This window comes from Ascaphus truei, chromosome 5 (assembly GCF_040206685.1).
Source record: "Ascaphus truei isolate aAscTru1 chromosome 5, aAscTru1.hap1, whole genome shotgun sequence".
NCBI classification, from domain to species: Eukaryota; Metazoa; Chordata; class Amphibia; order Anura; family Ascaphidae; genus Ascaphus; species Ascaphus truei.
The window spans coordinates 23,766,892-24,050,413 of NC_134487.1; the positions used below are offsets into that span (position 1 = coordinate 23,766,892).

At 45.5% G+C, this 283,522-nt stretch overlaps 4 protein-coding genes across 10 annotated transcripts in view; 2 read left to right on the plus strand and 2 right to left on the minus strand.

Moving 5' to 3' along the window:
* Positions 1 to 28,448, minus strand: part of UPF2 (UPF2 regulator of nonsense mediated mRNA decay) — a 118,866-nt gene extending 90,418 nt beyond the window's left edge. For 2 of the 5 annotated variants that reach the window (XM_075599482.1, XM_075599483.1), the window contains exons 1-4: positions 28,217 to 28,448; positions 24,674 to 24,725; positions 5,684 to 6,054; positions 1,433 to 2,212 (exon numbers count right to left, since the gene is read on the minus strand). In XM_075599482.1, the coding sequence (XP_075455597.1) occupies positions 1,433 to 2,212; positions 5,684 to 6,036 (1,133 nt within the window). In that variant the 5' untranslated portion in view covers positions 6,037 to 6,054; positions 24,674 to 24,725; positions 28,217 to 28,448. Of the gene's footprint in view, positions 1 to 1,432; positions 2,213 to 5,683; positions 6,055 to 24,673; positions 24,726 to 26,804; positions 26,861 to 28,216 lie in introns of all 5 variants that reach the window. The other 3 variants (XM_075599480.1, XM_075599481.1, XM_075599479.1) reach the window with 3 other exon arrangements.
* A 21,641-nt stretch (positions 28,449 to 50,089) lies between these two features.
* DHTKD1 (dehydrogenase E1 and transketolase domain containing 1) lies at positions 50,090 to 85,486 on the plus strand. Of its 2 annotated transcripts, XM_075599484.1 has the most exons (17): positions 50,090 to 50,350; positions 53,239 to 53,394; positions 61,806 to 62,017; positions 65,832 to 66,026; positions 66,449 to 66,718; positions 68,188 to 68,359; positions 69,023 to 69,221; positions 71,215 to 71,527; positions 72,714 to 72,798; positions 72,928 to 73,067; positions 73,773 to 73,923; positions 74,257 to 74,363; positions 74,811 to 74,975; positions 76,489 to 76,571; positions 76,949 to 77,118; positions 79,923 to 80,008; positions 83,934 to 85,486. In XM_075599484.1, exons 1-17 carry the CDS (start codon positions 50,197 to 50,199, stop codon positions 84,033 to 84,035), a joined length of 2,760 nt encoding a protein of 919 aa, XP_075455599.1. In that variant the 5' UTR covers positions 50,090 to 50,196; the 3' UTR covers positions 84,036 to 85,486. The 2 variants fall into 2 exon arrangements, with proteins under 2 accessions (XP_075455599.1, XP_075455600.1); XM_075599485.1 differs by lacking the exons at positions 50,090 to 50,350; positions 61,806 to 62,017 and having other exon boundaries at positions 53,242 to 53,394.
* A 24,458-nt stretch (positions 85,487 to 109,944) lies between these two features.
* Positions 109,945 to 128,641, minus strand: NUDT5 (nudix hydrolase 5). 2 transcript variants are annotated; one of them, XM_075599487.1, is made up of 10 exons: positions 128,461 to 128,641; positions 124,156 to 124,237; positions 121,413 to 121,480; positions 117,813 to 117,865; positions 116,525 to 116,632; positions 115,627 to 115,722; positions 114,364 to 114,465; positions 112,919 to 112,927; positions 112,760 to 112,813; positions 109,945 to 110,834 (listed from the first exon to the last, which is right to left on the minus strand). In XM_075599487.1, exons 2-10 carry the CDS (start codon positions 124,216 to 124,218, stop codon positions 110,725 to 110,727), a joined length of 663 nt encoding a protein of 220 aa, XP_075455602.1. In that variant the 5' UTR covers positions 124,219 to 124,237; positions 128,461 to 128,641; the 3' UTR covers positions 109,945 to 110,724. The 2 variants fall into 2 exon arrangements, with proteins under 2 accessions (XP_075455602.1, XP_075455601.1); XM_075599486.1 differs by lacking the exons at positions 109,945 to 110,834; positions 112,760 to 112,813; positions 128,461 to 128,641 and adding an exon at positions 128,333 to 128,458 and having other exon boundaries at positions 112,842 to 112,927.
* Positions 128,642 to 129,544: 903 nt separating this feature from the next.
* Positions 129,545 to 230,375, plus strand: CDC123 (cell division cycle 123). The gene is made up of 13 exons (XM_075599489.1): positions 129,545 to 129,698; positions 139,011 to 139,082; positions 141,244 to 141,304; positions 142,598 to 142,630; positions 147,508 to 147,603; positions 161,960 to 162,066; positions 185,994 to 186,042; positions 190,961 to 191,036; positions 195,248 to 195,370; positions 196,520 to 196,548; positions 222,517 to 222,645; positions 225,218 to 225,355; positions 230,159 to 230,375. The coding sequence occupies exons 1-13, from the start codon at positions 129,625 to 129,627 to the stop codon at positions 230,192 to 230,194; spliced, it is 1,023 nt and encodes a 340-aa protein (XP_075455604.1). The 5' UTR covers positions 129,545 to 129,624; the 3' UTR covers positions 230,195 to 230,375.
* The last annotated feature ends 53,147 nt before the right edge of the window (positions 230,376 to 283,522 follow it).

The window sequence follows — 283,522 nt, forward strand, 5'->3', positions numbered from 1 at the left end:
AATTAGCTGTTAAATATCTGTGGGACTGAGCGAATGAGAATACCTACCTTTGCTGTACTAGCACCATCTTCATATCCTTATGGCCATTTTAACACCTTACCCAAGGGCAGATACCAAGTATGTTAGACTTGACAAAAATATAAATCAGAAGAGCGTATCATCTTGCTAGATCTTAAAGCAGCAAATCCCCCCAAAAGATTTTTCTTAAGTTTACCTGAAGCAGGGTTCCCTCCGAGCAGACATGTGGTGCCCTGTCCTCTGGGGACCCCCTGGTTCATGAGATATTTGTAGCGTTTTTATTCGTGCTGTTTAGACACACACAAAACTACAAATATAGCCCTGTCAGGTGACCCCGTATTGTGAATGGGTTAAGTAGAGACTCATGTATCGCACACCAGCCAGTGAAAAGCAATAAGAATATATCCTACTGAAGTATATTAAGTTATATAGTCTGTATAACTACATATATCTTCATCCACACAGGAGAAGACTCATTTGATAATTAGGCTACAAGGGGGAAGGATGGATGGATAGATAGATAGATAGATAGATAGATAGATAGATAGATAGATAGATAGATAGATAGATAGATAATCTGTGGGGTCATTAATTTAAGAACACTTTTTTTCTCCTGAAGTGAGATAGGATCTAGGGTAGGAGTGGCCAACTCCAGTCCTCAAGGGCCACCAACAGGTCAACAACTAAGCCACTGATTGAGCCACCAGTCCTGAAGCAGGGATATCCTTCAAACCTGACCTGTTGGTGGCCCTTGAGGGCTGTAGTTGGCCACTCCTGATCTAGGGGTGTTGAGATGCTCATTATCATTATACTGTGTAGCATGTTACTTTTCACAGGCAGTGAAAGACATCCCAAAGTTAGCAGAATGATGAGCCTCGGAATTATTGTCCAGAATAAACTTTTCCTAGAAATGTTAAATCTTATTGTTTCTGTTCTCTGCATAAGGAAATGTAAAGGTTAGTGGGGACTCCATGTCCACAACGCGGCACTGAGCTCATTTACACATTACTGGCTCCTCAACATAACCGCAGCAACCCTAAGGCGAGTTAAATTTAGGGGCCTGACAGTGCTCGGTATCATACACCATTATACACCATACACCACTATTCATGCTCAGTATCGTACACCAAAGCATGCTAATTTTTCAGTGAGCAGCAACCATTTCTTAAGTACAGGGGTGCTCAACTCCAGTCCTCAAGTCTCCCCCCTCCCAACAGTTCAGGATATCCCAGCTTCAGCACAGGTGGCTCAATCAGTCCCAGCTTCAGCAAAGGTCTTCGGCAGAGCCTCTGATTGAGCCACTTGTGCTGAAGCTGTGAAATCCTGAAAACCCGACCTGTTGGGGGGGGGGGGGGCTTGAGGACTAGCATTGAGCACCCCTGCACTAGTACAATGAATCGAGTCCCATGGTCACCTGTTCTGGAGCTCGATATTCTGCAACTCCCGGTGGTCCCTCTTCAAGTGCTTGGTCAGAGAGGTGAAGTACTCCTTCAGCAGGTTCAGGAAGGGCTGCTGTTTCTCCGGGCTGATGATCTCACAGGGAGGAAAGTTGAGGCTGAATTTTTCCCCTGCGTACTTCACCTTCCTGGGCACCAAGCCTGCAATATCATCCCCGCAGTGGCGGCAGAAGCTGATCACCACTGAAACGTGCGCGTGGGAATCGCGGTCAGAGTTAATGATGTTCTTCTGCTGCTCGTAGATCAAGGAGAGGCCTTCTTTGTCGGTGAAAATGCCGATGATGGTTAACTCTGCAATGAAGCGCAGGTCCGTTCTCAGCTTGGTGATGTTGGGCGTTTTTTCCTCTTTGCGGGCCTCAAAATGCTTTTTCCAAACCTGAAGCAGGGACGGGGCAAAGTCGGCATAGCGCTGGTGAAAGAGGGAGCAGAGGTGCACGGCGCAGTTAACGTCCGAGATCTTCAGCTTGGCTTCCACTATGGAAGCAGCGGCCTCCGCTATGTACTTGCTGAGGTTGAGGCCGTGGAAATCGTGGGACAGGGAATCCCTCTGCTGCTCGGTGATGGTTTTCAGTTTCTTCACAAAGGCAGTGTTCTTCTTCAGGCTGGAGTCCAGCCGGCCAAAGAAGTTCTCCTCGGGGCGGTTGTTGGGGGCATTCTGGTTTTTGCTGCGCAGTTCCTTCCTGGCCTGGTGCCGCTCCCATGCTTCTTGGTGCAGCTGGTGGGCTTCCTCTTTCTCTCTGCAAAAAAAAAAAACCCCAAACAACGGTTAATTCATTTAAGTTGGGCAATTACTTTATTTATTGAGGAATCTTAAGGATCTCGGTCTTTGCAATACTGTGCACAGACAAAAGGAAAAGAAAAAAAGCCCGTTTAAAGACTTCTGCTGCACGGTATTACTGTAGTTTGACCACAGAAGTAGCGATGTTTTGTAGCTATGTCACTACACCTTCAAGAGCAAAGTAAAGGTAGTGGCATGTTTCTCAGGTTACAGGAGCAATCCAAGCGATCGTCTTTTTAACATTTGTTATTTTATCACAGGATTTAAAGCAGGGGATCTCCGGAGCGGATCCACATTCATTTCAGCTCCAGGTACCCCCTGCTTCCAGAGATACTAGGCTTCGGAAGGGGGGCCGGTAGTCGTTCCAGCTGAGCTAGCCGGGGTTTAAAGCCCCCACATCTTGCGGGCCAACATGAAGCCGAACCGGATGATGTCACGGCTTCCGATTGGCCCACAGGAGCTTTGAAAAGCAGCCATTACGTGATCCCCACAATGCCAGCTAGCTGAGCCAGAGCGGCTACCGGCACCCACTACCGAGGCAAGTATCTCAAGTGCTGAAATTAATGGGGTTCAGCTCCGGGGGGGGGAAAACTGCTTAAATCCTGTGTATAAATAAAAAATAAAAATAAAAAATAAGTGCCGATTTAAAGCTAGGTGACTGATAGTTTGAAATTAAAAAAAACACACAAATGAAAGTATTCTGAAACTATTATTTAAGTGTTATCCGGAAAATAAACATAACCTGAAGGGAAAGATGTTTTGCACTTGTCTTCCGTTTGTCCCTTACACTACTAGCCGAATGAATGAATGAATGAATGGACTTTATTTATATAGCGCCAAAAGTGTACTCAGCGTTTCACAAAGAATACAGTACAGGGAATTATAATAATACACTAAGTGCAGCAAAATCAGGCAATAGGAAAGGAAATCCCTGCCTGAAGAGCTTACATGCTGCATCCTTATTATATTACGGTGGGCGTAGAGCAAACAAGACGGAAACACTCCTCTAAGTCCTTGTTTTCATTAGCAAAGAAACACATTTAAAAAAGTGATGGCAAAATACTTCTATAGAAAAGGCATTGCCCTTTTCAACCCATTCTCTCACTTTAAAATGTATTATAAGCACAACTGGAAGGGACGGATTCACCCCATGTGCCATGGTGGATGTGCTAAATAAAAGGAGCAATCCAAGTGCGTGATATATACTTATTTATATTTTTAACATGGGATTGAAGCCGGGGATCTCTGGAGCTGAACCCCATTAATTTCAGCTACGCGGACCCTCTGCTTCAGGAGATACCTCAGTAGGGGGTGCCGGTAGCCACTTGGCTAGTAGGGAACACATTGTATGTATGCATGTATATAGCGCCATTAATGTACATAGCGCTTCACAGTAGTAATACATGTGACAATCATATAGATAACAAATAATATAAATAACACGTCATAGGAATAAGTGCTTCAGACATAAAAGTAACATTTAGAAAGAGGAGTCCCTGCTCCGAGGAGCTTACAATCTAATTGGTAGGTAGGAAGAACGTACAGAGACAATAGCAGGGCATTCTGGAAAGTGCGTCTGCAAGGGGCCAAGGTTTACGTATTGCATCTAGTATTATCCACGGTGCTACTCGTATGCTTCTTTAAGCAAGTGTGTCTTAAGGTGGGTCCTAAAGGTGGATAGAGAGGGTGCTAGTCGGGTATTGAGGGGAAGGCCATTCCAGAGGTGTGGGGCAGTCAGGGAGAAAGGTTTAAGGCGGGAGAGGGCTCTAGGTTAAAAAAGGGGGTAGAGAGAAGACATCCTTGAGCAGAACGCAAGAGTCGGGATGGTGCATAGTGAGAAATTAGGGCTGAGATGTAAGGAGGGGCAGAAGAGTGTAAAGCTTTAAAAGTGAGGAGGAGAATTGAGTGTGAGATGCAGGATTTGATAGAAAGCCAGGAGAGGGATTTCAGCAGAGGAGACCCTGCGACAGATTTAGGAAAGAGTAGAGTGATTCTGGCAGCAGCATTTAGGATAGATTGTAAGGGAGACAGGTGAGAGGCAGGAAGGCCGGACAGCAGGAGGTTACAGTAATCGAGACAGGAGAGAATGAGGGCCTGAGTCAGAGTTTTAGCAGTCGAGCAACAGAGGAAACGGCGAATCTTTGTTATATTGCGGAGGAAAAAGCGATAGGTTTTAGGAGCATTTTGAATGTGAGCGGAGAATATGAGAGAGGAGTCAAGTGTGATCCGTAGGCAGCGTGCTTGGGCTACTGGGTGCATGATAGTACTTCCAACAGTAATGTGGAATGAGGTAGTAGTGCCTGGTTTGGGAGGAAGTATGAGGAGCTCTGTTTTTGACATATTAAGTTTAAGTCGGCGGAGGGCCATCCAGGATGATATCGCAGAAAGACATTCAGAAACTGTGGCCTGTTTGGTCTGTATATTGGCAGAGTTTCAAAGCTCCAACACCCTGCGGGCCAATAGGAAGCAGTAATGTAATCAGTTTCGACTTCCTATTGGCCCACGTGACCGGGGCATTAAACTTTGCCAAGATTCCGGCACCCCCTTTGGGAGGTCTGTCTCTCAGGAAGCAGGGGGTCCACGAAGCTGAAATTAATGGGGTTCAGCTCCGGAGACCACCTGCTTCACACATATGTTTAAAAAAACCTCATGAATTGCTCCTTTAATGCATCGACATTCGAGAAGCAGGAGGGATTTTGGTTTTCAGTCATGCTGAGTATAAGTAGATAGGAGCACTAGTTCTCAGGAATGCAAACATAAAATATTACACAAATCTCTGAAAGCCAGTTAATAAAAAAAATTCTAAACACATTCATTCAAACAGTAGCAAATGAAAAGGGGGTAGAATGTATCCAATGCTAAGATGCTTTATATGCACAAGCACACAGAACCATGCAATGTTGCAAAAGTCAGTCGGCCCACCCCCAATATATTGACCAGGCTGGAACAGGGGGTCTACGGAGCTGAACCTCATTCATCTCAGCTCCAGGTAATCCCTGCCTATGGAGATACCTCCATAGGTGGTACTGGTACCCGCTCCGGTTGAGCTAGCTGGACTTTAAAATTCCCATGTCACACGAGCCAATAAGATGAATATGATGTTGTGTCTTCCTATTGGCCCACTGGGCACGGCAGCTTTGAAAAGCAGCAATAATATGAACCCTGGTAGCGGAGCAGAGTGGCTACCGGCAACTACATGGATTGTCGCTTTAAGGCAGGTATGGCCAACCCCAGTCCTCAAGGGTCACCAACAGGTCAGATGTTAAGGATATCCCTGATTCAGAACTTTTGACTCAACCATAATGACTGAGCCACCTGTGCTGAAGCCGAAATATCCTTAAAACCTGATCTGTTGGTGGCCCTTGAGGGCTGGAGCTTGCCACTCCTGCCTTAAAGCTTTAGCACCAGCCATGCTACTTTACAATCTTACTTTAAGTGGGATGCAGCTTCTTCTTCCTGGCGCCTCGCCTCTTCTTCCTGCTTCTCTCTCTCTTCCTCTTCCGCATTGGTTCTTTCCTCCTGCTCTTTTCTCTTCTGCTCCTCCTCCGCCTTCATCTGGTCGTCCTCTTTCTTCCGCAACTCCTTCTCCTCTTTCTTGCGCTTGTCCTCCTCGGTTTTCTTTTTCTTTTCATCGGTGACCTTTGTTGTCTCCCTCTTGGTACCCACCTTCAGCTCATCCTTGGCTCGCTCTCTGCTAGTCGCGGGCCGCCTGTCGCTGCAGTCTTTGTCTTTTGGGCATTCTTTTTCTTCCATGCTTGGCGGCTTCTTCCGTTCCGCTGGCATTATCTGTCCAAAGCAATCCTAAAAACAGCAAAAACAGGTCAGTTGACATGTAAAGTACCGGAAACATAACACAACAAGCATCTAGTGCACCAACTCGCTGAAGCAACGCTGCAAGGATGGGAATGAAATATGGGAGACAAACTTCCGACCCATGTGCAAACGACAATGGTGTGTGTGTGTGTGTATGTGTGTGTGTGTGTGTGTGTGTGTGTATGTGTGTGTGTGTGTGTGTGTATGTGTGTGTGTGTGTGTGTATGTGTGTGTGTGTGTGTGTATGTGTGTGTGTGTTTTGCGCATCAGCCTCTGGCAGCAGTTCCTGACACTCTTACTTAAAGGCTTTGATTCAAGAAGAAAATGCACAAGACTCCACTTGAAGTCAAAGGGTTTTTTTTTGTTTTTTTCAATTCTTCCAAAATCTTTAAAAAAGACAAAAGCTCATTGCTTATAAGGACTGTTTGGCCAACCTTTTCTGCCATGATGCCCAGGTTATTGTAATAACCTACACGCAACTGAATCAAACAAGTCACAGTTATAACTACAATTACATCAGTTACTTTTAGCTATTATTGTACGCTTTCCCTGAAAGCAAGTAACTACAGGTCAATTTAATCATTGAACGAAATTAATGAAAAAGCCAAGAGACCATCCAAACATAAATATTTACAAAAAGTCTTGTGTGCGCCTGTGTAACAAAACTCTACGTCAATGTATTAATAGCCACAGATCACACAACAAATCCACTCAGGAGATTTGTACTGGATGACTTCCATACATTTCAGCATCTAGATTCATTAGATGTCAAACATCCATATTAAAAAAAAAAAAAAAACTCCCACACGCGCACGCACACGCGACTCGTGGCGTATTTCTGTTCTTTTAACCCTTTGGGTGCCCTCGAGACAGAGCTACTACATCATGGGGTCTGGCACTCCAGGGTGACTGTGATGTAATGGCTATAGGGAGGGGGGTGGGAGGGCAGACAGTCTTTGGCGGTAGCCGAAGGGCAGCTAAAGGGTGTCCACCGTTTGCTGATGTTTGGTAATGTTACATCTGCTCTATTGCTTCTGATACTCACCAACCCTCTCATCTTGTTTCCAAAGTCAACTTAACGTGCCTATAGATTGAAAGCTCCTTGAGGCAGGGCCTATTCCAACACATAGTAGGCCTATCCTACCTCTTCTAACACAATTGTAATCCTGTCTGTAAATGTTACTTATTCCCATAATCATATCTCTGACTGTCCCATATGTATATCCATAAACTGTGTATAACCTTTGTTCATTTAATGCAACCATTTATTATTAGAACTCTGGCTTTTCCCGTCTCTTGGGTAACTAAATAATTGTAGTTTTGAAACGGACGGTAAAGGATGCTACATCACTTCCAGTCCGGAAATGACACTCCTGACGAAGCCGTGAGCCTAATTGGCGAAACGCGTAGAGTGGGAGCACCCAGTCTTGACTTGCATTAGACAGACGCGCTGCAGAGTGCTGGTTACACCATTGAAGCAGGACCGGAAGGGACGTAGGATCCACAGGCACACTCCAGCTACAGCAGTTTACTTTGCTACAGTACTAACAAATCGCAACGGGAATGATATTAGCACAGCAGATCACAAATCAGAAGATAGTAATTAGTGAAATCTTAGCTTACAAGTTGGATCATCTTTAACCTAGTCACTACAGTTCTGTATTTTGTACAAAAATGTCCACTGTCTGTGAGAATCTTTACCTAACCCAAGAGACTGGGGATGCGGGTTTTGGAGAGGCATTGCTGGCACACCAGAGCAGACTAGGCTGGTCAAATAGTTATTATAGGACATAGAATTGGTATATTATACTCTTGCAATAATGGTATTTATTTCGGAGTTCTTGACATTTTCCCCTAGCTGCCTTATAAACATGCAGAACATGAAAAGCTGGAAATACCACAAAATGAATTTTACGTCTACTGGTCAAAGTGCAGGCATTTTGGCTTTTCTGAAATACTATATGTAGCTATGTAGTTCCTGTATGTATAAGCTACTTCACAATACTGGTAATCACAAGCACTGGTTATATCAAACAATGTAAAAGTAATACCCACATATTCGCAGACTTGAATATTTGAGAACAGTGATCATAACATGGTCTCATTTGAAATAAATTATCAAAAATCTTTTTATACGGGTTCAACAACGACTTTAAACTTTAGAAAGGCAGATTTGAATAAACTGAGGACTAATCTACAAGGAATAAATTGGGATGATGTTTTTGCAGGTAAAAATGTGGAAGATAAATGGGCAGTCTTTAAAACATTGTTAGAAAGCACACCAAGGGCCTCATGCAGAGAGCAGCGAATTTTAAAATTGGCGAATTTATTAAAAAGTAGCTTTTTTGGAGAGTTTTATTCTCCATATGCAGAAAAGTGCGAATTCTGCTATGTTTAACATGGATGCGTCTGGCGAGTTTAAATTGGCGAGATGCGCGCTTCAGAAACTTGTAAAAACAAATGCGCGCCTTTTTTTTTCCCTTTGCAATGGCCGCGAGCGGCAGCTTCTTGCCAATTTTTTCTGGCGAGGGAAAAAGGAGACAATAGCGCCATTTTATTGGCGCGAACAGCCGCTAGATGCCGTTCGCGGCTCTCTGCATTAGGATATTTGTAAAACTGGCGAGATTGAGGTTTTCGCCAGCCGCGAGGCGAGTTTTACAAATAGAAAAGAAAAATTGGCGCGTTTTTCGGAAATCTCCATTTTCTGCTGTTTTCTGCGCGATTATCTCCAAAAAATGGCGAATTTCGAAAATTCGCTGCTCTCTGCATAGGCCCCTTAGTGTATACCCTTGGGTAATAAATAAATAAAAAAAAACAAGTCTAAACCAATGTGGCTAAATAAACAGGTAGGGGAGGAAATGGAAAAGAAGAGGCAGGCGTTTAGATTCTTAACGTCAGTCGGAACGGAGGGATCATATCAAAATTATAAGGAATGTAACAAAAGTTGTAAAGGGGTAATCAAATTAGCAAAAACGGATAATAATAAAAAAGGATTGCAATAGAAAGGAAGATCAACCCTAAAAAGTTCTTTAAATACCTTAACAAACAAAAAAATCAGAAAAGAAAACATAGGACCCTTTCAGTGCGAGATGGGCAGGCAAATTATTGGAAATAAGGAAAAATTAAAGGTATTAAACAAATGCTTTACATCTGTATTTACATGGGAAGAATCAATTGCAATAGTAGTGCCGCAGGAGGAAGCCACAACCTCCATATTAACAAACAATTGAGGAAGAAGTTCAGAGGTGGCTTGATAAAATGAAAGTTAATAAGGCACCTGGCCCCGATGGCATACATCCAAGAGTTCAAGGAGTTAAATTCAGTAATAGCTAAACCATTAAATGTAATATTCAAGTACTCCATTTAAACAGGCTCGGTACCACAAGTTTGGCGTAAAGCAGACCTGGTGCTTATATTTAAAAAGGGAGCTAGATTACAACCAAGGAATTACAGACCTGTAAGATTAACATCAATAGTGGGGAAGCTACTTGAAGGTTTAGTATGGGATAATATTCAGGAATACCTAAATGGGAAACAAAATTATTAGTAATTATCCGCATGGATTTATGAAGGAAAGATTGTGCCAAACTAACCTTCTTAGTGTCTTTGGAGGAGGTAAGTAGCAATTTAGACCAGGGAATATTTGCACCTGGATTGAAAAATAGTTGAAGGATAGCCAACAGAGTTGTAATAAATGGAACTTTTTCAGGTTGGGCTAAAGTCGTGAGTGGAGTACCTCAGGGGTCAGTACTGGGACCACTGCTTTTTAACTTGTTTATTAATGACCTTGAGGTTGGCATAGACACCAAAGTCTCATCTTTGCTGATGACACTAAATTGTGTAAGGTAATAGAACCAGAGCAGGGTTTCATTTCTCTCCAGAAGGACTTTGAGAGATTGAAAACTTGGGCAGGTAAATGGCAGATGAGGTTTAATACAGATAAATGTAAAGTTATGCATATGGGAAGCAAGAATAAACAGGCGACTTACTGATTAAATGGGAATAAATTGGGGGAATCCTTGATGGAGAAGGATTTAGGAGTGCTTGTAGACAGCAGGCTTAGCAATAGTGCCCAAAGTCGTGCAGTAGCTGCCAAGGCAAACAAGATTTTATCTTGAATTAAACGGGCAATGGATGGAAGGGAATTAAACCTAATTATGCCCCTTTATAAAGCATTAGTAAGACCACACCTTGAATACGGAGTACAATTGTGAGCACCACTCCTTAGAAAAAACATTATGGAACTAGAGAGAGTGCCGAGAAGAGCCAGCAAATGAATAAAGGGGATGGACAATCTAACTTATGAGGAGAGGCTAGCTAAACTAGATTTTTTTACATTTGAAAAGAGGCATCTAAGAAGGGATATGATAACTATATACAAATATATTCGGGGACAATACTGGGAGCTTTCAAAAGAACTATTTATCCCAAGGACAACACAAAGGACTGGGGTCAGCACTTAAGGTTGGAAAAAAGGTGTCAGTTAAAATGTGGAATGCATTACACATGGAGACGTATGGCAAATACAATAGATATCTTAAAAAAATTAAAAAGTTGGACATCTTTCTAGAAAGGAAAGGTATACAGGGATATACCAAATAAGTAAACATGGGAAGGATGTTGATCCAGGGAGTAATCTGATTGCCAAGATTTGGAGTCAGGAAGGAATCTATTTTTCCCTTCATCCTGTATAATTGGATGATGTTTCACTAGGGTTTTTGGTTTGCTTTCCTCTGGATCAATATACTGCAAGTACAAATATAGGATAAAGTATCTGTCGTTTAAATTTAGTATAGGATGAACTTAATGGACGCATGTCTTTTTTCAACCTCATCTACTATGTAACTATGTAACAATTACAATATAGCTCATTGTACGCAGTGCTGTACACAGAACGTTAAAGGCACAGTCCCTCTTCCGACAACCCCATATTCTGTTTGGTGCTTGAGGCACACGGAGATAATGTAATTTTTTTTCCACAACTTCCTAACTATTGATATAAGCAGAAAGCACTGAGCTTAAAGAAAACGTAGGTCAGATGCATGAAGCAAAAAGGCATTGCTTACTGCACCACAGCCTCTCCTTTGCAAATCTAAACCTTTACTTGGGCTCTTTCAAACCACTGAACTTCCACTGTACAATCCTCAAGGGCTGGCACTGCAAGTTGGATAGCATGGTTTCTTGCCAGCTTTGGTAAAGACGCCCAAATTGATTTTACACAGCAATAGTTATATGCTTAAGGAAGTTAATTGACAAAATGACCAATATTAATACCACAAAAAATATCACTTTGTCATTTTCATCAGACATTCAGATACATAGACTTCAGTGGCCGCTAATGTAATTACCACCATTACTCCTGAACAGCAATACAAAGAAAGTATCTGCAACTACAAGCAGTGGGGTCTTTGTTTAAAGCTGCAGTTCAAGCAATATCCTGTGGGTTTTTTTATCAAATCAGTTCTGTACTGAGAAAATACTTGTAGAAAAAACATTCTGAAACAGCATCACCTTTTTGAGCCCTGCCCTCTCTCTAGTAGTGAACCAATTGAATCTAGGGCCTGCCTGGTCACATGATCTTCCTCACAGAACTTTGGCTGTCAATGTAGCAGAAGATTACCCAAGATGCATTTAGTGAACTCAGAGCCGAATCTTCGCCAAGTCGATCACAGGAGAACGGACCGATCAGCAATTTAGCTAGTCCCCTAGTCAGTGTGTAGCTTGTATTGATGCACATATTGAAAGGGGGGGGGGGAAAAAACACGACAGCTTGAAATGCAACTTTAAAGGGACAGAAAAAAAAACACACACACACTCCATAGAAAGATTAAATCACTATTAAAAGGCAACAGTCTTGAGACTTCCGGTGACGTCACAGCCGATGGTCTGCTAGGGGAAGAGCTCCCGGCACCCTCACCAATCTACACACTAGAATAAGCTGACTCTACATCCCAACCCCCCCGAAAACTGATCCCACAGCAGGAATAAGCACCGGAGAGATGGCAGGGAAGCCGCAGAAAAAAAACCAATGCCCCGTCACCAAGTTCTTCCCTCCGGCGCAACGCCATGCTGAAATCAGCTCCGAGGAGCAAGATGGCGTCGGGGGAGAACCAGAGCACGAGGTGCGCAGCGGCAGACACAGCCCGATTGACTCGGACCCCCCCGTCCTAAATAAAGACTTTTTCGATGCCCTAATTACCAAAATGAGGAAGGGAGTCCAGGAGGACACAGAAAAGGCCCTCCAAACCATCCGGGCAGAGGTGGAAGCGCTGACGGAGCGGACGGAAGATCTGGAGGTGAAGATGGAGGGAATCTCAAATGAACAGGCTGAGACCCACGAGGAAGTACTGAGATGCAGAGAGGCGATCCGACATATACAAGATAAACTGGAAGATATGGAGAACAGGGAGCGGAGGCAGAACATCCGCCTCAAAAATATACCTGAATCCATCACCCACGAAGAACTCCAACCATACCTCCGCAGACTCTTCCTGCAGCTCGTTCCTGACCTCTCAGAGCATGACCTGCACACAGATCGTGCCCACAGAGCCCTGGCCCAGAAATCAGCAGACCCAAACCGACACAGAGATGTGGTGCTGAGAATGCACGCATACTCTGCTAAAGACCGCATCATGACAGCGGCTAGGGAATTGAGGTCTGTGACTATGGATGGAGTGCAAATTCAACTCTACAACGATCTCTCCCAATTAACAATAAATAAAAGAAATGCACTGCGTCCACTCACCTCCTACCTCAGAGACCAGGGGGTGAAATACCGCTGGGGATTCCCCTTCAAACTAGTGGTGCTGCGCAATGGCCGCCACTACACAGCAACAACCCCTGAAGACGCCAAGAACTTCCTGAAGGCGTTAGGAATCCCGCTCCCACCGCAGAAGAACACCCGCCCCAGTACTGAGGAGACGCCAGAGATGACCCCCCAAGAAACTCCCCGCACATCGGAAAGACTAGCGAGCCAACGCCTCCGGTGAACCCCGACGAGCCAGCCAGCTGTGAGACCCAAGGAAACTACACGCGGCCTCTACAGTCTTCCCACGAAGTTCCAGAGGCCTTAAAGACCACAACATACACCCAACACAAGAACCCACAATAAACAAAACATACCCCTGACCCCGAGCCCCCCTGGCCTACATCCCACGAAATTCCCCCCCCCTTCCCTTCCCCCCCGATTCCCCCCCCCCCCCTCCTGTCCTCCCCCCCCAACCCTACCCCCCCTCCCCCAACCCTACCCCCCCCCCCCCTCCCCTTCCCACTATCTCCCTATGTTCCCCCCCTCCCCTCCTCCCCCCCCCCCACACACGCTAAACGCCTACTTACCTTCACCGCTCCCACCTGAGACCGAGAGGAACCGAGATCCCACTCGGGGCGTCTCGGGCAGCAACGGGAGGAATCGGCAACCAAGCTGCTCCTCTCCGGGCGCGGTCCTACTGTGGGCCACTCACGTACTCCAGAGCTGCACCAACGGAGACACAGACACCCGAGCCGCGGACCTGCTGCTACACTCCCCCACAAGCACCTCCGGTTGGCGCTCCCGCTGATCAAGAGATGCCCGAGATCCCCAACCTAAAGAGCCCTCACACCAGGACATCAGGCCCGGAGACCCCACACTTGGACTCAGCACACCGTGAACCGCCCCCGGTGGCAACCACCACCCCCCCCTCCCTTCCCGCAAGTGGCAGGTTGTATGAACAAAAAACCTCCCTCCCTCTCCCCTCTCCTATCCTAATGGTAAAATTGCTGTACCCCGATACCCCCCAAAGTAAGCCCCATGTCTCCAGACTACCGCGCTCCCCCCGAACTATCCCCCCATCTCTCCCCCTTGCTCTCAAACCGTAAAATACGTATGTCCAAAGCCTTAAATCAACTGAGCACCCATACCGAGGCTCATTCCCAGAATCATAGGGCCCCCCAACTGATCCCGCAAGTGTACGCCCCCCCCCCCTCTGAATCCCCCTCCTCCCCCCTCCATCCCATACACCCCCCCCCCCCGCCACCCCCCCTACCCCCCCCCCCCCGGATCTGAGCCGGAGTGGTACTGGATACTGCAGCCCACCTCACAACAACTGTCCCACTACTAAAGTCTCAGCTATTCTCCTCCAAACACCCCTCCAGACCAAAACTAAGCCCCCTTCAAAGCCTAGCCCCAAGCACTCGAGTAGACCAGATGTCTCCCCCCCCCTCCCCCCCCCCCCCACTTTTTCCTCTCCCTACCCCCCCCCCCCCCCCACTAGTCAAAGTAAAGACCAAGTTAAACTGCCCCCCAAAAGATCTCCCCGCCCCCCTCCCTGCCGCGGACAGCTTTCCCCCCCCCCCCGACCTGCCCCCCCCCCTGACCTGCCCCCCCCCCCACAGAAACAGAGATCCGGAATATGTTTACCCAATGTGTATAGCTATATGCCAATGTATGAATAACTAACGATGTTCTAATTTAAAGTGGTGCTATGTAAGAGATCTCCCGTCCTAAGAATGTGACAATGTGTAAAATGTTTAAACTCCTTGCTGAACTCTGCTATAATATCCGCTCCCACTCCCCCCCCCAATGTGCCCCCCCCTCCCCCCCCCCCCAGAGGAGAAATGCGCCATGTTACGCCAAAACGCAGTGCTATATACCAATGTTTGAATGCATCCCAATGAGCAGCTGCTAACAGCAAAACACAGGAGAAACCTAGGCTCGAGATGAGAGCTCCCCCCCCTACCCCCCCCCCCCCCCCGAGCACAAGGTTCCAACCCCCTGCTAACTAGGTGTATACTAGATGCTACCACCCCCCCCCCTTCCTCCCCGTCCCCCCCCCACCCTCTTTTTTTTTTTTTTTTTTTGATAAATCTGACAATATCAGGACACAAGGGAAGCCTCAACCATAGACTGAGATTCCCCCCGAGAGCAATGATTACCCTATGTGCTATCTAGGTGTACCCCGCATGCCCCCCCCCCCTCCCTCCCCCACCCTACTCCCAGATGCCCCCCCTCCCCCACCAGATGCCCCCCCTTCTCACCCCCCCCCCCTCTCCCCCACACCCACCCCCCCCCCCTCTCCATCCCCCCCCCTCTTCCCCCCCCCATCCTCCCCCTCCACCCCCCCCCCCCACCCTTCCCCCCCCCCCATCCCCCCCCCTCCTCTCCACACCCCCCCCCTTTTTCTTCACCCCCCCAACCCCCCCCACCCCCCCCCTCCACCCCCTACCCCCCCCTCTCCACTCCCCCTCCCCCCCCACCCCCCCACCCACCCCCCCTCCTCCCCCCCCCCCAGCACCCATAAAGAACACCCAGACAAGGACTTAACATAAGGGAAGAAAACAATGTGTACTAAGGATGTACAAGATCATCTATGGCCCAAACCAAAGGAGAATTAGGCCTCCACCAGCCAGAGGTGCCCCTCCTTACCAGGGACTCCCCCCCCCCCCCCCTCCCATAAGCAATGGGATGGGGGTGCTGGACCCTTCTCTCTGGCTACGGTCCGTGGGTGACGCCCCGAAAGTTCTCCCAAGGGTGCTTCATACACCCCATCCCCTTGACACCACAATGTCAAGAGGAACCTTTTTCGGGCTCCAAGATAGCCCATTCTCTTTCTTGTCCTCCTGTGTCCTCCCCCCTCCCCTTCCCTCCCCCTCCACCCCACCCTCCCCCCGTCGGCCACCCCCCAATATCCCTGACGGGACCACCAAGGACTACCCCCCACATACTCTACCCGACGCACGAACCAGCCCTGACATGGGAATAACTCAGGGACAGGGGCCTATCCCCGAGACACCCCCTCCCCACTGATGGCGACGATCAAAATAATTTCCCTGAATGTCAAAGGCCTTAATTCGGTTCGCAAACGTAAACTAGCCCTTCAAGAATTTAAAAAAACTAAAGGGGATATAATTTGTATCCAAGAGACCCATTATAACAACGCAGACCCGCCAAACACATTTAAACACGTGTACCCCCAAGCGTACTTCGCTTCCTCCCCCAGTAAAAAAAGAGGAGTGGCCGTCCTGATTAAAAACAACATACCATTTGCTCTGACGAAGGTAACCAAAGACCCCGAGGGACGGTACATCCTCCTCCAAGGTACGCTCTCAGGCTCCCCCTTAGCCATCCTAAATATTTACTCCCCAAACGCCAACCAAACCCATTTTCTACAAAACCTCCTTAGCACCCTAGACCAACCGACGCTCTCTTCCCTCCTCCTAGTCGGAGACGTAAATATGGTACTTAACCCAGCCCACGACAGATCAGGCCAAACTACTACCCCATACTCCATCCAACTACAGACAAAAGCCCAAAAATTCCAAGATATCCTCAGGGAGTACTCCCTGACAGATATCTGGCGGGCCCAGCACGTGGGTCAGCGGGACTACTCTTTCTATTCAACCCCCCATCAGTCTTACTCGAGGATCGACTATTTTCTGGGCACCAATAATGTACTCCAGGCATCCTCCCACTCCGATATAGGCCCAATAACGTGGTCCGACCATGCCCCTATCGTACTCACCCTCTCTCTACCTTTCGTCAAGTCCTTAACATACAATTGGAAACTCGACGACTCGCTTCTCAACGATCCACTAGTAGTCAAAACAGTGAAACAAAAACTGTTCACCTTCTTCCAAATAAACAAAGGTTCAGTGCCCTCAGCAGCAACTCTGTGGGAGGCCCACAAAGCCACCATCAGAGGGGAACTTATATCAATAGCCTCCTATAAGAGGAAACTTAAACAGAGAGCCCAGAAGGAACTCACAGATAAAATCCTAGCGCTAGAGCACTCACACAAACAATCCCTATCAAAAAAGGTGTTCAGAACACTTGAGAAAGCGAGATCCGACCTAAAAGTGTTGCAACTTGACGAGGTGGAGAGAGCCCTGAAATGGACCAAACAGCGGTTCTACGATAGGGGCAACAAAGCGGACAAACTTCTGGCCTCCAAATTAAGAGGCTTGAAGACAAAGTCCCAGATCACAAAGATCAGAACTAAAAGCGGCCTAGTCTCCTATAACGAGAAGGACATCGCGAATGAGTTCGCAGAGTTCTACACAGATCTTTACAATCTCCACCCAACTAGCATGCCAAAAGATATCGCCAAAAATACATCCGACTATCTATCCAAATGCAACCTCCCATCTCTCACTCAAGAAGAACTTGAGTTCTTAAACAAGAAAATAACCCTAGAGGAACTAAAAAAAGCGATATCCTCACTTAAATTAGCTAAAACCCCCGGACCCGACGGATTTTCCAACGGGTACTATAAAAAATTTGTAGGCCCCCTGTCCCCCCACCTCCTAGAAATGTACAACTCCTTTATGCAAGACCAACAGATCCCAGACACTATGTCAGCAGCCAATCTGGCTATTATTCATAAAGAGGGTAGAGACCCCCTTCAATGCGCCAGCTACCGCCCAATATCCCTCCTAAACTCTGACCTCAAACTTTTCAGCAAAATCCTAGCAAACAGGCTGAATCCTATTCTCCCAAGGCTAATTCATATAGACCAGGTGGGATTTGTGTCAGGAAGACAGGCCTCTGACAACACCCGCAAAATTATTGATATTATAGACCACGTGCACCTCAAACAATCCCGGGCCCTGATACTAAGTCTCGACGCGGAGAAGGCCTTTGACCGCATCAGATGGTCCTATCTAGACCAAACGATGCGCCAATTCGGCTTCTCCGGACCATTTCTTACCGGCGTCCGGGCCCTCTATACTAATCCAACAGCCCTACTAAAACTCCCAGGAGGCCGCTCCAACCCAATAAAAATTCAAAACGGCACCAGACAAGGCTGCCCCCTCTCCCCTTTACTATTTGCCCTATCCATAGAGCCCCTGGCCGCCCGAATTCGAACTGAACCCACTATTAAAGGTATCCCAATCGGAGACAGGGAATACAAAATATCCCTGTTCGCCGACGACATAATCCTCACTCTGTCAGACCCCCTCACCTCCCTCCCTAACTTAGAAAAACTCCTTGACGAATTTGGCCAACTATCAGACTATAAAGTCAATACTGACAAGTCAGAGGCGCTTAGCATCTCCCTCCCGAACCCCGTATGGTCAGCCCTACAACAGAAATGTAAATATAAATGGAACACCTCCCACATCAAGTACCTCGGAATCAAAATAGCAAGTTCATATAACTCGCTGTACCAAATTAACTACCCCCCCCTCTTCCGCCAGATCTTAAAAGATCTTGAGTCCTGGCTATCCCACCAGATCTCCTGGTTCGGAAGGATAGTATCCACCAAAATGAACATCCTACCCCGCCTGCTCTACTTTTTTCAGACCCTCCCCGTCCCTGTTCCACTAGCAGAACTAAGGAATATCCAGGCCCATATATTAAAATTTATATGGCAACAACGTAGAGCCAGGGTCCCACGATCGGTCCTATTAGCCTCGAGGTCGAGAGGTGGTCTGGGGGCCCCGGACATACTCCGATACTACCTTTCGGCCCAACTGAGGCAGGCGGTAGTATGGAACAGCTCCCCCGACACCAATTGCTGGCTGGAGATCGAGACACACCACGCTTTCCCGAACCCCCTCCCGACCCTACTGTGGTCCCCAGCTCTCAAAAACAGGAAATCGTTGAGACTTGGTCTCGGGGCAATGAGATGCACGAGGTCGACATGGTTAAAAACCAAAGGGAAATATGGCCTAGCTTCAACCCCCTCTCAACTGACCCCCATATTCGGGAACCCGGACTTCCCACCCGGATGCGCCCGATTCCAATTCAGCCAATTTCAAGGCTTAAACATCAGAGTGGTTGCGGATTTGCTGGAAAAAGATGAGGCCATGTCCCTCCCAGAATTAAGAACCACATTCACGTCCCCCAACTTGCCCATTTTCCAATACCTCCAGATCCGACATTTCCTAAGAACCCAATCCCCTACTCTCAAGTTCCCGCCGCGCTCTAGATTCGAGACACTCTGCCTCAAAGGCAAATACCAAAAGGGCCTCATATCAGAAATTTATAAAACGCTCGAAGCATCTCAGCCCCCCCCTAACCACCAATACATGCAGAAATGGAATGCAGACCTAAACACCAACTTAGACCTTGAGGATTGGGAGGATATTTGGGAGGCAGCCACCAAAACCTCAATTTGTTCCGTCACGAAAGAAAACATCTATAAAATATTATTCCACTGGTACCTGACCCCGAGTAGACTGAGCCAAATCTACCCAGGCACTTCAGACGAATGCTGGAGAGGTTGTGGTCAAAGGGGGGACATGCCCCATATTTGGTGGACATGTCCGGAGATCCAAAGATTCTGGTCCCGGATCCAGGGCCTCCTGACCGAGACCCTGGATATAGAAATACCCCTGGACCCGCTGACCTACGTGCTGGGAAAACCAATTGACGACCTTCCTGCCCCGGCGGCCAGACTCGCGGCAGCAATACTGACAGCTGCGAGATGCTGTATCGCGGCGGCATGGAAGAAAATTAAAGCCCCCTCCAGAAGAACTGTGATTACAAGAATAGACGGAATTATGAACATGGAAAAATTGACGGCAATGTTAAAGCAAAAAACCCCACAATTTTATTCCACCTGGGAACCCTGGATAGGACTACCAACCCCCACATAAACCCCCCAGCTACCCCTCGCCCCCCCCCCCCCCCCACGGCCGACGAACCCTAACCCCCCCCCCCTCTCTTTCCAAAGTCGTTCCCAACTATCCACCTTTCCTTCGTCTCCCCCTCTCTTTTTCATTATTGAAAGAAGGAAAAAGGGTTTATTGTGTGTCATTTACCTCCTTTATGCCTTGTACATGCACTGCGCCGTATTTACAAGTTGGCCTGTGAGCCAGTGTCGATAATATGTACCCCCGTGATGTATGACACCAATAAAGGAAAAATAGTTACAAAAAAAAAAAAAAGGCAACAGTCTTACTTCTTTGCATCGCTTTTCCCCAGCAACACTGGATTCAAGCACATTGATAACTTCTGTTTGATACACAGAAAACACCCGCACAGCTTAATGATTTGAACCAATGTGAGGTGCTAACTAGGTAGGAACAAAAGTGCATAGAGAGAGAAAAGAAACCTAGTGTAGAAGCACTCTATTTCACATTTCACACTTTATTTGTACCAATAAATAAAAAAATGGGGTTTAAAATAAGATATATGTCAAACAGTACGTGACTGTCATTAGTAACGTAACTCTGGTAAGTTAGGTTGATAGAACATATGGGGAACCCTTATGGATATTCGGGATCCTTTGCTATTATACAGCTGCCTATTAATATAGGACTAGGGCCGTCATCGGGCCACTGCTCAGAAAACTGTTCTGTCCCCTTTTGAGTGGATCAAAAATATGTAATCATTAGCTATAAAATGCTGTATTCATCCGCTATATGCGTGATTGGTGAAAAGACAGCTGGCAGTTTCCCTGGCTGTGTGTTAACTGATAGGGTTAAGCTAAAGGTTAAGCTAGAGAAAACCCCTTTGAGAGTTTTCTTCCCCAAATCACCACTAGCCTACAAAGTGATATTGTTGTGCTTCAAAGTAACCAGGTATCTCTCACTAGTAAGTAGTCAGGCAATGACAGCCCACCGGGTACTGAATATCACTGAGGGCTAAATGCGGAGGAATAATTGTATTATCCTCCGTGGTGGTCTAATAACTAATCAAAAGGGGACAGAACAGTTTTCTGATCAGTGGCCCGATGACGGCCCTAGTCCTATATTAATAGGCAGCTGTATAATAGCAAAGGATCCCGAATATCCATAAGGGTTCCCCATATGTTCTATCAACCTAACTTACCAGAGTTACGTTACTAATGACAGTCACGTACTGTACTGTTTGACATATATCTTATTTTAAACCCCATTTTTTTATTTATTGGTACAAATAAAGTTTTTTAAAACATTCACTATACATTTAGATGTGAAATAGAGTGCTTCTACACTAGGTTTCTTTTCTCTCTCTATAACTTCTGTTTGACCAATGATGGCACCATAATTAATTACTTTGCACACGGAGGACCAAGAATATAATTTACTTGGGGCTCTGAGGACGGACAGTCTTATTGCCAAAAGATGTCAGAGAAAGATTATAAAAACCCTTGCAAGCATTAACAATGGAAATATTAAACGTTTTAAAAAAATACACACAATTTTTTTCATTTCGCTTATTAAACATGCCTCTATCCTTAGTTTCATGTCCCTTTAGGAGCAGAGCCGGCAAGCAGATTCAGTGCCCCTTAGGCAGTACAATGCTAGAGCAGCTTCACTGCTTATTATAAAAACTGAGGCGTCAAAACTTAACAGAATTGCCACCAGTTAGCACAAAAGGTGTGTACTGCATACAAGTCTCAGAAGTTGATATTCAGAGGTTTATGTTTCTAATACAGATAATAGAAGTAATTTCCGAGTATGATAAGCAAACTACACTTTGAAAGCACTTATCCTATGATTAGGTTATTACAACAGTAGTACATGTTTGTTTAGAATTTCACCTGGTATAATAAATTGGAAAAAATTCTACAGCAATAAATTGCATAAGGATAAGAGTGTGCGGCTTTCAGACTGATGGTACTGCTAGTCAAGTCAAACACACCGTGAAACTGCTTTAATACAATACACACCTTTTAGTATTATGGCATTGAATCAGCAGGAATGCTAGATTTCCATATTGGTAATTTGCCCATACAAATATTTTTCAACACATACTCTGTCCTACCAACAGGACAAACAGCAAAACTGTTTATGTGACTATTAATAGCCACTTAATCTGCAACTTCAGCCACAAATTGAGACATTTAAAAAAATATCAAGGCGCTCAGAGCTAGGAAAACCAAGGTTAAGACTCCACAACAACACTGATTGCTGAATTATTGGAAATTAGCTTTTAGGGGATGATTCACAAATGGGTTAATGCAGGGGGGCGCGGTGGTTACAGAGGCCCCGCGCTCCTCAGCGCTAGGACTCTGTAACTCACTTACCTGAATTCAGTCGGCTTCGGGCGATGCCGTGGGGTCACGTGACGTAACATGACCCAGCGGTGTCATTTGACACCTGATTAAAGATAAGGGGGGGGGTGCGACAATGGGGAAGAGCGAGCAGGGGGGCGCAGCACAGAAAGTTTGCGCACCCATGGTTTAATGCACTTGAATTAACTGCCACTCAAGTCAATAGCAGTTGAAGCCGCATCGGGTGCTTTAATCCCGCAGCGGACCTTAGTGAATTATCCCCTTAGTCATCAAAAATCAACTTAATGGCACTGGCTTCCTTACACACAAGCGTTCCTAAATCAAATATTTGGCTTTTAAAATTATAAAGATGTTCTTATCAATAGAGATTCTAAATCCAGGACACTTCTCAATCAAGTATCCCATCCAACTTCACCCTGTTCTTGACAGCTAACCAACACAGGTGAGGTTTATGAATAGTTATTTTTCTATAGTGTCAACAGTGCATGCAGCATATTACTAAATTACAGTACAGGGAAAACAATGGGGCCCGAGTATCCAGTAAATGGTAACATAAGGCCGAGAAGGCTCTAGCCCCAAAGAGTTTACAGTCCAAGAGGCATGTGCAAGCTATTGTCAAGCACGGTGACATTACATGGGCAGTAGCCAGGTGAAAGCAAACAGATATATAGCATTTGACGGCAGTTCAGATCCACTTGGCCTGCCGTGTCTGCCCATTTTCCCATCCGCTGTAGAACCCAAGACCCTTTTTGATGCTTGGCTTTCGTTCATATTTAGGTTGTGGTCCTGAAAGCTTGCACTCCTTTTAACCACCAGTAAACTATTAAGAAGGTATCACTTCCACCCTACTTTTCTTCGTCTACTCTACAGGCCAACACTAACATCCTCCCTTGCTTTCTTTTTGAGATACAGAAAGTGCTGCAGAAAACTGCTTGCCATAGCAATGTACAACATACAAGTGCGCCAACAGATCCCAAATAATTCAAGTGAATAAGTGATGTGCAGAATGGGGGGTGGGAGGTAAATGTGCTCCACAAAAGTAGTACTCCAATATAAAAAATGATGACCTTCTCACACAAAGTGGGTAAGAGTCAAACAAATGCGTGAATCCTAAAAGCAAAAGCTTGAATGTCAGGGTAATGGATGCAGGTGCGTGTTCATGGTATGGACATAACATGAGAAAATACAAGAGAGAAGGGCATAGTGTGATGCTGAATTTTCATTTTACCATAACAATGTGGCTACATCCTGAGGAAGACCCTGTGGATGTAAAGGTGTGATTGGCACAGGCACTGTGTCACCTGGTGTTCAATAAGACTTCATAATGCTGGACTTTACTTTTGGAGGTGCACCAAAGCAAGACAGCAACAAAAGATAAAATAGCCCGGTTTGGAATGCATATCCTATTCAAACAGCAGTTTGTATTCCAACACTTACAATAACGGACATGTTACAAAGGTTAGATTTGGTTATTTTCATTGCGAGCCCTATCGGCACTGAAGATGTTAAGGATCAACCTTTTTGACATTTCCACTGTGATTCAAGATGGGCTTTACCAAATTCATAATGCAAAAAAATAAAAACCAGTCTGATAGTCCATGTAAGATTATTACTATTTTCAACCAACATCAGATGATCAATAGAACCAACAGCCAGGAGTTGCGGGATCAGTGTACTTGAAAAGGGGTGTACAGTACTCAACAGTATATGTATGCTGTATTCAGACAGTGATCTGCGTGTACCAGTTACCTGTCACTAGGCCATTAGTGGCAGTAAGTATTGACCAGCATTATATACTGTATGCCCTGTGATAGTTGCTGCTCTGCTGGTATGAGTAAGGCTAAGGCCCCGCTCCCAGAGTCAGCGCGCCCGCACTGCAGACAGGCGGGGCGCTGACATACACAGACCGCGATATGCGGTCTGCAGGGAGCAGGAGCCGGAGCTGGGCGGGAGTGGGAGGTTTGAGCGGGAGGGGGGGCGTGGCTTGAGCGGAGGGACCCGCTACTCTCCCCCCCCCTCCCTCCACGGCTCGGGTAAGTAAAGCAACACACACACGCAGGCACTCATACACAGACAGAGGCAGGCACTCAGGCACACACACAGACAGAGGCAGGCACTCACGCATTCAGGCACACACACACACACACACACACACACACACAGGCACTCACGCTGCTTTCATTCCACACTCCTCCCCGCTCCCCGAAGCCTCTCCTCCTCCCGAAGCCTCCCCTCCCCATTGGCTCACAGCCACACCACGTGACGCGTCAACGCTAGGGAACACCATTCTCTTGTATCCCATAGCGGCTGACGCGCCACAGCGTGTAGTAAGCTGTGCAGCCAGGGGGGACCGGGACCGGTTCCGCAGGATTCCCCTGCTGGTGGGGAACTCGCGTGTGGCCGCCTGCGCCACCGAGCGCAGCGGGACCGAGGCCTTAGGAGTAAGGGGTCATCTGGTTAAAGAAGGGGTCATGTAGAAAAGCCTAGTAAGTAGGTTCATGTTACTAGGGAATTCTTAGCATGACAGGTTTTACATTAAAGCCCTTCTCCTCCTATGTTACTTGTCAGAACACTATACACTGTACCATGGAGGGTTTGTCACTTTTTGTATCTACCATAACTTTTTTTTTAATGTCTGGTTATTGTCAGAACACTGAAATGCACGTTCGTATTACAAATACACCTACCTTTTAATGTTCATCTGCTGGATGAGGAAGTCTAACCAAAGCAGACAAAGTTCTGAAACATAGAAAAACTGTTAAGTCTTGCATTAAACCGAACTGTTATATAAATGGATTGCAGGGTTTTCATGTACAACATTTACTCTAACAGATGTATCAAGCCCTTCCCAGTATTACTTAGAGATCAATACTTCAACACCTAGTTGCCACAATAAATGATCCAACAGTACATGACTAAAAAAAGATATAGTAAGCCCAGGGAGAACAAGTAATTTAATTAATTTTAATGTGGCTACCTTTCCATCAGCTCAACTACTTGAGCTTTAGATAGACACAATCAACACTGACATGCTAAATCACACCAATAAAAATAATAATCTATGCACAAAGTCACCGACAGGCTTGTGAATGGTATTATGGGGAGGGGGGGCGGGGGGGCGGGGGGCGGAGGGGGTAGAAGAGAATGTTTCAACACAACCAGAGTTTAAATTGAAACCAAAAAAGGGGAAGCGGTACATGTTGCATACAGTACTGTATTACGTTCTACCATAAAAGGTCAATAATCATAAATATTAAACCTAATGCCTTGGAGTTCCAGGCAAACAAGCCACTAAGATCACCATGACATGTATGCCTATATTTACTAAGCAGTCTTCTGACAAAAGATACCTTCCCGCCCATTAAAGTCAATGGGCAGTAAGGAGCCTTCCAGGGCCGAGAGGTGTCTCTTGCCAGGAGACTGCTTAACAAATACAGGCCTAACTGTATCAATGTATAGAGCTCAGCAAAAGGACATTCTGCTGTAAAAAAAAAAATATCACACACAGTGTGAAACACCCAATGAAGGACCCCGGGAGGTTCGAAAACTTGTAACATATCAACTACTTGTTGGTCCAATAAAAGCCATCATACCACCTCTCCCTCCTTTGCTACTACATAGAAGAAAGCACCAACACAGCTACCCACCCTGCTTTGCTTACACACAGTGTCAGTCTTCATTTATATAGATAAAGAAAAGTAATCCCCAGCTGGAAGTCCTGCACAGAATAGCTCAGTATCTACAATCAACCCCCCATAAAACATAGCAGATCAAAATAAATCTTTCCAGAACCAGCCCTACTCTAGGATGTAATTCTTGTATAAATATGACATGTTATTTCAGTTTAATTTGAAAAAACATTTGCCTGAAGAAAGGACCTTTATGGTCCTGAGAGCTTGCACTCTTTAACCAGGAGTTAGCTATTTAAAAGTTATCTATCTCTACCTTACTTTTCTTTGTCTATTCTACAGGCTAACACTGTAGCATCCTCTATTTATATACTTTGTCAGTGCATCCAACACAAATCATTTTCTGCTATTAACCAATAAATCAAAGTACTTTGCAACTATTTGACTGCACTTGAGTCAGTAAGTGTGTTTGTAGCTATAAGAAGGGATTAACTACCAAACCATTTTAACAGCAAGTATCAAGTTCTGATTCTATAGCTATCCTTCTTCCTTGCTGTTGGATATCATGTGTTTATTGGATGCAGAGAAGCGTACACTAAGCTGACTAACTGGTGTTAATTGACACGTTTAGAGTTGAAGCAGCAATCCCCAGAGAAGCCAATAAGTTTAGCTCTTAATGTTATTATCTTGCCCCATAAACAGGTCCTGCTCATTAAAAGAAAAATCATGGTACTGTTAAACTTGATTAATCTCTAGCTTCTGGGGGTTACCATTGTAACATTTAGAGAGCAATGCGCTCTGAAGAGCGTTTTTTTTTTACTCGCGGACACTTAACATTTCAAACGCTTATCTCACCCCGAACAAAGCATCCGATTATAAAACTAGTAAAGATATTGTTAAGTAAATAAAAATAAGATGGGAAGCTGACGGACTGCTGCTTAAAACCCTCTGTTAACAGCAGCATGGTGATATTCTTGATGCGTGGTCTAGTGTAAGTCAAGTCCCAGGATCTTTCCATCCTAACAAGCAGAGACAAACGCATCAAACCCACTGATAAGTAAAACTGCCCTGATGCTGTTGCTAAGGGCCATGGATCTTTGTACATTTAGTTTCTACATAAGCAGAGGACAGATACCTAAATAACACCAAATCTGTGTAAGAGAACAATGTAGTCTAGTTAATAACTTACATTTTGAAACGGAAAAGTGGTCTGACAAGTCAGAATGATTTCAAGGAAATAACGATCTAAAACAAAACCGAATGAACATGTCAAGCACACTTGAAAGTAACTTATTGCCCCAATACTTTTAAACTCACGTGACAAATCTCTGAAGCGAGTTTCAGTTGTTGAAAATGTTCCCTGTATCATCAATAGCCTCATAAGGTCATAGCTGGCTGCTTGTCCCATTAATAGATCAGTACCACAACTACACAGTTATTTTTTAGCTGAATACACAAAATGTATGAATACTGCTTAGAAACAAAAAAGGAATGTAAACATACAGGATAGGAATGTGACAGGGGTAATGGGGTGTACACGTTACATAGACCTCTGTATTTGAAAAGGTTTAAAGTCAGAATTCAATTATTAATATACAAGGTAGGTCTAAAACTACCCAAATCGACCTCAATGATGTCTCTGCACCTAATCTTTGACACACAACCCATTAATTCAGATGAACTAGGCAAGATGAGAGAGCAACGCAACCCTCAGACACCCTCACATACAGCTATACCATACGGATGGTAAATCTAGATTATAAACTCCTTGGGACCGGAGCCTCTTTCCTACGGCCTTCATTTGTCTTAAGATATATTTACTCTTGTCATACAATGTTATTGTCCTCCATCACACATTGTATAATGTTATCATTCCCAGGTGCAGTACAAACAAAAATAATGATAATGAATCACTATATAGCAACATCTCATAATCTGCCTGCCCCAACTCACATTGCTACTGTGCCATCAAAGTCACTGCCCACACTTGGCACAGTCATCACCAATTTAATGGCTCCCCCCCACCCCCCCATGATACCCCAGCCCGTGTCACCCCCTCACCATCTCAGCTTCTAGGTTTTCTACCATATCACCCTCACCCTCATCCCCTGGGACACCCTCTCCTGTCGCCCTCATCCCCTGGGACACCCTCTCCTGTCTCCCTCATCCTCTGGGACACCCTCTCCTGTCACTCCATTACCCAGGACATCCTCCCCGGTCACTCCATTACCCAGGACACCCTCCCCTGTCACTCCATTACCCAGGACACCCTCCCCTGTCTCCCCAGACAGTCAGTGTCACTAACACAGGAGTAAGTCAGTAACACTGAGCAGTGCTGGTAGCCTCATACCATGGGGACAGGCCACACACCATCCTCCTGCTCCACAGCACCACCCCACGCACGGCCCCAGGAGGTGACAGACAAGAAAAGTGGGGGGAGGTGTCACCCCCTTTAGCACCCACACACTCCAGTAACAGGAACCCCGGCGGGAGAGTAGGGAGGAGAGGCCCCGTGTCCGGTGACGTCGCACACCGAGCACGGACCGTTTACCTCGGGTAATATGTAAACATCACCAGCCCCGAACCCAGCACGTCTCCTACCTGAGGACCCCCGCACCTAGGCCTGTCCCCCAACACGGCTTGACTACAACCCGGACACGCACCGGGGAGCGGGACAGAGGCGGCCTGCCGGTGGGAGGGGGGGCGTCGGTGACGCAGCCAGCGCGCGGATACAAGGAGAATCCCGTTTGGTGTTTGTTTGTGCTCAGGCAGGTGTGAGGGACAGCTAAACGTAGGACCCCCCGCTCTGGGTTCAGGAAGTTGATAGCGGCGTACCGGAAGCGGAAGTGCCGAGGCAGGAAGATAGAAGTGTGGGCAGCAGAGTGCGCGCACTGCCTGTGGCACAGAGAGGAGTAAACACAGCAGGAGCACGTGCAGCTGGCAGAGTGCGCGCGCTGCATAGAATACAGAGAGGAGTGCGTGAGCACGTGCAACTGGCAGAGCGCGCGCGCTCTGTGTCCTGTGTTAATACAGACCCTCCAGCAGCGTAACCTCACCACACTATATAGTGACGCGGGGTATAACCTCACCACACTCTATAGTGACGCGGGGTATAACCTCACCACACTATATAGTGACGCGGGGTATAACCTCACCACACTATATAGTGACGCGGGGTATAACCTCACCACACTATATAGTGACGCGGGGTATAACCTCACCACACTATATAGTGACGCGGGTATAACCTCACCACACTATATAGTGACGCAGAGTGTAACCTGACCGCACTATACAGAGACGCAGAGTGTAAGTCTCTACTATACGCAGACGACTTGCTCTTGCTGTCTCCAACAGAACAAGGCCTCCAACAGAAACTGGCAATACTAGAAAAATACAGCCAGACCTGGGCACTCTCTGTGAACCTAGAAAAAAAAACAAAATAATGGTATTCCAGAAAAAATCTAGAACACATCCAACCATATCGCAATATACACTCGACGACAATGCACTGGAACAGACAACGAGCTACACATACCTTGGTCTAACAATCAGCTCATCAGGGAAATTCAACCTGGCCATAAATACACTGAAGGAGAAGGCCCGCAGAGCATTTTATGCAATAAGGAAACAGATGTACCACCAATAAGAATCTGGGAGAAAATATTCAACAGCATCATCACACCCATCCTTCTGTACGGCAGCGAGGTGTGGGGCCCTGTAACATACCCAGACTCCACAAAATGGGATACCAGCCCAACAGAAATACTGCATCTGGAATTCTGCAAACACCTTCTCCAAGTACACAGGAGTACATCAAACAATGCATGCCGGGCTGAGCTGGGCCGCTTTCCTCTACTGCTCACGGTACAGAAGAGAGCACTGACATTCTGGGCTCACCTAAACACCAGCCACCCACAGTCTTACTGCTACAGAGCAATGCGAAGCCAGGACCTCCTCACTAAACCCTGTGCCATCAAACAACTTGTCCTCTCACTCCAAAGGACAAAACCCCACACAGATTAACAACCTGCCGAAAAAAGAAATCAACTCAATCGCCAACGAAATGAAGAAGCAGTATGTTACAAGATGGGAAAATGATATCCAACACTCAAAGAAGCTGGAGACCTACCACAGCCTACAGAGAGAATACACTGGCACCCTACCTACTGAAGGTAAAAGACCCAAAACAGAGACAGACCCTGAGCCAGTACAGAATAAGTGCCCACAGCCTAGAAATAGAAACAGGCAGGCACAGACAGAACTGGAAGCCCCAGGAGATGAGACTGTGCCAAAGATGTGAGCTAGGAGAGGTAGAAGATGAAACTCACTTCCTGTTGCGTTGCACACAATACTCTGAAGTGAGGAGTGCCCACCTAGAGAAACTCACTGCTGTTATCCAGAACTTTAATAATACAGAAGAGAACCAAAATATAGCGATCCTCCTGGGAGAAGATGAAACCACAGCAGAACTGGCTGCACAATATATCAGCACCTGCCACAAGCTGAGAGACGTCCACTAACCCCCACACCCCTGTGTGATACTGTTACCCATATACCCTGCAATCATTATACCCTACCCCTAGTATTCGTGTAATTATTGTCCCCCACCCCTTATTATTCACGCTTTGGCAATACTGAAATGTTCTTTCGTCATGCCAATAAAGCTGATTTGATTTGTAATCTGACCGCACTATATAGTGATGCAGAGCGTAACCTGACCGCACTATATAGTGACGCAGAGCGTAACCTGACCGCACTATATAGTGACGCAGAGCGTAACCTGACCGCGCTATATAGTGATGCAGAGCGTAACCTGACCGCGTTATATAGTGATGCAGAGCGTAACCTGACCGCACTATATAGTGACGCAGAGCGTAACCTGACCGCACTATATAGTGACGCAGAGCGTAACCTGACCACGCTATATAGTGACGCAGAGCGTAACCTGACCGCGCTATATAGTGATGCAGAGCGTAACCTGACCGCGTTATATAGTGATGCAGAGCGTAACCTGACCGCACTATATAGTGACGCAGAGCGTAACCTGACCGCACTATATAGTGACGCAGAGCGTAACCTGACCACGCTATATAGTGACGCAGAGCGTAACCTGACCGCGCTATATAGTGATGCAGAGCGTAACCTGACCGCGTTATATAGTGCCGCAGAGTGTAACCTGACCGCACTATATAGTGACGCTCTGCATCACTATATAGTGACGCAGAGCGTAACCTGACCGCGCTATATAGTGACGCAGTGTAACCTGACCGCGCTATATAGTGACAGAGCGTAACCTGACCGCACTATATAGTGACGCAGAGCGTAACCTGACCGCGCTATATAGTGACGCAGTGTAACCTGACCGCGCTATATAGTGACGCAGTGTAACCTGACCGCACTATATAGTGACGCAGAGCGTAACCTGACCGCACTATATAGTGACGCAGAGCGTAACCTGACCGCGCTATATAGTGACGCAGTGTAACCTGACCGCGCTATATAGTGACGCAGTGTAACCTGACCGCGCTATATAGTGACAGAGAGTGTAACTTGACCGCACTATACAGTGACACAGTGTAACCTGATCGCACTATATAGTGACGCAGAGCGTAACCTGACCGCACTATATAGTGACGCAGAGCGTAACCTGACCGCACCATATAGTGACGCAGAGCATAACCTGACCGCAATATATAGTGACGCAGTGTAACCTGACCGCGCTATATAGTGACGCAGAGCGTAACCTGACCGCACTATATAGTGACGCAGAGCGTAACCTGACCGCACCATATAGTGACGCAGAGCATAACCTGACCGCACTATATAGTGACGCAGTGTAACCTGACCGCGCTATATAGTGACACAGTGTAACCTGATCGCGCTATATAGTGACGCAGAGCGTAACCTGACCGCACTATATAGTGACGCAGAGCGTAACCTGACCGCACCATATAGTGACGCAGAGCGTAACCTGACCGCACCATATAGTGACGCAGAGCATAACCTGACCGCACTATATAGTGACGCAGTGTAACCTGACCGCGCTATATAGTGACACAGTGTAACCTGATCGCACTATATAGTGACGCAGAGCGTAACCTGACCGCACTATATAGTGACGCAGAGCGTAACCTGACCGCACCATATAGTGACGCAGAGCATAACCTGACCGCACTATATAGTGACGCAGTGTAACCTGACCGCGCTATATAGTGACGCAGTGTAACCTGACCGCACTATATAGTGACACAGTGTAACCTGATCGCGCTATATAGTGACGCAGAGCGTAATCTGACCGCACTATACACTGACAGAGTATAACCTCACCACACTGTACACTGACACGGCGTATAACCTCACTGCACTATATAGTGACACAGTGTAACCTGACGACACTATACTTTGATAAGGAGTATAGTCAGGGTTGCAACCTTCTACCGAAGGCCAACCCAGAGGGGAGGGGGGGGGGGGGGAATCCCTTACTTGGTGTGGTGCGGCGGCGGCTCCTGACATCCTGTTACAATTTCTCCCTCCAACTGCAGTGAAGATGGCAACCAGATGCTACGTGCCGTCATGTGCCGTGTAACGTCATGATGTCACATAGCCGCGCAGCCATCTTCACTGCACGTGGAGGGGGAAATTGTAGCAGGCTAAGGAAGGATGCCGGAGATGCCGCCGCACCCCAGAGATTGAGGACGGCAACCCGTAGCCCGGGGGTAAGTTCCTGAAACTCGGAGTCAACGGGTCAAACCCGGAGAGGTGGCAACCCTGAGTATAGTGCACTCACCACACTGTACACTGACACAAGAGTATAATCTGACCGCACTGTACACTGAAACAGAGTATATAACCACCGCACTGTACTTGTTGAGAGAGTTGGGGTACGTGATCCTGGGGATCCGATCCACTCTGATGACAACTGCATCATCCACTTACCTGTGACTGTTTGAGTCAACCCTGCCTATTTGACTCTTACATCTTGTAAGTAGTCAATTCATTAGAGCCAAGTCATTTGAAGGCTTTTTTCCACGTTGCCATTTTTTGCTGCACTTAAATTTATTTTTGTTTCCTCCCCATGCTCCCCGTGGATTTTGTGTGTTTTGCTGGTACTGTGGGGGAAAAGTGAAGACTACCCCTTCCAAGTGGGTTCAAGAGCAGGGGGTGAAGCTGTATTCATTTAAATTTTATCACATTATCACCTATTTAAGATTTGATTAGTCACTTATTATTAGTGTTCACTTTTTATTTGTTCGCGCCTTATTTCACTTTACCACTATATAATTAGAATTTACGCACGCAATATAAGTGATATTTAACCCGTGCCCCTTTACCAGCTGATCATTGGCAGATAATTCATCAATCTCCCAGCTACTGTAGCTGAAACTTTAGTAGCCGCTGGCAAAAATAGGTATGGTGGGTGTGTCATTACATTGAAAACAATGAAACAAAACTATGCTTTCAATTTTGATGCCTGGCAAACTATCTTATCACCAAAAGATTGTATAACTGCTCCAAAGCATTAGTGTACTATGGGAATGTTAAAAGGTACATATTTAAAATATTGTTTTGTTTTAGGCAAAGCCTGCAGTTTTCACAGAACAGCCTCTGCTGGCTATTCTCACATGCTCCATTCCACCTGGCAGCATCAAGCTGTTTCCCTTGCCAGATGTGTATAATGGATTTGTACCATGTTGTGCAGGTGATTCTACAGTCCCCCCCTCCCCCCATGATTTGGAAATTTACCTTTACCCCTTTTATTTTTCTTTACCCTTGTAAAACCTACAAATTAACCGTTAAAGGGGGAAAAAAAACAGTATACACTGTAGGTGCATTGCTGAAGAACCTAGCACATGGGTGCGCAAACTTTTGCAGCTGCGCTACCCCACCCCCCTGCTTGCTGCCCCGATGCTCGCGTCCCCCTTACATCCGTTCCCAGCGTCATATGACGCCCCGGGGTCATGTGACATCATGTCACCCCGCGTTGCCATGGCAACACGTCATCAGCCGTCTGAATCTCGGTAAGTAATAGGTTGCAGAGGCCTCACGCGATTCCCCGGCCTCACGGGATCCCCTGGCATTTACTTTAAATGCCGTGGGGAAGAGCACGGGTCCTCTGCAACTTATTACTTATCGAGATTCAGATGGCTGCTGACGTGTCCCCCTACAGAAATCTCTCGCCCCCAGTTTGCGCACTGCTGACCTAGCATATAAAATCAAGTACATCTGGAATAATAAGGCATAAATAGGCTAATAATGTATGTATGTATATCTTTATATAGTGCTATCCATGTACATAGCGCTTCACAGCAGTAATACATGTTACATAATAAAACACAATGGGAATATCATACATAAAAGTAGCATTAGGAAGAGCTTATACTCTAAGGGCTCGTCCAGGGTGGCGCTGAGCGGGCGCGCATGCTCACTGTAGACACGTTGCGACAATATACATATCCTGCGTGAGCAGGGGGGCGCGCCTCCTCGTCGCTCAGCTGCTTGCCGAGCGAGCAAATTTGAATTTGCCTCTCGCAAGCGCGTCACGTGAAGATAACACCGCCATCTTTCCTTACCACTGCTTGATGTATCCAGGCCTATATCTGTATAATTAAAATTACCCATAATGCAAACATGACCTAGTTTTGCTGCCGTCTCCATTTGCAGAAGTATGTTGGCTTCCTCAATTTCACAGATATTTGGTGGTTTATAGCATATCCCTACAAACATTTTCTTTGAACTTTTACCTCCACTGCTAATTTCCATCCACAAGGTCTACACATCTTTATAATTCCCTTCATAAACATCTTTCCTTTATAATATGTTTTAAATCCGGGTTAACATATAAACACACTCCACCGCCTCTTCTATTTGCTCAATACTTCCGAAAAAGGGAATAACCCTCTAAATGAACTGCCCAGTCATGAGTTTCATCCCAGTTAGTTAATTATATCCCATAATTGTAGTTGAGGTGGAAATTAATTGTGGATGTTATATTTTACATAACCCAGAAACAGAATGATCTACTGTATGTGGCCAATTATAGTCTACGGGCTCTATAAATTATGGTTCAGTGACTTGTGAGGTCTTCATCACTCGCCAGCATTACTCCATTCCATTTTCATTTAATTCAACCACAAATCATATCAAACTATCTGCTTATGATAAAGAATAATGGGCTATAAGTTAGTTAGTACTGTACTGAGATCCCACTATACACTATAGTATGTTGACTGCTAATCTCCAGTATTAACACTGTGTGTGATGTTTGAAAACAGATTTTGCAGAGCAATACGTCTTCTCACTCCCGAAGCATAAATGTGTTGATATTGTATTTTTAAACACATACATATTTTTTTAATTTATAACCTAATGTCATTTTAAGTGTAGCCATGCATCAAAATGGTCTGCAGTCATATCTCCTGCTGGCAGTAACTCCTGGTAGGTTACAGGGATGCCAGTTGTAATTATGGAGGTTTGCCCTCACACCCTGGTGAGGTGCCCTATGTATGGATGGGAGTGGCTGCATGCTCTGAGTCCACCGTTAGTGACATCAGAGATGTGCCTGCCTCCTGAGGTATATAAGGCACAGCACTGTCAAAAGTTAGTGTGTCAGTGGGGTTCGGAGGATAATGTTATGAAGGTTGGGATAGCATCAATGTGCCCACTAGTGACGTAACTGGTGGCACTATTCTAGAGAAAGTTATAAGTCAGCCAGAGAAGGCCAACTGTGTCCAGGGACCTGACACGGGGGTGATCTCCCGATGAGGGAGAGAGGATCCCACTCCATTGGGAGGGTGTACCTTTCAAAAGGAGCACGGAGAGATGTGCGGCTGAGCCGAGGGCTGCGAGGGGCAGGCTGCCCACACTACACCAACTACAATAAAGATGTCTTGTTCAAAGAGAACCCCATGGTGTGAGTCTGAAATTACTCTCCAGGGGCCATCACCACCAAGAAGGAGTTCCTCATCAGGACCATCTCCCTGCGGACGCACAGATCCTGATGAGGTGGAGGCGCTGCACATGATATAGGTAGGACTCGCACCCACTACCTCAGCTGCCTGTCTGGTGTGACATCCCCTAATACCATCATGCGGGAGACTCAGGAGTGTCCAAGAGTCAGGGAGCGCAGACACCAGGATGGATATATAGGGAGAAAAAACAATAACACAAATGATAGTGCAATCCTGTATGGTAAGGAAATCATGCAACTGGGAATGGGGGCATACACAGTGGATAAAACAGATGTGTACAGATAACCACTGCTATAATCCTATGGGATGGGAGGCTGGAGCAAAATAAGGAGTACACATATCACAGTGGTTGAAATCAAGAGTAGCCACACGTGTAAAAAATGGCAAAAAAAGGTTTAGTTGATTGACATCAGGAGGCACACAGATGCAGTGGGAACTTACAATCAAGCCCCAGAATTCAGGCAATGGAAATAGAGCTTAGTCTGTGTCCGTTGTGGGAGATATAACCTGTATGCGTAGTGGCTGCTACAGGGGGGTCAGGCTGCGCCGGCACTTCCTCCACTGTCAGCCACCGCAGGACTTCCGGGTTTGATTCTCCTCACCACCAGTCTTCCGCACCACGTGACTGCGTCGCACTATAGAAGCTTGCTGTGCCTGCAGTGCGATGCAGTCACGTGGTGCGGAAGACTGGTGGTGAGGAGAATCAAACCCGGAAGTCCTGCGGTGGCTGACAGTGGAGGAAGTGCCAGCGCAGCCTGACCCCCCTGTAGCAGCCACTACGCATACAGGTTATATTTTCCACAACGGACACAGACTAAGCTCTATTTCCATTGCCTGAATTCTGGGGCTTGATTGTAAGTTCCCACTGCATCTGTGTGCCTCCTGATGTCCATCAACTAAACCTTTTTTTGCCATTTTTTACACATGTGTGGCTACTCTTGATTTCAACCACTGTGATATGTGTACTCCTTATTTTGCTCCAGCCTCCCATCCCATAGGATTATAGCAGTGGTTATCTGTACACATCTGTTTCATCCACTGTGTATGCTCCCTGTACACATCTGTTTTATCCACTGTGTATGCCCCCATTCCCAGTCGCATGATTTCCTTACCATACAGGATTGCACTATCATTTGTGTTATTGTTTTTTCTCCCTATATATCCATCCTGGTGTCTGCGCTCCCTGACTCTTGGACACTGCAACTATATAAGGATCTAGAAGGAAGATCCACTGAAGGTCGAGCTGCAAACTGACACTGGTTGTATATTATTCCATTTCATATTTTGCATTTATTATACTGTATTAATTCCTCTCATCTGAAACACTCACAGGAGCGCCTGGTGATTTTTGTGTTCTTGGGAGACTCAGGAGCCCTGTTGCATACAGGTGCACCATCAGACACGAACTTGTAATGAGGGCTGGATAGACCACAGGGGCCAATATGAGATTGGGTGGGTCAGACCAGAGGGAATACCCATTACATTTGGAGGCGCTGCTGAGACCTGTCAACAGGACAGGCTTTTGCTAGGCACACTGGGAAACGGAGAGTGTCTGCTGCCACTTTGTGCTGTGTGGGACGTAGTGCCAGGGGTAGTCAAGGGAGCTGCAGACCGCAAGGACAACCTGGGATCCTGCAAGGGGTTAGTGGGGCTGGAGAGGGGCTATAGCTGTCCTAGTCACCTTGTAGTGCTAGTGGGGGACGCCTGAAGGGATAAACTGGTAACGTAGTTCAGGAATCCTGGAGAGGGTCTGCGCTAGACTAGCCAACAGTAGGTAGATGCCCAAACTACTGCATGGCAGAGCCAGAGTACTCTAGTCCATTCCAGACCACTTACCAAAGGGAGCACAGACTGGAAGGAAGGAGACACAGCAGACACAGAACGAGTGAGCCTAGCCTGAGGTAGTGAAAACACGAGTCAGATCTACGTTAGGTACACAAGGTGGTGCACAAGGCAATTTTATTGTATCGGTGTGGCAGCTGCCCCGCAGAGAGGAGCTCCATGTACAATAATTCAATAAACAGTGGCCAAATGGCGACCGCAAGAATGGAGGATCCGCGTGGTGCGGAAGGTCCAAGATGGCGGACTGAGGTCGAGGAAGAGAGCGCACATGGCATGTGTGCGGATGAGGAGCAAGCTGCAGAAGAGACTTTTGTGAGCTTGCTGTGGAATGGCGTGAAAGCAGTGGCTGTGCCGTGTTTGTCCTGCTTAGGACCTTGGGGTAGTAACCCTGAGGATAGCGAAGAGGACAGTATTGTGAGATGGGAGGAACGTAATGGACTTGCTTGTCATTCAACATACAAACAATCAAACGCTACCTCAACAGTGAACCAGATTGGCAGTGCAATCCAAAATGGCGGTTCCTGCGTCCCTGGGAAATTGCGTGGGCCAGTTGCAGAGAATATTGCAAATTCTCAACTTGCAGAGAGTTGGCCAGGAGTGGCGCCAACGGAGAGTCCCCACCGTGTTGGGGAGTATGGCGCGAAAGCTGGAGCTGCGCCCTCATGGACTATGACTAATTCCGCCCCTGTGCTGGGGCAGCCTACAAGTCTACGGGGCCTCCCCCAAGTTTCAACCAGGGGGAGTGGCTTCCTGTTTTGGCGGATGCGGATGGAGAAAGTTGGAGGAGGGGTTGGCAAACCAGCCCCTGCACTTCAGTTGCGAGGAACCAGCGAGTACCTCCAGTAGTAACTATGGCTTGCAAGCAAGAAGAGGGGCCCCTCATAACTACTCATCCCTACTCGGCTCCAGGAGGCTTCCTGATCCTCCGAGTAGAGGGTATAGAGACGGTGGCGTGCCTATGCCTGCAGTGTCGACTGCCGGGCGGTGTGGTGAGCTCTACTGCATGATGCACCCAATGCGGCCTGCAATACCTGTGGCCCATGCCGATATTCGTACCGGTTCAGGCGGTAGAGGACGCGGAAGATGCCGCCAGGCTGTCGGCGGAACTTCCCAGTGCGCTCTGGAGGGAGTCCACGGATCCCGAAGCAAGGGGATCGGGCACGACTATCAAATCCGAGCCACACGAGAAAACCGACCACCGACGCGGTGAAAAAAGGGGGGCTCACCGTCGATCACCGAGCGGAATGCCCCGGCCTAACGCGAAGTTGGAGTCCTCGGACGTGGACACCGTCAGTCCTATTGCGTTGACGGCCCGACCACCGGTGAGCCACAGTAGCAGTACGAGTAAACCAGTGCCACTCACCTGTGTTGGAAGTGAGCGGAGCGGAGTGTCGCCCATGCAGCGGCGGCCCGAGTGGCGAAGTCCCACGGCCGTGGTGACCAGCGTATCCGATGGCGGCAGATCCACCCCAACACCACAGAGCGGTAAGCAGAGCCCCTGCTATTACCAGGTTCCAAGGGTGGCAACGGTGGAGGAAGGACTGTGCAAGGCCCAAGCGGGGCCACAGCGGAAGAAGGCGTTGCCGGATGTAGTCGTGGAGGAAGAGGTCTCAATTGGGGACCCAAACCAAGATGGCGACGAGACACGTGCATGTCAGGATGTTGTTTCCGGGTTGCAGAGCGGAACTGAGGGGGAGATGACATCGCCTCTTCGTTCGAGTAGTGTCAGCCGATCGCCTAAGTTGAAGAGGAGCGGGCGATCGACGCGGAAGCTGAGGAGCAGTGAGACCGGAGAAGCGGAGAGCCCATGCGGTGGCACCGGACCAGGTAGTGGTGAAGAGCGGGTCGTAGCCCCGCGGATACCCACTGTCCGGGCCTATGCCCAAACCCCAGCCCTAGTTAGACCCAAGGCCCTAGTTAAAGCCCCAGCCCCAGCCACCTTTTCTTTCGGTTCCACTTCAAGCGTAGGGATGTCAGGGGATTCCCAGGTCACGTTGGAGGAACGGACTGAAGGGGGCTTGGACTGTGGTACATCCAATGATGGGTCGGTGGGTGGAAGGTATTCACGGCAAGTGTCTGCGTCTAGTGATGGCTTGAGTGTTGTAAGCGTCACCCTAGAAAGTAGGCCCAAGAGGGTGGAATCGCAGGCACGGTCTACCGGAACATCAAGAGTGTCCTCCTGGGGGGAGGCAGAAGAGGGGGAGTCAGTGAAGTCAGCTCAGGAAGAGATTAAGGAAACCAGGTGGTGGGCTCCTTTGTTTGAGGGATACGTAGCCTGGATTGATAGGACCCGGTTCATCCTAGAGCGGGATGGGGTGGTGGATCATTGGTGGGCTAAGGGAGAGTTTACTGAGGAGGCCCACCTAAAGGAAATGCAGGAGCGGTGGTACAAAATTAACCGAGGGTTAATAGAACCAATGGGTCCGGACGGTTTAGATGATCCGGCAGAACCGGACGAACCCCTGTCATGGGTGTTGCCAGGGAGAGCGGGCAATACTAAGCTGATAAGGGCTTGTAGAGCAGAAAGGGCCATTGTAGCCAAATACAAGCGCTCCCATGGGCTGGAATATCCATACGTTCCTGAACCCCTCATGCAGGAGATAGAGGATCACCGGGATAGGTGGCTCAGGGAGGATATAGAGTACTATGTGGTGAATAAAGGGGGTGCAATTACAGGGCGCAAAGCAGAAGATAGAATCACTCAGTTAATGCGCGTATGGAGCATCGGGCGCAGCATATATATGCACAAAGCTGTGTATAGACCCAGAGTGGATTGCCCCGGGAGTATAGCATAACAGTGACTGATATGGCGGGTAGAGAGGTGAAGAAGCCAGATCCTCGGCACTATTATTAGGTGGGTATTATAGTGAGGTCTGTGTATAACCTTGAGCGCCCTCTGCTGGTCAGTGAGCGCTGTTCTGTTACCCATTTTGAAAAGAAAAAAAAATGTTATTGCATAATTATGTGTTCTTTTTTCAGTGCTTCCTGGAGAAAAGTACACCAAATTTAGGTCCCAGCCGGGACGGTGGGGATTCACCAGGGGGAGTATGTAGCCATGCATCAAAATGGTCTGCAGTCATATCTCCTGCTGGCAGTAACTCCTGGTAGGTTACAGGGATGCCAGTTGTAATTATGGAGGTTTGCCCTCACACCCTGGTGAGGTGCCCTATGTATGGATGGGAGTGGCTGAATGCTCTGCGTCCACCGTTAGTGACATCAGAGATGTGCCTGCCTCCTGAGGTATATAAGGCACAGCACTGTCAAAAGTTAGTGTGTCAGTGGGGTTCGGAGGATAATGTTATGAAGGTTGGGATAGCATCAATGTGCCCACTAGTGACGTAACTGGTGGCACTATTCTAGAGAAAGTTATAAGTCAGCCAGAGAAGGCCAACTGTGTCCAGGGACCTGGCACAGGGGTGATCTCCCGACGAGGGAGAGAGGATCCCACTCCATTGGGAGGGCGTACCTTTCAAAAGGAGCACGGAGAGATGTGCGGCTGAGCCGAGGGCTGCGAGGGGCAGGCTGCCCACACAACACCAACTACAATAAAGATGTCTTGTTCAAAGAGAACCCCATGGTGTGAGTCTGAAATTACTCTCCAGGGGCCATCACCACCAAGAAGGAGTTCCTCATCAGGGCCATCTCCCTGCGGACGCACAGATCCTGATGAGGTAGAGGCGCTGCACATGATGTAGGTAGGACTCGCACCCACTACCTCAGCTGCCTGTCTGGCGTGACATCCCCTAATACCATCATGCGGGAGACTCAGGAGCCCTGTTGCCTACAGGTGCACCATCAGACACGAACATGTAATGAGGGCTGGATAGACCACAGGGGCCAATATGAGATTGGGTGGGTCAGACCAGAGGGAATACCCATTACATAAGATACATGGTTGCATTTCCATGTCCATTTTAATGTTCAATTGCCTGTCCTTTTCAATTCAGTTAGATTTTTAGCAATACATGCGAGTACACTAAAAGATATGTTTGTTCTAGGTCAGTGACTGAGCTGTTACACACCTCTAATGTCAAAACATGCACTTTGGGACTTTCGTGTACCTGGTGCCATCCCAGATATTGATTGACGTGGATCGCCTTTGCTTCTTTGAGCTTATTCTATATCTGCTGGGGAAGCCAATTGGGCCGTTTTGGAACATAATTCCCCTTTGAAGTCCAAGGGGAATTTCAGCCGAAAACAGGCCGTTTGTATCCTTTTTTAATTCAAACTATATTCCTTTATTACTTTTCCAAGTTTTAAAAAAAGCTGTCAGCGTGCTTCAGGAAAGATTAAGGGCCTTAATATGTACAGCTCTGCGGATACAGCTTAGAGCAGGTGTGGCCAACCTTTTTTTCAGGTGTGCCAACAAATGGGTAAAAAATGTTCACGACCACTTTCCCACTGCCCCCCTCCTCGTCTCTCACTCAATTCCCCTTCCTTCTCCTCTCATTCAATCCCCCCTCCTCACTCACTAAGTGGGGGGTGGGGGGTGGGAGGAGGCCGACGGTGCCGCAGCGGAGGAGAGCTGGAGCCATGCATGCGGAGGCGGAGGTTGGACCTGACTTCCAGGCGAGCCCAACTTCCGGTGCCGGCCAGGTGCCTCGGTGGGGGGGGGGGGGTGACGGATTGGCGCAAGCCATTCTAAATGCTGTTAGGGCCCATGGGTCACGGGTTAGCCACCCCTGTCTTGGAGGATAGAATGGAAAGAGGGGATATGATTGTAACTTTCAAAGACATAAAGGGTTTCAAGAAAGTACAGGATGGAAGCATCTTTCAGAGAAAGAGAAGTGCTAGAACAAGAGGTAGTGCCCTGCGCTGGAGGGTCGCCGGCTAAGGGGAAATGTGAGGAGGGTGGTGGCTTTATAGAATAGCCTCCCAGCAGAGGTGGTAGGGGCTACAACAGTAAGGGAAATAAAAAGGTTTGGGATAGACATTAAATAAAGCTGAAGATTAAATAGGGAACGAGCAGCGGCGGATGTTCCAGATCCGCTGCCCCATGGCACTTCCCTGGTGCCGCCTCCTCCACGCTGCCGCTCTCCGTCTTCTTCGAAACCGCAGCATCAAATGACGCTGTGGACATCCCCAACGTGACGTCACACGGCGCCTCGTCGCCATGGCAACACGGCATGACATTATTTGACGCGTCGCCGTCACGTTGCCATGGCAACGAGATGCCGTGTGACATCGCTGCGTCATTTGACGCTGCAGAAAGAAGGCGGAGGCGGTAGCAGGTAAGGAACTTCCCATGAGGCCCGAGAGCGCAGCCTCTATATATGGGGGCGGAAATCTTTGTCGCCACCACATGTTTCCGCCCTAGGCCCAGGCCTAAAGGGTCTGAGGTTTTACACCAGATAGGAAATGATTACCATTCTAGGGACTGAGTTACAGTAAAACAAAAATGTAGTATGTTAATGGAGATGTTTATGTATACAGTTTCCACATTTTGTAAAGGATTTTTACTTAATAAATTCTCCCAAAGCCACTGTGACGGTGAAGGGGTCCCCAGGCCACCAAATAAAGGCAATGTGCCTGGCTGGGGCCCCCTGAGTTATGAGGTTACTGTAGAGTGTCAGTTCTGCAGTCCTGAAAAGGTATATTAACATGTGTAAAATGTGCCCGCTAGGAATAAGGGGCTTATAACCCTGTCTATGGAGTTATTTGGATAAGTACGCTTGTGGTTAGGTGGTGAGTGTTTGTATTGCAACACTGTCTCACTGCCTAACCACAAGACAAGCGAGGGAAAAGCCGTAACCACAGTGTAAAGTGGATAATTGGCGTGCTGTTGGATAAGTATTTCCGAGTTGTAACAATGTGGGATGTGGTCGCATTATCCAATTAAGGTCAATTGGATAAGTGCGTCTGTGGTTATCGATGGAATCGGGAATTGCTACATTGAGTTCCCGACCGCAGACGGGGAAATGTTAAACCATACACCACATCAAAGCCCTCACCTAATTAACTGTATAACTTTAGTTAGGAAGGTTGTAGCTTTCTAATTTTGGGTATGCAGAGGGCTAGAAAGGAATCATTTAGACTGATATGATTTTATTATTTGTAACTTGTGTATAAATGCATAAATGGGCATAGCCCTGGTTTGGGTATATTAAAAGTCATGTGAGCTGGGGAATGTACATGGCAGTCAGTAAGGACAGCGGATATATTAAAGATTCACCCTGCTAATTTATGATCAGCCATTCCAGGGGTGACTCATGCATAACAGAGTCCGGGCTTCAGAGACACCCTGGGGAGGTATCGCCTGGATGTCTGCAGAGGGCTGGAGCTTCAAAAGATACTGTCCTGGTGAAAGTGATAAATGCCGGGAAGTGTGTATAAACCGTTTGCCTAGCAGATGTCGGGGCATTCTGAAGGGGGGTAGACATTCTGCCGCCGGGCAGGGGGGTTTGGCCAGGTATGCTAACTGGGTCAAGTGTGAAGTTAGTGCATGACCTTTAGCCTGCCATGCCGCCCTTTGCCCGGCTGCAGGAACTATTGGCAACTTTGCTATAGGTGGGAGTTTGCTTCCCACGCCAAAGATTGGTTGCCCATTGCCCAGATAAGCTTGTGAGGGTATTATAAGCCTGTGCGGGCTGTCTGGTGGGTGTTCTTCTTATTTCATCTGAAAGGATAGCGTGCAGTACAAAAGACGTTTTTCATCATAACCAAGGATTTGTACCCCGCTCAGGATTTCATAAGATCTAAGGACTTGTAAACAAATTCTGCAAGGGCAGAACAAAATTATTTCATTTGGCGGAGATACAGAGACCGCAAGCTGCGCCCCTAGCCAAAAGACTGTTTCACGTCTCCCGCTTGTGTATCAACCCCGCTCCTGGGAATTGATACCTGGAGACCTGATTTCATGGACTTTCGTTCTGGAAGTATTTTATTTAGTTTTTCCCCGTTCTTGTAAGTGTTTATTCGTGATATTTTTGTAATTCAAGCTGTGTGTGTTCTCATGTAAATAAATCACAATTTATTTTATCACATGCTTTATCAAATCAAAGGATTCAGATGGTAAAGTGTTAAAAAGCTTGGTTTCCTATGATGCCCACACCACGTTGCAGTCTCTTTTGTCCCAAATTAAGGCCGGAAACACTATCTTCTAATCTTCTTATTTACAGAGATTAAATCAAACAACGGGTCCACCGTCCCTTTAAGAAAAACCAAATGATAAAATCAAATCCTATTTCCATTAGGGAAAGCTAACTATACAGTAGCTTTTGCCCTCACTAACTGCTTGGCCATCTAAGCTAGTTTCCAAGCCAAAACATGCCCTGGCACATGTAACAATGCAACACAGTCTCTGCATATGATAATAAAGGTTTTGTTTATCTTAGTCCTTATGGAGAAGACGTCCCTGCTTCAGCACAGTCTTGTCATCCTTTCCATCTTAGGGGAACTCGGCCCCACAAGCCCAGAGAAACTCGCCCCTTTACCAGCTTCTTTAACCAGCTTCCGTTAGCTGGGGAGCACCTCTGTCTCCCCCCTTCTCTGGGGAAAAACAGTCTCCCTATGCATGGCAGCTTTCAGTCTTTTAATATATACTGTTTTATTTCAGATCCTCCATTCCTTATAAATTATCATTTTAAACTGGAAAATTCTGCCCTAGGAAAATGCCATCTGAGACCGTCGCCTCTCTTGTTCACCCTTGGCACCGTGCTTGAACAAATACAAGTACAACTGCATTTACCAGTCTATTTGTACATTTGATACAAGCGCGGTGCATTCTCATATTTACTACAAGACACGCCTCAGCACTTACAGATGTAGGAAGACTTACTGCCTCCAGCACCACGGCCAAAAAAGCCCAGGCATTGGGTGACAGTATCTGCCGCGATCACGCTACGAGGGGGGGTCTATTCTACTGAATGGGACCCCCCCCCCACAGGACCTAACGCTAAACTCCCCCCTGTAAGTAAACAGACCGTTTTGTGACATATTTAGGCAATAAAGGGAGAGAGATGCCTGTACTGTTTTAATATAAATCTGTCTACGTGACATCAAGACATGAACATTCATGCCAAAGGAAATCCATCTATTAAAAAAAAAGATAAAACAAAAAGTGGAGGGGTAGGTTGTGAAATAGTAACATTACACAATAGCAGTTTATACCATCACACTTGAAATACTGCTACAGTATTGAGATTCTTAAACCTTTCAAAGCCCAAGGGGACCCGCAAACACACTGCAGATGAGAGTAGACCCATCACACATGAGACAGCGCAAACAGTTGGGGGTTACTTATTAGTCTCCCGGCTACCAGTCTGGGGCAAAAATACTGCGGCAGATTAATGCACAAGAAAAAAATTCCATTTGCTGTAAATAGAAAAAAAAAAATTTTATCTTATTAAATCTGCTGATTTTTTTTTGTATCCCCGTCGAAAACTTTGATAAATAACCCTCCTTATGTTTTAAAAGGTAATATAATGAAACGGAGGCAGACTCACTGACAATGAAGGCGATATGACACTGCATGCCCTCCAACTGCACCTATTTAGCAGGTACTGAACTCAGGAGCGCCGACAGATTTCCCGGGCCCAGGACTAGCGTTTTGACGGCCCCCGCCCCCCACCCCCTCTGGCCAAGCCCAGCTTCCTGCAACAGCCAGCCGAGCTCCCCGCAGTCGCCGGGCCCGGGACACTTGGCCCGGCTCTCTACCCCTGTCGGCGGCACTGACTGTACCTGTTTTTTTTAATATCTATTAACCCTTTGGGTGCCCCCAAGGCAGTCACTACGTGATTCTATGCGTAGAGGGTAAGGATTTGAATGGAAAAAAGGGGTTGAATGTCCTCGGGCGCGTCACTCTGCTTGCGGCTCCACAGCGTGTATTATATGCAAGGCAAAAGAGAGAGAGAAGGGCCACAGTGAAAAAAGACAGCTCAAAGTTTTGCACACTTTTTCATCAGGGTGGAGGGAAGGGGGGGGTGGTTGCGAGGGGTGAGAAATAAAGACAAGGGATGGCTATTGTTAATTCAAATTTGTTGACTGGGGACACACTCACATTAAAACTCTCAAAACTTGAATTGGTATTTCTTTCTCTTTTTGTAGTAGGTGTCTTCAACAGATGTCTTCTCTTCTATGTGTAGGTAGATGGGTTGAGGCCGAGGAGATGCCTTCTAAAATCTTCCTTAGTAAAAAATAAAGGGAAAAAATAGTGCAATACAATTTATTAACGAATAAAAACTTGAGATTTAAAACTTACAAGCGACCGATCAATTCGAGCATAGGAAGGAGATGCCGACAGGTTCCACAATTAATCCCTTTCTGGGCAGTGATGTCCTGTATCGGCTGGTTCCCACTTGGCAGATGTATGCTGTCTGTGGCTTGGGTTGCAGGTAGCCGCAGTGCGGATGTCCAGAGCCCGTGCACAGGCTATGTCCTCCCCCTCCGGCTGCCTATCTTCCCCGTGCAGACAATTCCAGGCTTCTCTGCTCCGCTGTGCATGCGCATGCGCAGACGGCGAGACGCTGGGCCAGGGAAATCAGACCTCCTCACTATGGTGGCTTGTAGAGACCAAAAAACGTCAGACGCGTTTCGCCAATGCTTCCTCAGTGACGTCAGCAGCTTCGGGGTAGCAGTAACCTTTTATACCTTGTGGAGTCTCTGATCTTAACCTTTGCATTGCTGGTTTTGCTCTGACTGATTATCATTCCTTTTTCAGCCAAAAGTACACTATTACATCAATATACACAATAAAATTAAAGTGTTACACATTTATTTAAAAACAGGTGGCATATTTAGAAAACCTTTATTAGTCATATGTCTCCTGTAAGTTTAAAAGGAAGTCTAAGAGTAGAGATCAATTGCGTATTTGAGATAGAAGGATAATTAAAACCTATTAAAGGATTTTGTTTGTATTCCTGAATTTAAATGAAAGTCTTCGATGAGGGAAAATTAAGAACATAATTTATTTAAGAATGTGAGTGGAAAACTAATTTAATAATTTTAAAACCATGGTTTTTTGAAGATGCCATCTGCTTCACACCAATTTGTAACCCGACGTTAGAGGGTAAGGAAAGCTTTTTTTCTCCGCTTTGATCGCGTCCTGCATTCCCATGGATAACTCCTCCTCTTTTATTTCCAGGTTAAGATTAATATTGTACGTGTTATGAGCCTCGTTTGGTGGCCATGCAGGTATATAGCGCTTCACAGCAGTAATACATGTTACATAATAATATAACCCATAATGGGAATAAGCGCTTCAGACATGACAATAACACTAGGAAAGGGAGGCCCTGTCCCAAAGAGCTTACAATCTAAGTACATAAGTGTAACGGTGTTTCCCCCACCCGGTGGGAGATGTGGCCATTACGGATCGTGTGGTGCATGATACCTGCTGGTAACAGCAGGGCTGAGTTGTCCGCTGGTGGTAGTGGTGACACAGGACTAGACTTCTGGGGTTCATACCCGACATATCTCCTTAGCAATGCAGCGCCTCCATCTGCCGTGGACTCCAGGAACTGAAGGTGATGTCCCACAGTAGAACCGCTTACCTCTCTCCCCAGTAAGGTCACACACAAGGCAGGAGGTATATGCAAACAGGAACGGTTTATTACTCTTCTGTACAGCACAGTAACAAGCAGGCTTCTGCCCGATGCAGTGCTCACACTGAAGGATGGTCCCTGGACCGTTACTACAGGCCAAGGGCACCTGCAGCCATCCTAGCTCTTCCCTACCTCCCTAGCAGAGGCAGAGGTATTGTCCACACTCACTCTCCCCCGGAAGGAAGAGGACAGAAGAAGGCCCAATACTCAGCCTTCCAACTGTGCGACCTGCCTTCCTCAGTCGGGAAAGGCACTGCTAAATCTGGGCGGTACCTGCCTTTATGTACAGCAGGAGGGCACCAGGTCTGTCCCATGATTGGTCATGCCCAGGCCTGATGTCACTGCCTCCTGCTGTCACTCAAGTACAGCTCCTTGGAGGGGGGAAACCCCATATCAACTACTGGCAGCCTGATTGTACCAGGGCTTACTGCCAGGAGGGAAGCAGCTAGTAGCCACAGATGGCATGGCTACTGTCATGGAACAAGAATCATATTTCTATTTGACCCCCCTTTTGCTTGTCAGCTCCTTAAATTCAGCTGCATGCATTTGTTACATACACCGTGCCTGTGTGGTGTATCAATATGTTGCCCTTTCTGCCTCTGAGCATGTAACCAGTGAGTTGCTACAGCAACCTCTGAGATTCTTCTCAGAATGGGCTATTCTGCCCTCCCCCCTGTCTTTGTTCACAGATAGTCTGTCCCAAGACTATTCCTTTTACCCACATTGCTCCTCACTTCCTTTTCCACCCTGGAGACAGTGAGTACAGCACCCATCTCTGTTACTCTCCTATGGCAAGGCCATCTCTTTCTACCTGTTTCTAACTACAAATCACTACTACACACCATCCACAAGTGCCTGTATGTACTGCTGCTTTTCCAATAAAGTGAAGGAAATGTTATAGGACTTGGAGTGATTTGGAAAGGGAGCTGAGTTAATGCTATCTGGGGCTATTCACACATCACATGTGACCCTGGCTTCAGAATAGGTATATAAGGCTGCGGTCCTAGTCACTGCCACAGCGCACGGCACGGCGTGCGCTGTGTGTGTGTAAGCACCGCCCCTCAATGGGGAAGGGCCCAGTACGCACCTTCCCGCTGAAAGTGCAGCCGCGCCGTGCTGCAAGATTTTTTTAACTCAATGAAAACTTCGACGGAGGCGTGGCCACGCCCCCACTGGCGGTTCACCCAATGAGGGCGAACCAGCCGTGTGACGTAATGGGCACGCCCCTGCAAATCCCCGACCACGCCCCCTCCCGTCGCAAGCTCCCTCTCTCCCCTGAGACCGCAGATTATTTATTTATTTTATTTATTTATAAAATATTTTACCAGGAAGTAATACATTGAGAGTTACCTCTCGTTTTCAAGTATGTCCTGGGCACAGAGTAAAACAAATAATACATGGTTACAAGTACAGTTACATAAATGAACAAGGTATACATTATATACAAGACATTGCGTGCACAGTAAAAGGAAATATATATTATGGGCGTATGAAACAGTTACAGACCAGATTAAAATGTGAGACAGCCTTAGATTTGAAAGAACTTAAACTGGTGGTGGATGTGAGAGTCTCTGGTAGGTTGTTCCAGTTTTGGGGTGCATGGTAGGAGAAGGAGCAACGTCCGGATACTTTGTTGAGCCTTGGGTTAGATTGAGCGGTTAGCGCTGTGCACGCGCCCCCCCCCCACCCGGCACACGTGTCACTGACATGACTGGGACTGCAGCCTAAGAAATCAGTAACACGCACACATTATTACCACAATATAGAAATGTGTAAACCTGGGGGAGGCTGCAGCACCCCCCCCACACATTATGCTGAGGGCACCTATTTGTATGAGAGGTCTGAGACTAATGTAGCTTCAACGTGATTGAATCATTTTATATAAAATGGGATCCACACTGCTTCGCTTCCTCATGTGGCAGCATTGCAGCCTGCTGCTGACAGACGGTTTCCCATGTGTTGTTTCTTTGCTATACCCACCCTCCCGAATGGCTGAGCCCTGACTTCTGTAAGCACCGCGCCCCCGGGACCAACCAATCCGCGGCGAGGGGTGTGTCTCACCAAAAGAAGCACGCTCGGTGTGTTGCAGCTGCCCTGCGCGGGAATGTCGCGCGCACGCTGGCTGTTCACGTGGTTGAGCTGCTGCGGTCGCGCGCCGCCACTCGCGGCAGTTAACCCCCTCCCTCCCACCTGTTGCTGCTCCGCCGCCGCCGCCGCTCCTGACATCATGTCGGCCTGGCTCTGCCTGCACACGCGGGCTGCCGCGGTGTGGCGTCCCGTCCTGCGCCGCTTCTACCACACGGAGCGGGGGGTGTACGGATACAGACCGAAGAAGGGTAGCAGCAGCGGGGTGCTGAAGCGCGGCCAGGAGAACACGTCAGGTGTGTGTGTCACTGTGTGTGTGTGTCACTGTGTGTGTGTGTCACTGTGTGTGTGTGTCACTGTGTGTGTGTCACTGTGTGTGTGTGTGTGTGTGTGTGTGTGTGTGTGTGTGTGTCACTGTGTGTGTGTGTCACTGTGTGTGTGTGTCACTGTGTGTGTGTCACTGTGTCTGTGTGTGTGTCACTGTGTCTGTGTGTGTGTCACTGTGTCTGTGTGTGTGTGTGTGTCACTGTGTCTGTGTGTGTGTCACTGTGTCTGTGTGTGTGTGTGTGTGTCACTGTGTCTGTGTGTGTGTCACTGTGTCTGTGTGTGTGTGTGTGTGTCACTGTGTGTGAGTGTCACTGTGTCTGTGTGTGTGTACAGTTTGTCCTGTCTGTGTGAGGGGGGCACAGCGCGGTCCTGTCTGTGTGAGGGGGGCACAGCGCGGTCCTGTCTGTGTGAGGGGGGCACAGCGCTGTCCTGTCTGTGTGAGGGGGGCACAGCGCGGTTCTGTCAGTGTGAGGGGGGCACAGCGCGGTCCTGTCTGTGTGAGGGGGGCACAGCGCGGTCCTGTCTGTGTGAAGGGGGCACAGCGCGGTCCTGTCAGTGTGAGGGGGGCACAGCGTGGTCCTGTCTGTGTGAGGGGGCACAGCGTGGTCCTGTCTGTGTGAGGGGGCACAGCGTGGTCCTGTCAGTGTGAGGGGGGCACAGCGCTGTCCTGTCAGTGTGAGGAGGGCACAGCGCTGTCCTGTCAGTGTGAGGGGGCACAGCGCTGTCCTGTCAGTGTGAGGGGGCACAGCGCGGTCCTGTCAGTGTGAGGGGGGCACAGCGCGGTCCTGTCAGTCTGAGGGGGCACAGCGCGGTCCTGTCTGTGTGAGGGGGGGCACAGCAAGGTCCTGTCAATGTGAGGGGGCACAGCGCGGTCCTGTCAGTCTGAGGGGGCACAGCGCGGTCCTGTCTGTGTGAGGGGGGGCACAGCGCGGTCCTGTCTGTGTGAGGGGGGCACAGCGCGGTCCTGTCAGTGTGAGTGGGGCACAGCGCGGTCCTGTCAGTGTGAGGGGGGCACAGCGCGGTCCTGTCTGTGTGAGGGGGCACAGCGCGGTCCTGTCAGTCTGAGGGGGCACAGCACGGTCCTGTCTGTGTGAGGTGGGCACAGCGCGGTCCTGTCTGTGTGAGGGTGGCACAGCGCGGTCCTGTCAGTGGGGGGGGGGGGGCACAGAGAGGTCCTGTCATTGTGAGGGGGCACAGCGCGGTCCTGTCAGTGTGAGGGGGGGGGCACAGCGCGGTCCTTATTTGTGTGAGGGGGGGCACAGCGCAGTCCTGTCAGTGTGAGGAGGGAACAGCGCAGTCCTGTCAGTGTGAGGGGGGCACAGCGCGGTCCTGTCTGTGTGAGGGGGGCACAGCGCGGTCCTGTCAGTGTGAGGAGGGAACAGCGCAGTCCTGTCAGTGTGAGGGGGGCACAGCGCAGTCCTGTCAGTGTGAGGGGGGCACAGCGCAGTCCTGTCAGTGTGAGAGCGGCACAGCGCAGTCCTTGTTTGTGTGAGGGGGGGCACAGCGCAGTCCTGTCAGTGTGAGGGGGGCACAGCGCAGTCCTGTCAGTGTGAGAGGGGCACAGTTCTGTCAGGTGACACATGGGGTATAATGTGTCAGATGACCGATCCGCAATATTCTTGTGTTATTGACCTCTATGAAACTTCTTTGAGTCTCTTACATCTAACGCTGATCTCTTGGACACAAAAGTTTGGGGTCAGTTTATCAGTCTCACAGATGAAAAACTGGGGCAAAAAAAATAATTGCACCACATTTATCAATGAAAACAAATGTCCATTGAAATAAATGGGATTTTTATCTTTGACCGTTTTGGTGCAGGGTTTTTTGCAGCTGAGAGACTTTGATAAATTACCCTCTTAACCATTTGAGTGCCGAAGTTACCTCGGCACCAGTGTGCCACAGCCCCTCCAGCACCTTTTGATCGCTCCGTCACTGACGGAAGGTGAGGAGTCCTTCCGATCCTCTTCATTATAGATTGTGATCTGTGGCGGGACACGATTTCCCCGAGAAAAAACGAGCAGGCATTTTGACGTAGCTATTATATCATAGCACACCTGGAGTGCCAGACCCCATGATGTAGTGGCTATGTCCATTAGTAACCCAAACGGTTAATGTCAGCGCTAGCTAGCTTGGTGGATTTAATTGATACAAAAATAAAAGAAACAATTGTTCTCCCAAAACCTAAATACTCACTCCAATAAATGCTAATGCTCTAATCACATGGAATTGACGCTCTGTGGGTTATAATGTCAATTTGTGGACGGTGCTGCATATCCAATGCCATTAAAACTTAGTTGTACTGTGTCCGACCCTATTTTAGCACAGTGGACATTTTTTGTTGGGGGGGGGGTGTTGTGGGGGGGGGAGGTGCTGTGCGCTGCAGGGGAAGCTGAGCGCGCTAGGAAATGTGTTTATCCAAGCGCCGGTGAGCGTATAAGCGCGCATCTCGTGAGCGGAGACTTGCATATATATATATGCAAGTCACCGCGCCGCCCGCTCAGCGCTAGCGGGGACGCAACCTTATTAAAATAAGTGCATGGGACTAGCACATGGAAACAATCACGACAAGACAAGATACTAAAACTGGAGGCTGTATGTGGTCTTTAGTTTGTATGAAAACGATGCTGACCAATGGCTCTTATTTACATTAATATTTCTACGATGGGCTTTTCATTTTCACAAGTTTGTGTCCACGGTCAATTCATACCGTTACTGGCTGATCCTAATGCAACAGCACACGGCAACCAACCCTTATGTTAGCGTGGAAGTTGAGTCCCAATCTGGCATTTTACACTTTCTCAGTTTCTTATTGTTTTTGTTCCTCTTACATTCTCACACTTTTTTGTAACTTTTGCAGTTGATCATGGCCTTGCACGACTAGTTACCGCTTACCGTGAACATGGTCACAAAGCGGCAAAAATTAACCCATTGTTTACTGGTCAAGCAGTAATGGATATGGTGCCAGAAATACAAGCGCTAACAGAAATACTTCATGGACCTTTCAGCACTGCAGGTACGATCAAGATGTTGATAATACATGTATGGTAAAAACACAATCGAAAATCTAATTCATAGTATAATGTGTTTTTACTGGAATTTCAGAGTACAGTATGTGCAGTACAGTAGTATGCAGATAACAATCAGGTGCAAACGTTGTAAGTGCAACTAGAAACACAGGATTTGATGGCAAATAGGCAGCCACTTGACCCACCTAACCTTCCCATTTTCATATATTTGTGGTGTATGGGAGAATGAACCCCAAGTGTCCGATGCTCCAAGTGTCCACAGTAGAACTGGTAGTGATGTATAAACTGTCTCTGATGCATATGTTGAAAGAAAAACGGCAACTAAGCAGGCATAAAGATCCTGTATAGAGGGAAACGGCAGCAAGGCTCTGACGGGATAACCAAATGAAATAAAACCTGGGTGGGGGGCTAGTGCACAGGAAATAGTCTGAGACAGGAAAAGAGGCAACCGTAGGCTACCCCTCTCGTGTACTCACGCTGGTATCGCCTGCTGCCCTTACCCGACCCGGTATCTTCAATGCCCGTGCCTGTCCGGTCCCATCTCCTCGGGCGTCGCGCTGGCGTGTGACGTCATCCCCGAGGGCCGACAGCTATGCTGTGGATGAATGGAGAGTACACTGCAGTTCAGCGTTCTTGTATCTCCTTAAGGCAGGCGTAAGGGATAGATCCAATGCACTCGTCAGGAGGGGAATAGTGAAGACCAGCTCCCAGCTCTGCGTAGTTGCCTGCGTGCTCCACGCCAGTAATAGCAGTAAAGGAAAATGTGGTTGGTGGGTGGTCACTGCAACAGGAACTCAGCCGAATGCATAAGTGAATAAAAACAGCTTTATTGCACTGTAGTGCTGCACATCACATCACGGAGAACACCTCTGACGCGTTTCGTTCCGTTAAGGAACTTTATCAAAGAGTACAAAGATCTCTCACACTGGAGTATTATATGCATAGTCCCTTCTCATGATTGGTCAATCCATAATTACAAACAGAGAATAACAATTAGCAATCAATGCTTGTCAATGTTGAAAGGATTACGCAAACACTTCAGTGTATGGAATAGAACAAATCACAATAATAATGGTTACATATAAACAAAACAGATATAAACATATATTTTAAAATCAAGATCAGTGAATAGCAGCATCTATGATAACAATTAGTATCATACAGGAAGATTGTGTTGGGGGACAGAGAATCAGAGAAACATATATATGGAGCTAAAGTCCAATGGGGATATACCAAAAAAACTGATGAAACATTATATGGCATAATTTATGGCTTGATGTATAATGAACCGGCCGCTATTATATATTGTTCATTATACATCAAGCCATAAATTATGCCATATAATGTTTCATCAGTTTTTTTGGTATATCCCCATTGGACTTTAGCTCCATATATATGTTTCTCTGATTCTCTGTCCCCCAACACAATCTTCCTGTATGATACTAATTGTTATCATAGATGCTGCTATTCACTGATCTTGATTTTAAAATATATGTTTATATCTGTTTTGTTTATATGTAACCATTATTATTGTGATTTGTTCTATTCCATACACTGAAGTGTTTGCGTAATCCTTTCAACATTGACAAGCATTGATTGCTAATTGTTATTCTCTGTTTGTAATTATGGATTGACCAATCATGAGAAGGGACTATGCATATAATACTCCAGTGTGAGAGATCTTTGTACTCTTTGATAAAGTTCCTTAACGGAACGAAACGCGTCAGAGGTGTTCTCCGTGATGTGATGTGCAGCACTACAGTGCAATAAAGCTGTTTTTATTCACTTATGCATTCGGCTGAGTTCCTGTTGCAGTGATCACCCACCAACCACATTTTCATTTTCATATATGTTGGAATACCTCATCCCCAATTAGATTTTTTTTTTTCCATTAAATAGAACTTTCATTTCCAAAAAAATGATAATGAAGTTAACAAGCCTTTAAATACTACTAAGAAAACGATATATTTTATACCGTGTTGTGGGATGAGCGAGCAAACTTTGCTTTTATTATGTGTGCATGGTCCGTGTCCTGTTTTATCCAAAACATCCCAAGCTGGATTCTAAACCCAAACAGCAGCTTTTAGCAAGAAAATAAATGATATATCCAATATTTTCAATATTCGGAATGAGAGAAAATTGTAGTACGTTCTCTATCCGTCAGCGAAATGCAATAAGTTAAATACAATTTCTCGTCCTCCATTTTTTTTTTTTAAATTTCGACATTTGCAGTAATAATAAGTATACTGAGTCAATTGATTTATATTATTACGGTTTCCAGTAATCAGGACTCGTGATGAGGACGTAGCTGCAATCGAGTACTGCCACCCACCACCATCACACACATTGACAAGTTCTTGCATTTGTGTAAGAGATAAGGCTCAGTGTTCACTTTTCAGGTAACAACAGAGGCCGCCAGGCGCGTTACTTCGCTCCTCTCTGATGAAGGCTGCTTGATATTTGTAGAAAACGTATTCTCTCAAAAGGGAAAGTAGGAGAGAACAAAGTAATTTAGAGTTCTTACCTGAGAGAGCGTCAAAGTGGATCCCAACAGAGAACTCCATGCTACCCAATTTGACAACTGACTTGTATATCTCTACATTGTATTGTAGTGTGTGTGTGTGTGTGTGTGTGTGTGTGTCTATCACCCAGTATAGACAAAATCATGAACATAATCTCAAGAGATTATAGCAAGAAAGAACAAATGTATTGGTAACAATAATAACAAAGGGGGAATTAAAATGGCCGAAGTGGAAAATGTATAAGTATATTCATATCCAAAAAACTAAGCGTGGAGTCTGAGCATGTATGCACATCTACATTGATGTACCTATTCGAATGTTTTTTTACCGTGGTTACCCATTTATTTTCATTTTTAATATTTAGTTTCTCTGAAATGGTGTAAGGAAATTGCCTGAAAATGGAATACACGTTGAAAACTAATATATTTAATGTTTCGTATGAAGTTGTTTTACAATACCATACAAAAACAAAAATTAATTCCAAGATGGGAGCTGCACCGATTCAGTTGAAACTTTCCCCAGATCTAAATTAGGATGGCAGAAAAGTACCCTCAAAATTTCATCAAAGCGTTTGGGCTGTGGAGAGAGAGAACGCGAACAAAAACACAAACGCAACCAAAGAGGTCATAAAGTCCAGTTGAAGTCTTCGCTCGCTCGTCCAATTATAGCGGTGCCAGTATCTAAGGTGGAGAACCCTCTTCCCGTCTAAATAAACAAGCAACAATACTGCCAAAAAAACACTGCACTCATTATTTGTTTCAGAAATATATTATTAAGTAAAAAATATACAGAAAAACAAAAATGATTAATAAATTTATATTCAACATCGCATTGGTAGGATGTCACTGTCATTTTTCTGGTTTGTATTTACTTATGTTTGAATATTGCATTAAAAGTGATTATTATTTTTTTTATCTCCATTTATTTCTTCTGAAGCCGTTTCTACTCCTTTTTTAATTTTTTTATTTGTATAATATCTTTTTGAAACAATTTGAGTGCAGTATCTTTTTTTGTAGTATTGTAGAATTTCCTTTTGACATTTTTGTAAGATGTATTTCAGCACCGTTACACTATAAAAGACAACTAAACTAGTCACAAACACGTATTTTCAATGCCTTAGTTACGTGTAAACAGGGCTGCAGATAGCTTTCCCGGGGGCCCAGTGTCTGCGGCCTTGTGACACCCCTTCTCTTTTATCCCCACTCTCTCTCCCCCTCCTCACGCCCCCACCTCTCTCCCAGTCTCCCAAACCCCCATCTCTTACTCCTCTCTCCCACACCCTCACATCTCTCTCCCACTCTCCCACACCCCACCGCTCTCTTCCTTTCTCCCTCCCACTCTGTCCTACACCCCCACCTGTCCCCCATTACACTGAACCCTTCTCACCATTTCACACAATAACTCCCCTCCCACAATAAAACACACACATATATTCAGTGGTCGACAAATCACCAAAAAAATCTACTCGCCGAACAAAAAAATCTACTCGCCACCTAGTACCACACGTGTGCTGCTTGGGCCAATAGGAGCTCGCCACGATGTTAAATCCACTCGCCCGGGGCGAGCAAATGTATAGGTTTGTCGAACACTGCATATATTACACACCACCTTAGGGGAAGGCCTCCGGTACCGTGCCAAACAGTTGACTTCCAGCACTGGGGTGGGGCCTGCTGCAGGGAGGGGTTGGTGGGGAAGGGGGTGGGAGACAGAGGCCCGCTGCAGACGAGAGATTTGGGGACTCTGGCCTGGCCATGCCCAACTTCCAGTGCCGGCTGGGCCCCCCAGAACCGCCGGGCCTGGGACATGAGTCCTGGCTCTTTTCACCCCCACCCCCCTGTCGACGGCCCATGTGTAAGTATTATAAATTAAGTATTATGGACTCTGTTAAATATTAACCAATCCAATCCCTGAAAACTACACTGTAAGGCTCCTTTTCAGTTTGTTTGTAGAATGACTTTCCCATCCGGGAGAAGAGTTCTGAGCCATTCAAAAGAATTGGGGGGAGGCTTTTTAACAACATATGCAGGTCTAAGGCCCTTATTGTATACGACATAGTCATTAACAAAGCTGGTAATTTCTTACCATACATTAATAATACGATAACCACTTCCCACCTTATTGAATTGGAGGCCATCCTAATGCCTGGTTCACAGCTGCCTTGGGCCCTGCGCCTTCGGGGGGCACGTGCTACCTTCTCACATCGGCACCGGGATCCAACTTCCGCCCAACCGGAGGGGGGAGCTGTAGGATGGAGCGCGGGTCCCCCTCCAGCTCCTCCCTCCAGTCAGAAGGATCCTGGCGCTGACACGAGGAGGGAGCGCGGGGCCCCGGACTGAAAGAGTGATGTAGGTGTGGTTGGAGGGGGTGGTCTGTGCCTGTCTGTCTCTCTGTGGGCTCTGTGAAAAGGTTCTTACCTTTTCCGGAGCGGACCGCCTCCTGTAGTATCGTGTTTCCATGGTGACCGACGTCATATGATGCCACATTGCCATGGCAACGTTGCATCATATTACGTCATGACGCTGCTGGAGGAGGGCTGCTCGACAAGGTAAGTCCCGCAACTTTTTTTTTTTTAACAGGAGGGGGGCCCCCTGCTGCCAGTGTGCTGCCTTGTGCCCTGCTGAGTCTATGGCTGCGGTCTCACTGTGCCTCCTGGTGCCCTGCTGAGTCTAAGGCCAGCCCTGATTTTATTTTTTATTTATTTTTTGCTCCCAGGGCTGCTCTAGAATCTTTCCTAATGTTATGTTAATGTAAGAAGATTGAGACAAAGCCAATACATTAAAATTGTAAAACGGTATCTCATAAATTCCACTTAATAAATTCTACATTGGATTTATTTAATGTTTAGTTGCTTAGCCTATTACTTGATTTAGAAAAGTATAAGTGTATAGGTCATAGATTGTGGTACCATTTAATGGATTACAGATGCAGCGGCCGTTATTCGAACACTTCACGCGTTGTATTCCTCAGAATACCCACGTCATGGCGCATGATTTCTTCCAACCTTACCGCCTTAAGACGCGAGTGCAGAAAATGGCATTTTAGTGTTCTGGTTTTTAAACACCTGAAATTGGCACAGTAGCACAGTAGCACAGTACTGTACACATTACAATTAATTCATTTCATTGCACACAAAGAAACAGAATCCATGAAATTCAAACAAAGCAACCGCGATAAACATGGGTGCCTGGTGTGATTGGCCGCGTTAATGCCACGTGGAATACAGCAGAGCACACGAAAACGGCTCCGTGATTTGTTCGAATAACGGCCGCTGCATCTGTAACACGAGAGTACAAGTTTTATAAGGCTGCGGCCACGCAGGCACTGACCAAGCTCGTGCTTGAGAGCAGTGACATCACCAGCTCTCCAGTATATGTGAATAAGTGAATATAAGGCGCTAACAACTTAAATATAATAGTGATTACGTGCAAGTTAATAGTGCAATATTTATATAACAATATGTGCTCAAATAATAAATCCCTGCTCAAACCCTCTGGTAGAACCTGTTCCCGGGTTCCAAGTAGAAAGATGTATTTCAAACAGTCCAGGAGGAGCAATTTATAGGGAAATAAGAAGCAAAAAAACAGTGCAGATTTAAGTGCAGACGTTGAGACTATGATGAATTAAAATGTCAATATCTTGGCTCTGCCGGTCTTTCTACTCACAAGATTTAAGTGGTAAGTAAGCAGTTGGCAGATAGGGCTGCCACCCCAGGTTGTGGCTGTGTGCTGTGGGATTCCCTCCAGGCTTATTTCCTCAGAGTGACCACGATATACATAAGGGAAGAAACAAAGCTACATAGCGCGATCTGTCTTCTAATAAACTTTATAAAAAATGTATAAGCATATAAAATTTGCACTTACAATGTGCCAAAATTAAATCACTGTGATTGTGATAAATGCGTTTTTAATTTTGGCACATTGTAAGTGCAAATTTTATATGCTTATACATTTTTTATAAAGTTTATTAGAAGACAGATCGCGCTATGTAGCTTTGTTTCTTCCCTTATGTATATCGTGGTCACTCTGAAGAAATAAGCCTGGAGGGAATCCCACAGCACACAGCCACAACCTGGGGTGGCAGCCCTATCTGCCAACTGCTTACTTACCACTTAAATCTTGTGAGTAGAAAGACCGGCAGAGCCAAGATATTGACATTTTAATTCATCATAGTCTCAACGTCTGCACTTAAATCTGCACTGTTTTTTTGCTTCTTATTTCCCTATAAATTGCTCCTCCTGGACTGTTTGAAATACATCACCAGCTCTCCAAGCATGAGCACCGGGTGTCCTGCCTATTTCGCAAGCGTGCACGGGGGGCATTGCAGTTAAGTTAAGCACGGTTGAAAGTCTCTTTTTTTGTTTACGCAAGCGCCAAGCGTGGGGGAGCGTCCGTGCCCGCGCGCAGGGACGGGACAATTTCACTTGCCAAAACTACTCTCGACAAGCACTGCGAGGTCAACACGATCGGCGCTAGCGTGGCCGCAGCCTTAGACACCCTAAGCACTGAGGTGAATGAGGGAGGAGATGATAGTTCGCAAATTGTTCAAGAAATATATACACACAGCAAAACATGCAGAGGTCCCTTGAGGGGACTGAAATGATGTAATATGTGGACTCTAATACACTTATTTTGATACTACCTACTGTACATGCGTGGTGCTGTATTCCTTCGCCTGGTGCAGACCTGTAACGATTGTCCTGGATACGTGCCTGGGCGATGTATGTTTAAAATCATGAACATATCTATATCTCAATCATGATTTGATATATCAATGTACATATGCATACAATTGCAGGGGAGCGGCACTTGCGTGAATTGGTTAACTGGCCTGGGTGCGCTAGTGGAGACTATATAAACAATTGTTGAATACAAGGTTCTTACAGGCTGTTGATTAAAGGGGTAAAAAATATTTATTTTATTCTTGTGACGCAGATCAACGTTTCGATCTCCTTGGGATCTTGAGAAAGGTCTCCTTAGGGGAACAATGTTGTTCTATGTTAAGAATAAAACAAATATTTTTGCTACTTTCAAGAGCCTGTGTGTGTGTGTGTGTGTGTGTGTGTGTGTGTGTGTGTGTGTGTGTGTGTTTGTGTATATATATATATATATATATATATATATATATATATATATATACATACAGTGTTCGACAAACCTATACATTTGCTCGCCCCGGGCGAGTGGATTTAACCCCCGGGCGAGTAAATATTGGCCCAAGCAGCACACGTTTGGTACTAGGTGGCGAGTAGATTTTTTGGTGTGGCGAGTAGATTTTTTGGTGATTTGTCAACCACTGTGTGTGTGTGTGTGTGTGTGTGTGTGTGTGTGTGTGTGTGTGTGTGTGTGTGTATGTATGTATGTATATATATATATATATATATGCAATACGATACCGTTTGGAAATGAAATCAGCAGGCAGCAGGTGCGCCACCTTGACAAAGGTCCCATTCGTGGACCCAAACGTTGGTTTTGTGTTTATTTTTTCAATACACTTGTTTGTTCAATTCTAGAGTGCTGCCTGCTGATTTTGTTTCCAAACGGTATCGTATTGCTTATTCTTCATTATAGGATCTGCACCCACACCAGTGACTATTATTACGGAGTGCTTTTTGTTCTTTTTCTATGATGTGTGTGTGTGTATATAATAGTTTATTTACTTTTAAGTGGGAAGCACAATCATATTTTAGTGAAAACATGGGAAAGTAATTAATTAAACTATTAAAAGATCCTATATGCTAATATATTTAAATTGTTTGCTTATTCGTTTATAAATAATTCATAATTATAAGCTATGGCGGTTTTGGCATCATTGTTTTTATCTAATTTACCGTGTGTTTGAAATAAATGTAACATGGGATTTTTAATATCCATGAACAGGGTTAATAAACATGGGAAAGGAAGAAGCAACGCTTGAAGATGTCTTAACATATCTGGATCATACATATTGTGGGCAGATTTCCATTGAAACAAGTCAGTTACAACACTTGGAAGAGCGGGAATGGTTTTCTAGAAGATTTGAGGAATTAAAACAAGAAACTTTTACTACAGAAGAGAGGAAAAAGTTGGCCAGATTGATGCTAGAATGTCAGGTACATTACATATTTTTTTTGTTTATCAATAGAACTAGCTTTTGTGCCCGGCTTTGCCCGGGGAATGTAATAGTGAATACATGTGTCTCCCCCGCTGCCGGCACATCTACCCGGGCCTTCCCCCCCTGCTGCTGGATGTAGTGCGGGTGAGATTTGTTTCTGTCTGTGTGTGTGTGTCTCCCCCGCTGCTGGAACATGTCCCCGACCCCCCCCCCCCTGCTGGCGACACATCTCCCCGTGCTGCTGTGGCATGCCCCCTCGCTGCCGGCAAATCCCCCCTTCCCCCCTTGTTGGTACTTCTCCCCTCGATGGCGGCACATTTCACCCCCCCCCCCTCTGCTGGTACATCTCCCCCCTGCTAGCTGGCACATCTCCCCCCGCTAGCTGGCACATCTCCCCTCCTACTCTTCCCCCCCCCCCCTTGCTGGAACATCTCCCCCGCACATCTCACATCACACACACACAGAGACACACACACACATGGCCCCGATCCAGGCAAGGACACGCCCCCTCCTTTAATAGCCACGCCCCTGCCTCCTGCTTTGGATAGCCGAGGGACACTTAGAATGTCCATAATTTGGGAGGTGAGTCATATTGTAAGCTCAAAACAGTTGCGTTGACCTACAAATCCGCAGCAGAATGTGCAGTGAAAGTTTCGTTGTGCTACAGTACGTGGTGCCGTTTCTGAGATTTCGATGCTTCGGACATACAAACAAACAGACGGAATCCAACTTAGAATTATAGTATAGATCAGCGGTGCGCAAACTGGGAGGCGCGAGCCTGCCTCGCGGGTGGGGGGGGGCGGGGTTTACAGAGGCCCCGCGCGCTTCCCGAAGGCACTTAAATTAAGTGCCGAGGGAGCTGTAAGGCCTCTGTAAACCTTTACTTACCCAGGCTCCGGCGGCTTCCTTCCTGCGTCGCCATGGCAACGTGGCGTCAATGACTCCGCGAGGTCACGTTGCTATGGCAACGTGACGTCATGACGCCGGAGCGCAGGTAAGTGGGAGTTAGGGGGGGCGCAGGGGAAAAAGTTTGCGTCCCCCTGGTATAGATGAACCAGGCTGAAAAACTGGCATTGTTTCTGCTTTAACCATCTTCCAAGGGATACAATGTTTCTTTGGCATTGGTAACCTATACTATTTGTTACCAGATACTTCATGTTTAGTCACTTAAAGCTGCAGACCAAGCAATATCCTACATGTGTTTTTTTTTAAATAAATTAGTTCTGTACTATGTGAAAATATTGTATCAATAAAAAAAATTCTAGATGGCATTTTTAATGTATTATAATATAACAAGCATTTTATGTTACTATAGCAACCATGTACAAAGTCACATCACCTTCCTCATCTGAAACAGGCTCAGGCACACCCCTTTTTGAGCCCTGCCCCCTCTCTAGCAGTGCACCAATTGTATCTAGCGACTGCCTGGTCACATGATCTTCCCAACAGAACTTTTCATCTTTGGTTCTCTTCTGTTGCCATTTAGTGAACCCCCGAGCTGAATCTTCGCCGATCGAACGGCAACTTAGCTAATTACTTATCATTGTGTGCATTGTTTTGATGCAGATATTAAAGAGGGGGGGGAGGTGGGAATAACTTAAAAAAAAAAAAACGGCTTGGACTGCTGCTTTTAAGAGAGCTAGGAATTTCTTAACTTTTGTACATTAACTATTTTTACGCGCCTATAATAAAATGTTGGCCCCAGACGTAATCTGTAAATTGTGGAACGTGCATGTTTGAAATCTTTTCTGAATCTTTGTAATTGCTAAACAATCTGACGTGTTCAGATTAATTTGAATAGTTTATCAATTAAAATATCCACTTGATTTTAAATTACCTGTCTACACTGTGACTTATATTATTTATTTTTTTAGATGACACTAAACGTGTAATTTTTAAGCATCACCTATGGACTACCTTTATATTAAACAAAAACCTGGATACATTGTTGTGGTTACCCAAATTCGGTACTGCAAAGCTAGAATTGAAAAATACAATGAAAGCTGTCCTTATAGTCTAACATTGTGGATACATCTGTTATTATCATTTATTCCTCTATATTGTTTTATACAGTGCTTTTTCGTTGTAAGAAAATAGGTTCTGTTATCCGGGGCCCCTTACCTTCTCCTGCTCCTCATCTCCAGTAGCTTTGCGGCGGTACGTTGTCATGACGTCACGTTGTCATGACATCACGTTGTCATAGCGACGCATCTCACAAAGAGGAGATGAGGAGCAGAAGGAAAAGGTAAGAGAAAAAGGTACCGGCATGTACCATCACAAAAAAAGCCATGGTTTTATAGTTCACTTTACTGAAACCATGAAGCATTTTTGAAAGAGCTTAATATAATTTTTGATGCCTTTGTCCTGAGGGAATTATTTGGTACTGGGGCTGGACTCCCCATTCCTTTTACCAGAAAGCAATTGTTTTCTCCCTATTTAAATTATTTGTTGGGCCCTCTAAAATCAAATTGACCTATGCATCCATATGTCAGGCAGCGCCAGCTGTGGGAATCCACACTCGCTCTACATGTCCTCCCAGTTTGCGCATAAACTTTATACAGCGGGAAAGAATGGAGTGATTTCAAACTAGCTTTTAAGATCATTTAAATCCATGTTTATTTCTGATTTGCCGCAGATATGGACTTTCATGTTCACATACAGTGGTAGATTATTGAAATAAAACTGTTGATACGTCAGGTTAGTATGAATTTGATGGCATCATAAGCTTTGTACTAAATGGATTTCTTTAAAGAATTGTATATAGTCACCAAACAAAAACAAGGTTTTTGTTTTTGAGCCGCCTTTTTCAAGAAAATGAAGAAGGCTGCTACGACGGCCGAAACTTTGCGGTTTTGTGTGACTATATAACATTCTTTAAAGAAATCCATCAAGCCCTTCTTCCTTTGTTTTTGTACTGACATTGCGGCGAGCATCGGGTCTTTCCATGAAGTAGAAGCACCAGCACAAGTATTTTGTGTTTGGTGTGCAACTCTGCTTACTCTTTACAAGCTTAGTATTGACATATAAAAATAAATCCTCAAAGACTGATGTATAAAAGGTATAATTAATTACATAAAACACTTAAATCAGTGTCGGTGGTTGCTGTCACATTCTCAAACAATACAACATTAATACTGACAGGCTGCCAACTAACAGATAAAATATTTCGGCTCTCTCCTCACTGTTTTTATAACAAAATACAAAAAGCCCCAGTGCAACATCCAATATGATAAATTATATAGTTAAATACTTATCTGTTTTTCTTTTTGTAAGTGAAGGTCATTTAGTTGCATTCTTTGGCCAAAGCATTTTAAGCTTGCGAATCACGCCAGGGTAGCCCCTCTTTTTTGCAAGTCCTACCCCTTCTGACTGTTGCCTTCTTCAAATAGAAAGACCATCAACATGTCTGCATAGCACCTAACAAAATTAAAAACCTACTACTTAGTCTGTTTACTGACATTATCCTTTTATTGGGATATTTCAATTTGTATTTTAATGTTGGATAATAAAGGTTGACCCTTTTTTTAAATGGAAACGTTCACTTAGTTTGAATAGTCCATCTTGTAATTGCTATTTCCCCATTTCGGTATGTCTTCAATTAGGAGCATGTTTAACACCTATAGAATACAGTATCACAGTGTTGACGAAACTGGAGCTCTCTCCTTGGATACCATTAATACAATACAGAGAGCTATGTGTATAAAAGAAATGTAAGCAAACACTGTACCATGATCTTTCTTGTGCTCTTTAACGTTTTAGAACATATCAACTGTATATTGATTTTACATATATTTTTTTTTTTTCCCCCACAGGAATTTGACCATTTTCTTGCTACAAAGTTTTCCACAGTTAAACGGTATGGAGGTGAAGGGGCAGAAAGTATGATGGGCTTCTTCTATGAGTTTCTTAAAATGTCTGCATTGAGTGGTGCGACAGATGTGATTATAGGAATGCCTCACAGAGGGAGACTTAACCTTCTTACTGGACTCCTTCAATTTCCAACTGAGGTATTTCTCTTTCTGAAACTTTGCATTTCTGCATTCCTTCTCCTCTCGTTTACCAGGAATTAAAGCTCCATATCTACCATTAAACACATTTTTAACTTTGATTCAACAAATGTATCCCATGCTTCAGATTTCTGCATTTTTATTGCGAAGGAGTAATATGTTGTAAGTACATATTAGATTGTACAAAAACAAATAATCTAGGACATTTCTGGAATCAAAGAAGGTTTTGTGAAGATACCTAAAGCCCTTGATTACAGTTATTTGGCCCACGAAAATAAAACCTTGTGTTTGAACCAGAATGTTGACATTTTGACTTCTGCTGTAGCTTGTTTAATTGTTTTTGCAATGTTTTAGTTTTCCGGTTTGCTCTAAAATTGACTTCTACGGTCATGCATAAATATGACACCCACTTTATCTTACAGCTGATGTTTCGTAAAATGCGTGGCTTAAGTGAGTTCCCCGAAAACACCCCTGCCATAGGTGATGTACTTTCCCACTTGACTTCCTCTGTGGATCTGGATTTTGGTTCCCACCGACCTCTGCATGTGACTATGTTACCTAATCCTTCACATTTGGAAGCAATCAATCCAGTAGCTGTGGGGAAAACTCGAGCAAGACAACAATCCCTATCAGAAGGGGATTACTCTAAAGACAGTTCTGCGCAACCTGGTGACCGAGTTATATGCCTTCAGGTAAATGAGATTCTGTGTCTTAAAGTAATTCATTGTACAAGTGATTGCTAGGGAAAATAATTTGGTGCCCAAGATATGTGTTTTCAGTCTTCTGAAAGATTCAGTGGGGCAGATTTGTAAAGAAGCCTACTGGTGTGATGGGAGCAGTACTTAGAATTCCGCATTTGTTTTTCACCTCTGAGTGCATTTTGCATTTGAATGTGTAAGGAATGAGCAGCAATATGAACATTTTCATTGCATACAGCATTGTAGAAGATGGATGTGGATGGAGGAGTGGTGTAGGTGTTGGGGTGTGTAACTTGGATGTACAAAGTCATTGTATTAGTTTCTGCCTCTTGAATTGATTTAACTTTTTACATTAAATTTTTTTTATTTTGTACCTCTGAATAACTAAATGTATTTGCAACATAAAAATTGTTAATTTCTCCTTTTTGGAGACGACGCAGGAAAGTCAAAATTTTCTTTCCGGATTCAGCCTGAGAACACCATGCAGATTATAATTTCCTTCCTAAATATATACAGGATCTCATTTGAAGATGTAATCTCCTTATTGGGAAGTTAAGTTTTGTTTTACTAGTATTGTTGACTATTATTTTATATGTTGCATAGAATGATTACTACTTCAAGCCTTTGTCCCCCAGCAAGAAGTAGTGCAGTTGCATTAGATGAAGGCATTTGGTAATACATTTTCTCACGTTATTCATATGTTTTTAATAACTTAAAATGGATTTAATAGCTTTGCAAATGTAGGTCCTGTACATGTAAATCGGGCTGCATTTATTCACAAAACTACCAACCACATATAGCTTTTGTCTACATCTTAAAAATAAAAGAAATAGATAAGACATTTCATGTTAAACACTGAAAGCTACTTTTAGTAAGAAAAACTAAACGTGAAAAATTCTAGCCATTAAAATGGCCTTACCTCTTGTTTTTTTACTAGGTGGGAAGCAGAGATCTTCGAGCTGAACCGTGTTGACTTCAGTTCTGGGACCCCCTGCTTCTCAAGTTACATAAATAGGGAGGGACTGTCTGTAACAGCCTTGGCTGGGCACAGAAAATGTCTGTTTAAAGGTCCCATGAACCAATAGGAAACTGCGATGTCATCCCTTGTGATTTCCTATTGGCCCACGTCTCACCAGACCTTTTAAACAGAAGTAAAAAACCGGCAGCACTTTCAGATGTGAGTATCTCGGGGAGCAGGGGGTTCACGGAGCTGAAATTAACGTGGTTCAGTTCTGGAGCTCCCTACTTCCCATCTGGGGGGTGGGGAAGGGAAATGTGTATGTATATATTAAAGGTTCCTTTAAGTTGTTCCTAAAATCTTCTCCTAATTGACATAAGCGGATCACTATTAGCCATCATGTCAGAAATGTCTTTATTTTTTTTAGTTAAAAAAAAAAAGTCTACATGTATAAATTATGGTTGTGTCACCTGTACATCTGTGTTTTTTTTTTTTTTTCCTGCAGGTACATGGTGATGCTTCCTTCTCTGGCCAAGGGATTGTGCCTGAAACATTTACTCTCTCAAATCTGCCACATTATCGAGTTGGAGGTAGTATTCATCTGATTGTCAACAATCAGCTAGGTTATACTACCCCCTCCGATCGTGGAAGGTCCTCCTTATACAGTAGTGATGTTGGTAAGTGCAGAAGGGGAGGCTACGAACTGTATAATTGTCGATCAATAGCAGTCATTTTTGATCCTTCATTGTTTGGTGACAATTCAAATGATGAAAAAAAGATCTTGCCAGATGAAGCATGAAGGATGATTGATTTCCCTTAACTCCTATTCTTTCTACCATAAAGAAAAATGATTTGCTCTCACCCAGGGTTCTGAAATTAAAATGCTAATCGCCTCAATAAAGCTATATAAAAATAGTGTGTGTGTGTGTGTGTGTGTGTGTGTACACATACAATTATATATTAAATTCCATTCCGATTTTTATGGGTGCCCCAATCAATACTGTATTTATTTAGGAAATGTTGCTGCTGTCTGTCTTGGACCAATCTTCAGCTTTTGTAGAAAAGCCACAAGCTTCATGAAAGGGCCTGAAGTGAATATTGATTTGTTTCCGAATCTTTGAGAACCCATGCTAAAACAGTGCCTTCAGCCAAACATTGTTACCGTTCACAGGGGCAGCAAAAATGTAGATTAAAAAAAGGGTTATACTTCTGATCTGTCATACAAATTACAATGTAAAGGAACTGGATTTGTTTGCTGCTGTTCCTTCTGCTAACCAGTAAAAAAACATTTGTTTATTAAAAAAAAATGTATGTAATATGTTTTCTGAAATGTATTTTAGGCAAAATTGTTGGCAGTGCTGTAATCCATGTTAATGGGGATGACCCAGAAGAAGTTGTGAGAGCTACACGATTAGCAGTTGAATATCAACGGCACTTTCGAAAAGATGTGATTGTAGATCTTCTGTGTTACCGACAGTGGGGCCATAATGAGCTTGATGAGCCATTCTTTACAAATCCTGGCATGTACAAAATCATCAGGTAAGTGGGATTTATTTGAAAGTTTTACGGTCACATTTGCACAGCACAAAGAAAAATATGGTGTGTGCCGTTTCTTTTAAAGAAGAATACTTTTAGTAGTGCAATAAAGGAAAGTATTCAGTCATGTAAAGTGTGTTTCATATATTAAAATTTGTTTAATAGGTCTTGTTTATCTAAAACAGGCCTGCACAACTCGTAAAGTGAGAAGGGCCGAACTGCTCCAAGGAAAAAAAAATGTGGGCCGCACGGGTAAAATCATCATCATCATCATCATCATCATCTCTCCTCCAGCACCGATCATCATCATCATCTCTCCCCCAGCACCCCTCATCATCATCCTCATATCTCCACCAGCACCCTTCATTATCCTCATATCTCCCCCAGAACCCCTCACTATCAACCTTTGCGATACTCCCCATCTATCTCTCATACCCCCATCTCTCCCCCTCACCCACACACATAATACTCCCCCTCCACATCAAACACACAATACCCCCCTGCACACCACACACATCCCACCCCCCCCTGCACCTCACATCACTCTCCCTCCCCCCTGCACCTCACATCACTCTCCCTCCCCCCTGCAACTCACATCACTCTCCCCCCCTCTGCAACTCACATCACTCCCCCCCCCCCCTCTGCAACTCACATCACTCTCCCCCTCACCCCCCCTGCAACTCACACCACTCTCCCCCCTCACAAGGAAAACAGAGTCGGGCCCCACAGCCCATTTCAGCAGCCCCCCACAGTAGCCCCCCACAGCCCATATCAGCAGCCCCTCAGCCCATTTCAGCAGCCCCCCAGTTCATTTCAGTAGCCCCCCCCACAGCCCATATCAGCAGCCCCCCCAGCCCATTCCATTTCAGCAGGCCCCCCCAGCCCATTCCGTTTCAGCAGCCCCCCCCCATATGTCAGCAGCCCCCCACCCAAGTCAGCAGCCCCCCACCCCCCTCCCATGTCAGCAGCCCCCCTCCCATGTCAGCAGCCCCCCACCCAAGTCAGCAGCCCCCCACCCCCCTCCCATGTCAGCAGCCCCCCATCCCCTCCCATATCAGTAGCCCCCCCACCCTCTCCCATATCAGTAGCCCCCCCACCCACTCCCATATCAGTAGCCCCCCACCCCCCTCCCATGTCAGCAGCCCCCCTCCCATGTCAGCAGCCCCCCACCCCCTCCCATGTCAGCAGCCCCCCTCCCATGTCAGCAGCCCCCCACCCCCATGCTTACCTGGTGATAATGATGGCGGCGACAGGGAAGCGCGAGGGATGCGCACTCTAGCAGCAGACCCGGAAGTTCTGGTTCGCGCTACACTGCTTGAGCGCGTCCCCGTGCTGGAGCAGGGAGGAGGGAGGTTAGGGGAGAGCGCACACAGACACTGCTGGAGCGCGCTCCTACTGGAGCGCGTCCTTCTTTCCCAACCAGGGAAGGGGGGTGAAGAAGAGGGGGGTTGAAGGGGGGCCGCACGGGGTGCCCCGGCGGGCCGCATGTTGTGCAGCCCTGATCTAGAGTCTCCAGGGGTGGCCAACTCCAGTCCTCAAGGGCCACCAACAGATCAGGTTTTCAGGATATTCCTGCTTCAGCATAGGTGTCTCAATCAGTGGCTCAGTTAACAACTGAGCCACTGTGGCTGAAGCAGGGATATCCTTGAAACCTGACTTGTTGGTGGCCCTTAAGGATTGGAGTTGGCCACCCCTGATCTAGAGCAAATACACAATGAAGCAAACGTTTTTGTGGAAATTACTATGGTGCTCTGACGCATGTACTGCTATGCAGTGATGAGATCGCAGCAATGTAATTAAAACCATCTTATAGAGACCGACCCAAAAATATTCTTTTGCACCATTTAGTATGCAAATTAGAAAAATATTAAGTGATTTCCCAATGAAGGCTGAACAGAATGATAAAGGCAATGTAAAAGTGATGTATTTACCGAAGTATCACTTACAATGTACATTACAAATGTAAATTAAATAAAAATGTGTGGGGGGTTTTTAGGTCCCGAAAAAGTATCCCAGATGTATATTCTGAGCGTTTAATAGCTGAAGGGCTAATGACTGAGGAAGAAGCATCCGAGATAAAGACAGCATATTACTCCAAATTAAATGACCACCTTGCCAACATGACATTATACAGCCCACCCTCCACCAACCTGCAGGCACACTGGAGTGAGATGGTGGAGCCATCTGCCCGGATCACGACATGGGACACCGGCGTCCCAACTGATCTACTGAAGTACATTGGAGCCAAATCTGTGGAGGTTCCGGAGGAAATCCAAATGCACAGTCATCTTCTCAAGATGCATGCACAGGTGGTGTTCTGCAAATGAAATCAATATTATATTGTTTAAGAAACAGATGGGGGACTTCCATGTGATGTTTCACTCCTGTACAAACACGGGTATTGAGTACCACTGAACAAATTCTAAAAGGCATATTTTATATTTGCGTATCACTTGACACTTAAAAATGAATGTAAAACATATCTTCCATTATCGGTTTCTTGGTCTATTTATCTTGGGGGGGACGGTTTAATATAAAGACACTGAACGGAAGGTATAAATCATTCAAAAGTACAGAAATAGGGTAGCAACACCAAAGAGAGAATGCAATTGCATAAAAAAAATACAAAAAGCGATATCTTACCCTTTAAGGTATGTTCAGTGGTTCAGCATAGTGAGGTCCGCTACGTTAAAAGCTCAGCTGAGCCCTTTCTCAAGCATGAGCGAAACATTGCTGACCTCACTATCCTGTACCACGGAGTAAACCTTAAAGGAAAGGGTAAGAAAGATCGCTTTTTGTATTTTTTTAGTTAATTGCATTAATTATTGTTGATGTTTCTACCCTATTTCTGTACAGTTGATTGTTTAAAGTGTGCTGGACCACATACCTAGTGTCGGCACCCTCATTTTGAGACTTTTGTTTCCCCCTCCGCTTCCTTTTTATATTTTATAGAAGCTCTGTGATAAAGAATCTATATTATACTTGTTATAGGACAATTATGAGATACAAAAAGCAGAGGCAAAGGCAGGAGAATCTTTCTATATTTCAGGTTCCAATTTGTTTTTACAAATGTTTACAGAATAATATTTTCAAATGTATATAAAAATACTCGCACATGTCTGACTAAATGTGCAATGACAACATTTTCAGAATCATTAGTTAGAAAAAATATTTAGGGATGCACTAAATAGAAATAGCTGGAAATGGATTATCCAAACCGTGATAGTATACCCACAAGTTAAATACAGTATCCTAATCTACATAGTATTGTTCAGCAGCTATTTACATGATATGATTTGCGCGTTGGCCTTTCCCGAACATTTTTCTTTTTCAATTAACAATATTTTCTAATTTCTTGGTTATATGAGTTATTCAGCAGTGTTTGACCCCAGAGAAGTACAGTACTTGTCTAATTACTATTGACTGTGTTATCGTAATGGTTAGAATTAAAGCAACAACTGGTTTCACATTGGATGTCTTTCTTTCCAACTTTAGTCTAGAATACAAAAGCTGCAAGAGGGAATGAAGTTAGACTGGGCCACTGCTGAAGCTTTAGCTTTTGGCTCAATGCTTTGCCAAGGTGAGTGAGAATGCATGAGGGAGACCCGTTCTCAAACTGTATTGTTCACATTACTCTGATATATTTATTGATTTGTTTTTTGTTTTTAAATATTTTGTTTCCTTCTTCCTTCTCTGGTCTTTTTTTAAGGGTTTAATGTTCGTTTAAGTGGACAAGATGTAGGCCGTGGTACCTTCAGCCAGAGGCATGCAATGGTGGTTTGTCAAGAGACTAATGACACACACATTCCTTTGAACCATATGACATCTGATCAGAAAGGCTTCTTGGAGGTATAGTGCGTATACAGTATATATATAGCATGTTGGTGCCCAATCTGTGATAAGGGTTCTACTGGGTGTACACAAGCTCCTACAACGTGAAACTGCACAATCCAGTAACTTCCGAGTATCTTGTCCTATTGGAAGATGGGTAGGTGGAAGCTAAGAAAAAAAAACCAAGAAGAATGATTTTAAGAGTTACATTTCCATGATTGGATGCAACGAAGAAGACCAGTATAGAAATAAATTGCATACCTCCAATACCAAATAATCTGTCTTGGATGTACTGTAATTAAAAATACACTTTATTTAAAAAAAAAATAATTAAAAGAAACTATGGCAGGGGTATTTAAAGAATAAATCAATTTAATAAAATCAAAGACTGGTGCAGCTGCATGTATTTGGTATTGGAGATACTTTGCTGCTTTGAGGACACTGTATATCACCTTGAGCCCATAAAGAGTTAGTGGTATGGGAAGTTCTTTTATTTTGTTTTCAGTGGGACAGAACAATATTACATTTTTAACCACTGTGTTATTGTAGCATTTGTAGGTAGGTACTTAATAAGCCAGTAAATACTTTTTGTCATGGAAAAATTACAAATGTGGAGTAGCAATTATATCTTTATTTGCTTATATTTTTCTTTTTATGACATAGATAATTAAATTATCTGCCACTTGTGTTTTATAGTCTGATTTTGTTTTGTATTCCCCTCAGGTAAGCAACAGTGCGTTGTCAGAGGAAGCTGTCCTTGGATTTGAATATGGCATGAGCATTGAAAGCCCCATGTTACTGCCAATTTGGGAGGCTCAGTTTGGAGATTTCTTCAATGGTGCCCAGATAATATTTGATACTTTTATTTCTGGAGGTAAGGATCTAAGGAAATGTAGGGGACGTTCAACTAGAAGGAGATTCTTTTATAAAAAAAATCCATACTCCGACATCTGCAAGTTTCTTTCTCCATATGTTTCCAATTTCTTTTTCATCCACCCACAAAAATATTGCAAAGAGGATAGTCATGCACTGGCCTCTTACGTTTTGTAGAGACTCGGTGATATAAAACAATACTTAATGACCAATTCACTATTAAAATTGCACCCAACCAGGGCTTATATTGAGTTAACACGTTAAACAATGTAAACTGTAGAACACTCCATCACTGATAGACATGTAATGAACAAACCATACGTTTATTTAATAGGTGAAGCCAAGTGGCTATTACAGAGCGGACTTGTGATTCTTCTCCCTCATGGGTATGATGGTGCTGGTCCAGAACACTCGTCTTGCAGAATTGAACGCTTTCTACAGGTTTATTGCACATTTTACTTTTATAACATTTAGAAGAGAACAGTAACTGTTCTACAGTTGTAGGAAAATGTGTTGTAAAAACGAAATAAACCTAGACTTTTCTTGGAACTAAATGAGTAGAAGTTAAAACAAGAAAAGATTTAAAGAAAAGTTTAAGCTAAAAAATGTCCATCTGTTTTATCTAAAGTATACAACTCTTGTATACATTAAAAATGCACCTGCCTTGTTCTCCTTCACTGCAAAGTATATATTTAACAAATCTGTGTGTGCGCATTTTAGTAGTGTAATTTTGCCTTCTATGGATATAACCCTTTACTACTGTAGTGAACATGTGCCCCTCGAATAGCTAAATGGTTACATTATTTTCCACATAGTATATATCTTAATTTTATCTTCTACCCCATCAACTTGGCAACATATTCAAGCTCTTTCCCTTGTTTCATGCAGCTGTGTGACAGTGCAGAGGAAGGCGTGGATGGTGATTTTGTGAATATGTGTGTAGTGCATCCGACTACTCCGGCACAATATTTTCACGTACTTCGCAGGCAGATGATCCGAAATTTCAGGAAACCTCTCATCGTAGCCTCCCCGAAAATGCTGCTAAGATATCCGGTAAAAAAATACACACTAGATACCCAAGTCATAGCCGAGCAGGAACGTTTTTTGCTGGCAAAAGGGTCTTTCAACGAAAGTAGAAGAAGTGTTGCTCCGCGCTGGTGCCGTCTATAAAAATACTGTACTGTGTCAATTTCAGCCCTCTTGCAGCCGTCTGCCAAGGGCACTCCACAACCCCCTAAGAGAGTGAGCTCCTTTGCAGAAGCTCACTAAGAAAAACAAAACAATGGCCAGAGAGGTGCACTGAGTAGCTGGTAAATTTATTAGTAAAAAACCCAAAAGGGTATTTCAAGCACATAAAAACCAAATATAGTGTCATTGCCTATATTTTGTTTTTAATGTGCTTGAAAATACCCTTGTGGGTTTTTTACTAATAAATTTACCAAAAAGTAAGATCGGAAATCCGTGTGTATAGGGTAGATTTATAATATCCCTAGTATGTACTATATATAGTACTCTTACATGATTATTTTCTACTTCACTCCAACAAGGATTCTTTTAAACAATACACACTGTAAATAATTGCACAAAGTCACAATTTAAGGATGTAATAAAGTTTTATTGTTTTTTATTTTTAATCTGGGTAGCTGAACTGGTCATTATGAGTAGTCATTTGTGAAGCAAGTGAAACTGTGAGACAATTTGTTCAAAGACACACCACCTATTAACATAGAGTGCAATTTAGTAGAGGATTCTTTGTTTGGATCTTCTTCGATCTTTCTTTTTGGTATTATAGTATCTATCCTCATGCACCATGTTACTTACCTGAAAGAAAAAGAAAAGGTAAAAAATTTATAATAGGATGAGCGATTTATAAAGTTTATTTTTGTAATAAATTTACCAGCTTACTCAGTGCTCCCCTCTGCCCATTGTTTTTTTTTCCTCCAACGAAAGGATTAAAACATTCTTCAAAGGCTCTCCTATTTTGCTTGAGTATCCAAGCAGAGGTTGTCATGGCAAAAGACAGGCCTAAGAAACTGGTAGTCTGGAGGATAAAAAAGGACAGTCTTTCTCAATATGATTGCTGGTACAGTATATGAGCCTGGTAGTAAAGGGGACGTTATGATTGGTCAACCATATTGATTGGCTCTTCAGTAGCTTCCTGTTGACAGCGATTTTTTTTTTTCATTGCATGATGATGCATTTTTGGGGCAACAGCTACTGAACAGGTTGAACATGATCCCCTGTGTGTAAGATCAATATGGTCCTGCATCAAATGACACTTGGTGCAAATAATGTAAATATGTTCTAGCTACTGAGAACACAGAGACGGAAATCTGCATTTTTTTTATATTGCTTCAAGAATATGTACACAGTACGATATTAAGCATCGTTATATATACGAAAAAGTTGCATTTAATTATGGGTCATCATTTTTTTTAAAACAACATTTACTAAAAAGATAGGAATAATTGAGTATTGTCGGTTAGCATCAACTTTTATTAAATTATAAAGCAAGAGACCAAAAGTAATTTCTCTCGTTCATTTGTGTTCCTTCTTTCCCCCCCAGGCTGCTGTTTCAAACTTTCAGGATATGGCCCCGGGAACATCATTCAAACCTGTGATTGGAGAGTCGCATAAAGACCCCAAAAGGTAGTGCAAACATATGAACTCCTTCAGCATTAGAGGGGCTTGCAACATGTTGCAGTGCAAAGTATGGTTATATATGGTAGTCTTAACTAATCCCAGTAGCACGTTTTGAAGTGAAGATTCTCTTGTGTGAAGAACTGAAATTGAATGGACTGAAATATATTTGCTGTGTTCCTGTATTTTTGCGCTAAACATGTTATGTATGCTTCCAAAATATCATGTGATTTTTATTACAACCTTTTAATATAAAAGTGAAAAGTTCATAAATTTATTTTATTTCCCCAATGGGCATTTTCCTGTCACAATGGAACTAATTCACCATTAATGCAAAGTAGTTTTTTTTTTTTTTTTTAATATATTTTTTATTTTTTGTCCCACAGTGTAAATAAAGTGGTGTTGTGTTCGGGGAAACATTACTATTCTCTGGCTAAACAGAGGGAAACACTGGGAGAAAAAAAGGACACATTTGTTGTTATCAGGATGGAGGAAATTTGTCCGTTCCCATTAGAAGCACTTCAGCAAGAAATGGGCAAATATAAAAATGCCAAGGGTGAGTTCCATGTTTAATTTCTATTTATATGAATCTGTTTAGCACACAACATACCAGAGATATTACAGCTAGGTTTGCCAGGTGTCTTCTCCAAAAATACAGTACACAATGGTGAAAGGTGCGACACGCTCCTCAAGACACACACACCCCTCACCCCCCCCCCCTCTTACGTCTCGTCACTCCATGCTATTTCCTCCTCTCCTTGGCTACACCCCCAGGCTCCTGACACCACCACCTGATTGTCTGCATTACCCAGCATCAGCCAATCATGATAGAGGAAGCTGCCCAGCCCCCTAGCAACAGCCCTGCTCTGGGAAATCCCATGACACCTTCCCCCCTCTCCTCCCCCCAAGCAGGTCAGGTCACTAAGTCCAGAGGGGTAATACCGGACACATACATGTCCAGTATTGCCTCTCATTTTTTACTGGACAGTGTGTCCAAATACAGGACAGCCCGGCTCAATACTGAACACCTGGCAACCCTAATTACAGCAACAATAATTATAGTGGACATATAGCACAGTTGACCCACTTCACACAGTCAATTACTAATGTGGCATTTGTAGAATAACCACTAGAGACTCCGTGGCACTGCCTGTAATGGTTAACCAATCACGTGACCTCCAATTAGGCCAATTCTTGCCTACATTCTCTTCAAAATAGGCAGGCTCACTTGGCAACATATATACAAACATCCACCAGAAAAAAACTGCAACAATACCCACCAAACAAACATAATGAAAAATAATTAATTTAAATTAATATGAAAGCATTGATATACTGCCCAAGATGAACGCCACAATTAAGAACTGGAAAAAAGAGCCCTGCACATTCATAGGGAAGAATCCTAAATAAAGCATAACAGATGTATCCTAGGCCGCGTTTATAGTGACGGCGACTGATGACGTCACCCGTCGCTGTCGCCACTGGCCAAAGTTAAACTTTAGTTTTAAGCGACGTCTCTGGCGACAAGGCCAGTGACGTCACCAAGGAGGAGGGCAGCGCTCTGTGATTGGTTTAGAGACAGTCCCATGTGGCGACTTTCTCTAAAAAAAAAATCAAATTTAACTGGCTTCAAAATTTTTGGTCGCTCCGTCACTGTCACGCTTACTATAAGCGCATGCGACGGATTCAATTGATTCGTTTTGGAGCGACGTCACCGTCGCCAGGCACTATACGCGCAGCCTAAGGCTTTGGTGAAAACACAAAGCTCAATATAAAAAAAAGACATTTTATTACAAAATATAACAAACACATACAGTATAACCCTCCAAAAAAGATGAACAAAAATTATTAAAAATCTAGGCTCATTGGCTTAGATAAATGTTGCAGTTGAGAACCACAAGAGCCTCACCCACTTCAGTAGCAGGGATCATAGTATCGGTGCTCTGGTGCCTTAAGCCAGGGGTGCGCAAAGTTTTTTTTTGCTATGCCAGCCCCAGCGCCCCCACCTCTCCAGTGACCCGGTGTCATTGGTCACGTGATGTGACCCCACAGCAGCATTTTACGCGCGTTACCATGACGACACATCACATGACCCTGTGTTATCATGACGACGTGACCAGAAGCCGGTGGAATCCCGCTAAGTTGAGGTTGCAGAGGCCTTGAGTGGTCCCTGGGCAATTCATTTAAATGCCTCTGGGAGGAGAGCGGGGCCTCTGCAACCACGCGCCCCCCCTGTTTGCGCACCCCTGCCTTATGCAAGGCTTGCAGACCTTTTGATATGAAGAACAGGAACCTGCAGACATGTTTTAAAGGAGGCAAGTCACATGACTATTCGCTTTTTGTTCCCTGTACCCGCCTTAAACGGCTTAATGATTTGGACATACTTTTCCAGCTCCATGAGTTCTATGCTAGATGAGTTTAAGGTTTGGGGGGAAGGGGGGCGTCTATACTTGCAGTGTGAGTTTGGAACAGAAACTGAGGAGGGGTAGTGCTGTGGTACAGGCGTGACCAGTCTGGCCCTGAAGTTAACATTGTACATTCTTGTTTTAATTGTGCGTGTGTGAGCAAGTTATGTGGGTGTAACATCTAAGGAGCTATCAATGCCTGGCTATTTTACTGATAACATGGATTGGGGGAGACTTCAGTTTCTAAATTGCAGCATTTATGTGGACTTGTTATTCAACTTTTCTCCTGTTTATAGTTGAACACTTGAGGTAGAGTGGCTTGTAAAGTTTTGAAAGCTCTATACAATATATGGTCATAATCACTAAAAGATATCACAACCTGAAACCAATCTATAGATAAAGCCGCAATCCTGCCCCAAAAGTCTAGATGACTTTAATTCCAAATGTTAGTATCTTACCTCCCCCCATGCATGTCCTGCTTTTATTATATAAAACATACCAGTAGCGTTAGAAATCATGACTTTCTTAATCTGTAGCTTTTGCGTTTATCGTGGTAACCTACATAATGCACAGACTCTGTGGAGAGCTCCATTTTAACCACCCGAACACAATATTTGTAACGCTTATCACCTGAAACAATAAAACAAAAAAAGCGTTGGAAAGCGCAAGAAGAAATTCGTTAAAGTAAAAAATAAAATGGGAAAAAATAACGCTCGGCGTGGACTGCTGCTTTAAAGTAGATATTGACTGGAATTGTTTTTATAATGAAAGAATAAAAAATAAATATGTATTTTGTAGACTGATTAAGTGGATTATACTTCTTTTTATTCCGCCCAACCTGCTATAAATTGTAGTAGTGACTTCACACTGTGAACTTGCAGCTGTGTTGCACACCACTTTGCGTTGCAGAAGCTAAAAGGGCATTTAGTGCAATAATCTTATTTTCATTTTTAAGATTTTGTTTGGAGTCAAGAAGAGCCACAAAACATGGGTGCCTGGACGTTTGTTGCACCCAGGTTTGAAAAACAATTGGGATGTAAGGTAAGATTTTCAAGTTGGTTTTTACGAGAATTGAACCCAACTTTTTATTTATTTATTTATTATTATCATCGTTTATTTGTGAACCGCCAACTTATTCCGCAGCGTGGTACAATGGGATACAGAGTTATGTATGTTACACACAGGCGAGGACAAACATTCACAAGCAGATATAAAGAGGTAGTGAGGGCCCTGCTGGTGAGCGCTTACAGCAGTGATTTCCAACCTTTTTTGTTTGGAGGAACCCTTGAAGTATTTCGAAAAATCTCGGGGAACCCCTATCTGGCTGACACATATTAGGTTCAAAATAACTATAAAGAGAGAACTAGAAACCCAATTGGGCACTCAATTCCCAAATGCTGAATGTAGTATGATTTAATTAAAATAAATGTTATTAGTTCAACAACTTAAAAGAATGAGGGTTAAAATCCACTAAGGGACACACGTATAGCAATCCAATGTCGAGTACTAGGTGTACTCTGGATTGAACAATAGATGAAACCATTGAGTGGTATTAAATCAATGTTTCGATTAAGGTTCTGGTATACAGGTAACCTTAAAAAAGGTGTTGCTTCAACAGTGAGAAAATCACAGACTCTGAATGTAAATGTAACAGCCCATATAACCGCAGAAATATCGTGCAATTGATAAGTAGCAGCATAAACGCAAACAACGCCAATATAGTATGTACAGGCATACCCCGTTTTACGTACACCCGCTTTATGTACACTCGCAAGTACGTACATTTTTTTTTAATCGCACCATACCCCCTGTGTACGTACGTGTGCTTCGCGAGTACGGACACCAGGGGGTGGCGTGCGTGTGCTGCGGCGGTGTGCGCCCTCTTCCGTTCCCCAGCTCTTCCTTTCCCTGACTTCAGATCACTCCCCCTCTGCTCTTCCTTTCCCTGGCTCATCCTCTCCATGGCTCTTCCGATCACCCCCCCCTGGCTCTTCCGATCACCCCCCCCTGGCTCTTCCGATCACCCCCCCCCCTGGCTCTTCCGATCACCCCCCCCTGGCTCTTCCGATCACCCCCCTCCCTGGCTCTTCCGATCACCCCCCGCTCTTCCGATCACCCCCCCCCCCGCTCTTCCGATCACCCCCCCCCCCGCTCTTCCGATCACCCCACCCCCCCCCGCTCTTCCGATCACCCCCCCCCTGGCTCTTCCGATCACTCCCCGGCTATTCCGATCACCCCCCCCCCCCCCCCCGGCTCTTCCGATCACCCCCCGGCTCTTCAGATCACTCCCCGGCTCTTCCAATCACTCCCCGGCTCTTCCGATCACCCCCCAAGCCTGCTCAGAGCCTACTGCAGTGCAGCCGCTGCCCGCATCCTGTACGCCGCTGAGTGATGTGAGAGGGACATGCGGGGGGGTGGGGGGCGGTGGGTGATGTGAGGGACATGCAGGGAGGGGGTGATGTGAGGGACATGCAGGGAGGGGGGGTGATGTGAGGGACATGCAGGGAGGGGGGGTGATGTGAGGGACATGCAGGGAGGGGGGGGGTGATGTGAGGGACATGCAGGGAGGGTGGTGATATGAGGACAGTGAGGAACATGCGGGGGGGGGTGATGTGAGAGACATGCAGGGGGGGTGATGTGAGGGGACATGCAGGGGGGGTGATGTGAGGGACATGCAGGGGAGGGTGATGTGAGGGAGATGCAGGGGAGGGTGATGTGAGGGACATGCAGGGGAGGGTGATGTGAGGGACATGCAGGGGAGGGTGATGTGAGGGACATGCAGGGGAGGGTGATGTGAGGGAGATGCAGGGGGGTGATGTGAGGGAGATGCAGGGTTGGGTGCTATGAGGGAGATGCAGGGGAGGGTGATATGAGGGGTGCTGGAAGAGATATGATGATAAAAATATGTAGGAGGTTCTTATAAAAATGTATTGGGGGGTCTTTTAAAAATGTATTGAGGCGGTGGGTGTCTTTTAAAAATGTATTGTCGGGGTGGGGTTACATGTATTTAGAGGGATGTTTTTTTTTGGTATGTATTTTGTGGGGGCACGAGTAAGAAAAAATCAGCTGACATTAAAGATTTTCTTTCTATAAATCCTACTGTATTCATTTTGGTTACAAATGCATTATTTACATCAGTTATGCATGTATATGATGTTTACAGTACAGTTCATGCATCGTAAAGTGGAAAAAAAGTAGTGCTTCACTATAAGTACATTTTCACTTTACATACATGCTCCGGTCCCATTGCGTATGTTAAAGCGGGGTATGCCTGTATAGTATTGCATATAAATATACTCAGAGTATACAAAAGGGATAGGGGAAGAGGGGGAAGCTCCCGCATCAATTAGTACATAGTGATATAGTAATGAAAAAAAATAATTGGTGCAAAAAGGGATAGAGCAAGGTAGACACAAAAACAGAAAAGATACCCTCTTGAATGCACAGAACCCTGGTTGGGAATCACTGGCTTACAGTCTAGAGCAGAGGTGCGCAAACTGGGAGGTGGGGGGGGGTGCGAGATTTTCTGGGGGGTGAGGGGGGCGCAGCACTTACAGAGGCCCCGCACTGTTCCCCAAAGCATTTAAATCAAATGCCGGGGGACCGCGCGAGGCCTCTCTCTAAGTTGTCTTACCTTGGCTCCAGGCAACGCATCACCATGGCAAAGAGGCGTCAAATGATGCTGCGGGGGGTCACGTGACGTCACATGACCCCACAGCGTCATTTGACACCGGAGATAAGGTAAGAGGGGGGCGCGAGCAGGGGGAAGAGCAGACGTGGGGCGCAGGGGAAAAAGTTTGCGCACCCCTGATCTAGAGGGAATGAGGGACAATGTTGAAACAAGAAGGTTAGGTGGCTGCTTATTGTGGCTCAGGTTAAAATATGGCCCAGTCTTACAGCTGAAGCCATTAATATTTTGGGTGTAGGAGGGGGGAAATTGCTTCAGTCACACAGCTGGTCCCAATGAGGTTGAATGCTTGCGGTAAGGCGAGTAAGCTTCCTTGAAAAGATAAGTTTTCAGGGAGTTTATAAACATCTGAAAGCGGGTGGGGGAGTCTGATGGTACATGGAAGAGAATTCCATGGAGAGGGGGCAGCACGGGAGAAGTCTTAAAGGCAGAAGTGAGAGGAGATAATAAGGCAGGAGGAAAGGCGGATGTCGTGAGCAGAACGTAGGGGGTTGAGAATATGAGACCTCTCAAGGCGCTGTGGACTGAAGATTCAGCAGATAGTGTCCAATGATTGTGATGATGATTACCTCACAGAAAGGGAGACAAAATGTAGAAAACACTACAATAGTGTATTACCCCAAAACATACTCTGTATCATGCTAAAAAGTGATTTAATACTCCATTTGGAGAGAAAAAATTAGATACACAAGTACATCACATATTATAATCATAAAATGAGTGCTCCATGCACTCCGAGTATGTCTTTCTCCGTCGATAGGTAAAAATAAGAATCCTACTCACCAAAGGTGACTAGGACATGCAAATGGATACAAAAAAGACACAGCGCACAACGCTCATAGTGCATTACAAAATATTATTGACATATATAATAAATGGGTGAGTAATGTGCGTACATCAAATGCAATAATAACGAGCAGTTTCGGGATATTTTACCCAACGCCTCCGGAGACCAGAATAGGTGTCCTTGCAGGAGTGATGCTGCTGTCCTCGATATTGCAGGGTCCTATTGAAGTTGGTGTACAACCTCTGCTGTTCCTTGCTCCCCTAAGCACAGGTAGGCTGGGAGATGCTGATTCCTGCAGTGCTTCAGCAGGGCAGTCTTTGGCATCAGCTGGGCGCCAGCGCTCTCCTCCGTGTGAAGCGCTTCCTGGATCGTGACGTCACCACGGGGATTTCGGCGCCGCTCACAAACAGTCAAAGTCGCGCACTGGGGTGCTAGTATGAGGCTAGAACACTGGTAAACCTTGTCTTTATATTTCCTCTCTTTTTTTGCAGTTGCGCCTTGTAAGCAGACCTGCCCTTCCTGCACCAGCAGTGGGGATTGGGACTTTGCACAAACAACAACAAGAAGATATAATCATGAGGACATTTGCATAGCTGGATTTGTGTTGAATGTTTTTAATTCAAGATTTATTTGTATTTTTGGACTCCGTGGTATTGACTTCTGGCTATATTGGCTACATTTTACATTAAAGCAAAGTATTTTAGTCATTACCAACATTAGCAGTGGGCAAAATACACTTCTTACTCTAAGAGCCTAAAAGCCCTAACTTTATTCTTCTCATAATAGGTATCAAAACACTAACAGAAAGCTGTTCAGTCTGCTGGCAATCTGATATTTTGCAGGATTATTTAGAACTACCTTGACCAGTGCGGCCAACTCCTGTCCTCAAAGGCCACCAACAAACCAAGTTTTCAGGATATCCCTTCTTCAGCACAGGTGGCTCAGAGCCACCAATTGAGGCACCTGTGCTGAAACCGGGATATCCTGAAAACCTGATGTGTTGGTGGCCCTTGAGGACTGGAGTTGGTCTCCCCTGACCCAGACATTCTACCTGAGGAGGAATCCCGAGTGGTATTAAAGGCTTGCTCATAGGAATAAGGCCTCGGTCCCGCTGCGCTCGTTGGCGCGGGCGTCAATTTAGCGAGTTCCCCACCAGCAGGGGAATCCTCGCGAGCCGGTCCCCCCTGGCTGCACAGCTGACTACACGCTGTGGCGCGTCAGCCGCTGGAGACACCAGAGAATGGTGTTTCCTAGCGTTGACGCGTGACGTGTGTGGCTGTGAGCCAATGGGGAGGGGAGGCTTCGGGAGGAGGAGAGGCTTCGGGGAGCGGGGAGGAGTGTGGAGTGAAAGCAGGTGAGTGCCTGTCTGTGTGTGTGTCTGAGTGCGTGCGTGCCTGCCTGCCTGCGTGTGTGTGTGTGTGTGTGTGTGTGTGTGTGTGTGTGTGTGTGTGTGTGTGTGTGTGTGTGTGTGTGTGTGCCTGAGTGCGTGAGTGCCTGCCTCTGTCTGTGTGTGTGTGTATGAGTGCGTGAGTGCCTGCCTGTGTGTGCGCGCGTGTGTGTGTATGAGTGCGTGCCTGTGTGTGTGTGTGCGCGTGTGTATGAATGAGTGCCTGCGTGTGTGTGTTTAAACTTACTTTCCAGCTCCAGCCCGAGTCCGTGGAGGGAGGGGGGGGGAGAGTAGCGGGTCCCTCCGCTCAAGCCACGCCCCCCCTCCCTGTCAAACCGCCCACCACCCGCCCACCTCCCGCTCCGGCTCCCGCTCCCTACAGACCGCATATCGCGGTCTGTGTATCTCAGCGCACCGCCTATCAGCAGTGCGGGTGCGCTGACTCTGGGAGCGGGGCCTTAGCCTAACAATTCAGCAGCTACTACATCTCCTCCAACCACATCTGTTCTTTACAAATTCTACATATCTTCTCATCAATTCTTGCAAATATCTTTTCTTTTTTTTTAACTGGTTTAAAATACATTTGTGTCCCATGTACTTTAAACGTGTTGAACGTGTTTCCCATGTGCTACTTTGCAAATAAATATCCAAAAGAAACACTCTTGAGAGCAGTATTTTCTGCAATATGCGTACTCGAGTTGACAGTAATAGCCTTGAAGCAGCAAAGGATTGGACTACAGGTTCATTGTATCTGTAATAAACTCTATGTAATGCTCCGGTGAAACCTCTTAGATAGTTAAAATAATATATATTTATTTTACATACAGAGTTTCCTTTTTCATTTTAATCACATAAACCTAATCCTCAATTAGTTTTCACTGTCTGATAATACTCTTTAAAACACTATTTTGGCATTTGGATCACAGCTACATTCTGACCACATTTACGTATGATTCACTGTATAGCCCATAAGAAGCACTATGGTCCCTGTACATTTATGCTTTCAAGCCATCTGTCCCATGCTGGAGAAGAGTGCAGCTCCATTCAAATACATGGGTCTAAAATCTTCATCACCGGGCAGATGTCTTCACAGCATAATCAACATGGGGCAATGGTCATCTACAATAATTTATTGAAGGGTTTTTTGGGCCCAAATTTGAAGCGGAAATAATACGATTTAACTACAATATGAAACAAACATATACAGCATGTTAAACAATGTAACGGCTTTGAATTGTATTGCAAATCCAACATATCTTGGTAAGTGGTACCAGTGTTTACTGTACTGAGCATGCACCTGCAATATCTCAGTTGCCTGTTAAGTGGTATGTCAAATTAAATAGAAATGCCTTAAATTAGTATAAACACTGCTAACCCTCTCCTCCCCTCCCCCCCCTCCCCCCCCCCCCCCACAAGGGAAAAAACCCATGGCCTGGAAGTATCATGGTCCAATGCTGTATGTCTTCAACTTTTTAAAGGACTACAAGTTGGAGTCTCGGATTTGGTTAACTAGTTAAGGAAAGGATAGGAGATAGAATAGCTGTGAATTGTATGTTATGGTGCTGCCTTAAATCACCCTGTTATACGCAATGATAAGGGCAGCAGTACTGCATCAGTGCAGGTCTGCTCACTCTGCAAATTACCAGTGTTGTTGATTAAGTAGCACTACAGTTTCATCGCCTTTGGACCCAGTTTACCGGGATAGATGTTAATTTAGAAGCGTTAAAAGTGAAAGTCTGATGGATGAATGTTTTTTTTTAAGTTCACCATCATGATTTGAAGTGCAATTAAAATGAGCTTTCCAGTGTTTAAATACAAAAAATCATAATGTTCATAAACAAAAACTCCTCTCTAAAAAGAACATGGCAGCACGGCTTAGGTTTGCAAAGTTGCATCTGAACAAACCACAAGACTTCTGGAACAACTGTCCTTTGGACAGACGAGACCAAAGTGGAGATGTTTGGGCATAATGCACAGCGTCACGTTTGGCGAAAACCAAACACAGCATATCAGCACAAACACCTCATACCAACTGTCAAGCACGGTGGTGGAAGGGTGATGATTTGGGCTTGTTTTGCAGCCACAGGACCTGGGAACCTTGCAGTCATTGAGTTGACCATGAACTCCTCTGTATACCAAAGTATTCTAGAGTCAAATGTGAGGCCATCTGTCCGACAGCTAAAGCTTGGCCGAAATTGGGTCATGCAACAGGACAATGATCCCAAGCACACCAGCAAATCTACAACAGAATGGCTGAAAAAGAAAAGAATCAAGGTGTTGCAACGGCCCAGTCAAAGCCCAGACCTCAACCCGATTGAAATGCTGTGGTTGGACCTTAAGAGAGCTGTGCATAAACAAATGCCCACAAACCTCAATGAACTGAAGCAACATTGTAAAGAGTGGGCCAAAATTCCTCCACAACGATGTGAGAGACTGATAAAGTCATACAGAAAACGATTACTTCAAGTTATTGCTGCTAAAGGTGGTTCTACAAGCTATTGAATCAAGGTATACTTAGTTTTTCACACATGGCTTCTCCATTCTGGCTTTATTTTTGTTAAATAAATCATGACACTGTGTAATATGTCACGTGTTGTTGTTCATCTGAGGTTGTATTTACCTAATTTTAAGACCTGCTAAGGAACAGATGATTGTTATGTCCTGATATGTAAAACCATAGAATTCAAAGAGGGTGTACTTTCTTTTTCACACCACTGTATGTTCTGACACGTGTGAAACATTAGTAGTGTGATATACACTTCACTGATGAGCACAATCTTATGATACGTAAGATCAATGGTAGCCAAAAAGTTCAGATTGTAAGAGCATATGTGCATGCATAAAAGTGCATGCGTGAAAATATATATACATACATATACCCACGCATACATATTGAAGTTATGTTGGGTCTGAAATTATTATATAAATATATATGTATGCCTACTTTAGACTTCATGTTGATCTAAATATACAATTAGTCTATGTCAACATGTATTGTGATTTATTTGACGCTTTTATGTGAACAGGAAAACTGGTGATTAAATGGGCCAATACTTTAAAGCTAGAGTGGAATATAAGATCCAAAGACGGTGAAAAAACATATCTGTGACACTTTGGTGACTTGCACATACATCGATAGGGGGAGACTTAGTCTCTCTGAGAGGCAGCCAAATAAAACTCTACATTAAGCCCTAAGGGCGTGAGGGTTTTAAGTTCATATATCCTATATGATTCTCTTCTAGAAATTTGATTGACTCTGTCTCCCCCTCTCGAACATACTGTTGGGCATTCAATCGCTTGACATTTGAGACCTCTAAGAATTCCCCAGTGCTTATTCAGAACTCTTTTTATCTGGGGTGCCATCTTATTATATTGCGTATTAAATGGCACTCCATTTATTTTGGACTTGGTGTTGGTCTTATATTCCAATAGAGTAGATCTACTCATATCATTAACCTTATGCATTGCTGTATCTAATTCTTTTTGGTTATTCTCTATGAATTTCTTTTTTTTTTTTTTAATGCTTCTGCTTGTTCCATAAATACTTCTTCATTGTGAACAGTTAAGCTTGAGTCTTATTAATTGTCCTTGGGGGATATTTTTTACCCAATTTGGGTTGTTATTGGCTGCTGGCCAGAAGATAGTTATTGGCTTGAACATTTTTATAATAGGTTTTAGTCTCTATTGTATTATTGATATAAAGCTCAAGATCTAAGAACTCTATTTGCTCTTTGCTTTGCTTGAAAGTGAAGTGTAGGTTCCTATCATTACTGTTTATATATCATTTAAACAGTTCAAGTTAATGTTATTTTCCTAAATGCCACTAATGCGGGTACCAAATGAGATAACTCCTCTCCTCAGCGCAGTAGGACAGGAAACTCACTGCAGGTACTGGTATATAAGACCTGCAGAACAGTCTTCGGCTTCTCCCAATGCTATAAAACATAACTTGACACCAAATACAGGTAAAGAAAATTATGGTAAACTGAATAAAGTCTCTTTTCCTGTTCCCCACATGGTAGTCGGTACAAAGTGAGGAAATAAAGACACAGACTTGTCTCTTTCACTGATTATTAAAGTATAATAGCTTGTTGGACTTTTCTGCCAAAGCTTGCTTCAGCCAAGGCCTCAATGTCAATTTGTAGAACTTCAGAAACGTGGGAAATGAAGACCTCACATCCGCTCTGCATATCTGTGTCAGAGCCCATGAAGTGGACACTGCCCTCGTTGAATGCGCCCTTATGGGCTTGCAGGGCTAGCTCATATGCCGTCTTAAGCAGGGATATGATTCACAGAGAAATCGTAGCTTTTTGAGACTTGCTTTCCCCTGCTAGGTCTCTGGGAGTATAAAGAGTCGATCAGATCTCCTGAAATTCTGCACCTTGAGTAAGTAGGACTTTAGACATCTCACTACATTCAGATGATGTCATTTTTTTTCTCCTTAACGTTTCTCTGGGACAGAAGGAAGGAATAATGACCCTCTGATTCATATGAAAAGCAGAGACGACTTTCAGAAGAAACCTAGAGACCAGTCTTAATACTGACTTTTTTTGTCATTTTGTAAATGATTATTGTTTATATATCTGAGATGTCTACTTTTTATGACCTCTAGATGTGTTCAATATATCATAGTATGTTGTCGCATTAGATATACAGTATTTGTAGGATTTGTCTAGTGAAAAAGACAGCTATTGGGTATAGATTATATTCATCATATATAGCACTGAAAATGATATCATTACAGAGCAGGTTTTATAAACATGGTTATTATGGGTTAATTTTACTGATGTTTTCCTGTAGGGGGATTACTATAGAGCAGGCCTGCCCAACTCGTAAAGTGAGAAGGGCCGAACTGCTCCAAAGAAAAAAAATTTGGGCCGCACGGGTTAAATCATCATCATCATCATCTCTCCTCCAGCACCTCTCATCATCATCATCACCATCATCATCCTCATATCTCCCCCAGAACCCCTCACTATCAATCTTTACGATACTCCCCATCTATCTCTCATACCCCCATCTCTCCCCCTCACCCACACAATACCCCCCTCCACATCAAACACACAATACCCCCCTCCACATCGCCCCAGCCCATTCCATGTCAGCATCCCCCCCACACAAGTCAGCATCCCCCCCATGTCTCTCTTCCCTCAATATGACACTCTCTCCCCCTCCCCTCAATATGACACTCTCCCTCTCCCCTCAATATGACACACTCTCCCCCTCCCCTCAATATGACTCTCCCCCTCCCCTCAATATGACACTCTCCCCCTCCCCTCAATATGACACTCTTTCCCCCTCCCCTCAATATGACACTCTTTCCCCCTCCCCTCAATATGACACTCTCTCCCCCCCCCCCGCAACTCACATCACACCCTCCCTCTGCAACTCACATCACTCTCTCCCCCCCCCTGCAACTCACATCAGTATCTCCCCCCTGCACCTCACATCACTCTCTCCCCCCCCCTGCACCTCACATCACTCTCTCCCCCTCTGCACCTCACATCACTTCCCCCCCCCTGCCCCTCACATGTCAGCAGCCCAGCCCCCCCTCACATGTCAGCAGCCCCCCCTCACATGTCAGCAGCCCACCCCCCCTCACGTCAGCAGCCCACCCCCCACCAGCCCGTTTTTCACACCCCCCCCACCAGCCCGTTTTTCACACCCACCCCACACCAGCCCGTTTTTCTCACACACACCACACACCACACACCACACACCACACACCACACACACACACCTCTCTTGGTCTTGTGACCATTGATGACACCATAGGGAGATAAGGCTGGAAAGAAATCTTTTCTGGCGCTGAGGTGAGGTTGAGATGAGTGGGTTTATGATTTCTTCTGATGAACAATGACCTCAGGAAAGGGAGAAAGAAAAAGACAAGACATGCAGGGGACCACAGGTAAGTAGTATAAAAGCAGTGTATAAGCACTTGGTACTGGTGGTCTTGGCCTCTGATGTCGCCGTCCGCCTGGTGATATGATCGCATCTGCTGCCGGGGGTCTGTTTCTGTGTTCCTGTGAGCGCTGCTTCCTGGAATACACCCGATCCCCCTTCCTTAGGAAGGTCTGGTGGTACCGCTGAGCCACCGTAGCCGAGGATCAATACAGGTGACGTCATCACGCCGAGGGGATCGGGTGTATTCCAGGATGCAGCGCTCACAGGAACACAGAAACAGACCCCCGGCAGCAGATGCGATCATATCACCAGGCGGACGGCGACATCAGAGGCCAAGACCACCAGTACCAAGTGCTTATACACTGCTTTTATACTACTTACCTGTGGTCCCCTGCATGTCTTGTCTTTTTCTTTCTCCCTTTCCTGAGGTCATTTTCATCAGAAGAAATCATAAACCCACTCATCTCAACCTCACCTCAGCGCCAGAAAAGATTTCTTTCCAGCCTTCAATCCATCTTTGGGTAGAAGATACCAGAATAATCTTTTAAAGGCAGCTCCAGGACTACCTATTGGACTCTTTATCAAAGGTTTTTTATTATCCATCATTGTAAATTGCACAAGCGCTGAGTACACACCTATTATTTCACCTACCATAGGGAGATAGAAGTGTATATATAGCTCCGTCCTATGTTCTAGAATCAGGTTCCTCAGAGTTCTGGCAGAGGGCCTCACCACGAGTCCTGTAAATAGGTTTGTGTATAGATATGTATATTAAGATGGTCCTGTCCCTGTTTATTGTTTTCAGTTAGGGAACATGCCCTATATAGTTAGCACATATAGTAATGACCCAAGATTGCTCGCTCCTCTTCCCGAATGAGAACAGAGTAGTAGCTTCAGAGCATAATTAGATCAGGCCCACCGGGAGGTCCTTAGTAAACTCCTGATGCAATATGCATGGACTAAGTATTCAGTACACAGTAAGGGGTTACAGATTCCAGAAAGCAGAGTGTATACTCAACAGGGACCCATTTGATGGGGCACTATTGACGCTGTGCAGGAGATTCCTTTAGTATTGGTTAGATTGGCAAACAAGCATAAGTACCTCCTGAGTTTAGGAGTAAGATCTACCAGGGGAAGAAATACAGAGTAACTTCGTGATTTGCCACCAGTTAATATGTATAACGTCAAGTACTGTATGTCCTGGTATGGCGAGCCTTATAAACGGATGTGAATAAAGCTAAATAAAGCTCCTTCTGTACTTGTAAGAGACATGTGCAGAGGTACAACCAGGGAGACAGATTTGGGGAAATTAAACCATGGCTTTTATTCAGCCCGTCACTTTAAACAATACAGTTTAAGGAAACACAAAAATTAATTAAACAACTGGTAAGAGCAAACTCACTTTCCCAGCCCCTATCTGCAGGGCTGGGAGGATAAGCCTCTTTCCAATCCATGACCCCAAAGTCCAAAGAGGTTCCTCTAAGAATGGGGACCTTTAAGTCAGTCCCTGGGTCTGGGTTGGTGTCCGTTGAGGAGCCACCCTCTGGAGTGTTCTGGGGTCCGTTGTGCCCTGGTATGGAGGTCTTGCAGGCAGCACAGTCCTTCTGTGCTCAAGACAATGCCTCTATCTGGCAACACAGTCCCTCTGTGCTCAAGAGATCCTCTGCAGTTCAAGCAGGAGGCTGATGAGACAGTGTCACGGTAGCTTGTGACAGGTTGTAATTTACACCAAAACTATATATAAATATATATATACCTGGGTTTGAACTGGGACGAGACTTAGATATGATAAAATGTAATTTATTCCTTGATAAAGGTGAACACAACAGATATGTACAAATAACAGGCAAAATATAGACACTTACTTAAAATGGAAATGATGAAGCAGTCATATCTGGACTGGCAGTTCATACAGCACTCTTCATAGTCATCAAGACACCAAAGACATGAAAAGACCTCTGGCAGGAAGACAGTGCATAGCGTTTCTCTCAGCAATCAAGATGGTATAGAACAGACTGAACACTTGAAGAACTTGCAAAACATGAACAACAACGGAATATAGGGAACAGCAGTTTATATATCTTTTGTCCCTCTATTCTTAACCTTAAGCACAGGGGATTGGTTTTCAATTACCTCCAGCCACTCACTAACGTGGGAAAGTATTCTGACCGATGCCCCCCTGCTAGTTGGCACATGCGCAGTAGAACTCTGGGGTCTCATTTCTGAAGCCCCACATTTGCAAAGGGAATACCAGCCAGTCTACCCATTTGGCTTTCTGGCAGGAAAACCTTTGTTCAATGGAACGAAAACAGGGGAGCGTCAGTACCTGAAAAAATATATAAAAAATACCATAGTGTATACTGCTTACAAACAAAATACATTAAATGGTAGGGCTCCAAGGAGCAACAGAGTGCTGGATCAAGGATTATAGTCCATAAACAGCATATAGTTAGGGAGAACGATATCCCAGAAGAGAGACAACAGAGCCAAGGTTAAAAAGCCAAAATAAAATTTATCCACAAATGGTAAAATTTAAGGCTTACAAGATACCAGGTAAAACAGGCGTGGGTAACAGGTTAGAGTTGGAACGCCGAGTCGCGACCTCGTGGACCTCCTGCACGTCTGTCTTCTCCCCCGGTATCTGTCCTGTGCTGCAGACTGGATGCCGATACGTCACTTCCGGTTTGACGGAACACTTGGCGCCACCGGAGCATCAGCTGGAGACTGTCTCCCTCAGGATGTCACGTTGAGGGCTACGCTCTACGCGTTTCGCCGTATAGGGTGAACGGCTTCGTCAGGAGTGACGTAGACCCATAGGAGGATACTATATATACCCTTCCCAATTGCCCTGACCTTTCTCCCTATAGGTCACAGCATATGATGGACTAATTCGTTTGGTAATTTACACTCACCACTATAACAAATCTCATCACAGTTTTATACACATATATTAAAATACAATTTAAACTTTAATACAATATATAATAATAGAAAAATTTATTTTTACTCATAATTAAAAGTATATAATAAATGGCAAAACACATCTAACTCAATAAAATTCATAAAATAATCCCCACATATTTCTCTAATTAGAAAAAAACGCCGATTGATGTGTCTCCAAGGGAAAGAAAGAGAAAAACACAATGAGTATTCATTAACACATTATATATAATCTCGCAAATTCTTTTAAGTGTATATTTCATAAACAAGTTTCTATATATACAAGCTTATACTCATATAATTAATGTACACCATTCATAAAAAAGCATTTAATTCGAAATCCACATTGAGTCCCAGTGGAACAAGTGTTTTGAGGGTGAAAATCCAGAAGCTCTCTCTCTTTTTCAGAGAGACGATTCTGTTTCCACCTCTCCAGTGTGGTAACACCTGTTCCAATACAGTAAACTTGAGACCCGATGTGTCTCCGTTATGTTTTTGAATAAAATGATTGGACAAAAAGTGTGTTGTGTTACCTCTTCTTATGTTCCCAATATGTTCAAGTATACGTGTTTGTACTTTTCTTGAAGTTTGACCCACATATTGTAGCCCACATGGGCAAGAAACAAGGTATACTACATGATCTGTTTTACATCTGTTTTACATGTAAAACAGATCATGTAGTATACCTTGTTTCTTGCCCATGTGGGCTACAATATGTGGGTCAAACTTCAAGAAAAGTACAAACACGTATACTTGAACATATTGGGAACATAAGAAGAGGTAACACAACACACTTTTTGTCCAATCATTTTATTCAAAAACATAACGGAGACACATCGGGTCTCAAGTTTACTGTATTGGAACAGGTGTTACCACACTGGAGAGGTGGAAACAGAATCGTCTCTCTGAAAAAGAGAGAGAGCTGCTGGATTTTCACCCTCAAAACACTTGTTCCACTGGGACTCAATGTGGATTTCGAATTAAATGCTTTTTTATGAATGGTGTACATTAATTATATGAGTATAAGCTTGTATATATAGAAACTTGTTTATGAAATATACACTTAAAAGAATTTGCGAGATTATATATAATGTGTTAATGAATACTCATTGTGTTTTTCTCTTTCTTTCCCTTGGAGACACATCAATCGGCGTTTTTTTCTAATTAGAGAAATATGTGGGGATTATTTTATGAATTTTATTGAGTTAGATGTGTTTTGCCATTTATTATATACTTTTAATTATGAGTAAAAATACATTTTTCTATTATTATATATTGTATTAAAGTTTAAATTGTATTTTAATATATGTGTATAAAACTGTGATGAGATTTGTTATAGTGGTGAGTGTAAATTACCAAACGAATTAGTCCATCATATGCTGTGACCTATAGGGAGAAAGGTCAGGGCAATTGGGAAGGGTATATATAGTATCCTCCTATGGGTCTACGTCACTCCTGACGAAGCCGTTCACCCTATACGGCGAAACGCGTAGAGCGTAGCCCTCAACGTGACATCCTGAGGGAGACAGTCTCCAGCTGATGCTCCGGTGGCGCCAAGTGTTCCGTCAAACCGGAAGTGACGTATCGGCATCCAGTCTGCAGCACAGGACAGATACCGGGGGAGAAGACAGACGTGCAGGAGGTCCACGAGGTCGCGACTCGGCGTTCCAACTCTAACCTGTTACCCACGCCTGTTTTACCTGGTATCTTGTAAGCCTTAAATTTTACCATTTGTGGATAAATTTTATTTTGGCTTTTTAACCTTGGCTCTGTTGTCTCTCTTCTGGGATATCGTTCTCCCTAACTATATGCTGTTTATGGACTATAATCCTTGATCCAGCACTCTGTTGCTCCTTGGAGCCCTACCATTTAATGTATTTTGTTTGTAAGCAGTATACACTATGGTATTTTTTATATATTTTTTCAGGTACTGACGCTCCCCTGTTTTCGTTCCATTGTACTTTGAGTGTGGACCCTGAAACAGTCCTACAAGGGTTTGAGTGTTTTTACTTTTATTTATTGCACGGTGATTATATAATTTATTTAATTTAATTTATTATTTTTCATTGTCAATTGCACATAGATATAGTGTTTGAGCGCCATCTAGTGTCTTTTATATAGGAAAACCTTTGTTGGAAGGTGTTAAATGGAACACTTAAAAACTGCTCTGGTTTGAGCTTCCTCCGCCCTTAGGTAAACAGGGAGGGTGACAAGACCCTTTGAACAGCACTCAAATCCTAGACATTAGGGCGCCTCTTGGGGCCATCTGCTATCTTGGTGGACAAAGGAATTTCCCCTAAGTCTTTGTCCCTACCTTGGGACACAGTATCAAACATAAAACATAAACGTATTAAAATATCCGGTTCCATTGGGTCTAGCAGAACCAAACTTCCCAGTTCTAATGGCCAGAACTGGGGCACCATATGATCCAAAAAGCGACTTGCTACGACCTATGGAGCCGGAGTTACACAAATGCACATTAAATCATTTTTCATTTTAATACAAAAATCTCCGCTAAAAGAAATCTCAGCTTTTCACTAAATCCCCATTGAAAACAACGGGCTCCGCCGCCATGGGTTTCAATGGAGCAACTCCGCCGTTGTAGTCAATGGGGTTCCCTACCATAGACTTTCAATGGGGAACCGCCGCCATTGAATTCTATGAGAAAATCCACAAATCTTTACAGTCGTCCATACTCCGTCTGGTTGGTCTGAGGGGGCTGGAAATGGGCATGCATTAAAGCCGGAACCTTGGCTACATGTCACCCAAATCCCATCCCTCTGGGCATTCCAGAACCGGAGATATGGACTTACACATTTCAACATTTTACACAGTCATTTTTTCACCATGCGGCTTTTCCCTCATTAGAATCAATGGTAAAAGCCCCAAACTTTCAAGGGGGTCCATACTCCGTCGGGTTGGTCCAAGAGGGTCAAGGATGGTTCTGCAGTGATGCCGGAGCAGTGACTACAGATACCCCAAACCTTGATCCTCTGGTCCCTCCGGAACCGGAGATATGGATTCCTAAAATTCAGCATTTCACACTTAGTCATTTTTCTGAGCCGTTTCTGCCGCCGCCGGCAAAGCCTATGGCGCGACCCGCTCTATCTGGTTCGACCCTTATCGGGGGTCCAGGATTCGGGGACCCGGTTGTGGTCGAGTGGGGGGAAGCCTAGGAACTAGGGGCAAAAAGAATTTTATTTCTAGGGCCCCCAGAACAGTTTATTCCCACGCCAATTAACGTTGAACTTGACTCAAGTGATTTTAACTCTTTTAAAGGACATTGTATCCGCTTTGCGGTTAAGCGGTTTGGAAGGCAGCCAACTCATTCCTGAAAAGCTCTTTCGAGGGTTTCTCCATTGAAGTCAATGAGCCCATAGACTTTCAATGGGAAACCGCCGCTCTCCCTCTCGGACGCCATCTGCTGGTCTTCTCAGGAACCGGACTTCACAGCAAGATTCACCATTAAAAAGCATTGAGCCCTAATGGCGGCTTATGGGAACCTGCAAAATGGTGCCTGAAAAGGCGGGAAAACTTCACAAAGAGCTATAATCATTAAAGGACTATTAACCCTTGTGCTCCTGGATGGATTCTAGTGTGTGTGTGATGCAGACACTGACTAACACAGACATTACAATGGAACACGGGAACAGGGGAAAATACAGTTACAGGTCATAACAAGGGTTAAATCACATTTCTAGACCTCCGTCCAGTTAACCCCTTGTCTCCCTGGTGCGGTCAGGGGTGGCCTAATGGGGTGCAACCCCTTTAATACCGGGCCACCCCCTTTCTCCCTCTACAGACAGGTTAATCTAGCTACAATTAAGCAGCTCCCTGCTGATTTCCTCAAACCAATGCAGGCTTTCTATTGAAGCCTTTTTAGACGGGTTAAGGCCCTGTTACAGTACTATAAAGGTTCCTGGGGCCCAGCCTGCACAGACACAGCGCCCTGAACAGCTATGAGAGAGTGAACATTGCCATATACTGTATATAGTTCAACTTCTTTAGAGCTGAGCAAGGACGGTTACACGAGTCATGTATTTTTCTCAATCTTTAGCTCGATGAAGCGTATAAAAACTTTAAGCTTAAGGTCTCTAAGCCATCTAAAGAAAAGTATTAAAAGAAAAAGACTGCAGTTCTTTTACATTTTAGAGACTACTAAAGTGACAGAGAAAATACAGATTTAATTGGGAAATAAATCTCAAGTTCTTTCCGTTTCTGAAGGTACAAATCCCATCATTGTTAATAAACATCTTCAATGATTTTCTCTCTAATCTCTAAGGAATTTACTGAAGCTAACGCCTCTCTCATTCACAAACCCCGATTGTTTGACAAGGAGGGACTTTGAGGCTGATATTGAAGTGTCCACGACTTTGAAATCCTTGACCGATTTAGTTACACCAGTATTAGGAGGAGAAACTGGCAGGAGATACCGAAGTTTCCATTAGAACAGCTCAGCATCTGGACTTCCCAGGCATGACTGATCCTTTTAACATAGGGTTGTAGTAGGACGTCTCCGGAGCTGAACCTCGTTCATTTCACCAAACAGAGATAGACCTCCGTAGGGGGGTGCAGGTAGCCGCTCGGCTAGCAGGGATTACGTAACGGCGGACTTTCAAACCTCCTGCACCCCGTGGGCCAATAGGAAGCCGTTAAATAATTTGGTTTCCTATTGGCCCGCGTGATGTGGGAGCTTTAAACTTTGCCAAGATACTTAACCTCCAAAGGCAGTGCTGGTATCTCGGGAGTAGGGGGTCCCCAGAGCTGAAATGAATGGGGGTTCAGCATAGGAGAACCTATATAAAAAAAAAATGGAGGTGGTTTTAAGTTGATTTAACTTGTTTATTGTTTCCATTTGTTTTTCTCTATTCTTTTTATTATTGGGGGGCTTTACTTGTGAAGACACCCCCGAATCATTGGCTTAAATTGAAATACTGTATAAGGTGCTCCTTCTTGCGGATAACGAGTGTTTGGGAGTGCCAGCATGAACAGACATTTTTATCACACCTCCTAGCCGCAAGGCTTTAGTAGATGTTAACCCTTTCCCTGCCAGGCACCGATGGGCAGGGAGAGGGTCAACAACATTGAATTTCCCTCGCAGCAGTGGATTAAACCCTCTTCATTGTCATTCAAAAAGTTGGATAGAGGTGTCGGATAGCACGGTTCTGGAAAGAAAGCAATTTTATCAGATATAGAAGGGAAAAAAGTCAGAAAAATTATATGTCTGAATGATCAAGCGAGATAAATTATTATGCTGTGTTTTTAAAATACATACTGTTTTTTTGTTGGTTTTTATTTACAAGGCAGATCACTAGATAGGTTAGAGGTGAATTAGCACAGGGGCGTCAGGTTTTCAGGATATCCCAGCTTCAGCACAGGTGGCTCAATCAGTCCCTGTTTCAGTACAAGTGGCTCAATCAGTTTCTGCTTCAGCACGAGTGGCTCAATCCATCCATGCTTCAGCACAGGTGAGTCAATCCGTTTCTGCTTCAGCAGAGGTGGCTCAACCAGAGGCTCAGTCTTGACTGAGCACCTGATTGAGCCACCTGTGCTGAAGCTGGGATATCCTGAAAACCTGACCTGTTGGGGGGACTCGAGTGCTGGAGTTGAGCCCCTTGCTTTAGCCTATAATATCTCCCGGACGTGGCATTGAGTTGATCACCTTCTCTCTCCCCTTCTTTTTCGTTGATGTCTTTTCTGTTTCCCGACTTGTTTTCTTTATTCTCGTTCCAATAGATTTACTTTAGTGCCTAATATTCTTTTCTGTGTACCCATATATGTATTTGTCCTTCTTACCTTTTGGTTACCATTATTGTCATTGTAAAGCAATAATCTGCTGTACAGAAAATAAATGAATAAAGACACGTGTGCTAACATTTCAGTATAGACAGCGATTCACACCCAATGTAAACGGCCCGCGTTCAGCTCCTATAATTTATACTTCACGTCCGTATGTGAGTAACACAATGAGCAACGCGGGTCCCAGAAACATTTAAACTTTTTGTAGGTTGGAAAAGCTTTTATTGCAGGAGCATGAACACAAGTGTTCTCCTGCCTGAGCTACACAGACGGACGATAGTTTCTTCCAGGAATATCTCTCTTCCCAAAAAATGAATGTATTATTATTTATTTGGAAAGTCGCCGACATATGCCCCAGCGCGGTACAATGGGGGTACAGTGATGTTTATTACATAAACAGAATCACGTGCCAAAAAAGGACTACGTAGCGCAAACAGATACAGAAAGTAATGAGGACGCTGATCCTTACACCCGAGGGAATAAGGGGCAATGTTGAAACAGAAGGTAAAGTGTCTGCTCGCTGTGGGATGGAGTATACATTAGGATGGAGTATGGTCCAGCTGCACAGCGGGTCCCTTTAAGGTTTTGGGGGTGTTGATGTTAGGCGGGGTTAGCATTTCTATTGTATTGGTGGCTTGTTACATTTCACGTTGTCCCCACACTACCATGAAGCAGTTTTCATATTTCTAGAGGAGATTTAAGGTGCTTTTATTTGAGTGAACTTAAATCTTCCCTAGGAAGCAGAATACTGCTTTACAACCTGCTGAATACGGGGATGCCGTCCCGATTACTCTGGTAGACTAGCCTACAATTGCTAGTGTTACCATCTCTCTGTGTACCAGAAACTGCAGGCTTTTGTAACACCTGATTTAAAGCCATCTCAAATGTGTGTCTATTAAGGACAGGGGGTACAACAACATCCTAGTTCAGGTGAAATTCAATAACAGATTTCAGTCTGGGACTGAGGAACAATCCTAAACTAAAGACGTGTTTTATTTTCAGAAATACCAAGTAGGGTTCAATGACAGCGAGGTCTCTAATTCATCTACAATTCTTTAGGAGGCGACAGCAAACAGAAAACTAGTTTTAATGGTAAAAAAAGTGTCTTCGAAAGCTTTTTGATGGGTTTAAACTGTATAAAAGGGCCAAGAAAGAGAGATGTGATTGTATTAGAAATAAGCAGATTTCTTCTGTTCCAATAGCTCAACAAAGCATTGTTTAAAATCTATCACAGATAACCCCATCAACTCAAAAATAGAAGCTTTCATAGGGTCCAGATGTTTTGACGTGCATTGTGATTAGGAGACTGACCAAGATCTTATCCATATTTTAGTAAAAGAAATGCCGACTTGACATTTTTAAATCTGTGACTCTGGGAAAAATGCATTTGGACAGTTTAAGTCCCCTCTCAATTTCCAGGCACTTAAGTCTTGTAAGATCCAAAGGGGATGGTATAAAAACATTTGCAAGATGAAAGTCCCATGTTCTCCTCACTGCACCCAGATGGAAAGGCTGGTCCCGTTAGTTTCCGGAACAAAAGGTTGACTTACTGATGAACCTATGATGCCATTAAACCTATTTCCCATAACTGCATCTCTGGATAATGTACTGGAATACAGTTGGAAGCGGAGCCCACTTTACCTTACAAACATTGTTCCTACTTCCAAACCATTAAATGATGTGGTTATCTGAATGGTGATATTGTAGGTAGATGGATTTCTGCCTACCTCAAGTTCCTCTTTAATAATCGGGGGCTTGTTGTTTTAGCATTGACATGGGATTACAACTCTATTGTCCAAAACTATGTGAAAGACACCACGTTATCACATATGTCATTTCCTACATACCATACCACAGTAGTGTATAATGCGCTGTACCTACACATTTTCAGGCACACGTTTCTGTACTTCAGCACTTACACTGCAATGATTTACCCAGGAACTAGCACTGGAATTTTAGAGGATTTACCCTATCCAAAGGGTACGGACCATTACCAGGGGGATATATATAAACCAGAGAGATGAAAATGAGGCCAGAGGCTAGCGCAATGACCAGACTAACGCACTAGTTCCCAACTCTTGTCCTCAAGAACCCCCAACAGGGCAGGTTTCCAGGATATCAATGCTTCAGCACAGGTGGCTCAAATCAAAGACTGAGCTACCTGTGCTGAAGCAGGGATATCCTTAAAACCTGACCCCTTGGGGGGGGGGGGGAGGAGGGAATCTTGAGGACTGGAACTGAGCACCCCTGGCTTAGTGATATGCAGGGAAGGAGGGGTCCCCAAAACACTTTTTTTTTTTTTTAACAAATGTGAGATTTTGGACTAATTGCAGAATAAATTTGGGCCTTAGTTTAAGCCGTACTACTCCGCAATACACCTGCCAGCACTGTTTAGTGAATATGGACGAGCCGTTTGCGGTCTTCAGGCATGGACGGAGTCTTATGGACTAACACTTCGGAAATACGGGCCTTATTGTCAGTCCTGGAACACTGCAGCTCTTTGAGATATATATATATCTATGTATCTATGTATCTATGTATCTATCTATCTATCTATCTATATATATATATATATATATATATATATATATATATAGTAATATAGATATATAGCTTAATTACAATAACGTATATTTTACATGTAAGGGATTTTTTTTTTTGCTGAGAGTTACACGGGAAAACACTGTGGGTTGGTCCACAGATACTAACCCTTCGAGTGCTGACGAAGTCGTGGTGCCCAAGTGTCACGGCCCACTGTGTATACGTGACCGCTTTTAATAGCGGCCATGTGATCGCATGGCCATTGGAGGAAGCGGAAGATGAGATCCTCCACCATTTTCGCTTCATGGGAACGCAGGACGCGATGTAACCCGGTAAAAAACAAGCCCTTTGAGCATTACTTACAGCTGCAGACCAAGCAATATCCTACACGTGTGTATTTGTTTAAATAAACCCGTTCTGTACTATGAGAAAATACTGGTAGCATTTTTTTAAAACTATGAATTACGTTTTTAATGTATTATAATGTAACAAGCATTTTTTGTTTCTATAGCAACCATTTACAAAGACACAGATACTAAGCCAATACTCTTCAGCCATCTAGTGAACCCCCGAGCCAAATCTTTGCCGATCGATCACAGGAGAACGCATCGATCGGCAATTTAGCTAATCACTTGTCATTGTGTTGATTGTATGGAAACACATATTAAAGGAAAAATAAAATAAATTAATAAATAAAAACAGCAGCTGGGACAGCTGCGTTAATCACTACAATCTTGGGCCCCCCGGAGTGTACTCAAAGGGTTAAGAGTGCATTTTAAAACGTTACTCATTGCTTTAAAATAAGCTATTCCAGGGGTGCGCAATCTTTTCCCCCTGCCTGCTCTCCTCCTCGCGCTCTCCCCCCCCTCTCGGTCATGTGACATCCCATTGAAACGCGATGTTACGTGACCCCATGTTACCATGACGATGCGTCGCTGGAAGCTAAGGTATGTGAGTTACAGAGGCCTCGCGCGGTCCCCCCTCCTCCCCCCCCTGCATTTAATTTAAATGCCTGGAGGGAGAGCACGGGACCTCTGTAACTGCCGCGCCCCCCTGAGCTATTCAATAACCCTGCAAATAAATCTGGGTGCAAGATATGAAATATACAAGGAGACTTCTTTTCAAGCAGTCGGCTGAACCTTGGTGACCGCGATCCCAGATCACGGCCTCTCACACATGCTGATCCCAGATCACGGCCTCTCACACATGCTGATCCCAGATCACGGTCTCTCACACATGCTGATCCCAGATCACGGCCTCTCACACATGCTGATCCCAGATCACGGCCTCTCACACATGCTGATCCCAGATCACGGTCTCTCACACATGCTGATCCCAGATCACGGCCTCTCACACATGCTGATCCCAGATCACGGCCTCTCACACATGCTGATCCCAGATCACGGCCTCTCACACATGCTGATCCCAGATCACGGCCTCTCACACATGCTGATCCCAGATCACGGCCTCTCACACATGCTGATCCCAGATCACGGCCTCTCACACATGCTGATCCCAGATCACGGCCTCTCACACATGCTGATCCCAGATCACGGCCTCTCACACATGCTGATCCCAGATCACGGCCTCTCACACATGCTGATCCCAGATCACGGCCTCTCACACATGCTGATCCCAGATCACGGCCTCTCACACATGCTGATCCCAGATCACGGCCTCTCACACATGCTGATCCCAGATCACGGCCTCTCACACATGCTGATCCCAGATCACGGCCTCTCACACATGCTGATCCCAGATCACGGCCTCTCACACATGCTGATCCCAGATCACGGTCTCTCACACATGCTGATCCCAGATCACGGCCTCTCACACATGCTGATCCCAGATCACGGCCTCTCACACATGCTGATCCCAGATCACGGCCTCTCACACATGCTGATCCCAGATCACGGTCTCTCACACATGCTGATCCCAGATCACGGCCTCTCACACATGCTGATCCCAGATCACGGCCTCTCACACATGCTGATCCCAGATCACGGCCTCTCACACATGCTGATCCCAGATCACAGCCTCTCACACATGCTGATCCCAGATCACGGCCTCTCACACATGCTGATCCCAGATCACGGTCTCTCACACATGCTGATCCCAGATCACAGCCTCTCACACATGCTGATCCCAGATCACGGTCTCTCACACATGCTGATCCCAGATCACGGCCTCTCACACATGCTGATCCCAGATCACGGTCTCTCACACATGCTGATCCCAGATCACGGCCTCTCACACATGCTGATCCCAGATCACGGCCTCTCACACATGCTGATCCCAGATCACGGCCTCTCACACATGCTGATCCCAGATCACGGCCTCTCACACATGCTGATCCCAGATCACGGCCTCTCACACATGCTGATCCCAGATCACGGCCTCTCACACATGCTGATCCCAGATCACGGCCTCTCACACATGCTGATCCCAGATCACGGCCTCTCACACATGCTGATCCCAGATCACGGCCTCTCACACATGCTGATCCCAGATCACGGCCTCTCACACATGCTGATCCCAGATCACGGCCTCTCACACATGCTGATCCCAGATCACGGCCTCTCACACATGCTGATCCCAGATCACGGCCTCTCACACATGCTGATCCCAGATCACGGCCTCTCACACATGCTGATCCCAGATCACGGCCTCTCACACATGCTGATCCCAGATCACGGCCTCTCACACATGCTGATCCCAGATCACGGCCTCTCACACATGCTGATCCCAGATCACGGCCTCTCACACATGCTGATCCCAGATCACGGCCTCTCACACATGCTGATCCCAGATCACGGCCTCTCACACATGCTGATCCCAGATCACGGCCTCTCACACATGCTGATCCCAGATCACGGCCTCTCACACATGCTGATCCCAGATCACGGCCTCTCACACATGCTGATCCCAGATCACGGCCTCTCACACATGCTGATCCCAGATCACGGCCTCTCACACATGCTGATCCCAGATCACGGCCTCTCACACATGCTGATCCCAGATCACGGCCTCTCACACATGCTGATCCCAGATCACGGCCTCTCACACATGCTGATCCCAGATCACGGCCTCTCACACATGCTGATCCCAGATCACGGCCTCTCACACATGCTGATCCCAGATCACGGCCTCTCACACATGCTGATCCCAGATCACGGCCTCTCACACATGCTGATCCCAGATCACGGCCTCTCACACATGCTGATCCCAGATCACGGCCTCTCACACATGCTGATCCCAGATCACGGCCTCTCACACATGCTGATCCCAGATCACGGCCTCTCACACATGCTGATCCCAGATCACGGCCTCTCACACATGCTGATCCCAGATCACGGCCTCTCACACATGCTGATCCCAGATCACGGCCTCTCACACATGCTGATCCCAGATCACGGCCTCTCACACATGCTGATCCCAGATCACGGCCTCTCACACATGCTGATCCCAGATCACGGCCTCTCACACATGCTGATCCCAGATCACGGCCTCTCACACATGCTGATCCCAGATCACGGCCTCTCACACATGCTGATCCCAGATCACGGCCTCTCACACATGCTGATCCCAGATCACGGCCTCTCACACATGCTGATCCCAGATCACGGCCTCTCACACATGCTGATCCCAGATCACGGCCTCTCACACATGCTGATCCCAGATCACGGCCTCTCACACATGCTGATCCCAGATCACGGCCTCTCACACATGCTGATCCCAGATCACGGCCTCTCACACATGCTGATCCCAGATCACGGCCTCTCACACATGCTGATCCCAGATCACGGCCTCTCACACATGCTGATCCCAGATCACGGCCTCTCACACATGCTGATCCCAGATCACGGCCTCTCACACATGCTGATCCCAGATCACGGCCTCTCACACATGCTGATCCCAGATCACGGTCTCTCACACATGCTGATCCCAGATCACGGCCTCTCACACATGCTGATCCCAGATCACGGCCTCTCACACATGCTGATCCCAGATCACGGCCTCTCACACATGCTGATCCCAGATCACGGCCTCTCACACATGCTGATCCCAGATCACGGTCTCTCACACATGCTGATCCCAGATCACGGTCTCTCACACATGCTGATCCCAGATCACGGCCTCTCACACATGCTGATCCCAGATCACGGCCTCTCACACATGCTGATCCCAGATCACGGCCTCTCACACATGCTGATCCCAGATCACGGCCTCTCACACATGCTGATCCCAGATCACGGTCTCTCACACATGCTGATCCCAGATCACGGTCTCTCACACATGCTGATCCCAGATCACGGTCTCTCACACATGCTGATCCCAGATCACGGCCTCTCACACATGCTGATCCCAGATCACGGCCTCTCACACATGCTGATCCCAGATCACGGCCTCTCACACATGCTGATCCCAGATCACGGCCTCTCACACATGCTGATCCCAGATCACGGCCTCTCACACATGCTGATCCCAGATCACGGCCTCTCACACATGCTGATCCCAGATCACGGCCTCTCACACATGCTGATCCCAGATCACGGCCTCTCACACATGCTGATCCCAGATCACGGCCTCTCACACATGCTGATCCCAGATCACGGCCTCTCACACATGCTGATCCCAGATCACGGCCTCTCACACATGCTGATCCCAGATCACGGTCTCTCACACATGCTGATCCCAGACCACGGTCTCTCACACATGCTGATCCCAGATCACGGCCTCTCACACATGCTGATCCCAGATCACGGCCTCTCACACATGCTGATCCCAGATCACGGCCTCTCACACATGCTGATCCCAGATCACGGTCTCTCACACATGCTGATCCCAGATCACGGTCTCTCACACATGCTGATCCCAGATCACGGCCTCTCACACATGCTGATCCCAGATCACGGCCTCTCACACATGCTGATCCCAGCCTCACACATGCTGATCCCAGATCACGGCCTCTCACACATGCTGATCCCAGATCACGGCCTCTCACACATGCTGATCCCAGATCACAGCCTCTCACACATGCTGATCCCAGATCACGGCCTCTCACACATGCTGATCCCAGATCACAGCCTCTCACACATGCTGATCCCAGATCACAGCCTCTCACACATGCTGATCCCAGATCACAGCCTCTCACACATGCTGATCCCAGATCACGGCCTCTCACACATGCTGATCCCAGATCACGGCCTCTCACACATGCTGATCCCAGATCACGGCCTCTCACACATGCTGATCCCAGATCACGGCCTCTCACACATGCTGATCCCAGATCACGGCCTCTCACACATGCTGATCCCAGATCACAGCCTCTCACACATGCTGATCCCAGATCACGGCCTCTCACACATGCTGATCCCAGCCTCACACATGCTGATCCCAGATCACGGCCTCTCACACATGCTGATCCCAGATCACGGTCTCTCACACATGCTGATCCCAGATCACGGCCTCTCACACATGCTGATCCCAGCCTCACACATGCTGATCCCAGATCACGGCCTCTCACACATGCTGATCCCAGATCACGGCCTCTCACACATGCTGATCCCAGATCACGGCCTCTCACACATGCTGATCCCAGATCACGGTCTCTCACACATGCTGATCCCAGATCACGGCCTCTCACACATGCTGATCCCAGATCACGGCCTCTCACACATGCTGATCCCAGCCTCACACATGCTGATCCCAGATCACGGCCTCTCACACATGCTGATCCCAGCCTCACACATGCTGATCCCAGATCACGGCCTCTCACACATGCTGATCCCAGATCACAGCCTCTCACACATGCTGATCCCAGATCACGGTCTCTCACACATGCTGATCCCAGATCACGGCCTCTCACACATGCTGATCCCAGATCACGGCCTCTCACACATGCTGATCCCAGATCACGGCCTCTCACACATGCTGATCCCAGATCACGGCCTCTCACACATGCTGATCCCAGATCACGGCCTCTCACACATGCTGATCCCAGATCACGGCCTCTCACACATGCTGATCCCAGCCTCACACATGCTGATCCCAGATCACGGCCTCTCACACATGCTGATCCCAGATCACGGTCTCTCACACATGCTGATCCCAGATCACGGCCTCTCACACATGCTGATCCCAGCCTCACACATGCTGATCCCAGATCACAGCCTCTCACACATGCTGATCCCAGATCACGGCCTCTCACACATGCTGATCCCAGATCACGGCCTCTCACACATGCTGATCCCAGATCACGGCCTCTCACACATGCTGATCCCAGATCACAGCCTCTCACACATGCTGATCCCAGATCACGGCCTCTCACACATGCTGATCCCAGATCACGGCCTCTCACACATGCTGATCCCAGATCACGGCCTCTCACACATGCTGATCCCAGATCACGGCCTCTCACACATGCTGATCCCAGATCACGGCCTCTCACACATGCTGATCCCAGATCACGGCCTCTCACACATGCTGATCCCAGATCACGGCCTCTCACACATGCTGATCCCAGATCACGGCCTCTCACACATGCTGATCCCAGATCACGGCCTCTCACACATGCTGATCCCAGATCACGGCCTCTCACACATGCTGATCCCAGATCACGGCCTCTCACACATGCTGATCCCAGATCACGGCCTCTCACACATGCTGATCCCAGCCTCACACATGCTGATCCCAGATCACGGCCTCTCACACATGCTGATCCCAGATCACGGTCTCTCACACATGCTGATCCCAGATCACGGCCTCTCACACATGCTGATCCCAGCCTCACACATGCTGATCCCAGATCACAGCCTCTCACACATGCTGATCCCAGATCACGGCCTCTCACACATGCTGATCCCAGATCACGGCCTCTCACACATGCTGATCCCAGATCACGGCCTCTCACACATGCTGATCCCAGATCACAGCCTCTCACACATGCTGATCCCAGATCACGGTCTCTCACACATGCTGATCCCAGATCACGGCCTCTCACACATGCTGATCCCAGATCACGGCCTCTCACACATGCTGATCCCAGATCACGGCCTCTCACACATGCTGATCCCAGATCACGGCCTCTCACACATGCTGATCCCAGATCACGGCCTCTCACACATGCTGATCCCAGATCACAGCCTCTCACACATGCTGATCCCAGATCACGGCCTCTCACACATGCTGATCCCAGATCACGGCCTCTCACACATGCTGATCCCAGATCACGGCCTCTCACACATGCTGATCCCAGATCACGGCCTCTCACACATGCTGATCCCAGATCACGGCCTCTCACACATGCTGATCCCAGTGAAGTCACTAAACCACTACCCCCTGTATCAATGCCTCACTTCCCTCACGCGCTTTAAATCTGCCACGTTATCAGCCCGTGCTGGGAACACTGGTTCCCAGTGCATTACCGGCCCAACTCATAAACGGTAGCAAATACATTAAACATCCTCAGAAAATTGTTCTGAAAGGACAGTATGGATATTTTCTTTATTTTATGCTAGCTGTTTCAATGTCTGTATTGATATTCTTTGCATACAATGTGCTGTATCCATTGCTCTGTTTAGCATTAATAAATTCGTTTATCTTGATTCCGCTTCTAAAAAGGCATTTAAGGAGCGGCTCAGTGAGTAAAGACACTGGCACTGAGTCTGAAGCAGGAGAACCTGGTTAAATTCCAGGTGTCGGCTCCTTGTGACCTTGGGCAAGTCACTTTATCTCCCTGGGCTTCAGGCACCAAAAACATTGATTGTAAGCTCCATGGGGCAGGGACCTGTGCCTGCAAAATGTCTCTGTAAAGCGCTACGTAAAACTAGCAGCGCTATACAAGAACATGCTTTTTTTTAAAGATTTTTTTGTATAACTTCATAAAAAATGTTGTAAAGCGCAACAAAAATAATTCCACTCACAAAACATTGTTTAATGTAAAATTTGATGTTTATTTCATAATATTTTGTATTAGTACATTTTATTCTAATTTAGTAAACAGGTTTGTATTGTAAGATCCGTTCCTGCACATGAGCGATTTAAGTGCCGAAACGAATAACCAATACAGCTACAAAACTCTACACAGGTCCCCATAACCAAAAAATGACAACGCCTAGCATTTTACTGGAAACATACGTTATGAATTGTATTCAATGCGTTCTGCACGGTCACCAGTATTTAGGCTGCATTAAAGTATCCGTCAGCCTGCATCATTCATTCAATCAAATGACTGGTGGCTTGTCACAAAACTGGTAAACATGCAATATGGATTGTATGCAATTCATCAAAGCAGCAGCCCCCCTTCCTCAAAAGTTAAACATACCATGGTTTCTTTATTCAGCCTTTAATGTACGGTGGACTTCCTGAATCACGACCATTGCGATTGCTACACTAGCAATCACATGGCCATTGAGCAAAAAATGTGATGACATCCACAGGTTGTCACAAGTCAAGGTCCTTAGGGGAATGTAAAAGTTAACAAGGTATGCTTGTTAGGGTGTATCTATGTTCTCTCCACCACTATTAAAATGGCTGAAATGTACTTGTATAGATCTGAATATAGTGAGTGTTTCAATTTTCGGTGTCTTCCCAAATCCATTGTCGAAGGGGCTGCTGCTGCTGCTGCTGCTGCTGCCGCCAATACAATCAAACTAGGATGTAAACGTTTCTCCCCGTTCAGGATGCAGGGAATGCAGAACACGCCAATTCTAGCCCTTTAGGAACGGCAGCTCAAAGGGTTTGGCTACAGCATGCTCCAGTGCCAAGGCATAGGAATACACTCTGGCGTCCACCACAATCTTCTCCTTCGCTACCAGTGCTGCAATAACAAGAGGGTTTGCGATAAGTACATCTAATAGACAAATAGTCACGGAGAGGCACCGTTTCATTCTGCATCTTAAAACCTTTTGTTTATTACATATTAGATACTGGGAATGGGTATCACAACCTGCAAAAATAGGATTGAACACACAACTGATATTGATCACAAGCGGAAAAAGCTGACGTAAAAACTTTACAAAATAATCACAGGAGGATTTTTTTTTTATTTTATGGTGTAATATTTTCTATTTTCATTTTCTACTCGTGTGCAGTATTATTGGTGCAGTCCTTTTTATGATACTGTACATATGTTTAATATTTCATTTATGCAAGACCCATTTTGTACTAAACATTGGTCCTCTGTCTTTTGACACAAATGCTTTGCTATCATTTTTGATGTATTCTGGAGTTCCTGGATTGTTGACTGTTTTGGAACATTTTGGTATTATCTGACACTGTCTGGTACCCAATGTAAGAGGTTTTGTGCATTTGTTTGGAGCGCAGAATGTATAGTACACCTCGTTCATCCCGATCGCATAATTCAACTTGAAATCCTACAGTTTTCTATTTTGAAACAATACTACGATTACAAAATTAATATTTCTTTGTATAATTCATTTATATTTTCAGGGAATCAAAACATATTCACCAGGTCTGATCACTGCAACTTTGCAATGTAGCATTTATGCTGCAGCTGGCTCCCTTCCTACAGTACAGATGACAGAGAAGCCCAATGCTACATCCAACATGACAGAAATACACAGTAAAATACTTCTATATTCCCTTGAAATAGAATAGCGTTGTAAGCTTGCGAACCACGACAAGGCAGACACCCGTTCGCAAGTCCTAACACTACCAGATAAAATACTAATATACCTCTATTAGGATTAAAAATCTAATTTACCTCTATTAGGAGGGAGAAAGACCAACATTGGATCTATATCCAGTAGAATGAAAGGACCTACTAACTTGGGAAGTGGGGAGGGGCGGGCTTAAAACCTGGGAACGAGGAGCCACCAACCTCCAACAGCTGAAAATAGGTTAACAGAACACAAAATCCCAGAGAATATATAAGTATTTTACTGTGTATTTCTGTCATATTGGATGTAGCATTGGGCTTCTCTGTCTGTTGTATACATTTGCCACGCTCAATAGCACTCCATTTTGACACTTAAATACATACATATATTTTGTAGGGGCTCAGGGGTTTCCAAAAAGAGCTTGCCGGGGTTTTGTGTTCTGTTAAGCTTACAACGCTTTGGCCAAAGAGTTAAACTAAATGACCCTTTTTCAAGAGACTATAGAAGTATTTTACTGTGTATTTCTGTCATGTTGGATGTAGCATTGGGATTCTCTGTCGTCTGTTGTATACATATGCCACACTCATTAGCACTCCTTTTTCACACTTCAATCCCTTCCTACAGTATCTGGTATTTTAAGTAGTATCAGGTCTGGGTAATCGCTCAGACACGGCTATGGGTTGTCTGTGCAAGTCCACCCATGTTAAAAATGTTCTCTTCCCCAGCATGTTCCTGCTTGATGTGTAAAAGTGAACGTAAAAACCGAAGGCTGTTACATGCACGGACAGTTACACGCACGGTTACACGCACGGACAGTTACACGCACGGACAGTTACACGCACGGTTACACGCACGGACAGTTACACGCACGGTTACACGCACGGACAGTTACACGCACGGTTACACGCACGGACAGTTACACGCACGGTTACACGCACGGACAGTTACACGCACGGTTACACGCACGGACAGTTACACGCACGGACAGTTACACGCACGGACAGTTACACGCACGGTTACACGCACGGACAGTTACACGCACGGTTACACGCACGGACAGTTACACGCACGGACAGTTACACGCACGGTTACACGCACGGACAGTTACACGCACGGACAGTACCTTCTATGCGCTTCAGCAGTTCATTCCTGGGCAGCAAAATTGACTCCACAAATTCTAAAGAAAAATATTCAAAGTTACAAGTGTAAAGCAGTTTTTTTTATGGGGGGAGGGGGAAATGAAATGTAAAGGATATATTAAAAGAAGTAGTAAATGACATACCTCCGTCCGCTGAAAATGGGAAGAAAGGCAGAGAGAATTTGTTACACATGGATGGCCAGCATTAAGTTGCAAACACTGCAGTATTATCTTACAAGAAAGAGATTCAGGCATTTTATAGCAAGATTATTCTACTTGTGCAATGCAGACGTTGCAAAGTAACTATGTTTGGAACGGGAAATTGTAATGTTGTCAACTTTACTTTGTGCCCAGGACATACTTGAAAACGAGAGGCAATGCTGAATGTATTTTCCCCCCATGTAAAATAGTTTATAAATAAAAAGTAGTATTGTATTCCACGCCTCCACCCTCTTAAGGCTGCGTCCATAGTGCAGGAGATGGCACGAGCGACGTCGCTCGAGGCAAAAACAAACACTAGGACGCCAATGTAGTTGTGTATAGTGCGCGGGCACGCACTTGCGCCACGGGCGAGACCGGCGCTTCACGTGACAAGCAAGTTCCGTGATGGCAGGGTCACGTGGGCGGTTCGCCCAATGAGGGCTATCCAGCTCTGTGACATCATGGCCGCGCCACAGACACGCATCCCTGTCACCTCTGCCTGCAGGACAGGAAGTATCTCCTGCCACAGGCGAGTGTGCGCCGCGCTGAGGCGCGCACCCGGTTCCACTATGGCCAAGGCCTAATTCTCCCCCAAGCACACACAGCCTACAGAAAAACTCTAAATTGGTCATTACTACAGATTAAAAGGCAGGGATAGCAGGCACCATACATTCTAATGTCAGAACCGGCAGGGGTGTGTATACCCGACTCACTTCAAGAGGTAGTAATTAGGTTGCAAACACGGTGCACTACCAGCAAAGAAAGATTGCGAGGTGGACTCCAATATAACTATTTTATTTCGCCATGGTAAAAAACAGAGGCAAAAAGACCCCCTACACGTTTCGCGTTCACCATCGCTTTATCACGTGGGTTTTTTTTGTCGGTAGTGCCTATTTACAATCTAATTACTTGTCCAAGTGTTCAACGGATTCTGGACACCGTGGAGCCCACAATGACAGACGGGAACTGCTCATTAGCAAGCGAGTGCCTTGTTGTGGTTACTCCATCTTGGACTGTTCTATTCAAGTAAAAAAAGTTTCACCTATATATTATGGTTGCATGAATTGAAGAAAAACAATACTCTGTTGCTCCTGGTTACTATGTAAGGCAGTAAGAGGTACCTGAAGGTGAAGCTTCAAGGTAGGCGTGGTCTTCTATCAAAAAGATACAACTATTAACAATTAAGGGGGGCTCCTCAAATCTACATTTTTATAGGAGAAGCTATGATTTAAAGTGATTATCCGCGCCTTTAATACATTCGAGCAGCAGAATCTACCCAATAAAACATTTGACTTCTTGAAAGAATATCGTGAACATCACAGGAATGCAAAGTACTCTTAGATGAATTCAGCACGCATGCGTTTGCTAGAATCGTTCCATGAGCTTACCAAGCTTGGGTTTGGGCCTGATGTTTGCAGAGTCATCTCCGTTAATGTGTACGGTTACTATATACGTTGCACAATTTGACAGTCCAGGGTCCAAGCAAGCCACTAAGAGAACAAAAGTCATACAATCAATGCCCTGCTTTCCACGCTACACGCAGACCAGCAATAAACATTCGAAGCATTGATCAGGCTGGATAAGCAAAATCTACACGTTGGATCTTTACAGGAAACCGATGGAGGCCGCCCACTCTCTCCGGGCGCCTTTACCTTTAGACACGATTACGGATATTGGTGCCACTAGTTAACCTCCAATAAGTGGAACACGTTACTGCAACGGCATGCAGCAAATGTCTGATGCAGAAACAGTGTCGGGGGACACAAATTATCAGCCCTTAATAATGAAAATAGCCAGGGATTTCCAACCTAAACATCTGTTTTATAAACATTCAATATTTTCTTTTGTACTTTCAAAAGGAAGTCATTTTTGAATTCCCCTCTACAGCACGTACTCCATATCTCTTCCTAATGCCGGTTACTCCCAGACCCTCGGATGTCTGCTTCAATTTCTACTTTATGGCTCATAGTTGCACAATTAGATGGTTTCCAGCAGGAATAAGTATACATTTCTGGTATGCGAAAAATTCTATCCCCATATATAATGATTGGAACGCAGAACGGCAACGCAGGGGCCTGGGGGTAACGCGGGGGCGCGGGGGTAACGCAGTTTAAGAAGCATTTGTTATTTCACTGTTGGCAAGCTTTATATGATATTTTTTTTCAATGTTAATAATTGCAATAATGTTTTAAAAAATAAATAAATCTGTAGGTTAGAGCAGGGGGGCGGCTCAACTGCAGTCCTCAGGACACCCCAACAGGTCAGGTTTTAAGAATATACCTGTTTCAACACAGGTGGCTCAGTCATTGATTGAGCCAACTGTGCTGAAGCCGGGATATCGTGAAAACCTGACCTGTTGGTGGTCCTTGATGACTACAGTTAGCCACGCCTGCCTTAGTGAAAAGTCCTCACCTCCACACAGCTGTAGGGCAGACAGAAGAGGTGTGTTAACGTCAAATGATTATTACACGTTATTATTTCTCAGGATTAAACAGCTCGTATCAAAATTCAAACCAATAAATGACGTGAACAAAACGGCATTCCACGTAATGGAAAAACAAGGAGTTAACCAGCCAGGGAGATGTACAGCGCATTGTGCTGAATGCAGTGAAAGTGCGACCCCGTCAGATAACCTGCAGCTACTCACGGACCTGGGGAGCACGCTGCCACTTCTCCTTTGTAGCCGGTCTCTTCCTCCAGTTCCCGTAACGCTGCACACTCCGGAGTCTCGTTTTCATCCATCAGCCCTGATATGGAAACATCAAAGTCACCACAACACTGACAGCTCTGTGACCACTGCAATATAGACACAGATAAGGAGAAGCCACACATTCTACTGACATGACACACACTCTGAACGGGCCATGGGCTGAAGTAGGATTTACAACACTCTACTGTAGGTGCACAGCTTTGGGGTCTAATTAAATCACATAGCACACTTGGTCTCATTGTTTCAATACAAAGAGTAATCAAGAATGACTTAGGCCAGGTCCCCAGGGGCCGCTGCGGTGTGCGCGTCACACACCACAGCACAGCCCTCTGAGGCAGGCCCCAGTGGGCGTGCAAAACGCTGTGACTCGTACGCCGGCAGGGAAGACAAGAATTTTGTCTTCCTGTGCCGCGACGAGGTCACGTGCTCGGCGGGTAGCCATGGCCGTGCACTCCATCGCTCCCCTAGAGACCGCGGCTGCAGCCTGTGCACGCGCCGCCAGGCGCACAGGCAGCAGGGAGGGCTGTGGCCGTAGACCTTGTTTTCTAATGCCGATCCCAGTGCATTGCGGGTTACTAAAGTCCTGAACTTCTATGGAGACCTGGAAAACCAGTGCTGGATCATATTATCAACACGACATTGACATAACCAGACGGTACGGGGTTTGAAGCTTACTTCCTGAATCAGACATGGAAGGCCAGAAAAGCACATGCTACCTGCGTGCTGTCCGCATTTCATTTATAAAATGTATGACAGCTCAGGCTGGAGCACAGTCTTGTAGCAGATACAGGTCTTGTCTCTTGTTGTTATTAAAGCAAATGTACAAAGCCAGCACCAACCTGCAGGAAATTCCAGGCAGTAGCAGCCCATGGGAGGTCGGAACTGTTTGATGAGCACAATACATTCATAATGGAGCGTTCGTTGCAGGACGGGGATTATTGCTACACCTATTGAATGATACCAAATACAGAAAAAAATACAGGAGTAAGAAAAATACATGAGACGTCAAGTTCACAGGGGTCTTTTAACACCTTTCACAGGGATGTTAATCTCCAAGGATTAAAATCAGGGAGATTTGGGGGAATCAGTCTGTATCAGCGAGAGGTGACACATCCGCTTTCTCTGCCAGAGGTGACATCGGTACAATGCTTTGGGCAACCACCCTTAACCCATTCTCTGCCAGAAATGCCAACATCTCTAGTAGCAAAAAAATGAGAGGGAGCTACAATGTTGCAAAATAGCAATATAAAAGTTAAAGTCGGTATAACACACACTAAAGCAAAACATGTATTACAATTATATTTAAATCAGTTTGCCAAAAAAAAAAAGTGTACAAAGTTGCATAAAAGCAAATAAATCTTCTATTAGCAAACAGTAGCTAAAGAGCGGACACCCTTACATATCAGACAAAGAGGCGGGAATGCAACACAACGCAACAATTTCTCAGTCGGTGACTAATAAGTAACCCATCACTCCATGTCCTCATTATCACGGACCGGGCTCCCCTGGAGTATAGGACATGACTAATGAACGCACAAAAGGGAGGGATCCCCCCAAAAAGGCAGCCCAGAAACGTCAAAAAATGGGGGCACTCACGGAAGTGTGGAAAATATAAAAAAGAACAATTTATTGTAAACGCGGTGTTTCGCTGGTTAAGCTGCGTCAGGAGCGTGGGTAGACGGACCCAACCACCTACCTTAAATACATCGGTTGCGTTTACGTCATTTCGTCAAGAAATGGAAGACAAAAAGGAAAGGCATGTAAGAAACACTTTATTGTGCTCCTTTTTGTCTTCCATTGCTTGACGAGATGACGTAAACGTAACCGATGTATTTAAGGTAGGTGGTTGGGTCCGTCTAGTCCTGCCCTCGACGCGTTTGCAACAAATGGTAATTTTTGATATTTTCCACATCTTCGCAATATTCAGTATTCAACTGAGCCACCTGTGCTGAAGCAGGGCTATCCTGACAACTTTATTTGTTGGGGGGTCTCGAGGACTGAAGTTGAGAACCCCTAGCTTAGCATAAAGAGAGATTGCAATCTAACTTTGGATGCCGAAACCCACAAAAAATGCTCAATTCTACCACTGCAGTGTTGTGGTAAGGACGTTTGTAGACATGGCCTCACCATCAGCCGAGTTTTCTTTTCTTCTCGTTGTGCGTTTTACGGTTTCCCAAGTTCTGAGAAAACAAAAAAAAAAGGAAATGTGGAGCTTAACCCCTCCTCAAATACTGCGGTAGTACCGGTGAAATCTTCAGAGTTAAATGCACAAGTGAATGACCAAATACATAAAAACATACAGTACAGTAACTACAAAACACATCCAACATCACAACACACATCACTGCGAAATGCTCAAAGAACTAGATTGGTCAACACTAGAGTCTAGGCGCAAAGTTCACCTTTCCTGTCTTGCCTTTAAATTCTTTCTGGGCAAGTTACCCACCTATCTGAACAAGCTCCTCACCCATACCACATGCAGCACTTATCATCTGAGATCAGACTCCAACATACTGTTCATGGTCTCAAGGCTCAACAAAGTATCCGGCTGTTCCTCCTTTTCTTACCATGCACCCCAAAACTGGAACAACCTACCGGAGACTCTCACATCCACCACCAGCTTAAGTTCTTTCAAATTTAAGGCTCTCACACATTTTAACCTGGTCTGTAACTGTTTCATACGCTCATAATATATATTTTCTTTAACTGTGCATGCAATGTCTTGTATATAATGTATACCCTGTTCACTTATGTAACTGTATTTGTAAACATGTATTTGTCTTAACTCTGTGCCCAGGACATACTTGAAAACGAGAGGTAACTCTCAATGTATTACTTCCTGGTAAAATATTTTATAAATAAATTATCCTTGGAGGAAAGCCCCAGCCTTCTCAGTCACGGGGCATTCTTTATTAAATACCCCTGAAAAAACGTAATTAAATAAATAGTCTTTCTTGGCTCTGAGCAAAAAAAAAAACCCCCAGTATGTACAAGTCCTGAAACACATTGAGTGAGTGGTGCTGAAGGAGAACGCTGTGTTTTTCATTCTTCTCAGTATTACTAGTAACAATTAGTAACATTAACAACTTTCTTAATGCTCCTCGGGTAACTAGAGGAGACTGCCACCCTGCCCTTTCACAGGCTCCCTGCTGCTTTTCATCTGGTTTGCAAGTAAACACGAACAGAGAAGAGAACGCGCCAAGTGATTATATAGCACTTTTACTTAAAAAACGCAGGGTCATGAACCGGTTTAAAAATACAATAGAAGGGACATGGTACAAAGACCTGTTTCTCGGTTATTTTTTCCCGACCCTGTCGTTCTCTCTGCGTAAAACTTCCACGTCGACAAGTCGTCACTGCGCGAGTAACGTATATAACGTCAACCAAACATATTTAGTAGATCATCGCGATGGGTGGGGGTTATTTTAGAAGTCCTAGGCAGGTTTAGATAAAATCAATTCATGTTTGCTTAGCAGAAACTAGGAATCAATCAAGTCCATTCCAAATACCATTCTTTACAACAGTTTATAAATCGCACATTGGATTAATTATCAAGTTCAAAGCTGTACTGGTCCCGGGGAAATGTAGATTTGTTCTAGGTTGTGTTACCTTTCACCAACAAGAGAGTTCTTCACAGATCCTATAGAGTACAGAGTGTAGGAAACCCGGTTTCTTGAAGGGTTGTGTAGGTGTAGGACAGGATCACTGAAGACGAAACCTACACCATGTGGTTTTTTAAATGATCGATTACAGCAGGGGGTGGCCAAACTCCAGCCCTCAAGGGCTAAGGACAGGTTTTAAGGATTATCCCTGCTTCAGCAAAGGTGGCTCAGTCTTCGATAGCACCACCTGTGCCGACGCAGGGATAGCCTGAAAACCCGACATCGGTCGGCAGCCCTGGAGGACTGGAGTGGGCTACCCCTGGTATACAGATATGTCATCTGTGAAGAACACCCCAAAAATATATCCCAATCTACGGTTATCAACTTTTCAACGTCCCTTTCCATAAACGCCAATCTAATGTTCTGCTGCGCTGGGAAACGGGTGAATAATTGTGGGCATTTAATGCAAAGTAACTTAGTACTTTGTCCAATAAATTGCACTGAAAAGTAAGTTCACGTGTACACATAAATGTGCTTCACACCTTCTTGGCATCTTGGTAATTTTCAACTATTTGCTGGTCAAATAAAAAGGTATCATACTACCGGTTCCTACTTTGTTACTTTTCTTTGTGATAATACTGTGTGAGCATCAAATGAAAATAGCCTTGAAGCTTTCACCGATGATCCAACAAAAAGATCCAATAAAAAGATCCCCATCAAGATCTTGCACAAGATCCAAGTACTTGCTAACGTACACAACAAAGAAATGAAGCACGGCACGAGCGGAAGTCCTGGGCGTATAAAGAAAAGGTGCTTGGTTCCCTAAAAATACAGGATTTGTTTTTGTAAAGTAAGATATTTTACAAACCAGTTACTGAGTTACAGAACAACGCAGAGAAACATACATCAGTTACCATCATGCCTTGTTTTATATGAAGGTTAATTTATTAACTTGTATTGAATAAATGAAAATATGTGCCACGGTATTAAAGAGGCGAGGGGGATTTTTTTTTATAGCGAATTTTTCCCCCTGGTTCCGGAGATACTTTGCCTCCATAGGGGGCGCCGGTAGCCACTCTGCTCAGCTAGCAGGGATCACGTCATCGTCCGCTTTTCAAAGCTTCCGTGTCCTGCAGGCCAATATGAAGCTATGATGTCATCCGGTGCGGCTTCCTATTGGCTCACGTGATGCGGAAAGTTTAAAAAAGCAGAGAGCTACCGGCACCCTCTTCGGAGGCAAGCATCTCTGTAAGCAGGGGGTCCCCGCAGCTGAAATGAGTGGGGTTCAGGTCCGGAGACACCCAGATGTGCCACGTGGCTTGGTACTACCTGGCTTGATGGGTGGCATCTTTTGATTTGAGGTGGAAAGTACAGAAACGTAGAGGAGAAAAAATTAGGCAAATGGTGAAGAAAAGTGTGAAACATCAGTATCTGAGGGTCATCCACCCACAGGGGTACATCCATCCACACCAAACAGTGATGTACCATGTCCTAAAAAATACCGGGTAACCAGGGAAAAAAAAAGTAAAAGTTATCCTGCTGGTATTCGGGTATCCGGCCGGCAGGTTTGGGGACCGGTTGAAGAGGGCGGCAAGCGCAGGACGGTGGCGGCGGCAGGAGGAAGATAGCAGCCGGCGGCAGAGGGAGAGAAGGAGGACGTCAGCCTGCAGAGGACACCAGCCAGCGGCGGCAGGAGAGAAGAGGACCATGCGAGCAGAGCAAGACAGGATGCCGGCCGGTGAGGAGCGCACCCAAGTGGTCGAACCAGGAAGTCTTCTCTGACTTCCGGTGTCTACCGCTGCTACAGCGCACAGTTCCTTGGCCGTCGTCCTGTGCCTCTCCTGCTCTGCTCACACGGTCCTCCTCTCCCTCCGTCCCCGGCTGCTGTCCTCTTCTGCTCCTCCGTTCTCTGTCCACTGCTCCCGCCGCCCCAGAGGAAGGGGGGCGATTGAGGAGCAGGACCGAGGGAGCAGAGCAGGACAGAAGTACCCGGCACCGGATTCCAGCACCCTGGGCCAGGTAATTTCCAGTTAGGTGAAATATGGCCGGGTATGATGAGTACTGGGTAATTTCCGGGTACATCACTATCTTAACTTTAGTTGTTGTGAGATGGTACACAACTAACCTGTTTTTACCAGTGGGATCCACATACGTTGTCTCCAGGAGCTGCACCCATTTTCCTTTCAAAAGTGTCTAAAAAAAAAAAAAACCACAACAACAAAGTTTGGTATGAAGTTGAGTAATTGGATTAATGCTTCATTCCGCTGTGTGATGGCAAGAGATACAAGGAGTGGATTAAGCCGTTTTGGAATGAAGGGTCCATGGTTCTGTAATCTGAGCTAAATCCCCATGTCCAACGTCACAGACCAAAACCTTAACCACAAAGCCACTCCTGCTTCCAGTAATTAAGCGCCCAATTCAATAACCGGGTTTCACACCAACTCACATTTCATCTTTCCACACGGGGGCAGCGACACTGAAGGGGTTAAACGTGGACTGTCACTCAAGACAATGGCTACACCCCCATTCCATAAATATAATTCTTATAAGAACTCTTCCTTGTAATATAGTAGGACATGGGTAGCCGACTCCAGTCCTCAAGGGCCACCAACAGGTCAGGTTTTAAGGATAGCCCAGCTCCAGCACATGTGGCTCAGTCACTGCTTCAGCACAGGTAGCTGAATCAGTTGCTCAGTCTTTGACTGAGCCACCTGTGCTGAAGCAGGTGTATCCTGAACACCTGACCTGTTGGTTGCCCTTGAAAACTGAAGTTGGCCCACCCCTGTACTAGAGTATTTGCAGTAACACTTGTGGTTGTTGGTCGCCAATGTGCGACCCCTTGAACTCCTTCCTTACATCTTTCCAACATGGTCACGAGTTTAAAAAGCGTTATCCTGAATTAAGAAATATTTTCCAGTAGCTAGTCTGCAGACTGGTATTAACTGTTCCCTGTCTGACACTGTGGGATCAATCACCGTCATCAATTCTGGTGGAATGAAAAGCAAGAGACAAATCTCAAAAAGGCAGCATTGACACAAAAGCTAAAGCTATTCAAACATACTTACAGCTCATGTCACAAGTGTAAACGATTCTAAAAACCTGCGTGCCTTCCCTTTATGCAAAGCACAGGGACACAACTTGTGACTTAACATGGTACAAAACATTTCCTGTTCTATTAAGCAAATAAAAATACACGGCTCAGACTGGTCCGCAAACCCTGCCCTTCCCCATTATCTCTCAATGCTTCCCCTGCAGCCAGGGATTCTGGTCACAGCGAGTCACTATTTGCTTCTTATCCATTTTAACCTGGATCGCTTACGTTTCTCATACTAAGAAGGCGCGAGATTGAGGTGGCCGGAATTCCACGAGAACTGGCTTATCTGGATCTGTCAATAGTATTTTAATTGCATTGAATGTCAGAGGGGAACACATTGCTACACGCCCCTGGGCTCTTACAGGTTAAACACCGGCTACAATACACCCTAAAAAAATGCAAGTGCGGCTGCTCTTACCAAATAGTCCCTCTCACAGTCATAAGGGAGAGGGAGAGAGAGAGAGGGAGAGAGAGAGAGAGGGAGAGGGAGAGAGAGGGAGAGAGGGAGAGAGAGAGGAAGAGAGAGAGAGAGAGAGAGGAAGAGGGAGAGAGAGAGCGCAGTAGTGGTGGAAGGAGTGGAGACAGTTATGAGTAGAGCGCAGGACATTGAATATAGACACACAGTGAAAACCATGCGATCTACAGCATAGGTGGATAGAGAGATAGATATATTTCCATCCCACAGTGTATGTAGCATTTTGCAAAAGAGACAATACAACACAGGGAATTATAAAACAAGAACTGTAACAAAAACCATCGGTAAAATATAGTAAAGTACATCCCTGCTCCGGAGAGCTTACAATCTAAATAATACTTTGGGAGACTCACAGAGACAGCAGGTGAAGCAGTGCCTGGCTATGATGGTTGGTGTGACTGCGGGTGTGGGCAGTAGCCATATGTCCAGGCTATTGACCAACTTCATTTACAAGGCAGGTTTACAGATTTTGACTTAGAGGTGGGGAGAGAAGGTGCTTGGCGCATGCAGAGAGAAAAGGAGAGGTCCCAGAACAGGATTCAGTGATCAACACTACTGAAAGAGGCAACGAGATCAATCAAGTAGAATAAGCAGGGAAGTGGGATTTTGCATCATTGAGATCATTGGCTACTTCAGTGGAGGACAGACTGGGTTGAGTGAGCTGTACGAAAGACAGATTGCAGAACGTACAGGAGGCCATAGGAATGAAGAAAGATGAGCATGCGTGGGAAAGACGAGACGTTTGGAGGCAAATGTCAGGAGGGATACAGGGTGGTAGTTAGTAAGCAACGTACGGTCAGAGTTGTTTCTGAGAATAGGTGTGACCACCACATGCTGAAAGGATGAGGGGAAAGTGTCAGAGGACAGGGGGAAGTTGACGATATGGGTGAGAGTGGGGACCAGGATAGGAGAAAGAGGCCTGATAAGGTGAGAGGGGAGGATTTAACTTTGTATTTAGAGCAGTGGTGCTCAACTCCAGTCCACAGGACCCCCTAACATGTGACATTTTAAGGATATCCCAGCTTCAGGTGGCTCAATCAGTGACTCAGTCAAGCCACCTGTGCTGAAGCAGGTATCCTTAAAATCTGACCTGTTAAGGGGTCTAGAGGAGTGGAGTTGAGCACCCAGATTTAGACCATTCTTCGTATATTGAACACAAATACTTGTGCAAAATCCCCAGGTAAGAGTTTTTCTTAATTGGGGTGCAACCTGCATTTACCTTAGGGAAAATATCATGAAGCAAAGCACTGCTATTACCTCCAGTACAAATATACATACACATGCATAAAACACAAATACCTCCTCCTTTAATATGGTTTCTTTGCCGATGGTAGGCGGGTTTTCTGAATGCTGGTTTTCCATCGTTTAGAATTTCCTGGCGCTGTTAGAAGCACATAAAGAAGGAGCATTAATCTTAACCAATGACTTGTGATCAATAAATCAAAAAAGTAGGAATCGGAGCACAGGGCGGGTCAGCAATGCAAGATCGCTGGTCCCTATTAAACATACTGAGAAGAAGGGGTCACTGAGATAATACCGGTCACACTTTCTCCAGTATTTGCATGTTTAGATTATATGTTGGTTGTATTTTTTTTGTCTCTTCCTTACTGGAAACGGTCAACATTTAAGCATAAAATAAAGATGACAGACTTCTTTCCTGCTGCTCCTTTATCCAACCATGTGATTGAGAGAAATGGAGTTTAACAACTTAGACGAGGAGTGGCCAACTCCAATCCTCAAGAGCCACCAACTAATCAGGTTTTTAGGATATCCCCGCTTCAGCACAGGTGGCTCAGTCGAACACTGATTGCTTCAGCACAGGTGGCTCAGAGATTCTGAAAAACTGACCTGTTTTGGGGAATGGGGGTATTGAAGACTGAATTGAGATTCCCTGATATAAGTTAACAAAATGCTGTATTGTCACAGTATGGCCATTATAAAATAATGACTCTAATAATTGATATTTACTAACGCCCGTTGCAAAAACAAATAAACACCCTTCTGTTTTAACGCGTCAAAATTAATTGCAAACAACAGATAATAAAGGACTGTCTAAGTCCGAAACGCGTTGGTGTGTTTTGTACCATATATTCTTGATCCAATAAATAGCTTTATTTTATGGGAACGTACGCCTGGTGGTTTCATAGCTGTTTCAACAGCACTGGATATAGTGCTTCGTTTTTCTCTCCCTTTTTTCCTCTGAAGACAGTTCACAAACGGAGGCACATTCAACCCAGGGGTGCTGGATATATTGGACCTGCTGTTTATCGTGGATAAAGTATCCCAAGTGAGTCTATTCCAGTTTTACCTCATTTATTTTGTCCAGAAGTCAAAGGATATTTAATTTGCTGGTCACCGGCAGGTGTTTTTGATTTATCCTTACCTCCTTGCAATGTGGGATAATTTTCAACCAGACTACATCCATTGGGACATTTAAACATTATAGGGTTGTTTTTTCCATTTATATCTACAATTGTCATACACCACAGTTTTGTCTTTAGAGCATCACACATTTTTTTCTATTAAACAACAAACTAGGTGTAACATGTAAGAAAGCTCCATATAGAAAAGCGCACATTTTATGAAGTTTTGTAGTTCCCTTTAGCACTAACATTTTGACGCAAACTAAATAGATTTTGGTATATAGGCTCCTATGTGTAGCAAGGGAATTAGTTTTTCCTCTTGAGTGCTATAGGGGCCTGCAAAGCATTGCAGAGCAGTGGCACTCATGGGGTTAATGTCAGTTAGTAGTCTTTTGCCACATATGGTGATCGTAAAACTGATCCGATGCTGGCAGAGCTCACGAAACGATCTACACTGGGAGATAACTGTGCGTAAAATGTCCCTGCCATGAACGTGCTGTGACTTCGAACGCGAAACTGCCCTTCTTCCCAAGTTATATGGGAGTCGCAATAAAATATGAGGACCAAGGCCGTGATTATACCGAAAATCACGCGCGACGCCGCGCCTGAAAAACAAAACCAATACGAGCGCACATACCAAGCGCGATGTGAGCGCCGCCCTGCAAAGCGTTTGTCTCCTCAAGCGATTTGAGATTTGGTTATGCGCACACGACGGCCGCCGCACGTGACTTGCACGGCCAATCACAGTGCATCATCAACCAACCAATCTGGCCATGGCTCCCTGCAGTAGCGCTACAAGTCTCTGGCATGTTCACATGTAGCGCGGCGGCGTCGCAGCGATGATGTCACCGGATTGCTTCGCAGCTCTGCAGTATTTGGTATAATTAAGGCCTGAGCCGGGCAAACATTTTTTAATTCCTATTTTCAGAATCGAAGATGAAAATAAGAAGCTAAGTTTAGGCTCAACCAGCTCACTACTAACAAAGTAGACCAGCCAATGCTATGGGATATAAAAACACAAGCATATAGCTCTTCATAGCTCGGGTTTGCCTGAAAGTACACATAATACAGCAAGCAGTAGCATTGATTTGGTGCGAGTCATCAGTGTTTTACAAATCACAATAACAGCCGTTTTTAGAACAAAGTTTATATTTTCCAGCCGCTGCCGCTATATCCTCCTCTCTCCCCCTTAGGCCTCGGTCCCGCTGCGCTTGTTGGCGCGGGCGGCCATGTCGTGAGTTCCCCACCAGCAGGGGCATCCTCGCGAGCCGGTCCCGGTCCCCCCTGGCGGCACAGAGCACTACACGCTGTGGCGCGTCAGCCGCTAGGAGACACAAGAGAATGGTGTTTCCTAGCGTTGACGCGTCACGTGGTGTGGCTGTGAGCCAATGGGGAGGGGAGGCTTCGGGAGGAGGAGAGGCTTCGGGGAGCGGGGAGGAGTGTGGATTGAAAGCAGCGTGCGTGCCTGTCTGTGTGTATGCCAGAGTGCGTGAGTGCCTGCCTGTGTGTGCGCGCGTGTGTGTGTATAAGTGTGTGTGTGTGTGTGTGTGTGTGCCTGCGTGTGTGTGTTTAAACTTACCCTCAGCAGCTCCAGCCCGAGTCCGTGGAGGGAGGGAGGGGTGGAGGGAGGGAGGGAGGGAGGGGTGGAGGGAGGGAGGGAGGGGGGGGGGGTGGGAGAGTAGCGGGTCCCTCCGCTCAAGCCACACCCCCCCTCCCTGTCAAGCCTCCCACTCCCGCTCCCTACAGACCGCATATCGCGGTCTGTGTATGTCAGCGCGCCGCCTGTCTGCAGTGCGGGTGCGCTGACTCTGGGAGCGGGGCCTTAGCCTTAGGCCGCGCTTATATTCCCAGCGACGCAAAGTCACGTCAAAACAAATGTATTGAATCCGTTGCGTGCGCTTATAGTAGGAGTGACGCGACGGCTTGGTCACGATCGCTGGAAATCAATTACATTTGATTCGTCAGCTAGCGCAGCGTGATGTCAGCATCGCAAGGACTACAAGCGCAGCCTTAATTAGCGGGTAATGATTACGTCCTTGGTTATTAAAGCAGCAGTCCAAGCTGCCATTTTATTTACATTTTATTCCCTTATATATGTGCATCAATACAATGCACACAATAATAAGTAATTAGGTAAGTTGCTGATCGATCCGTTCTCCTGTGATTGATCAGCGAAGATTCGGCTCAGGAGGTTCACTAAATGGCTGGGGGTTTGCTAGGCCGCTGACATAAGGGCAGTGAAAACTGTAGTTCTGGGCCCCGGAAAGGTGTATGCGGCCCTAGGCAGAACAGCAACACGGTGGGCGTCACACTCACTAGCGCAACACTATTGCATTTGACACGAGAATGGGGCCAATATGACAAGTGTGGCTTGCTTTGCATTTTTTTTTTAATGTTTAAGAGTCATGTTCATTTTGCGCCAATTAGTCACTGTCTTTGCTCCACTTTTTGCCCTGTATGCTTCAGATCTGGATTACAGTTGGAAACACAACAGTTGTGTCAGACTGCATCTCCTGTGTGTCACTTTCTGTCCATTCAATATGCGTAAAACAATCCAACATTAAAAACTTCCCGGCTTCTACGAATCTGCACCACAGGTCAGAAACCGTTTCTTATATTCGATGCTTATATTTGAACTATGCGCAAAGAAATGGAGCAATGCATCACTTTTCTTTGTTTCAAAATTGCCCTGATATAAAAGCTGCCACTGTTGAGACACTACACATACAATAAAAACAAAACAAATTCTGACTACTACACCATTACCATCCACCCTCAGGACTCTCGGACACGAGCACACACGTGTCCCCCCAAAGGAGGCAGCTGTTTGCTGAGGTTACAGCTGCTCTGTTACAATCAGATCACCCTCCTCCCCCCCCTTGCACCCACGCTTATAGTGCGGGCGACGCGACAGTGGCATCAGGCTAAGGTCGCTGGAAAAATCAAATTGAGATGACTTCCAGCGATCGCGACCAAACCGTCGCTCTGTCGCGTCGCACTTACTATAAGCGCACGCGACGGCGGCAATGCATGTTTTGACGCAACATCACTGTCACTATAAGCGCAGCCTTTCGCTATAGATTGTAAGCTCCTGGGTGCAGTGCCCTTCTCACCTGCTGTAGCTAATGCTTGTTACTGTGTCTACCTGGTACCACCCTACAGTACTGGAATAAGTAAATGTAACACATGCCCCAGGGAGTATCACTGTTGACGCATTCCTAAGCAGGCGCACGCTCCCTACCTGACGCGGGAGCTGCGGCGGTGCGGCACGTGTCCAGGTATCCGCAATCTGCAGACAGCCAGGGTGCTGACACAGAGCGCAGAGCCACGCCCCCCGGCGCTGACACAGGGCGCAAGGCCACGCCCCTTGTGCTGACACGCCACCACACTACAGCCAATCACCGCTGGTCATTTTGCGTTCTCAACTTCTGCTTGACTTAAAGCCACGCCCACATACAAATGTTTTCCCAGTTCCAGGGTCTGGCTCCAAAGCGAGGCTTGGAACGCTGGGGCTTTAATTATACCACGTGGCCAGTGCTCATTTAATCCTCGTGTGTTCCTGGGTCTTTTTTTTTTTTTTTTTTTTTTTTTAAACTTTTCATATGTGGGGGAATCCCAGCAGTTCTGGCAAAGTTATTCATGTTGTTATTGAGGTTTCTTTAATATTAGAGGCTGACAAGCACCTAAGTACTTCTGTATTACATATCTCCATTTACAATGAAGGGTTAAAGGGTGATGAGTCTCTGCTAGAAGTATAAATACAACTATATAATGATCATCAGCTTTTGTTTTACAGGGGAGAATCTTTAATGTTAACCTAAAGCAACCTTATGGGATATAACAGCAGTTACATTTACATTTGTAACAGTTAAGATTAACTCCAATGCAATATATAAAATAAAATAAATGAATAGACGATATTGTTCTATGGCTAGCGAAATGTTTTTATTTGTGCAAGCTTTCGAGACTAGCCAAAGAACGGTATTGTCTATTCATTTTTGATTATTAAAGCTCTGCTAACACTGTACTGATACCTCTACATCAAAAAAATAATAATATATATATAGTGCATTGGAGTGTATATATACATGTATATTTGTGTATGTGTGTTTGGCTTCTATGCAATGTTCAGTTTTTGTATTTGAGATGATGCAGCATTATGATTAATTCCTTCACTGCCAGATAACTTTCACTTTCTTTTTTAATTAGATTGTTGTTATTTTTACATCCTGGTCCTTAATACTTGTTTTTGAGCTTTTATAATGAAAAAGACTGAGTATAGCTGCAGTGTGCATAGAATGATATTATTACTGAAGGTTACTTCCCCAGCCCTCTACCCTGCCAGAGTCATGTTGCACCCGGAGCAGATTTGCGGGCGGACACTTCCTGCTCCAGTGGTCTCAGCATGAAGAAAGAGCAGGTGCTGAACTGTCAGTTCTCTGAGTGGTACCCGAGGTTCAGGAGGCTCAGCATCAGGAGGTATGTGTGTATAGAATGAAACACACACTTGGCTGTGTGTGTTTAGATACAGAAATTCACTGTGGATGTAGGGGAGAGAGAGAGAACTCAAAGTCAAACTAATTTTCTGCGGGTCTCACTGATTTCTGGCACATGCCTTGTCATATACTTTTATGGGTTTAATAAAAAATCACCACTTTGAAATTAAAATGCTATGGATTTCCGTCCTTGGAAGTTGATGTCTCTGGAGCACTGTCTGTATAGAGCACTGAGTGTGTGTGTGCCCGCACGTCTGTATAGAGAGCAGTGTGTTTGTGTGTGTGCACGCCTGTATAGATGTGTGCACGCCTGTATATGTATAGAGCAGTGTGTGTGCCCGTACGGCTGTATAGAGAGCAGTGTGTGTGTGCCCGTACGGCTGTATAGAGAGCAGTGTGTGTGAGCTTCCGTACGGCTGTATAGAGAGCAGTGTGTATAGAGAGCAGTGTGTGCGCGACCGTACGTCTGTATAGAGAGCAGTGTGTGCGCGACCGTACGTCTGTATAGAGAGCAGTGTGTGCGCGACCGTACGTCTGTATAGAGAGCAGTGTGTGCGGGACCGTACGTCTGTATAGAGAGCAGTGTGTGCGTGACCGTACGTCTGTATAGAGAGCAGTGTGTGCGCGACCGTACGTCTGTATAGAGAGCAGTGTGTGTGTGCCCGTCCGGCTGTATAGAGAGCAGTGTGTATGCGCCTGTACGGCTGTATAGAGAACAGTGTGTGTGCGCCCGTTCGCCTGTATAGAGAGCAGTGTGTGTGTGTGTGCGCCCGTTCGTCTGTATAGAGAGCAGTGTGTGTGTGTGTGCGCCCGTTCGTCTGTATAGAGAGCAGTGTGTGTGTGCGCCCGTACGGCTGTATAGAGAGCAGTGTGTGTGTGCCCGTACGTCTGTATAGATAGCAGTGTGTGTGTGCGCCCGTACGTACCTCTGTATAGAGCTGTGTGTGCGCGCTCCCATATTTCTGTAGAAAGATTGTGTGTGTGTGTATGGACACACACTGCTCTTTATACAGACGTACAAGAGCACACACACAAACAGGTGCGGGCGCACACACAGTGCTCTTTATACAGACGTACGGGCAGGCACATGCACACATCTATAGAGCGCACTGTATGAGCCCGTGTGTGTGCATACATCTGTATAGGGAGCACTTGGTGTGTGCTCCCTGTTCGTCTTTATAGAGAGCAGTGTGTGTGTGTATATATATGTACATCCCGCACGTCTGTATAGAGAGCAGTGTGTGTGTGTGTGTGTGTGTGTGTGTATATATATATATACATCCCGCACGTCTGTATAGAGAGCAGTGTGTGTGCGCGCTTTTCTTATAGAGAGTACTGTGTGTGTGCGCGCTTTTCTTATAGAGAGTACTGTGTGTGTGTGCATCTGTATGTCTGTATAGATGTGTGGGTGCGCACGCCTGTATAGAGAGCACTGTGTATGTGCACCTGTATTTATTTATTTATAAAATCTTTTATCAGGAAGTAAAACATTGAGAGTTAGCTCTCGTTTTCAAGTATGTCCTGGGCACAGAGTTGTGATAACAGATACATGGTTACAAAAACATAATTACATTAAGTGAGCAAGGTTATACATTATATACTGTACAAGACATTGCATGCATAGTTAAAAATAATATATATTATAGGCGTATGTAACAGTTACAGGCCAGATTAAAATGTGAGACAGTTTAGTTTTGAAAGAACTTAGACTGGTGACGGCTGTGAGAGTCTCCCTGGTAGATTGTTCCAGTTTTGGGGTGCACGGTAAGAGGAGGAGCAGGCGGATACTTTGTTGAACCTTGGCACCATGATCAGCCTTTTGGCGTCAGATCTCAGATGATAAGTGCTGTTTGTGGTAGAGGTGAGGAGCTTGTTCAGATAGATGGATAGTTTGCCCAGAAAGTATTTGAAGGCAAGACAGGAAAGATGAACTTTGTGCCTACACGCAAGTGATGACCAACCTAGTTCTTTGAGCATTTCATAGTGATGTGTGTTGTAGTTGCATTGGAGGACAAAGTGGCATATTGAGTTGTAGAGGGTATCAAGTTTGCCATGGTGAGTTTGTGGTGCTGTGCCATATACTATGTCCCCATAGTCTATAATTGGCATCAGCATCCGCTGTGCGATACACTTTCTGACCAGCAGACTTAGGGAGGATTTGTTCCTATATAGTACACCTAGTTGGGCATAGGTTTTGGATATCAGGGTATCAATGTGCATCCTGAATATTAAGTGGGAATCAAACCATATGCCCAAATATTTGAAACTAGTAACAGGGGCTAGGATAATATTAGAGTTGGTTCTGATCTGGAGCTCATTCATTGGGAGCTTTAGAAATTTAACCTTGGTCTCAAATACCATTGTTACAGTCTTGTCAGTGTTTAGAAACCGTTTGTTTGGGGAAATCCAATTTGTAAGTCTCAAAAAGTCAGATTGAAGTACGTGTCCAAGGTTAGAGAGACTATGGCTGTGTGCATATAGGATTGTGTCATCTGCATACATGTGTATTGAAGCTCCCTTACAAGTTGTAGGAAGATAATTAATGAATACAGAGAAGAGTAGGGGGCCCAGAACAGGGCCTTGAGGGACACCACAGGTGATATCCAAGGGGTTGGAGTTTGTGCCCGAGATAGACACATGTTGGGATCTGAACAAAAAAGGGATTGGCACGAAACAGCAGAGTCCCAGAAATAAGCACCATCAGCTCACCAGTAGGATGGAAAAGTTAAAAACGTTTATTAAACTACATAAAAAACAAACAAAACACAACAGGAAAAAAACTCCCACGCGTTTCAGGCTCTAAAAGCCCTTTCTCAAGGAGTATGGTTGGGACTGTGTGATAAGCACTCTAATATAGTCCCTCCTGTGTACTGAGAATGCAGCTGATGGTAATTATAGTTAATTGTAATCACACCTGTTGCTATGACAATTTGAAACACAAAATTAATATACAATCGAAACCATTGATGTTAAATATAGGTCCATGTTGAGAGAATATATAGTCCATCAACATGGTAAACTGATCATGGTGTATGTACAATGTTTTCCAGACCTGAAATATCCAAAAAAAAAACAGAAAAAGCTAATACAGGTAAACCCCGTTATAACGCGAATCGGTTATAACGCGGTTTTCACGTGGCTCCCGTTTTTTTTTTGCACACTGCACACACTCTCACTGCACACACTCTCACTGCACACACTGCTCACTGCACACACTCTCACTGCACACACTGCTCACTGCACACACTACTCACTGCACACACTGCTCACTGCACACACTGCTCACTGCACACACTCTCACTGCACACACTCTCACTGCACACACTCTCACTGCACACACTCGCTATACTTTTTAGCATAGTACAAACGCTCATGTGTAGCCATTAACATACACAAGGTCCCCACACAGATATCCACATATGGGATCTTAGTCAAATGTATTGCCCTAAGATTTGGTCAGTGTTACACCCCCTTCCCAATCCGTTTTACACATTTCTGAGAAACTACTGCTTTCTTTTCAGCACCATCCTAGTTTGGCATAGTCCTCTTATATACCCAGTTCTCTTCTTCCATGTGTTCATACTGTCTCCAAATTACAATTACACATTGTGTTCCAGTGCACACCTTGCCCATTACACACACATTCAGAAATAAACAAAGAGAGTTCTCAAGTCTGCAGATTTCTCATTGTGTCTACTGGCACTGCTACTCAATACAATGTGTGCAGTGGATGGGTACCCACAGCAATCTGGAAATTAAGACAATAGCTTCTGAATTTGGGGATCACAACTGGAGACCCAGCAGCTGCACTATACACACTAGTCATGTTATATCCCTGTGTTTCAGGTTCTACAAAGTTAAAAATAAGAACTTCAGAGCTGTGATCAGTTGCACATATATTTTTGTGCTGTGTGAAGCACAGAGTACATTGGCAGCGCTGTATAAAAGTATGTACCGGCTCTTACCTAGAAGCAAGATGGTCCATGTCTTTAAGCGAGCAGCCTTACTAAAGCCCTCCAGTCCACTTCTTAGCAGGGGATGATGGGCCTCTGCACCTCTGGGATGTTTGTGGCACCTGCTTCTGAAATTATCGGAGGCTGACCCTTGCCTGTGGCTCCCACCATATCCATGTCTCTTCCTACCCCTGGGCTCAGTCTCTCCAACCCCTTCCTCTTGAGAGGAAGAAGATGAATTAGAAAGTTGCTGTTTTTGCTGCCTTTGATTCTTTGACCTGATGGGAGGCTCCTTCGTCTTATTTCTGGTTTGCACAGGCATCATAAAACCAACCACTGTAAAGCACCACCAAAAAAACAGATCCCTGCAGAGGACAGGCAGGACACAAAGACAAAAGGGGTTACCAAAACCTGCAACAACAACAAAAGCATTAAATATGAGCACAGTTCAAGGTGTTGCTGTAATGTAAGTGACCAGAACCAGCCTATTTCTGCTTGCCCTAGAGAGAGGCCAGACTGAGGAACCCTGGACGTCTGCACTGGGGTAATTGGGTTTGGGATTAAATGGAGTTGATAGTGATGAAGATGAAACGGGAGGAGCTGCAGCAGGATACTAATGATAGATGGTGAAGACGAGATAAGGGAGCTGAGGATGAGATAAGAGGGGTAATTGATCCTAGGATGATTACAGTTAGAGACAGAGAGAGGAGCAACTGATAGATGAGATTCAATGAGCAGGGAGAGCTCAGGGCAGATGACTTGAAATAAGCAGGAGGGGGGGAGGTGGAAGGTAAAAGTCTGCAGCAGAATGATAAAGGGGATAACAGCACAGGGAGAGATCACATTAAGGACAAGGAAGTGGGGGCAGAACCAGGGACTGCTGCACCCGACAGCGAACATTCTTACACATTGGCGTATGGTTTAGATTCAGGCACCCCTCACGTGCGCCGTGCGCATGCGCCGTGCGGCTCGTGAGGTGTGGATGTTGGCTGCCTGTTCCCCCTGCTCCTCTGCGGTTCGTCGTGTAATGACCCAGCGGGGTCATGTGACGTCACGTCATTTGACACCAGTAAACTAACATAAACATGACATTAAAGTTTGATAAAATGATTAAAAATTGAATAAAAATTAACACAAATGAAGTGATAACATATACCCTGTATAATACAACAAAAAATACTGTGTGTAAAATAGAATCAAACATTGTAATAAAGTGACACGTAAACAAACCTCTGACCCCCTCTGCTCATGGTTATCTCTGCCATTGTTATCCTACAACACAACTGCATTTCATGTGCATAGAAAAAAATCTCTTTCAAGTGATAGGAATTCGGACTGCTGATATCTGCCAGTTGCAAGGGTTACAGTGAGCTCTCAATTCAATTAGGTAGGTTTTTATTCATCTCATCCGCCAGTCATAGAAGCCAGGCAGAACCCTTCCCTTAAACAGGGGCACTTCTCTCCCAACCATGCAAGAAATCATATTTTAAAGACATGGCATCTAAATTATACACAAAACACACGTTTGCATGTGTGTAAATATATATATATATACACCCACACACCCACACACGTGTATATGGATATATATAGATAGGCCAGAAGGTGTGTATAGAGTAAAGAGTAAAGTGTTTTTTTTTTTTTTTTGCGGGGGCCATTTTGTTTTTGTGCGACCCCGTTACTAACGCGGTGGACCCCGAGGACTGCGTTATATAGGGTTTACCTGTATATGGTAAACAGGTCAGAAGAAAAAAAGGAAAAACTTTGCAATAGATTGAATATATCAGATTCATGATATCCATAGAAGAAAAAAACATATTGTCAAAAGCAACAGATGTAATACATCAAGACCATATTAAAAACAAAGAAAAGCTCAATATATTGTATTAGCCAAGAAAGATAGCAAAATACAACGTTTGGATGATAATATCAGATCTTATAACATTTCATAGGGTGGAATCACAAAATCAGTATCCAAATATAAGCACAAGAAAGGAATATCATTGTCAAACTCATTTACTATATCTCATATATACATCCAAACATCAGTAAGATGTACTATATCCATAGGGGATCAAATATTGTAAAATTAAAGAGAACAAAACTAGCATAGAATTTAATAGGAACAAGATAACCTATTGAATCCTCAAAGAAAGTACTTCAGGTCCCATTCTGTATTTAATCCCTTAGGGATCAGTGTATCTCCCATCTGTTCTATACGGACCCAGCGCCTAGAATTCCCCTCACTTTCAGCTACTGTTGTCCTACAATATATTGACATTACCATATTTTTTCTCTACTCTCCGTTTTTGAGCTTTGAGCAGCCCTCCTCCTTTCACATGTTGGGATCTACCTGATAGGTAGGACTGAAACCAGTTTAAAGCGTGCTTCCCTATTCCAGAGCTCTGGAGTTTGTTAAGCAGGATAGCATGATCAACTGTGTCAAAAGCATTTGCAAAATCTAGGAATACTGCACCAGTGAGTTGTCCCAGTTCCATTCCACACTGGATTTCATTGCAAACTTTTAGCAGGGTAGTTACCGTGGAGTGTTTGGGGCGAAAGCCAGATTGGAATTGGCTAGGGAAATTTGTCTTGGTGTAGTAATCGCTTAATTGGGAGTGAACACATTTTCCCATGACTTTGGATAGTATTGGGAGATGAGAGATTGGCCTGTAGTTTGAGACAGTGTCGTAGGAATTTAAATTGCAGTAAGTCGGGTCCACATTGGCTGCTGTGTTTTAATTTGAGGAGCGCGTGTGTAATCTCCTCTTCAGATACTGGGCCTCGTTGCCATGGCGACGCGTCTAAGAAGCCGCCGAAGCCAAGGTAAGTGAGGTTTACAGAGGCCTTCGCCGCTCCCCCCGGCACTTAATTTAAGCGCCTACGGGAAGCGCGCGGGGCCTCTATAAACCCCGCTCCCCCCCGCAGTCAGTCTTGCGCCCCCCTGTTTGTGCACCGCTGGTATAGATGTATGTGTGGTGCGCGCCTGTACAGAGAGCACTGTGTGTGTATGTGCACCTGTATGTCTGTATAGAGGTGTGTGTGCGCGCCTGTACAGAGAGCACTGTGTGTGTATGTGCACCTGTATGTCTGTATAGAGGTGTGTGTGCGCGCCTGTACAGAGAGCTGTGTGTGTTTATGTGCACCTGTATGCCTGTATAGAGGTGTGTGTGTGCGCGCCTGTAAAGAGAGCTGTGTGTGTTTATGTGCACCTGTATGCCTGTATAGTGTTGTGCGTGTGTGCACAGGCGCCTGTATAGAGAGCACTGTGCTTGCCTCATGCAAACTGTTTTTTGGGCTTGTTTGGCAAATGCTAAATTGGGCCTTATTTTTACAAGGCACAATGAGTTTGCGTTATGACACTACTTAAAGCTCATTTGCATGTTATTACCCAGAATACCTAGCTGTGTTGGAAACACTGTCTACTGGATGATTTATGGGGTAAGTTCAGTGTGAGACATCCATCTGCTCACAAATGTTCTTTGACACTGCTGTATGGGGAGATGTTTGTCCCTTTTTTACTCCCCATAACTTATTTGTGTACTTTAGTGATAGTTGGAACTATTGATACATTTTCATGTACTTTTTCTGCGTGTTGTTATTGTAAGGAGGGCCCAGAGGGCGCCTTGTCCCTCACGCCCCCTCTTCCTGCCCCCTTTTTGTAGGTACAGCTGATTAGTCAGGGCAGATATCTGGGTCTGCGATGTGCGGGAAGCTGGCTGGGATTGACTAAATTTGGGCGGGCTCTTACTGGTCTATGAAAGGAAATTGGTGGGTGTTCCCAGCACACAAGGAGAAAATAAATAAATGTCAAAATAATGAGATATGTCAAAATTAGAAATTATATTGTAACAAAGCACTAGTATGAAGTATATACAGTTGATTGATGCTACACAACTACATACATCTAGGGATATAAATATACAAACAGATATATGCCTAATTGGCATGTGTTGGAGGGAGGGGTGGGGAAAGGGAAACAAGGGGCAGAAAAAACAAAAATAGGGGGAAATGCCAAAAAGTGCAAAAGAGGAGCTGATGTGGTGGAATAAGGGGGACAACGTTTCGGGGCGGAATGCCCCTTCCTCAGGCCCATTCCCACGGATCCTCAAAAGAGGAACCCGTGGTACTTCCCTAAACCCAAACCACATAGGTCTCCCTCCTTAAAAAAAAAATAACAATGTTATAATTACACTAGAAGCTTAAGCCAGGATATATGCCCAAGGCTGGGACATAGCTGAAGTAAGAACAACAAAGTCACAGGTATAACTAGCACATGACAAGTGAGAGCTCCCAACAAAACGGGGGGTTGGATTGGTGGAAATAAAGGCAGAGCAAACCTCAGAGAATGCTCTCTTTGTATGACCCCTTCAATCAACGTCCAAAGGCACCAATAGGCCAGCAACTGAATCACATAAAAGGAATGAAGTACAGGCAGTCCTCGTTTTACAACGAATGGCTTATCCAACGCTATGCAATGCATACCTATGTTCATTTGGCTCTTACGACGCTTTGCAAAGTTGTTTATGTGTATATAATATATATATTATACTATATTATACTATATAATATATTATATTTTTATATTATGTTATATTATATATATAATACAGTATATACACTATATAATTTATGTGTGTGCTGCGTATCTTATTGTCTGCGTTAAATATTTTGTGTATTTTAGCATTAAAAATGCCTTCAGGAACGGAACCTTTCATTTAAACAGTGTTCCTATGGGAAAACGTTTTTCGCTTTACAACGTTTCGCTATCCAACGCCATTTTGAGTAACGCATTGTGTCGGATAACCGAGGACTGCCTGTATAGGTCATACGTGCCACCCGATCTGTGCTGCCATTCCGCCTGGGTAGCCGCCCGGCCTAAAGTAATGGTGTATGTATGGGTTACATGGTCCCCTTGGTGGTGGCAGTTGGAGAGTAATAGGGAAAGTATCCCGGACGCAGCACCCGATGCCGCTTAACCCGGTTTATGGACATTACATCTTTATACCCACTTGGTTTAAGACAAGGTGGTATGGTTTTGGCTTATGGTTGATGGCCCAGATTTTGATGTTATTGTTTTGTGTTTGCATTATGCCTAATAAATGCTGTGGCCTTTACCCCCATCTGATTGTCGGTGTCCAGTTATTTCCTTGGGCTGGGGTAGGGGCGTTGAGGGGCCGGGGCATTCTTGACATCTTATTATTAGATAATATAGAATCCCCAGCTAAAATGAGTCAAAACATACATAACCTGGCAGTTTTCCATACCAGCTTCTAAATCTAAACATTCATGTAAGTGTTTCTTCTCTAAAAAGGAACTTTTTCTTCTGTTGTCTTGTTTAGTGTTATAATCCCACTGCCAGACAATGTGAAGGACTATTTACTCGACGATGGTACTCTCGTGGTCTCCGGAAGGTAAAGTATATATCTTTCTGCAATACCTCTGCTTCTTAACCATGTGTCTCGTAGGCCTGCATAGACTATGTTCTGTTAGTCTCCAATATGCCTGTAACCAAGGAGACCGTCTGTCCACTCTAGGATGTCCCCCCCACGGCTGTCCAGCTTAATAAGGGGATGTGTGGAGCAGGAAAGTAGCTTTCTGGAGATATGGGGTAAGAGCCATTTGCAGACCCGCCTCCTATGTGGGGCCAGCGGCCGCAGATGCAGCAACCCACGGATAGAGCTCACGCAGCTCACAATGGTCCGTCCCCTCTGCTTCTCCCGGCCGTGTGTTCCCTTGGAGAGGTGAATGACACGCTTCCTGCGAGACCGCGATCAGAATGCAAACCAGAATTGGGATGATCGATATCAGCGCTGCTCCGGTAGATGACAGACTCACCAGGTAAGGTAAAAACAATTTATTGGAACTACATAAAACGGATACTAAAGAACATAACAAAAAGGCCTCCTCCCACGCGTTTCGGGCGAGTTCGCCCTTTCTCAAGGAGTATCTCCTCCTCAAGTACTCCTTGAGAAAGGGCGAACTCGCCCGAAACGCGTGGGAGGAGGCCTTTTTGTTATGTTCTTTAGTATCCCGTTTTATGTAGTTCCAATAAATTGTTTTTACCTTACCTGGTGAGTCTGTCATCTACCGGAGCAGCGCTGATATCGATCATCCCAATTCTCCAATATGCGTGTAAGCTGTAATGATCATCACCTCCTATCTCATCTGTACGTTTCATGGAAACAGATGAGAAATGGATGGCATATAATGGTCATTTTGTCCACGTGAACTCCTACCCTGTCGCACAGATTGTGACGTTTTTGTATAGACATTCTCTTTTCTCTGTTAACGTTTTGTATAGTGTTCTTTTACCTGTATTATATTATTACCCACCTGTGTATATCCAGTATATTTATATGCTTATGTTGTGACAAGCGGATTCTACTGGTTCTGGTTAGAAATCAATTACCAAGGATCATCAAGAACACTTTTCTCCTGTTCGTAGTCCAGTCTTCGTTAATCTGAAGCATTGCTGTATTCCTTCTATCATTCCGCTTTTATCCAAGTAGATTTGCTCTGCTCTGAATTATATTAATTGTGGAAGCTACATTCGTGGCAAGTTAGCGAGGAAGTAGCGTGGCCGTAAGAAGTGTGTGAAATCGGCACAAATCCAAGGGTCACGTCTCCAGGTGCAAGTCACTTTATATCCCTGAACCGAAATAGAAGGAGGTTCTGCCCCTTCGAGATGGCGTGACCAGCTCCAGTCCTCGAGGGTAACCAACGGGTCGGGTTTAAGGGATATCCTTGGTTGCTCAATCTTTGAGCCACTGATTGAGCCACCTGTGCTGAAGCAGGGATATGCTTAAAACCTGACCTCAACCCTGTGCACTCTAACCCAAAACAGCGGCCTGAAAATGTGCCCCACAATAGCCATATGTTTGGGGTCTCTGGAGAAAAGTACTTTCATTTTGCATTTATTTTTACACTGGTCGCTTTTTCTATTTGGTGTATTTAATAAATGATAATGTATTTGTTATATAAATGAATGTACTGTATAGATTTGTTTATTTGCGTATATATATTATATATTTCCGTAGATTACAGCAGGGGTGCTCTATTCCTGTCCTCAAGCCCCCCCAGCAGGTCTGGTTTTCAGGATATTTCATCTTCAGCACAGGTGGCTCAATCAGTCCCTGCTTCAGCACAGGTGACTCAATCAGAGGCTCAGTCTTAGATTGTAAGCTCTTCGGAACAGGGACTCCTTTTCCTAAATGTTACTTTTATGTCTGAAGCCCCTTCATGTGGTATTTATATTATTTGTTATTTATATGATTGTCATGTATATTACTGCTGTGAAGCGCTATGTACACTAATGGCGCTATATAAATAAAGACATACAATGCAATTAAGCCACCTGTGCTGAAGCAGGGATATCCTGAAAAAACCTGACCTGTTGCGGGGGTGGGGGGGGGGGGGGGCTTGAGTACTGGAGGTGAGCACCCCTTAATCACAGCACAAATCATATAAATTGGAAATGAGACCATTGTCTTGTCTGGACCTGTGTTTTACGCCATAACAGAAAGATCCTGCTTTAGCTTTCGTTTAATAGCCTGTTCCCTTCTATATTTCTAGAGAAGATTCCCCTGTGTGTTCCCAAGCCGACTGCAACAGTAACCAGGAAGAAGAGGTTCAGGTGAGGCTGTTTCTAACTGCCCTGAGCATTTACTCTCACATGGGGCTGGCGTTTTACAGGACTCTGCTCCCGCGCTAATGATCTCTTGTCACCCTATAGCTCTTTAAGAGCTTTACAATGTTGTTCTATAGGCAGCCTCCCGAGCTGAACCACGTTACTGTCAGCCCCCGGTATCCCCTGCTTCACGAGATCCTTACCTCCGAAGGTGCCCCCCGTGGCAACCCGCGGCTGGGTAACATAATATGGAGGGGGAAATCTTTCATGGCACGCGACCCAATAGGAAGCTGCGATGGCATCCGCCACAGCTGGCTGCCTATTGGCCACCCGTGGCACAGGAGCTGTATGGAGCACTGGCAGCGCCTGCAGACGGCTGTATCTTGGGAAGCAGGGGGTCCCCGGAGCTGAAATTAACATGGTTCAGTTCTGGAAACCCCCCTACTACGTGCCTATATAAACAACAACAACAAAGTTGGTTGGAATGCTGCGTTAAGTGTGTAATGTGTGCTTTACACACATCGTTTCTGGGCGTGAGGGGAAATTAAATCAATGAAGTAGGCTGCACTCTGCAGAAACACAGTGCAGGAGACACTGATGGGAAAGAGAAGAAACTTCGGCGCTACTGCGCATGACTGACTCAATGAAACTCCCGGATGATCTTCAACCAACTTTATTAACACCACACACAAGGGCTACACCGCGATCTCCTCCTCTAGCGTTTCACCCTCTAAGATAGGGCTTCGTCTTGGGCCCTGTTCATTCTTGACATTTAATACTTTTAAAATGCACAATATTGACTTAATTTTTGAGACTGAATAAGTAAACTCACGCAAACACGGAGTGAAAGTATGTTATTCTCAAGGGCAGACCCATATAACACGGAACAAAAAAAACATTCGTAAACAAGATCGCTGACTTCCTTAAACTAATATAATAATCCTTAAAGCAAAGTTTGGATATTTTGATTTTATTTCCATTAGGATGGGGGTGTACTTTTAATGTCCGTGTTTATCCCCCACTATACTTGTCTGGGGGGGGGGGGGGGGGGGGAATTAGCACTTAGCTTCTGCTTTGCAGCTTGCAATTTAGTTTTTTTATGAGAATAAATAAATCTAATCCTGCAGGTAGAACCGTGGCACACAGAGCTGAAGTATAATAATACAGATGGTGAAATATTATTTTCTGTTGCGATTATAAAATCACTTTTTTTCTTTGCCCTTGGACTGTTTTTTTTTTTTAGATTCCCTATCCTGTTATTTATAAGTAACCAAGTCTTTATTTTTTTGTCCCATCCAGTGGTCAGATGATGAAAACACCACAACTCTCACGGTAAGGCCCTTTTGGGGAACGCCTCCCCTAGTGCTATATAGTTGCCCATCACATCTGTGAACTTCCATCCGGAGCAGGGGCTCATTGGCTTCTATGGCTGCTCAATACTTGTTCGGTCCCTGTGTATTGCTATTCTGCTTACTAAACCACTGGGCTGGAAATGTGCTTTCCCCTGCTTTTCCATGCACTCTGCGGGAGAGGCACAGAGCCCTAATTGATGTGGTTCACCAAAGTATCCGTGCACCTCACAACTGGAACAGTCTACCGGAGACTCTCACAGCCACAGTCAGTCTAAGTTCTTTAAAATCCAAGGCTGTCTCACATTTTAATCTGGTCTGTTACTGCTACATACGCCTATAATATATATGATCTCTTACTGTGCATGCAATGTCTTGTATACAATGTATAACCCTGCTCACTTAATTGAACTATGTATTTGTCATCACAACTTTATGCCCAGGGCATACATGAAAACGAGAGGTAACTCTCAATGTATTACTTCCTGGTAAAACATTTTATAAATAAGTATTTACACCTCTTTTTAGATAGTGAGCTGTCTATGGGGAAATGTATTGGGGTAGATGCATTAGCCGCGAGTAAAAACAATTAAATATATTAAATACATGGTCTGCATTGTCTGTATGGAAAGTTACATTTTAGGGAGCAAAGGGCATCTTTGTTTTTTTCGAGCAGTAAACAAAATGCTAATAAGTATGAAAATGAATTATGTATTTTGATTGGTCTTGGCACTATCGCCAATGGATGTTCTCTGCAGCATCTAGTATCTAAAATTCAGAAACTTGGAAATGTTCTTATCTTCTATGTCCTCTATGGCAGTCATAATAATGGGTTTACTCCTCCAACCAGCTGAGGTAGGACAATAACTTCTTAAAACCGCCCTATATAAGGGGGCGTCTCCCAGGTCTGTTATTCTTGTCCTAGCTTAGCTGAGGGATGGACGTCGACAGGTTCCCTGCCAGTCTGTTCTGGAATATTTTATTTGATGTTTCTCTTGGTCCGCTTTCATGCCGTCCTGTTGGGAGCAGGAGGTGCTTTCCCTGACTTCTCCTTACCTGAAGAATGGCTGCTTTCTAGCTGCCATGGTAAGCTGCTCGCAGCGGTGAGGCATCTTCCCCCTTGTTCTCCTCTCTCTGCGGGCTTCATGGTGTTCTCCTGGGGAGTTCGGAGGCGAATGATATCACAGCGCTGCACGCTGACAAAATGATATCATTACTGAGTGCTAAAATTTGTTTTACGACCACTGCTCTGCTGCCAAGGTCCTACACCAGGAAACTGAATCTGGATGCCAGATATTTCAAGAGGCATTTTAAGGGGGATATTGTCCCCTAGTGGAGTAAGTAGCAGGATGTCCGCTCCTTCCGCAGATACAGGGGACCTCAAGGCTGAACAGGCTCTCCAAGATGCTACGGTTGTTAAATGTTGCACTGATTGCATTCAAAAAATGGTGAATGAGAAATTCTGCACAATTGACTGGATGAAGACTTCGCTTATGCATTCCTTTGACAAAGTGCTATCTCAAGGGTATTTAAAGAGATCGAGGTCACAGACTTCACTAGACCTACAGCCTGAAAGTTTCATTGATTTGCTCGCAGCAAGCATCGGTTTCAGAACTTGGGGAATATTCTTCATCCGAAGACGTGGCTCAAGTAGACGTTGGATCCTTTAGAATTGAGGCTATAGATCAACTCGTTAAAAATATGAGGACAACATTAACTATTCAGGATACCAGGGAAGAACTGGGAGTCCTGCAACAGGCCTTTCTAGGCTCAAGGAAGGCAAGTAGAACTTTCCCGGTTCACAGTTCTATCAAGGACACTGTAAAGACAGATTGGGCAGTGCTGGATAGAAGATCAGCAACAACTAATATTTTTTTTTCAAAATATACCTTTTCAGAGAAGATGATATCGGTGATTGGGTAATCCTGCCATAGCTAGATGCTAAATTGGTAAGAATTACAACGATTCACCTGGAGGATGGATCATATTTATGGGATCCAATGGACCATAGAATAGAAGGGGTCCCACACAATCAATATTCGGCTATTGGCGAGACATTGAAGCCGGCAAAAGCAATGACCCGTATTTCAAGAACGGTCAGAATTTGGATTTCCAATCTTGGATGGATTGGATTGATGGGTTGGTTTGAAGTGGGATCATCAAGACAGAAGTTGCTAAAAGACTATCTGAATTTAAAAGATTTGACTGATTTTTTTTTTAATTTGACGCTTCAATGGATGTAATTCGACTAGCTGCAAGGTCATTGGCATATTCCATAGCCATAAGAAGAGCATTATAGCTTAAATCTTGGGTGGTTGATGCCTTGTCTAAAAGTAGGCTAGTTTTGTTTTACTTTGTGCTGTCATGCGCTCTGGTAATGTGCTAATACACAGTGCAGTGTTGATAGGCTGTACGTCGTCTGTATGGAGAGAGATGATTGAGGGAAACTGCCTCTAGTTCAATGATTAGGGCTCAGAGGTGTGTCATATGATCCTTACCTCTGTAGCCTGGCTTATGATCTGGGCAAAGGTGTCCCGTGTTGTCTGTTTCCTAGTCCACTCAATGGTGAATGGGCGATTCAGTATGTTCGGGACCTCCCCTGGTAACCCTCTCTCCTGGCGGGTGTTCTGGACGAAGTGGTCTAACAGTTGAAAGGAAGAGATATCCGGAGCCACTGCGGTATGACGATAATCAGCGTAAGCGAACCCAAATACAAGAAAAAGGCTTTTATTGCTGCACACACAGGGACAGGTAAACCATGTATTCCCTCTACGCGTTTCATGCCTCTAAGGGCGCTTCGTCAGTTTTGTTGCCTGTTGCAGGTACATATCTCTTTGAGCTATAAGACAATATCATCTCTTAGATGACTGGCAGAAAAGGCCAATTCCTGCCCTAGCAGAGAAGAGTTCGTCCATCTTCCTTTGTCCTTCCACAAGGGCGAGTTTTCTAATTAATTAGGCGAGATCCTATAAACCAGGAATACCCTATAACCGGAATTGGATTTCACACCAACAACACCCCTGGGGCAGGATCGCCTTAGCCAACCTTCCAGTAGGGGGCCACCAAGAAGCAGAGTATCCAGAAGGTCACTTGGTCCAGAGGACAGTGTCAGTCGGCGGCAGACTGGCAAGGTTTCTCGATCGCTGGGCCCAGACACCAGCGGATTCCAGGGTTCTACAAATTAATAGTTCAAGGATATTCATTGGGATTCCTGAAGATACCAGGTCATCATTTCAGAGAATCACATCTCTGAAACAAGCTGGAAAAGAACCCAATCTTAAATCAGGCAGTTGAAGATCTGCTGGCAAATGCAGCGATTAAAGCCAGTACCGCAGTCTCAGAAAAGCACAGGCCCTGTTTCTAGTGCTGAAAGCATCCGGTGGATTGAGAGCAGTCCTAAATCTGAACAGTCAATACTTTTCTCAACATACGCCGCTTCAAGATGGAGTCTCTAAGGGCGATCAGTGATGGAGAAAGGAGCATGTTTGGCTTCTATAGATCTAAAATATGTTTATCTCCATATTCCAATTAAAGCTGTAGTTCAAGCAATATCCTACATGTGTTTTTTTTTTTAATCAGTTCTGTACTATGAGAAAATACCCGTAGCACTTACATTTTTTTTGTTTTAATGTATCTAATGTAACAAGCATCTTGTTTCTATAGAAACCATTTACAAAGTCACATCCCCTTCCTCTTCTGAGACAAGCTCTAGCACACCCCTTTTGCCCTCTCTCTAGCAGTGCTCCAATTGTATCTAGTGCTTGCCTGGTCACATGATCTTCCCTACAGAACTTTGCATCTTGGGTCCTCTTCTGCAGCATTAACAGTGATTGATTTATAAAGAACCCTGGAGCCGAATCATTGCCGATCGATTGACAACTTGGCTAATCATTTCAGTGTGCAGATTGTATTGATGCACATATTTAATGTAAATTGAACTGCAGCTTTAAAGTATCACATCACCAGTTCCTGAGATATTGTTTAAACGTCCGTCACTACCAGTTTACGCCTCTTCCATTTAAACTGGCTGCAGCGCCCAGAACCTTCACAACGGTCATGATGGCAGTGGCAGCTTTGTTAAGACGGCGTGGCATTTTCGTGGTGCCATACTCGGACGATTGGCTGAGCAAAGCGCGGTCAGACGCCAAAGATCATGTGCGTGTAGTGCACGACATAATTGAAGACCATGGTTGGATCATCAACCTAAAGAAAAGCAGGCTCTGTTCGTGGTCCTTGAGAAAGAGTTGGGAACCACTATCAAATTATCTTGTAAACGTCTAAATATCTTCTAAGCTATATTCTAGGAATACATGGTGCCGTGGGTGGCCTGGTCATATTAGGCAGCACCAAGTCAAATACGTTATAAAAAAAAAAAAAAAATGTCAGTGGTTGCTGCTTCAACAATCACTTGCCGTTACTAATCGCACCGGTTATTCTGCCAGGGAACCATTTGTTTATTAAATAACATCTTTACATTGTCAGCCTTACTGGGGCTTCTGATGGCCACCAATCAGTAGTAGCCACATCATTCGACTTGGCCAGTTCTGTCCTTCCAAGGGTCATGCTCTATATTGAATTTGCCACTTCTGGTGGGCTCACAAGTCTTCAGCAGCTTTAAACGCCTAAACTCCCCAATGATAACTGTACCACTCTCTCTAGGACCCTTGTTCTCAGTTTGTTGTGGGTGCAGGTGGCTTGTCATGTAGCTTCCAACCTTCTGTACACCTTTTTGTTATAGCAGTCCAGCTATTAGTTCTATTGGCCAACTACCATGTTATGAACAAATGCAGCACAGTTATCTTAACTCCTTCTTCTCAGGCAGAAATAATCATATACATTTTTTTTTTTACCTTCTCACAGGCACCAGAATTCCCTGAATTTTCAATAAAAGTGCAAGAAGCGATTAATTCCCTTGGTGGCAGCATTTTCCCTAAACTTAACTGGAGCTCTCCAAGGGTAAGAATATACCGGCTATTTATTTTTCCAAATAATTTTTTATTTTTTGGAATCGCTAAAATAATCGTATGTTGCTAAGTTATGTAAAAGTCATCGTTTTTGCTGAAGTATTTACAATTGCTTGGCAATTCAAAGCGTTGTCTTGCGTAATCTGCTATTTTGTTATTGCTGGTATTAAAAACATGCCAGTTTGTTGTTCTTTTGTAACCAAGTCCAGTGTGAAATGGGGATCAGAATTCATATGAGCTCAAGAAAACTTTTCCAAAGATGTCATATAATGTTTGGATTGCCAAATTATAACTGCTGTGATCATAATAAATCACCTTAGTAAGAGCCCCACTCGTGCGTAATGCATCACTTAAATAAGGAAACAGGTAGGTATTCAAGGGCTGGTGTGCAACAATAGTAATATCTAGAAACAATACAACCTGATAGTTGCAGCTGTAAAAACGGCAGTATGGTTAATGCCCGATGAGTGTTACTGAGTGTTCAGCGCTACTAACGACTCAGTAGTGGGGGCTGCCAGCAAGCTCCATTAGCGCCCACGTGACCGTCAGCGTGATGACGTCACTTTAGCTAGGGAGGAATAAGCGCCTAAAGATGTCCCAGGGATCCCCACATCTTGCAGCGCAAAGAACAACCTCCCTTACGCAATATCCCCATAAATAATATCGAGAGGCAGCACATATAAAGGCTACTTACTGCCTGTTACCTGTTGTACACCCTCTCTGAGGCCCGGCACATCCAAGGTGCGCAGCATCCGTTTGTATGTGAAGATCCATTATCAAGGTGTATCGTCTGGATAAAGAGCTACGGCTCGAAACGCGTAGGTGCGTTTTTTTTTACCTGTTGGCTTTAAATAATCAAATACATTTATTTTTTACGGGAGTTACCCCTTGATCGTGATTTTTTTTTTTTTTTTTCCTACTGCGCTGATTGTGCTCCGTTTTTAATTCAGATGATGTTGTTGTTCTTTGTAACTGAATTGTCTGTAATAGTCCATTGTTAGACTTCAGTTGTGGGGAAGAAAGCCACAATGTACATAAAAAGAAGGCATTCATGTGGTCCAATCTCTACGGAACGGATCATTTCCAGTACTGAAGAAACTGCCACGGGTGCACACCCAGACGAAACCACTCGCAGGGAGGGATTGTCATTCCAATTAAAGATAAAACAGCCTGGCACTCCACTTGTCCTGAATGGGGGGAAAAAATACACCATTTATTGATTGATCATTGTTTCGGTCCACACTAGGATAAAGGTCGTACTTTGGACCGAAACATCGGTCCTCTTTCTCAATACATTTTGTATTATTACAATGCTGTTTTATCTTTGATTAGTTATAACACATCCACAGAAAGTATATTCGCGGTGCACACCACACTCATTTTTTATTTTACAGTGAATACTTATAAGTGAAAAAAACGTGATAGTGAAAAAATGATAAATAAAACTTCATAAAATCTAACACGTGATGCCTTGACCTATAATTGCTGCTGCCATGAATAAACCGCCAATGACAATGATGTTATTAAGCAACTGTAAGTCATTATTGATCCATTACATACTAGCATGATCATTGCCTAATACTATGCTACAATTGGCAGAGGGCATGATCACTGAATGTAATGAGTCCTGAGTTGCAACAATGCCACTTAACACATATTACTAATCTTATGCATATATACAGGTAATGATATCAGTATGGTGTCATCCAGTTCATAATGGGTTCATTGGCTCACAGATAACTGTGAGTTCACAGAGATTATATAATGCAAACACCCTTGGGATATAATATTGTAATTCTCAGTTCAGTCATATGCACAAGAGACATACTGATAAGCAATTATTGGTAACACAAATCACAAAGATGCAAGTTAATGACAGTGCTATGGGGTCCCTTATCTAGCTAAACTCAAATATGAGAAAGCTGCTTTGCTAAGGGCAGCGCAGTTCCAACATCACTGCCAAGGTTTATTCTGGACTCACTCTCTCAGATGACAGTACTGAATATACACTGATAGGCTGGCAGAAATGCTCATATGTTACAATTGCAGTATATAATGTATGTTGTACAGAAAAATATGTACCTAGGAGTTGCTCATACTACATGCTACAATAACGAAATGAAAGTTGTTAACAGTGCTGTGGGATCCCTTCACTATCGAAACTCAAATATGAGAAAGCTGCTTAGTGAAGACAGCGCAGTTCCAACATCACTGCCAAGGTTTACTTAGGACTCCCTCAGTCTAGTGACAGCGATGGTAGTGCACTGTTAGCTTAGCGAAATTGCTGTATATGATTTGTATCACAATTGTTGCTAGTTAGAGATACTTAGCTGTGTAGTAGCATTCTCAATCGATGTGCAAGGCTCCGAGTGCAATGGCGGCGGCAGTCAGCAGGTCGGCGGCACCACGTAACGTCACCACGTCACCACGTCACGACGCCCTACACGTTTCTCTCCAGGCGGAGCTTCGTCAGGGGCAGGTGAATATAGGGAACATCCCCCTACTACGTATATATAGGGTATTTCGTAATTATAACCAATAGACGCAGTACCAGCTATCAGACAAAGGTGGCAATATCGTCATTCTCAATGCAACCGACTCTGTGAAAGAAAATAAACGTATTCTAAAGGACAAACAGACATACCATCTCTTAGATAGAGACCCAACCAATAAGTTCAAAATGGAACTATACTCGATACTCCGTGAGGGCCTAGATCACAAACACATTGGTAAAAAAGAATATGAATTTATGCATATAAAAACACCTACCATAGCCACGTTCTACACACTCCCCATAATACATAAAAACAAGGAAAGACCTCCGGGGAGACCCATAGTGTCAGGGAACAACAATCTCACAGAGACAGCAACAAATACCTTGACAAAATCTTAAGGCCGTTCATCTTGGCATTACCGTCCTATATCAAGGACACCAAGGACACCTTACTGAGATTGAATGGCATCTCCACAAACAGTGACACTTTATTAGTGACACTAGATGTGGAATCATTGTATTCAAGTATATTATATACGAATGGGATGCTGGCTTGTGATTACTTTCTATCTACCCGACACTGTGTGTTCGTGGCATATAACAGATTTGTAACAAACTTATTACGGTTCGTGCTAACGCACAATTACTTTCTGTTCGATGGCCTATTCTACCACCAGACCCAGGACACAGCTATGGGGACATCCTGTGCCCCAACATATGCGAACTTGTACCTGGGCTGGTGGGAGGCCACCGTAGTGTTTAACGACGAGAACATCAATTACACTGAGCACATAGTACTGTGGCTCAGATTTATTGATGATATTCTCGTGATCTGGAGCGGCCTGGAAGAGTTATTATTGGAATTTATTGGGAAATTAAACATTAATACTCTCAATCTGCGATTGACCTTAGAATATAGTAAATCTATGGTTATTTTTCTAGATCTCATTATAACTAAAGACTCATCGAATGAGATTCAGACATCTGTATTCAGAAAGCCTACCTCCACAAACAATTTACTGTTGACACAAAGCCAACATCCGAATTCATTGATAAAAGTGATACCAACAGGCCAATATCTCCGTTTGAGACGGAACTGTTCTACATTAAAAGATTTCAAAGTACAATCTAAAGATTTAAAGGACAGATTCCTTGATAGAGGTTACTCTTTGAAAAATCTACAGAGGGCATATAACAGAGCTTTAAATAGTGAAAGGGACACCCTACTAGCTCCTAACATCAAAGCAGGGGACAATCAGATCAGATGTATTGGAACTTATAGTCACAGATGGCAAGACATCAAAAAAATATTTTCAAACCATTGGCATATCTTAAGATGTGACAGTGACTTGGTCTTGGTGTTAAAAGAAACACCAAGTATCACAAGTAGAAGATCTAAAAACCTCAAGGATGATCTTGTACATAGTCACCATCAAAAAAGGTCACCAAAAACATGGTTATGATCTCCACCTAAAGTTGTTTTCCATGCAAATGCTGTAAGGCGTGCCAATATATTCAGTCAACAAAAACCTTTGTAAATGCAGATAACTCCAAACAATTCGAGATAAGACATTTAATTAATTGTAAAACTTTTAATGTGATTTATCTCATCAGTTGTACGTGTGGCCTAAGATATGTAGGCAAAACAATTCGGGAACTAAGAAGACACGTACTGGAGCACGTAAACTCTGTAATTAATAAAGCTGATACACCAGTAGCACGCCATATTAACTCAGCACACAATGGTGATCTCAGATATCTCAGATTTGCTGGTATAGACCACATGCGAGGGGGTGATATTGACCAAAAGCTTCTAAGACGTGAAGCCGAGTGGATATATCGTTTAGAAACTCGATATCCATCAGGCTTAAATGAGGGATTCACGTTCACTCCCTTTATATGAATTTTGTCGTCCATGTGGAACATCCTCTAAAGTCTAAATAATCATCATGTAGTGTATTGTTGCTTTTAATAATTAAATCCACTGATCTAGATTAACATCTGTACATGTGGTGGTATATAATTCTGGGGATCAATTGTTAAGCTCTCATCAGTCACACATCAGCCCACCGTAACTGGATGGGACTGAACCAGTCAGTGTATTATATACATATGTATATAGTGCAGTTCATACATATATATAATTTTCTTCTTTATTTTTTTTATAATAGTTTATTAAATAATTAAGTAACAATTATTGTGTTAATATGTTTATAGTGTTTTAAACAATAGGGTATGCATGTGTGCCATTTCTTATCCCCCTTGTAGGGTTAATCAGTACAACGTTTGATATCATAAGAATTATGCAAGATAGCATGTGCAACTGTACATCACCACTTCCAGGCAATGTGTTGGATCAATGTGTAGTCACAGGATCCTTTAGCCGGGTACTGCGTTTATTGGTTATAATTACGAAATACACTATATATACGTAGTAAGGGGATGTTCCCTATATTCACCTGCCCCTGACGAAGCTCCACCTGGAGAGAAACGCGTAGATTATGTGAATTTGTACTTTACAGGCATACTAGAGTGCTTTTGTTTGGGGCCCTTTCCTTCTCTCACCATATTATATATATATATATATATATATATATATATATATATATATATATATATATATACATATATATATATATATATATATATATAGCTATATAGCCATAGCGTAATAATGCGCTTTAGTGTGAACAATTGCACTTTGCTCCTGCTAATTCCATACTAGTTGCTTGGGCCACTGGGTGTCCGAGGGCCACATCTAGGCCCCTCGCGGTCCGCCATTTTTCTTAAAATATTTTCAGTGCTACACGACAGGTGTGACCCAACATAAAAATCACATTAGGGGGTATTCATTAAACTGCAATAGTGCAGATCGGGGCACTGTTGCATGGAAACTCCTGTTGACAGTGGAACACACCAGAAAATAGGGTTACCTTGGTTATGTCAATTCTTCTACATGTCAATTGAGTTGAACTCCATGGATTTCTATAGACATCAGACACACATCTAGCCAGCAGCAAGCCACACGGGCACCTTTTATTCAATATATTGGTAAGCCACTTCCCAGTGCCGGAGAAGAGCTGGGCACTGTTCAAATGAATGGGACTCCAATCCTCTCCAGTCAGTATATTATTATATTAAAGTAGATTGATGAAGAAATTGGGGAACAGGGTGTTTGACACCTGAACACTGGGTTTTTATTTCTCATAGCAATGTATTTTCAGCTCCCTTGGAGTGACTGGGATAATCCAAGTTAGCGTGTCCGTCTCCCGGGCTCCTGATACATGGTACATTTCTCCCTGTATCACTTGCATTGATTTGGGAATATTGCTCAGTGTTGTAGCCTGGCAGAGTGTGGGAAGCAGAATTTCCATATGCATATAATTCCTCCAATGTGTACTTGTTATAAAATAACAGACACGATTTGGCTATTTCACTATACTTTTTTAAATCTATTTGATATCCTCGTTTTTTCCCCTTCAATATTCATACATTTGAGCTTTTTAACGTAACCCTGTGTGTGAGGGGCTCACAGTTCCACTGGCTTGTCGCGATTCTGCTGTCCTGGGTCCCTGTACAAGCTGACTGTGTCTCTAGGTAAAGTACTAACATATGTGAGTTGAACGCCTAAAGGATTCTGGGGATGGGGGAGAGATTTTTGCTGTAACTGCCACGTACTTTACCCATCCAAAAAATACCTTTCTTCTAAAACTATGATTCTTCTTCTTTTTTTTTTTTTTTTTTTTTTTTTCAGGGTCGCATAATTTTGAAATTCTGTATATTTTAAATGATAAATTAACCTCTAAGCTGCAATGCAGTCAAGTAATGTTCCATGAATGAAGGTTTTTATGTTATTGCAACTCTAATGTTGCCAAAAGGAGAATGAGCTTTTTTTGTATTGGGACTCTGTGGAACACTATTTTTTGGGATTTTGCGGAACTCCATCCCACTTATTCTATGTACGTACAAATAATATATTCCTATACAATACTGATTGTTTACACAATACTGTGTACAATTTTTGCAGCCACAATTATCCCCCCCCCCCAACATTTGAATAACTTTTTATAGCTGCTGTATCCTACTTTTTTTTTTAAATCAGTTCTGTACTGAGAAAATATGTGTAGCATTTTTTTTTTTAAAATAGACTCTAAATGACATTTATAATGTATTTTGTACAAGCCGTTTTTGTTTCTACAGCAACCATTCAAAAAGTCGCATCCCCTTCCTCTTCTGAAACAGGGTGTGGCACACCCCTTTTTGAGCCCTGTCCTCTCTCTAGTATTGCACCAAGTGTATCTAGTGACTGCCGGGTCACATGATTTTCCCCACAGAACTTTGCATCTTTGGTCCTCTTCTGCTGCACTGACAGCCATTTAGTGAACCCCAGAGCTGGATCTTCCCTGATCGATCCCAGGAGAACGGATCGATCGACAACTTAGCTAATTACTTATCATTGTGTGGATTGTATTGGTGCACTTATTAAAGGGGGCGGGAGGACTGCTGCTTTAAATGATTAAATTAGGAAAATTTATCAAAATAAAAGGATTTAAACTTAAATTTCCGCAACCCTCCAGCAGAACCACCGGGTCCCCCGGAACATGGGTTGAAAAACCACTGCTTCAAATGGTTGTTTAAGCCTATGACGCAGCCACCACAACGTGGGCGTCTCAAACTTCAGGACTCCTCCACCGTTCATGTCGTCAGCGCCGCCGCAATCACTTGATGGCTCAGACGAGCGGTCACGTGATCGCGATGCGCCGGAGGAGCTGGGGCACTCTAACGCCCACGGCCCTGAAAGAGTTGAAAGGCTACAGCACCATCAAGACTTGATAACACACCTAAGAGAAAGAACTCAGCTGGTCGCACTCTATAACTCCGAGTAGGTAGAACGTAGTGATTAAAAATACTTTATTACTATTGTTTTAAAATGATATACTAACACTAGTATATAACACACAATTACAACCCCGGGGACAGCAGGACTTGACTGGGATATATAGTCACTTTTGTTTTCTTTTATGTACACTCATTTATTTTAAAACAATATTAATAAAGTATTTTTAATCAGTACATTCTGCCTACTCTGAGTTATAGAGATGGGATCAGCTGAGTTCTTTCTCTTAGGCGTATTATCAGTGGTTTTCTCAGCACTGCACCATTACTTACCCACCTGTCTTTAATGACTATCAGCAGAGCAGAGGTTACCATTCCCTTCCCCTATTGTATACCATCAAGACTCGGCATCGGATGTGCGCAGTGGCCGGCGAAAAAGCCCGGCGTGGTACCTCAGCTTCGGATGAGCTCAAGAAAACTTTTCCAAAGATGTCATATAATGTTTGGATTGCCAAATTATAACTGCTGTGATCATAATAAATCACCTTAGTAAGAGCCCCACTCGTGCGTAATGCATCACTTAAATAAGGAAACAGGTAGGTATTCAAGGGCTGGTGTGCAACAATAGTAATATATGCAGAAACAATACAACCTGATAGTTGCAGCTGTAAAAACGGCAGTATGGTTAATGCCCGATGAGTGTTACTGAGTGTTCAGCGCTACTAACGACTCACTAGTGGGGGCTGCCAGCAAGCTCCATTAGCGCCCACGTCACCGTCAGCGTGATGACGTCACTTTAGCTGGGGAATAAGCGCCTAAAGAAGTCCCAGGGATCCCCACATCTTGCAGCGCAAAGAACAACCTCCCTTAAGCAATATCCCCATAAATAATATCGAGAGGCAGCACATATAAAGGCTACTTACTGCCTGTTACCTGTTGTACACCCTCTCTGAGGCCCGGCACATCCAAGGTGCGCAGCATCCGTTTGTATGTGAAGATCCATTATCAAGGTGTATCGTCTGGATAAAGAGTTACGGCTCGAAACGCGTAGGTGCGTTTTTTTTTACCTGTTGGCTTTAAATAATCAAATACATTTATTTTTTACGGGAGTTACCCCTTGATCGTGATTTTTGTTTTTTTTTCCTACTGCGCTGGTTGTGCTCCGGTTTTAATTCAGATGATGTTGTTGTTCTTTGTAACTGAATTGTCCGTAATAGTCCATTGTTAGACTTCAATTGTGGGGAAGAAAGCCACAATGTACATAAAAAGAAGGCATTCATGTGATCCAGTCTCCACGGAACGGATCACTTCCAGTACTGAAGAAACTGCCACGGGTGCACACCCAGACGAAACCACTCGCAGGGAGGGATTCTCATTCCAATTAAAGATAAAACAGCCTGGCACTCCACTTGTCCTGAATGGGGGAAAAAAAATACACCATTTATTGATTGATCATTGTTTCGGTCCACACTAGGATAAAGGTCGTACTTTGGACCGAAACGTCGGTCCTCTTTCTCAATACATTTTGTATTATTACAATGCTGTTTTATCTTTAATTAGTTATAACACATCCACAGAAAGTACATTCGCGGTGCACACCACACTAATTTTTTATTTTACAGTGAATACTTATAAGTGAAAAAAACGTGATAGTGAAAAAATGATAAATAAAACTTCATAAAATCTAACACGTGATGCCTTGACCTATAATTGCTACTGCCATGAATAAACCGCCAATGACAATGATGTTATAAAGCAACTGTAAGTCATTATTGATCCATTACATACTAGCATGATCATTGCCTAATACTATGCAACAATTGGCAGAGAGCATAATCACTGAATGTAATGAGTCCTGAGTTGCAACAATGCCACTTAACACTATATTACTAATCTTATGCATATATACAGGTAATACACGCGTATATACACGCGTTTCTCTCGAGGCCGAGCTTCGTCAGGGGCAGGTGAATATAGGGAACATCCCCCTACTAGGTATATATAGTGTATTTCGTAATTATAACCAATAGACGCAGTACCAGCCATCAGACAAAGGTGGCAATATCGTCATTCTCAATACAACCGACTATGTGAAAGAAAATAAACGTATTCTAAAGGACAAACAGACATTCCATCTCTTAGATAGAGACCCAACCAATAAGTTGAAAATGGAACTATACTCGATACTACGTGAGGGCCTAGATCACAAACACATTGGTAAAAAAGAATATGAATTTATGCATATAAAAACACCTTGTTGTAGCATGTAGTATGAGCAACTCCTAGGTACATATTTTTCTGTACAACATATATACTGCAATTGTAACATATGAGCATTTCTGCCAGCCTATCAGTGTATATTCAGTACTGTCATCTGAGAGAGTGAGTCCAGAATAAACCTTGGCAGTGATGTTGGAACTGCGCTGTCCTTAGCAAAGCAGCTTTCTCATATTTGAGTTTAGCTAGATAAGGGACCCCCATAGCACTGTCATTAACTTGCATCTTTGTGATTTGTGTTACCAATAATTGCTTATCAGTATGTCTCTTGTGCATATGACTGAACTGAGAATTACAATATTATATTCCAAGGGTGTTTGCATTATATAATCTATGTGAACTCACAGTTATCTGTGAGCCAATTAACCCATTATGAACTGGATGACTCCATACTGATATCATTACCTGTATATATTTATAAGATTAGTAATGTAGTGTTAAGTGGCATTGTTGCAACTCAGGACTCATTACATTCAGTGATCATGCCCTCTGCCAATTGTAGCATAGTATTAGGCAATGATCATGCTAGTATGTAATGGATCAATAATGACTTACAGTTGCTTAATATCATCATTGTCATTGGCGGTTTATTCATGGCAGCAGCAATTATAGGTCAAGGCATCACGTGTTAGATTTTATGAAGTTTTATTTATCATTTTTTCACTATCACGTTTTTTTCACTTATAAGTATTCCCTGTAAAATAAAAAATTAGTGTGGTGTGCCCCGCGAATGTACTTTCTGTGGATGACAGTTTGACTTAGTCAACCTTTCATTTATGTGTTATAACCAATTAACTTTAGTACATAGGTAGCACCTATTTTTGATAAGAATGACAAATCATCATTAATAATCAATTAAGTGAGCGGTGTACTCTATTTTGTGTTTTTATCTTTAATTAGATTCATCTGGTCTACACAGAATGACGAGACTCTAATACAGGAGTGGCCACCAACAGGCCAAGTTTTAAGGATATCCCTGCTTCCGCACAGGTGGCTCTGAGCCACTGATTGAGCCACCTTTGCTGAAGCAGGGATATCCTTCAAACCGGGCCTTTTAGTGTCTCTTGAGGACTGGTGTTGGCAGCCCCTGCTCTAATACTTTGTCACTAGGGCAAATGTAACACACTGAAAACGTTCTCACCATTCCAGCTCATTTTATGCCCCTGACCTGTGCGTGAAGCATTTATCCATTTTGCAGAATAAAAAACAGTTGTGTACTTATTAAGTCACATCAAACTCTCCACTGAAGGTCACAAGTCCCTGGCACTGTGGAGGCCCGTGTGCCATTCAATCAGTCATGCCTATTTGCCTCGTTTCCTGGGGAGATCAGAGGTGAACGAAAGAGGAGGAACTTTCTCTTGTGGTGACATCACAGCAGTGATGTCACAATTATGTGATCGCCGAGGAGTGGTCACAAAGTTTAGACGTGTCGTGGCAATCTGGTGCCATGACACTGAAAAGAAATTAAAGCAGCAATCTCCCTCTCTGGCACCCCTAACCCTGTTTCCACCATTGATTTTTACAGAAATGGAATTGTGGGGTCCACCTGAGCTAAACTGCACTATCTATAGCTCTAGCGACTCTGCAGTATTGAGAGATTTTGGCTTTTTTAGATGCTGGCATATTTCCTATAAATTCCAAGATGGCTGCCAGATGTCATCAACCAATGACGTTGAGGCTCCCTACTGGCCCACAAAACGGAGGCCAATTTGGAGGCTATTTTGATTTCCAAAACCAAAACACTAGCAACTAGAAATAATAATCATTGTTTGTTCTTGTTTTGCGCTGCTAGTTTTACGTAGCGCTTTACAGAGACATAAAAAAAAAACTTAAATTCTAATATTTCAACATTTTGCAAACATTTATAACATCTGCACCATATATATATATATATATTTACATGGCCTTAACGTAATAATGCGCTTTAGTGTGAACATTTGCAGTTTGCTAAGGCTAATTCCATACTAGTTGCTTGGGCCACTGAGCGTTCGGGGGCCACATCTAGGCCCCTCGCGGGCCCCCATTTTTCTTAAAATATTTTCAGTGCTACACGACAGATGTGACCCAACATAAAAATCACATTAGGGGGTATTCATTAAACTGCAATAGTGCAGATCGGGGCACTGTTGCATGGAAACTCCTGTTGACAGTGGAACACACCAGAAAGTAGGGTTACCTTGGTTATGTCAATTCTTCTACATGTCAATTGAGTTGAACTCCATGGATTTCTATAGCCATCAGACACACATCTAGCCAGCAGCAAGCCACACGGGCACCTTTCATTCAATATATTGGGAAGCCACTTCCCAGTGCCGGAGAAGAGCTGGGCACTGTTCAAATGAATGGGACTCCAATCCTCTCCAGTCAGTGTATTATTATATTAAAGTAGATTGTTGAAGAATTTGGGGAACAGGGTGTCTGACACCTTAACACTGGGTTTTTATTTCTCATAGCAATGTATTTTCAGCTCCCTTGGAGTGACTGGGATAATCCAAGTTAGCGTGTCCGTCTCCCGGGCTCCTGATACATGGTACATTTCTCCCTGTATCACTTGCATTGATTTGGGAATATTGCTCAGTGTTGTAGCCTGGCAGAGTGTGGGAAGCAGAATTTCCATATGCATATAATTCCTCCAATGTGTACTTGTTATAAAATAACAGACACGATTTGGCTATTTCACTATACTTTTTTAAATCTATTTGATATCCTCGTTTTTTCCCCTTCAATATTCATACATTTGAGCTTTTTAACGTAACCCTGTGTGTGAGGGGCTCACAGTTCCACTGGCTTGTCGCGATTCTGCTGTCCTGGGTCCCTGTACAAGCTGACTGTGTCTCTAGGTAAAGTACTAACATATGTGAGTTGAACGCCTAAAGGATTCTGGGGATGGGGGAGAGATTTTTGCTGTAACTGCCACGTACTTTACCCATCCAAAAAATACCTTTCTTCTAAAACTATGATTCTTCTTCTTTTTTTTTTTTTTTTTTTTTTTTTCAGGGTCGCATAATTTTGAAATTCTGTATATTTTAAATGATAAATTAACCTCTAAGCTGCAATGCAGTCAAGTAATGTTCCATGAATGAAGGTTTTTATGTTATTGCAACTCTAATGTTGCCAAAAGGAGAATGAGCTTTTTTTGTATTGGGACTCTGTGGAACACTATTTTTTGGGATTTTGCGGAACTCCATCCCACTTATTCTATGTACGTACAAATAATATATTCCTATACAATACTGATTGTTTACACAATACTGTGTACAATTTTTGCAGCCACAATTATCCCCCCCCCCCAACATTTGAATAACTTTTTATAGCTGCTGTATCCTACTTTTTTTTTTAAATCAGTTCTGTACTGAGAAAATATGTGTAGCATTTTTTTTTTTAAAATAGACTCTAAATGACATTTATAATGTATTTTGTACAAGCCGTTTTTGTTTCTACAGCAACCATTCAAAAAGTCGCATCCCCTTCCTCTTCTGAAACAGGGTGTGGCACACCCCTTTTTGAGCCCTGTCCTCTCTCTAGTATTGCACCAAGTGTATCTAGTGACTGCCGGGTCACATGATTTTCCCCACAGAACTTTGCATCTTTGGTCCTCTTCTGCTGCACTGACAGCCATTTAGTGAACCCCAGAGCTGGATCTTCCCTGATCGATCCCAGGAGAACGGATCGATCGACAACTTAGCTAATTACTTATCATTGTGTGGATTGTATTGGTGCACTTATTAAAGGGGGCGGGAGGACTGCTGCTTTAAATGATTAAATTAGGAAAATTTATCAAAATAAAAGGATTTAAACTTAAATTTCCGCAACCCTCCAGCAGAACCACCGGGTCCCCCGGAACATGGGTTGAAAAACCACTGCTTCAAATGGTTGTTTAAGCCTATGACGCAGCCACCACAACGTGGGCGTCTCAAACTTCAGGACTCCTCCACCGTTCATGTCGTCAGCGCCGCCGCAATCACTTGATGGCTCAGACGAGCGGTCACGTGATCGCGATGCGCCGGAGGAGCTGGGGCACTCTAACGCCCACGGCCCTGAAAGAGTTGAAAGGCTACAGCACCATCAAGACTTGATAACACACCTAAGAGAAAGAACTCAGCTGGTCGCACTCTATAACTCCGAGTAGGTAGAACGTAGTGATTAAAAATACTTTATTACTATTGTTTTAAAATGATATACTAACACTAGTATATAACACACAATTACAACCCCGGGGACAGCAGGACTTGACTGGGATATATAGTCACTTTTGTTTTCTTTTATGTACACTCATTTATTTTAAAACAATATTAATAAAGTATTTTTAATCAGTACATTCTGCCTACTCTGAGTTATAGAGATGGGATCAGCTGAGTTCTTTCTCTTAGGCGTATTATCAGTGGTTTTCTCAGCACTGCACCATTACTTACCCACCTGTCTTTAATGACTATCAGCAGAGCAGAGGTTACCATTCCCTTCCCCCCCCCCCTTCCCCTATTGTATACCATCAAGACTCGGCATCGGATGTGCGCAGTGGCTAGCGAAAAAGCCCGGCGCGGTACCTCCGCTTCGGATGTGGGTTTCAAAGACCCTGAAATATCACTAGCGCCGATTTTTAAACTGCATATGTGAAATATGAAGCCGCAGTACTCGCAGTACTCGCAGTACTCGCAGTACTCGCTTTTGCTCATGCCGTAGCTGCGATCTGCATGCAGTGGTGGAGCGTGAACAGATACCTTTCCCGTCTCTTCTCGCCTAGGATGCTTATTGGATCGCATTGAACAGCTCCCTGAAATGTAAATCCCTGAGCGACATCTTTCTGCTTTTCAAGAGCTCGGATTTTGTCACCCACGACTTCACGCAACCGTGAGTAGCTGCATTTGTACCTGCGCGTCTTCTGCTTGGTGGAGTGCGAGGCCTCTTTATTCATAACGTCAGGGCGCTGCGATTTCTGTTAGTAAAACGGCGCGTGGCAGGCCACGTCTCTCTGTAACGCAGGCAGGCGCGCAGGCGTGTTTCTCATCTCCAGTGTGAAAATGTGCAGAGTTTGATCCGTTGTGGCAACATGTACCCGGTAATAAGCCTTTTAATAGAAGTGCTAAGTGGGGGCGCAGCCAGCAGGGATTGTGTATCTCGGGGGTAGCCAACTCCAGTCTCCAAGAGCCCCCATCAGGTCAGGTTTTCAGGATATCCCTGCTTCAGCACAGGTGGCTCAGTTGCAGACTGAACCACTGATTGAGCCACCTGTGATTGAAGTAGGGATATTTTGAAAACCTGACAAGCCCTTGAGGACTGGAGTTGGCTGCCCCTGGTATATATGAAACAAAAGCAAATATTCAAAGCCTCACGCAATTCAAGGAGTCTCACAGACTTCAGTTAAAAAAAGAAATAAAATATATATATATATATATTATAAAAAATGTAACGAAAATCTGTGAGACTCCTTGATAGATAGATGTGTGTGTGTATATATTATTTATTTATCTTGTAACCTTGGTGGTTTTAATGGTGGTTTTAATATGCTTTATAGCCTAAAGGAGCAATTCATGCATCTTATTCTTCTTTTTTTTCTTTTTAAATAATGTTTAAACCCAGGTTTGAGACAGGGGGTCTCCGGAGCTGAACCCCTTTAATTTCCACTTCCCGAGAGAATTGCCTACAAAGGGGGCGCCGGTATCTCGGCAAAGTTTAAAGCTCCCGCGTCACGCGGGCTAACAGGAAGCCGGACCTGATGACGTCACGGCTTCCTATTGGCCGCAGGGCGCTATGAAACGCCACCATGACGTGATCCCTGCTGGCCGAGCAGGGCGGCTACCGGGACCCCCTAAGGAGATATGTATGGATGGGGTCCCGCTCCAGAGACCCCCGGCTTCAACGCTATGTTTAAAAAAAATCGCTAAAAAGACTTGGATTGCTTCTTTAAAAAGTGTGTAGACAAATGGGTCTCACATGTTCACCGAACCTGCTTTCTTTTCACTTCTAGTTGCCCATATTCTGAACACAAGCTTATAAATGAACGTTACATGGGGCTTCTGCCCCAACCTGTTATTGCTGTAGGTGATGTATTAAAACCATTCACTCATTCAGGATACTTCTGCTGCATGTGCAGCCAACTGTGGGGCTCTCGCTGATTGTCAGCCTAAAGGGGCAGTCCCACGTAGGACCAAGGTGAACTAATAGCAGTGACATGTCTAGCAGGTTGCATATGAGTGATGCGGGTCCGACACGTATTGGTATTTTACATATATATTTTTGAACCTTTACAGTGCTGGAGTTCCGGCAGCACCAGAGTGGCACTGATTCTCCGGCACTGCCGGTTTTGTGACCGCTGATGTAGACAGTACAGGGGATTTAGATCAGGGGGGCTCGACTCCAGTCCTCAAGCCTCCCCCCCCCCCAACAGGTCAGGGTTTCAGGATATCCCTGCTTCAGCACAGGTCGAAGGCTGAGCTTCTGAGCAACCTGTGCTGAAGTTGGGACTGATTAAGCCACCTGTGCTGAAGCTGGGACTGATTGAGCCACCTGTGCTGAAGCAGGGACTGATGGAGCCACCTGTGCTGAAGGGGAGCGGGTGCTAAATTCAAGGAGCGAGGGGAGCAGAAAACACGACACAGAGCAGCACAGAACAGCACCAGACATAAAGCGGGTACAAAGTGCTGAAATCTCTCCAAATTCCACAGTTTTGAGGGAACGAAAGGTAAATTCAACGAAAGAAAGTATCTCAAGTAGTATTATATCTTCTGTGCTGTAAGGGCATTCATTGCATGTCGCCCCCCTCTCCTTCCCCCCCCCACACCCCCCCACCGAGACTTCCATTAACACATACGCCCTTGCAGGCACCTACACAGTTATGTGTCCTGCCCTCTTTAGTAGCATAGAATTATACTTGGGGGGTACCAGTTTTTTGTTGCAACTGAAAAACAGCGGCACAACATTACCAATCAATCAATCAATCAGTCGTCTGTGACTTCTTGGTAAAACTGATTTAAAATGTAGAAATCGAGCAGCGAAAGCAAAAAGTAAACACTAAAAACTGGATTCCCTGAGTGCGCTGGAGGAGAACAGGAACTCCCAACTTCCCATGTGGCTCTATAACAGGGCGTGGCCGACTCCAGTCCTCAAGGGCCGCCAACAGGTCAGGTTTTAAGGATATCCCTGATTAGCACAAATTGCTCAGTCTTTGACTGAGCCACTGATTGAGCCACCTGTGCTGAAGCAGGGATAGCTTTAAAACCTGACCGGTTGGTGGCCCTTGGGGACTGGAGATGGCCACTCCTGCTCTATAAGGAGATCAGTTTTGTTCCTGGCGTCCAGATAGCTGATTGGCAATTACAATTACCCCACGGTACAAATCAATATACAGTACAGGTACTGTACATAGTGTATCATTACTACGATATCATTTATTTCAAATGCACCAACATGTGCGCAGTAGAATGAGGTTGAAAGACCCAACAAGTGTAACAAACGCCTGGACATCAGTTTATGGATAACACCAGGTCAGTAGGTGCTTGCTCCACGGAGCTTACAATCGATGACACACACACACACACACACACACACACACACACACACACACACACACACACACACACACACACACACACACACACACACACACACACACACACACACACACACACCTCTCTAATGACTGAAATATCTGAGGTGAGCAAACTGTGCTGAAGATTCTGATCTGATGTCCAATTGAGGATAAACGCCATAAAAAGCGAGCAAAACCACGGAAACAAGCCCAAAAAAAAGTGTTGTGGCGTATGCTTGTCATCGCTCCAAATGCGCGGTGACGTCATCGCGAAGTTCCGGAGGAATTGTAGCACCTTTGTCAAGCAAAGCGTTAAAATGTCCGACAACACACGCAGCATATTGTATATATTGTATATATTGTATATACCAATATATAGCACTCACGTTTTTCTTCAATATGAACGGCACACTGTGTCTTATTTTGCTGATTTTTCACCTCATGAAATTATTTACTGTAACCATAAATAATATCGCAGCAAATTATATGCCTGCTGAGCCGGTTTTTATTAACTACATCATCGATTTTATCTTCAAAGTCAGGAGCAACTGAAACATGTTTAATGCAGCCTGCGTATGGAAGAAAGTGCTGACCCTGGATGAAAAACCAACTTGTAAATGATTATTTTAGAGGATTTAAGCAATCCTGAAACCGGACATGGTTTATTTAAATAGAAGTAGGCCGTGTATTAATCCATAAAAGAAAACTAGTGGTCACTGGAATATCAATCTCAATGTGTGACTAGATAATGTGTGTAACCGTTAAAGCAAAAACCCACTGAAAGCTATTTTGTATTTAACTAACTGTGCTGTGTGTATAGAGAAAAGATTTGGGGATCTTCTTAATTCAGAAGTTTCACTATATCTTCAAGTTTACACATTAAATTGAGGTAATGGACACAGGCCGTCCAATCTATTGCACATGTGAAACAGTGAGCAAACAGTACATTGTATTTCTCAGGTTTTTGGATCTGTGTGCTCTTGGTTTTGGGTTATTAGCATGGCCACTGCTGGGCACACCTTTCTTTTGTACATTATGAAAGAGATGTTGAACTTGTCTGCACCCCCGCTTAGCTACCTAGATGCCACTGCAAACCAATTCTGGAGAGAAAAACAAAACAAAACAGAAATATGGTGCAGTCCTCGGGCTGCCCCTCTCCTGGCCTCGGTCCAGTGAATGTGGTGAAAGGTTTAGTGACTAAATCTAGATCTCAGTGTAGATTTCAGCCATTGCTTCTCTATAGAACCTTACTGCCTGTTCTGTGCTGCCCCTTTTTTCCCTTCTATTCTACTGCAGCCTATACTTAATATCCCTTTCCTTCACTTATTCCCACTTCATTCTCCCTATGTATCTTCCTATTGCCTCATCAACTCTTCTGTCGACTCTCTCCTGTCTATTCTCTTCCCTCTGTCTCCTAATTGACCGTCTCCAACTGAACCCACTGGCTAGTTGCACTCCTTGACAACCAGGCACTTGTTATTTGTTGTTGTTGGTGAGGATGCAGTGCTTGTCTCTCCTCCGCGCCTATAGTGCCGCCGACGACGACACGACGGGTGACGTCGCCGTCGCTACAGGCGAAAGTTATATTTCGCCAGAGATTGTCGTTGCGGGTTTCCTGACATTTGATTGGTTCAAGGGCTGTTACATGAGGCGTCGCATTGGCGCCGTCGCGCATTCTATAAGCGCACGCAGCGGCAATGCATTTGTTTTTGGGGCGACATCACGTCGCTGGCACTATAAGCGCGGCCTTATTAGCCGTACAACACTCTGCTTGTATCGGAGCGTCGGCAGTACAGGACCGCCCACCACTCCAACGCTGGTATTAAAGTGTACTGTATGGGGCTCAAGGTGCTCAAAGAGTTGGTACATATGAGTACCTATGAATCTACACACATATTTACGAAGCAGTGCTATTCCAGCTAATGGCTTATTCATTTTAACGAACTGCAAAGTGTCTCCTGGATTAGCGCTGCGTAATAAATATGGGTTTTATTCTTGGAGTGCTGTATTGATAGCAGATGTGGTTATAATGGACTATATTTGTCATATGTCTGTGGGTACTTGTGGTATAAGAGCAATCATAGAAATAAATGGCACACCACTGTTAATAAAGACATATAATTCTGCTTCTGGTGCTTACCTCCCAATGGTCCCGGCGTCTCAAGGCTGGACCTGATAATGGCACAAAAATGAAGGAAAGGAGGAGCACACAGGAGACTTGATTTGCGTTGGGTCTGAGGAAGGGACACATTAGTCCTGAAACGTTATCTGTACTAAAGCTCTGATGCTGTGAACACCTTATTGAAGTTTTTCAAAACTCAGATCAAGTCTCCTGTGTGCTCCTCCTTTCCTTCATTTTTGTAGGTACTTGTGAATATTTATATATTTTTTTTTATACATTCTCAATAAAAACTTTTACATTCACTTATATCACAAACGCTGGAGATCTAAGCTATCGTGGTGGTTCTTTCTCCTCATGGTATCAAGATGCACTCCAATCTGTTTGTGTATCTTGCTCACTTTAAACTCGCTGCCCTATGTCTTCTAGAAATAAGCAACATAATAAACATGCTTTTGTAAGAACTGGTAGGTGGAATACCAGCAATATTCTGCAATGCTCTAGTTCTAGCAACACACCACTGACCACCCTTTCAGCACAGGAAGAGCGAGACCGGACCAATAGGGCTTTCATTTAGTGCCAATTACTGCCTGATAGGTATAATTAGACCATGAACTGTAGCTTATTTCTTGCTTCTAAGCACAGTTCATTAAACTCTTAAGCAGTTCTGAATAAATCTCTCACTACTGCTTGCTAGAGCTTATGTGGCCAATATAAGTCCATTATCGCTGACTGACACATGCGGCACATTGTGCAGGTTTAAGAATTAAACTGTACATCAGTGCTTTTCTGTCCTTCTGCAGAAGTCACTAATTGACTCCAATCTAGCGTGACTCCAATCAGCAAAGTGGTTGTCCACATACTTTAACCTTTTGTTGGCAAATGGAACACCTATGATGTGCTCTTAATAATAGAACTACCTTCCAACACCTTTGGTGGTTCGGTGCCTCTTGGCGACACACAGTGTATTGAAGTTGCCATTAAATGAAAGAGTACATGAGATAGATGGACTGTAGCAGGCTTTGTTGCTCCCCCTACAAAACCCAACGTATCCCGTGATGACACGCAATGTCACCGTGCTACCAAGGGATTCTGTGGCCATGTCGGGGCAGAATATCACAACATGCACGTATCCCTCCAAAAGAGAACAATAAAGGCGGCTACATCTGTATCTCCTACTTTAATGACCGTTCCTTTATGTAAGAGATGTTTAATTAGGAATAGCATCATGAGAATAACATTGGAGCTGTTTACTGCAAGTGCAGAATGAGTGATCCTATGGCCAGAGCAGTTCATTCCTCCGTATTGCACTTTTTCAAATTCACTCCAAGGAGTTTTAATGTTATTATTATCATTGTTGTTTACTTGTGAAAAGTCAACATATTCCGCAGCATGGCACAATGGGGTACAGAGTGATGTATGTTACGTACATTAGGACAAAGAAGCCCAAGCAGATATAGAAGGTAATGAGGGCCCTGCTGATGAGAGCTTACAAACTGGAGGGACTAAGGGGCAATGTTGAGGTGAAGTGGCTGCACATTGTTGGGGGGAGTATAGCCCTGCCGGCCGCACAGCTGATCCCATAGAGGTTTGGGTTGGGGATGTTAGGGGGTGTTAGTGTGGAGTTGTTCCAGCTGCACAGCAGGTTCCAATAGGGCTAGAAGGTGGTGGGTGTTAGGGGTATGCCAGATGGGATTCATTGAAAAGGTGAGTTTTCAGGGAGTTTTTAAATGTCTGAATGCTGGGGCACAGTCCGATGGTACGTGGTAGGAAATTCAAAAGAGCACGGGAGAAGTCTTGTAGGTGGGAGTGAGAGGAGGTAATCAGGCAAGAGGAAAAGGCGGATGTCATGGGCAGCACGTAGGGGGTGTTTGGGGATATATATACGGGGATGAGGGCTGAGATGTAAGGGGCGGGTGCATCGTTGTTGAGAGATTTGTATGTTTGGACAAGGGTTTTAAAATTGATTCTAAGGGATATGGAAAGCAAGTGTAGGAATTTTGATAGTGGCGCAGCAGAAGTGGAGCAATGAGTGAGGTAGAAGACTTTGGCAGCAACGTTTTGGGTGTATTGGAGTTGGGAGAGGCGGAAAAGTGGAATGTCAGCTAGGAGAAGGTTGCAGTAGTCCAGGCGGGACAAGATGAGTGAATTAGGATTTTAGTTGTATCATGAGAGAGAAAAGGGTGTATCCTCACTATTTCTGCGGGGGAGACAGCAGGATTTGGTGTGGGAGTGAATATGAGGAATGAAGGAGAGATCAGAGTCAAAGATGACCCCATGGCAACAGGCTTGTGGTACTGACGAGATTATGGTATTATTGACAGTGAGGAAGAGTTTGTAGGTGTGGCGGTGGAAGGGGGAAAGAGGAGATTGCGGAGAGCGAGTTCTGATACAGGATGGGAGAGGTCTGGGGAGGAGATGTAAATTAGGGTATCATCGGCATAGAGATGATGCTGAGAACCAAAAGATTGTGTTTGTTCACCAAGAGAAGAGGTGTAGAGTGAGAAGATCAGACAGCCAAGAACAGTCTTGCGTACTATCCCCCTGATGAAGCACGCAGTTGCAAAACGCGTAGAAGTCACGTGAGGCTGTTCTGCACGCCTACCCATTATCTGGTGCCAGATTGCTGAACCGGACGGGAGATCAGCTGTTGATCGGTGCAGTCCAGACAGTTACACCAGCGCAGATCACAGCAGTTAGTTGTTTTTGTACTCACTGTAGTTTTTTTTAACCATTATCCATTTGTATTATTGTAGTGGTTGTGCGAGTAGTGGCAGCAATCACCCTTACACATTTATTGTTAGTGTGTATTATTTTATGTATTAATATTGTGTTGTATTTTCTACATCTAGTTTGTTGTCTCAACTGAGCCTCATTTACATCATTGGTCATTTTTAATATTCATCAATTGGCTATACAGTATAGTTTATATTTGTACACTATACCTTTAAACACGCATGGTGCTGCGTATTTCTTTATTAACCCCGGTGCGCTGTATGCTTCTCTGTTTTGTTTATGTTGTGGTTTTTTTTATGTTTATGTGGGAGAGTATGAATTTTTAGTGGAGAAAATCTGCTTTAGAGCGTGATTTCTTCCAGAAACGTTCAGCAGTGCGTGAGTACTTTTGGAGGCAGCTGGTAAAGTTTGTGGTTTAAATTGTCAGGGCTTGTCTAAGGCTGATGAAAGTGTACTGTTGTATAGACAGGTTGCTAGGTCTGGGCAGGACAGGGTAGAGATGGGAGAGAGGAGAGGTTGTAAAGATGTTTAAAATTGGAGGGGATCTAGAGTATGTAGGTTTCTGTAAGTGCATTTGGAAGGAGGTGTGGTGTAGGGTGTGGAGGGTAGAAAAAGGCTAAAGGTTGCGAGGTGATGATCAGAGAGAGGGAAGGTTGTGTTAGAGAAGCGAGTGAAGACCAGAACAAGGGAGTGCTCATTGCAGTGAGTTGGAGAGGTGGTCCACTGGGAGAACCCATAGGAATAGGCTAAGGAGAGAAAATGGGTGGCTGAAGTGGACTGTCGATAGGTATGTTAAAGTCTCCCAGGAGGACAGTCGAATTGCAGAAGTGAGGATGCCATGCAGCAAAGTTGTCAAGAAATTGAGAGGTTGATCCAGGAGGGCAATAGAAAACAGCAACACTGAGAGAAAAGGGGGGGGGGGGGGAGGGTAGAAGAGACAGGACAGCGTGGACTTCGTAGCATGTGAGTTAGGGAAATGTATCTATTTTATTTATTTATAAAAATGTTTTACCAGGTAGTAATACACTGAGAGTTACCTCTCGTTTTCAAGTATGTCCTGGGCACAGAGTTATAACAATACATGGTTACATTAAAAGAACAGAGGATATACAGTCAATTCATAGACATTTCATGGACAGATAGAGTTGGAAAATTGGGTACAGGGGATTAAGGGCTGGTGAGTTTCAGATTGAAATAGAGCAGCTTTATCATCACTTTGACATCACCAAACATCAGAAAACGTCTCGCACCCTTTGGCTGCGCCAAAGGCTGTCCGCCTTTGGGGCAACGCAGATGTACACTGGGGTGGTTGAGATTCAATGCAGCTGTGAACACAAAGTTCTTTGTGTCCTCTTGGCTCATTAACATTCCAGTGGGTGGGGTTGACGTTCCACAAAGTACAAACAAATGTTAACCCTTAGCACGCTGGTCCTGTGCAGAGGGGAGCAGCTCTTGGGAAGCCCCATCAGGCTGTCTGAATTTGGGGCAACACAGATGTACACTGGGATGGTTGAGATTCAATGCAGCTGCAATGGGGGTATGACGTGAAATGTGCAGCTTGGGGAAAGTAGTATGCCAACTTTTTTGCCCTGTCTATTCCCTGGTCTGGGGGTGTGGCTAAGGGAGAGCCCACCATAGGAGAAAGCGGGTGGGGTGTCTGAGGGGGTGAGCCGGAGTTTACAATACATACTGCTTCCCCCCTTGGGCTTGGTAAGAGCCCATTGAATATTGCAGCAGTTCAAGCATTACAGAGGTCAGGGCCAAATTCGAAATCACAATGGTGATCACTTCTTACAGCCTCGGAAAACAGAGAGCCACCAGAGAAAAGGACAGTGCTATATGTGATCGGGATGAAATCGCAGCTCATTTTTGTATATTAACCAAAATAATCTGCACCTTTTGATGAAACAATGCATCTTTCAATCAGTGGCGAGGGAGCAGGAAAGGAGCTTCCCAACAGTACAAACATGTTCAAATGTAGTACAGGCAATGTATGCAGTGCATGGTAAAATACCCTTTAATCAGCGAAGGGGCTAACTAATAATGCCCCCCCCCCCCCCCTCAAATAAAAGGGAGGTTCTTAGTGAACACTGGATTTTAATAGTTGGCTTGTTCATGGGTTTTCTTTTGAACTATTCCTAAGGAAAAAGTCAGCACTTTATTAGCTTAATTTGCAGGGGACACGTTTTTTGTTCTTTTCTGTCAACTGTCCATAAGTAGGATTGACGAAGGGCTGTAAATGCACCTAAGAATTGCAGAAAAGAGGTAATAAATGAACTTGAGCCCATTTAGTACGATGTGTTTAGTTCTGCAATGCACAATCAACTACTGCATCAGTCTTTCTACAAGATGCATTTCCTCATCATTATCTTAGGAAGCAGGTTTTATATGTCTTGCTTTGTAAGGTCCTATTGTTTTCCTGTGTGGGGCAATATATATTATACTTACAGCACTAAGTGGATAAATAGTTATGCAAGTGGATATTTTAGTGCACTTTAAAGCAGCAAAACGTGAAATCTTACGTTTCTTTTAAAGTCAGTTCTGTAATATTAGATGATACTTACTGCATTTTTTTATTATTCAACTCTTAATGCCATTTTTAATGACTTTTAAAGTATCCTTTGATTTCTATAGCCGGTTTAGCCCACCTCCCCAGCAATGCAAGATTTTTGCAACACTTTCCTGTTGTGATAATTTGTTGCCGATGTTCCCAGCAGTTTAAGCGGTAAACTGTAACAATAGATCATGTTACGTATGTAATATAAGGATACATTGTAGCTGCTGAGCTACACTGACTGACTGAAGGATTGATTGAAAGTGAAAGGCAGCCATTATGTTAGGCACACAGTCAGGATTTTTACAGATTTATAACCGGAGCAACAATTGCCAGCTTGGGCAAGAATGTAAGATTATACATTGTCACACGCGTTACATTACAAAGAAGAAGAAAAAAAAAGGGGGAAATAGTATTGCAGCTTTAAAACTTTTTCATTTCTAAGGACTGTCAATACAAATATAGGATTAAGTATCTGACATCTAAATTTAGCATAGGTTGAACTTGATGGGCGTCTTTTTTCAACCTCATCTACTATGTAACTGTGTAACTGCCTGATCACAACAAAATGTAAAATTGCTGCAATTAGAGGTTGGTGTGTGACACATTATTGAATATAGTTAAAAATTAGACATTTGTGGACCATAAAAATGTCCAAAATCTGTCAAATTCTGCCATCGCAGTCAGGATTCAAATTTGCCTAGAAAGTCTCTGGGTGCCTCCAATCCGCTTCTACATGGTTGTACTTTGCAGAGGCGTTTAGTTATTGGGTGGCACGTTGCACATGTATATCTTGTGATACCGGCAGAATTCCAGGCGACTTTTCCTGAACACAGGACACGTGTGAAAGTTCTCAGTTTTCTTCAAACTAAGTCGTGTGATGTTTGATTTCACATGGATTTATTTTCACATACCTCTAGCTAAAAAAAGCTGCGACAAGCCAAGCAGTGTAACGGTTACGCGCAGGACATTTCAACATGCTCGGACGCGGCTGACATCGCAGCGACATGTTCTAACAGCGGAACTCCGGCGCTGTTTTGTTCACGGCCAAGCGTCCGGTGGCTTTGTTTGAGCCACCTGTGTGGAAGCAGGGGTGTTCTGAAAACCTGATCCGTTGATGGCCCTTGAGGACTGGGGTTACCCCACCCCGGCTCTAACCTGTAGTTAATCACAATCAGTTTCTGTTGCTATATTTTGGAGGGAGATATATATATATATTTTATACACACAGTGTTATTGCTACCACTAAGCTTGAATACACATCTATGCACAAAATAACCCCTGTCAGTACTATATGTATTTACATTCCCTGAATAAAAGAATATTTAATGCCCAGATTAGCATCCTTTAGATAACTGCATAACTATATCTATACCTGAATGTCTAATTAACATTGTAAAGTGCACAGTGAAGCTGAAAAACACACTGAATTGCTATTACTACAGTTGCCATAGCCACAATTCTTTTAAGATACCCAATTGATTGCAATTCCACACTGTCACCACGTGGGGGCAATACATCCCCAATTACTGTGGGCAGAAATCTTTACAAGCGATACTAAACAAGTTTGTCTGGATAGATGTTGGGTGTAAACATTTATAGTAACTGGTATTTTGTTATACTGTGTGTGTGTGTGTATATGTATATGTGTGTGTGTGTGTATATGTATATGTGTATGTGTATGTGTGTGTATAGCTCGCCTCAATGTTAAATCCACTCGCCCGGGGCGTGCAAATGTATAAGTTTGTCGAACACTGTATATATGGTTTTTGAAGCAAAAAGTGGCACTGTGTGCTCATTTGCATGTCATTTCCCAGAATCCCTTGCTGCAGTGGACGTGCTGTGTGCTGGGTGATAATGGGGAAAGGCGGGGTTGCAGACCTGCCTAAGACATGCAGATGAGCATACAGTTGTATTTACATTTGCATATATATATATATATATATATATAGATATATAGATATATAGACATACATATACACACACACACACACACACACACACACACACACACACACACACACACACACACACACACACACACACACACACACACACACACACACACACACACACACACACACACACACACACTTGGTTAATTCAATTTAGAGGACCTTGTATAAACCATTGTCAAATAAATTGATGGGTGGATACACTGTATGTGTATGGTACTTCCTGTCTGAAATTGCCAGTGTTGGTGGACAGAAGGTGTATATGGCACATGGGATGATGAATTAGAGGTGCTATGATAGTAAAGAGCTGTGTTTTATTAGGTTCAGAGTAAATTTATCTAGAGTTTAGTCATCCTCAAAATATTTATCCTTTACACCCAATCTGGGACTCAAATGTCTTTCTAAAAAAAAAAATGTGTCTCATAAAGGATTAATAACGCAATCCTGACCGTGACAACTCTGAAATCATTGCAGCATTTTTGCTTCAGATATTTTGGATGTAGGATATAGATATTTATCCGCCGTAGCAGCTGATCAGAAATTCTTCATTGTAGTCAGCGGGGTGCTTTGGCGGATATAGAAAAGGCCACCAAATGTGGAACAAAAGCGCTATGTTTTGCTGGTGTTCTTGTGGGCAGCTTTTTAAAGGCCTCCTTTGTTTTGACGTGTTGAAGGGGTGGAGATCACATCTCTAGGACTTTCCTTGCCGCGTTTGTGGTCACCGAGCACAATGAGCCTTCTCCAAGGGGGATCCTTCTGGGGAGAGTTGAGGAATGAGTTGACTGAAGAGCATCAAGAGATCGTGTTCGAGTGCAGCAGTTGTTTCAGGAATATATATATATTTTTTTTATTCAGAGATTTTCTCCCTCGGAGCAATCAGGCAGGTCCTGTAGAATATTAATGTTTTTACACGGCCTCAACTTTTCATGCCAGATCTTCTTGAAAGCCAATAATAGATTGTTTTGTTTTCAGGCTTGTTAGTACCTTCTCCAAGCCGATCCTAGACCTTTCCTAATCTCAAAAAAGCCCTCTGGTCTTTTTGGAATGGCTGTTATATGTTCAGCAGGATCCGTAAGTCTCGTAGCGGTGAGTTGGAAAAAAAAAAATCAATTGATCTTTGCTCATCAGTCGCCATTTGAGCGGAGATGGTCAAGTTGCGTATTCATCTTTTGTCGCGTTATTTTTTTTAATTGCATTTTTTTTTCCGTTTCAATATTTAAAGTTATTTGTTATATACTTTGAAGGCACAGCTCTGCTTTCAGAGATCCTTTCCTCCGAAGGGGGTGCCTGTATCTCCTGCAAGTTTAAAGCTCCCACGTCGCGTACGCTAATAGGAATCCGCAAGGGATGAAGTCACGGCTAACTGTTGGCCTGCAGGATGCTGGCTATTTGAAGCCGCCATATCGTTAGCCCCGTCTGAGTTTCTACCGGCACCCCATCCCTTCTGAGCTAAGTATCTCAGGAAGCAGGGGTCCCTGGAGTTCAAATTAACGTGGTTCAGCTCCAGAGACCCCCTGCATCAAATACATTTTTTTTTTAACATCAACAGGGCTGCAGCTTTAAGCTCCTACTGCCAGAGCGTCCTGCAATGCCCAAGCATGCTCTGTTACCTCGGAAATGCTGTGTTCTGTGCTGTGTTGCAGAGTTAGGCTCTTGGATTTGTCTACACTGTGCTGTTGCATATTGATTGGAGTTGGCGGTGTCTTTTGTTCTTGCTTCTTTCATCTCAAGCACTCATTGTCCACGGAACAGGGTTTGAAGACTTTACAGAGCAGCCATTTGTCAGTGAAAAACCATTCGGTTCCACCCCACAATACAGTGTATTATCGTCTGGGTGACTCTCTGTGCCTGCACCGCATTTACTGGAATTTGTGCATATTAACCAACGAGTCTAAATTGTCTCCAGTTTGTTCATGATGCATCTTAGCTTTCTGTGCTGGGAGGAAAATAATCCACTTTTCTCCTAATTACAGATAAATAGAAAAAACCTATGTATCTGTGCTCCTAAAAGTGGGCATAAGATTGAAACAAAATGAATGTAATATTTTCAAATAATCACGATATGATAACTATATACAGGCATACCCCGCATTAACGTACGCAATGGGACCGGAGCATGTATGTAAAGCGAAAATGTACTTAAAGTGAAGCACTACCTTTTCCCACTTATCGATGCATGTACTGTACTGCAATCGTTATATATACGTGCAAAACTGATGTAAATAACGCATGTGTAACAGGCTCTATAGTCTCCCCGCTTGCGCACAGCTTCGGTACAGGTAGGGAGCCGGTATTGCTGTTCAGGATGTGATGACAGGCGCATGCGTGAGCTGCCGTTTGCCTATTGGGCGATATGTACTTACTCGCGAGTGTACTTAAAGTGAGTGTACTTAAAGCGGGGTATGCCTGTACAAATATATTCAAGGACAATACAAGGAGCTTTCAACAGAACTATTCATCCCACGGGCAGTACAAAGGACTCGGGGCCATCCCTTAAGGTTGGAGGAAAGGAAATTTCACCAGCAACAAAGGAAAGGGTTCTTTACAGTAAGGGCAGTTAAAATGTGGAATTCATTACCCATGGAGATTGTGATGGCAGATACAATAGATTTGTTCAAAAAAAGGTTGGACATCTTTTTAGATGGGAAAGGTATACAGGGATATACCAAATAAGTATACATGGGAAGGATGTTGATCCAGGGATTAATCCGATTGCCAATTCTTGGAGTCAGGAAGGAATTAATTTTTCCCCTTAATGGGGGTTTTTCTTTGCCTTCCTCTGGATCAATAAGTAAGTATAGATCTAGAATAAAGTATCAGTTGTCTAAATTTAGCATAGGTTGAACTTGATGGACGTACGTCTTTTTTCAACCTCATCTACTATGTAACTATGTAACAATGAATACAGGTGTCTTCCAGATGAAATGCTTTCCAGTGTGTCCTGTCACATTTAATGCTCCTATTAGGGGGAGGCACGACAAAAAAAGGCAAATATAGTGGGATGACCAGGCTGACCAATTAAAATGAACAACCGTCCCCCACCACCAAAACGCCTAATGTCCAAATCACTCCCCTGGTGCTAGACTGGTTACGCTTGAGAGTACTAAAAACATATACACTGCTTGAGGTTTAAAGTACTCACACTTGGCAGCAATGTATCCTGTAGTCAGCGCGCTGCTGTTCCGTTTGTCCATCAAGAAAGGGTATCCTGTGCAGGGCAGGCCAGCCCGAAACGCGTCGGAGGTTCCTCTCACAAGGCTTTGTGAGTGTTTGGCGACGTGACCCAATAAAAATAAATCTTTTTACCAATTTTTTTGATCCAGCCACCGTTGCTTTTATTGTTTGGTTCAACAAGCTGTGCGCTGTTTGCACTTTCCCCCACGGGATACCCTTTCTTACCGATAAATAGGAATGGAAGAAATTCTGAGGAGTGGCGTAGAAACGACTCAGCGGTGATTACATTTCTGTTAAATATACCTGTGTTCACATGAAATAAACACACAGACTAGTACATTATTTATTAAACAACATTTTCAATCCTGTTCATAAGAAAATAAGCGGTGTTCACCCATATTAAGCATTACTATCTGTGTATTCATGGTGAAACCAGCTATACACACATCTGTAAATACAGCTCAACCCCCTTATAACGCTGTGCTTGGGGTCCAAAGAATCACAACGCGTTTTAGGCGGATCGCGTTAGAAATAATGTACAATTCTATGCATTGTACAATAAATTATTTAAGACACCAATAATCGTGTTGTAAAGTATTCATAAATACGAAAAGTGGGAGCCACGCTTGCATCGCGTTATAAGCGGATTCGCGTTGTAACGGGGTTGAGCTGTAATATAGAAGATGTTGATGGTGTGTGTTTTAATTTTTTTTTTTTTTTTTTTTACACATTTATGTTTTAATATGAAACACTTATTTCAATAAGTCTGAGCACAATCTATTTGGGGGAAATGGTTACTCCAAAAGCATTGTGCTGGTAGATTTTTTTGTAATACTGTAATACCCGCAATTCATATTTCAAAGATTTTTTTTTTTTTTTTTTTTTTTTTTTTAAAAGAATGCCAAATGCATGGTATTAAAAAATGGCCAATGTGATGGAAATGTCTATAAAATGGGGCATTTCTAAACACAGAAAGAAATTAGGAATAAGAATGTTCTGTAGCCAGATGAACCCTTCTCCTTGAGTCAATCTAACAAAAACTGCCTGCTGCTTGGGGTAGAAAAACATGGCAGGGGAGAATCCATGTAAGATTTTGAAACGGATGCTAGGGGGGAAGCAGGGGGTCTCCATTCATTTCAGCTCCCGGCACCCCCTGCTCCCTGAGTTACTTTCCTCCGTAGCGGGAGCCAGTAGCAGCTCTGCAGGTTTAAATGTCCTGGTCAGGCAGGGATGATATCACGGTTTCCTATTGGCCTGTGGGACATTTAAGCCGCCATTTTGATAGCCCAGTACGTATCTCAGGAAGCAGGGGGTCCCTGGAGCTGAAATTAAGGCGGTTCTGCTGAGGAGACTCCATCCTGCTTAAAACCTGCAAAGGAAAGGAAAGCTGGATTGCTGCTTTAAGAACGACAACAGAAGAACAACCTTTAGTTTGCAAACTAGGAGCTTTGCAGAGTCTCTGGAAGTGATTATAGAAAATGATTTATGGTTCTAATAGGACAGAAGCGATGTACCATGCATCAGATCTGTCTCTGCGACCGTTCTGTTACATGTACTTGCTGTGTTATACGGATGCTGATAATCCTTTTATTCTGCCGGGCCTTTCCTTTAGACTAAGAAGATTGACAATGTCACTTCCACTCAAATCATTAACACAGATCCCACAATACAGTTGTCCACACAACATTTAGGGACATTAACTAAGCGGCTAGAGCAGGGGTGAGCAAACTTTTTATGCCGAGCCCCCCTTTTCATCCATGAAATTTCTCGGGCCCCCCCTGCCTGATGTAATCAAAATCACATGACGTCAGCGCACGTGAGCTGGTTCAGCCATTGAAGGCGAACCAGCTTTGTAACGCCCCCGCCACGCGTCTACAAAAAAAGTATTTATAGCACAAATTACATAACTTAAAAATAAATATTATAATATTTGTCTAATAGCGTTCCCATTTCTGCTGTATTATTAATCTCTCTCTTCCCGCCACATTAGAACACCTCAGGACCTCTCTAACCTCTTCCAGTCTCTCCCTGTATTTCTCACTCCCCCTCCAGTCCCTCTCTATTCCTCCCCTCAGTGTCTCCCCCTCCCCCCCCCACTCTCTTTCCCTCCCCCCAGTGTGTGTCTCTTTCTCCCTCCCCCCATTGTCTCTCACTCTCTCCCTCCCCCCATTGTCTCTCACTCTCTCCCCTCTTCCAGTCTCACACTCCTCTTCCAGTCTCTCCAACTCCCTGTATTTCTCACTCCCCCTCCAGTCCCTCTCTATCCCTCCCCTCAGTGTCTCCCCCCACTCTCTTTCCCTCCCCCTGTGTGTCTCTCTTTCTTTCTCCCTCCCCCTAGTGTCCCCCTCCCTCCATTGTCTCTCACTCTCCTTCCAGCCATTGCCTCTCCCTCCCCCCAGTGTCTCTCTTGCACTCTCCAACCAGCTATTGTTTCTCCCTCCACCCGGTGTCTCTCTCACACTCTCCCTCCAGCCATTGTGTGTCTCTCTCCCTCCTGCCAGTGTCTCCCTCCCTCCCACCAATGTCTCTCTCATCCCCATCCCCATGTAGCTCTTTCACCCCCCCTCCCCATGTCACACTCACTCTCACCCCCCTCCCCATCTCACACTCTCACCCCCCTCATGTCACTCACACCCTCCCCATGCCTCAGTCTCACACTCACTCCCCCATGTCCCAGTCTCACACTCACTCCCCCATGTCCCAGTCTCACTCCCCCATGTCCCAGTCTCACTCTCCCACTCCCCCATGTCCCAGTCTCACTCCCCCCCCCATGTCCCAGTCTCACTCACCCCCCCCCCATGTCCCAGTCTCACTCACCCCCCCCCATGTCCCAGTCTCACTCACCCCCCCCCATGTCCCAGTCTCACTCACCCCCCCCCCCATGTCCCAGTCTCACTCACCCCCCCCCCCCATGTCCCAGTCTCACTCACCCCCCCCCCATGTCCCAGTCTCACTCACCCCCCCCCCATGTCCCAGTCTCACTCACCCCCCCCCCATGTCCCAGTTAACTCACCCCCCCCATGTCCCAGTCTCACTCACCCCCCCCCCCATGTCCCAGTCTCACTCACCCCCCCCCCATGTCCCAGTCTCACTCACCCCCCCCCCCCATGTCCCAGTCTCACTCACCCCCCCCCATGTCCCAGTCTCACTCACCCCCCCCCCATGTCCCAGTCTCACTCACCCCCCCCCCCATGTCCCAGTCTCACTCACCCCCCCCCATGTCCCAGTCTCACTCACCCCCCCCATGTCCCAGTCTCACTCACCCCCCCCCATGTCCCAGTCTCACTCACCCCCCCCCCCCCATGTCCCAGTCTCACTCACCCCCCCCCATGTCCCAGTCTCACTCACCCCCCCCCCATGTCCCAGTCTCACTCACCCCCCCCCCATGTCCCAGTCACCCCCCCCCCATGTCCCAGTCACCCCCCCCCCATGTCCCAGTCACCCCCCCCCATGTCCCAGTCTCACTCACCCCCCCCCCCATGTCCCAGTCTCACTCACCCCCCCCCCCCCCATGTCCCAGTCTCACTCACCCCCCCCCCATGTCCCAGTCTCACTCACCCCCCCCCATGTCCCAGTCTCACTCACCCCCCCCCATGTCCCAGTCTCACTCACCCCCCCCCCCCCATGTCCCAGTCTCACTCACCCCCCCCCCCATGTCCCAGTCTCACTCACCCCCCCCCCCCATGTCCCAGTCTCACTCACCCCCCCCCATGTCCCAGTCTCACTCACCCCCCCCCCATGTCCCAGTCTCACTCACCCCCCCCATGTCCCAGTCTCACTCACCCCCCCCCCCATGTCCCAGTCTCACTCACCCCCCCCATGTCCCAGTCTCACTCACCCCCCCCCCCCCATGTCCCAGTCTCACTCACCCCCCCCATGTCCCAGTCACCCCCCCCCCCATGTCCCAGTCACCCCCCCCCCCATGTCCCAGTCTCACTCACCCCCCCCCCATGTCCCAGTCTCACTCACCCCCCCCCCCATGTCCCAGTCTCACTCACCCCCCCCCCCATGTCCCAGTCTCACTCACCCCCCCCCATGTCCCAGTCTCACTCACCCCCCCCCCCATGTCCCAGTCTCACTCACCCCCCCCCCCATGTCCCAGTCTCACTCACCCCTCCCCCCATGTCCCAGTCTCACTCACCCCCCCCCCATGTCCCAGTCTCACTCACCCCCCCCCCCCATGTCCCAGTCTCACTCACCCCCCCCCCATGTCCCAGTCTCACTCACCCCCCCCCCATGTCCCAGTCTCACTCACCCCCCCCCATGTCCCAGTTAACTCACCCCCCCCATGTCCCAGTCTCACTCACCCCCCCCCCATGTCCCAGTCTCACTCACCCCCCCCCCATGTCCCAGTCTCACTCACCCCCCCCCCCCCATGTCCCAGTCTCACTCACCCCCCCCCCATGTCCCAGTCTCACTCACCCCCCCCCCATGTCCCAGTCTCACTCACCCCCCCCCCATGTCCCAGTCTCACTCACCCCCCCCATGTCCCAGTCTCACTCACCCCCCCCATGTCCCAGTCTCACTCACCCCCCCCATGTCCCAGTCTCACTCACCCCCCACCCCCATGTCCCAGTCTCACTCACCCCCCCCATGTCCCAGTCTCACTCACCCCCCCCCCATGTCCCAGTCTCACTCACCCCCCCCCATGTCCCAGTCACCCCCCCCCCATGTCCCAGTCACCCCCCCCCCATGTCCCAGTCTCACTCACCCCCCCCCCCCCCCATGTCCCAGTCTCACTCACCCCCCCCCCCCCATGTCCCAGTCTCACTCACCCCCCCCCCATGTCCCAGTCTCACTCACCCCCCCCCATGTCCCAGTCTCACTCACCCCCCCCCCCATGTCCCAGTCTCACTCACCCCCCCCCCCCATGTCCCAGTCTCACTCACCCCCCCCCCCCATGTCCCAGTCTCACTCACCCCCCCCCCCATGTCCCAGTCTCACTCACCCCCCCCCATGTCCCAGTCTCACTCACCCCCCCCATGTCCCAGTCTCACTCACCCCCCCCCCATGTCCCAGTCTCACTCACCCCCCCCCCATGTCCCAGTCTCACTCACCCCCCCCCCCATGTCCCAGTCTCACTCACCCCCCCCCCATGTCCCAGTCTCACTCACCCCCCCCCCCATGTCCCAGTCTCACTCACCCCCCCCATGTCCCAGTCTCACTCACCCCCCCCCCCATGTCCCAGTCTCACTCACCCCCCCCATGTCCCAGTCTCACTCACCCCCCCCCCCCCCATGTCCCAGTCTCACTAACCCCCCCCCCCATGTCCCAGTCACCCCCCCCCCATGTCCCAGTCACCCCCCCCCATGTCCCAGTCTCACTCACCCCCCCCCCCATGTCCCAGTCTCACTCACCCCCCCCCCCCCATGTCCCAGTCTCACTCACCCCCCCCCCCATGTCCCAGTCTCACTCACCCCCCCCATGTCCCAGTCTCACTCACCCCCCCCCCATGTCCCAGTCTCACTCACCCCCCCCCCATGTCCCAGTCTCACTCACCCCTCCCCCCATGTCCCAGTCTCACTCACCCCCCCCCCATGTCCCAGTCTCACTCACCCCCCCCCCATGTCCCAGTCTCACTCACCCCCCCCATGTCCCAGTCTCACTCACCCCCCCCCCATGTCCCAGTCTCACTCACCCCCCCCCCATGTCCCAGTCTCACTCACCCCCCCCCCCCATGTCCCAGTCTCACTCACCCCCCCCCCCCCATGTCCCAGTCTCACTCACACCCCCCCCCCATGTCCCAGTCTCACTCACCCCCCCCCATGTCCCAGTCTCACTCCCCCCCCCCCATGTCCCAGTCTCACTCCCCCCCCCCCCCATGTCCCAGTCTCACTCACCCCCCCCCCATGTCCCAGTCTCACTCACCCCCCCCCATGTCCCAGTCTCACTCACCCCCCCCCCCCATGTCCCAGTCTCACTCACCCCCCCCCCCCCATGTCCCAGTCTCACTCACCCCCCCCCATGTCCCAGTCTCACTCACTACCCCCCCCCATGTCCCAGTCTCACTCACCCCCCCCCCATGTCCCAGTCTCACTCACCCCCCCCCCCATGTCCCAGTCTCACTCACCCCCCCCCATGTCCCAGTCTCACTCACCCCCCCATGTCCCAGTCTCACTCACCCCCCCCCCCCATGTCCCAGTCTCACTCACCCCCCCCCCCATGTCCCAGTCTCACTCACCCCCCCCCCCATGTCCCAGTCTCACTCACCCCCCCCCCCCCATGTCCCAGTCTCACTCACCCCCCCCCCATGTCCCAGTCTCACTCACCCCCCCCCCCCATGTCCCAGTCTCACTCACCCCCTCTCCCCATGTCACACACGCAGGAAGCAGGAAGCAACGAGATGCTGCTGTGTACTGTAGCACAGCGCAGCACAGCGCCACCTAATGGCCAAAAGAAAAATTGCAGCTGCAGACGGCTTTTTTCCCTCTGCTCCTGGCAAAATCGCCGCTGCTTCCTGCGCCCCCCCTAAACAATCTTGCGCCCCCCCAGGGGGGCGCGCCCCCCAGTTTGCGCACCGCTGGGCTAGAGGATAACTTCTCACAATGCTTGGTACATTTGGCCCATAATGTGCTGAATTATAGTTCCTTTTATCCCATCTAAAATATTTGATAAAACCGCTATTTGGAGCAGTGTTTAATTGTGAAACGTTCCTCATCTTGCTACCCTCTGTCTGCTGGAATTGGCGTATAAAGCTTTTATACCCCTCTATGTTCCCAGTACCTTTATTTTTCTTTATGGGTTGATTTTGTCTTCCTTGAACTTGGCTAAAATATGGTGAAAAAGAGGAATGCAAAGGCAGTTTTATAAAAATAAAAATGTCTTCTTGGACCTGCATTGTAGGACAGGACGACACAAGAGCAAGAGGGTAATCCTTTACCATAATCCTCATTCGGTTTGAAATTCGGGGGTGATGTCATTTAACGCCCTAAATGGCAGTTGTGGTGCTCAAGCGCTACAGCATGGCTGGGTTCCCTTGGGTACCCCTTTAATTCCCCTATGCAGAGAACACCACGCGTGTCTTCCAAAAACGGCCATCCTGGAAATGGCTTTTTGTAATATTGTCCTGGATAATTCTTCTTTGTTGTCGTTACCTCAAACCCTCAAAGTACAACCCTCCCCAAAACATTGCAGAGACATTGATGCTAAGTACAGTATTGCACATATCCAGTCTCCTATGTTCACTTACTGACATTATTCTTTCGAGCTCCTCTTCAATAGATTCATTTATTAGGTGGCAAAACCATTTTTGTGGAAGAATCTCCCCCAAAAATATACAAATGGTTTGCAAACGTCTCCACAGTGCTAGATCATGTAAACCTGAATTAAATGTTTGCATGGGGCAAAGTGGAATGTATTAAAAGGTGACAGCAACAAAATGTCTGTCTTTCATAATGGAGTAACTGGAACTGCACTGTTACTATGTAGACAACACTCTCGATAATTCCAGCTCAGCCAGATTTAATTGCCCCTTCTGCATCTCAATCAACAGCACTAGCCAACAGTTTTCAGGTGTTGCGTTCAATTACTACTGTGCCTCCTTTTTTCAGAATTGCGCACATACAAAAATGACTATGATCTGCCCTGCTGCCTCTCTAACCCCTCTCTCTCTCCCCTCGTCTCCCCTCTCTCCCTGTCTGTATCTCTGTAACGATGCTCGTCTCGAGCAGGAAACGGACCCGCAGGGCTGAGGTAGGAAGCCGAAAGAACCAATCTGATCCGGGGGACAGAGTCCTGATAGAGTAGTGAGTCGAAAGCCGAAGGTCAGGGCTGGCAGCAGAGTTGCGTTGTCGGTGTGGATGCACAGGTCGAGGCAGGCGGAAATCGATGGGTAGTCGAGGTACTTGCGATGGTCGGGGCGGGCTGAAGACGAGGGTTACGTGAGCCGGGTCTGGTAACGTGAGAGACAGAAAGCATAAACGTGTCGCATGAACACAGCAAGAAACTGGAACTTTGCGCTGCAGTGACAAGAACTGCTCCTCAATGGGGCCGGGCCTACTAACTGCCTTGGCCGCCGTGTTGCACGAGCACATTTATATGAAGGCAGTAAAATTGTCCCCCTTTGGTGGTTCAGCCAATGAGGGCAAACCTGCCGGGTGACATGGTCGTGCCCCCGCCACGCTCCAACCCCCCTCCTCCCATCGCAATCTCCTGCAGCTCAGCCACAGGGCGAAGATCACAACTCCGCGCGCTGCCATCCTGCCAGGCGCGCGTGCAGCGCCAACACCGGGGCCGTAGCCAAAAGGAAGTTGCCTGGAGCAAAAATGGACGATCTAGCCCAGAGGGCGAGCAAGAGCAAAATCCCGGACTGGAATGTGAAAACCCGGAAAGGATTTTGCCAAATCTCTCTTCTCTCTCTCTCTCTCTTCTCTCTCTTTCTCTCTCTTTCTCTCTCTTTCTCTCTCTTCTCTGTCATCTGTCACGACTTACTATTGGCCCACAGGATCTTTAAACAAGCTTGAGATACCGGCAGTACCTACGGAGTCAGTATCTTGGGAAACAGGGAGTGGCCGGAGCCCAAATTAACTTGGTTCAGCTCCAGGCACCCCCTGCTTCCCACTTAGGGGGGGAAACAGTTGCATTTTAAAGGAAATGCTCCTTTAAGTTAATTGCTTGGATTTATTCCAATTTTATTGTTTCCATGGTGACTGAAATTTTAAGTGCCGATTCAATATTATATGAAGATTTTCTTTTTCTCTTTTTTTTCGCCAGGTTTATTCACTGTACAGACGATTCTCCGGATCCCAGTGTACAATACGAGGTAAAATATACCTGTTTAATAATTCTGTTAGAAAAAGAAACCGTGCAGAGCAAATGTAGATTTATTGTAAGTCGTGAAACCTTTCCAGGGGATTGAGTTCTTTTATAGATAAATTATAAAGTACGGTCAGTACGATACTGTTATAATCCAACAACATTACCTTCCCAATAAGGAGGATGCATCCCGGGCAATCCAATTACTCTCAGTGCCTTACAGTGCGGCCACAGAAATCTGGTGTCAGGCAAAACGTAATGAAATAAATCAACAAAATATCCATGTTGTAAATATAATTCAGCATTTTATATGAGGACTAAAATGTTAAAAACAAATCTTTGTTCTTCATTTAAAAACATCACCCACCGGTTTTGGCATCGGCCAACACCATCATCAAGGCCTACTAAAATAGTACTATACTAATACTATAATATACCCTATTTCCTCAATTCTAAGACGCACTTTTTTCCGATTTTCCCATGTCTGAAATCGGGATGCGTCTTAGAATCGATCTATTAAAAAATTAAAAAGTGTCTACAGTACTAACCCCCCCCTTTTCACTTACCATGTTTCAGGAGAGGTACCATGTCAGTGGAGGACGAAGCGGGCAGTGCAGGAGAGGTCCCACTTTGCAGATGGTTGAAGATGGACAGCGGGCGGGTGTGCGGCAGGAGTGCGGCGGCGGAAACAGGACAGGTCCCAACCCTGCAGGTGAATGAAGATAAGAAGACAACAGGCGTGCAGTGGCGGCGGCGTCAGGAGATCATAATAGCAGGAGAGCTGAGCAGGAGCACAGCGGCATAGGGGAACGGCTGGGGTGGAGCGTACTGTAACACCGGAAGTTGACTGGTGTCTGACTTCCGGTTACAGTGTGCACCTCCCAAGTCATTCCCCTATGCCTCTCTGCTCCTGCTCAGCTCTCCTATTATGATGTCCTGCCACCACCGCACACCTACCAGCTGTCTTCTTATCTTCATTCACCTGCAGACTTGGGACCTGTGCTGCCGCCACCGCACTCCCGTCCGCTGTCCATCTTCAACCATCTCCAGACGTGGGACCTCTCCTGCCGCTGTCGCCCGCTTAATCATCCGCTTACATGGGACCTCTCCTGAAACATGGTAAGTGAAAAGTAATTTTCCTCAATTGTAAGGGCCAAATCGATGGTGCGTCTTGCAATCGAGGAAATACGGTATATTATGTGTAACTGTGCATGCAGTGTCTTGTATATAATGTATACCCTGTTCACTTATGTAAACGCATTTTGTAACCATGTATTATTTGTCATCTTAACTATATGCCCAGGACATACCCGAAAATGAGAGGTAACTCTCAATGTATTACTTCCTGGCAACACATTTTATAAATAGATAAACGTACAGAACAAAAGGGGAAAGATTTCCCAAGATTATCTCTAATATAATGTGCACATGTGTATAGAGAGACTCTAGGGGAATCTTTCCCATTGTGTTTTTTGTACTCGTAGCTCACTATTGTAGCACCTGCATCCTGAACCCCTTCAGTCTTCATCTGCGTCGCCCCAAAGGCAGATGTCTGAAAGGGTTCCAGAAGAGTTGCTCCCCTCTGCACAGAACCAGTGTGCTAAGGGTTAACATCTGTGTTTGCATACTGCTGGGTGTTTTCTCAACCCCACCCACTGGAATGGAATGTTAATGACCCAGGAGGATCAAAGATTCTCAAACCACAGCTGCATTCAATCTGAACCCCTTCAGTCTGCATCCGCATCACCCCAAAGTCAGACAGCCTTTGGTGCAGCCAAAGGGTGTTGCCATTTGCTGATGTTTGGTAATGTTAAAGATGCTCTATTGCATTCCGAAACTCACCAACCCTCTCCTCCCCTGTAGCCAATGTTTCAACTTACCCTGCCTATCGATTGTAAACTCCTTGATGCGGGTCCTCTTCTAACACATGAGGCTTTTTCAATCTGATTGACTAATTGCCTAACACTGTGTGAAAATGTTTTTCAGCCAATAGGAAGGAAGGGCTTGCCTACTTAAGATGCCTCTGTAGAGAGTTCTTTCACTCTTTGATAAAGTCCCACGACGGGACGAAACGCGTCAGAGGTCTCTCTGTGATGTACAGCACCATCGTTTAATAGAACTGATTTTATTTCATTCCTTTGGCTGAGTTCCATTCACGCAGTGACCGCCTATACTTCATCTACCTCTTCTAACACAACACATTGCAAGCCTATCCTACCTCTTCCAACACAATTTTAATCTTGTCTGTAGAGGTTACATATACCCATAATCATATCTCTAACGGTCCATGTAATGTTTGTAAATTGAATGTATAATAGGGTTACACCGCATGTCCATATTTTCCAGGACATGTCCGGATTTTTGATTTGAAGGTCGCCTTCCGGGAGGAATTTGTAAATAACAAAAAATGTCAGAGAACACCTGCCACGCATGCGCGAGCAATAAGTGCCGATTGTGCATGTGCAAGCACCGTCATCACATACTGCCTGCGCAAGCGCGAACGAAAGCCAACCACTCATGCGCCAGTGATTAGCAGCGCAAGCGATTAGCAACGCCCGCGCATTGGCCGTCGGCACTCATCGCTCGCGCATGTGCTATCGACTTTTGGTGTCCTCTTTTTTTTTTTTGAGGATGGATTTATGGTAACCCTAAAGTATAACCTTTGTTCACTCAATGTAACCATGTACAGTATCTGTCATCATAACTCAGTGCTCAGGACATACCTGAAAACGAGAGGCAACTCTCAATGTATTACTTCCTGGTAAAACATTTTTGTAACAGGGGAGAGTTCTATATGTATATTTATTTCCCTCCGTGCACTTATTTTCTTTATACCCAGAGGTTGAGCGAATACACACTTTCAGTGTTGTTTACACAGAAGCACGTGACATAAATGTGTAACTTCGTTATTTATGTCACGGAGCAAAAACTGTAAACCTGAATATATTTCTATAGAATCAGGCAGATTAACCAATCCGTTCTCACCGATGCCTTTCCTGCATTTATTACATTCCTCAGAGTTAAAATAGGTCCTTTCAAGACTATAAAATACCATCTCCAGTTTCTGGTATCAATCTTTATTTCATAGGGAAAATGGAAAAGAATGATGGTTGCGGCAACATTTAGAGACATTGTTTACAGGACATCTTGTTCTTCAGATAGGATATTTGTCTGACTTTATTAAGGTTTCATTCTTTTTTTTTTTTTTTACATTTTTTTTATTTAATGTTTCAAAATGTAAGATATATTTAATGGTGTGATGAAAAGGGGGCCGGGGACCAGTATAATAAAGGGTAAGCCTGGTCCCTGGCCTCGGTACTTCCTTCCCTGGGGTTCATGTGGCCACCAGACCCCCCGGGTCTACTTGATTTTAATGTACTATGTAGCCCATTTGCATACCCTGTACCGTGATTCTTTTATTCCTGTTGGGTAAGTGTAATAAAGTATAAAAATGGGATTTGTGTAACAATAAAGCAGAGACGGAGTTTCATCGACAGGCAGGGCTGAGAAACCCTTTGTGCCGGCCGCATGTACAGAAAAAATGGCTGGGACTGGAGGGGGAGAGGGGCAGGGGACACAGGCAATGGTCTCCGGGGCTGGGGGGGGGGGGGGGCAGGGGGAAGTGGCACCCACACGAAGTCCTGAGCCATTTGGAAAACCACAGCGGATGATTTGCCAATGGAGGCGAGCCCTCGTTTCCTGATTGGTCCGTGAGCCGAATCTGTGCTCTGATTGGTCGCCAGCCCCTCTGCCATGCTTTCCTATGGTTAATACTGCACTCCAGAGGTTAATACTGATCCTGTCCTGTAGACGGATTAAGCGGTGTGTTCCGAGGCTGTGCCAGAGACACCTGAAGACAAATCGGAGAGCTATGCAAAGTGAGAAATTTGAACTTGCTTTGCGATCTAGGACTGTAGCGGAGCCGGAGAAGGGAAGATCTCAGGACTTTCAGCGGGAGGTTTGAAAGTGCTCAGCCGCAAATAACACCAGCACGAGGTACGGACAGCCTTTAACCTCACAGGAGTGGAAGTGGCACCCAGGTAAGCCTTGGAGTGGCGCCTGGCACCTAGGTAGCTAAGATTCCTCTGTACTCCCTGTTTTTTGTGAGTGTAAGCTCTGTGATTTTGTGCTATGCTTGCTGGCTCCGACTGTTCATTGAAGGGCTTTATCCTGTCTGGTGCCTTGATCCCAGTGCAAAGTTCTGGTCTTCCTTGACAAATGGGTTTTGCAGGTTTGTGCCCCAAATTCATATTTGTTCAGAGCAGAATAGTAAATACCATACAGTGAACATGGTTTGCTTAGCAGAGAAAACATGCTGCGAAAATGTCAAAGCTGTAACAATCAGGACTTCTACAGCAGTTCATAGTCATCATATTTTAAGGGGCCACCACAAAAGAAATGCTTCTACTTCTATATGATTCCAAAATTGCCAACTCTGAAAGGTTTCCCAATGAAGTACAGAGGTGTGTGTGACCTTGTTCCCCCGGAGAACATGACATATCCCATTGTAACTCGCAATGTTACTGAGCATCCATAGGATTCAGAATCCAAGCTGGTGCGGACTATCGCATGTCCCACCAGAGAACAATAACGCCAACTGCACCTGTACGGGCTGATCCCGAGACAGTAACGGCAATTTGTACAGAATATAAAGGGGGTACCATGTAAGGACTGTTGCTTTTTGGGGGGTGTTGTTGATGAGGAGGGGGTTGGATGCTGGAGAAGCTAGTTGCCTTGGTGTAGTCTTACATGGGGTTTCAAAGCCCATAATGCATCAAATAAAAATATAAAGATATATAAAGTCATACAAAATGGTTGAATTTAGGACTAAAGTAATTTTGTATAAAAACGTAATAAAATGTATTTTTTCATATGTTTGACCGTGTACAATTGTTATATTTTTTTTTCATTTCTTTCCCCTTTAGCTTGTTCTCAGAAAATGGTGTGAACTGATATCAGGTGCAGAATTTAGGTGCTTTGTTAAGGAGAACAAGCTTATAGGTAAGATTTGTCGTTTTTGTTTTTCTAACAAACTATACATAAAAATTATTATTATCGTCTATTTGTAAAGCGCCAACATATTACAAACACACACACACACACACACACACACACTCCCTGAGTGTGTGTAATGAAGAAAAGTATGTACAGTAATTGGAATCAATGTATTCGAAGATGACAAAGCTGAATTACTGAATGAATGTAATTACTGTATTCGCTTTCATACAATGCTGTACAACAACTTAATCCTTATTAAACAGCCTTGTACTCTCTTTGTGGCACAGTGGGTATACTTTTTGTATGAAAGCAAAATGAACATTTGTTAGCTCGACTAACCTGCCCTATAATCATTGCTCACATGTTATTCTGTAGTTTGCAATAATGACATATTGACAGCATTTGTATGGGAATAATCATTAGCTCTTATTCCCCCTACTGACAAAATGCTGTTGACTAGTAATCAGGACAACTTAAACACTACTTTCCATTTCTTCATGACATTGCTAACATCTGAATGACGTTTCACATTGGGAGGGAGAACTTCTCGGTGGATGTGGAAGAAGCACTTAATGCCGTATCAGTTGCTGTGATGTGGACATTGATCTGCTAAGCTGATGGGAACAATAAAATTAGGCACATAATATTATGGGTCTCTGTCATTCGTATCTGAGTGTTATTCCTGTAAATGATTTCCACACCAATATTTAAGTGAGTGGCAAATCTGTATCTCTATCTCTGATAAATTTACCACTACTTTAAAAAAATATATATTTTATTAACTAAAATAATTAACATATATATATATATATATATATATATCTATATCTCTATATCTCTATATCTCTATATCTAGCTCTACATTGTGGATCGTTTCTCTCCAGGGACTGAATTATTAAAAACGCTCAAAACATATATGCAGCCACCACGGGAACAGAATAACAGAATGTACACGTTTTGTTTGGGTGGAAGTTGAATCACACTGGCAGTGGGCAGCCATTCTGCGGCTAGCTGATCTGCTGCAGAAATGTAACTCTTTAGTGTTAGGCAGAAGTAGATATTGCACATTGCAGAGGTTCTCAAATCTCTGCTCCGGGACCACCAGCCACACTAGGTTTTAGGAATGACAAATGCACTTGTACACAAGGGAATGCATCTCATTTGCAGATAAATAGAATGTAAGGGGTTTGCTTTAGAAATGTGGTCTGACTCTGGGTCCCGAGGAGAGGTTTCATGTGACTTAGAGACTTTAGTAAACAACATAGTTGTACATAATGCATTTTGATAGTGGAAAAAATCTTAAGACCTATTTGGTATCAATCTCTCCGTTGACAGCATGTTCTTCCCTAGGACATAGCTGGCATCATGAATCACATGTCCCTTCTTTGTTCTTAAATTGAGGCAAGAGATAGGGACCAGTGCTATGGTATTGATCAATGCTGAAGGAGAAAAGAACCATATCAAGGTTAAATGCAGAAAGAGATCATATTTAAAGGCATTGCTTAAGAGCTGCTTTTTCTGGTTAGTCAAGCTGAAGATAACAAAAATGATGAAATAGCATAGGGTCACAGCAACTTATCATAATAATTGTTTGTTCTTGTATAGCGCTGCTAGTTTAACATTTAACGCGCTTTACAGAGACATTTTGCAGGCACAGGTCCCTGCCCCGTGGAGCTTGCAATCTATGTTTTTGGTGCCTGAGGCACAGGGAGATAAAGTGACTTGTCCAAGGTCACAAGGAGCCGACACCGGGAATTTAACCAGGTTCCCCCGCTGCAAACTCAGCACCAGTCAGTGTCTTTACTCACTGAGCCGCTCCTTCTCCATTACTAATTACTAGTCATCCGTTAGTAGGGGGTTTAATAGGAGCAAGCAGCCCTAAATATTGTGCTGGAATGTTTGCTGAAACTTACTGATGAAGTGGCACTGCAGCTTTACAATGCGCGACGGCAGAGTTGTGCTGTTCAAACTGCATTATTCAGCATATTGGCTAGAAGTCCTTTCCCATTAACACACGACATACAGTATATCTATAGAATCCTATTCTGTGGGAGTTAATGCAGGAAATAATACAATAGACACAGGTGGACTACTTCTACTAATATACAGAATATGTACTATACATGTTTAACCAGGATTAGGATTGCCAGGCGGCTTCTCCAAAAATACTGGACAAAATGGTGAAAGGTGCAACACACTCAAGACACACACACACACACACACACACACACACACACACACACACACACACACACACACACACACACACACACACACACACACACACACCTCTAACACAGAGGTGGTCTGGCCCATGCTGTATCCGCCTCTCCTTGGCCCAACCCCCAGGCTCCTGACACCTCCTCCTGATTGGCTGCATAACCCAGCAGCAGCCAATCGGGATGGAGGAAGTTGCCCAGGTCCTTAGTAGCAGCACTGCTCAGGTTTCTATGTCCAGAGAGGTAATACCGGACACATACATGTCCAGAGAGGTAATACCGGACACATACATGTCCAAAGAGGTAATACCGGACACATACATGTCCAGAGAGGTAATACCGGTATACACACACATGTCCAGAGAGGTAATACCGGACACATACATGCCCAGAGAGGTAATACCGGACACATACATGTCCAGAGAGGTAATACCGGACACATACATGTCCAGAGAGGTAATACCGGTATACACATACATGTCCAGAGAGGTAATACCGGACACATACATGTCCAGAGAGGTAATACCGGACACATACATGTCCAGAGAGGTAATACCGGGCACATACATGCCCAGAGAGGTAATACCAGACACATACATGTCAAGAGGGGTAATACCGGACACATACATGTCCAGAGAGGTAATACCGGACACGTACATGTCCAGAGAGGTAATACCGGACACATGCATGTTCAGAGAGGTAATACCGGACACATACATGCCCAGAGAGGTAATACCGGACACATACATGCCCAGAGAGGTAATACCGGTATACACATACATGTCCAGAGGGGTAATACCGGACACATACATGTCCAGAGGGGTAATACCGGACACATACATGTCCAGAGAGGTAATACCGGTATACACATACATGTCCAGAGAGGTAATACCGGTATACACATACATGTCCAGAGAGGTAATACCGGTATACACATACATGTCCAGTATTATCTCTAATTTTTTACTGGACAGTGTGTCCAAATACAGGACAGTCCCGTTCAATACTGGACACCTGGCAACTCTAAGATGGTGATCCTTTTACAAACACACCATCTGCAGTCGGCCCGAGCAGTCTCATTTTCATTTGATCCTTCTAGTATTCAGTACTTCGGATGGGTGATCTTGCTAGTTAAGATGACTCAAATACAGACATAACTTTGCCTTTGAAACGTGTCTTAAGGAATGTGCATTTGGTGAACAGAAGTCCTAAACCTAATAGATTTCACCAGGGAAAATTCTGCAAACTGATTATTCAAACTGTTATTTATTCTGCAGCTGAGCAAGAGTTGCTGACCAACATACATACATTTCATGGAGACTTGTAAGGATCATGCAAATTTAGAAACGCTGCTTCCCAAATTGCCTAACTTGACATGGGTCCCATGCTGTTCAGCACACAGAAATCAGCCGTCCTGTCTGTACTGCGGCAGAGCATTCAGTACAGGCATGGCAAGCACCAACACTGTGTGACTTCTAAGGGGAGGCACAATTCTTGAAGCGTCTTATGGACATGGTTTCACGTGACTCGCACAAAACTGCCTTTTCCTTTATTTCACAAAATGTTTCCGATCATCTGCATCCCTAATGTCCTGTTTCTGACTTATAACCCTTTAACTCCCTGTAGAATCTCCTCTTTGTACCATCCTCCTGTCTTGACCCCTCTTTACCTACCCATATTGACTGGTTACTCCCTGTCATTCCTTCATGCCCACGAAGTCTGTATCCTTCCTTCATTGCCTCTTCCCCCTCCTTCATGTATTTTTGCCCCCTCTGCATTTGTATAACTTTACCTCTGTATCAGTGTGATGCTTCTCCACACCTCGTTCCCACCCCCTATTCTCGTGTCTTTCTGCTTTTGTCATTGTTCCCGGCCCCACTGTATTCTGGCTATTACACGGTCAGCACAATATAAAAACAATGTAATCTTCCATATGGGTTCTTACTTTCATTACCACCAATGAGAAAATCCTGAGATCATCCCTTCTCTCTTTAGGTATATCCCAAAGGGACTACACACAGTATTACGATCACGTTTGGAAGCAAAAAGAGGACATCCGCAGCTCCATACAGGATTTCTTCCGAGAGCATATTCAGTATAACTTCTTGGATGAGGACTGTAAGTATTTCATGTCCTTGATGAGAGGTGTAGTGTCTGTTCCGTTGTGTCCAGTCACAGTTGAGGGACCTGTCTGCACCAGGTACCCATTTAGGTAGATGTCTTGCAATAAACATCTAAATGTAAAACAATCATTTACCTTAGAGGCAAAATGTACAAAGCAAACACTGTTAACGTTTAAGATTGAAAAAAACATATATATTTACAGTGGTTTTGCTCAATTTGAAGCTGCTGTAATTATCATAATTACTTCTCATGATTGTGTGCGTATACTGATCCAATTAGATTGTAAGCTCTTCGGAGCAGGGACTCCTTTTCCTAAATGTTACTTTTATGTCTGAAGCACTTATTCCCATGATCTGTTATTTGTATTATTTGTTATTTATATGATTGTCACATGTATTACTACTATGAAGCGCTATGTACATTAATAGCGCTATATTAATAAAGACATACATACATCTAGTACCGCAATATTGCTGTGTGGCAACACGGGACTCCTACAGTATCTCATTGCCCATTGGAGGACGATGATGGGGACTGCTGCAGAGATATAAGGATTAGGCAATTAAGAATTTAATGCAGGGGGTTCTCAACTCCAGTCCTCAAGACCCAACAACTGGTCAGGTTTCAGGATATCTCTGCTTCAGCACAGGTGGCTCAATCAAAGACTGAGCCACCTGTGCTGAAGCAGGGATATCCTGAGAACCTGACCAGTTGTTGGGTCCTGAGGACTGCAGTTGAGATCCCCTGGCTTAATGCGTTGGGGTATTTTTAATGCATGGACACCATTGGAAGGTTTTCCATCTATACTGTAGGTCTCCTATGTGCAGTGCTACTGTAGTCAGGTGAAAAACCCATGCTTTATTTTGACTATTAATGCAGAAAACAAGCTGTAGACAATAAAAGTATTGGATTGTGTGCCTGTAATAAAATATGCACCACACTTATTTTCAATATCGTAAAAGAAATTGATGCGGTTATAAAGAAAGCAGAACTAGTGATAAGGTAGCACTGTTTGGCAAAAATGTTCCCGCTGGTAATATCAGGAAAGTAGAACTGTACGGAGAGTTTGTGAACATCGTGACAATGAGATGCACAGTATAACCCAGGTATATTTTACATGCTTTCTTTCTTTTATACTTCTAGATGTTTTTGACATATACAAAGACAGTCAGGTAAGTAAAATGTATATAAAGGAAGTAACATGTGAAGGAAGATTCTAACCATCCCACATGAAAACGATATACAAATGTTCACAAAATGCATTTGGAAGGGGAAATATGTGTATTTTCGCAGCATCACATTGTGTACTTGATGTCCTGTTTGTTATCTATATTGCTTTAAAGGCTTTAGAGAAATGTTCCCCCTCTGGTCTGTGCAACCTTTTTATTTTATTTAATTTGTGGGCGATTTGTATCCTTTTTAGTGAGCGTGACGGCGCGTGTGTCGCAAACAAAATGCAGGACCGCGATGTGGCCGCCCATAGCGCGCACGACCGCGTGTCAGATTTTTTTTAAGACCAATTATTTTGTCTTTTTTTCGCGCGAGGACCCCGTGACTTGAGCGGTTTAGCCAATGAGGGCGAACCAACCTCATGACGTCACGGCCGCGCCTCCCCGTCGCCTCAGATCACAGTGCAGGAATCGGGCGCCTGACATAAGGGTGTAGGGCTAGTAATAAGCGACGATAACGTCTACCTGGCATTTCTCTCTGAGAGTATGCACCATCCATCATATAAACAGCGTAGAAATGTCTTCGTAAACGCCTTGAGTATGCAGGCTTGGCCTCCCTTAGCGCTTTATCACGGTCTCATTTGCAAAACCTCAAACCTGGGTATTTGAATGCTCCGAGAACCCAGAAGTAGCCCGGTTTCCCGCCATGCGGCGTCGCGTTCCAGGCTGGGGAACGTCACTCCGCACGTAAGCATTCAGCAGACATGTAAAAACTTTAATTGGCAGTTGCAGTTGCGTGAGTTGGAGGTATCAATCCTCAACAATAATGGATTGTTCTTAATGTGTTTAAATGTATTTTAAAGTTTTTACGTGTCTGTTGAATGCTTACGTGAGGAGTGATTTGTGTGCTCCACAAACAGCAAAACATCTATATATATATATATATATATATATATAAATGTAACGGTATTTCTGGCCCGGCCTGACCCCCCCAATCTCACATTGGCCCCTGTGGTCTAACCGGACCCCATTACAGTGTAGATATGCCTGATGGTGCACCTGTTGGCTACAGGACTCCTGAGTCTCCCGCATGATGGTGTGTGGGGAGGACCCGTCAGACAGGCAGCTGAGGTAGTGTGCTGAGTCTCACCTAGTTCCAGTGCAGCGCCTCCACCTCACCAGGGTCCCTGCGTCCGCATTGGGATGATCCTGACGAGGAACTCCTCGGTGGTGCAACCTCCTGTGTAATCATTGGACTCTCACACACAGGGGTTTCTCTGATCAGCTCCATCTTTATTGTCACGGTGGGCATAGCTGCCCTCCACAATGGGGTGTATTTAGCCGATCATCTCGCCCGTGCTCCCCTTTGATAGGTATGTCACCTAGATGAGGGATTCACTATTCCCGCAGGAATCACTGCCCTGTGCCAGGTCCCTGGACACAGTCTCCCATGGAGTTACTAGAACATAACTAACACTCTGCAGAACTTGAACTACTCCTCTTAGCCAAACTCCTTTCTCAACTCAGACTTCAGGTAGAACTTTCCAGCAACTAACTCGCCTTGAACTCTGACAGAACTAACTCTTTGACACAGTGCTGTGCCTTATGTAACTTCTGAGGCTGACACACCTCTGACATCACTAACCATGGAGTCAGAGCATGTGACCAGTCCCATCCATACACAGGGCACCCCACCAGGGTGTGAGGGAAAACCTCCATGATTACTGCTGGCATGCCCACACTTACCAGGCCTTGCTGCCAGCAGGAGAGATGACTGTAGGCATTTTACATGACCGCTACATTCTCCCCCTGGTGAATCCCATCGTCCTCGCTGGGACCTAAATTTGTATACCTCTTTCCAGGAAGCACTGTAACGGAAAACATAATTAACATCACACAAATTTCCTCATAATGCAGTACACATGAATACAGTCATCCGCCAAGCCCGCCCCGACCAGCAGCCACAGACCCGCGTGATGCACAGTACCACCTAAAAATAGTGATAGGGGTCCGGTTTCTTTACTTCTCTACCCCCCATATCCAGAACTGTTACTGAGAAATGCCTGGGTAATCCCCTCTCTGGTCTATATGTTACTCTATGTTTATAGATATTTCTCCCAATGGCCCATATGCGGATTAAATGTTCTATCCGTTCCTCGGCCTTCTTTCCTATCACGGAACTCCCTCTCCCCACTAGGTGCATTTCTATGGCCTCCCTAAGCCACCTATCCCGGTTGTCCTCTATCTCATCCATGAGAGGCTCAGGGACATACGGGTACTCCAACCCGTGGGAAGATTTATACCGAGCCATTATGGTTCTCTCGGCCCTACTAATTCTAGTCAGGTCAGCCTTACCTCCCCTCCCAGGCAGCACCCATGATAGGGGTTCGTCAGGGTCCACGGGGTCTGACAAAATACTGGGACCCATAGGCTCTATTTCCCTATTCTCAATCTGCAGCCATCGCTCCTGCAGCTCTATGTCCCTCTGTTCTGGGGTGAACTCTCCCACCGCCCACCAATAGTCCACTACATCCTCTCGCCGGATGAGGAACCGAGTGCGGTCCATCCAGGCCGAGTACCCTTCAAATAATGGGGCCCACCACCGGTTCTCCCGGAATCTGTTTGACCCTCCTGAGTCCCTATCATCGTCCATGGAAAATACCCCTGATGACCTCTCAGATCGCGGTACGGACCACCTAAACGACCCCGAGGCCTTTACTACGGGTTGGGGTGCTGTAGTTACCACTCTCAATTCTCCCCCTCCCCTTGAATCGCCCTCCGTAGCGCCACTGCGCTGCCTTTCCCCAGTCCGTCTTCCCTCTCCCCCTTGTGAATTGTCCACGTACTCCAGGCTAGGCGGTGAACCCGGTGACCGTGTGATGGGGGTAGGGGTATTAACTATGGCGGGGGTTTGGGCATAGGGGCACGGAACGGGACCCCACGGGGTTACGACCCGCTCCTGGCTGTCCGTAGACTGGTCCAAGGATGATGTCTCACCCTCCTCAGTCCTGAGATCGTCTCTCCAATTTCTGGGCCTTGTAAGTGATCGGGGACCTTCCCCCGATCGCCGAAGCGTCGCTGCTTTTTCTTCATGGGTTCCGCCGTCGCCGCCGGAAGTGACGTCCTCCCCGGAAACGGAAGCGTCGCCATCTTGAGTGGGACCCCCATGCGGGATCTCTTCTTCCACGACGACATCCGGTTGCTCCGCCGTCGCCGCCGGAAGTGATGCCGCCACTCCACGTGCGCTCGGGGCCTGGCGCGGCCCCTCCAGCGCTTCGCCGTCCGCTGTAACCAGGTAAGTAATAGGGCTGCTTGGCTTACCCGTCCGCAGGGGTGTAGGCGTCTCTCTCCCGTCTCCGCCAGGTCCTGGGATGGCGGGACTCCGTCGGTCGGGTCGCCGATCTGCGGGGGACGTCCTGCCACTCACCCCACGGGGTGTCGTTCTCCCAGTCTGCCTTTTCAGCTCCGTTTTTACCACCGCCAGCTCACGGAGGTCCTCGTCCGAGTAATCCCCTTTCCCTGACTTAGGGGTCTCCGAGCGGGGTGACAGTCTCTTTTCCCCGAACGCGGGGGTTGATTCAGCCGCCTCAATCGCCATTGACCCAGCCGACTTGACCGGCTCCAGTCCCTTGTCTCCGGGACTCGCGCGGTTGATCCATAGCGCGCCCGGGGACTCGGCGGAGCGCCTTGTCACATCCACCGGGGGGTCAGCAGGCTGTATAGGAATAAAGGTGGGCATAGGCCACAGGTACAAAGTCCCGCAATGAGGACAACGTGCCGCCGTATTGACCGTGCCTCCGGGCAGCCCGCATTGTAGGCAGAGCCCGACCACCGTCTCGGTGTTGGCCACCCTCACTACTAGCACCCCGCCGGGCACTGAGTAGGGCTGTGTAGAGACCATTGTGCCCACAGTGGAGGAGCAGGCCATTCTTTGTACAGGAGCCACTTCCTGTACAGGTCTCTCCTTCTCAGTGGTTCCTCGCAACTGACTGATGGAAGTTGCTGGATCCGCCACTCCTTGCTTCGGCTCCTCCCTTCTCTGACAGAACTGGAACCCGCCCCCAGGGGTTGCAATAATGGGCGGGTCCCACAGGGGAATATCATGCCCCTTAATTAAGGCCGCACCTCTCTCAGTCCTGGTGGGCGCGGTTAGCGTTTTCGCGCCAATTTCCCCACAAGGGTGGGGGTCTTTTCCCGCGGCTAGTTCCCGCCTTCTCCTGGCAGCCTCCCTCTGTGCAAGATAACCATCCTTTTTGCACGGCTCCTCCACGGCCGGAACTACTTTTTGTAGTGGCGCCGTCTGGATATCAGTCCCTGGGCCCAGTGGGTGCATTCCCACAGGCCATAGTAGAAAGTCACTCCCCCTGGTAGAAATCAGGGGAGGGTCCCATAGACTAAGCGGTTGACTCAGCACAGAGGCTGAGTTAGTCACTGTCCATCCCGGCGCAGCCATAGCTTTCGCGCCATGCCCCCCATCAGGGCGGGGCTCTGCTGTTCGCGCCATTCCCGGCCAGCTTTTTGCAAGTCCTGCATCAGCCATTTTTTCTGCGACTGGCCCATGCGGTTTCCCTAGCAAGCGGGAACCGCCATTTTGATTGACTTTTACGCCCAAAAAGTCCATTTGTTTGCTCTCCTCGCGGGGTTCTCCCCCAATTATTACAATTTCCTCACACTCTTCAAGGGTGGCCCCTCGCTGTCCCAGACAGGATAAAAACGGGGCAGCCACGGCCTTCGCTCCGCTCCAGAGCAGATTGGTCAATGATAACTCGGCGACAGTCTGCTCTTCAGTGGGTTGCACGCCACGGGTGCCCTCCCCATCAGCCTCTGTCCGCCATTTCATGTTCTCCGCCCCACGCGGATCCTCCACTCTCTCGTAACAGTTATCATACATGGGGCTCCACTCTGCGGGGCAGCCACCACACCGGTACAATAAAGATTAGCTTCAGATGCACCACCACATGTGTACCTTATCTAGGTGTGACCCAGTGTTGCACTACCTCAGGCTAGGCTCACTCAGTGTCTGCTGTGACTCCTTCCTCCCAGTCTGTGCTCCCTACGGTGAGTGTCTGGAATGGGCTAGGTACTCTGGCTCTGCCATGCAGTACTTGGGGCGTCTACCTGTCTTGGTCAGCCTAGCGCAGACCCTCTCCAGGATTCCTGACCATGTTAACAGGCTATCCCTTCTGGCATCCTACCAACTAGCACTGCCTCAAGGTGACTCGGTCAGCTATAGCCCGGCTCCAAACCCCTCACTCCTTTCAGGCCCCTAGGTTGTCCCTGCGAACTGACAATATCCCGTCAGCCCCCTGACCACCCCTAGGTCCGTCCCTACGCAGCACAAAGTGGCAGCAGACTCTATCCCTGTTTCCCAGTGTGCCTAGCTAGAGCCTGTCCTGATGACAGATCTGATCTCAGCAGCTCGCCTCCAAATGTAACGGTATTTCTGGCCCGGCCTGACCCCCCCAATCTCACATTGGCCCCTGTGGTCTAACCGGACCCCATTACAGTGTAGATATGCCTGATGGTGCACCTGTTGGCTACAGGACTCCTGAGTCTCCCGCATGATGGTGTGTGGGGAGGACCCGTCAGACAGGCAGCTGAGGTAGTGTGCTGATTCTCACCTAGTTCCAGTGCAGCGCCTCCACCTCACCAGGGTCCCTGCGTCCGCATTGGGATGATCCTGACGAGGAACTCCTCGGTGGTGCAACCTCCTGTGTAATCATTGGACTCTCACACACAGGGGTTTCTCTGATCAGCTCCATCTTTATTGTCACGGTGGGCATAGCTGCCCTCCACAATGGGGTGTATTTAGCCGATCATCTCGCCCGTGCTCCCCTTTGATAGGTATGTCACCTAGATGAGGGATTCACTATTCCCGCAGGAATCACTGCCCTGTGCCAGGTCCCTGGACACAGTCTCCCATGGAGTTACTAGAACATAACTGACACTCTAGCAGAACTTGAACTACTCCTCTTAGCCAAACTCCTTTCTCAACTCAGACTTCAGGTAGAACTTTCCAGCAACTAACTCGCCTTGAACTCTGACAGAACTAACTCTTTGACACAGTGCTGTGCCTTATGTAACTTCTGAGGCTGACACACCTCTGACATCACTAACCATGGAGTCAGAGCATGTGACCAGTCCCATCCATACACAGGGCACCCCACCAGGGTGTGAGGGAAAACCTCCATGATTACTGGTGGCATGCCCACACTTACCAGGCCTTGCTGCCAGCAGGAGAGATGACTGTAGGCATTTTACATGACCGCTACATTAATATATAGATATAGATATATATCTAGAGATAGAGATATATATATATAGATCTATATGGCTTAGGTATGTTTCCGTACAAAGGTTCAACTGTTACAGGGTTGCTAAGCAACAACAGCGGGGAGAGGAGACAGAGAGAGACAGCAAGGAGAGGAGAGGCCATATGGATAAGGGGAGGAGAGAATGGAGAGCAGTGTGCACATGGGGCAGGATGGAGTGCTGCAACGAAAGCAAGGAGGGGACAGAGTGACAGCTAGGAGAGGAGGCAGAGAGAGAAGGACAGATGGAGACAGATGGATGACGAGGAGAAGAGAATGGAGAGCTGTGTGCACATGGGGCAGGAGGAAGTGCCAAAGGGAGGTTAGAAAAACAGAGGAAACAGAGAGACAGCAAGGTGAGGAGGGGACATACGAGATGAGTAGAAGATGAGGGCGGGTCGTGTGCACAAGGAGGAGCAGACTCAGTAAGGCAGGGAGTGTAAAGAGAGGGGAGGAGAGAGTGCAAGGAGGAGATGGGCATGATGGAGGAGAGAGTAAGGTGGGTAAGAGCGGATGAGGCAGCAAGGCATTACAGGGAGGGGTGAAAAGAGTCATGTTTGATTAATTAACCTTTCAGATCTGCTAGAACGGCGTATGTTACGTCGGGTACAGCTAGTTTACACAGGTGTGTTAATTTAGTTCACCTGGTTTCTGTCGGCTGCAGGCTCAGCTGTGCAGAAATACTGTGTAATAGGCCCGTATAAGCTTATATGGGTCCGTGTTAAAATGGATAAAAAGTAAAGTGACACACTCTGTGCTCATTTGCATGTGATTACCCAGAATCGCTGGCTGCAGTGGAAGCACTGTTTGCTAAGAAATAATGGGGTGGTATTTTTATTTGCTGTACAGTAGTTTGGACCCTTTTTGTTACCCTTTTTTACAGGCCTGTCAGTTATTTTGCCGTAATAAACACCAGCCATCTCATTTTTGTGTAATAATAATTGTTTGTTCTTGTATAGCACTGCTAGTTTGACGTAGCGCTTTACAGAGGCATTTTGCAGGCACAGATCCCTGCCCCGTGGAGCTTACAATCTATGATTTTGCTGCCTGGGGCACAGTGAGATAAAATGACTTGCCCAAAGTCACAAGGAGCCGACACCAGGAATGCAAACTCAGCGCCAGTCCGTGTCTTTACACACTGAGCCGCTCCTTCTCCCCTAAAGTGTAAAGTATTCCTTCTGGAAACATGGCGTTTCATATACGAGGGACTTGCAGGGAAGATGGTTATAGAATGGAAATCAGATTAGATGCTCACTGTATGTAATTAAAATCTGTAATCATCATGATAAATGATAGCTGCACAATGCACACAATATACACAGGGAGAGTTTAGCTGTATTGCTCTAAGAATGCTAATTCGGTGTCAGTTTTTGCTTTTGCATCCTCTCACCGCATGTCTTATGTTTGGCCCTTGTGGCAATCAGATAGTTTCTCGGCCTGCCCTGCTGTGCTACAGTATTCATTCACTTCATTGCCTCACAGTCACCTGGTATTTCAATCCAAAGGCTGGAACTACAGCAACTGAAACATGTGATCTTTGCATCCTTGTATATTCATGTGCTAGTGCTCAACACATCTGACGAATTGCAAAACATATACACTCTCAAAAGCATAATTTTCCCCTAGAAGTGATCAGCATTCTTTCATTTAAAGCAGCAAAATTTAAAAAAATCCTTTTTTTTTTTTGTTATAAATAAATCAGCTTTAGTATTATAATTAGATAATACTGTCTGCATTTTTTGTAACGCCTAATGCCATTTTAATGATTTTTGTGTAATGTACTGATCATGCTTTGGTTGCTACAGCAACCATTTAGAAAGTCATATCCACTTCCTCTTTTAAACAGGCTCTGACACACCTTTTTGAGCTCTGTCCTTTGGTAACAAAGTATCAGAAACCGGCCCATTGCTGTGTTCCAGACAACTGTCTGTCAATTACTCTGAAAGCTGTAACAATAATGTGTCACACCTAGTAATATAATGTTACATATCAGCTGCAGCATTTCACAGACTGCAGCACAAAGTGAGTAGGCGGCCATTTCGTTAGGCACACAATCAGGATTTTACAGATTTATACCAGGAGTACAACATGATTGCCAGCTTAGGTAAGAATGTAGAATTATACACTGGCATGTGGTTACCATATGAAAAGAATAGGGGGAAAGGGGAGAATGTAGCATTGCTGCTTTAATGCAATAATAATTATGACTGCATTTTATACTGAGTCCCAATTAACATTGCTGAGCACAAGCCTCACTACAGCTGCAAATCCCAACACCTGCCCGTAGCGTGATGTAAGCCATGCCCAACATTGACGGGGAAGCCCCTACTGTGAGCTAGGACCACCACGGGTTATTGATGTGATTTTACAGGCCCATCTGGAACAAGTTAGGCTATATTACATTGCAGCTTGAACTGCCAATCCCTGTTGTTAATGCACGTGTTTTTGAGCCCTTGGTTTGTAGAAGAGTGATTGAGCTGTATGTTTACATGTCCTGGATGATAATTCAGTTTGTCAGCACAAACATATGCGTTGTTGTCCATGTCATTAAGCCGGCGTTAAGATGTATCTGGGTGCATCTGTTGCTCAGGTCAGCAATAAAAAGCACTTACTAGCACAAAAAGCCACCACGCTGTTTCAGAGCAAACACTATGAAGGTCTCGCACCTGCTGCAAAACTCAAGCACCAAACTGTCACTAGATTTGTCCAAAAACAATGTCCAATAGGAAACCATGAGGTTTTTAGCTTTGATAAATATAGTGCCTTTCTGCAGCTGGAAGACGTTTAATTCATAGTCCCCTTTAAGTGATCGATGCTATGGGTCATGTATACACTAAGAAGTGCTGCTACCATGCGGGAAGGCAACTTACTGCCCTATTCTAGTGAGTGTGCTGTAAAGGGCCATATATTCAAAGTCGTGCTGGGTGTCTTATGGAGTAGCACTACTTAGTAAATATGGCCCTATGTGTGGGCCAGCTTAACAAGACTTATTTAACCAAATAGTTCTAACTACAATGCAACAATCTACCGGAGACGCTCACTGCCGCCACCAGTCTAAGTTCTTTCAAAACGAAAGATTTTAATCTAGTCTGTAACTGTTACATACGCCTATAATATATATTATCTCTTACTGTGCATGCTATGTCTTGTATATAAAGTATAATCCAAATGCAGTATGTGTGCAGCGCACAGCAAAGAGTCGAGAGAGAGCAGGTCTGGCAAAATAAACTCTTTAATGACAAGCCATAAAATAGAGGGTTGTAAGCCTCCTACGCGTTTCGTGCAGGTTATGCACTTTATCAAGAAGTATATAAAGTATTCACTTAATGTAACTATTTGTAACCATGTGTTTGTCAGCATAACTCTGTGCCCAGGACATACATGAAAACGGGAGGTAACTCAATGTATTACTTCCTGGTAAAACATTTTATAAATAAATAAACTACAGGTGGTAACCAAGACAATGCGTGTTCTTCCTCTATTAGCGAGGAACAATCCGTAACGCAGAATGTTATGTTGTGGTAGTCCTGCAGTGCAAAGGTCGTACAGGACTCCTCACTTTCAATCAGCCAACACTTATTTTTTTTATAGAATAGAAATTGAGCTTCTATTCAATATGTTGTGTAACCATTTTCCATCTTGGATGAAAATCTCCGCTCCATTTAAACAAACTTGACTAAAAAGCTGCTTCAGCAAAGGGAAGAAACCTTCACAATCACAGCATATTGAACCGGAGCTTCAAACTACATTTGTGAGTACCAATAATTCTAAGTTGTAGGATAGCATGCTTTTAGGATTCATAGAACATTCTACACCTTCCACCTGCAGCCCCCAAATATAAAATACTGTTTTAAATTACAACTGTATATTTTATCTGGGAATAATTTATGATCAGAGATTGATAGAGGAACATACTATATTGTAATTTCAATTCATAAAAATGGCGAACCTGAAGACTCATGAGAACCAGTTGGTCCACATTGCCTATTTTTCATACTTGCCATACAGTAACTTTTTTTGTTTCTGTATTTCCTAACTTTGTAGGATTCTGAGTTGCTCAAATCAAGTGTTAACATGTTGGTTTCATACTTGCCAAGTTTGGACACCATCCTTTATCCTTTACACCTTCTGCATGAGAAGTGTCTGTTCTGGACATATTTGTGTTTATATTTCGGTGGAAGTGACTACCAGGCAATGCTTTAAATGTCAGCGAAATAGGCGCCTCGACCGTGGATGAACAGAGAAAAAAAATAACAAGAGAAAAAATAAAAGTATATAGTATATTAATTAAAAATTGTGCGATACCAGAGTAAGTTAATCATGCACTCACAAATCTAAAAAAAACAGCAAGCTCATCATCAAGTGCTAGAAACGCAGCCGGTCGCACACTTCTCTGGCACAGCAGACGCAGAACGCTGGAGGGACAGACCTGGAAGATTTCTTCCTACCAATGGATTTTTTCACCTCTCCGTTTGTATTCGCGTATCTGGATGCTGATTAGGTAGACGGAATCACCGGCTCAATTATACCGTGTGATTTATTGACGCGGAGTGCTTGTACCCAACGCATTTTACAGTGATCGACACCCCTCCATCAGGGCATTTTTGGGCAATATCCACTATTAAAGAGGAATGGAAGTTTATATCCAGTATTTACACTCGTATCCAATCAACCAGTAATATGATTCATTAATGGTAAAAATGGTAAAAAAAAGGTAATGGAAGGACAAAATCCCTCAAAAAATAAAAATCAATGCAGTACATGCCTGTTGAGTGCATGATGAAAGTAAGTTAATCTTCCTTTCATTAATATACAGTACTACACCAAGGGTGGCCAACTGAGTCCTCAAGGGCCACCAACAGGCCAGGTATTAGCTCAGTCAATGATTGAGCCCCCTATGCTGAAGCAGGGATATCCTTAAAACCTGACCTGTTGGTGGCCCTTGAGAACAGGAGTTAACCACCCCTATACCCACAGTCTCCATGTTCCATCTGACACTTTTTCCAGCATAGCTGGTTTCCACTCACTTGGACATCAAAGAATTATCCTTTTGCACTACAGGCTGCACCCAAGAGAATTTTCAAAAGGTTTATCTGACCTTCTACCATTTAGAAATAAACTTTTACTTTCGTAACTTTTTATTTTTTTTGCTGATCAAAATACTCGTGTCCTGGAGCAACAACAGGAAAGCCCCTCAGGCATCTCCAAATTCCCACATAATGAGAAGTGTGAACGTTTCTTACCTTGGTTATTGACTCTGTAGTAATGCATTAGCAAATCATCACCATGTGTGACTGGTCTGTGACAGTCACAACTTCAGAACATTGCGGAATGAGGAAAGAATTCTCCTATCAGGTTGTGAGGCTTTTATTTTTGTTCCAGCACTTTACCATGTAAAACTTCATCACGATTCAGTACTTTTCACTCCTCTTCTTTAATAGTTCAGTGTAATTTATGTACTAAAAACTATACAGTAGTTATGATCTTCTCTGTTAAAAATCATTGGTTGACGTGTCTTTTTAAATAAAAAAGTATTGGCTGTGAGGAGAGATGCGCAAAAGTGTCCCAACATTGGTAAGAAAAAGAAGAAAAAAAATCTTTTGGTTTTTATTGTAAAATGTGCGTTTTCGTGAAAATGTTCCCGAAGCCTATAGTGCCGGCAACGGCGACACGATGGGTGACGTCACCCGTCGCCACCGGCGAAAGTTATGTTTCGCCCGTCGCCGCATCGCGGGATTCCCGCAATTTGATTTGTTCAAGGGCCGTCACGTGACGGCACTTGGAAAATCAAATTTTGCCGGCGGCGGGTTTTCGCGCCGTCGCTTGTCGCCGTCGCGTGCACTATAAGCGCACGCGGCGGCAGCAATGCTTTTGTTTTTGGGCGAATTCGCGTCGCTGTCGCTGGCGCTGGCACTATAAGCACGGCCTAATAGGGCTAATAATTTAGCAGAATCAGTCTTGGCGTGTATAATATATGTATGCCAGCTTTTAGTTGAAATTTCACAGGACAGTGATGGAAATGGCAGGATATGACATTTTGCTAAATCGTCCGTATGTGAAAACGTGTCACCTGCTGCATTTGTTTCTGTTGACTGTGTTGTTGTGACTGGAAGCAAGACGTGTAGGAGAGTGACGTAGAGTGCGTGAGACTGCCCAGTTGTTTAGTAGATAGTTTGTTACTTGTTACTTATCCAAAAAGTATAATTCCAGCGCACAGCAGCAGAGAGCCAGGTCATAAAGATCCTTTGTTTAAGCTGCATTAAAAAACAGAGGGTGCAACACTCTTACGCGTTTCGTGCGTACACGCACTTTATCAAGGAGTCCCTGACTGTAAGCCAGGCAAGCTATTTAAACAACAGCTGATTGTCGAGTTTCGCGCAGAATCATGGTGACGTCATGTCCCACAATGCTCTGCGCTACGAGATGTCCTAAATCGCGCAGGCACAGAAGACACGCTCAGGCGCATGGACACCGTGGTCCAGACCAATCAGAAAGCCCAGCGGCAGCAGGGTCAGCAGTGTGCAAAAAACCCCGATGTCACTCGAGCCACGGAGACGCCCCGCCCCCACGGCGTCCACCGCCCAACACCACCATCGCGCTTGCGTAGGCCACACTTGATATGCACAGAATGGAACCAACCCCCCCGGACATGCATGCGCATTGTCCACCCTAGCGGCCAATCCGAACCCACAATGAAGTTGTTCGTAGCGCCAGGTAGAGAGCGCGAGCACACCCGAGGGAGTGCTCGATATACCACTGTAGCCATAGAAACCAAACAGTCAGCTGGAAGACACATTGTTTCCTCTCCGGATTGCTATATCCAGGATCAGTTCTGTGTTTAGAAAAAGAATATACAAGCAAACATCAATATAGATGAAAAAAATCAATACATGGCATGTAAACTGTAAACCCTATTTAAAAAAAACATAAACAACCTCCTCCTCAGATACAGATAACTCCATTAACTAGCACTTTAATCCCCAGATAATAAAATATAATTGAGAATAAATACAGTAGATGGTTAGCTTTAGGTAGCTTCAGATCGTTAATCCACCCCATAGTTTATGAATATAGATCAAATTATCTAATCTCATTTAATCATTTCTATTCTCCAAGTGATATATATCCATAGATAGTCTAAAGCCATAACTCTCTATACAGTATACAGCTTATTATGCACAGACATCTGGAGAACTAGAAAAAGTTAGTTGTTAATTAGATTATAATCTCTTCAGAGCAGGGACTTCTTTTCCTAAATGTTACTTTTATGTCTGAAGCACTTCTTCCACTTGTGTGTTATTTGTACTATTTGTTATTTATATGATTGTCACGTGTATTACGGCTGTGACGCGCTATGTACATTAATGGCGCTATATAAATAAAGACATATAAACATACATACTTTGTTGAATAGGTTTTTTGTTTTATTCCGTATTTGTGTACTGGACGTCGTTTTTTAGTTACTGTTATTGGTTTGTTATAATTTTTATTATTTTATTGTCTCCCTCTATATTATATTAGTTTAGCTTTATATTTTGTGGGGGGGAGGCAAGGGGTGCAATAGTGGAAGACCACATATTGACGTCATCCCACAGAGTATGAGTGACAGAGACAAATGTGAGAGAGGCACACAGCCTCCACCATCCTCGTCGTCCTTGTCATCATGATTCCCTCCTCACCCTAGCCTTACTAGTCTACGCCACCACGTGGCAGCCACCACAAATACAACTATTTAGTGTAGTATTTATTATCTTTTTAAACTTTTTATTGTACAGCTAGTACTTATCGCGCATTGCATCACATTTATATTATTTATTCTTAAACTATTACTGTAAGTATCAAAACCCAATAAACCACTTGACTTTGGGTAGGGTCTTCCTTTGCCTTTGTTATCATTTATTGCTGCTCTTGTATGTATGTATGTATGTATGTATATCTTTATATTATTATTATTATATTAATGTAAATAGCGCTTCACAGCAGTAATACACGTGACAATCATATACATAACAAATAATACAAATAACACATAGTGGGAAGAAGTGCTTCGGACCTAAAAGTAACACTTAGGAAAAGGTGTCCCTTCCCCGAAGAGCTCACAATCTAATTGGTAAGTAGGAAGAATGTACAGAGATAGTAGGAAGGTATTCTGGTAAGTGCGTCTGCAAGGGGCCAAGGCCAATGTATGAGGTGTAAAGTATCAGCCTCTTATCACTATTGTTTGCACTGTTCCAGTATTGTAATTTTGTGAAGAGCGGCATTCAGTATATAATTGGTGCTATATAAATACATTTATAGATGCATACTTTGTTATAATATAGTAAACCTGGAATGTTTACCAATCCAGCGCTCAGAAGAATATAGGCTGCTGGGCCATGTGCTGTATAATGCTGTATATCTCTCTATATTCCAATTGCAATAGCAAAAGGAGAGGGAGACGGGAGGAAACAGGCAGACCAATCATCAATGTGAGTAAACGTAAATTCAGAGTCTCTCCTGAACAAATGGCTTGTATTAGAGCTCTAGCAATATTGTATTGAGACTCACAGTTAGTGATGTTGGGGCAGCTGTCCTCGTTGAAGAAAAAAAGGGATCCTCCGTCGGTACTGACACACAGCAGATCCCTCTCCGGTCCCGGTGGGTGGTCTGTAATTGGCAGAGGCTGTGTTCTTCAGCTGATCCAGCAGCCGGCGTGCTCCAGATAACGTCACGAACAAGAGATATCCACACAGAGGGAAAGTCGGTGCACCGCCGGAGGACATAGGCTGGAATGTGTAAATCGTGGAATCTTTATTGGTGAAGCATAGCAGCAGAGTTTCTGGCGGATCCTCTAACGCGTTTCACCTTGTAGGGCTTTGTCAAAGAGATTTACACATTCCAGCCTTTTGCATATTTCCTCCGGCGGTGCACCGACTTTCCCTCTGTGTGGATATCTCCTATACTTTGTTATAACACTAACTTTCATGCTCTCACTCATTACACATGGTATATGCGGTACCATATTGTGGTATTATATGCCATATGTCTTGCATGTGTCAGACATAAATCCTGCTCTTTCATGTTATTGGGTGGCCTCACATGGTATACGTTGGCCGGCAAGTCGGTGGTGGGAGTTAGGGCTGGATACAGGTGTTATTGTTGGTGTGGGGTGGGGGGTAGTATTACAGGTTGCATTGGTCAGCTGAGCTCAGCCAGGCTCCCACTCGCAGTCCTTGACATGTGGTCTTCAAGTATTGGTTTAGTAACTTGCTGGCAAGTCTGAGGTTGCACTAATGGTGGTGGTGGTTAGGGCCTGTGGATGGGCACTGATAAGCAGAGCTCAGCCAGGCTCACTCTCAGTCCATAACGTGGTGTTCAAGTATCCATTCTCTAACTTGCTTCAGTCAGGCTTTTATCCCCACATGTGTATGCCGGTTATGTTGGTATGCGTTGGTTGGACTGGCAAGTCTCGGAGATTAAGACATGCATAGAACAGGCCAAGCACTGTACCAGCATGGATGTTATTTCTGTGGCTGACAAGGCTCTGCGTTTTTGCTTCTTTGTGAGAAGTTCTCCCCCCCACAAAATGGTAACAATATAAAAACTAAAAACATGCCAACTTGCCAGAGGCTGTATTTCAACTGACACTGATGATGATCGTCAGTCTCTGACTCTAACTCTAACCTCATAAGTCATTTTACTGGTGCCCTTACACACAGTGTTTTGAGGTCTGGGCACACAAAAAAAAATATATATATATATATATATATATATATATATATATATATATATACACACACACGCACCTCCAAAGTTTTTTTTTAAATGTATAATACAGTGTGTTGCACTTTCTGAAGGTGATAAGATAAAGTATCTGTCGTCTAAATTTAGCATAGATTGAACTTGGACGTACCGTATGTCTGTTTTCAGCCTCATCTACAATGTAACAATGTAACTATGTCATATGTTCTTGCCTTTGCCCGCACTGCCACCACAATTGCCATGCCCTCTTGATGCTGACATTAGGATGTGGCATTGGCTGCTGCTGATTTGACTAACGGCTAAAAGTCTCAGGCTCTCATTGAGGTTTTTATCCCATCCCAAAACCCTGATGCTACTGTAGCCCCCTCTTCCCGGGCCAATCGCAGATCGGCCCCCCTAAGGTGTACTGGGGTCTGGCTACGTGTCTTTATGTGGTGCATACCTGCTGGCAACAGGAGGGCCTAAGTCTCCCGCGATGACATGGGGGATAACAGGAACAGGTTACTGGGGGGATGCCTTCGTTCTGTTTCAATGGTGCAGCACCTCCATCTTTAGTAAGCCCCAGGAATGCGGGGTGGAATCCTTACCAGAGAGTGTTCCCACACAGGGATGAGAGATTCCAGTCTCACACAGGGTTGTCTTTACAATCAGCAGTCTCTTTATTCTCAGCAGGGCAGCAGCAGCAGCCGACAGGTACAGTTTAGTTCATACACCGTCCACCAACTGTTCTCCCTTTGTGATGGTCCTTCCCTGCCTCCACTCTGGATCAAGGGCATCCAGAGTGTGGCTAACTCTTCCCTCACCCCCTAAGCAGGGTGAGAGGTACTGGTCCACCTCACTACACTATGGTTGAATCAGCTCTACTCATGAGCTGATCACTCCTCTCCTCCAACTGTAACTCACTAACACACTACTCACACACTCTACTTTTGCAAAACTAACCCCTAAATAGGAAGTGCACTGCTCTTTTATGATATCAGCAGGCTCCGCCCCTGTGTCTCTTGCTTTGACACAGGGTCAGGTGACCTACCTCCACCACTCAGGGCAAGTGCTTGAAGTGGGGGAAAGATAATAGAGAGGAGTGCTGCACACCTTAAAAAGAGAAAAATGATACAATTACCGGTGCTCCAATGTTAGAACGAAAGCCTGCAGTCAGTCCTGAGTACATAGAGGAAGGAACAGAGGGCACAGCGGATTTTGCAAATTCAAACTCATTTATTGAGCCAACACAACGTTTCGACCGTGGAGGTCTTTTTCAAGTGACAATGCCATTGTCACTTGAAAAAGACCTTCACGGTCGAAACGTGTTGGCTCAATAAATGAGTTTGAATTTGCAAAATCCGCTGTGCCCTCTGTTCCTTCCTCTATGAAGTGGGGGAAACCCATGATAACTCCTGGCAACCTGCCCTTACCAGGGATTATACCAGGAGGAGGATAGAACTATAGCCCCATTTCTTACCAGGGCTACACTACAAACACTGTTCTGTACATAATCTCCCAATGCTTCCCCAACACACCTGTGTTAATCTGTGGGCTGTGGTTTCTGAGGCTGACTACATCTTTTTGCCTCTGCTCACAGTGCCAGTATCAGGACCATGCACAATTCATGAGGATAATAATATGTGGCATTGGCCAACATGTTTATGAAACGTGCCTTTCAGTTGTATTTCTTTTAGTACTAGAAGGCTACAGGGGCTGTAACCGCTGATGTTTTCATAGCAATTCCTACTCTTTACTGTAGAGTCACATCCCCCCACTTGTTAATAGTCTTTGTCACAGCTACGATGATCACAACGCCACCTTCCCAATCCCCCAATTTTTCCAACTTAATTGGACCTATTTTTACCATCTACTGTGTGTGTATTATGTACAGTAAGAACAATTAGATCTCAACTGTACAAGCCACATGGTGTGTGTGTGTATATGTCGATTGCCCTATTTTTAGTCTCTATAGTAAAGCACATTTTAAGAGACATTAACAAAAAGTAAGAAAAATGTAGAGATGAACACAATTGTAGTGCTTATTTGACTTTAATGCTTGGGGAAGGGCTCAGATTGGCTTGAATATGTTTGCATGAAAAAAAAGGCCAATTTAGCATGGTTTGCCCCAATCACTAGCTCTGAATCGGATTTATTTATTTATTTTGTTATACTGATTCAGTTAAATACAAATGTCACTAATAACATTATTAATAATATTTAATCTTGTATCGTGCTACCAGTGAATGGCGTTCTGTACATAGACTAGCAAGCACAATAAGTCCCTGTATCGAACAGCTTAAAATCTAAGCAGAAAGAAGAGAAATGTTTTAATATCGGTACATTATATATACAGTATATATATATATATATATACACACACGTGTGGTAACCAGGGGATCCTGATGACCAAAGAAGACAGCACACCGCAAAGATGATATCAAAAAAGTGTATTATTATATAATACACTTTTTTGATATCATCTTTGCGGTGTGCTGTCTTCTTTGGTCATCAGGATCCCCTGATTACCACACGTTTATATGCTACATATGGGACAAGCATCTGCCTTCTAACCAAACCGTGAGTGCAAATCTCCATACCACGACTATATATATATATATATATATATATATATATATATATATATATATATATATATGCAAATATAGCTGTATGCTCATCTGCATGTCTTAGGCAGGTCTGCAACCCCGCCTTTCCCCATTATCACCCAGCATACAGCACTTCCACTGCAGCAAGGGATTCTGGGAAATGACATGCAAATGAGCACACAGTGTCACTTTTTGCCTCAATAACCATTTTTAACATGGTTCCCTATAGGCTTAAGCTTGCTGCATGGTCACAGCTTTGAGCACAGCCAGGGTTAAGGTGCATACCCAGAAAACCACCCACAGACAGCTGTTTCAACCTTGATGGGTCTCATCAGTGTGGGGTTGATTTTACTGGGATGCAAGAGAGGCTTATGGGATAGGCCAAACCATAATACTGAGTTAAGTTATGGTGAGTAAAAAAAAGTGACAAAAACCCTCCACAGGAAAGCAAATATGCAAATATAGCTGTATGCTCATCTGCATGTCTTAGGCAGGTCTGCAACCCCGCCTTTCCCCATTATCACCCAGCATACAGCACTTCCACTGCAGCAAGGGATTCTGGGAAATGACATGCAAATGAGCACACAGTGTCACTTTTTGCCTCAATAACCATTTTTAACATGGTTCCCTATAGGCTTAAGCTTGCTGCATGGTCACAGCTTTGAGCACAGCCAGGGTTAAGGTGCATACCCAGAAAACCACCCACAGACAGCTGTTTCAACCTTGATGGGTCTCATCAGTGTGGGGTTGATTTTACTGGGATGCAAGAGAGGCTTATGGGATAGGCCAAACCATAATACTGAGTTAAGTTATGGTGAGTAAAAAAAGTGACAAAAACCCTCCACAGGAAAGCAAATATGCCACACTGATGAGACCCATCAAGGTTGAAACAGCTGTCTGTGGGTGGTTTTCTGGGTATGCACCTTAACCCTGGCTGTGCTCAAAGCTGTGACCATGCAGCAAGCTTAAGCCTATAGGGAACCATGTTAAAAATGGTTATTGAGGCAAAAAGTGACACTGTGTGCTCATTTGCATGTCATTTCCCAGAATCCCTTGCTGCAGTGGAAGTGCTGTATGCTGGGTGATAATGGGGAAAGGCGGGGTTGCAGACCTGCCTAAGACATGCAGATGAGCATACAGCTATATTTGCATATTTGCTTTCCTGTGGAGGGTTTTTGTCACTTTTTTTACTCACCATAACTTAACTCAGTATTATGGTTTGGCCTATCCCATAAGCCTCTCTTGCATCCCAGTAAAATCAACCCCACACTGATGAGACCCATCAAGGTTGAAACAGCTGTCTGTGGGTGGTTTTCTGGGTATGCACCTTAACCCTGGCTGTGCTCAAAGCTGTGACCATGCAGCAAGCTTAAGCCTATAGGGAACCATGTTAAAAATGGTTATTGAGGCAAAAAGTGACACTGTGTGCTCATTTGCATGTCATTTCCCAGAATCCCTTGCTGCAGTGGAAGTGCTGTATGCTGGGTGATAATGGGGAAAGGCGGGGTTGCAGACCTGCCTAAGACATGCAGATGAGCATACAGCTATATTTGCATATTTGCTTTCCTGTGGAGGGTTTTTGTCACTTTTTTTACTCACCATAACTTAACTCAGTATTATATATATATATATATATATATATTTTTTTTTTTTTAAATTTTTTTCTAAGCGCAAGTTTGAGAATAAAAAAGTAATATTCTATATCAGCAAAGTCAAAACCCGTTCACAGATCTGCTGTTACTGGAACTATACTATATGTAGTTATAGAAATGGGGCTTTATGGCACGCGTTTTGTCAGTGGATCCCAATTATCTGAGAACACTGCATTTTTCATACCACATGTGACATGACGCGCTTTGTGGTAATCCATATCCCACTGATTACTATGCTAAAGATTTGACTTGGTTAGAGAACAAACAAATAGCTGTCATAAATCATACCTTTATCGGCCAACATACATTTATTGATTATAGCCTATAGCACCTGTATACATGGAGCTGAAAATGTACTATATAAACATTATGACCCATATTTACCAAGTACTGTTACTTTAAACACTTAATGGCATTTAATGAAAGTTTTAGGGTGAATTGGCTGTAAGGAGTCGTCGTGCATTGCACCCCTTGATAAATATAGCCCAATGAAGCTTCTAATGGTATAGGCCATATTTAAACATTTGATTCCTGCGTGGGCAGAATTTGTTGTAGGTTTTTTTTCTTCTTGATCTATATTTATTTGCTATAAATTGTAGCACTGTATTGCTACAATGTCTCACTCGCTCTATAAACGACTCCACTGACTAGTGCCAGAGCTCTAATGTATTGTGGCCCGGTGATGCTTACAATACCTTTCTGCGGTATAGACCCTGTATGATAAAGTCTTCATGGCCAAATGCTTTGTACTCAGAGGTTTGGCTGCATGTTCAATATATAGCGGTGTGTGAAAGATTGGCAAAGCCTACCCGAGAGAGGTGTTAGCAGATGGCTTCTCTGGAGTATCAGATCTGAAGAGGTGAGTGTCAACACTGACGTACATTCAGTCTTTAAAAGGAGCTCACTGAGCAGACAGTGGCTGGGACCAATGATGCAGGAGGTGGAGTTGCACCAGAGGAGTCTGCATAAAGAAGTGCATAATTGTTTTTGTGAGAATTAAACAGTATCTGCAAATGAAGTAACATATTAGTTTCGCGGGAAGAAAAAGTCCAAAATGCAAATTGGGGTGTATTGTATAGGAAATGTGTGATGTGTTTTTTTTTGTAAGCGTGATTGTCTTTTTTTTAGGTCTGATATAAGCGCTAATGTACATTTAAGTTACATGGCTAAATTCAGCAGTACTAGCTAATCAAGTTTTTTTACAATTAGCAGGAGAAACAGATCATTGTAAAATGGACCAGTCCAATAGATTTGATAACATCCCTGGGGCAGACTTTTGTGATATAGGAGTTCCTTTGTTGTGGGGCCAAAGTAACACTCCTTAGGAATGCACTTTGCTTTCTGTATTCTTTGCAGACATTATTCGGGGACTGGAAGACGTGGTATTGTTATATTGGCAAGTGCACCCTACTTGAATATAATTTTGTGCCCAACCTAAGACCGTAGTGGAGGTTACTACCATTGGAAACTGTGATGGCAGATATAGTAGATATATTTAAGGAGATCTTGTTTATCATTTTAGAAATTAAAGGTATACACGCAAAAATGCTGGACAAGATAAAGCACAGTATTCATCCAGAGCGTCTGTTTACTGGAGCCAGGAAGGAATATTTGGCAACTGTTGCACCGAGCTCTTTCTCTGGATAATACATTTAATGTTTAGCATTGCACGATATATTGGTGCAAGTTTTGCACACCTTGCTCACCGTAAATACTCCATGGCTGTGTAGTAAAAAGACGCTGGGTGCTGTTAATCAGCGGGTGCCGTCAGCTGCTCACATAATCCTAAGACTTTGAAGATCACGCACTCCAAACCTATGAAAGGATAGAAATAGTTTGATTGAAGTCAGCGTTTCGGGAGTATAACCGCACCTTCCTCAGGACCCGGTGTTATAGCACCAAAAGGTTCACTTCAATAAGACTTATTTTTATTTTTTCATTCGTTCGGAGTGCGTTATCTTCAAAGTTTTACAATGATGTTGGTACGCTGCATGAGAATTTAGCAGATGACTGAACTTGCAGGAAATAGGAGAGGGGTGTGTGAAACTACTGCAGTCGCCAAAGTTGGAACGTTTTATTTTGCATTTTTGCTAAACATGTTGATAAACCTTTAATGGCTAATAACGTCATGGAATTAGTCTTCGATTTATGCAATTTAGTGAGTGAAACATAGTGTATGTTCCCTATTTATAGCCTCGGCGTACAAGCGAATTGACCTATCTTAGAGAATGTAGCATTTTAAGCGAAATTGCAAGGCAAAGGAAGTTAATAGCTGGTGAACCGCTTACAAACTCCGAATAGGAAGCGAAATGTTTCATTGGAAAAAAAGGGCACATTTTGTGTGGTTCACAAGCACCTGCAAAAGTTTTACACATCCATAGTATTTTTTTTTTTTAATACAAACTACTACTGTATTTTACCACAAGATCTATGTATTTTTCATAGTAATAATATATCGTCTTAAAATAGCTGTTTACCATGTACTGATCATAGCAATCGCGGCACAATAAAGGCTGAAGTTCAAGCTGTCACGGGAGACCAGGACTAATACCAGGGATCAATATCGCCAGACAGAACACGAGAGTTTATAAAATTAATTTATTGGAAAAACATATCCACAACTATACAAAAGACACAAACATCACACATACCCAACTGGGGAATACTCTGCCTAACTAGTCGCAGGGACCTACTAGCAGAGATTTCCCCTGTTCTCTCTTTGCCCAGTGCCTACAGGACTGGTTTTCAGATCTGAAACCAGCAATGGATTGGACACTGTAGTTTCTCCCTGTCACAGCAACACCTCTGTACTCTCTCTGCAGGCTCTGTCTGCTAGGGGTCTCCCTCCCCACCTTTTTATACACTTAAAACATAATATTGCGACACTCAGGGCCAGGTGCTGGCTACATGCCCAGGCCCTGACTGGTGGGTAGGAAGGTGCTGCCTACATGCCCAGGCCCTGACTGGTGGGTAGGAAGGTGCTGCCTACATGCCCAGGCCCTGACTGGTGGGTAGGAAGGTGCTGCCTACATGCCCAGGCCCTGACTGGTGGGTAGGAAGGTGCTGCCTACATGCCCAGGCCCTGACTGGTGGGTAGGAAGGTGCTGCCTACATGCCCAGGCCCTGACTGGTGGGTAGGAAGGTGCTGCCTACATGCCCAGGCCCTGACTGGTGGTTAGGAAGGTGCTGCCTACATGCCCAGGCCCTGACTGGTGGGTAGGAAGGTGCTGCCTACATGCCCAGGCCCTGACTGGTGGGTAGAACTGCAACATAACATTTGCAACAATTCTACTGCAAACATATTAACCCCTGATTCCTGAGGTGCTGGAACCAAGCAAAGATATACACATATACATAACATATAATACAATACCAGCGTATTACTGACAGATAGGGGTAATGGCAGACTTAGGCCTCGTTCAGGGTGCCAGCTGCAGGACTCGGAGGGAGGGCGGGAGGGAGGCAGTGCTGCAGTTTGCTGGGCGATCTGTGTTTATCCCCCAGCAGACTTTTCAGCGTTGGGGAGGGGGCGGGGTTACACACAGCAGGGTAAGTATCGAGGTTGCAGTCATGAAATCATTCTGAAGAATGATTTCATTGGCTGCCTAGGTCCCTGTGACGCTGCTGCAGCTCCAAAAAACGAAATTTTCGTTTATTGAAACTGTAGTCAGCTTCAACTCCTGGCCTCGGAGACAGGGCGGTTGCTACCCTGACAACCAGTATTCAAATTGAATACTTTGTTTCTCACGGCAGCACGCACGGCAGCACGCCCTCCCTCCGAAGCCAGCACCCTGAACGAGGCCTTAACCTTTATTAACAGCAGCCATAATTCCCCCTACCGTCACACAAGCTACCTTATTTAAAAAACATTTTTTCGTAATGTAGAACGTCAGGATGGTTATTAACCGTTTGTGTTCTGCAGCAATCGTTTCCTTTCCGTTTTATTTTGTAGCACTTTTGTGACATCGGCTTAGACATTAATAAGCTTTTTACCACTTGTGATGTCGATCATTTCCCCTCGTGAAATAAGAGGACTGAGGCCTGTGTTATTACATTTGTTTCATGACAAGATTTAAAAAATAAAAAAATAAATATACAGTTTCTATTTTGTATTTATTATAAATGTGCCTCCATGTCCTGTATTTTCTGAAACTTCTTTAAAAAGTGCCTTTTTATGCCAATCTTGAACAGTTTACAATGTATACATTGTTTCTGAGGCATATGGGGGACAAAGCCACTAGGTGATATTTACCAAGTGATACTATGCCATTAGGACACTTTGCAGTGCTGTAAGACCTTGTATGTCCCATTTAGGTTAATGCACGGCATTTGATGGCTTAACATCGCTTAATAAATATGGCCTGCAATGTTGCATTGAGCTAGAATTGGCAATAGTACTGATGTATTTTCATAAACAAGTCCCTTAACCACAACCTATCTGCTGTTATGTGCAGGGTGGCTGCTTTGCATTGAAGCCATTGCTGTTGGGTTTTCTGACCTGGTATTATTTATCTGGATCCAGGACGGCAGCCTCTTACTTTGCAAGCCAGTCCTCTAACCTCACCGTATCATCTCATCCGTACAGTGAGGCGTAACCTTGCATCTCCATGACTTCAATTGCAAGTTTACGCCTGCCTATATGGAGTTTTTAAGGGTGTTCTTAACTTCTTAACTAGTACAAATAAAACATGATGGACTCCAGAAGTCTAGTATAGCAGCCATATTAAAGATCAGTTTGTATGTGCTATAGGGTGTGTTCGCTATTAACACCGTTGATGGATTCCAGGTGGAGCTGTTAGTGGTTTTATCATACCCCATCAAGGAGGTGTCAGCCGAGTTATAAATAGATAGAGGTGCGAGGCTACACCTATCCAGAGATTAGGAGCATGACAGGAACTATCTCACCTGATACACATCAGTATTTTACATTCCAGTAGATAAGTATTTTTGCCTTTCGAAATTGGAAATTAACCCGTTGTTCTTTATTTCTCTTTTCTTAACCCCTTCTGGCAGTGAACAGGCTGAAAGAGCAGGAGGAATACTAAAACGGGCATCCATATGTCTCACACTGGGGCCCCGGGCTGTTTAAGATATCACACCTCATACGGTGTGGAAAGTGTGTCATAATATTATCATCCTCTTAGAATTTGGGTGATTGTTTCTCATTGTGTTAAAGCGAAAGTGGCGTTTCACCTTTTAATTTCCATCAGAACCCACATCAATGGGTTTTCAGCACTAAGCCGCCTCTGACAGTGATGTTGCTGAAGGATCGTTAATAAAGAATCCTTATGGTTTGGCATCAAAACATAATACAACCAATGGATAGACGCTCTGATTACATCAATAATGAGAGGGAATCTTCAGGTCTTCCCAAGGTCAGAGGTCTCTTTGTAAAGGCAAACCAGGAAAAATGCATATAACATTGCAGGCCTTATTTACTAAGCAGTGTTACACTATAAGACCCCTCCCAGCCCATTCGGCTGACACCTTATAGGTGAGGCACCTTATAGCCCATTCGCCATATGGGCCTATACACATAAAATGGGGCACAGATTGAACTGTGCAGTGGCAGTACATTTTAGATCCATTTTGCAATTGCACGCTATTTAATATGGTCTGTGCAGTAATCCTGAAAAACCTTTTAATTTTCTAAGTAATCCCCCTCGGTCTTCTTTTCAGGGTAAGATGTGGTTAATTGATTTCAACCCATTTGGTGAAGTAACCGACTCTTTGCTGTTTACGTGGGAGGAATTAGCGAGAGGTAAAAACCTCTGTGGCCCACCTGGTGAGGGGGAATCTGTAGAACAGGTAAGCAAATTCATTCTGATATGAAGTGAATTAGTTGGCTCGTATCTCCTGTGTCCCGTTAATTAGTAACCTAATGAGTGGTATATCAGGTTTCTGTAACATATTTAATTGGAAGGGGAAAAAAAGCTAATTTCAAAGAGTGGGCGGTCTATTGGTTCTCAAAATGTGTGAGATTGCCTTGCAAAGACCGAAGCAATTAATGTCGAGCCTGCGAGAGACGCTACAGGAATGAGACTTGAACAGACCTAGTCTTACTGTATATACAGGGAGTAAGGGAATGCCAGCAGGGTACACCGTGTCTTACTGTATATACAGGGAGTAAGGGAATGCCAGCAGGGTACACCATGTCTTACTGTATATACAGGGAGTAAGGGAATGCCAGCAGCGTATACCATGTCTAACTGTATATACAGGGAGTAAGGGAATGCCAGCAGCGTACACCATGTCTTACTCCTTACTGTATATACAGGGAGTAAGGGAATGCCAGCAGGGTACACCGTGTCTTACTGTATATACAGGGAGTAAGGGAATGCCAGCAGGGTACACCATGTCTTACTGTATATACAGGGAGTAAGGGAATGCCAGCAGGGTACACCGTGTCTTACTGTATATACAGGGAGTAAGGGAATGCCAGCAGGGTACACCGTGTCTTACTGTATATACAGGGAGTAAGGGAATGCCAGCAGGGTACACCGTGCCTTACTGTATATACAGGGAGTAAGGGAATGCCAGCAGGGTACACCATGTCTTACTGTATATACAGGGAGTAAGGGAATGCCATCAGGGTACACCGTGTCTTACTGTATATACAGGGAGTAAGGGAATGCCAGCAGGGTACACCGTGCCTTACTGTATATACAGGGAGTAAGGGAATGCCAGCAGGGTACACCGTGCCTTACTGTATATACAGGGAGTAAGGGAATGCCAGCAGGGTACACCGTGTCTTACTGTATATACAGGGAGTAAGGGAATGCCAGCAGGGTACACCGTGTCTTACTGTATATACAGGGAGTAAGGGAACGCCAGCAGGGTACACCATGTCTTACTGTATATACAGGGAGTAAGGGAACGCCAGCAGGGTACACCGTGTCTCACTGTATATACAGGGAGTAAGGGAACGCCAGCAGGGTACACCATGTCTCACTGTATATACAGGGAGTAAGGGAACGCCAGCAGGGTACACCGTGTCTCACTGTATATACAGGGAGTAAGGGAACGCCAGCAGGGTACACCGTGTCTTACTGTATATACAGGGAGTAAGGGAACGCCAGCAGGGTACACCGTGTCTTACTGTATATACAGGGAGTAAGGGAACGCCAGCAGGGTACACCGTGTCTTACTGTATATACAGGGAGTAAGGGAACGCCAGCAGGGTACACCGTGTCTTACTGTATATACAGGGAGTAAGGGAACGCCAGCAGGGTACACCGTGTCTTACTGTATATACAGGGAGTAAGGGAACGCCAGCAGGGTACACCGTGTCTTACTGTATATACAGGGAGTAAGGGTACACCGTGTCTTACTGTATATACAGGGAGTAAGGGAACGCCAGCAGGGTACACCGTGTCTTACAGTTCAGTACATGACACGCCTCTGTCATCAGTTGATCTCAAAAACATGATGTGAAATGGGTGATATCTTGTCCTAATCGGCAATTAAAATTGAACTTTTCCCCAAAATTGCTTTCATTTTGCTCCTGAGAGAGTTCTTTCTATATTACCTTTTTTTTTTTTGTATAACCCATTTAGATTTTTTTTAAATGTATTTAGTAAAATGCTCATTGCTTAATTAACCACTTTGGCACTGAATGGGATTGTGCAGGATTTGTCAGTCACTGCCTGCAATAAATGGGGTTTATAAATATGTAGCATTGCAAAGCATTCACAACAAATAGCATGTAATGTTCAGAACATTTGCCCAACTCCCTGAAAATAAGAGCATGCTGTCCATAGATCAGCCCGCAATACATGGCTGCTATTCTGATTTTTGAAGCTTGATGTTGTCCCAGTGCAGGGGTGTCCAACTCCAGTCCTCAAGGGCCACCAACAGGTCAGGTTTTCAGGATATCCCAGCTTCAGCACAGATGGCTCAATCGGAGGCTCAGTCAAAGACTGAGCCACCAACCTGTGCTGAAGCAAGGATATCCTGAAAACCGGACCTGTTGGTTGCACTTGAGGATTGGCGTTGGCCGCCCTGGCCCCAGTATATATACTCTTACCACATGTGCCATGGTGATTTGTGATGCAGTAATAAACTCCTCTGCCTAAAGCAGTGGTTTTTCTTGGTGTTCTGGGGTCAGTTATAAGTCCTCACAGGCGCGGAATTGGAATAAGCAGCAGCTTATTATCTCTAGTGATAATCGTGTTTTCTGATAGATACACCATATAACTTAGTCAGTGTCAATGTATTTCTTCCAGCTCTGAATTTGTTAAACATATGGGTGGGATTACACAATGTGACTTAAGCCAAACTGAAAGGAATAAGTCTCCGATAATTTATAATTATCTAAGCAGGGGAACGCTTGGTTCCTTAAAAAGAAACGTCGGAACTAAAACGTAGCCTGTTTTGCCAGGATTGTCCCGCGTTCCGTTGTACAACCAGTGAAGTCACCGTGCAGCCCAGTCCTTGCTTAAGTTACCGATTGCCAAAGGATTTTGTGGATCTTTCTACTGGAGAAGATGCCCACAAATTTATCGACTTCCTTAAACTGGTGAGTAATAATAATTACTATATATTTTCAGAACCTTTCTTGTTGAGTACAGTTCAACCAGTTCATAATTAGACCGGGCTCTCTGACTGGCGTCGGGGCCAAATGCAACCCGCAAAGGGTCTTGATGCGATGCTTGGACTCGCTGCTCCTGCTAGTTTCATACAAGTGCCCTAGGTAGCTAAGTGCAGTGTTTCACACTTAAACTCATGTCTACATTATTGTAGGGAAAATATATATGGTAGATGCATGGAAAATGTTGAACTGTAGTCTTTAATTGTATCTGAAAACCCATTACAATATACTTGTGGCCCATCTACTTCTACATGTTATTCTGATCTGTCCCCTTTGGAGAAATAGTTGAAGAGCCCTGTAATGGAATAATACATGGAGTATTTATTTACATTTTTTATATAGCGCCCTTATCCAGGCACAGAGATAAAGTGACTTGCCCAAGGTCACAAGGAGCTGACACCGGGGTTTGAACCAGACTCCCCAAACTCATTGTTCTGTGTCTTTACTCACTGAGCCACTCCTTCGCACTTTTGATCAGGGATGGCCAACTCCAGTCCTCAAGACCCCCCCAACAGTTCAAGTTTTCAGGATATCCCTGCTTCAGCACAGGTGGCTCAATCTCGAAGACTGCACCACCTGTGCGGAAGCAGGGATATCTTGAAAATCTGACCTGTTGGTAGCTCTTGGGGGCTTGTGTTGGCTGCCCCTGCTGCAGATCTTCCCCTGGAGAGAGAGTACATTCTGATTTTTAGGGATGGAGCGAGGTCTCAGATCTGTGAGTGATACTTTAGGGCAGGGGTGGGGAACGTCCGGCCCGCGGGCCGTGTAAGGCCCGCAAAATCATTTGGTCTGGCCCCCGGGAAGCAAGCCTGCAAGAATGGTTTAAAATTATATATTAATTATATATATATAAGTATATATATATATATATATATATATATATATATATTTTTAAACCTCCCCCTTTCCTGATTGGCTGCCCCTGTTGTCACTCTGCCAAGATTTTTTTTTTGGCCCGCCTCTTCCTACAGCACTGCTCCCCTCCCTTCTCTCCTCCAGTAATGCCGGCTCCTTAGGCTCCGCCCCTCTGTCCCTCCCTTTAGGCTCCACCCCTCTGTCCCTCCCTTTAGGCTCCGCGGGCCTGCCAGTCTCTCAGCTGCACTGGCTACCTATGCAGCTCCAGCAGCCCATCCACGGGCCCCAGGTAACCCACATGCCCCCTTAGACCCCCTCCCAGACACCTTACCCACCCCAAGGGGGGAGAGGCCTTATTTTTGTGTGTGTTTGCAGAGGTGGGCTTATTGTGTGTGTGTTTGTGTGTGTGTGTGTGTCAATGTCACTGTGTGTGTGTGTCTGGCACTGTCACTGTGTGTCTGGCACTGTCACTGTGTGTCTGGCACTGGCACTGTCACTGTGTGTGTCTGGCACTGTGTGTGTGACTGTCTCTGTGTATCTCACTGTCACTGTCTCTGTGTGTGTGTGTGTCACTGTCTCTGTGTGTGTCTCTGTGTGTCTCACTGTCTGTGTGTGTGTGTCACTGTGTGAGTGTGTGTCACTGTCTGTGTCACGGTCACTGTGTTTGTGTGTCACTGTCTGTGTGTGGCAGCAGCCGCCTGAGGTGATTAAGGACCTGAATATCACCAGGGCGGCGCGGGTAAGCAGCGCTCCGGGGGGTAGAGGGTATAAGAGGAGTGGGGGATGGGGGGGAGGAGGTATAAGAGGCTTGGGGGGAGGGGGTATAAGAGGCTTGGGGGATAGAAAAACGAGTCTGTGGTGGGAGAGACACCTCACTACCGCCTCTCCTCCTCCTCCCCACACCGGGCAGCAGTTGTGGAGGGTACCTGCTCCGATCCCCCCCCCTGCTCCGCCCCCACGCCGTGCACTTACTCGGCCCTCCTCCCCACACCGGGTAGCAGTTGCGGAGGAGGGCACCTGCTCCGATCCCCCCCTGCTCACCCTGCTCAGATTCCCCCCCCCCCTTGCGCACTTACACGGCCCTCCTCCCCACACCGGGTAGCAGTTGCGGAGGGCACCTGCTCCGATCCCCCCCTGATCAGATTTCCCTCCCCCTGTGTGTGTCTGAGAGAGAGAGAGAGAGAGAGAGAGAGAGTGTGTGTGTGTGCGTGTGTCAGAGAGAGTGTGTGTCAGAGAGAGTGTGTGTGTCAGTGTGTCTGAGAGAGAGTGTGTCTGAGAGAGAGAGAGTGTGTCTGAGAGAGAGAGTGTGTGTCTGAGAGAGAGAGTGTGTGTCTGAGAGAGAGAGTGTGTGTCTGAGAGAGAGAGTGTGTGTCTGAGAGAGAGTGTGTGTCTGAGAGAGAGTGTGTGTCTGAGAGAGAGTGTGTGTCTGAGAGAGAGTGTGTGTCTGAGAGAGAGTGTGTGTCTGAGAGAGAGTGTGTGTCTGAGAGAGAGTGTGTGTCAGAGAGTGTGTGTCTGAGAGAGAGTGTGTGTCAGAGAGTGTGTGTCTGAGAGAGAGAGTGTGTGTGTGTCTGAGAGAGAGAGAGTGTGTGTGTGTGGCTGAGAGAGAGTGTGTGTGTGTGTCTGAGAGAGAGAGAGTGTGTGTGTCTGAGAGAGAGAGAGTGTGTGTGTGTCTGAGAGAGAGAGTGTGTGTGTGTCTGAGAGAGAGAGTGTGTGTCTGAGAGAGAGAGAGAGAGTGTGTGTCTGAGAGAGAGAGAGTGTGTGTGTGTCTGAGAGAGAGTGTGTGTGTCTGAGAGAGAGTGTGTGTGTCTGAGAGAGAGTGTGTGTGTCTGATAGAGTGTGTGTGTGTCTGAGAGAGTGTGTGTGTGTCAGAGAGAGTGTGTGTGTCTGAGAGAGTGTGTGTGTGTCTGAGAGAGTGTGTGTGTGTCTGCGAGAGAGTGTGTGTGTCTGCGAGAGAGTGTGTGTGTCTGCGAGAGTGTGTGTGTCTGCGAGAGTGTGTGTGTCTGAGAGAGAGTGTGTGTGTCTGCGAGAGAGTGTGTGTGTCTGCGAGAGAGTGTGTGTGTCTGCGAGAGAGTGTGTGTGTCTGCGAGAGAGTGTGTGTCTGCGAGAGAGTGTGTGTCTGCGAGAGAGAGTGTGTCTGCGAGAGAGAGTGTGTGTCTGCGACAGAGAGTGTGTGTCTGCGACAGAGAGTGTGCGTGTGTCTGAGAGAGAGTGTGCGTGTGTCTGAGAGAGAGTGTGCGTGTGTCTGAGAGAGAGTGTGCGTGTGTCTGAGAGAGTGTGTGCGTGTGTCTGAGAGAGAGTGTGCGTGTGTCTGAGAGAGAGTGTGCGTGTGTCTGAGAGAGTGTGCGTGTGTCTGAGAGAGAGTGTGCGTGTGTCGGAGAGAGAGTGTGCGTGTGTCGGAGAGTGGGTCTGACAGTCTGAGAGTGGGTCTGACAGTCTGAGAGTGGGTCTGAGAGTGGGTCTGAGAGTCTGAGCAAGAGAGTGGGTCTGAGAGTCTGAGAGAGAGTGGGTCTGAGAGTCTGAGAGAGAGTGGGTCTGAGAGTCTGATTTCCCTACCCCCTGCCCGATTTCTGTGTGTGTGTGTGTGTGTGCGTGTGCGTGTGCGTGTGTGCGTGCGCATTTGCGTGTGCACAAAAACCAACCCACAGTCAGTCATACTGTAGTCACCCACCACCCAAGAGTCAGTCAGTCACCCAAAGAGAACCAGCTCCAGCCATCACATTAGTGGTGAGTTCATTAAATGTTTGACCAAATATAGCAGGCTAATTTTTAAGTTGATAATTTTGGATGGCCCTCGAATGATTTTATAAATATCAAAATGGCCCTTGGCAGAAAAAAAGTTCCCCACCCCTGCTTTAGGGAGTAATAGGTTGGTTTCTATTCCTTTAGCCCCTGCGTTGCCTTTGCTAAAGTCATCTTTGTTTAACGTCAGTATGGGGTTGTTGATTTGCAACACGGATAAATAGTCTCTGAACTATCAATAAAAGATGGGAAATGGAGAATGAGTGTCTCGGCCTTATCATGGAAAGGTGACCTCCACTGCTTTCTCAGAAGCAATTACTTTTGTCTTCCCTACGGACCTCAGCATTAAAGTACAAACAATGAGGTGGCCCCGCCCAAGTATCGGCAAATAACCTCAGTCGCCTGGTCCTGTACTGTGCGTCCTGCCTGATGCACATCCTGGAACTTCACATTCAGTACCGACCCGTACCAATGCAGCTCACCATTAAGGGAAAAGTTCCACCTCTGCCATTGCATAAAAGAACATACTAAATTGTTCAGTGAATATAATGAACGGGAAACAAAAAGTGACACAATATATGTGTCTGCAATATAGCTGCAGTATGTTGGAATGGGACAAATATTTGAGTGCACATTTCCATGACGTTTACTGCCATTCTATACTAGTCTTAAAGCCGGGAGAAATAGTGTCATTTTATGTCGTTATGGGAAATGTAAAAAGAAAAAATGACCATTGTAAATTTTGTAAAAAAGCTAAATCCCTTCTAGCTCAGCTTCAGCCGGGTCCTTTTGTGATTTACTTTTGCTTTGTTTCATCGTTTTAAGTTTGAGCATCCAATGAGATGCAGCTGTAAAATGTTGTTTATTGTATGTTGGAAGCAAAGAATACATTAAACAGATCAAACATTTTTATTATTATGTTCCATGGTTTAGTATGGAAACAGCCTGTGTGTGTCTGAAGACCTATCAGAAAGTTGCCTTTTCAAGCATACTGTACTTTGTATTCCCATTCGGGGCGTCGCACGGAGGGAGAACAAGGCAACTTGCTGCGTCCAGCACGATGCACCAAGTAATGCAAACTGCAATCACGTACATTAAATTACACGGATGTTTCCTTGTCTTTTCTTCTCACGGCAGAAACGGAATCAGCAAGAAGAGGATTCGGATGAGTAGACGAACCAGGGATTGTGTGTTTCTTTCCTTCTGCTGGGACTGCTGAGACCCCTCCTCCTTCCTGATTCCTTGCATGTCACTAAGTCAGGGGTGCTGTGTTACTGTCCTCAAGACCACCCAACCGGTCAGGTTTTAAGGATATCCCTGCTTGAGCACAGGTGGCTCTATCAATGGCTCAGTCGAAGACTGAGCCATTGATAGAGTCACCTGTGCTCAAGCAGGGATATCCTTAAAACCTCACCTGTTGGGTGGTCTTGAGGGCTGGAGTTGAGCACCACTACACTTAGCCATGCGAGTTACTTGTGCTGGCGGCAGTGTCCCGAATGCATTTTGGTTGTCCAACTGCCCCAGCACACCGCAAACCACACATCTACCCCATGCAGCCACAAAAAGGACTTTAAACAAAAAAAGTGATGGTGACAACAAAATTAACTAAGGCTCAATATATTGTCCCCTAGTATGCTGTAATCAAAACAACATGTGATTGGAAATGCTTATGTAACCCCTCCTAAATGTTCATGTTTTGTATACATTAAGTGAGTGGGAGTGAGCTAGGCCGTGATGGTATTCAGACCAGTACAAAATCATTCATTGTATTTGGAATCGTCAACCTGTGGGGCTCTTCAATAAACCCAATTGATTTTATATAGGTGCAATAAATAATTAGTGATGGTTCTAAATAGTAACTGTATCTGTAAGAATATATATCGTCAGCTTCAGATTTTTTTTTTTTTGCCATGTTTTAGCTACAAATAAATCGTATCTATATAGTGACATATGTATATAAACACACAACATATTTATAAAATAATTAGTTACACCAGGGTGATTTAATTGTGCAGAATTAGTGAAAATAATTTCCAATGTTGTGCCTGGATAAAGGCGAAGCATCGCAACACATTTCTTCAATAAATTGTAAATATGATTTTTCACATTTATTCCAGCCTAGAGTTAGTTGCCAATTCTTTATATTGGTCCCCATGCAACTTTTCCCTCGATCAGTCTTGAATTTGTGTAAAAAAATTTTTTTAACTGATAATTCTTAATAGAAATGCTACAACTACACATTTAATTGCCTGGGCTGCCAAACGTTTCACTTGAGAATAACTCTGCCTGTTTTTGGATATTCACTGAAACGTTTTTATTAGCCTACGCAGTCCGTGTGGCAGAATGGTGAGTTTCCCAGGAAAAGTGTGGTCGCAGTAAACATCTTGTGACGTAAAGGAAAAAAGAAACGAGCACATGAATCCTTTTTTTTTTTATGTTGGTCGTATTTATTAACCCATTCATTGTACCTAAGGGCAGTCAAACATTTTTTTCAAATTAAGAGAGAAAAGGGGAAATAAAAACATATGTTTTTTATAAAGAGCCGTTACTCCTTGTACAACTGCGCTCTCTTCACATAAACCGTTTAGAGCTGAGGTGGCTAACTCCAGTCCTCAAGGGCCACCAACAGGTCAGGTTTTCAGGCTATCCCTGCTTCAGCACAGGTGGCTCACTGAGCCACCTGTGCTGAAGCAGGGATAGCCTGAAAACCTGTGCTTTCTCGGCTCAGCCCAGTGGTATAAACCCAAGAAACTGTGAGTTAAGCAGCATCACACAGGCCAACATTTGTTTTTCTCAGTATGTGCTACAAAAAACAAACTATTAACAACTTGGGGAACTCGATACAAAATAAAGAACATTAAAGCTGTAATATGACATTTTGCTCCATTGTTACGAACCACAGCATGTACTGTATGACCCTTCAGACATACGAATGCAGCCTTCATGACCTTATTACCCTCCAATTGCCTGGCTGTGGATGTAGAGCTGTTGTTGATGAACTCCTGGGCACTTTAGATCCTTCGGGTTCATTGGGAGGTTACCAGAGATAATTTGTGATTTATTATTTCAGAGGGTTATTGCAATCTTATTATACACTGGTATAATTGTATATAGTATAGAAAGACAGCATAGCTTTAAAAAAAACTGCCCTGCCACAGCAATAGTATTTTTATGGGCATAGCATAAGAAAGCTAGGTTTCTGCATCGTCACAATATATTTTTAAGGGGATCCATCCTTTTTTTAAGGGTTCAAAAATAATCACTTTGCAAAAGTGTTAATATCTGATTTTGTAGAATTGTCAAAGTACAAACACTAAGTATTGTTAAAGTAGCATATTTAAGAAAAAAATGTATATATTTTTTTCTTAAATATGCTACTTTAACAATACTTAGTGTTATTATCAGTGTGCCAATGGGCCCACATCCTGGCCATGTGGAGAGATTTAACCCTGACACTGCCTGCACTTACTAGAACTTAAACATAATATACATATATATATATTTATATTGGCCAGGATGTGGCACATTGATAATATTGTTGCCATAACCAGGTGCAGGCTGGATGGCAGTTGGGAACGTCATGCCTGGGGAGGTGGGGGGAGTGTTAAGGGGTCACACTTGGTATGGTGTGACACTGAGACCACCTCTAAACACTTGTCCAGTTTGGTGCAGGGTCACTAACCCCTCCCCAGGTATATAAGAGGCTCCTAACCCAAATGTATTAAGACGATTCAAGGATGTAGCCTGGTCCCCAGTGAGTGAGGCGTTTTCTGCATAACCCCGTCAGTGGTGAGGGGGTGGTGACTAGCCTCAGGCCTAGTCAGGGAATGACCGAGATGCAAGATGCGAGGGAAGATGTAATATGATGGCCGTGTGAGAAGTACCTCTCTTGCAAGAAATGGGATCGGGTACCTGGCCCCGCGAAATAAATGGGGAACGGTTCCATGTCTCCATATCGTTATTGGGAAAGGGAATTCTTGCAGAGAATACTACCTACCGCCCCGGCGGTTACCCTGCAGGATGGAGGCGCTGCACTGAAGAATCACCCTCCAGTCCCGCTGCTATTCCCTCTACCACTGCGGAGACTCAGGCTCTTGGCCTACAACAGGTGAGCTACACAGCACCATAGCACGCGTAACCGGCAGATCTCCCGTGAGAGGGGGAAAAAGGTGTTACATATATTTTGACCTTATGTGAAACAAGGAGTGCCCGTCGCTGAACTGCAGCGTCCCAAACTACAGGGACCTCCCTAGTTCCTAATTTTTTTTTACATTTTGACATTTCCTTCCAAGAATTCTTGTCTACGAGAAACAATATGGCCACTGGAGTCTGCCTCTCACTGGCAGCCAATCATCATTGTGAGATGACATTGCAGCTTATGATTGGGTGACCCCGCAGCCATCTTTGTTTTATCTTGCAAGTACTGGCAAACATTAAATTAAAGGTATCTCAGCAATAGGGGGTAGCCAGAGCTTTGAGTGCTGCTGGTCAGCTCCAGAGCAGAGTTTGTCAACGGGTTCCTAGGAAGTTTCGGGTTTTGCAGACATCCCGAAGGGGTTCAGTGCAACTTTCAGGTCATTTTTAAAATTGACTAAACACACCGAGAACACGTCGCTCACCAAACAAAACAGCCACAAAATACACATAAACGTAAGCTACCTGGTGCTTAGGAGAGAGAAGGCAACGTGAAACACACAAGTAATCACAAGGATTACATAAAGCTCCCAATAGTAGCACTCATGATAGATAACACTATAGGTACGACACTGCCTATTCCTCTCACCACCATACACTTTTGGGGACTATGCATTTTTATGGTGTTTCGTCGGGTTTTTAATTGTTTAATAAAACTTTATTATTTTTGTTGAGTTTGACCTTTTGCGGCTGACCCCACTGTAGGATTAGGCTATTTTTGGCTTCCATTGTAATAACACCTTTACCTATAGTGTTATCTATCACGAGTGCTACTATTGGGAGCTTTATGTAATCCTTGTGATTACTTGTGTGTTTCATTTTTTCAATTGTACAAAATACAGAAGAATTTACAATGCATCTGATCTCAGACGCGCTATTACAGAGGGTTGGGGTTCCTTACAATGCATCTGATCTCACAATATTACAGGGTTCCTTAACCAAAAAATGTTGGGAAGCACTGGTTCATATACCATAAGGTAAACACTTTTATAAATACTTGATTTTGGTGGGTACTACTGTTTTTTAATAATATATATTGATATCTTGGAGCTTAGCTGCTTATATTATCTCAAATGAAATGGGTTAGCATTTGCTAAACCAATACCATGTATTTTGAGATCCGTGTCATCACAGTTTTGTTATGGATTTGCTGCAATTATGTATGCACTAAAATAAAAGTGTAAGTAGATTTATTTTACTTGTTTTCGTTCACTTAATTTAATTGAATGATATCCTCAAACTTCCTGCAGCCTTTTTCTTGTACATACCCCTTATGAGGCCTAGGGAGACAGGCACCAGGTGCCTCATAGTGGCCAATAAGAGGCCAGGATTCTCGGCAAGAGCAAAGAGATACATTTCGCGGGCTTGCGAGGAACGTCAGTGGGAGCTGGGTGAGTTAGGGTGTGTGTGCAGGGAGCAGTAGCCCCTAGCACTAGGCCTAGTTACCCCCCAGAGGCCCCAGATAAGTTACCATTCCCCAGTTTGTGGTTGCTTCAGGGACAGGCCCTACGTAAGGAGATCTGCCCCTTTAGCTATTTGGTTAAGTTAGGACACCCTCAGTGTCGCGCAGCCTGATTGCTGGGTCTGGGCTCAGACCTCTCAGTTACATAGAGACTATCTTCGTGGAGGCCACGCCAAGCAGTGACTGCGGCCTGCCGGCTACAGGCGGAGCCCCGTCAAGGTACAGACGGTGCGGAGCTGCGGTGATATTATCCACGCTGGAATTCACCCCACGCGTAGGAGGACATCACGTCGGATCAGGCGGATCCATACCAGTTGTATAGCGGTACCCGCGGGCTGGAGCCCCGGGCAGGTATCTATAAAGAGTGCACCAACACGTCAAGGGATAGCGCTATCTCCAACACACGTGGGTGGGGTTTGGACATAAGGTACTTTGGGGAATACTTATGTTGATGGGTGCACCCAGTGCACTTCTATGTGTATGGCTATATGCATTATTCTGTGTGGTACAGGTACCGAAGTTATTATCAGTTACAATAGTAAACAGTTGTTAGCATACACTGTGTGCGTGTTTTATTATTGTGGTTCCTGTAAGAGGACCATCCCACTCAGGTGGGAACCCTTACAGGTGGAGGCGCTGTGTTCAACGAATGATCAGGTAACCCCAGGCTCCCAGTGGCGGAGGTTCAGACCTTCTGTGAGCCTATCAGGTAACGCACCACACCTGGTAACACGAGTGTAGATTTCCCCACATGGTCCCTATCTGCGATTGGGGGGGGGGGGAAAGGTGTTACATTTGTTACATTCAAAATAAACATATTATTGCTTGCTCTTTTGCACTTTTCGTTGCTTTATTAGACTGTTTACCGAAGGACAGAGCAGCGCTGGAATAACTACTGAATGGTTTTTGCAGGCAGTGCATTGCTGCGTTCCAATTTCTTGAAGTGGCAACTTATTTTAATAGCAAAAAGAACGCTGTCTTGTAATGACCTGTACAATCTCCAATAGCAGCAGTGTTTGCCTCAACCACAAAGCTGCAGTTCTGTCCTAATGGACTTTCTAGGTCATTTGTTTTCTTGGAAGAGAGGCCAATTATTACTCTCCCCGCAGTAAAATCGATGCAAAACAAAACAGGATTTTGCACAGAAAAATGCTCATACACTGATTTTTTTTTTTTTTTTTACTAGCAAAGATGCCAGGTACTGTGTAATAATAATAATTGTTTGTTCTTGTATAGCGCTGCTAGGTTTACATAACGCTTTACAGAGACATTTTGCAGGCACAGGTCCCTGCCCCGTAGAATTATCAATCTATGATTTTGGTGCCTGAGGCACAGGGAGATAAAGTGACATGCCCAAGGTCACAAGAAGCCAAAACCAGGAATTGAACCAGGCTCCCCTGCTTCAAACTCAATAATGTAGTCTTCAATGGTCTCCCTCAGACATGCATCTCTCCCATCCTCGATTTCCTGCATCAAGGGCTCTGGCACATAAGGGTACTGCAACCCATGAGACTTTTTGTACTTTGTGACTATCGCCCTCTCAGCCCTACTGGTTCTAATCAATTTCTTGTTGCCTGCCCTGCCTGGCAGTACCCATGATAATGGCTCGTCTGGTTCAACGGGGTCCCTAAATATGGCTGTCCCCTTGGGATCCACTACTCCTGAGTGTATATCATGCCATCTCAACCTGAGCTCCTCCAACCGTTCCTCTTCCGTGAACTCCCCTACTCCACCAGGAATCTACAATCCCTTCTCTCCTCAAGATGAACCTGGTGCGGTCCAACCAGACCTCATACCCCTCGAACTTCGGTGCCCACCACCGGGTCTCTCTCTCCCTAACGCTCTCTGGTACCCCCACCGTACCCTCACTATCTTCTGGCTCTCCCCCAGACGATATCCCTGACGTGCCTGTCGACCTAGAATTTGACCCCAACCGTTTAGGCCTACTTGTGACACTAATCAAACTGGTACATTCACTAGGACATGATGATACCTTCCGCATACACCTTCCCCATCCCGACCCATCATCGGAGGTAAAACAGTCACCCCAGTCCAAGTTATCCCCAGTCCGTTCTTCAGAAGTGGCCCGTGATTCCCCAGACAACCCTTGGCTAGACTTGGACCCAGATGAGGAAGTGACAGGGACAGGTGTCTTAACTAGGGCCGGGAGTTGGGCATAGGGAAACACTGTCGGCAGACGCGGGGCTACGACCCGCAACTTTTCGCTACCTTGACCGGTACCATCAGACTGGCATTGCGGTTCACCCGTCTCCCAATTCCCAGGCTTCCGCAGGGCCTGCCAGCTCTTCCCGGACCCAGGCGACCCGGTAAAGCACGGCGGTCGCACAGAGGCGGCCATCTTCCATCCCGCTCCGCTGTGTCCGCTGGATGTGACGTCATCAATCTCGCGGGACTCACCGTCGCCATCTTGGGTTGGGCTCCCCACCGGAACCTCTTTCTCCACAACGACATCCGCCTGTGGCGCTGTGTGCTCACATTCCTAACACAAACACAGCACTGACTGGCAGCATACACGCTCCCTGTTTCCTAGTGTGCCTAGCAAAAGCCTGTCCTGTTGATAGGTATCTCAGCAGCGCCTCCATTAATGTAACGGTTTTTCTGGATCCACCCAATCTCACATTGGCCCCTGTGGTCTACCTGGTCCCCATTACATGTATGTATGTTGTGGTGCACCTGCTGGATTACAGGACTCCTGAGTCTCCCGCTTGTATGGTATTGGGATATCAGCCTGACAGGCATCTGAGGTAGTGTGCTTAGAGTCCTACTCACATCTGATGCAGCGCCTCCACCTCATCAGGATCTCTGCGGCCGCAGGGGGATGTATCTGATGAGGAACTCCTTCTTGGTGCCTTCCTCTGCTGAGTAACTCCACACTCACACATGAGGGTTTCGGTGAATAAGGGCATCTTTATTATCACCAAAGGCAGACTGCCCCTCACAGCGGTCTTCCCTAGGCGCTCATTCCACTGCTGTACATCCTTTCAGAAGGTCCTTCCCTCCCAATGGAGTTGGGTCACCTCTCCCCAGGAGATCCCCACCTGTGTCAGGTCCCTGAACACAGTGTAGATGACTCTGACAGCCTAACTGCTGCAGACCTCCTGAACTGTATAGAACTACTGAACCATTCTGCAACTCCTGCTTCAACAGCCTCTAACTTTAGACAGTTCTGTGTCTTATATAGACTCAGAAAACAGCCACACCCCTTGTGTCACTAACAGTGGACACAGAGCATGTTGCCACTCCCCTTGTGTACATATGACACCTCACCAGGGTGTGAGGGCAAACCTCCATGATTGATGCTGGCAATCCTGCATACTTACCAGGTTTTACTGCCAGCATGAGAAAGAACTGTATGCCATTTTTATACATGGCTACACATATATTAAAATAACATTTAAAAAAACAAGGATGGAGTAGTAAACAATATACCCACACCATAAGGTGCTCAAGGTCAATCCTAAGGGGTACAAACCAAATACATTTTTGCCGTGCTATAACCCAAAAACCCCAAAACAAAAAAAATGGACGAAATAAACTAGAACACAAGAAGATATATAGGGTTCCCCTTGTCCTAACAAACAGGGATTAAGCCTGTAGGGTTAATAAACAAACACACACAAGTATCAGATTGAGATACTGTATAGGCTCAAATATAAGAAATCAAATGTATTGAGTACACAACTTAACCCCCAACTATAAAATCCATATGGTAATTAAAAAAAAGACACATGGTACTGGCCATTTCCCAAGTTAATACATGTGTAACCTCTAGATAATATCCGACAACATACATGAATCAAAATACAATGATGACTACTGTAAATCCTTAGTCAAAGGTCAGAAAGATCAAAACACATGATCTAATTGTAGTGTAACCACCTGCAATGTTACATCAATATTACTCCAATGTATCCACCGATCAAACACTGTTCCGTTGTGCACTGATAATGCTAAATTATTGCTTGTGTGTGAAACATATTTGGATCATCATTCATAGTGCTGTCCTCCATATAATATTGTTATGCCAGATAAAAACAGTGTAAAAGGAGCGGAGCGGGGCCACTAGACATAGGCACACTTATTGCTGCCATTCCACTTGTGTTCAGCCTCCCCACTTACTCACTTTACCCCCCACCCAACAATACACACCAACACCATACACACTCCCCAACAATACCCACACAATACATACCCACACAATACACCCCCCCGCAATACCCAAACAATATACACCCCCAACACCCACACAATACATACCCCCAACAATACCCATACAATACACACTCCCTAACAATACACACTATATAGATTTTTTTATTAAAATAAAATGGTAAATACATGAAACCACCTCTATATACGCTTACACTGCGGATATCTATATACACTGCCGCCCCCTCTGTGTACGTACACACACACACAAACAGCAGCTCAACACACAACACAGCAGATCTACACACTCAAACTGCTGACACACACCACACAACACAGCACCTCTACACACACACAACACAGCAGCTCAACATACACAACACAGCAGCTCAACACACACAACACAGCATCTCTACACCTCTACACACACACACACACACACACACACACACACACACAACACAGCAGCTCTACACATTAGTGCTGTACCGAGTACCCGGAATTACCCGGTACCCAGCACATTTCCAGCGACCCGGACCCGGCAATTGAGAAGTGGGCTCGGCGCCGGGTAATGTCAGGGCAGCTGGAAATAATCTTATTACTTACCTTTTCGAAGACAAGCAGCAGTCCTGTGGCGGTGGCAGCATCGGAGGTGTCTTCTGCCGGCGGGGGAGCTGCAGGAATCACTTCCACAGCACTGGAGCAGGTAAACAGTGTCTGTGTGAGCCGCAGGGGAACCACAAGACTGGAGCAGGAGATGGAGCGTTCCTATTGGACAGACGGCTGTCCCCACCCCCCAACAATACCCACACAATACATACCCCACCAACAATACCCACACAATACATAGCCCCTGTAAGAGATGTGTGCAGAGGTACGCAATGGAGACTGGTTTTAAGGTGAAATTAAATAAGGCTTTATTGCGCCTGTTGCTTTAAACACAGCAAACATGTGAAAATCCACACACAAAATCTGGTCCACGTTGGAGTATATTTACACTTGTAGTCCAGCGATTCACCAGCCCAAAAAAAAAATATATATATATATATATATATATATATATATATATATATATATATATATATATATATATATATATATTGACAGACATAGATAATCAGTCTTATAAGAAAAGTCTTATCTGTCTCGTAGTTGTAGGGGGAAGGCTTCTTTCTTTCCTGGGTTGCTGCCTTTTCCTCAGGTTATCTCAGCATTCAGATGTAGAAGTCTTGTGAGCTCCAGACATCTGTGATCCCTTTATCAGTCTCATCTGTGAGACTCAGGAACCTCTGCTCTGTCTGTTTCCTTGGTCAGCCCAGTTGTGGACTAAGGAATCTCTCTTCCTGTCTCAAATGCAGGCTTTTCTAACCAACCTCTAATCAGCCAGGTGGTGCTGACCAATTGACTACCAGCAGTTAACCACCACACAGCTGGATTATAGGCACCTTTTTGAACAGGGACAAATCCCCTGTTACATACCTCCCCTGTTTGTGGGAAGCTCGGGCTTGCCACGGCCAAAGCCCATCCTTCCACTCTCATTCGAGATATCTCAATGACTTGAATGAGAGTGGATGGAGGAGGAGAACCCTCAGTCCCGATGGGATTGGAGCCCTTCCTCCAGTTTAGTAGTGTCTCCTCTAGAAGGTGCTTGAGATCCGCAGTCCTCAGTCGCTCAAGGAGAACCTTTTCCAAGTCCAGTCTTTCTACTGGTCATGAGCTTTCCCCTGTATCGGGCGCTCCTCTTTTTGTAGACAGACTGTATGGCGACAGTTGCAGAGCGTTTATGCAAATCGCTTTCTTTCGCCATCTTTCCCATGTACTCCACTTTAGCACCAAATATCCACTTCATGGTATCACAAGAGCGCCCAAGAACAGCCCCCTGAGCCCTCAGTTCTTGAAGCTGTCTTCCTGCACTTTTCCCATTCAATGTAGTTGCCAGTTCAGCTTCTTTGGGATTGAGTTGTGATTCCAGCTCTATTTCCAGAGAATGTCCTATCTTTTCTGCTTCCTCAGCTAAGGATTCTCCTGGCTTTGATTCTGCACTCCTACCTCTAACCCTGTTGGGCGGCTGCAGGTTTGACTAGTGCTTTCTTAGGTGGCTCAAACTTCATAATCTTGTTTTGAAGGTGAGTGGTGTCCCCAACTCTCACTGTACCCTTGTCCTCACGGGTATTAGTTACTGTGGGATACCGATGCTTGGGCAGAGCCAATACCTTTTTCCGTATTGGAGGCATCTGTAAGTTACTGGTCTACAGAGTCTCACTCTGTTTCTTGAGTGTATCCTGCCATTCTCCTTTCAGGGTCTTTATTTCTTCCCTGTGCTTTCTCTGAGCTTGCTTCCACCTATCATTCATTATTTTGTGGAGCACTGTGAACTTCTTCTTCGCTTGGGCCCCGGATACTCGTCTTAGTTTCTGGACCTTTTTATGCTCCCTCTTGTACCGAGTCACCTGGCCTCTAAGCTTAGCCTCTAGCGATGCTTTGGTGATGGTCAGGGTAGCCTTCAGTTTATCATGCTGCTTTGCGAGGACACACTGGGTAACCAGGCGTTCCTGCAGCACTTGTATGTCATTAGCAGCCTGCATATTTTCTTCCTGCAGAGTTCGCTGCTTCTCCTCTGCATTCTGGAGGTGCGTATGCAGACCTTGCAGTTGGTTCTGCAGTCGGTGCTCTGCTTCAATCTTCTCATCTTCCAACAGTTTCTTTATTTTTTCAAGCTCGTGCAGCTTTTCATTCTTTCCATTGACGTGGTCAGTCAACTCAGAATTTCTTTTTTTAATCTTAAATTTTCTCTTTTTTCAGTCTCTGTACTATTCAGGGCCTCCTTGTGTCCGCCTTCCATTTTAGCACCTCTGCTTGGAGACTGAGGGCCTCATGCAGAGAGCATCGTTATTTCAAAATTCGCCATTTTTTGTACAATTTCGCGCAGAAACCGGCATAAAATGGCGAGTTACGAAAAACGCGCCATTTTGTTTTTTTTATTGCTAAAACTCGCCTCGCGGCTGGCGAGAACCTCCATCTCGCCATTTTTAAAACTCTCCGAATGCAGAGAGGTACGAACGGCATGTAGCGGCTGTTCGCGCCAGGGAAATGGCGCGATTTTCTCATTTTAGCCGCGCCAGGAAATATTGGCAATAAGATGGCGCTCGCCGCCTATAGCAAAGGGGAAAAAAAAGCCGCGATTCTTTTTTTTTACATTTCTGAAGCGCGCATCTTTTCCATTCAAACTCGCCACACGCATCCATGTTAAACATAGCAGAATTCGCACTTTTCTGCATATGTAGAATAAAACTCTCCAAAAAAGCTACTTTTTATGAAATTCGCCAATTTGAAAATTCTATGCTCTCTGCATGAGGCCCTGACTGTCTCCTGGCATGAGATTTCCTTCTTTAGGTTGAGTGTCTGAAGCTCCTTCTGAGAGACTTTGAGATCTGTATTAAGATTGACAATAGTTTCTTTAGAATTGTCCAGCTCCTCAGCGAGACTGTGAAGTTCCTTTTTGGAGACTTCCAGTTTTGTGTGGCAGCTGCCGATCTCGTGGTGTGCGGCATCCAGTGCTGTGCGGAGTGTATGAACCTCCTTCTGGGATAAGTTCACCTCTGTCCCGACACTGTTGATGAGGCATTCAGTTGTACGCGAAGAGTGTGAACCTCTTGCTGAAAGACTAATCTCCTTCCGTGCCTCCTCATACTTCTGCTTCAGCTTAGCCATCATTTTATCAGATTGGCTCTGCTTTTCCACCATGGTGGTATTAGTAGTGTTTGCAGCATCTAGCTCAGTCTTGAGATCGTCCAATGCTGTCCTGGCCAAAGAGTACATCGTGAGCACAGTCTTCTGTAGCTTCATGTTATTTTTCCGTAGCTCTGCGTAATCATCTTTCTTCAGTTTCAATTGTTCCCGGAGCAGATCACAGTCACGCCTGGCAATTTTCAGGGCATCTTCAGGGCTGGTCAAGGGATCGTCACTCATTGGTTCCGGCTCCGCTTCCCTGGTATGGTTGGTTGAGGGTTTCTCACTATTAGCACCGGACAGACACTTCTTTGGGGTACACGACTTCTGCCTTGGGCCCTCTGGATATTCGGTCATCTGCGGGACAAATTCTCCATTTTCTGTAGGCTGCAGGGCATCTCTGTCCCCCTTTTCCTCCGCGGGATCTGCAGATGTGTCTTTTTCCTTCCACGGTAAGTGAAGACCCTTTTTTCTTTTTCTGCCTTTTTGTTTTTGACGACTCCGTCCCATCAGGGATACTGGGGTCTCCGTCTTTATTTGAAACTTCAGCAGCTTCACTGTATCCGCCATGTTTTCCTTGCAGTTGCGTTAGGTGGCGAAAATATTCAGCGATCTGCTGTTCCCGCTCTTCCTCCTGCCGGTCACATTCGTCATCATAGAGAGCGGTCTTTTCAGTTCGTACCAAGTTCAGGCACCCCCACCATTCTTGGGGTGTTCTGTGGGTGTGATTCAGTTCGGGTTCCCCATAAGAGAGTTCTTCCCCCTTATCGGACTGGAAGGGCCACTCTTCCGTGGGGTAGGGTTCATTACAGGAACACAAGGGCAGAAGTGTCGCTCCGCGCTGGGGATATCACTGTAAATAGTCCCTCTTGCAGCCGTCAGTCTGGGGGACTCCACACACCCCCTGAAAAGGTGAGCTCCTGCAAAGGAGCTCACAAGCAAGAAAAAACAAGTGACAGGCAGGCGCACTAAGGGACAATGAAACCTTTAATGTTTAAAATACAATAGGACAAAGGACAACCAAAGCCTATAAATAACGCTAAAAATAAAAAAAAACATGGGTGAATAAGTGTTAAAATAACTGGCTATATACCAGCACGGGCGGAGGAGTAGGGCAGGTCAAACCTAGTTCACGTGAGCTCTACAGAAGGGATCCGGAACCGATCTGAGTACGTACCCTGCTGGAAGGAGGGGAGTGAAATACAGGGACCCGCACAGCCTCCGAATGCAAAACTCCACAGGAACAGTCACACGTGACCTCTACGCTTTCGCACGTAGTGCTTCGTCACCCATGTTTTTTTTATTTTTAGCGTTATTTATAGGCTTTGGTTGTCCTTTGTCCTATTGTATTTTAAACATTAAAGGTTTCATTGTCCCTTAGTGCGCCTACCTGTCACTTGTTTTTTCTTTTTCCTTCATTACAGGAACGCTGCATCTTGTCCTCCATTTTGGGGCTATCAGGTGTATTTTTCTTCCTGACCTCAGGAGGCGCTATTGCAACTGTTATCACTGTATTTGCTAGAACCCCAAATTGTGGTAGTCCTACAGGTGGGCCTATTTTGCTTGAGGTCGCAGCTCTCACAGGCATCTCTGTAGACTTTTTCTTTACTTTGGTATGTTTTATAACATCAGCAGTATTGGGCACGCATTCTTTCTCATTAGTGATACTGGATGTGCGGTTGCTAAGTTAAACTTCTGTACCTTCCTTGGGTCCACAGCGTATTGCTTTACACCATTTACTTACTATGTGCAATCCCTCCGCTTCAGCAAAAGAATTTGGTTTTCTGCTTGAGTTCAGTAATTTTCAGTCTCATCTTTGGGTATTATGGCATTCACTTTTCACACTTTTCACCCTCCCCCCCCCCCCACTTTCTTTCACTCCCGGCAGGGCGCATTAGCACTCAGAAATTGGCTTTGGGTTACCCTTTACACAGTTCAGCAATCCCTTTTTACCCAACAGGCAATTTTACACTCAGCACTTGCTTGCTGAAAATTTCCCTGCTTCAGCAAAAAAAAAATCTTTTTTTAAAAAAAAGAAAATAATAAACAAAGCCTAGCTCCTTTCATTAGAGTAATAACTCACTTCTTGAACCCTGACTACGACTGGAAGGCAAAGCCCCTATTTTAACAACCATATTACACTTTTGTGATAGGCAAGTAAGGTTTACCTGCTTCAGCAGTCTCTCTCTCTCCTCTTGGGATTGGGGAAAAGAGTCCATCTGTGGTTTTGTGGCTTTCTTCAGTGTAGATTTCCTGCCTGGATGTGTATCCCTTTAATTCTTGTCTCTGCTGCGGGTGAATCTGTGTTTTTGTTGCTCAGGCTATTTGTAAGACTGTATGTAGGAAAAAAGCACAAAAATTTTCGCAGGCAGTCTCCGGGGCCCCTTTTAACTTCAAGGGCCACCTCTCACCCCAACTTCTGACACCATATGTAAGAGATGTGTGCAGAGGTACGCAATGGAGACTGTTTTTAAGGTGAAATTAAATAAGGCTTTATTGCACCTGTTTAAACACAGCAAACGTGAAAATCCACAAACAAAATCTGCTCCACGTTGGAGTATATTTACACTTGTAGTCCAGCGATTCACCAGCCCAAATCATAGAGACATTTATATATATATATATATATATATATATATATATATATATATATAGACAGACATAGATAATCAGTGTTATAAAAAAAGTCTCATCTGTCTCGTAGTTGTAGGGGGAAGGCTTCTCTCTTTCCTGGGTTGCTGCCTTTTCCTCAGGTTATCTCAGCATTCAGGTGTAGAAGTCTTGTGAGCTCCAGACATCTGTGATCCCTCTATCAGTCTCATCTGTGAGACTGAGGAACCTCTGCTCCGTCTGTTTCCTTGGTCAGCCCAGTTGTGGACTAAGGAATCTCTCTTCCTGTCTCAAAGGCAGGCTTTTCTAACCAACCTCTAATCAGCCAGGTGGTGCTGGCCAATTGACTACTAGCAGTTAACCACCACACTGCTGGATTAGAGGCACCTTTTTGAACAGGGACAAATCCGCGGTTACAGCCCCACACAATATATACACCCCCAACAATACCCACACAATGCATAGCCCCACACAATACATACCCCCCCAACAATGCCCACACAATACATACCCACCCCCCAACAATACCCACACAATACATACCCACCCCCCAACAATACCTACACAATACATACCCACCCCCCAATAATACCCACACAATACATACCCACCCCCCAACAATACCCACACAATACATACCCACCCCCCAACAATACCCACACAATACATACCCCCCCAACAATACCCACACAATACATACCCCCCCCAACAATACCCACACAATACATACCCCCAACAATAGCGACACAATACATACCCCCCAACAATATCCACACAATACATACCCACCCCTCAATGATACCCACACAATAATACCCCCCCAACAATACCCACACAATACATACCTCCAACAATACCCACACAATACATACCCCCCCAACAATACCCACCCCCCAACAATACCCACACAATACATGGCCCCCCAACAATACCCACACTATACATACCCCCCCAACAATACCCCCACTACATACCCACCCCCAACAATACCCACACAATACATACACTCCAACAATGCCCACACAATACATACACTCCAACAATACCCACACAATACATACCCCCCAACAATACCCACACAATACATACCCCTCAACAATACCCACACAATACATACCCCCCAACAATACCCACACAATACATACTCACCCCCCAACAATACCCACACAATACATACCCAACCCCCCAACAATACCCACGCAATATATACCCCCCAACAATACCCACTCAATACATACCCCCCAACAATAGCCACACAATACATACCCCCAAACAATACCGAGGGATTAAATAGGTTTAGCCAGAATAATAGGCACTTTAACATCAGAACTGTATTTTTGATCCAATTATATATTTAAAGCAGCAGTTCAAGCAATATCCTACATGTGTTTTTTTAACTATGTACTATGAAGAAAAAAAAGAATGTTTTAAAGGCATTTTTAATGTTTCCAATGTAGGAAGTGTAGCCCCCTGTAAACAGCACAGGCTATACATATCTTCCTCCTACTGTGGTAAGTCCTGTTAGGGGCAGGCACCAGTGGTAATCATGGGTTTTCCCCCCTTCAAGCCCTGCCCTGAGTGATAGATGCAGGCCCCTGACTCTGCTGCGGGCGTGAGCCAGAGGGGAGGTCCTGTTGACATCATGAGGGGTGGGGCTAAGCCTATTTAGCAGCCCATTCCTGTAAGTGACAGTTGGTCTATTCTGGAGTCTACGAGGGAGTGGACTCTGGAGTCTGTCCTGGGAGTGAGAGGAATATACCTTGTTCCGTCCTGGGAGCAAGCAAGAGAGAGAACTCTGGCCTATGAGATTTGGAGAACGAGACGAGTTCAGGTGGACCAAGGCCCCTCACCCCGATGATGGGGTGATGGGGAGAATCCAACCCCCACCCAGAGGATACCCTCTGAGGTGGGCAGTGGGGTATTGAGGCCCCAGCACAGTCCATCCTGTCGGAGTGCACATTTGGAGGGAAGGAGAGGAGTAAAGACCTGTACAGAGTGGAGGGTCGTGTGAATTGGGGACATTGCTGTTGTTGTTGTAGCTGCTTGTCGCTACAACGGCCGGGAGCTGCTCGGACCAATAAAGAGAGACAATACCTTTTTTACTAAAGACTGTGTGTGATTCTGGAGCATCCACCCTGGGACCAGGGGTCACTCTTCTATACGGGTCCTACCCCATACTCTGGGAAGGTATAGAGGATGGAGGCGCTGCACCACCACTGAGAGCATGGAGGCTACTACCCCAGAAGCCTGATCCTGTTATCCCCCACACCACCACGGGAGACTCAGGCCCTCCTGTTCCACGCAGGTACGCACCACCCAGTACATGTAATCCGCCCTCACACACCCTAGATATGTCAGATGAGTCTAGGGGGGGGGGGATAAGGGTTACAGAAGCATTTCCAAAGTGACAGCCCCCTTCCCCTTCTGATAGGCTCTGGCTCTTGAGACCCGCCCTCTCTCTAGAAGTGAACCAATTGAATCTAGTAAATGCCCAGTCAATCATATTCTAGGAGCTACATTGCCCAAAATGCTGTGCAAGAACAGAATTAAATAACCCTGAGCAAGCGATCAATTACAGTTGATTACAGGAGAACGGATCGATCTGCAGCTTAGCGAATCACTTGCTAGTGTGCAGATTGTATTGATGCACATATTCAATGGGAAAAATATATATTATTTTTTAAAATGGCAGCTTGGACTGCAGCTTAAATACTTACCTGTATATTTTAAAAATATTGCACTTGGTATTAAAGTACATATCTATTACCTACTTATAAATGTTCCTTTTTGTGACTATGTCCTATGGAGACATAATTTGCATAGTGAAGGATTAACAGTACTTGCATCTGATAAATACACACTTATCTTCTACAAGATCTGATGCTATTTGGAAATAGGCATCCTTTGTTTTCTAACACCTAACACTCGGTCACGCTAAGGGTTAACCTCCAATGATCATAGAGCATTAGATATAAAAGGCACGACAGGTTAGGTACACGCCCCCTTCCTGTATTACCACAAGCCTTGAGAAGGCATGCAAATGCACGCGAAACAGCCGTCGGCGTATTGATTTGAAATTATTCTCAGTCAGTTCCAATAGATGTTTGGACTCAGGTCTCATTAAGAGATGCAGAATTATATATGTAGCCCTGTTTCCTACTGAACACAGAGCGCTACCATATGCTGTATAACCTGTAGGCTCGCAGGGCCTGAGCCTCCGCCACGGCGAGCCTGGGGCGCGCGTAATAATATGTATAACCTTATACGTGGTGCAGTGCCTCCACCTGCGATGGCTCCCACCAGAGGGGGAGTGGTTCCTCGCAGGAGTCTTATATATCACTCCACACACACACAGCATATAAAACAACCGAATGACTTTACTGTATTGCATAGGCAGTATGTATATACCAACAGGTGTCCCTCTCTAGAGGAGACACTATCAACTGCGTCTCGCAGGACGCTTCCCCCTTCACCGGGTGATCCCACCCCGTGTCCAGTAACCTCCCACAGAATGTCCCCCACCCTCAAGTGAGATAATGAATATGTATGGGTGACTGCGCAGCCACTATGTCCTGTGTGAATAAAGTATGACTCGTTGGTGCACTTCGTGATGGTTACCTGCCGGGCACTCCAGTACCTGGTTCTGCCAAGGATCTTCACAAAGGATCAGATGCGACTGGAACCAGCGATAGTTACCCGGGCCGATCCCACCCAGATGACTGCAGCAACTGTGTAGAGGTCTGAGCCCAGACCTCCGCCAAAAGTGTACTGTCTCTTACTTTGTCTCTAAACTGACACAATAAGGGAAGCTGGAACCTGTCTAGGGCCAGTTCCCTGGCATCACATGGTCTCGCGGTAGCTGCTGGGACTCGTAGTCCCCTACGCTCCACCCTATAGGAACTATTCCTCCTTCGTGGGCTTTGGCAGCTACGCCCACGCATGCGCGACCTCTGCTCCCTAGTCAGCACCGCAACCTCTGCGCCTGCGCTAGTGCCAACATGGCGGCGCCCTACAGTAGCTGAACCTCCGATATCCCGGAGAGTTCCCTGCCCTGCTGCAACCTTTCCATTCCCACAACAATACGAGAGAGAGAGACCCCGCTACATCTATATATTTAAGGGTAGACAGTACTCCTCTGGCTAACTATCTGTGATCAATCTGCATGATCTGAGGGCAGTATTTGTGCTTTAATTCTCCTCCCCTCCCTCTCAATGCGATAGCTGCATACACTGTAGCAAGCATCAGCTGGCAGTTCAAACAGCTTGAGACAATATTCTGTTCCAACATGGTAGCTACAAACTTTGTAGCCAGTAAACACTCTGCTGATATAAGTCTATACTTTACAACCAGCAAATGATCTACAATACTAGCCATGCTTATCAAGTCTAAGGCCTCAGCCATGTTACCTGCTTGCTTGCTAAAGCGTGCTGACGCTCGCTCATGCTTGCCACTGAGCCCCTACAGCCGCAATTAGAGCGGCTTTAGTAGGGGCTCGCCTATGCTTCCGCAAGCGCGCGGAAGCGTAGGTCTTAGCAGATTTAAAAAATCAAGCGCTTGCCAGAGCGCAGGGCCGGTCACGTTAGCGGTTCGCCCAATGAGGGCGAACCAGCTCCGTGACGTAACTGGCCCGCCCCCAGCCCGCCCCATGACGGTGCGCAGGGCAAGCAACCGCAAGGCCAGGGAAAGCACCTGCTTTCCCTGAGCCGCAGCGCGCATCAGCACGCAAGCAGATAACATGGCCGAGGCCTAAGGCCTGGGACATAGAGGAGCAAACAGCGCTGAGCCGCACTCCTGCTCTGCCTCGCCTGCTCCAAAATGCTGCTTTTTCCTGTCCTTGCAGGTGAGGCAGTGAGCGTGCGCAGTGGGCGGGGTGGGGGCGGAGCAGAGGCGGAGCGGAGGCGTGCCAGGAGGCGGAGCAGGATGTGAGCAGTCACCGCTTCCCCGAGCTGCAAATTTGAAACCTGCCTGTCTCGGCAAAATTTCTCAGCCTCCGCACGCATCAGCGCGCATGCGGAGGGAGAAAACTATAGCCGCGCTGATGACAGATGCAGGGGCTTTGTGCATCTGCTCAGCGCGGCTCAGCCTGCCTCAGCGAGCTTAAAACTCACTATGTCTCAGGTATTAGGCTTTGTCCCCGCTGGCGTTGAGCGCGCTCATGCTTGGAGAGCTCTCCAAGCATGAGCGTCAGTTGTCCCCCTGCAGGGCAAGCTGAGCACGATGGAAAGTTGAAAAAATTTGCTAACCTGAGCAACGGTGAGCGTGTGTGCCCGAGCATACGCGCATATCGTGTGAGCAGGGATTTGTATATATATATATATATATATATATATATATATGTATATATAGATAGATAGATAGATATTTATAAAATATTTTACCAGGAAGTAATACATTGAGAGTTACCTCTCGTTTTCAAGTATGTCCTGGGCACCGAGTTAAGACAAGTAATACATGGTTACAAATACAGTTACATAAATGAAAAGGGTATACATTATATACAAGACATTGCATGCACAGTAAAAGAAAATATATATTATGGGCGTATGAAACAGTTACAGACCAGATTAAAATGTGAGACAGCCTTAGATTTGAAAGAACTTAAACTGGTGGTGGATGTGAGAGTCTCCGGTAGGTTGTTCCAGTTTTGGGGTGCACGGTAAGAGAAGGAGGACCGGCCGGATACTTTGTTGAGCCTTGGGACCATGAACAGTCTTTTGGAGTCTGATCTCAGGTAATAGGTGCTGCATGTGGTAGGGGTGAGGAGCTTGTTCAGGTAGCTGGGTAGCTTGCCCATAAAGAATTTAAAGGCAAGACAGGAAAGGTGAACTTTGCGCCAAGAATCTAGTGATGACCAATCTAGCAAGTCACCTCGCCAAGCGCCACCCGCTCTGTGCTAGCGGGGACGCAGCCTAACATCTAGCTATTCTAGCTAACATTTACTACAGTATATAGCGGTTCATACTTTTATGTCCTGATCAGACATCCAATGGGCCAGCATATTCTGGCTGAGTACGAGTGTAATAGGGATTTGAGACTCCACTAATTCCACTCTTTTAAACAATTGGTAATATTATAAGTTGACCACGGTGAACACTAACTCTGGTCACACCACCAACTGTTTTCATTATATTGTTGTACAGGTACTGTATAAGGTTGCGGCTCTCCAAGCATGAGCGCCGGGTGCCCTGCCTATTTCGCAAGCGGGCGTGGGGGGGCATTGCGGGTAAGTTGAGCGCAGTTGAAAGTCTCTTTTTTTTTGTTTACGCAAGCGCCAAGCGTGGGTGAGCGTCCGTGCCCGCGCGCTCACATTGCGTGAGCGGGGACGGGCCAATTTCACTTGCCGAAACTAACCTCAGCAAGCACCACGCGGTCAGCATGCTCAGCGCTAGCGTGGCCGCAGCCTAAAGGTCAGGAGTTAACTAATTACTCTCTTTACTTAGAGTAAAACCACCCTAGCTGCTCAAGCGGCTATATATGGGTAAAATCATGCCCGTGAACTTGCCATTCATATGATCCTGTAATTTGAGTGGTGGAAACAAAGCACAACACATCTTTATATAGAAACTAAGTTAGTTACAGCCAAGAGAATACTAGTCCAATTATGACTGATATTCATCCTTGATTACTACCTAGGTGAAACATCACCTGTTTTGTATATCTATGCTACTGACTTATACTATTCAGCACTAATCGTGTTTCTATTTATACACTGTTATTTTAATAAAGATTACTAATAAAATCACCCCCCACCCTCCAACAATACCCACACAATACAATACATACCCCCCAACAATACTCACACAATACATACTCCCCCACAATACCCACACAATACATACACCCCCAACAATACCCACACAATACATACTCCGCCAACAACACCCACAAAATAAATTTGCCCCCAACAATACCCACACAATACATACCCCCCAACAATACCCACACAATACATACCCCCCAACAATACCCGCACAATACATACCCCCCAGCAATACCCTTACAATACATACCCCCCCAATAATACCCTAACAATATATACTCCCCAACAATACCCACATAATACCTACTCCCCCAACAATACTTACAATTCATACCCCCCAACAATACCCACACAATACAGTACATACCTCCCAACAATACTCACACAATACATACCCCCAAAAAATACTCACACAATACATACACCCCCACAATACCCACACAATACAAACAAAAACAGAAAGGCCAGCACAGCATACAAAAATGACACAACATATAGTACAATACTTCAGTGCTTATCTGCTCATGAGTAAGAGTCATTTAGTTAAACCCTTTGGCCAAAAGGTTATAAGCCTGCAGCCACATCACGGCATGCCCAATCTGCAGGTCCTATTCTCATGTACACAATTCTCATGTACACAATTCTCATGTACACAATTCTCATGTACCTCTCTTTTCTGCTGGAGGGAGAAAGACCATACTGGGTCTGTGATGCACAGGATCATGATAAAAACTGCTAATTGGAAAGTGGGTGCAGGGCGACCAATACATACTCCCCAACAATACCCACACAATACATACCCCCCAACAATACCCACAAAATACATATGCCCCAATAATATCCACACAATACATACCCCCCAACAATACACACACAATACATACCCCCCAACAATATCCACACAATACATACTCCCCAACAATACCCACACAATACATACTCCCCAACAATACCCACACAATACATACACCCCCAACAATACCCACACAATACATACCCCCCAACAATAACCACACAATACATACCCCCCAACAATACCCACAAAATACATACCCCCCAACAATACCCACACAATACATACCCCTCAACAATAACCACACAATACATACCCCCTAACAATACCCACACAATACATAGGCCCCCAACAATACCCACACAATACATACTCTCTACCAATAACCACACAATACATACCTCCCAACAATACCCATACAATACATACCCCCTAACAATATCCACACAATACATACCCTCCAACAATAACCACACAATACATACCCCCCAACAATACCCACACAATACATACCCCCCAACAATACCCACAAAATACATATGCCCCAATAATATCCACACAATACATACCCCCCAACAATACCCACACAATACATACCCCCCAACAATACCCACAAAATACATATGCCCCAATAATATCCACACAATACATACCCCCCAACAATACACACACAATACATACTCCCCAACAATACCCACACAATACATACTCCCCAACAATACCCACACAATACATACACCCCCAACAATACCCACACAATACATACCCCCCAACAATAACCACACAATACATACCCCCCAACAATACCCACAAAATACATACCCCCCAACAATACCCACACAATACATACCCCCCAACAATAACCACACAATACATACCCCCTAACAATACCCACACAATACATAGGCCCCCAACAATACCCATACAATACATACCCCCCAACAATATCCACACAATAGATACCCCCCAACAATAACCACACAATACATACCCCCCAACAATACCCACACAATACATACCCCCCAACAATACCCACACAATACATACCCCCCAACAATACCCACAAAATACATATGCCCCCCAACAATACCCACATAATACATACCCCCCAACAATACCCACAAAATACATATGCCCCCAACAATACCCACACAATACATACCCCCCAACAATACCCACAAAATACATACCCCCCAACAATACCCACACAATACATACTCTCCAACAATACCCACACAATACATACCCTCAACAATAACCACACAATACATACCCCCCAACAATACCCACACAATACATACCTTCCAACAATACCCATACAATACATACTCCACAACAATACCCACAAAATACATATGCCCCCAACAATACCCACACAATACATACTCCCCAACAATACCCACTCAATACATACCCCCAACAATACCCACACAATACATACCCCCCAACAATACCCACAAAATACATATGCCCCCAACAATACCCACACAATACATACCCCCCAACAATAACCACACAATACATACCTCCCAACAATACCCATACAATACATACTCCCCCAACAATACCCAAACAACACATACTGTATACCCCAACAATACCCACCCAACACATATACCTCCAACAATAGCCACACAATATATACCCCCAAACAATAACCACACAATACATACCCCCCCCCAACAATACCCACACAATACATACTCCCCAACAATAGCCACACAATCTATACCCCCCAAACAATAACCACACAATACATACCCCCCCAACAATACCCACACAATATATACAGCCCCCCACCCCTCCCCAAGAAGAAAACTACTACAACCGAATGTCTATGGGGAAGCACAGAAAAGCCAGATTTTTTCCAGTTCACTCTGCAATCAAAAAGGTGATCCATGGGAACTGGTAACATCCAGAAAAAAAGATATACATTTACACAGATGTTTCAACCTCATGTATCCGTTTGATCCAGAAGATTAAAAGGCATAGAACAATCCACCTAAAGTGAACCTACCCGTGGCTATATTGTCCAAGAGATCATTCCATTAGATGGTGGTTCAAATTTAAGGATCCCATAAATAAACAATCTGCATGTGTCGTAAGAAGAATATTAAGCAAGCCAAACATCTCGGCAGCATGTGTGTCAGATCCATGCAACTCTGATTGACCCAAATAGAAGACTGCTTGAGTGTCCAGAAAACAAATTCTCAAGTTGTTTCCCTTACTTCGATTTGGCATAGAATACCTCTACGATGCATTTCTGCAATCTACTCACCTCACTGCAACAAATATGGTGTTGTCTACATCAGCCAGACAAGCTTTATATTAGAAAGCCTGGATAGAAGATGTGCTGTTTGGAGCTGGTGGACAAGTTATCAGGTAACAAGGTTCCTTAGAAAAACAGAAATTCAGTCTCAGAGACAGAGCATACTCTACATTCTTCAGCTCTAGAGAAGGAAGACCTACCATAGGTAGAGCCACGGGAATACCACACTTCTTGCAACCTTCAAGTTTCTGACGTCAGAAGGATTGACTATTTTATCAATAATGCTACTTTCTAAAACAAGAACTTGGACCTCGCGTCTGACTTAGCCTCAGCTATGCAGGCTTTCTTAGCTCCAAAAATGAAGCGGGTTGCTCTGCTATTCACAACAGAGCAACTTTGAAAAGCCCGTCCCAAGACACTAGATCGTCTGGTTCTCTGACTGGGGCTTCTCCTTACATACCTTCCGCTGTTCTATGTTCAGCATGGAAGTAGGAGGAGCGACCAATCAGAGCGTGGGAATTCCTCTCTGCCAGACAATAGGACTAGGGGCTCATCCTTTGGCTGACATCAGAGGAGGGGGCGTGCCAAGCCGACTTAGGATGCCCTGTGGGCAGGACATACAATTGACCAATGGGAAACGCGCCGACATTCTGCCTCTTCCCCAGTCAACCCATTGCCACCTACTGGGCAGGCTCCACTGAGGGGGTCTCAGTACTGCCCTGGCCACTTAGCACCCCGACACCTCTCAACATCCTGTCTCCTCTTTGAACATAGATGTCTATCCAGACTTCCCTGCCCCTATATGGATGCCTGGGCTGACTGAATAGACATTTATAGTAAAAGCACAAAACATTAAAAAAAACATATTTTAATAAATTATGGACTTTGGGGAACTGTATACTTATAAGGGAAAGGGATCTGGGATATCTGAGCTCGAAAACCAGGAGTCTGGGGGACACTGGGCAGCCCCGGTGTAGTTCAACCCGCGTACCAGCAAATGGTGCCTGCACGCCGGGGAGAATTAGGGGACTACCGGTAACTTTGGTCCCCAAACTCCTGCAAACAAAATAATTGCATTTCGACCCAAATATCCCACATAAAACATACACAGAAGAAGTTTCTCGTTTCTAGGGCAAAGGGAAGATGTAAACAGGAAAAGCAGGGGTGACTTTATTTTTACATGTATAATCCCTGGCCCCTGGCTTATGGTTCTAGGTAGCTGCCAGGGACCCCTCCATCTCAGGGGTAACCAGACAGGCTTAACCTTTATTGTATAGCCTGGTTACCCCCTCCCTTCATACTCATCTTTTGTAATTTTATAGACCTGTCATGAAGCACGAAATGTGCTGTATAAAGAAAACTGACAGCAAAACAGCATTTTAAAAGTCTGCGAATAAAACTCTAATGTAGCAATTTCATTATATATATATATATATATATATATATATATATATATATATATATATATATAGTATGAAATGGACATTGATATACGGTAGCACTTATATGTTGATTGTGTTCTCAAGAATGCTGTAAATAATGTTTTAACTGCATCTGTGTATTTTAGTGTCTGTCACCTTATAAACCAGTCTTTCTGTTTTAAGTGCACTTCAGCATAAGCACTAATTCTATACGTGTATTGTTCAATCCTGCAGTGCTTGTCCATCTATAGAAAAACACATCTCTTTCCATGCAATAGAAGGCTAAGGCTTCTATTCAATACAGTAAGAAGTGGAGTAACCGCTAACAATGCACCACCTTCTGTTCACTTGAGTATCACTGGAAGAAGATGCATTACCCCACTCCACACTGAATTAAATAGGGGCCTCAATGGTAATTACTGATATGTATCATGCTGTGTAAGAGCCAATGTGGTTGTAAAGATCCAATGCCCCCAAATCAGGATTGCACAGTACTCTAAATGTCATTCGCCACCCTGTTTTATGATTTTATTAGTCAGAACATAATAATAATAGAAATAATTGAACCAAAACCATTATGTCCTATGGTAAGGTGGCTCATTCCTTGCAGTTGTGTAATATCATTAAAAAAAAATAAGGGTTAGTGTCATGGAAGTGAGAAAAAAACATGTATTATAAGGGGCAGTAGCAAAAATATATGTTTTCAAATATAGATCCCTCCATAATAGAAGTTGGATATTTAATTAACATCAGGAGTTCCACTTTTTTCTCTCTTGAAGAGAAAACAGAAATATACTTTTTTTTCAAATCAAAACATCACTTTGCTGCCAGAAGAACCTACAGGACACCGCTTTGCGCAGCATTGTGTATGAAGGTTTTAGCGCTCACTCGCTCACTTTCCCGTGGTACCTCCCTCCTTACCCTTCCAGTGTGACGTGTCCCTTGGCGGCTGCGTGGTACTGGCACTCATTTCCCCTCTTCCCCCCTCCCTTTTCTGCGCGGGAAAATCGTGAGTTACCCCTTAATTACTGTAGGGGTTACTAACCGCTAAGGTAATCAAGGGGTCAGTGGCCAGTTGTTAGTTTTTTTTTTTTTAAATGTGTCTGCCAATGGATGATGCAGAGGACAAAGATGAGGACAAAGGCGGCCTTCATCCTGGCAGAGGTAAGTACAACTTTAATTGACTTTATGCTAGCTTGATTATGTTTTATTTTGAATGGGTCAATGCGCTATTATCCATATCTGGATAATAGGGATTTTGACCATTATTGTACTGATTATGTTGGGGGTAGACGAGGTGGGTAGTAGAGTGTGCCCATTCATTGCCATTGGGGTTATCATTGCTCCCATTGAGGGCATAGGTAACCACACTTGCAATCAATGGGTGTATTGACTAGTATTGCTGTATTGTATTTTAAAGGTGTATTGTGGGTAGAGGGGGTGGGTGAAGGTTGGAGTTGCCCGTGGTGGGTGTTTATGCCTACCAGGTGAGTAGTGGGAGGGGTTAACCCCTTCATTACCTTAGCAATAGTAACCGCAAAGGTAATGAAGGGGTTGACTCCGCCCGCAACCCTCCTGGTAGGCATAAACACCCACCGTGGGCCAAATACCACCTTCACTCACCCCCTCTACCCCCAATAAACTGGGCACTTATATTTAACCCCTTCATTACCATGGCAGTTAGCCGCTAAGGTAATGAAGCTGGCTGTAAATATATTTTTATTACATAGGATTGAAGCAGGGTGTCCGGAGCTGACACACATTAATACCAGGATTCAATCCGATGTAGTAAGAATAACTTTTTTCTTCAGCGTCACATCGCGGATCCCATCTCGCTTCCCTTCAGGCGAGATAAGAACCTGCGAGTTGCAGCCATGATGTGAATCTTGGAGGTACTAGGATATGAGGTAGCTCGATTTGAGCTTTTTTTTTTTTACCTCCCGCACGGTTTGTGTGAGCGGGAGTGCATCCGATCGGAAAGAAGCACTTCTCAAGCAAGTTTGGCATGTTATCGGAACTTTCTGAATAGCTACATATGCAAACTCACAATTCTCGATACCTGTATAGCCCCTTTTCCCCCTCCCAATCGCAGATCGGGCCCCCTAAGGTGTTCTGGGGTCTGGCTAAGTGTCTTTGTGTGGTGCATACCTGCGGGCAACAGGAGGGCATGAATCTCCCGCGATGACATGGGGGATAACAGGAACAGGTTACTGGGGTGGATGCCTTCATTCTGGTTCAATGATGCAGCACCTCCATCTATAGTAAGCCCCAGGAATGCGGGGTGGAATCCTTACCACAGAGTTTCCCACACAGGGATGAGAGATTCCAGTCTCACACAGGGTTTGTCTTTACAATCAGCAGTCTTTATTCTCCAGGGCAGCAGCAGCAGCCGACAGGTACAGTGATGCACAGTCCACTAACTGTTCTCCCTTGTGATGGTCCTCCCTGCCACCACTCTGGACCAAAGGCACCCAGTGTGGGGCTAACTCTTCCCTTACCCCCTAAGCAGGGTGAGAGGTACTTGGCCCACCTCACTAAACTATAGTTGGATCAGCTCTACTCATGAGCTGATCACTCCTCTGCTTCCTAACTCACTAACACTGTCACTTCTACTCTGTGACACACTTCTACCCCCTAAATAGGAAGTGACACTGCTTTATGTAACCTCCAGTAGGCACCACCCCTGTGTCTCTTGATTGGACACAGGGTCACATGACCTACCTTCACTTACACAACCCAGTGTCATAAGCGGGGAAAACCCATGTCAACTCCTGGCAATCTGCCCTTAGCAGAGTTTACACACAGGATAGAACTATAGCCCAATTTCTTACCAGGGCTACACTCTCCCTCAGGTGGAATCCAATGGTCCCCACTTGGACCTAATTTGCTGGACCATCCTGCAGGTGAACAATTTGTGAACATACAAAACATAATCAGTTAATCAATATTGTGTACACCAGACTGTAACACCCATGATGGCGACATAACACAATGGGAAACTCCCAACATGGAGAACCCTAACTCAATAATAATGACGGGGATCAGGCTTCTTCACTTCCCGACTGTTGTGATCCATAATTTTAACAAAGAAGGGTTGTACAGGCCCATTCTCTGGTCTGTACAGGACATTATGCATGAATATATTCCTGCCTGTACTCCAAGCCTTTATCACAGAACATATTTTATCCTCCCTTATGTAAGTAGTGTTACCAAACGTAATCCTCAAGTGTTCAAGGACTGCATCTCGGAGCCAGGTATCTCTCTGGTCCTCGATCTCCTGCATTATCGGCTCTGGCACGTATGGAAACTCATATCCATGAGATTGCCGGTATCTCGCCGCTATGGCTCTGTCTGCCCTACTTAATTTAGTAAGATTCCGATTCCCAGCCTTGCCTGGCAGTACCCAGAACTTTGGCTCCTCAGGTGCAACATCATCGTACAGAATAGATGAGCCTTTGGGGGTAATCACCTTTTGCATGATATCTCTCCACCTGTTGTCTAACTCGTCGGCTACCTCCTGTGGAGAATAGATGCCTACATCCCACCAGTGATCTACAATATCTTTCTTTATTAACACGAATCTGGTGCGGTCTATCCCTTCATCATACCCTGTGAATAACGGTGGCCACCATTTATCTCGGTGCTCATATGATGATGACACACTCATACCTTCCTCAGACTCTGCTTTGGAAGATACACCAGATGTCGCTGCCTCTGTAGAGTGCGAGCCTCTGCGTCTACCTCTAATGACATTCTTATAGATCGTGGTGTTCATCTTAGGTGGTTTGGGACTTACGGGACCCGCTTTTGCAGTAGACTGGGACCCTCGGGCCCTACCTCTAGGAACAGGATTAAACACAGTGGAGTTAGGTACATGTACAACACTTGACAATGGTATCTCCCCATCAGAACCCTCATCACTTGTCACCCAATCCTGCCAATCAGTTGAAAACTTGGGCGTCTTATCCGGCTTACTCCCACTAGGACCCAGTGGCATAGCACGTGATGGGGCAGGGGCAGTGGCCGGGGCAATGGCGCTAGGGGCGGTGACCATGGGATCGCCAAAGTCCATTACAGTGTCTCTGAGTCGGGCGATGTCACGACCTGTAGGTAATTTCTTACTGGCTCTTTCGGCAACACTTTGAGCTCCGCGCTTGGCTACTTGGGCTTTAAACTCGTTGAACTCAGCTTCCAGCCCAGCTCTCCTTATGGAAGCAATCAAAGCTTCCGGGCCTCTGCGCCAGTCTGACCCGGAAGTGACGTCATCGCTGGTCGCCGCGGAATCTCCATCCGCTCCTTGGTCTCGCTCCGGAAGTGCGTCGAGGACCGAAACGGGTCACAGACGGGCAGGTAGGCCTCAAACCCTTCTCTCTCCACAGGTTCCTCCTTCACCTCTCGGGAATAAGGGGGTGGTGGTGTCCTCTTACCGCTCCGCTGTCTAGCGATGCTCTGCGGTTCCTCCGGAGCCGTCTCGAATCCCATCTCCGCCGCACTGGGAGTCGCCACGGCCGTGGGACTTCTATGCGGTACAGGCCGCACCAGCGCTCGCCATCGGGGGGCCTCTGGACTCGTCTGCTCCATCTCAAAGGTAAGTGGAACTTCTTCTTTACAGCTGGGGTGGTTCGCCGGCCGGCGCATCGCCACTGATGACATGCTGTCTCTCTCATCCGACGAGGACTGCAACGGCTCCTCCGCTGGGGAATCACCTCGAGTCCTTGCAGCACCGCCAGTGGGTATGGGTACGAAACGGGCCCGCTCCGGTACCTCCACTGCGGTCGCACTCTCCTCCGTCGGGACATCTCTTGGTGACTGGGCCTGGGTCCCTACCGCAGGGGTGACATATGGGACCAGGGCAGCCTCCACCTCCGCCTCCTCTACCTCGATCAGAGCTGCAGTCTAAAAACAGTGGTTGTGACTTGTAGTTCTGTTGGGTCTGACACCATTCCAGGCATTAGGTTGTTGCCTTAGACTTATCAACTCTATATATAGTTGGGATGGAAATCCTTTTAGAAAGGATTCATTTACTGTATACTTTGCAAAGCTATTAGCATACTGTATCTCTCAGCCACGTACCTCAGGTGTGTTCCTTTTCAGCACATGCCTCTCTCCCTAATTTATTTGAGGGATATATATACAACTAGAGACACATTACATTTGAAAGTCTTTTGCGGGTTGTCCCCCGCTCGCTCACCCGCTCGTCTCTTGTGAGCATTTGGTCTTGATGCAATACTCAGGTTCCTTTACTGCCTATTGGGGTCTTGTCCACGTAGTCCCGTCTGAAATGTTTCTTTCCAGGGACTACAGTGCTGACAGGCAGCTCGTCTCGCCTTCTTGTCGACTGGGGAAGTCTCTTCATCCTTCAAGCCTCGCCCATATTTACTGCGGGGGATGTTGTGTGAAGGTCTCTGTTACAGGGGATTCCAGAGAGAGGGTCTTGTAGACGAGAGTGAGAGGAGGTAATAAGGCAGGAGGAAAGGTGGATGTCCTGGAAGGGCGTACAGGAAATTTAGGGGTATATCTGGGAATAAGGGCCGAGATGTAATGGTAGACAGCGTTGTTGAGTGCTTTGTAAGTCAGAATTAGGGTTTTAAATTTAATTCTAAAGCAGGAGTGGCCAACACCAGTCCTCACGGGCCACCAACAGGTCAGGTTTTAAGGTTATCCCTGCGTCAGCACAGGTGGCCACCCCTGTCCTAGAGGATATGAGAAGCCAGTATAGGGACTTGCATAGGAGCGCAACAGAAGTGGCGCGGTGAGTGAGGAAGACGATGGCTTTATACAGTAGGGCAATAAATGCAATTTGCGTTATCCAGTAATATCACCAATTCTTTCATTTATCGACCTCTAAGTCCTACAGTCGTTATTTGTTTACCAATGGCATCTTACTTTCCAGAAAGCGCAAAGAAGTTAGCACTCTGCCTATAAATACTGTACATAGAATCCACAGTTATATTGTAAAAAGCAACACAAAAAAAACCTGAATGCATTCGCTTATGTAGCAGGCTTCCCCCTAGCCCCCTTACCACCGCGGTAGCCATTACAGGATCGCGCGTGTGCAGTAAAGGTAGCGCTCGCGGTCCCAATGCTACAGAGGTCCTGAGTGGACTACAATTCCCAGCAGCCTCTGGGGATTGCCCTTTCACCCACATCACGTGCAGCCAGCCAGCAAATAGGGTTTTGCAGCTTCTTCTGTGGAGGAAGGATACAATGTTGCGGGGACCATGTTGTCAGTTGGAGCTGGAAGCAGGAAGGATGAGGCACGGTGTAGGGAGCAAGTGGCTCCTACACCAGGTAAGGTATCCCCAGGTCCCAGGAAGGCCCCAATCCCTGTTAGGGTAGTGGGTAGGTACTGAGGGACGGCCTCTAAGGTAGGAACCCTGCCCTTAGGTGTGAGTGTGTGTGCAGTCTTGTCAGTGTCACGGCTGTCAGTGCTGTGAGTGCTGACAAGAAGGCACAGTGTGTGTGCAGTGTAGCTGCAGGTACCAGGTTGTGTGCAGTGTAGCTGCAGGTACAGTGTGAGTGCAGTGCGGTTGCTGCAGGTACAGTGTGAGTGCAGTGAGGTACTGTAGCTGCAGGTACCAGGTTGGTTGCAGTGCGTTTGCTGCAGGTTCGGTGTGAGTGCAGTGGGTTGCTGCAGGTACAGTTAGTGCAGTGGGTTGCTGCAGGTATTAGGGAGAAGTTAGTGAGAGGGGATCCGGGAGGTGAAGGGAGAGGTAGAGTGGGTGCAGGGGGTCAGTGACCCTCCTGCATAGGACAGGCTACCCCGTAGGCCCCTAGGAGTGTTCCCTGAGGTCACCAAAGGTTGCTGTGCTGCAGGGACGCCCATAGTGGTAGCGAGCATCACCCGTCACTGTGTAGACAGCTAGGGACCAAGGGACAAGCGTGCGGAACAGGTTTTGCTGGCGAGTCGTCTGGGACCAGACGGCTGGACATTGAGACCCAGGAGGCAGGCCGCTGATTCGTCTGACCCTTTGCGAAGACGTACCAGTCACCGCCGTGACCGGAAGGTACTATAACAACAAGTGCACAAACACCGGTCAACAGGCGCTGATCCCGCCTTAGGCTAAACTCTTTAGGGAACACTGAGCGAGTGGTTAAAGAACTGAGCCTATACTAATAGTATCATACATGGACACGGTGTGTGGGGCATGCGGTGAGGGGACGGAGACGTTACTCCCGATGAGAGTTGCCGAGCCACTAAGGTTATATGAGCGTTAGAGTATAAGTGTGTAAGATATATGTTATGTTCAGTAAAGCCCTTTGCTATTTCACATCCAGTGTATGTGTTCATTTGTATGTGTCCAGCGAGGAACAACTTCCGCTCTGCTGGGAGCCATCGCAGATGGAGGCGCTGCACCATATAGTAGTATTAAGAATAATTCACCCAAGGTTCCCCGTGGCGGAAGCTCAGCCCTCCTGGTTGCCAAACAGGTACAGCACCACACTGATAAGTAGTCAGATACCCCTACCCACCCCAATCTCACTTAGGGTGGGGGTAAGAGGGCTACATTTGGAGGTGCTGCTGAGATGCCAGACCAGGGGTGCCCGAATTCAGTATAAATGATGTTGTTCTCATTATCATTGCCATCCTGCCAAGAAGTGTACGAATGGGCATTCAAGGGGCAAGTCCCGTCCTCACAAACCCTTGCTGTAGGACGAGTTCCTGCTGACACTCCCTCCTGTGATATTTGCTTAATATTGGGTCAGTACCCAGGCTTATGGCGTGCAAAAGTCTTGGGCCGCTGCGTAGATGCAGACGGAGTGTGGTGCTCAGTGTTGGTGAGGGCCGAACAAGATTTAATAAGAGAAGGAGGCCCATCCAAAATATTGCTCCATGGAACCCTCACTAAAGTATGGTGTCCTGTTATCTACCCTGAAATGCCAGGAAAACCAGAAGGCTACCCCCCTATCTATGCAGAGAGTCATAGTGTAATTGATGAGACTATGATTAAAATGGAGGCTCCCTCAAGCAGTGAGTCACACCTAAGATGGCGGCTCCCGCCAAGTCGGGAGAGCACCAGGACTGTGTAAGAAATTGTTGCAGAATATTGTCCGGATCTGGCGCGAAAACCAGAGCCCCGCCCCTGCGCGGTAAGTGGCTCAGCGCAGAGTCAGAATCACTCCTTGAAAGAAGGTGCTCCTCCTCTGGAGTCCACCAGGGGGAGCCAGCACAGTGAGTCTCAATCAGTAACTGCTGTCTCCACTGAGGAATGTACAGGATGCAGCGAACCACATCCTCAGTTGTATGGTGTTTGTTCAGCAGAAGGACTGTATGTAACGTTTCTTTTGTGCCCGTGCTTACAGAAAGACCTTAAACTCTCCGGTGGTATGAACTTTGATCCCTATCAGCGACCACGAGGGGTTCAGGTAGTGAAAGTGGAAGGAAAAAGGTACGTCAGGTGCCTATGCCCCAAGTGTGATTTTCCAGATGGCGAATTGAGCTGGGGACCCAAGTGTGCCTGCTGCGAGGCACAGTTCCTAAAACCAGTGCTGCTGTGTGCTACGGAATCCGCAGAGGAAGATGCGGCTAACCAACCTATCTCAACTACGGAGGGCCCGAGCGCCCTAACCGCGGTTCCAGATTCAGTTCTAATGCCGGAACCACAGATGGAACCACAGATGACAAGTGAAGCTGAGGACAAAGAGCCGTTTGCCTCGCCTGCTGTGGGCCTGTGTGCCCTACTACGGCCAGTCCGGCCTAAGATGATGGTCCTAGGCTTGGGATCAGTACCGAACGACGACAAGGGTGAGTTGACTGCCCCAGGGGTGTTGGATGTGAGCTTCCAGGTGACCGAGGAGCACGGTAGCTCCTTAAGTCTGGCCACCAAGGGCGATTGGCTCCACTCGGCATCGCGTCCTGGCGGAGGTGTCCCCCTTAGAAAACCGCTGTCCAGTGGTGCGAGTGGACAAGTACCCACCACCTATCGTCCAGGTGAAGAGGAAAGACAGCCCCATCATGATGTCCAGTGCTGCTATAAGTATTACTGTGATTGAACTGAGTGTGAGCCCGTGCGCTCCAACCCAAATGGTCCCGGGACTGGGATCCAACGCTCCCGAGTGTCCAGAAAGTGAGTGGACTTCCCCAGAAATGTTGGGGACAGGTCCCAAGACAGCCGAGGTGGGAACTGACTGCGTCCCCGAGGACCTGTTGGCCACCGTGAATCACCGCTGTGGTAAGGTATCAACCCTTTACCCCCTGCAGGATGTAACAGAGACTTTGAGTACAGAGACATTGCTACTTGCTCGCTTCCCAGTGGAAGCCTCCCAAGTTCTTAGGGACAAGGACTGTGTTGTGAGTGATTCAGTGAAAATTGCCTCCTTTAAGCACAAAAAGGAGCGCTACATTCACCATGTGGTGGACTGCGGGAAAGGTCAAGATCTCCTGGCCTACTGCATCCATGCCGCAGATGGCCGGGTAAAGGTCTGGCCAAGAGACACTGTGCTATTCCTTCCACCAGGGGGAGGAAGCAGTATGGAACCAGTGACAGTTGCACCTGACCATGAGTTTGCGGAGGCTCACGAAAGTCAAAGTGAGGTACCCCCACATTATCAGTTAGGGGCACCCCACAAATGGTCTCAGCAAGCAGCTAACACTCAGCTGGCCTCGGTTATCTTATGTCAACTGAACTGTACCCTATTGTTTAGAGTCAAGTGTGATAAGTTGTACATATCATGCCCTGCATTTTTATTGTATTAACGTATGCTGAGTGACGTCGTTCCCCAAGCGGGGACGTTGGATTTTTCACCAGGGGGAGAGTGTAGCAGGCTTCCCCCTAGCCCCCTTACCACCACGGTAGCCATTACAGGAACGCGCGTGCGCAGTAAAGGTAGCGCACACGGTCCCAAAATGCTACAGAGGTCCTGAGTGGAATACAATTCCCAGCAGCCTCTGGGGATTGCCCTTTCACCCACATCACGTGCAGCCAGCCAGCAAATAGGGTTTTGCAGCTTCTCCTGTGGAGGAAGGATACAATGTTGCGGGGACCACGTTGTCAGTTGGAGCTGGAAGCAGGAAGGGGGAGGCGGGGTGTAGGGAGCAAGTGGCTCCTACACCAGGTAAGGTATCCCTCGGTCCCAGGCAGGCCCCAATCCCTGTTAGGGTAGTGGGTAGGTACTGAGGGACGGCCTCTAAGGTAGGAACCTGCCCTTAGGTGTGAGTGTGTGTGCAGTCTTGTCAGTGTCACGACTGTCAGTGCTGTGAGTGCTGACAAGAAGGCACAGTGTGTGTGCTGACAAGAAGGCACAGTGTGTGTGCAGTGTAGCTGCAGGTACCAGGTTGTGTGCAGTGTAGCTGCAGGTACAGTGTGAGTGCAGTGCGGTTGCTGCAGGTACAGTGTGAGTGCAGTGAGGTAGCTGCAGGTACCAGGTTGGTTGCAGTGCGTTTGCTGCAGGTTCGGTGTGAGTGCAGTGGGTTGCTGCAGGTACAGTTAGTGCAGTGGGTTGCTGCAGGTATTAGGGAGAAGTTAGTGAGAGGGGATCCGGGAGGTGAAGGGAGAGGTAGAGTGGGTGCAGGGGGTCAGTGACCCACCTGCATAGGACAGGCTACCCCGTAGGCCCCTAGGAGTGTTCCCTGAAGTCACGAAAGGTTGCTGTGCTGCAGGGACGCCCATAGTGGTAGCGAGCATCATCAGCTAGGGACCAAGGGACAAGCGTGCGGAACAGGTTTTGCTGGCGAGTCGTCTGGGACCAGACGGCTGGACATTGAGACCCAGGAGGCAGGCCGCTGATTCGTCTGACCCTTTGCGAAGAGGTACCGGTCACCGCCGTGACCGGAAGGTACTATAACAACAAGTGCACCAACACCGGTCAACAGGCGCTGATCCCACCTTAGGCTAAACTCTTTAGGGAACACTGAGCGAGTGGTTAAAGAACTGAGCATATACTAATAGTATCATACATGGACACGGTGTGTGGGGCACGCGGTGAGGGGACGGAGACGTTACTCCCGATGAGAGTGGCCGAGCCACTAAGGTTCTATGAGCGTTGGAGTATAAGTGTGTAAGATATATGTTATGTTCAGTAAAGCCCTTTGCTATTTCACATCCAGTGTATGTGTTCATTTGTATGTGTCCTGCGAGGAACAACTTCCGCTCTGCTGGGAGCCATCGCAGGTGGAGGCGCTGCACCATATAGTACTATTAAGAGTAATTCACCCCAGGCTCCCCGTGGCGGAAGCTCAGCCCTCCTGGTTGCCAAACAGGTACAGCACCACACTGATAAGTAGTCAGATACACCTACCCACCCCAATCTCACTTAGGGTGGGGGTAAGAGGGCTACACTTACATGAAAACATTAAGGATAAAAGCAAAAAGGAAATCATGACAACCTTTAAGTTTATACTGGAGTGATCTACTTGTTGCTTTTATTCAAATATTTTAATTTTTGCTGAGTTTTCACCAGCTTGTCCGTTCAGAAGCATTGACTGTTGCCATGGCAACCTTTGTTGTTTCAATGAGTATGAATGGCAGCAGCCATTTTAACTTCCCTTGGGAGGCACATTTTAATAAATGATATCTCCAGAATGCAACAGCAGAATTTTAAAAAGAGTGGCATTGTAAATTCAGCTGTAAAAAACAAACAAAAAGCTTCAGAATGGTAAAAGGATAGGAAACATGTTTGGTGAAGTGGATTGCTGATTAAGCTATTAAACATAGTAGTTGCATTAATTGGTTCTCTGTGGGACTTCCATTTTGAAGGTGTTCACCTAAAGGTGTGCCGACGAGTATTCTAAAACTTGACTTAAACTTGCCTTGGAAAATCTGGGACTATCACCAACAAGATTCAGGTACATGCTGCAACATTTCAGTGACATTTCTGCAGAGACTAATGGCCCATTGGATTAACACAGCAGTTTGAATGGGACTGCTAGGGACCCCCGCTGTTAATCCGATGGGCCATTAGTCTCGGCAGAAATGTCACTGAAATGTACCCAGCATGTACCCAGGATTTACCTGGGTCTTGTTGGTGATTGCCCCAGATTTGTTTTAGAATACAAGTCGGCGCTACAGTAAGCTGTGCAGAATGACAAAGTACTTTGGAGCAAATAAATATGTGTTTCGTCTTTATCTTGAAACCAGCCATGTGTGTTCCAGATGTAGCCAGGTCCCCCAGGCTTACCCTTATCTCCGCTGCAATGGGAGAATAAGGGAAGGTTGCAGAGCGTGCAGGGAGCGTTTCGGTACACCGGAGGCCCGAGAGTCCAGGGCGCCGCCTTTGGTACTTGCGCATGCGCAGAGTGTCTCGGAGGCGACGGCGTCAGATAAGAGGTCGCGCATGAGCAGAGAGGGTGCGGCAGCGCGCGAAGCACGGGCCAATCAGAAGGGGCCTAGGCCCGGAGACTACAAGTCCCATGAGCCTCAGCCAGACCAGGTGACTCCAGGGAGCCAATAGGACGATAGGAAACTCTGCAGGAAGAGTTAGGAGGTTGCGCAGGGGAGCACGCAGGCAGAGAAGATCGGGAGGGGGAAGAGAAAGGAGCTCAGCGTGTAGAGAGGCAAGTAGCCTCTACACTAGGCCCGTATACCCCCAGGCCCAGATAGGCCCTGAGTCACAGTCAGTCAGAGTTAATGTAGGGACAGGCACTAGAATAGGAACATGTCACATTAGTGAGTGAAGCTGCGAAAGACACAGAGACTGTCACAGCACCATCCCAGAGGTTTGGGACCAGACCTCTTCAGGCATATCATCAGCCATCCGTGTGGGATCACCCCGGAAGGTATCACAAGCAGCTCTGCATCGTCGGATCCTTTGTGAAGTCTGTTTGCGGGCCCGAGCGCTGCAGGTAACATCCATTAAGTGCACCAACTATAATATTATTTATACTAGTGGCTGCGCAGTCACACACATACACTCACTTTGGGGTATTGGACACGGTGTGGGAACACGGTGAAGGGTGGCGTCCTGTGAGACGCGGTAGTATAGTGTCTCATTGAAGAGTAACACCAACAGGGATATACAATGCATGGCTATGGTTACTGCTAGTAAAGCTACTGTTTCTTTTACATGCTGTGTGTGTAGTATTGTATTATTGTCCTGCGAGGAACATCTCCCGCTCTGCTGGGAGCCATCGCAGGTGGAGGCGCTGCATCTGATAAGAGGTACTCTATATAAATATATTGCCCCAGGCTCTCCGTGGCAGAGCCTTGTGACCCAGGCCTTGTGACCCAGCAGGTTATACAGCATTGGTAGTTGTACTGTATTCAGAAGGAAACAGGGCTACAAACAAGACGAGGATTATCTTCTCATGTGAGCTCATTCTCAACCCCGCAGAAACAGGAGTCAACAAGCCTGCAATGCTTTGAAAACAATTACAAAGAAAGCTGCTAACTTTACAGCGTGCGAGACAGATCTGATAATTGGGCTCTTGTCTCATCCCAAGTCTTTAATGGCTGGCATCCAGATGAGCAGCAGAGCTTGTGCTGGCCTACAGACATGCATGATTCATAGCTGCTCCATACGGCTCCTAAGCAGGCAATGGAACAGTAATGAGCGGTGTTTGCACAGAAGGTAAAGAAGGTTGGCAAGGGCATAGCAGGAATTTAATGGGAGCAGAAGACATGTGTGGACACGTATGTAATTTGCTTATAGTCTTTCACAAATTGAAAGCTTGCCAGACAGGCAAAGGAATAAAAGCCCTTATTTGCTTTATAATGAAAATCTTTAACTTTATGCTGTCTGACTCTGTTCTTACTGGAAATAGTCTTCCAGCTGCAAAACTAGGGTAACACTGGTGCAAAAATAGCACCACCTCTTTCAATGAAATGGAATCACATTGAAAAGCAATGGGTTTTTTTTATCTGATAGATCCCATATGCCGCTTTGTCCTCCAATACAACTACAACACACATCACTGCGAAATGCTCAAAGAACTAGATTGGTCATCACTTGAGTCTAGGTTCACCTTTCCTGACTTGCCTTCGAATACTTTCTGGGCAAGCTGCCGGACTATCTGAACAAGCTCCTCACCCCTACCACACGCAGCATTTATCTCTTGAGATCTGACTCCAAAAGGCTGTTCATGATCCCAAGGTTCAACAAAGTATTGGGCCGCTCCTCCTTCTCTTACCGTGCACCCAACAAGTGGAACAATCTACCAGAGACTCTCACATACGCATCATTGCGGGACTACAAGTCCCAGGCTCCTCTAGGGTAGACACGACACGTGGGGCATTAAAGCCAATAGGGCTCAAGCAATAGGAGAGGCACGACATAGTTTCGCGCGAAGACAGCCGTGTGTCAGTCGTGACTGGGACCGCTTTACAAGTATTCCCTGGCCGGGACGTTGGTCAGGAAGGTACCACCGTGCACCAACACTTAACAAGGTGGGTAATGCTACCTCAACATTTGGGTGTGTGATTTGTCGGTGGACATTGGGTGGCTAGGTGCCCAGAGCACCCTCAGGACTTTGGGGGGACATTGGGTCACCACATGGTGTATGAAGAGAGGGAGAGGTAATCCAGTGCCACAGCAAACAGCAAGTCTAACTCCAACTCCGGTAGTACAAAAAGCTTTATTGAACACACACTAAAAACAGCAGACTGCAACACAGCCTCCTCCTCTACGCGTTTCATGCTATGATAGCGCTTTGTCTGGTGTAGTTGTATTCGCGTGATAAATTGTGTGGGTATTGCATTGGGGCATTGTTATTGTTACTATATGTGTGTGCGTCAGTAAAGCTTAAGTATATACCTGTGTGTGTATTATTCTTTGCTGCATTGGTTCCTGTGAGGGTTATCCCGCCCACGCTGGGATCCTTCATAGGTGGAGGCGCTGTACCGAGAGGAGAAAGAGGACCCCAGGCTCCCAGCAGCGGAGGCTTAGACCTCCTGTGAGCCACAGGTATATTCAGCACGCGTTGTTCCCTTAGTCATAGGGAAAGGGCGCTACATATATAACCCTGTTCACTTAATGTAACTATGTATTTGTACCATGTGTAGCCAGGACTGGTTCTTGGCTACCAATCTACCCTCTCTGGCAGTAAGCTCTGGTAAGAGCAGGCCTGCCAGAACTAATTATGGGTTTTCCCCACCCCCTACAGTACCCTTGAGTGACGGGGGGAGGAGGTGGAACTAGGCCGGAGTATATCCAATCCTGGATCAGACCTGGTCCCCTCCTCCTGGTCGTACTAAAGGGGGATTGCTGCCAAATTCAGTAGTGCCTCTCCCCACTTGAGAGAGGCTGGCCACACAGCAGAGTGCCTGAGCATTGGGCCATCTCTGTTCCTCTTCCACTTGGGGGAAAGTGAGTGTGGACCTTTCCTCTGCCTCTGCTAGAGGGGTAGGGAAGAGCCAGGACAGCTGCGGGGGCCCTTGACCCGTAGTGGTTGTCCAGGGACCCTCCTACAGCTGGGTAGCCGACTCAGAGACTATAATTGGGCAGGCCACTGCCGTGTTGTGAGCGCTGACCCAATAAAACCGTTCCTGTTTCATATACCTCATACCTGGTGTGTGATCTTACTGGGGAAGGAGAGGGAGTATTTCTACCGTAGGGGATCGCCTCCATACATCTGGAGCCTGCGGCAGATGGAGGCGCTGCACTGCTAGAGAACCACGTGGGGTATGTACCCCAGAAACCTGTCCTGTGTCCCCACAACCATCGGCGGACGACTCAGCCCTCCTACTTACCAACAGGTAGCATGCACCACACACGCTGTAATGGCAGAATCTCCCACGTGGTGGGGGAAACACCGTTACACATGTATTTGTTATCATAACTCTGTGCCCAGGACATACTTGAAAACGAGAGGTAACTCTCAATGTATTACTTCCCGGTAAAACATTTTATAAATAAATATTTTTTTTGCATTTGTTTTACAGCTGGGAGACTTTAAATAATTCCACCCCCCTCCCCATTGACTATAATGTGCAACTGGTTAACACACAACCTCTGTGTCACTGTGTGCTTAGCCTGATATTGACTTCTCCTAGCAAAGTGCCAGCTCTTTTGCATTTCCTCCTGCTGTTGTCAGAAGGTGTTTTACATAAATGATGGTGACAATTTCAGAGCTCTATTTGATGAGAATAATACCACCATACTCATTCGGCTTAAATAGAATGATTATCTTTAAGTAAACCAATTACACTGGGGAAGTTGTAATGATTTTCAATTGGGCAACAATTGGGACAGCTTCTTTACAAAGGAGATAGAAAAACAGCACTGACTCTACAAGGCTTTATTCCTATATAGCAATGTTTCCCAATTAAATTTAGTCGTGGACCTCTTTTATATTTTGTAAAACAAAATGGAACCCCTTAAATATTTTTAGCACAGCACATGAAAAAACAAACAAAAAAGAAATGAGCCGCATGCAAAAATTTTTTGGGGTTCAAGATAATTTTTAAAAGACCCCCACCGCCCCAATACATTTTTAAAAGACCCCCACCACCCAAATACATTTTTAAAAGACCCCCACCACCCAAATACATTTTTAAAAGACCCCCACCACCCAAATACATTTTTAAAAGACCCCCACCATCCCAATACATTTTTAAAAGACCCCCACTGCCCCAGTACTTTTTTAAAAGACCCCCACTGACCCAATACATTTTAAAAGACCCCCACTGCTCCAGTACACTTTTAAAATACATATCTCCCCCAGAACCCCTCATCATCCTCATATACCCCCCCTGCATCTCACAACCCCCACCCTCTGCCACCATGGCTCTCCCCGCCGTATATGCCTAACTGGTATCCTGCCCTGCGGGTTCCGGCAGCGTAGGGGGGGGGGCGAAGGAGGTGGCGGGCAAGGGGAGGAGGCAGTGAGGCAGGAGGAGGAGGCGGCAGTCGGGGGAGGAGGCGGCAGTGGGGGGGGAGGAGGAGACGGCAGTGGGGGGGGGGAGAAGGAGATGGCAGTGGGGGGTGAGGAGGCAGTGAGGCAGGAGGAGGAGGCAGCAGTGGGGGGGGGGGGTGAGGAGGCAGCGAGGCAGGAGGAGGAGGCGGAAGTGGGGGGAGGAGGAAGCGGCAGTGGGGGGGCAGGAGGTGGTCAGTGCAGTTATGGCTGCACGCACACGCCGGAAGTGCCGCACTGCTAGAGCGCGATCTTGCAGTCCTGACCAGAGAGCGGGCTGGGGGAGGGGGGGTGGAGGAGAACCATGGTGGAACCCCTAGGACTGCTCCGTGGAACCCCAGGGCTCCACGGAACCCCATTTGGGAAACGCTGCTATATAGCAAGGGTGGCCAACTCCAGTCTTCACGGTCCACCAACAGGTCAGTTTTTAAAGATATCCTGAGCCACTGATTGAGCCACCTGTGCTGGTGCGGGGATATCCTTAAAAACTGACCTGGTGGAGGAGGACTGGTGCTGGCCAGCTCGGCCATATAGCAGTACCATTATATTGGATATCCGACAAACTAACGAGAAACATCTCCAGCTAAACACGGGAGAGGGCCCATTCTGCCAGTGATTTCTGGGGACCATCTGAGAAAATGTACTTGAATGAAAATATATAGTTAATGCAGAATGCTGGAGAAAAAAAAAGAAGTGTTAATCTACAGAAATTAGAGCAAGAAAGGGAATGTTTAATAGATGAAATTAATATGATCATGAAATTACAACAGATATAAAACCTTTTGTTTATACCACAGTTTTTCATTAAATGCAGTGTCTTTATCTACACCAGGAGCCTGCTGTTGTGTTGTGTTGTGTTGTGTGCCATGCACAAGCCCCTTGTTCAACTGAGTGACAGGCACCAGTATCTGGTACGATGCAGGTATATTGACTTCATAATTCTTCATCTTTCACAGACGTGGCGATTATAATAGGACTATGCTTCGTTATTCTGGGAGATAAACAGAATTTAAATGTGAATCAGGAGTCTTCTATTCTTTATTTCAAAAGGTTTTATGTAGTATGTACATTAGCAAAGATCCAGAAATCGTTCAAAAACTGAATGAAAACGTAATGCCGCGAGTCATATACCGCTGTTTTTATCAGCTCATTTTGGGTTCAAGTTTTTTTTTTTCTTCACATTTTTCCTTGTAATTTAAAAAAAAAATCATATTCTATAATCACATATTTCTGTATATTCTATTTATTTATTCAAAACCTAATCAAATTAATCTGATGTAGCCAGGTCTTCCCAGCCTGCCAGTGCCCCCCTCACCTGGTTGCCGATCGCAGGGGCCGCCGCGTCCAATGGCGGCTCTGTCCGGCGATGGCAGGGGAGAGGGCGGTCAGGTCCCGGCTCGGGGGTTGCCGGGGACGCGTGCGGCCGGTTGCCAAGGCCGCACGCGCGTCACAGGGCTCCCGGCGCTCCCGGAGCCGGGCGGTAAGGGCGCCGCCATTGGCCGGATAGTCGCGCATGCGCAGTGGTCGTGCATGCGCAAGGAATACCCCAGAGCCAGGGAAAGGTCGCGCGAGAGTGAGAATAGGAAGGGAGAGGTTGAGGCAGCCCCCTAAAGTTTGCGCAGGCGCAGTACAGCGTAGGAAAAGCCTGCGAAGCCCTAGCCTACCAGGGAAGGCTCTGAGCTGGGACTACATGTCCCATGAGCCTTTGCGTGTGCCACGTGATACCAGGGAGCCAATAGGGCTTAGGAAGCCTGCAGAGGCAAGTGGATACAATTCGCGGGCTTGCAGCACGTTGGGCAGTCAGAGACCGGAGCAGCCCAGGGAAGGAGGTAGGGTACAGGAGTCAGGAACTCCCTGTACTAGGCCAGTATCCCCAGGGCCCGAGATAGCTCAGCTCCCCAGTAAAGTGAGTGTTGCCAGGGACAGCCCTCAGGTTAGGGACCCTGTCACTTGCATTAGTGGGAGCTGGGGAACAGAAGGGAAGAAAGGCAGAGACTTAGTGTTAAGTTGCAGTGTGTTGCTGCATGCGCTGATAGTTATCAGTTAAGTGAGTTGGAGTCAGGGAGCTGTGAGGGAAGGAAGGGTGCGGGGAGCGAGTGCAGCTCCTGCACCCATATAGGTACCCACACCCCCAGGTAGGCCCCAACTCCCCACTAGGTTAGTGGGTAAGTGCTGAGGGAGGCCCAAGATAGGGACGCTGCCCTTAGTGTAGTGCTGCCTTGTCAGAGTCACGGCTGTCAGTGCTGTGAGGTCTGACAGGCAGGCACCTTGTTGTGTAGCACGTTGGCTGCACACATCCAGTGGGTCACAGCTTGTTGCTGCAGGTGCTGGGATTAGTTTAGTAACAGTCAGGACTGGGAAGAGTTAGGGGAGTGGGGCAGGTTATTAACCCCTGTAGACCCCTAGGAGTTTCCCCCAAAGCCATTACAGGTTGCTGTGCTGTAGGGACGGCCTATAGTATAGCGCGTGTCACTTAGTGCTGTAGGGACAGGTCCTATGTCAGGGATCCTGTCACGGTAGGGTAGCTTAGATAGGGACACAGCGGACGCTGCGGTTCCTGCTAAGAGGTTCGGATCCAAGTTGGGGTCCTAAGAGACGGTTTCCAGGTTGGGACTGCACTGGCGGTCCGCGTACAAAGGAGTCCGGTGTAGGATCAGACGGAACCATCACACGACGGATCCTTTGTGAAGCCAATTGGCGATCCGAGCACGGGAGTGCTCGGCAGGTACTATCTAAGACACAAGTGCACCAACGGGCCCTTAGTATAAATAGTGACTGCGCAGTCACCCATTGACTCTCTCTGCAAGAGTACGGGACATTGGGTGGGGTTCTTTGGACACTGGGTGGGATCACCTGGTGTTGGGGAAGCGTCCTGCAGGACGTCGCAGTTAGTGTCTCCTCGTGAAAGGGACACCTGTTATTCTATGTTGTCTTGTCTGTTAGTAAAGTCACCAGTTAATATATATATATGCTGTGAGTATTGATTATTGTGATTGTCCTGCGAGGAACCACTCCCCCTCTGGTGGGAGCCATCGCAGGTGGAGGCGCTGAAGTGAGTAAGTGAGTACCCCTAGTATAATTGCCCCAGGTTCCCTGTGGCAGAAGCTCAGCCCTCCTGCGAGCCAACAGGTAATGCACCACACATATGGTAACCTTGTATGTTCCCTTGCACCCCACACTATATCTGCGATTGGGGGGGGGAATACCCATTACACTTACAAAAACCCCAATGCAATGCCATTATATTAGGTATCACAAAAGAGGGGGAGAGAACATCCCCCAAAATATATATATAATAATGGGGGCAAATAGAATAGCCGAAACCTAGCCATCCTGGGCCCTGCGCCCTGCGCCCTTTAATCATCTAGTATCCAATACCCGCCACATATGAAATCAAAATATTTAAAATATTATTATACAGAATAATAATACATTTTGAATTTGATTTTGTTACTAGAACTCATGATAAAATGTAGTTATTCTGCCTATATGGCAATAATAATCTAGTTCAAAGGTCTAATTTAGTATCTATATTTGTCCTGAAGAAGGTTAGTTTTGCTGCTGGCTGTGGTACCTACTAGTGGCCTAGCATGGGAGGTGTAAAAGCTCGGCACACAATAACCTAATGCACGAAGAATGTTCATGTTGGCTCATTAAAAGATAACGTCATATTCTAATGTAATTTATTTAATTAGATAAACACTGTCAGACTAATTATCAACTAATATGCTGCTTTAATCTGGATATATCAGAGACAGCACAATAATTACCCTGAAAAAAATCCTAGAAATAACTTTTACAACTTCATGTTTTGTCATTCTAATCTTGTTACGGCGAGTTTGTTCTGTAAACGACTTAATGTACAAGGAAGGTCTTTCATGTGAATTTGGAAGATGCGTTTGGTGTGGCGCCTATTGAAGGACTTTTTGTGATGCGGTTATGCCCGTGTTAAATAGGAAATGGTTGAACTTGTGTGTCATCTATTTATGCACGAAGGAAAATCTGGGCTTGTTTAATTGGCATTCGAAGACTACCTAATGGTTTGACGTAAGAATCAGGTTAAGCTGCATTCTGTTCACCCCGCCGCTGAAAATAATGACACCGAGATTCTTTCGATCTATTTCCTCGCGTACGTTTTACTGACAAACAAGGGAAGGGGAATGTTTGAAGAAACGTAATAAAGCTTTCGTAAATACCAAGCATATTTAGCATCGCAAACTTTACTCGCACAATACCTCTCACAATAACTTTACACGGGAAGTGCGCCCAGCACATGAGATACGTTTAACCCTTTCAAAGCTGGACCCTCTAGCACTGAAAGGGTTTACCCATTAGCAGGAGTTTTTCTGGGTATGATCAATACATGCAACGGTGACAGAGCACACGGTCTTACTCTCAATTCTACAACATCGCATTTTGTTATAAATATTACCAGTTCCTATTTTCACATAAATGTCATGTATTAGCTGAATTGTTTGATAAAAGAAAAATGTTAAAATCTTGTATGTGTGCCAATGAGAAACCCAGATCTAGCATGTCTAATATGTAAATTGTATTTTTTTTTAAGACACATAAAAGCACCCCCAAACCTTAATGGCAACAGCTGCTGGGCTGGACCATACTCCATCCGGAGGCAGACTCCACCCCACAGCGAACAGCCACTTTATCTCTTGTTTCAACATTTCCCCTTATTCCCTCTAGAGTGCTAGAGTGCAAGCTCTTAGGCTCAGCATCCTCATTACTTTCTGTATATGCTTGCGCGGTTTTGTCCTTACTTGTACTGCATGTAATTCTGTTTATGTAATGGATGTCACTCTGTACCCCCATTGTACCGCGCTGTAGAATCTGTTGGCGCTTTGCAAATAATTGAAATAATTCCTGAACATTTTCGTTGACCGTGGAGAAAGGTTGTTACCGATCTCCTTCAATCCAATGTGGTTAGTTTTATGTCGAATCTGCTTCCTTACAGCCCCCAATTACGATAGGGGGAAGGGACGTGGCAGAAGAAAATCAGAAGATAGAGAATAAAAGCGTTGTCAGTTTACATTGTTTAGAACAGTGTTTCCCAACTCCAACCCTCAGGGAACCCCACCAGGTCAGGCCTTAAGGATATCCCTGCTCCAGCACAGGTGGGTCAATCAGCGGCTCAGTCATTTTGACTGAGCCACCTGTGCTGGAGCAGGGATATCCTTAAGGCCTAGAAGAAGGAACAGAGGGCACAACGGATTTTGCAAATTCAAACTCATTTATTGAGCCAACACAACGTTTCGACCGTGAAGGTCATGCCATTGTAAGGAACCCCAACTTCTCTAATAGCGCGTCTGAGATCAGATGCATTGTAAGGGACCTTTCCCTCTCTAATAGAGCATCTGAGATCAGATGCATTGTAAGGAACCCCAACCCTCTCTAATATGGTGTCTGAGATCAGATGCATTGTAAGAAACCCCAACACTCTCTAATAGCACGTCTGAGATCAGATGCATTGTAAGGAACCCCAACCCTCTCTAATAGCGCGTCTGAGATCAGATTCATTGTAAACTCTTCTGTATTTGGTACGAATTGCAGGGAAGCCTTTAGGGATGCTCTAGGTCGCCAGTAGAAGCCTCTGAGATTTGAACCAGGCTCTGAAGATTTTGAAGGGAAATTGTACTTTTTGCAGACAAAAGATCTATATTTGGACTGACCCTAGAGATGGAAAAGATACAATAGGAAACCATTTAACCTATTATTGTCATTAATTCTCTTGACGTGCCAATACACCTTATAAATCAGTCGCTTCAGAGCAAACGGGACACGTTAATTTTTCAAGGCAACAGTTGTACACACGTATAACAGCCAATCAGCAGGAACAACAAAAGTGAAATGGAGCAGATATCTCTTGGATAAGCCTGGGGAACTCCGTATAGTAACGGTATACATACTATAGGCCTAAATCTAAATACAGTCTAACAGAGAGATCGCAGAGGAACAGTCTGGAAAACAAACAACCTTGTTTTTGGAAAAACCAAGCAACACATTCACTTATAAGACAAGAGCATACAAGACTGCTTAGTAGTAATAATAATAATAATAATAGCATGTTCTTGTATAGCGCTGCTAGTTTAACACAGCGCTTTACAGAGACATTTTGCAGGCACGGGTCCCTGCCCCGTGGAGCTTACAATCTGTGTTTTTGGTGATAAAGTGACTTGCCCAAGATCACAAGGAGCCGACACCGGGAATTGAACCAAGCTCCCCTGCTTCAAACTGAGCCACTCCCTCTCCGTTGGTTGTATTACGAAGGTCTGGTCTAGACAAGTTACCTGGATAGAGAGCTAAGAAACAAGTGTAAAGCAGGCCAGGCTTGCAGGGAAATACTATACAGGCATACCCCGCATTAACATACGCAATGGGTCCAGAGCATGTATGCAAAGCGAAAATGTACTTAAAGTGAAACACTATCTTTTTTCCCACTTATCGATGCATATACTGTACTGCAATCGTAATATACGTGCATAACTGATGTAAATAACGCATTTGTAACAGGCTCTATAGTCTCCCCGCTTGCGCACAGCTTCGGTACAGGTAGGGAGCCGGTATTGCTGTTCAGGACGTGCTGACAGGCGCATGCGCGAGCTGCTGTTTGCTTATTGGGCGATATGTCCTTACTCGCGAGTGTACTTAAAGTGAGTGTCCTTAAACTGGGGTATGCTTGTACATAAGTTAGTTGCCTTTGTGATAATTAGAGCTAACATTTCCCCTTACTCAGTTTTTGTTTGAATAAATGCAGCAGTTCCTTACATTCCCAGACAATGTACAAATGTAAGCTGCCGATCATTCCATTCTCCCACGATCGATTGGTGCAGATCTTGCTTCCTAGCGCATCCAATATGACCGCCTAGTTCAAAAGAGGATGTGGTGTGGTATACTAAGTAGTTGCTATAGCAACCCAAAGAAGTGTAATACATTACAAATCATTCAAAAGGGCACAAGGAGTTAATTTGGTTTTTATTTGTAACACATGTTTCCCCCCCCCCCCCATTGGGAGATTTCACTACTACACTGTGTGGTGCATACCTGCTGACTCACAGTATATCTAAGATTCCCGCGTTGTTGTAGGGGAGAACAGAACAGGCTTCTGGGGTAGTAACTGATTCGTACTCACGGTGACAGCGCCTCAATCTTTTGCAGGCCCCAGGGATGTGGAGACAATGCCTGCAGGAGAACCTCCCCCTGATAGATTGCAGTCTCAGGCAGGAAGACATATTTGAACAGGACCACTTTATTTGTACACACTGCAGGTGGTCAGCATACACAGCTCACACAGTGGTTACAGCAGTTCTTGGGGCTTCACCCTCAGGATGTACCCTGGACCTCCACTCCAAGCCAAGGGGCCCTGAAGCAGTGCTTGCTCTTCCCTTACTCCATGGTGGAATAGAGATTGGCAGAGCCTTCCATAACTGTTGCGGTTAGACTAGCCTCTCTCAAGCTGATAGAGGTACTGACTAAATTTGGGGTGTGCAGCTCCTTAAGTACAAGGGAAGCAGGCACCATGTCTGAAGCCCTGATTGGCCACACACAGGCATAGTCCCACTGCCTCCCCTGTGACTCACTGAAGCTGCTGTGGGTGGGGAAACCCCATGATTACTCCTGGCAGGTCTGCTCTTACCAGGGCTTACTGCCAGGAAGGGCAGACTGGTAGCCAGAAACCTGTCCTGGCTACATATTTTTTATGCAGTAAGTACTAAGTATTTATAAAAACAAACACATATAGGATTTTGAATGTGGTATATATGTGTTACTAAGAGAAATCCAGGACTCATGTCCTGTTATTAGGGTTTGAGGGCAGAGCTGAAACCAGCCTGTTCTAGTAATGTCATAATTTTTATTCAAAAGTTTTAAGGGACATATTTACGAAGGTGCTACTTGATAAGACACCTTCTATGCTGGAAGACACCTTTCACTTATATAGTCCGAGTCCCCCCTTGGTGCTCGTTCAGCCCCTTACCTCCTTGTGTGCTGCGGAGGTGCACTGATGCGTCCGGCGGGTGTCGGAAGTGTTGCGGGGGCGCGCAGGTGCCAGCAGCAGCGTGTGTGCGCCACCGGTGAGTGCAGGGATGGGGCTGAGACAGAGTGAGTGTTCTGGAGCAGCGAGCGGGTCGCCGGAGCCCCGCGTAGGCTTCAAGTGCAGGGAGTCGCCATCTTGATAAGACTAGCGCATGCGCAGAGCATTCCCTGGGTCGGCGGCCATTGGGAGGGGGATAGCGCATGCGCAGTAGTCAGGGAGAGTGGCAGTCATTACACAGCAGCACCGCAAGGGAACTACATTACCCAGCAACCCCTGGGGCTGCAAGATCATCTGATGCTACACAGCCAATTGGGTTCCAGGATTCCCCTGCTCTGAGAGTTGCTACATTTCGCGCACTGCAGCCACACCAGTCGGAGCTGGGACAGGACAAGGGTAGGGTGTGCATGTGCAGGTGTCAGTGGCACCTGCACTATGCTAGACACCCCCTTAGGCCCCTGCTAGGCTCCGACTTCCCTCAGTTTGTGGCTACTACAGGGAAAGGCCCAGAGATAGGGACACTGCCCCTGTAGCTTCAGAGTGAGGGACACATGCAGGAGCAGCTGCATCCTGGCCTCAGGTGGTCTGGGACCAGACCACCCATCTACTGTCAGAGATATTGCGCATGATTGAACCATCCACGCGGGACCCACCCAACATAGAGGCGGAGGCTTCGCGGATACATCCCAGGATCAGTGGATCCCATCATTGGGACATCAGCACGCCCGGGTGTGGGACCACCCGGCAGGTACTTCACCTCTTCATGTGCTCCAACTCTACACTTTAGTGCGGCAGCGCTGTCTCACACTTTGAGGTGGGGTGACTCTGGGGACACCAGGGTGGTTGGGTGCCCAAGGGCCCCTCAGTACTACTGTGATTCCAGGGAAGGGAACAGTGTTGGAGGGTACGGCCGTGCGTGGCCGAATTGGTGGGGCTGGTACCGTATATCTAATTGTGTACATAGTAAACCGGTATCTCATACAACGTGTGTATTTCTTGTGTGTCCTGTAACGGGGGTATTCCACATATAGAATCCCGTACAGGTGGAGGCGCTACCGAGCATCGATCCAGGTACACCCCAGGCTCCCAGCAGCGGAGGCTCAGGCCTCCTGTGAGCCAAAGGTATTGCACCCTACATACACCGTAACCACACATCTCCCAGGGGGTGGGGGAAAGTGCGCTACACTTAAATGGACCTTGACATATTTGAAGTATGTTTACAATAGTTTGCCAAAATCCTCCAACATCCCCCATAATATTCCACAACGTCTAAAGATGCAAAACTGACAGAAAAGTCAACTTTAAAATCATTCACATTATAATATGTTATTTCCTAACTGAACGATGTTCTTTTCATTACTTTGTTTGATGTTTTCTCCTGGCTGCCCTGTTCCCTGTTGGTGTTATTCACTTCATTGCTCATTTCTCGTATTTCCACCATTTTATCACAGTCACATTACTCATTTTTATAGTTGTACTCATTTTCTTCAGCACACAGGAAACGAACGGCGGTTTCTGACAGAGACGCGCCTTCGCCAGATAACCGTGATCATTTCACTTCTACTATAATTACCTTAACAACTGCACAAAGCAATGCACTTAAGGCTTGTGTGAACTGGTTAATAAAAAGAGGTTTATGGCTTGGGTGACCAGATTTTCAAAATGAAAAACCGGGACACTTTAAAACAATGTACATCACGCCACGTCCCCCCCCCCTCCTCGTTGCCATGACAACAAGACACTAACGTCAGGCGGTGACATGTTGTCATGACAATGTGGCATCACGTGATGCCTCGTCACCATAATGCATCCCATTGTCATGTCAACTTGATGCCGCGTGACGTCACGGAGCAGCTCGTTGTTATGGCAATGTGTATTACGTGACGTCGCACAGCCATGTTGACGGAATTTGGAGGGGAGGATACAGCCAAAGGCAAGATAAATAAATATATAATAAATAGATCTAAAAAAATGTTATCTCCGCGTTAGCCTTCAATAGAAGGTGGCAACCCTGGCTGCAGTGTGTGTTTCTGTATACAGAGGTAGGCCCTACAGTGGGTGTTTGTGTGTATAGAGGTGGGGGCTGCAGTGTGTGTTTGTGTGTATAGAGGTGGGGGCTGCAGTGTGTGTTTGTGTGTATAGAGCAGTGATTCCCAACATTTTTTGTTTGGAGGAATCCTTTAAGTATTTCGTTACATTTTGGGGAACCCCTATCTGGATAACATGTTCGACGGGTAAATCACAAAATAGACGTGTAAAGAAG

Bases quoted from the DNA above. Each gene is read 5' to 3' on its own strand.
- CDC123 (XM_075599489.1), top strand. From the start codon at position 129,625: ATGAAGAAAGAGCAGGTGCTGAACTGTCAGTTCTCTGAGTGGTACCCG. The intron at 141,305-142,597 runs GTGAGGCTGTTT...TGTCCCATCCAG, and splicing joins ACCAGGAAGAAGAGGTTCAG to TGGTCAGATGATGAAAACAC. The intron at 162,067-185,993 runs GTGAGTAGCTGC...TTTTTTCGCCAG, and splicing joins ACCCACGACTTCACGCAACC to GTTTATTCACTGTACAGACG.
- NUDT5 (XM_075599487.1), bottom strand. From the start codon at position 124,218: ATGGAAAACCAGCATTCAGAAAACCCGCCTACCATCGGCAAAGAAACC. The intron at 116,633-117,812 runs GTGAGGCCATGT...ATCATTCAATAG, and splicing joins AAAAGAAAACTCGGCTGATG to GTGTAGCAATAATCCCCGTC. The intron at 115,723-116,524 runs GTTGGTGCTGGC...TTTCCATATCAG, and splicing joins CTGCCTGGAATTTCCTGCAG to GGCTGATGGATGAAAACGAG.
- DHTKD1 (XM_075599484.1), top strand. From the start codon at position 50,197: ATGTCGGCCTGGCTCTGCCTGCACACGCGGGCTGCCGCGGTGTGGCGT. The intron at 50,351-53,238 runs GTGTGTGTGTCA...TAACTTTTGCAG, and splicing joins CGGCCAGGAGAACACGTCAG to TTGATCATGGCCTTGCACGA. The intron at 66,027-66,448 runs GTATTTCTCTTT...TTTATCTTACAG, and splicing joins TCCTTCAATTTCCAACTGAG to CTGATGTTTCGTAAAATGCG.